The sequence below is a fragment of the Tamandua tetradactyla genome, chromosome 1, assembly GCF_023851605.1.
Source record: "Tamandua tetradactyla isolate mTamTet1 chromosome 1, mTamTet1.pri, whole genome shotgun sequence".
Lineage (NCBI taxonomy): Eukaryota > Metazoa > Chordata > Mammalia > Pilosa > Myrmecophagidae > Tamandua > Tamandua tetradactyla.
The window spans coordinates 42,110,148-42,398,505 of record NC_135327.1 but is presented as its reverse complement, the minus strand read 5'-3'; the positions used below and the strand labels follow the sequence as shown (position 1 = coordinate 42,398,505).

General features: G+C 38.9%; 4 protein-coding genes, 1 long non-coding RNA gene and 1 pseudogene across 12 annotated transcripts; 4 read left to right on the top strand and 2 right to left on the bottom strand.

The window, feature by feature from the left end:
• Positions 1–1,365: 1,365 nt before the first annotated feature.
• Positions 1,366–2,053, top strand: LOC143680604 (insulin-like growth factor 2 mRNA-binding protein 3 pseudogene; annotated as a pseudogene).
• Positions 2,054–44,395: 42,342 nt separating this feature from the next.
• On the top strand, positions 44,396–73,674 carry ZNF133 (zinc finger protein 133). 5 transcript variants are annotated; one of them, XM_077114911.1, is made up of 6 exons: positions 44,396–44,712; positions 60,715–60,782; positions 63,005–63,162; positions 63,272–63,398; positions 63,848–63,943; positions 71,750–73,674. In XM_077114911.1, exons 3-6 carry the CDS (start codon positions 63,139–63,141, stop codon positions 73,495–73,497), a joined length of 1,995 nt encoding a protein of 664 aa, XP_076971026.1. In that variant the 5' UTR covers positions 44,396–44,712; positions 60,715–60,782; positions 63,005–63,138; the 3' UTR covers positions 73,498–73,674. The 5 variants fall into 5 exon arrangements, with proteins under 5 accessions (XP_076971026.1, XP_076971022.1, XP_076971024.1 ...); XM_077114907.1 differs by lacking the exon at positions 63,005–63,162 and adding an exon at positions 46,068–46,125; XM_077114910.1 differs by lacking the exon at positions 44,396–44,712 and adding an exon at positions 44,720–46,125.
• Positions 73,675–148,108: 74,434 nt separating this feature from the next.
• On the bottom strand, positions 148,109–262,610 carry DZANK1 (double zinc ribbon and ankyrin repeat domains 1). Of its 4 annotated transcripts, XR_013157183.1 has the most exons (22): positions 262,452–262,610; positions 260,321–260,437; positions 238,899–239,052; positions 231,469–231,583; positions 229,984–230,068; positions 228,547–228,671; positions 224,416–224,501; positions 218,099–218,216; positions 214,979–215,092; positions 201,691–201,783; positions 194,451–194,573; positions 192,825–192,989; positions 191,294–191,501; positions 174,869–174,972; positions 172,931–173,005; positions 170,956–171,052; positions 170,434–170,534; positions 157,949–158,029; positions 157,335–157,462; positions 152,523–152,699; positions 149,352–149,426; positions 148,917–148,946 (listed from the first exon to the last, which is right to left on the bottom strand). XR_013157183.1 is itself a non-coding variant. In XM_077114890.1 (21 exons), the coding sequence occupies exons 2-21, from the start codon at positions 260,427–260,429 to the stop codon at positions 148,835–148,837; spliced, it is 2,268 nt and encodes a 755-aa protein (XP_076971005.1). In that variant the 5' UTR covers positions 260,430–260,437; positions 262,452–262,610; the 3' UTR covers positions 148,109–148,834. The 4 variants fall into 4 exon arrangements, 3 of the variants coding, with proteins under 3 accessions (XP_076971005.1, XP_076971006.1, XP_076971007.1); XM_077114890.1 differs by lacking the exon at positions 152,523–152,699 and having other exon boundaries at positions 148,109–148,946; XM_077114891.1 differs by lacking the exons at positions 148,917–148,946; positions 149,352–149,426; positions 152,523–152,699; positions 157,335–157,462; positions 157,949–158,029 and adding an exon at positions 168,590–170,000.
• On the top strand, positions 171,817–191,913 carry LOC143645706 (uncharacterized). The gene is made up of 3 exons (XR_013157184.1): positions 171,817–171,996; positions 172,631–172,701; positions 191,668–191,913. It is a non-coding gene; the product is annotated as an uncharacterized LOC143645706 (long non-coding RNA).
• Positions 262,590–276,651, top strand: POLR3F (RNA polymerase III subunit F). Its single transcript, XM_077114896.1, has 9 exons — positions 262,590–263,017; positions 263,951–264,068; positions 267,241–267,308; positions 267,777–267,844; positions 269,257–269,369; positions 273,366–273,509; positions 273,728–273,835; positions 274,642–274,833; positions 275,813–276,651. The coding sequence occupies exons 1-9, from the start codon at positions 262,956–262,958 to the stop codon at positions 275,888–275,890; spliced, it is 951 nt and encodes a 316-aa protein (XP_076971011.1). The 5' UTR covers positions 262,590–262,955; the 3' UTR covers positions 275,891–276,651.
• On the bottom strand, positions 276,013–285,120 carry RBBP9 (RB binding protein 9, serine hydrolase). Its single transcript, XM_077114903.1, has 5 exons — positions 284,912–285,120; positions 283,544–283,586; positions 282,723–282,828; positions 280,021–280,106; positions 276,013–279,164 (listed from the first exon to the last, which is right to left on the bottom strand). Exons 1-5 carry the CDS (start codon positions 285,095–285,097, stop codon positions 278,938–278,940), a joined length of 648 nt encoding a protein of 215 aa, XP_076971018.1. The 5' UTR covers positions 285,098–285,120; the 3' UTR covers positions 276,013–278,937.
• Positions 285,121–288,358: the final 3,238 nt, after the last annotated feature.

Genomic DNA, 288,358 nt, shown 5'->3' with positions numbered 1-288,358 from the left:
ATCTTCTACGAAGAAGCTGAGACTCATTTGCAGACATGACCTCACTTATCTATACAACAAGCCCTTAGTGGGGTGGGGTATTATCATCACTATTATGCCCCATGCAGTTAGGATTTTCTCAAGATAACCCAGAAAATTGGCCATAGAAATGAAACTGCAAACAAGGACTGGAATTTTCACTTTTGTTCTGGGCCTGTTAGAGCTTGTTTCTGCTGGCTGCAAGGCACGTGAGGCACTGGGAAAATGTGCTTAGGTAGCCATCCGAATGGGAGACAGCAATATCAAAGCCTCGGTGCCAAAAGCACTCCCCAAAAGAGAAAAAAGGAAGTTTCTAGTACACCACTAAAGGGAACCTGTAGAACATCTCTGGCCAACATGCATGTTCAAAGCACTTGACCTTTCGAGTGTCACACTGTGAAAATAAAAGGAAACAAAAGAAATATTAACAGGAAATGAAGAGAATAAATCAAGAAACAGTACTTTTCAACAAAGCATTGTGGATAAAGGAGAAAGACTCCTTTTGAATCAACCCACCACTACAAGTGATGTCACAACTCCCACACAGAAGTGGGAATCCAAAGGGGAAGAAATACATTGAAATGACATAAGACATCTAATTTTAATCCACAACTAAGTGCACTCTTCTTTCTATGCAGCGTATCATTCGGTGGCGACTGCGCAATCTGAAGTATTTCAGATCTTCTCACTATGGGACGTACAACCGACATGTGGTCTAGCCAGGATCCTATGTGACTGACAGTGACATCTGCCTTTGAGCTGACAATATGTCACCGTATTGTTAAACCAAAGCTTTTTTTCTTAAATCAGAAAAGATAATTAATTAACACTATAATAGAAAAACAGTTTTAAAATAAAATTGAGGAAAGATTTTCCCATCAATAAAGTTTGGGTTGGTAGCAAGGCTTTTCTTTTCTGTCTTTTTTTTTTTTATACCTAGTAAGGAGAAGCAAGAACTTTGGGATCTGATTTTCGCTCCTCATTGTTGTCCGTGGTTTTTACAGTGTATGTTGTGTATTTTAAAGGCAAGAAGACCGAGGAACAAAACAGGCCAGATCCATCCAGTACCATGAGTTGTTTTAATTTTTTGTTTTTCTCTTAATTTTTTTTAAACAATCAATCTTGACAACGAACAAACTATCTATCGGAAACCTCAGCGAGAACACCGGCCCCTCAGGCCTAGAACTTATCTTCAAGGATGCCAAGATTCCGGTGTCGGGACCTTCCTGGGGAAGACAGGCTATGCGTTTGTGGACTGCTCTTGGGAGGAGAGCTGGGCCCTCAAGGAGTTGATGCTTTCAGGAATTGGCTCTCTGTAATCTGGACACTCTATTACCATTAAAGAGAATGTTGACACGTGCCAGAGCTGAGGAAGAGATAATGAAGAAAATCAGGGAGTCCTATGAAAATGATACTGCCTCCATGCACCTTCAAGCACATTAAATTCCTGGATTAAATCTGAATGCCTTGGGTCTGTTTCCACCCACTTCAGAGATACTGCCTCAGTGCTCCCTTCAGCTGACTCCTCCCTATCCACATTGATTGTGAGCAATCAGAAACAGAGACTGTTCATCTGTTTATTCCAGCTCTGTCATTCCATGCTATTACTGGTAAGCACACACAGCACATTACACAGCTTCCTTGCAGGAACTTCTATTAAGATGGCTCCAGCTGAAGCACTAGATGCTCAGGTACGGATGGTGATTCTCGCTGGACCTCCAGAGGTTCAATTCAAGGCTCAGGGAAGAATTCATGCAAAAATTAAAGAAGAGAATTTTGTTAGTCCTAAAGGAGAGGTGAAACTGGAAGCTCATATCAGAGTGCCATCCTTTACTGCTAGCAGAGTTATTGGAAAAGGAGGCAAAATGGTGAATGAGCTCCAGAATTTGTCAAGGGCAGAAGCTGCTTCCCTCACAACCAGACACCTGATGAGAATGACCAAGTAGTTGTCAAAATAACTGGTCACTTTTCTGCTTGCCAGGTTGTCCAGAGAAAAATTCACGAAATTCTGACTCAGGTAAAGCAGCACAAATAGCAGAAGGCTCTGCAAAGTGGATCACCTCAGGCAAGATGGAAATAAAGGCTCAGGAAATAGCCCACCACAGAGGCAGATGCCAAACCAAAGACAGAATGCTTAACCAACAGATGGGTGCTGAACCCCTATCCAGAAACACATGCACAAGTTTTTACCTAGCCAGTCGTTTCTTTGAGGACCATGCAACTTTTGAACTGCTTCTGTGAGAATGTATACTTTATGCTCTCTGATATGTATGACACCCAGCATTAAAATATATATATATATAAGGGGGGAGGGAGAGAGAAAAGCTCTGCACTTACCTTTTGTTATATTCTCACAGTGTAACAAATATTCTAATTTTTTCTTAATATTTTGCCAAAAATGCCAAAGACTGCTATAATGATACACTGACTAAAGTCATCCAATAAATTAAAATGGATTGCTCCTAAGTCCAATTGTTAAAATTGAATCAGAATAGAATTATCACAGGAACTTAAATGTTAAGCCATTAGCATAGAAAAACTTTTCTTGATTTTATTTATATCTAACACTAAAGTGAATAGCCTAAGGGAAGTGCTGAATTGTGTTGGCAGGGGTATTAAATGTGCATTTTTATTCAACTATCTCTGGTACTCAGCAATGCAATGAAAAACAATTTTTTTGAAGATTGTATATATTTTATAAAGCAAAATGTCTAACCTTTGTTTTAAAAAAAATTAAAATCCACCAGCAGGGTGCACGGGTGGTTCAGTGGCAGAATGCTCACTTTCTGTGCAGGAGACCTGGGTTCAATTCCCGGACCATGCACACACCCCCAAAATTTAATCAGCTGCGGGCTAACAGGCAAATAACTGAGGAAAGAATTTTTCTTCTGGCTGGTGATGGTAAACTTGGAAAAATAGTTTCAAGATTTTTTGAGGCTTTTGACAGTTATTAGTTGGAAAATCCAATAAACGTTCAAAGACATAGAGCAGTGCCTACATTTGGAGAGCAGCCATAGTATTTATTTTTCATTTATGGTAGGTAAAGTTTTTGATGGTACTAACAGAGCCAAATCAAGCAGAAGGCTTTGGAATGGCTAGTTTAAATGGCTTCAGGACACTTGAATATTGTTGTTTGGCTATGTGAGTGAATGCATAGACGCTCTGTGCTTTTCCACTATTACTACCTGAAGATAGTGCATCCTTGAAAAAAGGAAGCCCCTGTGGACTCTGAACTGGCAAAACGCAAGCTTCAGCTTAGTTTGCCAATGCACTTCAGCCGGTTAGTCTACACTTTATGAGTTAAGTCCCCAAATAAATGCTTTATGCAGACCACACAGGGGCAGTAAAAGAGGGTGTGACAGTGCTTTCAGAGGCAGCAGTAGGCTATATGTGTGTGATAGGCACTGTCATGGCCTCACTAATCTATCTTGAAGATTTTAAGACAATGATAAAAAATCAAGAAAAATGAAAGTCCACCTAAGATACTTTATATTCAGTGAAGCAATGCTTCTAAGTACTCTGAAATCACTTCTTTGAAAATAAGTCAAAAGATAGGGAATACCAGAAAACAACTTCTGGTATCTATTTGCAAGACCGTGATAGAACATTTGACTTCTGATACTGAACCTTGTTTGCCCAGGCCATCATCTGATGGCAAAGCCTGGTGTGGACAGTTGTGTGCGTGGCCTTCGAGGCCGTGGGCTCTCCAAATTGTCCGTGTCACTTTGGTTCATGAGATGATCACAGTCTTGTCACATTGACTTGTATGGCAGATGTAACAACCCTTTTATAAAATTAATTTTGCCTCATTTGTATTTCAAGATAAATTTTCACAGAGTAGGTAAGTTTTTCTGAAGATCAATGTACCAATTAGATATTTTGAAAATGGTTTGAAATGTTTTCCTACATATTTTCAGAAAAACACTCTATGTTGTAGTTTTAGCCAAAAAGTGCCTTTTTTTTCTTTTGTCATTGAACGCATCTGTCATTCATAATTTGTTTTCATACAATGAATTAAAATCACTAAAATATCATCACAGACTTTCTGTAGTTGGAGTTCAGGTGAGCTTTTTTTTTAACATGGGCAGGCACCAGGAATCAAACCCAGGTCTCTGGCATGGCAGGCAAGAACTCTGCCACTGAGCCACTGTTGCACTGCACAGGTGAGATGTCTTTGAGGCCAGAGTTCTTCCCCAGTATTTGATTTTTTTTAATACACATAGGTGCTACATTTATATCTGCTGGTTTAAATTCTGGCATGTTTCATTTCTAGCCTTTTAGTATGGTAAATTATGTTTTACTTTCAATTAAGCCTTGCAAATTTGGAGTATCTGGTAATAGCTAGAAAATTATTCTGTAATTCAGTTTTGTGCTATGTATGGATCATTCCTCATCTATAATGTGCCCCCAACACAGCTTCATTTTCCAGAGACCTTTATGCAGAGAAAAGGTTTTCATCATTAGGTGCAAATAAATAAATAAATAAAATGGAAAGCATTCCACTAGTGCATTAATTTCCAAGTTTGGTTTCTGCCGGGTAATATAAAGCTCTTTCAGCATATCCTTCAAGACTTCAGTACGTCTTGAGAAATGCAAAGAAGCACTGGACAGAGAGTCACGGACCTGACGTTGAAGGCTGGCCCTGTGTGACAACCTGGGTGACCTTGCACAGCTCACAGTCCCTGTGCCTTGATTCTTTATTATAAAGAAACAGGGCCAAATCAAGAAGTTCTTTCTTGAACTCCCACCTGCTTATATGTGAATTTGATCAATTAGACTAGGGGTAAAAGCATTGTACACTGTAGTTGGACACATCTGGGGCCAGCTCGGGTCCCCAACTTTGTAACATGCACTTCGACACCACCAGAGAATTATCTGATTGAACTTTGTGAACCAACAGAATGTTCAAGAGCTTCCTACACCCACTACATTGCCTTGTGAGAACTTCTTTACTGTGTCATCTCCCCCGTGAGACTGTGAGCAGGAGCCAGATCCCTCCCCTTCAAATTCCAGCCTCCAGCTAAGCAGGGTACAGTATGCCTGCAATAGAGGTCTGGTAGTTGTCCCCAGAATGTTAAATATATAAAAGCAGAAAACATTCTGGTCAAAGCTTTCATTTTTAACAATCCAAGTTGTCTAGCTATTGAAAGAATGAGTAGCAGGTAAATCGGACAAAACCCTTTAATTTAGACACATAGATGAACTTTTAGCTTAGACTCATAATTAGTACTTCTCTCCATTTTTTTCCAGAATGTTTTCTTAATTGTACCTAGGTCACAGATATAAATATCTAGTGGGTAGGGAATATTTATTCATGCCTGCCTCATTAAAACAGTAAGATTTCATTTCTGAGCCTATGCTTCTGCAAGGGAGAGCAGTGCAAACAGTTTTTTTAATCTTCAGTAGAAGTCTGGATAGTAAGAGATTAATGTACTGGATATTCGTTTCCTTAACAAGTATTCATGTTTGTGCCTTGTGAATGCCAGGCCCTGTGCTGCTGCTGAGAATCAAGTCCAGATAAACCAGAGAAAGATGCTGTAAGGATTCTGCTGCTCACCTGAGCTCCCTCCAGGGGTGGGAGGTGAAAGTCAAGTATGGGCAAAACAGGAGAATCCTCAGAGCTGACAGTAAGTATTCAAGGGTTTGCTGAAACCTTGAAATGAAAAGATAAGAAAAGCAGCTGCCTCTCTGTTGAGCAACACTGATGAGCTTCAATGATAGAAGGGAGGAGACTGTTGTTCTGGTGGGACCAGGCAGGAGATGCCCTTAGAGCTCAACAACATGGGCTGGTGAGGAAGGAAGGACTAGATAGAATGAACGGGGTGGGAGATGATCTCAGTCAAAAGACTTTGCCCTGGCCTGTCCCACTGGTACCTCACCTAGGGGAGCTCCTTCCAAGGAGAGGGAAAACCAGGAGGCACAGGTTGCAAAAAACTATGATAAAAACTTTGAGACAGTGGTTTGAAAATGTGCTAGGAAAATCAAAGGAAGGGTGGAAGAGGGGAAGCTTCAGAGTACAGGTTACAGTTGAGCTGAACCTTGAAGGATGATTGTGTTTGCCAGGGAAGATTGGGGGAGGTGGTATTCTATCCGTCTAGAAAAAGAGGGTAAAAGGCTTGAAGCAAAGCATTTGGGTGGGGTTGGTGGGTGGGGATTCTAAGCTTGAAATGACAGGGAATACGATGGAGTGGAGAGAAGAGAGCAGAGGGCTGAAACCAGAGGTGAGCTGTTGCAGACCGGGCAGGAGTAGTTATGGTTTTATCCAGAAGGTGGTAAATGGTCAGAGCTTCGAAGGGGTATGTGAAATTGAAAAGGAGCTGAAGCTACTGCATTAGTCCCAGCCAAGGTTTTAGCCATGGCTGGGGCAATGGGAACAGAGAGAATTTAACAGATTTAAGAATACAAAGCAAGGCATGCATGTATAACCTGGTATTTCCCTGGAACTTTGGGTACCTGTACAATACTTAAAACTCAGAGTTTGGGTTCTATACTTTGAAAGTCAGCATTGCTACATATAACAACTATTAAAGAAACCAAAAAAGAGATTAGGCTCCAATTAGAGATAAAAACAAAGCTGATTGGGTCAGGACTAAGGTAAATTAGAATATAGGGCAAAGGATGACATTGTTGGTATTTTAGAACTTCACCTACTGAATGAGCACACAGGAAGAGGGGTTTATGTTGTCCACCTAAATTTTCTGTAGCACATAATCTAACTCAACCTGTCTGGATAGCTCAGCAAGCTACCCAAACACATGGAGCCCAGAATGGGAATGAGGGCTTGTAATTCTGCATGGCTTAATGTACCTGAATACATCACTGAGTATGATGGGTAGACAATTAAAAAGTATTAGCAAAGGATAGGCTAAGCCAAGTTATAATTATGCCTAAGAGTTACCTCTAGAGAGCTTCTGTTGTTGCTCAGATGTGGCCTCACTCTCTCAAAGCCCACTCTGCAGGTGAATCCATCGCCCTCCCCCCCATATGGGATATGACTCCCAGAGGTGTAAATCCCCCTGGCAACATGGGTCAGAACTCTTGGGATGAGCCCGGACCTGTCCTCATGGGATTGAGAAAGCCTTCTTGTGGAAAAAGTAGGAACAGAGAAATGAGACAAAATAAAATTTCAGTGGTTGGGAGATTTCGAAAGAGTGAGAGGTTATCCTGGATGTTATTCTTATGTATTATAAAGATGTCCATTTTTAGTTTATGGTATATTGGAGCGGCTAGAGGGAAGTACCTGAAACTCTTGAATTGTGTTCTAGTAGCCTTGATTCTTGAAGACAATTTTATAACAATAAAGCTTTTACAATGTGACTGTGTGGTTGTGAAAGTTTTGTGTCTGATGCTCTTTTTAACCAGGGTATGGACAGATGAATAAAAAATATGGATAAATAATAAATAGGTAATGGGGGGATAAGGGGTAAAATAAATTGGGTAGATGGAAATACTAGTGGTCAATGAGAGAGGGGGTAAGGGGTATGGGATGTATGAGTTTTTTCTTTTTATTTCTTTTTCTGGGGTGTTGTAAATGTTCTAAAAATGCTCATGGTGAGGAATACATAAGTATGTGATGATATTGTGAGCCATTGATTGTACACCATGCACGGACTGTATGTGTGTGAAGATTTGTCAATACAAATATATATTTTAAATATTTTAATTAAAAATATTTTTAAAAATATTTTAATTAAAAAAGAAAAGTATTGGCAAAGTCCCTGGAGGGACTACAGAAAAAATATGGAACTATTAAACTTTTCTACCTAGCAAACCCCTGATCTTTCTCAAACATTAGGGATTCCCAAGTTAATAGGCCAAGCCCTTGATCCTTGAGGCTTGCTCTTATGAAACTTATTTCTGTAGTGGAGCAGCTAAGCTTACCTATAGTTAGCCTAAGAGTTACTTCCAGAAAACCTCTTTTGTTGCTCAGATGTGGTCTCTCTCTAAGCCTAACTCTGCAAGTAAAATCATCACCCTCTCTCCTACATAGGACATGACTCCTAGGGATGAACCTGACCCTGGCACTGTGTGATTGAGAACACCTTCCTGACCAAAAGGAGGAAAGGAAACATAACAAAATAAGGTATCAGTGGGTAAGAGAATTCAAATAGAGTTGAGAAGCTATTCTGGAGGCTACTTTTATGTGGGCATTAGCTAGATATTGCTAATTACCAGTTTACCAAATCCCAACCAAGACCATTCCCATTAACCCTAAAGAACACCTAGGGCTCTATCTGAGATCCTATAATAGTTGCATGCACTAAGATAACTTCCAGAAACCTACAACCTCAAGGTAGTTCCCAGGCCAAATGAGTCCTGAAACCAAGCGGGGCCAGCCTCTCCAATAACATCAACTGATTCCATCCCCCTATCCCACATTGTTGACATCCCTTTCCAGTATGAAAAAGTTAGAAATGGCATAGCCAAAATACCCCTAAAGATTGGGAGAAAAATCAAAGGAAAAATAGGAGCTATTATTATTTTTTTGTAAACTTTTTATTTTGAATTAATTTTAGATACAGAAAAATTGCAAAAATAGTAAAGAGGGTGTGTTAGTTAGATTCAGTTGTCAACTTGGCCAGGTGAGCATATCTAGTCTTGTTGCTGAGGACATAAGTCAATGGTACGTGAACCTCATCTGTTGCTAATTACATCTGCAGTCGGCTAGGAGGCGTGTCTGCTACAATGAGTGACATTCGACTTAATTGGCTGGTGCTTAAATGGGAGATCACAACGTAGCACAGCTAAGCAGCTCAGCATTCCTCATCTCAGCACTTGCAGCTCAGCCCAGGCCTTTGGAGATGCAGAAAGAAGTCACCCCGGGGAAAGTTGTTGGAACCCAGTGGCCTGGAGAGAAGACCAGCAGAGACCATCCTGTGCCTTCCACGTAAGAAAGAACCTCAGTGGAAAGTTAGCTGCCTTTCCTCTGAAGAACCAACAAAACAAATCCCCTTTTATTAAAAGCCAGTCCGTCTCTGGTGTGTTGCATTCCGGCAGCTAGCAAACTAGAACAGAGGGTTTCCATATGTCTCACCCAGCTTTCACTAATTTAAACATCTTACGTAGTCACCATGTAGTTATCAAAGCTAGAAAATTAACACTGGTACAATACTTTTACTAAACTATAGATTTATTTGAATTTCACCATTTTTCCACAAATGTCCTTTTTCTGTCTTGGAATCTTATCAGGATTCCATATTGCAATTAGTTGCTGTTTCTCTTTAGTCTCCTCCAGTCAGTGATTGTTCCTCAGCCTTTCCTTGTCTTTGATGACTTAGATACCTTTGAAGACTACTGGTCATTTATTTTGCAGAATGCCTCTCAGTTTGAATCTGATGTTGTTCTAGTTTGGAAGCTGCTGGAATGTCATATACCAGAAACAGGACAGCTTTTTAAAAGGGGAATTTATTAAGTTGCAAGTTTACATCTTCTAAGGCCGTTAAAATATCCAAATTAAGGTAAGTCTATAGAAATGTCCGATCTAAGGCATCCAGGGAAAGATACCTTGGTTCACGAAGGCTGGTAGTGTTCAGGGTTTCTCTCTCAACTGGAAACGCGCATGGCAAACACGGCAACATCTACTAGCTTTCGATCCAGGCTTCTTGTTTCATGAAGCTCCCCTAGGGGCATTTTCCTTCTTCATCTCCAAAGTTCTCTGGCTGCATGGGCTCTCAAAAAGAGGAGTCAAAGAAGATAGGATTTAACAAATGAATGTGACTGCTGAATCACTATAGTGAATAGTCTTTCAGTCTCCAGTGTCTTTGGAGCAACTAGAAGGAAAAACCTGACATTGTGGAACAATAGCCTATACCAAACTTTGAAATCTGTTCTATAACTACTTGTTACAATATATTTTGAAATGTTTTGCTTTTTTGCATATATGTTATAGTTCACAATTATTAAAAAAAAGTTAAAACAAAGAAAAGAATCCAGAGCAGGCAATGGATGTCCAATAAGTGAACAGACTTGGGGTTAAGGGAAAGGGAAATGCTGGGAAGGACTTTAAGAAGGTCATCTGTGAAATTGAGAGGAGAGGCATAAAATGGACTGAGAACAGGAGACCAGAGGAGGAAGAAGAGGTTTGAGAAGGAAGGAAGTGGGTGAGCTTGAGATATGCTAGGTTTGAGGTGTCTGATGGTCACTCAAGCAGGGATGAACACCTGGCATTGGAAGATGCGTCTGGAGCTCCAGAGAACTGACATGGGCTAGATCTTGTACCTTCTCACACACACACAGTTTGGTTTTGATTCAGATTACAGAGATGGCAGAGCCATTGTCATTCTAAAACATTGCTGCAATACTCATTCAAAAGATGTGGTACAAGCAAGAAGACTAAACTGACAGTTGAAAAAGATGGCCTAATACCAAACAAGTTCAGGATATTTTCTGGTTTGCGTTTTTTTTGTTTGGTTAGTTATTTGGGGGGCAGGGAGGATCATGGTACAATTTTGTTTGCTTGTTTGTTTATTGCAGTTATCTAGATATTTGCTGTCTCCTTCCAAGAATGTACTTAATTCCTGGGACCTGATTTAGAATTATAAATCACTGGCATTATTCCCATATGTTTACCTCCAAGAAGAGTGTATTTTTGTCACACTGGTGACAAGAGAGAAAGTTAAAAACATGGCTACAAAATAAAGTTTTGAAACAAATTGTTCTTATGCCTCTTCCTTTAAAGGACTTGATTAGACTTATCAGGGGGGCCGTTTGAAATGGCTGTGTAGGATATGTACTGAACAAACCTTGGGTGTGCAGGTCACACCTTAGACTTTGTAGAAACAAATATCCATTATGACATGTTCCAGGCAGATGGCAGTACAATGCCTTCAGGAAGGGAGCATCTTTTTTCTAATTTGAACAGTGATGCTTTCTGGGCTAGTAGAAGCTCTCTTTCCTTACCAGCTGATAATGGTTGGATGGTGTGAAATGTAAAAACAATAACATACATTCATTTAACCTAGAAATCAGAAGGCTGAAAAGAAACACAATCCATTCATTCTGAGTTGCTGGAACCTCACTGCAAATAGCAAGCCAGTCTTTAGCCAGAATAAACACAATTCTACATATAATCAGGATTACAGTATTAACGCAGAAGGGGATTTGTAGCATCCCCAGCTTCTGCTTTTTTCTTGTGCAAATGAAAAAGGAAGCCAGAAGTTATCTTTACATACCCAGTAATTTGCTAGGATTTGCATATTAATTCCTTGAGTGGAAGATGTCCTCTTACTTGAACAGATGTCATCAAGAATATCACAACTAATATTTCAGTGTTGTTAAAATTCCAAAGAAAGAAATACTATTTACATCCATTACACTTGAAATTATTTACTTTTTAATGTGTTTATTGCCTATTGTCCCCCTAGAAGATATTCCTAAGAGGTAGAGGCTCTGTCTCATTCATTACCAAATCCTTTGTGTCTAAAACTCTACCAGGTACATAGCAGGCACTCCATAAATATTAAGCGGCCAACTGGCCAAATTTATTTAACCTTTTTAAACTAAGATTTTTAAAAGAATTTGGTCAGGATGAAAAGAAATCAGGAAATGGGCCAACATGATAATCATGTTGACAAGAGTGATAAACATTTCTTGAGCAATTAATATCCCCAGTTCACTGTTTTAAAGGCTTAAACATATGGATCCATTGAACCTTCACACAACCCACTGAGCTTCAGGCAGATTAAGAAATTTACCAAGTCAGCCAGGTGGCACGTGGCAGACACAGCATTCAAATCAAGGGTGGCCTAATTCCAGAAACTGCTTTCACCACACAAAAGTGCATTGGCCCCTGGCTGATGTGAACACTAATGTCCTCCCACCTAAATGGTTATCCTAAGATTGAAAATATGGAAACTCACCTTTCTTTTAAGAATGATGTGTCTGTACATTTAGTTCATTCGAGACAACCAGTTAGTTCCTCAATTATTCCATTTTGCCGGTGGAAAAACTCGTGCACAGATAAGCAGATTTCCTGCCCCGTGAACAACTGTTCTAGTACCTTTGGACACTACATTGTGTTAGGAAGATCCATATTCGTGGTTAGCTCAACTATGGCTCCACTAATGCATTCCAAGGCTTGAGACTCCATTTTAGCCCACTATCTTGAAAATGCTCACACAGCACAGGGTCCACTGGGGACAGGGGCTTTGTTTTGTTCATGCTGGAAGGAAACAGTGGTTGGCACATAGTAGGAACACAAATATTGAATGACCCGTGCAATATGAAACCATGCTCTGAGAACCCCAGGAAAATATGTGAAACTTCCCATTTGCTCCCTCCAAAAAAAGAGAATGGCTATTGTATTCACCTACCTTTTCTTTTAGAGCAGTAAATTACCATGGAATTATAAGAATCTGTAATTATTTCCATCTTCTTCTATGATAGCTAGACTTAAAATACAATGAAACGCTTAAACTCACGAGTATTTGGAAAGATGCAAAATCAGCTGATTCCTCTGAGTCCTTGGTTACCCACGTGGCACAGTGAAAATGCTGGTCCCCAGGCAAACGGACTCTGAAAGTTGGGACGCCACCCAGCTCCCACTCTCTAGAAAGGGCTGCAGGGAAGGGAACGGATCCCTTTGTTTAGAGCGCCCCCATCTGGTCAATGGTGCTGAGGCCGTGTGGGGAACAGGAGAGATTTCATCAGAAGGATCTTAAGCCAAAGGTCAGAAAACCAGAGAATTTTATCCCTGGAAAGGACTTCAGTGATGACTAGCTCAAACCCACCTATAACATATTGAGAAACTGAGGCTGAAAGAAGTCAAATGCCTCGCCCTTGGTCACTGAGCTGTTCAGTCTCAAAAGTGGAAGCTGAAGACCCTGACCTGCACCTCCCATCAACAAGGGAAAACTGAATTCCTAACAGGTTTAATGTCTTAAACGTTAAAAACGATTTATCAAACCTATTATGCCTGTTTAGGATTTATACCTTCAACTTGCTATTACAAACTATTCACATTTTCAATACAACATGTTAAAAATCATTATTTTTGGATTCCAAAGTCTTCCCAGGAATGATTTCCTTAAATCCATTCATGATTTTTCTCCAAAGGTTTAATCTATCAAATACAGCACACACACACAGAGTAAAGATGTGTTTTCTCATTTTTAAAAATACAGACACAACTGCCATGTATGAGGTGTTATGCTACTGATATTGTTGAATGGAATTAATATGTAAAACCCTTAATTCCCAATAGTGACCAATACATTGCAAGCATTCTGGAAATATTTGTCATTGTAACTGTAAAATACTAGCCAAAAGACAGGGGGGAGTAGGTATTTTCATCAATCTGTGCAGCCTAGTAGAAGATCAATGTATCACTTTTATTTTATATTTTGAAATACTAAAAATATTAGTATTGGGGACATACCTGGGGGAAGGAGCTCCATCGAATCTCCCACCCAAGGGTCACTCTGATTCTATCTGGAATCCAGATGATTCTTGACCAAGCATTGACATGCATGACTTGGTATGAGGGGTGTACCAATGGAACCTTCAATGTTTTCTCCCACTCAACTAAAATGTTTCCTAGAAACTAATTCTTACAGACACATATCTGGAGTCTAATGAAGGTATGTAGAACATGCAACCCTTGCTAAGAGCTCAGGCTTCTCAAAAACAAAACAAAACACCCAACTGGTACCATTTATGAAAAGTTATAGAACAGGACATGCTGGGACGAGGCCTGCCTGGGAAGGAGCATGAAGGAATTTACTGGAGTGGCAGGTGTGTTCTAAGTTAGAGTTTGGGTTTCATGGGTGTGTGCGTGTGTTAAAATTTTTGAATGGTAAATTTAAGATGTGTGCATTTCACTGTATATAAATTTTACTTTAAGAAGAACTGTGAGCCAGGGGTGAGCCCGGCCCCGGCACCATGGAATCAACAATGCCATAATTCCCCAAAGGGGAAAAGAAGTGTAACAAATAAGGTATCAGTGGCTGAGAGACTTCAGATAGTATTCAGAGGCTACTCTGGAAGTCACTCTTAATGCAAGCTTCAGTTAGACATTGCTACCTATCATATCCTGCCAACCACCAGCCAAAACTATTCCTGCCAAGCCTAAAGAACACCTAGGATGTTATTTAAGATTCTACAAAGGTGCCATGTACTAGGGTAACTTTCTGGAAAACTACTAACCTTCAGATGGGTCGCTGGACCAGATAAGTCCTGAAATTCTGAGAAGACAGTCTCCAGAACATCAACTAGTTACATCCTTCTACCCTGTACTATTGGTACAAAAAATTTAGAATGGGTATAGCCCAAATAACCCCAAAGAGTGGGAGAATGATCAGAAGGTGGTGGTGGAGTTGTACAAAGAAGGTAGGGTTTAACAAGTGAGTATGATTGCTGAATCATTATGTTGATATTTCTTTTAGTCTCCAGTATCTTAGAGCAGGTAGTAGTAAAAACCCAAAATTGTGGAATTGTAACCCATACCAAATTCTGAAATCTGTTCTACAATTGTTGCACTGTGCTTTGAAATTTATTGCTTTTTTGAGTATGTTATTTTTAAGAAAAAAAAAGTTGATTGTGTGATAAATGCACAGCTATATGATGATATTGAAAAATCACTGATCATACACTTTGGATGATTATATACTATGTAGATATAGTATGTATCAATTAAAAAAAAGAAAAGAAAAAAGATGAGATGGGATTCCACGATGGTGGCTTACAGAGGTGTGGAATTTAGTTTGTCCTCCAGAGCATCTAGTAAATAGCCAGGAAAGTACAGAACAACTGCGGGGGCCACATCAGTGACCAGACACACAGTGTACACCAGTCTGGACAAGCTGGACCAGCTGCGAGCCCACCCAGAACTGTGAGTCCTCAAGCCACAGTGGCTGGTACCCCTCCCCCACAGGCTGGTTCCTGGAAGGGTAAGGAAAGAGACTCTACTAACAACAAAGGGCTGAGCTCAACCAAGCTCCAACTGTGGAATTAACAAATTCTGACTACTGAAAATAGGCCCCCAATTCAGATAAACCTCGAATAAGAGCTAAGGTTACTAGTTTTTGCCCCAGCGCAGAGCGGGCAGGGCTGACAGGGGAAAAAGAAAAAAAACAGAGGTTTTTTTGGATCAGACAGCACAAAATACTCGAAAAGGTCTGGACCCTAAAAAATGGGTGGGTGGGGTGGGACATAGGACCTGGACATACATAGAGAAATGTACCAATTTAAGCTCTTCATTAGCAAACCAAGGAATGGAGGGGGGGGGGGGTCCTACTTTGAAAAGCATTTTTCTGTTTTGTTTTGTTTTTACTGCTTAACTGCTCATCATATATAACTGCAAGGCTTTTCAGGCTCCAAAGGCCCCAAGCAAAAGCTTCTCTGAGAGACAAAGAGGCTGGTCAGGTGAAAGGAGGTAATTCCCTGGAGGCTGTGCCTTCCCCAGGAGAGGGGTGGGGCTCAGCTCAGGTGGTATCCCTCCCTCAAGGAATTCAGACCCCAGGGACTGGAAAACTGAAGCATATAAAGCTGGCATACAACCTCTCCTCTGTTTAATCACACCCCCATCAGAAAGAGTCTGCTGAAGTTAAAGGTACTACATCACCTTATGCTGGTGGGACCTGCAGGCAGACAAGCACCACATACTGGGCAGGACAGGAAAAACACAGAGTGTAGAGGCTTCACAGTAAATTTTGTCAAGCTGCTGGGTCTCACCCTCAAGGAAAACTGATGGAGGTGACTCTTTCTGGGAAAATCTGACTGGGGTCTATAATATGTAAGCAGACCTTCCTAAGGAAAAAAAAAAAAGATTCCATACAGGCAGGGCTAGAAACAAGAAACCAAGAACTGAAAAATTCTGATCTGTTAAAAAAAAAGCCCATGTTAGAGGTCTAGAATAAGCTGAACTGAATGTCAAAGAACAGTTAGAGAAAAAAACATCCATTAAGGAAATCCTAGGTAAAAGAATGAAAACAATCTCTAGAATAAACTCATTAAAGAAATTAAGTTCCTAGACACAAGCAAAAAATAACAAGTCATACTAGGAAAATCGAAGATATGGCTCAGTCAAGGGAACAAATCAACAACTCAAATGAGATACAGGAGTTGAAAAAACTGATTCAGGATATTCAAACAGATGTGGAAAAGCTCATCAAAAATCAAATCAATGAATTGAGGGAGGATATAAAGAAGGCAGTGAGTGAACAAAAAGAATTTGAAAATCTGAAAAAACAAATCACAGAACTTACGGAGTGAAAAGGCACAGTAGAAGAGATGAAAATAAAAAACAATGGAAACCTATAATGTTAGATTTCAAGAGGCAGAAGAAAGGATTAGTGAACTGGAGGATGGGATATCTGAAGTCTGACAAGAAAACATAGGGAAAAATATGAGCAGGGACTCAGGGAATTGAATGACAACATGAAGCGATGAGTATACATGTTGTGGGTGTCCCAGAAGGAGAAGAGAAGGGAAAAGAAGGAGAAAAAATAATGGAGGAAATTATCCCTGAATACTTCCCATCTCTTGTGAAAGACTTAAAATTACAGATTCAAGAAGTACAGCACACCCCAAACATAATAGATCCAAATACACATACTCCAATGCACTTACTAATCAGAATGTCAGATATCAAAGAGAAAGAGAGAATTTTGTGAACAGCAGGAGAAAAGCAATCCATCACATACAAGGGAAGCTCAATAACACTATGTGTAGATTTTTCAGCCAAAACCATGGAGGTGAGAATACAGTGGTATGATATATTTAAGATTCTAAAAGAGAAAAACTGCCAACCAACAATTCTATATCCAGCAAAATTGTCCTTCAAAAATGGGGCGGAAATTAAAAATTTTTCAGACAAGAAATCACTGAGAGAATTTGTGACCAAGAGACTGGCTCTGCAAGAAATATTAAGGGGAACACTACAGGCAGCTAGGAAAAGGCAGGAGAGAGAGGTATGGAGAAGAGTGTAGAAATGAAGACTATCAGTAAAGGTAAAAAGAGAGAAAAATTAGATAAGACAAAATCCAAAAAGCAAAATGGTGGAAGAAAGTACTGCCCTTATCATAATAACACTAAATCTTTAATGGATTGAACTTCCCAATCAAAAGGCACAGACTGGCAGAATGCATTAAAAAACAGGACCCATCTATATGCTGTCTACAAAGACACATTTTAGACCCAAGGACAAACATAGGTTGAAAGTGAAAGGTTGGGGAAAGATATTTCATACAAACAACTATCAGAAAATAGCAGGGGTAGCTATACTAATAACCAACAAATTAGACATCAAATGTAAAACTATTAAAAGAGACAAAGAAAGACACTATGAATTAATAAAAGGAACAATTCAACAAAAAGACATAACAATCATAAATACTTATGTACCAAGCCAGAGTGCAACATGAGGCAAACATTGAAAAGAGAAATAGACACATCTACTACAACAGTTGGAGACTTCAATTCCCTGCTCTAATCAACGGACAGAACATCTAGACAGAGGATCAATAATGAAACAGAGAATTTGAATGATGCAATAAATGAGCTAGACTTAACAGACATTTATAGCACATTACACCCCACAATAGCAGGATATACCTGTTTCTCAAGTGCTCATGGATCATTCTCAAGGATAGATCATATGTTGGTCTTGCTCACAAAGCAAGTCTCAATAAATTTAAAAAGACTGAAATCACACAAAACACTTTCTCAGGTCATAAAGGAATAAATGTGGAAATCAGTAACAGGCTGAGGGCCATTAAATTCACAAATATAGAGAGGCTAAACAACACACTCTTAAACAACCAGTGGGTCAAGGAAGAAATTACAAGAGAAATCAGAAAATATCTCAAGGCAAATGAAAATGAAAGCACAATGTATCAAAATTTATGGGATGCAGCAAAGGTAGTTCTCCCAGGGAAATTTATTGCCCTCCCTTAATGCCAATATCAATAAAGAAGAAACAGCAAAAATTGAGGAATTAACTGTTCACTTGGGAGAACTAGATAAAGAACAGCACACTAACCCTAAATCAAGCAAAAGGAAAGAAATAATGAAGATTAGAACAGAAATAAATGAAACTGAAAGCAATCGAGAAAATCAACAAAACCAGAAGTTGGTTCTTTGAGAAAATCAATAAAATTGATGGACCCTTCTACATCATACCCAATGAATGCAGGTGGCTATAGGATGGACTGAGAGAGAAGTAGATTGACAAACAATGGTGTATATTTATGAATGAAGATTGTGCTGCTACAAAAAGGAATAAACTCATGAGGCATGCAATGAGGTGAATGAACATGAGGGACATTTGATGAGACAAAATAAGCCAGAAACAAAAGAACAAGAATGGTATGGTCACCTTTAGAAAACGCCTGTAAGAAAACAGGGGCCTAGATTGTAAGCTTTTAGAGCAGGTACATTAAGTCTGGAGTGGTGATTATTATTTCTGGACTTTGAGAGGCTGTATATATATATCTGATATTTACAGATAAGAATGAAGCTGAACAGGTTGGGGTTAAAGTAACTCAGACATAGTGGTAAGGAAGACAGTGTCTAAATTTTAGAACCACACGTACTCTTTGAGACCATTGGAAAAAGGTTTATTTGATCCAGAATAGAAATTTTTTGTAGTGCAGATTCTAATTCAACCTATCTATACAGTTCATTTGAACAACTGAAACACAGGGAGAACAGAATAAGAAAGAGGTCCTTTAATACTGTATAGATTATTTTAATGCCCAGATACATCTTAGAGTATATTAACCAGATAATAAAAAACTATTGGCAAAGTCCCCTGAGGGATGGGAGAAAGAATATGGAACTATTAAACTTTACCATCAGGAGATCCCCTGATCATTCTGTGTCAAACTTTAGGGACACCCAAATCAATAGGCCATGCCCTCAATCATGAGGCTGAAGCTTATGTAGGTAGCAGAGAAGCTTAGACTATCTATAGACATGCCTAAGAGTTACTTCTGAAGGACATCATTTGACGTTCAGATGTGGTCTCAGCTCTCTAAGCCCAATTCTGCAAGTGAAATCATTGACTTCCCCCTTACATGGGACATGACATCCTGGGGTGAAAGTCTATCTGGCAACATGGGAGAGGGTTTCCAGGGATGAATCCAGACCTGGCACCATGGGATCAACAATTGCATCCTGACCAGATGGGGGCAAAGAAGTGTAATTAATAAGGTATCAGTGACAGAGGGAGTTCAAATAGAGTCAAGAGGCTACTCTGGAGGTTTGTCTTATGCAAGATTCAGGTAGACCTTGCTACCTATTATAACCTGCCAACCCCCAACCAGGACCATTCCAGCCAATCCTAAAGAACACCTAGGGCAGTATATAAGATTCCACAAGGGTTCCAGGCACTAGAGTAACTTGCCAGAAACCTACAACCTCCAGATGGGTCCCTGGTCCAGATAAGTCCTGAAACCTAGCCCAGCCTCTCCAGAACATCAGATAGTTCCACCTCCCTACCCCATATTAGTGACAGACCCTTCCAATATGAAAAATTTAGAATGGCCATAGCCCAAACACCCCTAAAGGGAGGGATGGAAAGATCAAGGGTGATGGTGGAGTTATTCAGAGAAGATAGGATTTAACAAATGAATATGAATGCTGAATCATTAAATTGATATCTCTTGTAGTCTTCAGTATTTTAGAGCAGCTAGAAGTAAAAACTTAAAATTGTGAATTGTAACCCATGTCAAGCTCTGAAATATGTTCTACAATTAATTGTGGTACTGTGCTTTGAAATCTATAGCTTTTTATATATATGTTATATTTCACAAAAAAGTAAGGAAAGAAAGTCGGTTGTGGTGATAAAAAAATATTTAAGCCCTCTTGCCTCCTATAATATGGAGCAGCTAGAAGGAAAAATATGAGAGGATAGTATGGTAGCCCATGACAAACTCTGGGATCTGTCCTGTAACTACTTGTTGAAGAGTGCCTTGGAAACTATTGCTTTTTTTTATTTCCTTGCTTTGTATATATGTTATACTATACATTAAAAAAAAGTTAAAAAAAAATTGATGGACCCTTAGCAAAGTTGACAAAAAGAATAAGAGAGAGGATGCAAATAAATAAAATCTGAAATGAAAGAGAAGACATAACCACTGACCCCACAGAAATAAAGAAGGTAATGAGAGGATACGATGAACAACTTTATGCCAATAAGCTAGACAATGTAGATGAAATGGACAACTTCCTAGAAATGCATTAACAACCAACATTGACTCAAGAAGAAACAGACGACCTCAATAAACCAATCACAAGTAAAGAAATTGAATCAGTCATTAAGAAGCTCCCAAAGAGGAAAAGTTCAGGATCAGATGGCTTCACATGTGAATTCTACCAAGCATTCAAGAAAGAAATAGTACCAATCCTACTCAACTCTTAAAAAAATTGAGAAGGAGGGAAGGATACCTAACTCATTCTATGAAGCCAACATCACCCTCATACCAAAGCGAGACAAAGATACTACAAGAAAAGAAAATTACAGCCCAGTCTCTCTCATGAATATAGACACAACAATCCTCAACAAAGTTCTTGTAGCACATTAAAATAATTATATACCATGACCAAGTTGGATTCATCCCAGGCATGCAAGAATGGTTCAACATAAGAAAAATCAATTAATGTAATTCACCATATCAACAAATCAAAGCAGAAAAACCACATGATCATCTCAATTGATGCAGAAAGGGCATTTGACAAAATTCAACATCATTTCTTGTTGAAAACCCTCAAAGGATAGGAATAGAAGGGAACGTCCTCAACATGATAAAGGGAATATACAAAAAACCGGCAGCTAACATCATCCTTAATGGGAAAAGACTGAAAGCTTTCCCCCTAAAATTAGGAAGAAGGCAAGAATGTCCACTGTCACCACTGTTATTCAATATTGTGTTGGAAGTTCTAACCAGAGCAATTAGACAAGAAAAAGACATACAAAGTATCTGTGCTGGTTTGAAAGAATGTATGTACCCTAGAAAAGCCATGTTTTAATCTTAATCCCATTTCATAAAGGCAGCCATTTCTTGTAATCCCTATGCAGCACTGTGTGCCTGAAACTATAATCAGATCATCTCCCTGGAGATGTAATTCAATCAAGAGTGGTTGTTAAGTTGGATTAAATGGAGGTGTGTCTCCACCCATTTGGGTGGGTCTTGATATAGTTTACTGGAATCGTACAAAAGAGGAAACATTTTGGAGAATGAGGGAGATTCTGAGAGAGCAGAATGACATAGCCACGAGAAGCAGAGAGTCCAACAGCCAGCAATCTTTGGAAATGAAGAAGGAAAACGCATCTGGGGGATGGGGTGGGGGGGAGGCAGCTTCATGAAAGGAAGCCAGGAGAGAAAGCCAGCAGATGAAGCCTTGTTCACCACATACCTTTCCAGATGAGAGAGAAACACCAACCCTTTTCACCATGTGCCTTCTCACTTGAGAAAGAGACCCTGAACATCCTTCTAGAACCAAGGTATCTTTCCCTGGATGCTTTAGATTGGACATTTCTATAGATTTGTTTTAATTGGGACATTTTCTCGGTCTTAGAACTGCAAACTAGCAAATTATTAAACTCCCCCTTTTAAAAGCCATTCTGTTTCTGGTATATTGCATTCCAGCAGCTAGCAAACTAGAACAGCATAAAAACTGGAAAGGAAGAAGTAAAACTCTCACTGTTTGCAGATGATATGATACTATATGTTGAAAACTCCCCAAAATCGACAGCAAAACTACTAGGACTAATAAATGAGTCAGCAAAGTGGCAGGTTACAAAATCAACAGTCAAAAATCTATAGTGTTTCTATGCACTAGTAATGAGCAACCTGAGGGGAAAATCAAGAAAAAATTCCATTTACAATTGCAACCAAAAGAATAAAATATTTAGGAATAAATTTAACTAAGGATATAAGAGACCTATACAAAGAAAACTACAAGAAATTGCTAAAAGAAAACACAGAAGACCTAAATAAACGGAGAAGCATACAGTGTTCATAGATTGGAAGACTAAATACAGTTAAGATGTCAGTTCTACCCAAATTGCCTTACAGATTCAAGTAATACCAATTAAAATCCCAAGAACTTACTTTTCAGAAACAGAAAAGTCAATAACCAAATTTATTTAGAAAGGCAGGTGCCCCGAATAGCTAAACATATCTTGAGAAGGAGGAATGAAGTGGGAGGTCTCACACTACCTGCTTTAATATAGTTAAGATATCAATTCTACCCAAATTGATTTTTAGATTCAATGCAATACCAATTAAAATCCCAAAAACTTACCTTGCAGAACTAGAAAACCAATAACCAAATTTATCTGGAAGTGCCCCAAATACCTAAAATATCTTGAGAAAGAAAAATCAAGTCAGAGGTCTCACACTACCTGACTTTAAGGTGTATTATGAAGCTACAGTGGTCAAAACAGCATGGTACTGACATAAAGATAGATATACTGACCAATGGAGACTGAAAAATCTGAACGCTCTGTTCAGATATAGATCCTCTCATCTATGGACAACTGATCTTTGTTAAGGCAGTCAAGCCAACTCATCTGTGACAGAGCAATCTCTTCAGTGAATGGTGCTTGGAGAACTGGATATCCACATGCAAAAGAATGAAAGAGAATCCATATCTCACATCCTATACAAAAATTAACATAAAATGGAGCAGAGACCTAAACATTAGAGCTAAGATCGTAAAACTTTTAGAAGAAAAGGTAGAGAAATATCTTACAAAGCTTGTAATAGGAGGTGGTTTCCTAGATCTTACACCCAAAGCTTGAGCATTGAAGAAAGAAATAGATAAATGGGAACTCCTCAAAATTAAATACTTTTGTGCAACAAAGAACTTTGTCAAGAAAGTAAAAAGACATCCTACATAATGGGAGACGATACTTGGAAATGACATATCAAAATAAGGGTCTAGTATCCAGAATACATAAAGAGATTGTTCAACTCAACAATGAAAAGTGAAACAACCCCATTAAAAATTGGGTAAAACAGGGCAGGCCAGGGTGGCTCAGCAGGCAGAGTTCTCACCTGCCATGCTGGAGACCTGGGTTCGATTCCCGGTGCTTGCCCATGCAAAAAAAAAAAAAAAAAAAAATGGGTGAAAAACATGAACAGACACTTCTCAGAAGAGGAAATAAAATGGCTGAAAAGCACATGAAAAGATGTTCAACCTCTCTGGGTATTAGGGAAATGCAAATCAAAACCACAATGGGCTATCATCTCACACCCAACCAGAATGGCCATTAATGAAACAAAACAAAAGAGAAAACGACAAGTGCTGGAGAGGCTGTGGAGAAAGAGTTACACTTATCCACTGTTGGTGGGAATGTAAAATGGTACAACTACTGAGGAAGGCAGTTTGCTGGTTCCTCAGGGAGCTAAGTATGGAATTGCCATATGATCCAACAATACCATTGCTAGGTATCTACTCAGAGAATATGAAGGCAAGGACACAAATGGACATTTACACACCAATGTTTATAGCAGCATTATTTATAATTGTCAAGAGATAGAAATAGCCCAAATGTCCATCATTTGGCTAAACAAGCTATGGTATATACATATGATGGAATATTACATAGCTGTAAGACAGAATAAAGTCATGAAGCATGTAACAATGTGGATGGATCTTGAGGACATTGTGCTAAGTGAGATTAGCCAGAAACAAAAGGACATATACTGTATGGTCTCACTGATCTGAGCTAATATTAATGAGTGAACTTGTAGAATTTCAGTTAAGAACAGAGTTATCAGGAGATGGAAATATGGTAGAGATTGGGTAATTGGAGCTGAAGGGATACAGATTGTGCAACTGGACTGAGTGTAAAAATTCAGAAATGGATAACACAATAGTACCTGATTGTAGCACAATAATGTAAGTACACAAAATGAAGCTGAAGGTGAGAATGATAGAGGGAGGAGGGCTGGGGGCACATATGAAACCAGAAGGAAAGATAGACAATAAAGACTGAGATGTTATAATCTAGGAATGCCTAGAATGTGCAATGATAGTGACTAAATGTGCAAATTAAAAAATATTTTTGCATGAGGAATAACAAAGGAATGTCAATATTGCAGGGTGTTGAAAATAAATGGTCATTCATATTTAAAATTTTCAACTTCTGTGTAACATTAAAGCAAGAAATGTTTATTTGGTACAAAATTTTTATTTTGACTAATGCATTTCCTAATTTTACGTATATGGACAGTTTAATTGAACTCCATAAGTACATGGAACATTGAATAGGGCATGAGATTTTGTAGGTTTGTCCAGGTTAATGTGATGCCCTCAATAAATCCCAGAATGATGTGAACAGTGAATAAAGAAGTATTTGTGAAGTCCCCTTGGGGGACTGGGGAGAAAGGAGGAGGGAGATTCAACCTCCTCATTTGGAGAATTCCTGATTTCATGCAAGAAGTGGGGATAACCAAATCAATAGGCTGGGCCCTCAATCTTGGGGTTTGTTCCTATGAAACTTATCCCTGCAAAGAATAGACTAAGTCTACTTAAAATTAGGCCTAAGAGTCACCCCCCAAAAACCTCTTTTGTTGCTCAGATGTGGCCTCTATCTCTCAACCAACATGGCAGACAAACTCACTGCCCTCCCACTCTGTACATGGGACATGACTCCCAGGGGTGTAGACTTCCCTGGCAACGTGGGAACAGAAATCCTAGAATGAGCTGGGACTCAGCGTCAAGGGATTGAGAACACCTTCTCAACTGAAAGGGGTAAGAGAGAAATGAGACAAAATAAAGAGTCAATGGCTCAGAGATTTCAAACAGAGTCAAGAGGTTATCCTGGAGATTATTCTTATGCATTATATAGTTATCCCCTTTTTAGTTTATGGTGTATTATGGTAGCTAGAGGGAAGTGCCTGAAACTGTAGAGCTGTGTTCCAGTAGCCATGTTTCTTGAAGATGATTGTATAATGATATAGCTTTCACATGTGACTATGTGATTGTGAAAACCTTGTGTCTGATGCTCCTTTTATCTATGATATGCACAGATGAGTAAAAAATATGGATTAAAAAATAAACAATAAGGGGAACAAAGGGTAAAATAGATTGAGTAGATTGAAATACTAGTGGTCAATGAAACGGAGTGGTAAGGGGTGTGGCATGTATGAGTTTTTCTTTTTTCTTTCTTTTGCTGGAGAGATACAAATGTTCAAACAAATGATCATGGTGATGAATACACAACTGTGTGATGATATTGTGAGCCATTGATTGTAACCAAGTCAAGAATGTTCATATGTCAAGAATGAGTGTATATCAAGAATGTTAGTATGTCAGTTCATTGTTTATAATACAAATATTAAAAAGAAAGAAAGAAAGAAAGAAGTGTGAGATGCCAGAGATTCAGTGGAAGCAGGAACTTGGGACCGAAAGTAGTTTCTGGAATGTAAACTCTATCGAGTCTGTGCCAGTGTGAATCTCTTGTAGACCCCAGAAAAGCCATGTCCTTTAATCCTCATTCAGTATTGCTGGGTAGGAGTTTTTGATGGTTCCCATGGCAATATGACCCACCCAATTGTGGATTATAGCTTTTGATTAGAGATTTCTATGGAGATGCATCTCCACCCATTCAAGGTGGGGTTGCTTACTGTAGCCCTTTAAGAGGGAAACATTTTGGAAAAAGCTTTGGAGCCATCAGAACCGATAGAGCCAACAGAAAGGACAAAGTCCCAAGGAAGCCACTGAAGATTCCTGGAGAGAAGCTAGCAGATGTTGCCATTTTCCCATGTGCCTTTCCAGCTGAGAGAGAAACCCTGAACCTCATTGGCCTCTCTTGAGTGAAAGTAGCCTCGTGTTGGTTCTTTAATTTGGACATTTTCATAGCCTTACTTTAATTTGAACATTTTCACAGCCTTAGAATTGTAAACCTGCAACTTAATAAATTCCCCTTTTTAAAAAAGAAAAAAAAAAAAAAGAACTGTGGGCTGTAAGAAGGAATGAAATTGTGAGGCATGCAACTAGGTGAATAAACCTTAAGGACAGTATGTTGCATGAAATGTCAGAGATGAAAAGACAAATATTATCATGTCCCACTCATATGGACTAACTATAATATACAAACTTGAAGAATTGAAATTGAGACCATGGATTATCAGGTTGAGGCCTATTATAATGGTTCCTAGATTGTAAACTCTTATAGCGTCACATATGTTAGGAGTTGTAACTGTTATTTCTTGAGATACTGAGCTATTTGTATATAACCTGGCTGTTTCCTGAAACTTCAGGTATTTATGTGACTCCTGAGACTCAGAGTTAGAGCACTGAAGCTATGAAAGTCAGCACTACCTCATGTGGGAACTGTTTAAAAAGTTGAAAAAAAGGATCAGATTTCAACTAGAGATACGAATGAAGCAATTGTTAAGAAAACCGAAAAAGTGATCAGACTTCAACTACAGGTATGAATGAAGCTGATCTGGATAGGACTAACATAAATCAGAATACTGGGTAAAGGATGATCTGGCCCATATTTTCAAACTTCAGTTTCTGTGCAAGACCAAAGCAAGAGAGGTTTATTTGGTGCAAAATTTATATTTTGGGTAGTGCATTACCTAATTTAACCTGTATGGTCAGTTTAGTTGAACAAGTACATGGAGTCTTGAATAGGGAGTGAGATCTTGTTGGTTTGTACAGGTTAGTGCGATGCCCTGATATGTCCCAAAGTAATTTAGGCAGCGAATACAAAAGTATTTGCACAGTCCCCTTTGAGGACTGGGGAGAAAGGAGGTAATAGTAAACTTCCCCAGCTGTGGAATTCCTGATAGTCTCACAAGTAGTGAGGACAACCAGTTCAATAGACTGAGCTCTCAATCTTGAGGCTCGTGAAGCTTACTCCTGCAAAGGAGAAGCTAAGCCTACTTATAATTATGCCTGAGAGTCACCCTCAGAGAACTTTTGTTGCTCAGATGCGGTCTCTCTTTCTAAGACAACTGGGCAGGTGAACTCATTGCCCTCACCTCTACGTAGGACATGACTCCCAGGGAGGGGTATAAATCTCCCTGGCAACATGGGACATGAATCCCAGTGATGAGTCTGTACTCAGGATCATGGGATTGAGAAACTCTTCTTGACCAAAAGGGGGAAGAGAGAAATGAGACAAAATAAAGTTTCAGTGGCTGGGAAATTTCAAACAGACTTGAGAGGCGTCCTGGAGGTTATTCTTATGCTATGTGTAGATATCCCTTTTTAGCTTATGGTGTATTAGAGTGGCTAGAGGGAAGTATCTGCAACTATTAAGCTGTGTTTCAGTAGCTTTGATTCTTGAATATGACTGTATAACTATATAGCTTTCACAATGTGACCACGTGATTGTGAAAATCTTGTGTTGATACTCCTTTTATCAAGGGTATGGACAGATAAGTAAAAAATATGGATAATAAATAAATAAATGATAGGGGGAGATAAAGGGTAAAAAATTGGATAGATTGAAATACTGGTGATCAATGAAAGGGAGAGGTAAGGAGTATGGGATGTATGAATTTTTTCTTTGTTTTTTTCTTTTTCTGGAGTGACACAAATGTTCCAAAATATGATCATGGTGATGAATACACAACTATGTGGTGATATTGTAAGCCATTGATTGTATAATATGGTTGGACTGTGTTCTATTTGCTAGCTGCCAGAATGCAATATACCAGAAATGAAATGGCTTTTAAAAAGGGGAATTTAGTAAGTTGCTAGTTTACAGTTCTAAGGCCGAGAAAATGTCCCAATTACAACAAGTTTATAGAAATGTCCAATCAAAGGCATCCAGGGAAAGTTACCTTGGTTCAAGAAGGCCGATGAAGTTCAGGGTTTCTCTCTCAAGAGGAAGGGCACATGGCGAACACAGTCAGAGTTTCTCTCTCATCTAGAAAGGCACATGGTGAACACAGTCAGGATTCCTCTCTCATCTGGAAGGGTACATGGTGAACATGGCATCATCTGCCAGTGGCTTCTTGTTTCATGAAGCTTCCCGGAGGCGTTTTCCTTCTTCATCTCCAAAGGTTGCTGGCTGGTAGACTCTGCTTTGTGATGCTACAGCATTCTCTGCTGTCTCCAAATGTCTTTCATTCTCCAAAATATTTCCTCTTTTATAGGACTCCATAAACTTATCAAGACCCACCCAAATGGGTGGAGACATGTCGTCACCTAATCCAGCTGAACAACCACTCTTGATTAAATCACATCTCCAGAGAGATGATCGAATTAGTTTCAAACATACAGTATTGAATAGGGATTATTCTACCTTTATGAAATGGGATTTTGATTAACACATGGCTTTTCTAGGGCACATACATCCTTTCAAACCAGCACAGACTGTATGTGTGTGAAGGTTTCTCAATAAAAATATTTTTAAAACAATAATAAAAACAGTATTCATCCAGCTCCCAAGAGAGAATCATGGAATTGAATTGCTTAGTTGTATGCCATGTTTCCTCAATATTAGGACAAGCTCCTCGAGGGAAGAGATTATAACTTTTCCTTCTCTGATGTATCTAATGCACACGTAGCAGAGTGCTTGGCACATAGCAAAGCCTCTTTCAATATTTGTGGACTGAGAGCTTGTGATGACCCCAGAAAAACATGTTCTTAAACTTAATCCATTCCTGGGGGGGTGAACCCCATTGTAAATAGGATCTTTTGATGAGAATACTTCCCTTCAGGTGTGATCCAGCTGAATTAGGTGGGTCTTAATCCTGTTAAGGACTATATATAGTCCTTTATAAGCAGAATGAACTCCAGACATGAAGAGCGAGCCACGTGAAGAAGCAGGAGGTGACCAAAACCTAGAAAAGTCAGGAGAGGCTGCCATGTGACAGAAAAGCCAAGGACCAAGAATCGCCAGCAGCCAGGCTCAGAACCCCATAGTCTGGGAGAAAGCATCACATCGTTAACCCTTGATCCGGGACCTTCTTAGCCTCAAAACTGTGAGCCAATAAATTGTAGTTGTTTAAGGCAAAAAAAAAAAAAAAAGAACTGTGAACAACTCTAGAAAATGATAAGCATGCTGAAGTGTCCAAGGGTGAAGTGAACTGATGTCTGCAGCTTATTTTGAAACACACAAAAAATTAGATGGACTGACAGATGGATAGAGGGATTACAGTTGGACAGATATGTGATAGAGCAAATATAATAAAATGTTAACTGCACTGGGCATCTGGATGCTCACTGTGCAATTTTTTCAATTTTTATGTGAGAAAAGTTTCACATTGTTGGAATGAAACAATTAAGCTAGTTTCAATAATTTCTTACCTTTAAACATAGTTTTCTTCAGCTAATTCAAATTTCAAGTTTTCCTTTGTAAAAGGACATGTATAACACTTTCTAACCAAGGGCTCTGCCTAGTGGAGGGTTGTGTTGTTTTCCCAACCTTGATGATACTTTCCCTACCCGGATGGTAATTACTTGCAGAAACCTGTTTCTCTCCATTGGTCTGTGCTGCAGGGAGGGGTGGGCACGAGTTATCTGCTTAATGAGCCCCCTGTGCATGGTTGGAGGGCATGCATGTAGTGTGTGGTAAGAGCAAGGGTTTTGGAGCCAGATGGTTCAGAGCTGGGTTCTGCAATTTACTAGCTGCGTGAACTGGGGTAATTGCCCACTAGCTCTGAACTTCCATTTCCTCATCCATAAAAAAGTGGTAACCTTCAACGGGCTGCTGTAATCTTCAATGTCATGATTTGTGTAAGGCACAGTATCTGGCTCCTAAAAAGAGTTTAAAAAATAGTACTCTGTGCTTGAGACTGAGTCTCACCTGGCCCTCTCAGAAGTACTGGGAAGCAAAGTCCCAAAGGAGCCCTAGTTGGTGACTGTTCATTCTTATGGAGACTGAAATGTCATGTCAACCTATCTCTCTAGAACAAACCTCCTTCAGTTGCTCCTTTTGTAGTTTGCTTCATCCACACCCTGTTGTTTGCAGCATGCCCCCTGGAGTCAGTGACTTGGGCATGGTTCTGGTACCAGGAATATCTCCCACAGGGAGCTCGGGCTCATCGGATCAGCATCTACACTGTGACAAGATCCCAGCATACTCAAGGTTGGGTCAATTTAGTCTGGATGAGATGGTTTCTTTAATGCCCTCCATTTGCCCCTGGATAATAAATCTCATTTGTCTTACCCAGAATTGCCAGAAGTCCTTTACTCTCTTTATCTTGTGCTATAAACTTCTTATTGTTTCTAATCTCTTCATTCTTCAGGACTGGCTTCTCCCTGCTGCCAGTGCTATTGTCATTTTAAGAAACATCTGCTCATGATGCTCAGTGTTGTTTAACTATGAATATAGTAAACAATTAACTTATTAAGGGACAATCTGGTTTTCTGAAAATATTAAACATATGGGTACAGGTATGCATTATTATTAATTTTACAAATAATTTTAATTTCATTTCCTGGTGCCTGCCCATGCAAAAATATATATATTTTTATTGACAAATCTTCACACACTTACTGTCAATATATGGTGTACAACCAATGGCTCACAATATTGTCACATAGTTGTGTATTCATCACCATGATCATTTTTTAGAACATTTGCATCACCCCAGAAAAAGAAGTAAAAAGAAAAAAGAAAAATTCATACATTCCATATCCCTTACTACCCCCCATTGACCACTAGTATTTCCATCTACCTAATTTATTTTACCCCTTATCCCCCCCTATTATTTATTTACTTATTATCCATATTTTTTTACACATCTGTTCAAACCCTGGATAAAAGCATTAGACACAACGTTTCCACAACCACACAGTCACACTGTAAAAGTTCTATCATTATACAATCATCTTCAAGAATCAAGGCTACCGGAACACAGCTTGATAGTTTCAGGTACTTCCCTCTAGCCACTCCAATACACTATAAACTAAAAAGGGATATTTATATAATGCATAAGAATAATCTCCAGGACAACTTCAGCTTTGTTTGAAATCTCTCAGCCACTGAAGCTTTATTTTGTCTCATTTCTCTCTTCCCCCTTTTAGTCAAGAAGGCTTTCTCAATCCCATGATGCTGGGTCCCAGAGAATGGGATGCATTATTTACAAAAAAAACTAATACATGGATAAAGTTCCCTTTCTTGCCAATTAGGTTTTGTATTGTTATGATTTCATAAGCTTAACAATGTGCAGATGGTCTGTAGACACCTTAGCCAGGCAGGGAGCTCCAGCCTACCTTGCCAGCTTACTTCCCACCACTCTCCACCCTGGGCCCCCATCCTCAGGCTCTCACAGCTCTTTGGACCCCTGAAAGCCTCACTGACACTGTGACTAGTGGTTTGTACATCTGTCTCTCACTGCTACCAGGAAATACTGCTTTTGTTTTAAAATAGTATTCCATTTAAATTCTGAGTGCTGACTGGAGAACAGGGAGGGAGTGCAGAAGTTGTGAAGTCACAACTTTGTAACTCTCACAGTAGACTGGTTTAGGCAAAAATCATTAATGGGTATGTGGTCTTAAGAGTGCCTTGCCACAGATAATCTTACGTACAGGGGAAAACACAGAAACCGTACAAGGCAGCCAACAGGTACCACCTGAAATGACACAACTCCACTTATGAACATTATTAGATCACTTGTCAAAACTGGCATATGGATGGGAAGTTGTATAAGAATACTGCATCAATGTCACAACTACTGGACCTGCCAACTCTACTGTGGGCATGCAGGAGAACGTGCTTATTCTTCAGAAATGCATATTCAAGTCCCTAAGGGTCTATGATGTATGGAACTTACTTTCAAATGGTTCAGGAAAGAAGTATGTATATATAGAGAGAGACAGAAAAAAAGGGAGGGGGAGAGAAAGGTCAAAGGCATAGGCAAATAAAGCACCTGGTGAATATTAACAATGGGCGAATCTGGGGGAGAGGTGTGTTGGTGCTCTGTGTGCTACTTGTGCAACTTTCCTGTAAAGTATGAGATTAGTTCCAAAGAAAAAGTCTAAAGTTCAACAAGAAGTATTTCTTTACAAATAAAACTTAAAAAAAAAAAAAAGAAAAAAGTTCTACTAAGCAACACATTTCTCTAAGCAGAGGTAAACCACACTCTCAGTAAACAAAAGTGCAGCAAAGCATTTTGGAAACTACCTAGTAGGAGGTGAGGAAAATGTGGCAGGAATGTGCTAGGTGGTCCACCGGCTTCACTAGTATTGTTACTATTTCAGTTTGTTTTCTGATTCATTCATTCATGCCTTTGTGTTCTTGTTATTTTCCTTCTAACTTGGATTGAAAGCTTGGTCTATTTTCTTACCTTTTCTATTTCTTCTTTAATAATAAAAAAAAGCATTCAATACAGTGGTTTTGCTGTGATCAGAATTCTAGTCTTCATATATAATATTCTTGTTTTGTTTCTACTGTAAAACAAAAACTACCAGGGCTTAAGAAGAGAAATAGGCTAAGTTTATCGCACACATCACTGAAAAAGTTGCGGGGGAAATTTCAGGTGTTTTTAAATGCTAGAAAGTAGAAAGAGTGTTTCATTTGATCTGTGCTCATTAAAGATGGAAAGCTTGCCCTTTGAATAGATCAGAATGAATTCACAGAACTGTTCCATGATTGGTTAAAAGACGTCCCATTTTTCAGAGTCAAGAAAAATTCTTGAGTTAGATCCAAGAAGGTTATTCAAAGTCATAGTTTTTCAACAGATTTAGCTCTAGAGTGAGAGAGAGAGAGAGCACTCGGTTTTATTATCTCCTAAGCAAGTGCTGCTATAAATGAAAACTTTACCTTTTAATGCCCCCCCTTTGGTCTTTTCTTTGCCACAAATGATGGGATGATCACAGAAATAATAGCAAAATCATTGGGTTTTCAATTCCACACCTCCATACTGTTCTCAGTGTCATTACAACAGGATTTCTTTTTTTTTTTTTTTTTAGTTCTAGTAGTTTGTTATGGATTTTCTGTATATAGGATCATGTCATCTGCAAATAGTAAAAGTTTTACTTCTTTTAAATTTGGATGCCTTTTATTTATTTTTCTTGCCCAACTGCTCTGACTACAACTTCTAGTACAGTGTAGAATACAAGTGATGACAAATGGTCTTATTTGACCTTTGAGGGAAAGCTTTCCTATTTTCACCATTGAGTATGAGTTTTTCATATATGCCCTTTCTTTCTCATGTCGGGAAGTTTTCCTTCAATTCCTAGTTTTTCTTTTCTTTCTTTTTTTCTTTGTAATCAAGAAGTGGTACTGGATTTTGTGAAATGCCTTTTCTGCATTCAATGAGAACATTCATGGATTTTTTTTCCTTTGTTCTATTCATGTGGTGTATCATATAAGTTGATTTTCTTATGTTCGACCATTCTTTCATACCTGGGATAAATCCCACTTGATCATGGTGTAAATTCTTTCAATGTGCTCTTAGATTTGGTTTGCTAGCATTTTGTTGAGATTTTTTACATCTATGTTCATAAAGTACATGGGTGTGTAATTTTCTTTCCTTGAGGTATTTTTACCTAGTTTTGGTATTAAGGTGGTTATGTATAGGGACCAGCAGTATAAATTAAATTATAATTTGTTAAATTAAAACAGACTTCTCACTAGAACTAATGGAGGCCAAAAATAAATGGAAGTATCTCTTTTAAGGTATTAAAGGAAAATCTGTTAACTCAATTCAATATTCAGTAAAAATAACTTCACAAAATAAGCTAAAAGAAAGACATTTTTCGATAAACCAAAACAGAATTCATGACCATCAAACCCACACTGTAAGAAATGCTAAGGGGTATTCTTCTGGCTAAAGAAAGATAGAAATTCAGATCTATAGAAGGAAATGAACAGCACTACAAATGGTAAATATAAAAGAAGTTTTTTCATCTTTTAATTTCTTTATAATACAACTATTTAAAGCTAATGTTATAAGATAGGGTTCATAATGGATATAGAAGTTATAGGTATGACTGTAACTTCTTGTGTTATTGAATAACACAAGGTATCAAACTATGGGAAACCTCTTACATTTGTTAAGTAGGATGTGTCAGATGCATATTATGAAGTGTGAAGGGGCACAGCTTTGATAAGTTATAAATGCATATTATTAGCTTAAAGTATCCAGTGAAGATTAATAAGAGAAGCTAAAAAGTGAATAAAGGGGGTGGTGTGATGGTGGCTCAGTGGCAGAATTCTTGCCTACCATGCCAGAGACCTGAGTTCAATTCCCAGTGCCTGCCCATGAAAAAAAAAGTGAATAAAGGAAATAAAATGTAATACATGGAATACTTAAAGAAAAATTACTCAATCCAAAGACAACAGGAAAGGAGCAGCCAAGAAAGCAAAATAAATGGGATAACTAGAAACAAAAAACAAGAAAGTATATTTATATCCAAACATATTGATAACAATATTTGATGTAAATCAACTATACATTCTAAATAAAAGGCAGAGTTAATCACAAAGGATAAAAAAAACAAGATCAATTATATGATGTTTATAAGAGACACTGAAAACAGAGACAGATAATTCAAAAGTGAAAAAGTAGAATAAGATATGCATGTAAACACTAATCCTAAGAAAATAAGCTGCTAGGTCAAATATTGAAAAATAAATTTTAAGACAAGGAGTATACTGGAGATAATGAGGAAAATTTCATAATGATAAAAAAGGTAAATATGAACATATGAGAACTAAATGTATACTTACCTATTATACAAGAGCTTCAAAATACATGGAGCAAAACTGGTAAAACTAAAGGGAGAGACACACCCTCAATCATAGTTGGAGATATTAAAACCCTAACCTTAGTATTTACTAGAATGAGTGGACAAGAAATTATTAAGGATCTAGAAGATCTTAACAACACTATCAACCTATGTGATCTACTTGAATATTTATAGAATGCTACAGTCAACAAATGCAGAATACACACTCTTGTTTAAAATGCACATACTTTGTTAATTAATATAGACCATATTCTGGGTCATCAAATAAATTTCAAAAGGTTGAAATCTTACCCAGTATGTTCTCTGAACAAATAAAGATTAAATCAGAAATTCCCAAATATCTGGATATTAACACATTTCTAAATAACTCATAGGTTAAATAATATACCACAATGGAAATTTAAAATATAACAATGCTAAAAGTTGGTTATTTGAAAGATTTAATAAAATTGATAAGCCCCAAGTAATATAAATGAAAAAAGGAAGGAAAATACACATTACCAATAGCAGGAATCAATGAGAAATGTTAGTATAGATACTAGAGTATTACCATAATAATAGAGAATATTATGAACAACTTTACATAAATACAGGCATACTTCAGAGATATTGCAGGTTTGGTTCCAGAGCACTGCAATAAAGCAAATGTTGCAATAAAATGAGTCACACGAATATTTCTTTTCCAGTGCATATTAAAGTTATGTTTATGCTACACAGTAGTCTATCAAGTGTGCAATAGCATTATGTCTAAAAAAAAGAATGTACATGCCTTGATTAAAAGGTGACACAGAGACGCAAAGTGAGCACACACAGTTGGGAAAATGCCATCAGTAGACCTGCTCAACACAGGGTTGCCCAAAAACATACAATCTGCAAAAACGCAGTATCTGCAAAGCACAATAAAGTGAAGTGAAATAAAATGAGGTGTGTCTGTACATTTGCTAACTTTGATGAAATGGAAAAATTCTTTGTAAAACACAAAGGACCAAAACTGACTCAAGTAAAAAGAGAAAATTTGAATAACACTACAATTATTAAAAGAATTGAATTAATAAAAAACAATTGCACAAATTTGCTCCAAGCCTAAATGATTTCACCAGTGAGTTCTATCAAACATTTAAGTAGGAAATAATGCTTATGTTACATAAACTCAGAAAATAACAGAGAAGAGAATGCTGCCTAAATACTTGAGAACAGTCTATTCCTGATACCAAAACCTGATAAGGACATTTAAGGAAAGGAAAATTGCAGACCAATATCCCCAATGTATATAAACTCAAAAATCCTTAACAAAATATTAGCAAATTGAATACAATAATAAGTGAAAAGGCTAATACATGATGACTAAATGGCTTTATCCGTGGAATGCAAGATTGGTTCCACATTTGAAAAATCAATCAATGTAATTCAACAATTAACAGAATAAAGGAGAAAATCACAATTTTTTTCAATAAACAAAAAGCATTTGACAATGATAAGCACATTCATGATAAAAATTTAAAAATTCTTAATGAATTAGGACTTAAAAAAAGGAACTTTCTCCATTTAGTACCAGACATTTTAAAAACTTCCAATGAACATTTTACTTAATGGTGAAATAGTAGACATTTCCCCCTTAAAATTGGAGGAAAGCAAAGGATGTTTACTCTCACCACTCCTATTCAGTATTGTACTAGAAGTTCTAGTTTGTGCAATAAGGCAAGAAAAAAAAAGCAAAGGGCATAAAAATGAAAAAAAAAACTGTTTTTATTCACAAACTACATGATTACTTCTGCAGAAATACTCGAGAAATCTACCAAAGAGTTTAAAATAAGTTAAATTAGCAAAACTGTTGGATGCAAAGCCATTACACAATTGCTGTTTCGATATATGAAAAAGGAACAATTGAGAAGTGAAACTGAAAACTACCACTTATAACAGCATTAGAAACATATAATACTTAGGAAAAACTTTAACAGACAATGTGCAAGCCCTGTATACTGAAAACCTAAAAATATTGCTGAAACAGGTTAAAGAAAGTCTAAATAAAGAAACATATCAGGAACATGATGTGAAGGACTCACTATTGTTATATCAAATTTCTCCAATTTTATCTACAGATAAAACAATCCAAATCAATATTCCCATAGACAGTTTTATAGAAATTGATAAGCTGATTTTAAAATAGAGTTAGAATGGCCAATATGATCTTGAAAAAGAATAGTATAATTGAGAGATTTAAACTACCAGATTCTAAGACTTACTATAAAGCTTCAATAATCAAGATACATGGTATAGGTGTAGAGATAAACACATAGATCAGTGGAACAGAATAGTAAGTCCATAAAGAAAGTGAAACATTTACAAGCACTTGATTTTCAACAAAGCAGCCAAAATAATTTAATGATGAAAAGAAAGTCTTTTTAAACAAATAGTATTAGAATTGGATATCTGTGTGGAGAGAAAAAAAAAAAAAGGACCTCAACATCAACCTCACACCATAAACAATAATTTAAGATGGATTATAAACTTAAATATAAAAAGTTAAGACAATAAAAATTTTAGAAGACAACATAGAAGACAATCTCTGCAACCCTGGAATAGGTTAAATTTTTTTTCAGGACAAAAAGAAAGCATTACTCACAAAATAAAGGTCTGTAAATTGGACTTCATCAATAATATACACATCTACTCTTCAACAGATACCATTAAGAAAATGAAAAGGCAAGCCACAGAATGGGAGAAAATATTCTCTCTCTATATATATATTATGAAAGACTTGCATCCTGAAAACATTTCCAATTAAATTTTAAAAGAATGGACATTAGAAAATCAGACTCTCAGCAGCTTAGGATTGATGATTTGTGAATATTAGATCCCCACCACCCCACAACCATCATCACCAAAATCTTGGTTCCTCACAGTCCTAAGGTCCTGAGGAAGTGTCTGGAGGTGTCCGCAGGGTATGTCAAGAAAGCAGGGCTTCCTGTCGCCTCCCCAGATCCCCTTGGTGAAGTTCCACTCTTCTATGTTTCATATGCTAAAAGCCATGACTTTTACTAGCCTCCAAGAGGGCAAGTAAATTCACCATGATCACACAGCCAGTCAATTGGGACCAGATGTCCCAAGACAAACCTGTTGACTCAGAATGCAAGTGGGACAAAGAAAAGGTATTTACTGGCTCTCTTGGAAACTCAGCACACAATTTCTTGGGCATCCTTGGGCATGCAGGGTTGGCATTCATTTAAGATGAGGAAGACAGATAAAAGCACATGAATGGAGAAAGATTGTGTGAGCTAGAGATGTCAAGCTCAGTGAGAGGAAGGATAGTTTGTCATTGGAAGGGGATAAGGGATACCAGAAACCCCTCACTGGGGTGAAGGTGAAGGTCTTAAAAGAGAGTCAGAGCCTGGCAGTCTAAATGGCAGCCTAGGAGAACAGCATCCACCCCAGCAACACAAGGATGCCTCGTCCTTCCTACCTGCTGACCACTATGTGTCCTGTCTGCTGAGCTGCCCACTCTCCTGGACAAGGAACCCAGCAAAAGTCATCTTCCTTTTAGACAGTGTCTTTCACCTGCTCCAGCTGGGTGATAAGTTTTGGATGGAAACAGAAATCCTGCTCATAGGGAAAGAAGATGAGGTGACTGTAGGTCATGGGCTCAAGGTAGCATTTTGGAACTCAAGTTAAACTGGCTATGGAAGCCCAGTGTGTGGTGTAAAGGGTCTTTGGAGAGAGAATTCTCAGCAGCAGCATTCTAGCTTGCTAGCTGCCAGAATGCAACACACCAGAGATGGACTAGCTTTTAATAAAAGGGGATTTATTTCATTGGTTCTTCAGAGGAACGGCAGTTAACTTTCAACTGAGGCTCTTTCTTATGTGGGAAGGCACAGGGTGATCTCTGCTGGACTTCTCTCCAGGCCTCTGGGTTCCAACAACTTTCCCCGGGGTGATTTCTTTCTGCATCTCCAAAGGCCTGGGCTGAGCTGCGAGTGCTGAGATGAGGTATGCTGAGCTGCTTGAGCTGTGCTATGTTGAGCTCTCTCATTTAAGCACCAGCCAATTAAGTCAAACATCATTCACTGCAGCAGGCAGGCCTCTTAGCCAACTGCAGACATAATGAGCAACAGATGAAGTTCATGTACCATTGGCTCATGTCCACAGCAACAGAACTTGGTACCTTCGCCTGGCCAAGTTGGCAACTGAATCTAACTACCACATGTCTACCCCTTGTCAACTTGGCAACTACACACATCAGCTTAAACAATATTAAGGTGCAAAAAATTCTCTTCTGGCTATGGACCTATGAATCTCAAAACAAGTTATCTGGAGCCAATATGCAAAGGAGGACAGTCACAGGATACAGGTTTTCATTTCCATAGGGAGAAATTGGAAGGAACACAGGGGTCACAAATCCAAAAAGTTCTGGTCTCCACTCCTGCCACATTACCTTCTCTTTCCCAGACCAGAGCTATGGCCTCTTGGGGAATTCCTTACAGTGAATTGACTGAGGAAGAGAAAACTCGGGCCTGGTTTACAGATAGTTCAGCATGATATGCAGGTACCACCCGAAAGTGGACAGCTGCAGCACTACAACCCCTTTCTGGGGTGTCCTTGAAGGACATGGTGAAGGGAAATCCTCCCAGCAGGCAAAAGTTCGAGCAGTGCTCCTGGTTGTTCATTTTGCTTGGAAGGAAAACTCGCCAGAGGTGCATTTGTATACTGACTCATGGGATGTTGCTAATGGTTTGGTTGGATGGTCAGGGAATTGGAAAGACCATAATTGGAAAATTGGTGACAAAGAGATCTGGGGAAGAAGTACGTGGATAGACCTTACTGAGTGGGCTAAAAACATGAACATATTTGTTCATGCGCAACAGAGGGTGACTTCAGCAGAGGAAGGTTTTAATAATCAAGTGGATAAGATGACCCGTTCTGTGGATACCAGTCAACCTCTTTCCCCAGCAACTCCTGTCACTGCCCAATGGGCTCATGAGCAAAGTGGTCATGGTGGTAGGGATGGAGGTTATGCATGCACTCAGCAACATGGACTTCCACTGATCAAGGCTGACTTGGCTATAGCCACTGCTGAGTGCCCAATCTGCCAGCAGCAGAGACCCACACTCAGCCCCCGATATGGTACCATTCCCTGAGGTGACCAGCCAGCTACATGGTGGCAGGTTGATTACATTGGACCACTCCCTTCATGGAAGGGGCAGTGATTTGTTCTAACTGGAAGAGACACATACTCTGGATATGGGTTTGCTTTCCCTGCACTCAATGCTTCTGCCAAAACTACCATCCGTGGGCTAACAGAATGCCTTATCCATCGTCATGGTATTCCACACAGCATTGCTTCTGATGAAGGAACACACTTCACAGCAAGTGAAGTGCAGGAATGGGCACATGCTTATGGAATTCTCAGGTCTTGCCATGTTCCCCATCATCCAGAAGCAACTGGATTGATAGAATGGTGGAATGGCCTTTCGAAAACTCAATTATGTTGCCATCTAGGTGGCAATACCTTGAAGGGCTGTATAATACCAGGAAGCTGTATATGCTCTGAATCAGTGTCCACTGTATGGTACTGTTTCTCCCATAGCCAGGATCCATGGGTCCAGGAACGAAAGGGGTGGAAATGGGAGTGGCACCCCTCACTATTACCCCTAGTGATCCACTAGGAAAATTTTTGCTTCCTGTCCCTGCGACCCTGAGTTCTGCTGGTCTATGGGTTTTAGTTCCAAAAGGGGGAGTGCTTCCACCAGGAGAAACAACAATGATTCCATTGAACTGGAATCTAAGACTGCCACCTGGTCACTTTGGGCTACTCATGCCCCTGGATCAACAAGCCAAGAAGAGGATTACATTATTGTCTGCGGTGACTGACCCTGACTATCAGGGGAAATAGGACTGCAACTACACAATGGAGGTAAGGAAGAGTTTTCTTGGAATATAGGAGATCCCCTAAGGCATCTTTTAGTATTACCATGCCCTGTGATTAAAATCAATGGAAAACTGCAACAGCCCAAACCAGGCAGGACTACCAATGGGTCTGAAACTTCAGGAATGAAGGTTTGGGTCACCCTACCAGGCAAAGAACTACGGCCTGCTGAAGTGCTTGCTAAGGGTAAAAGGAACATGGAATGGGTAGTGGAAGAAGGTAGTGATAAATATGAACATCACAACCATGTGATCAGTTACAGAAACGAGGACCGTGATGCTGTTTTGCTCTTGTTTACTATTTAAGTTGTAAGATATCAAGTTTAAGAATGAATATTACCCAAGGATTTGCACCTTATTCTGGAGAGAGTTAATGTGTTTCCAGTTATTTGCAGGACAGTTGAGTATTGTTAGGTGAAAGAAAAAATGTGTGTTTTAATATTTTTTATTTAGAAATTAGGTATGGTTTAAGGTGATATATATAGCTGCCAAGTTGACAAGGGGTGGACTGTTATGGTCAGGTTCATATGTCAATTTGGCCAAGTGGTGGTACCTATTTGTCTGGTTGGTCAGTGCTGGCCTGTCTGTTGCAATGAGGGCATGTCATAGAATTAAATCATGATCACAACAGCTGCATCCACAGCTGATTCCATTTGTAATCAGCCAAGGGGAGTGTCTTCTCCAATGAGTCATGCTCAGTCTAATCACTGAAAGCCTTTTAAAGAGGATTCAGAAGAGACAGGCTCTCTTCCTGTTTCGGCTGGTGAGCCTCTCCTGTTTGTCCAGACCCTCCATCAGAATCATTGGCTGCACAGCCTGCCCTGCAGATTTTGGACTCTGCATTCCCATGGTCACGTGAGACACTTTTATAAATTTTATATTTGTGAGTGTTCCATGTTGATTCTGTTTCTCTAGAGACCCCTAACTAATACAAGCAGAAAGAGGGATGAGTAAGGAAAGGGAACCTCGGATCAGCAAGACAGCACAATGATTCTACTTCTTGTTGGATGGCTGAAGATCTCTCCTGTAGGACGCAAGATTACCTAGGACTAGAATCCCATTCTGGGGGGAAATGTAGTACATATAAACACAATATATCTACCTATTCTCAATTGTACCAAAAAATATTAGACCTTCCCGGGGGAAACAGAGAAAAGTATCTCTTTGCTTTCAAGTCCAATGCTAAGGCAAAAGTCAGCTCACCCCGTCAGCTGCACCATACCCCTTTCCTTCATGAGAGGTTTAAGATAATCAGTGGGTCAGGTTTTAAGTCATAAGAAAAGCCATCCTTCCCCAGTATCACATTCTTGTACAGGTTCTTCTGAGTAGGACTCCACAAACTCTACTGCTCCTGAGTGAAATCCGCAGTCACATCCCTGAATGCCATGAAAACCTGCTATGCAATGATAGCCATGCCTACTCTGGTATCAGCCTTGCCCATGGTTCAAAATGAGGTGCTAAAAGGCCTGTCCTGGGGGATGTAGGTAAGATTTCTAGATCCTGCTTTTGACTATAACCCTTGTGCTTGGATTCCAAGAGCATTAACCCTGATCTCTATCCAACCAGCATCATTTGTCTCAGTCCTAGTCTGGTTATTAGAGGATTTACAAGCAAACAGCTTTTAACCTTGAAGAGCTTTAAATACACACATGAAAATAGAAAGTAAGGAATTATATTGGGAATGTTTGTGTTTCTTTCTTGTAATTTTTTTTAATTAATAAAAAATTTTTAAAAAGTAAGGAATTATAGGCCTTCTGAATTTTAGGAATTGGGAGATTGTATTAGATTTAAGAATCTGAGCCCCTATAAGTCCTTGCTACCCAAAGTGTGATCTGTGTGCAAGCAATGTCAGTTTTACCTGGAAGTTTGTTAGGAATGTTCATGCTCAGCTCTTCCCCAAATGTATTGATATAGAATTTGTATTTTCACAAGATCCCAGATGATGTGTGTCAGATTCAAGTTTGAGAAGCACTGGATCTAATGACCTACACAGATATATCATTCAATAATTAGTAACAACTAACCAACAATTTGACTTTCAACTTCCAAAACATAACCTCTCTCCTTTCATTAGCACATGCCACTTTCTCTCCTTAGGGTGAAAGCAGCTTTTTAAATGAGTAATGGATACAAGGGCCAAACTCAAAATCTCTTGAGGTGGGGTTAAGGCACTGCAGTTTTTTTAAAGATTCCCAAGATGAACAAGGTGTCAATCACTCGGTCAAAGGACTCTCGAGAAGTAACCAAATAATGGAGAGAGGGAGATCAGAGAAAGTTTCAAGAGAGAGAGCTGGAAATTTGGTCTGGAAAGATGTACACGATTTGGAAGAGGCCAGAAAGCAGGATTAGGAAATGTATTCCAGATGAAGTGTGTGGTCACATGGAGTGGCAAGCAACAGGAGCAGAAGGGGAGATGGAGAAAGGGGCAAGGACAAGTGTTTTTAGAAAGTAGGCAATCCAGATTTCTAAGTGGAAACGCCCAATCATTAAATGTTAAGTACTTGTTCAAATATAAAACATAAGGCTGGCCAAACAAAACATATGTGGACAGCTAGATGGCATTTTCACCTACATTCATAGAAAGGTAGCTTATATACTTGGAAGATTAGCCTGATATAAGACTACTGGCCACTGAAAACCTCCCTCATTATGACCAGGGCAGACTGCCCAGTGGTCCAGAGCCTGAGACTCTTCTCACCCTCTTCCCACTAGCATATCCTCTGCCAACTTTTCATCTTGTCAACTCCCTCAGGGCAGGGCAGGTAGCCCCTCATTCTGGAAGTCTTCCTGGTCTCTATCTACAGGCCTCCAAGAGCTCAGTCATCCACAGCCTTCACCTACAGCAATCATCACTGAACACTTAAAACATAAACGCCAGATTCTTCCACATGTGTTGATGGCTAACTTCTTGGTAAATGACAATGTCAAGGATATGAATTGGGAAGATAATGAAGTACAAGAAGCTACTTCTCCAGGACCAGGGCTGGAATAATCCCACTGAAAATAAGGTGGCCTCATTGTTTCATCATCCGTCTCGGAGGGTAAAAGAAGTAAATGAATAAGAGAAGGGAATGGATCCATCCTCCAACCTAGGAATTTCAGGAAAAGTCAACCAGGGCCCAAAAAGCCAGGTCTATGGCAGGTTCAGTCCCAAGCTCTGGCCTGAGATTTAAGCTCCTGTCCCCCCAGGAAACTGACAAGAGCGCGCCCCTAACTCTGAATTCCAGTGAGGAAAAGTCTCAGGGCTTCCAAACAGGGCGAGGGGGTGCTGGGGTGGAGGGCATACATAGCCTGTGATCAGGGTCTACCTCCTATAGGATGTGAGACCTCAGGAAGACTGCTCTGCTTACCCAGCCTGCTCTCCGTGGGCTTAAATGGAGTTGGGTTTTTTGTTGGTTTTTTCACTTTTTAAATTGTATAATAGAACATATCTACAAAGCAAAGGAAGAAAAAAAGGCAATAGTTTTCAAAGCACTCTTCAACAAGTAGTTACAGGTCAGAGCCCACAGTTTGTCATGGGCTACCATACCATCATCTCAGACTTTTTCCTTCTAGCTACTCCAGAATATAGGAAGCTAGAAGGAATAAATTTAAATGGAGCTTACAGGGCACGTGGGCTGAAGCGCCTACGGCATGCAGGCCCTACTTTTCCAGTCCTGAAGACGGAGCTCAAGAAACCACAGGCTACCACAGCGGGAACCAGCTGGGTGAGAACCGCCAAAACGCCACCCATGCGAAAGACCAATGCAAGAAGCCTAACAGAGCCTCTCCCCATACGTCATCTTCACGCGTCGAGGGAGGAGCAGGCGCCGGATGCGGAAATTGCCGCAGAGGCCTATGGGGAGTGTGGTCTTTGAGGTAGAAGCGTTAGAGACTGGGCTACGGCCGGAGGGGAAGTTCACTCCGATCCTCATTATGTTCTATAGGCGTGGTTTTAAGAAAAAAGAGGGGGAGACCTGGTACTACAGAGGACATGGTCATGTGATTGGATCTCGTTACCCAGAAACGTCTTATGTGGATGTCCATGGTTGCCGCCAGGAGTCAGCTCAGGGCTGGCTTCGTGCCGGCGTCGCGCTGAGGACAGTGGGTAGTGTAGTCCCGCGCCCTGCTGGATCAGATCCCCAGCTGGTGGCCGGAGCAATCCCTTGTTCTTTGGTGGCGCTGGTGAGTGAGACTCCCGCGGGACTCTGGCCGCAGCCGTGCCCTTCCCTGAGCGGGAAGGAATGCTCTGAAAGGCTGGACTAGGGGCCGAGACTAGGGACAGTGTGGATGGCTCTGGGGGTGGAGAGGATGCGCTGGAGTGGCTCAGGCCGTCCTTTCCCGGGGGTCTTATTTTGGGGGTGTGGGCACGCATCTCCTGGAGAGTGGGGTGACACCCAGCGGTGAAGCTCTCCGACGGTGGGAGCGGGCCTTTCGCTTTAGGGTTTTTTGTGCATGGAGGTGGGTTTGGCCTGGGTTGAAAACGCGTTATTGGGGAGATGGGGAGGGCGCTCGTGCCAAAAGTCCCTGGGTTTTGGAGTTGAGGGGTTGGGTAAGTAGACCTCTTGGAACCCCATACTCCCTCAGGTTGTGGGGTGCGACCGTGAGACTCTGTGTCCTGAGGGTTTGCGGGGACCTGCCGTCTTACTTCGGGCCCAAACACATCTAAGGTTTGCTGGGATGGCACAAGGGGCTGACTGGTCTGGCCAAACAAACCCTTGTTCGACTGGGAGTAGGTTGCTTGGTTGTCCTTTGGGTCGGGCATTGGGGAAGGTAGGGCAAGGTTTCCAAAGGCCCAGTGAACCATCGTTGACCACAAAATCCCGGATTCCCACATCTCTGGTATGGCCAGGCTATGGAATTCTCAGTTTCTCATTTTAACTATATTATGAAGAAATTCCAAACATCCAGAAGTAGAGTGAACGTCATAGGCCCCTCCTCCAAGTTCAACACTCATTCACCTCCTGGCCCATGTGATTCATCTCAAAGTGGATACATTGTAAATCTCCATAGCCCATGGAGATTTCCATCACTTTCCATACTGTTTAACAGCCAGAATGGCAGGCCTCAGCCAGATTGCATCCAGGCTCTGCCACTTGATAGCTTTGTCACCATGAACAAGATACTGATCTCAGTGTGCCTCAGTTTTCTCGCCTATAAAGTGAGGATAGCGTCTCCCTCAATGGATTTTTGTGAGGATAGAATGAGGTAAAGGTCCTACAGTGCTGGAACAGTTTCTGGTATATAATAATGCTCTACAAGTATTAACTTTTATTAATAAAAAACCTTGAGATTCCAGAGGCACAGGGAGGATCAACTTCATGCTCAGGGTCAGCAGCAGGTCAGGGCAAGCTCTCTTCCCAGCTGTCACCCTATCTCTGTTCCCTGGAAGCTGCCCACAGTTCTTTTCTTCTGTGGCAGAACCATTCCTGATGCCTTTAAGGAAAAGAAGGCCCTACCCTTCTGAAACTTGAGGATTTTCAGTGACTTTTCTGTAAATTTTTTTTTTCTTCTGCCTCCTGTGGCCCCTGCCTTTCCAGAGAAGACTGCCTGCTGGGGAAAGGTAGGACTCCTGGGCTCCTGACAGCCCAGCTGCAGGTGGGTACCACTTACCTTTTACATTCCAAACCATGGGTGGGTTTCCTTTGCCCATCTTTGGCATCTTCGGATCGTTTCCTTCAGGAAGCCAGGCCTGTCCTAAAGGTGTTGGTTTTCACAGAGCGTATAGACCTGGTGCTCTCCTTCAAGACACCTCCATGCTTGCCCTAGCATTCTTTCTCTCAGCATTTGCTCAGACTGCTCATTTCCAGGACTTGTCAGGGGCTGTGAAAACAAAAATGAGGAATCCTACTCTTTGTGGAGTCATTATTTTGTTCCAGGTGCTGGGCTTTATAATCACTGCCATATTTTATTCCCTTAACCAGCTGCAAGTGAGGAATCCAAATCCCCATTTTACAGAAGGAAGAAACAGTGCATTGGATAAAGCAATTTGTTTATTTGGATGAATTAGGAGCTAGCTGGGGTTTTTTTTTTCTTTTCTTAAGTTTTGTTTTTCATGAAAAATACTTGGAATATATGCCTTACTCCACTTCCACAGTTATCAGCATTCTGCATATTTCATTCATTGCCCCTCATTTCCCTTTTTCCCTTCTAGAGTAGTTTACAGCATATCCCAGATATATCATTTCACTTGTAAATACTTCAATAGGCATCTCTAGCACGTAAGCGTTGTTTTAACATAACTACAATTTCACTACTGTACTCAACAAAATTATTAATTAATGTCATTTCAAACTTAGTCTGTATTCAATTTTCCTTACTTTTTAAAAAAATGTCTTTTTTTTTTTTTTTTTGTCAGAACAGCCTTGCCTTGGTCAGAGGCAGGAGAGAGGGAAGTATCTAGAGTTCAACCTGGTGGTTCCCCCTGTCTCTGCTTGTCTCTCCTCTCATTTCCTCTGTCCTTACTGATGTGTGTTAACAACTGCAACTTCCAGCCTTGGTACAAGCTGGGCCTCTGAGTTTTCCTTGCCTGCTTGTTCTTTCCACACTTAACATCCCATTTGATTGGCTGTTGCGTCCCTTCAGTTCCACCTGTGTTGAACCCCTGAGTTCCTTCCCCTTCTCTTTGTCTCTGCTTGTTCCATCTTCCTGTCCCTCCTTTCCCTCAACCTCCTGAGTTGGGCTCCTGGGATATGAATACTTATTTTGCATTTCACACCTGCTAGAAAGGGTCCTTTCTGATTGCCCAGTCTGCTTCTGTCCAGACTCCACAGTCAGTATGCCTAGGTTCAAATCTTGGCTTCACTGTCTTCTAGCTGTGTGTCTGTAAGCACATTACTTAACTTCTCTGACCTTCCTTTCCTTTTCTGTAAGATGGGGGTCATTATAATGTCTACCTTATAAGAATGTTGGGAGGGAAAACTGATTATACCTGTAATGCCCTTTGTACATGATGGGTCTGCAGTAAATGCTAGCTAGGATTATCATTCTGCTTCCAACTTCTCCTCCAATCTGCCTTTTCAGTCTCACTCTTTCCCACCCACCCTCATCAGACCATTTTATAGCCACATGGAAATATATTCCATTGTAAGCTATTTTATTTCTTCATGCCTTTTTACATTAGTATAAATTCTGGTTTAATTGAACTCATATGTGATCCCATGGTAGCTTTCCCCAGAAGAATTATCCCCTGTCTCCCTGCCAGCAGCAGATCACTGTAAACATCAGAACTCTAGGGCTCTCAGGCTGTATCTGTCCAATTGTCTACTAGACCGTGAGGTTGTTCTTCAAGGGTTAGTCACCCCCTTTTGCTCCTCTTGGGTCACTGCTATGATGCCTGGCACCCAGTTGGAGTGGGTGATGCAGTGTGAGGACATAACTCATCCTCACTGGCCTTCCTGGGAAGAGAAAGTTGAGGATGGTAATTATTGGACTGGGCCTTCAATGTCAAGTTAGTGCTGCTGGACTTGATCTGAGGGCAGTAGGAAACCGCTTAAGATTTTTTGAGCAGAACAGTGACATAATTCCCCCTCCAGTTATTGCTCCATGCCTCAGTTCCCCTTTAGAGCTAAACTCCTTGAAAGAATTACTTGTACTGGTAGTCTCCATTCCTATCCTTCCATTGTATTTTTTTGTATGTATCTCCCTACATATATGTATTTCTATATCTATACATACACACACACAGAGATAGATATATGATGTGTACCTCATAGGGGATTTTGTTCGCAACTTTTTTTTTGATTGCATAGCCTAGGAATTGAACCCCGGTCTCCCGCATGGCATGCGAGAATTCTACCACTGAACTACCGGTGCCCCACTTTCCACTGTATTTTAAACATTCTAATCAGGCTTTTTTTAGCTGATTACCAAAAAGTATTCTTGTCAAAGGCACCAATGATCTCCCTGTGACCAAATGCCAAGGTTCTCAGCAACATTTTACATAGTTGATACTTCTTCCTCCCCAGAACATCCTTTCACTTGGTTATTCTTAGTTTCCATATTTCAAAAATTCTTGTCTTACCTCGTAGGCTGCTCCTCCTGGCTCCCTTGCTGCCTCCTCCTCTTCACCCAGACACCCCTCAATGGAAGTCCCAGATTCAGTTCTTGACCTCTACTCTTTCCAGTTCTCCTCTCTCCTAAATGATCCCGTCCACTCTCACGGCTTTAAATTCCATCTCTCTGAAGTCTAACCAAGACCTCTGCCTTAAACTCCAGATTCCATGCTCCTACTGCCTCCTTCACATTTCCATGTGGATGTCTAATGGGCATCCCAAATGTTATATCCAACAACAAACTTTGATCATCTCCCCTACAGGTACTCTATCCCAATGCAGTATAGATAATTATTTTAAGGAGTTCATTGCTGACAGGAAGCAGAGGCACAGAAATTCCTTCATATTGCTCAGGCTCAAGACCTTGAATTCATCTTTGACTCCTTTCTTGCTCTGACTCTCCATCTGCAGTAAGCACATCTTGTCTAATAATCTCCAGCCCACATGCTTCCACCTTGACCATCATACTTGGACACTTATAGCTTTAGAGCAGTTTTTGCTTCTTCCTTTGTCCCTCTAAGGTATACTTATCAGTATTGCAACCAGAGGGAGCTTTTAAGATGTAAGTGAAATCATGGCATGCATCTGCTTAAAGCCCTCCAATGGCTTTTCATCTCAAAGTCAAAACCATTGTCTTATAAGACTGATCATGATCTTTCCCTCATTCACTCTTGCCCCTGATCTCACCACACCTGTCCCAGTCACGCCATACCAGCCATAGCAAACTCTCTGTTTCTTGACTAAGTCAAGCTGACTTTTGCATGAGGATATTTGCACTGGCCATTCTCTTGCCTGCAGGGCTCTTCTCAAAGTTAACTGCTTGGCTCACTCCCTGATACCCTTCAAATTTTTATTCCCAGTCACCCTATTTCATAGTCCCAAATCCTGCCCTGCCTCTGGCACTTCTTTTCTTCTCCCCTGATTTTTCTTTTTATCCTTACCACTTCTTGATGTACTGTGTGTTTTATTTATTAATTTAATATGCCTATCCTCCTTCCTAGATTTGCCTGTCAGTGAGGACAGATGTTTATGCCTTAGTTCACTTCTGTGTCCCCAGTGTCTAGAATAGTGCCTATCACACAGTAGGAGCTTAATAAATATTTACTGAATGAATGAATAACCCCACCTCATTATATGGAGCTAATTTGGGGAGGAACAGATGAGACAGACTGGGATGGTGGGAGATGGTCTGCAAGACCCTTCCAAGAGGCCAATGTCATTGTCCTAGCCTCCCAGCTAGTGTGAGGATGGAGAGGAACTGGGATAGTCTTAGAGATCCCATCACTTAGCCTTGGTAGTTGTTTTGATGTGAAGTTAAGGTAGTCATCATCGTGACTCTGAATGGGCACCTAAATTATAGGGAAGGTGCCTCTATCATTCAGAAAGCTGAGGAGAAAGAAGGCACAGTATTTCTGGAAGAGTTCTGATTATTGATTGCTGTACAGCCAACTACCCCAAAACTTAGTGGCTTCAAAGAAACACCATGCAGTTGTCCCTCAAGATTCTTTGGTTTTTCTGGGATCACCTGGGTGGGACTTCTGAAGCTCTATAAGAGTTGGCTTGTGTCTGCAGTCATTTGAGTTGGGATATACATTTGCTTCACGTATGTGGCATTTAGTGGGTTGGCTGGAAAGCTGGGGTCAACTATGGTTGGACCTCATTCTCTGTATAGTATCAGGGCCTCTGCTTCTCTAGGTGGTCTCCAGTAGGCTAGTTGAACATCTTACATGGTCACAGAACTCCCAAAAGCTCAAGAGCGGAAGCTGTCTAGCCTTTTTAAGACTTAAGCCTAGAACTGGCATAGTGTCACTTCTGCCACATATATTGGTTAATGCAGGAACAGGGTCAGCCTGCAGGAGTGGAATAATTTGAGAACAAAATAAACAGTCATAGCACTGTATTATGATCTATAGAATAAGATATGGCTCTGTACTGATAGAAATAAATAAGTGAATACACAAATGGGAGGGAAGGAACAGCTTTTGCTTACAGAAGAATTAATGAATATAGAAGGAAAGAGAGAAATAGAGCATTGTTATTTGGCAAATGCCACTGTAGTAGCTGTTGCAAACAGGTTCCATCAATGTATTCTAAAATTAGGGGGTCAAAGTTTAGAGAAATAGGATGCTTGTGTAATCTCAAAGCATCTATCCCTGGGTATTTATTCATTATAAAGGAAAAAATAGTGATTTTAGAATAAGAAAACCATCAGACAGCAGCTTAACCAAGTGATCAAGATTGAGATTAGCATCACCTGTCTTGAGACATACTAGTATCATGAATCCCTTGATATCATGCCCTTTTTGGCATCATATCACTTTTGTATGATTTCAGTCTTCTTAAATTTATTGAGACTTGCTCTGTGACCCATGATATGGTCTGTCCTTGGGAATGATCCATGAGCATTTGAGAAAAGGTGTATCCTGCTGTTGTCGGGTGTAATGTTCTATAAATGTCTGTTAAGTCTAGTTTGTTTATTGTATTATTCAAATTCTCTGTTTCTTTATTGATCCTCTGTCTAGATGTTCTGTCCATTGCTGATTGTGGGGAATTGAAGTCTCCAGCTCTTATGGTTGATGTGTCTATTTCTCTTTTCAGTGTTTGCCTCAAGTATTTTGGAGCACTCTGGCTCGGTACATAAACATTTATGATTGTTAGTCTTCTTGTTGAATTGTCCCTTTTATTAATTCATAGTATCCTTCTTTGTTTCTTTCAATTGTTTTACATTTGAGGTCTAATTTGTTGGATATTAGTATAGCTGCTCCTCCTCTTTTCTGATTGTTGTTTCCATGAAATATCTTTTCCCAACCTTTCACTTTCAACTTGTGTTTGTCCTTGGGTCTAAAATGTGTCTCCTCTAAACAGTGTATAGATCAGTCCTGTTTTTTAATTCACTCTGCCAGTCTATGCCTTTTGATTGGGGAGTTCAATCCATTAACATTTAGTGTTATTACTTTACTGTGAAGCCACTAGACTCTGTGCTTTTCCTGTCCTGCCAAGTATGTGGCACTTGTCTGCCTGCGGGTCCTACCTAGCATAAAGTGATGCAGTACCTTTAACTTCAGCAGATTCTCCCTGCTCTGGGCATGGTTGAGACAGAGGAGAGGTTGTAGGCTGCCTGTAAGTCCTTCAGTTTTCTAGTCCCTGAGGTCTGAATTTCTTGAGGGATGGATTCCACCTGAGCTGGGCCCCATCCCTCTCCTGGGGAAGGCACAGCCTCTAGGGAATTACCTCCTTTCACCTGACCAGCCTCTTTGTCTCTCTGACAAGCTTAATTCTGCCATTGCCTGGGGCAGTTGGAGCCTGAGAAGCCTTGCAGTCCTATCCAAAGAGCAGTTAAGCAGTAGAAACACAGCAAAAAAAAATCCTTTTCAGAGCGGGATCCCCCCATTCCTCGGGTTGTTAACCAGGAGCTTAAGTTGATACGTTGCTCTATGTATCTCCAGGTCCTATGTGCCCCCTCTTTTTTTTTTTTAGGGTCCAGACCCTTTCAAGTATTTTGTGCTGTCTGATCCAAAAAACCCGTTGTTGTTGTTGTTGTTTTCTATCAGCCCTGACCCTCTGCACTGGGGCAAAAAGTAGTAACTTTGGCTTTTATTCGAGGTTTAGCTGAGCTAGGGCCTATTTTTAGTAGTCAGAATTTGTTAATTAATTTCACAGTTGGAGCTTGGTTAAGCTCAGCCCCTACTGCTAATAAAGTCTCTTTGCCCTCTGGGAACCAGCCTGCTGGGGGAAGGGGTGCCAGCCTCCATGGCTTGGGGGACTCATGGTTCTGGGTGGGCTTGCAGCTGGTCCAGCTTGTCCAGACTGGTGTACGCTGTGTGTCTGGTCACTGATATGGCCCCAGCAGTTCTATACTGTTCCTGGCTCTTTGTTAGCTGTTCTGGAGGATGAACTAAATTCCACACCTCACTAAGCTGCCATCTTGGAATTTCCATCATATCATTGTATCACTTTTGAGGTAATCTAGCAAAAAAATTGAATAAGGGATATCATGTAAAATAACTGACCGGTACTCTTCAGAAGTATAAGGTCATGAAAGAAATTTTTAAAAATCCATCAGTCCTATTTTCTCGAATGAATTTTTATTTTTTAGTGAAGAATGAGTGTTGTTTGTGAATATTTGAACATGTATGGAAGCAATCATTATTTTTCTCCTTAGATATATTAGTGTGGTATATAGTAACTGATTTCCTAATAACGAACCAATCTTGCATTCCTGGGTGTTTTAGTTTCCTCATTGCTAAAGCAAATGTTATACAATGGATTGGCATAAATAACAGGAATTTATTGTCTCACCTCATGGTTTTGAGGTGAGAAGTCCAAAATCAGGGCTTCATTACAGGGGTACTTTCTCCCTGAAGACTGGCATTCTGGGGCTGGCTGCTGTGAGTCTCTGTCCTTGGCTTCTCTGTCGTCTGACAGGAGAGAGCCTCTCCTGGCCTCTCTCTCTCTGACCTTCAGGCCTGATGTAACCTCATCGATAGGTTCTATTTACAAGAATTCAAAACCCACAGGGATAGATTAATTGTAAGAACATGTTTTTCTGGGGTGCATAGCTCTAAACCATCACCTGGACAAATTCTTTTTGTCATGGTGAAATATTTTCTTATTTTGGTGTTGAAGTCTCTTCACTAGTATCCTTTTTTGTGGGGCAAGGCATTTCCTCTCTGACTAGAGAGCTGTAGTGCTCAGAGCATGGAGTGAATCTCCTTTTTTTTTTTCATGTTGTTCTGTCTCTTTACCACTTGGCCCTGGACACAGATAGTGTCTTCACTAATATTTTATTTGGTATTTTGCTTCAGTAATAATTGATTTTGGTCTATAATATTTTTTTGAACTGTCATTATCAGATTTAGTTGTCAATGTTATACTTGCTTAAAAAAAGAATGGGAAAAAAAAGAAAGGGTAAAAGAATGGGCAGTGTGACTGTGTGATTGTGCAAACCTTGTGTCTAATGCTCCTTTTATCCAGGTAATGGACAGATTGTAAAAAAAAAAAGATAAAAATAAATAAATAATAGGGAGTAAAGTAAATAAAGGGTAAATATTTGGTAGATTGAAATACTGGTAGTCAATGAGACGGGGAATAAAGGGTATAGATGTATGAGTTTTTCCTTTTTTATTTCTTATTGTGGAGTGATGCAAATGATCATGGTGATGAATACACAACTATGTAATGATGTTGTGAGCCACTGATTGTACACCATGTATGGACTGTATGTGTGAAGACTTCTCATTTAAAAAAACAGAATGGGGAAGTTTTTCTTCATCTACAGTTCTCTGGGGCATTTGGAGCATTGAGACTATTTGGTTTGAAGGTTTGGTAGAATTCCCTTGTGACTATCTCATCTCTGGTGCTTTTTTGTGGGGTTGTTCTTGGTTAACTTTCTCTATTATATGGAAATTGGCCTGTTTAAACTTTCTTTCCCTAATGAAGTCAATTTTGATAAATTGTATTTCCCTGACTATTTCATTTAGATTTGCAAACTTATTTGCAGCCAAGTCTGCAAAATAGTCTTATATGTATTTTAAAAATTTTATGATTCCTTAGTTAACTTTTCCCCTTTGCCATTTCTTATTTTGAATAATTTTGTTCTATCCCTTTTCCCCTTGTTAGCTAGTGTTTATTTTGTTAATTGTTCTTAAGAAATTAGGATTTTGACTGTTAGACCTACTTTTTCTATTCATTAATTTCTGCTTTGATCTTCATTATTTTCTTCCTTGTGCTTTCTTTTGGTTAACTTTGGTTATTTATTTATGAGCTTTTGAACTGGAAATTTAATTCATTATTGTCAGTCTTTCATTCTTATTTTTAAAAGTATTTGAGGCTATAGATTTTCCTCACCTTGCTGCTGTAAACGAATTCCATACATATGTAGTATTTCCTTTATCATTGTTGTTAGAAATTCTATCATTTAATTTTGTGTTTTTTTTTCTTTCACCAAGAGTTGTTAAACAGAAGGTTACTTTATTTTCAGGTAGAAGGGTTTTGTATGTTTTTTTTAATTAATAGTTTCCAGTTTTATTGCATTGTGATCCAATAGTGAGATTTGTAAGATTTCTGCTTATGGATGTTATTAATGTTTTATTAGTGATTAATTTTTGTGGCTGTCCCGTGAGTGCTTATGATGGAGTATGTGTAAAACTGGGTATATATCCATGAAATTTATCTTACTGATTATGTTGTTTAGATCCTGTCTCTCCTTACTTTTTTTTTTTCTCCATTGATCTGTCTTGGACTGGAATTGGTGTGTTGAAGACTCTTATTCCTGTCTTTCTCTTTATCTCTCTGCATTTCTTATAACTTTTACCTCATAAAGCAAATATGAATTGTGGATTTTAGTATTAAAGAGTGATCTTTGTCTTATTTGATACTTTTTAAATTTGAATTCTACTTTGGTATCTGTATCACTAGATCTGCTTTCTTAATTGTTTCCATTTGTTTTGTGACATTTTTGTTTAAGTGTCTCTCTTATTTCCTGCATATATATAGCTTGGTTTTGTGAGCCAAATTGAAAATTCTTTTCTTTTAATAGGTGCATTAAGTCCATTCACATTCATTGATAAGACTGATATGTGAGCTTAAAATCTGTTGTATTGTTTTCTTATAATTAGTATCTGTGTTATTATATTTTTGTTTTTTCCCCTCTGTGTGCTTTTATCTTATTTATTAATAACATAATAATAAATTTTATTAGAGAGGTTGTGGGTTTACAGAACAGTCATGCATAAAATACAGGATTCCCATATACTAACACTTGGATTGGTGTGGAAAATTTGTTATAGTTGATAACACTTTTTTGGGTAATTCTATTATTTTTTAACGGTAGTTACATTTGTTACAATTGATGAAAAGGTTATTAAAGTGGTACCATAACTATCGTCCATAGTTTACTTAGGGGTATGTTTTCCCCATATTCCTGACCTATTTGTTTTCATGTACTTATCTGCCCATATGCTGGATAAAGGGAGTGTCCATCACGAGGTTTTTACAATCACATGATCACAAGATAAAAGCTATATAGTTATACAATCATTACCAAAGATCAAGGCTACCAGATTACAGTTCATCAGTTTCAGGTATTTCCTTCTGGCTGTTCCAATACACTAGGAACTAAAAAGAAACATCCATATGATTCAGTCGTCGTAATCATTTACTAAATCCTAATTTCTCGGTTACACTTCCTCTTATGCTATCATTCTCTCAATCTTCGGGGATATCTGGGCAATGATCGTTTTAATTTCTTCATGCTGGAAAGGGCTGTTGAACATATGGGGTAGAGAAATGAAACTGGTTGATGTTCTTGGAGAGACTGGTACTTCTGGGTTTCAGGGCTTATCTGCATAGAAACAATCTGGAAGGCTTAAGTTTCTGAAAAAATAAACTTACTAAGTAAAACCTTTATAAAGTGTGTGCTTTTATTTTGTAATTTCCTTTTGGTCTTTAGGAAAGTTCATAATTTTTTTCCTTAGTGGTTTCTTATAGCTTTTTAAACACTCTCATGAGTTCTTATTTAACTTTTATTGTCTGATTTGCTGATTTGTAATGATATCCTTTAGTTCCCACCTATTGCCCATACCACATTTGGTGTACGTTCTCTGCTCTCCTATTCCCCTCTCTCTTCTCCTTGCATCTTTAGCAGCATTTCTACTTTATCAAGAGATACAGTATATACCATTAACATGTATTTTTCTTCCATTGTCTTGCCCACCTTTGAGTCCTAGATCTGTCTACAATTATGTATATTAAATGCTCACCATCAGTCCTTTTGCTAAAGTATTCCCTGTTGTGTCATAATTAAATGATATTCATCTTCTGGTAAATTCCTCATAAACAGCTCATGGCTACAGAATTCCCCAAGCTCTTGCATGCCTTTTCTGTAGCCTTATTACTTGAAGGATCCCTTGGCTTGATATAAAATCTTTGATTCACAATATCTTTCCTTAAGTTTCTTGTGAATATGATTCCATTGTGTTTTGAATGATGGTTTTGAAAAGTCTGATGGAAGTCTGATGCTTTTTGCCTAGAGTACTTTAGGTTTTGTTTTTTTTGTTCCTCTTTAAAGTCTAATAGCTTTTCTAGAGTGTGTCTTGGAGTTGATGGTTATGAGTCAGCTTTCCCATGGTATCCTGTAGGCCTGTCTACATTTAAATTGAGGCCTTCTAATTTTGAAAAGTTTTCTTGAATCAGAGTTTTAAATATTAATTTTGTTGCATTATTTTGGTTTTTCCTTCTTCAGGAACAGCAATTATATGAATACTATTCCTGTTTTCCCTGCTTTCCATTTCAACTACCCTTTCTCTCTTTTTTTAAGCTTTTCTTTATCCCAGTTTTATTTTCATAAATTGTTTTCCTTAATGCCTTTTATTTTCCCTTGAATCTAGTCTTCCTTGGTAATGTTGTTTTCATTTCTGATACATTTTGTCTTTTCTTTCTTTCCAAATTTGTCAATTCTCATTTTTTTCTTCATGAATTTTGTCCCTTTCTGTTCTTAGTTTTGAATTTTTAATCAGATGATTTCTCATATTTTCATATGCTTTTTTGAGAATATTTAAATCAACATGGAATGTTAGTTTTTTGTCACTATTGTGTATATTGCATGCAGTTTTCATTAGCTGAATTGTTTGAATTCTCATTTTTTTATTTTATAGTGATATTCTGTAGAGGAAAACTGCACATCTGCATTTCTTTAGATGAAACCATCAGATCCCAGTACTTTTGAGGTTTTCTAGTTTAAGAACTCCTCTGTGAGGGTAGCACAGTATGGTTTCTTCACTAGATTGTGGGAGGAAGAGGGATTGTATGTCCATTGGGTTTTTGTTTTTTGTTTCATAGTATCCTGTATTTCCCCCTCTTGCTTTTTTCCTTTTTCCCTTGCTGTTTCCAGTGGGTACCTCTTCCTTATTTTTCTCTGTTCCCCTAGAGCATTACATTTCCAACAGTCCCTGCTTTCATCCTGCATTCTCTTTTAGGTCCCTTCCCTGTAGTAAGTGCTCTGGCCTATTGGTATACTTTTTCAGGATTTTTTTTTTTCTGATATATATATCAGAAATCTGTATATATTTAAATCAATTTTATGTCTGCCATTAGCATCCCTCTTTTTGCTTCCACGCTTCCATGTAGTTTTCCCCCCTAAATCTGCCCTTGGCTTGCTTGGGGAATATGGGTGGTAGCTCACTGGTTTAGTGTTTGCTTTTTTATTTATAGGTAATTTGAAGTTAGGACATTCTTTATCTAGTTGTTCTGAGGGTTTTGTGTCATTTACTTCTTGTGTTTCTGGAAGTCTAGGGTGTTTAGCAATCCTCATTTACTTGACTCAAACTGTAAACTTGATTTCTCCTGTGGTAAGCACAGGTTGAAATCCTGTGCAGCTCACTCAGCCTTCCTGCTGTGATTATCTACCTGAGCACCTCTTGTCTCACCTTATGCTTGCATAGTTGAGGATTCAACCAAAGATTTTAAGAGGAGTTTTTATATAGCTTTGGGGCATCTGTCCTTTGCTGCTCCCACTTTTCTAGAATTTTGCCATGCAATTTCCAGACAGTCTGGTAAGTGCCACACTCTTGATCTATTCCCTGTGTGCCCATGTGGGTTGGGGAACACCCTCCAGTGAAAAGCCAGTTAAATACAGATCTTATCAACCAACGCTCGTTCCTTTTTTTGTGGGTCATATCCCCTCCAGTTTCTGACTGCTTTTGGTTGCTGTGTCTTCAACTAGTTGCTTTTTATATGTTTTTAGGGTTTATAGTTATTAGTAGGGTTTATTTAATACAGCCTGTTCCACCAGTATCAAACTCTAATACAACTGTTTTTTAATTCAGTACTTTTTGTTCTTTTTAAAAATCATTATTCTGTTTTCCTCACTTACCATGTTTGTTTTCTTCTGGCTTTTTTGGAATTGAATGCAAGTGAAAACAATGAGGTCTGTTTTTTTTTTAACCCAATACATTGGTAATTTTGAAAAATCGGTGGAATCGTATATCAAAAATGCAAGAAGGGGTACTTGTATGTGATGGTTGAGATTGTAAGTTGGTATGCCTTTGGAAGGGCAATTCAGCAGTGGAAACACTTGTTCAATATTAAAGCCAATAATTCTACTGCTTTATCACTCATACAGAAATCCAGACATGTACAAAAAGGTGTTGATTGCAACCATGATAGTAATAAAGAAACACTGCAATCTCGATGTTGATTGATAGAGGAATACTTGGTTAAAGAAAATATGTTTGCTCATAGAAATAGTACAGCAGTTATTAAAAAGGCTGGAGTTATATGTGAGTGCTGGCATAGTCCCAGGGTTTGGACTGGGGCTGGGGTATTATCTGTAAATAAATGCCCACCTGATTCTTATCTGCTGAGAGAGCAGTGATGAGAACCACACTCATCACTTGTTTAAGTGAAAACAAGTCACCGAGCAGCTCAGATGTATCTATTTATATGTATACAAATAGATAAACAAAGGTATAAATCAACAAGTACTCACTAGCACTTCCCCTGGGGAAAGGTGTGGGCCTGGGGCAGGGTCCAGAAAGAGAGCTAAACTTTTTACTTTATACTTTTGACTTCTCTGGGTCTTACTAACACTAACCACCTAATTATATGTGTAATTAAATATAATGAAACTGAACCACAGAAAGTTTCTTTACCTTCTCTTATGGGTGATTTTCAGTTTTATTTCATTTCTTTTACTACTTCATCCACATCATAATATTCGTTTGACCTGAAATATCATGCTTCATTATTTAAAAATTAATCCATTCTTCTGGCCAGTAAAAACTGGCCAGACAGAAGTCCACGATCTTTGCTTTAAGTTCCACTGATTTTATTCTTACCACAATGTTTTCTCTGTCCTGAGTACCCAATTAAAAATTGTACACCATTTACTTTACTTTTTACATTTATTTATTATTGTTGTTTACCTTTTACTTTCTTAATGAAAAATTACCAAAATAAAGAAAAGAACAGTATAATTAACAGCTTTTCAGGGATTGTCTTGATTTAACAGTTTTCAAATATTTTGTCATATTCACTGCATCTCACTTTTTAGTAGTGTGTTCTAGTTTCTAGGTGCCAGAATGCAATATACCAGAAATGGAATGGCTTTTAAAAACGTGAATTTATTAAGTTGCAAGTTTATAGTTCTAAGGCCGAGAAAATGTCCCAATTAAAGCAAGTCTCTAGAAATGTCCAAATTCAGATACCAGAGCTCTCAAGCTTTCTCCAAAATATTTCCTCTTTTAAAGGATTCTAGTAAACTAATTAAGCCCCATCTGGAATGGGTGGAGTCATATCGCCATCTAATCAAAAGTTAATATGCACATTTGGGTGTGTCACATCTCCCTGGAGATAACCTAATCAAATTTCCAGCCTATAGTGCTGAATAGGGGTTAAGAGAAATGCTTGTTCCCACAAGATTGGATCAGGATTAAAACATAGCTTTTCTAGGGTACTTAATCTTTTCAAACCACCACATGGTGCTTAAGTGTTTTAAAAATCTTTCTGTTAAAAAATGGAAAATTATCAAACATATTCAAAAGAAGCTAAAATAGTTTAATAAACTACCACCCAGTTTTACACAGTCATCACCATGTAGTGTGATATATTTTTCTTCGTCTTCAATTTTCTGAGATGCTTTCAAAGCAAATCCCATAAAATATTTTTATCCATAAATACTTCAATGTGTATTTTTTTGGAAAGCAACCACGATACCATTTTCACAATCCCCCAAATGAAGAATGAAGTGTTGGGCAGGCCATGCTGGCTCAGCAGGTAAGAGTGCTTGCCTGCCATGCCCGAGGACCCAGGTTCGATTCCCGGTGCCTGCCCATGTAAAAATAAATAAATAAATAAATAAATTTAAAAAAAGAATGAAGTGTTAACATCATCTACTCTCAAGTTAATGTTCACACTTCCTCAGTGGCCTCAAAAATGTTCCACTACATATATGGCTTGTTGAGATCAGGAGAGCTTGGGCTGAACATGACAAAGGCCTGCCTCCCTGGGCCCTTACCGGGACCCTAGGAGAGAAACTTAGTGTTAAATTCCCAGTTGTGGGGTTGAAGAGAAGTCCCCACTTCACTCAAGGGGAGAGCATTCCAGCTGATACCTCTGTCATTTCTGTTTTCCTTAGCCAGTTCTGCCTTCTGAGATACCAGACCAGGAGAAATGACCACTGGGTCCCAGAGATCCAATGGAGAGGTGAGTGAGCATTCCCTGTACTTCCACCCTGGCTGTCAGAGGATGGGCACATTTGCTTCTCTTGCTCCAGCTTCCTTGTTGGTACCTACCAGAGCCCAGCCTCCAGTCTTGGAGGTGTGACTCATCTTACATATAGCCCTCCCTCAGCATCCCTTTCTCTTCCATCCATTACTTGGTCCTTCACCAAATAGTTAACTCTGAACACCATACAACTGCACAATACATAGTAGAGTTCATGGTCCTTTGTTTAGCTTCATACCTTCTACAGGCTCCTACACCTACCTACTCTGTTTTTCTATCACTGGGCACCTTTTATTCTTCCCAGGTGGTCCTCCCTGCTCCCTACATGGTTTATCTGGGATGCCTGGCTCTTTCATCCTCCCTGTATTGCTACCTCCCTTCTAGACCTAATCCCTAGGCTTCTCTCATAAACCTTCCCTGACCTCCTTATTCCAGTGACTTCTCCACTTTGAAATTCCTTTAACCCAGTGATTCAAAACCTTGGCTACTATGCCTGGGAGCTTTAAAATAAAACAATTTCTAGGCCTTACCCCCAGAGATTCCAAATTAATTGGTTTGGGGTAGGACCTGGGTCTTATCTGTAGTTGAAGAACATGCCTAGCAATTCTTACATGCTGTGAGAATGATGGTCAAAACCACCGTTGCCCTCATTTCTGCTTTTCCATTTACAATTGTGCACGTGGGGCCGCGCTGGGTTTTGTGACTGCTGGGACTGCTGTGGGAGGCAGGGAGGAGTATAATGAGCTATTCCAGCGCCCACCCAAGGTTGGAAGAGGGAGCTGGCAGGTCGCAGTTAATCTGAGGGAAGTCTGCCAAGAGGAGGAGAACCCTGGGGAAGGTACCACAAAGACTTAGTGACAAAACAAGGTCTGACAGCTGAGAAGTGATGGTGGGCAGAGGAACAAATCCCCAGGATCCAGGCAGGGAACTTGAGAGGATGGAATTGACCACTTAAAGCTGTGCAGATTGCACACCTAGGCCAAGAGGCAACAGCCAGGCCTCACCTCCAACCAGGACTGGCCCTACAGCACTGTACCCAGCATGGCTAGAAGTCAGATTTTAATGAGATATCCATCAATATTTCAATGATATATATGAAACTTAATGAACTGTACTATGAGGTAAACAGAGCCTGTTGATGGACTTCTGCTTTGTTTTTTGTTGTGTTTTGTTTTTTAATCCCACTTTTAAGTCAGCATGAGGGCTGGGCTGATAAGGGTCCCAGAACTTGGTCAGCAGACTCATCTGGACCCTGCCTCAGCCAGAACACTTCACTGTCTAGAGCAGGGGCTGGCAGACATTTTCTGCAAGGGCAAATTTTTTTCTGTAAATTTGCTGTAATGTTTTAGACTTTGTGGGCCATATGGTCTCTCTTGGAACCAGTGAATCTGTTGTAGTTCAGAATACATAAATGAATCAGTATGGCTGTGTTCCAATAAGACTTTATTTACAAGAACAGAGGGTGGGCCATAATTTGCTGACCTGTACTCCAGAGGGCAAACTTCCAGGTAGCTAAAAAAAAATTTAGCTGTTTTATCAGTGGAATACTAATAGAAATAATAGATTATGTTCATCCACTCAACTACTTTTGTATGTCATTCCCCATTCTTAGGCTCTAGGAATTCAGCAATAACGAAAATGAACAAAAAAGTTCCACTTCGAATGGAATTTATAGTCTGTTGCTGGAAATAGTAAATAAATATCCTGTAAGTTGGTTTTAAGGAGGCAAAAATAGTAAATCTGGGCAGGGAGATGAGAACAGGGTGTGCAGATGGATTTTAAGATCAAGGGGCCGAGAAGATCCTCTCTTGACACCCACAGCATGTGGGAGACAGTGGTCCAAGTTCCTTCACTCTGATTAACTCATTCAATGTGCTGGCACACACAGCCCACCAATGAGAAAGGGAGGCATTGAGAGGTTAAATAACCAGCAAAGACACGCTAGTTGGTGGGAGAGGTGGACCCCAAACAGGCAGTTTGTATCAAGTCCCTGCTCTTCACCACTCCCTGCCTGTGCCTTTCATGCCCGAGAAAGGCAAGGAGCCATGGGCTGTAGTTGGGAAGGACTGAGTTGTAGTTTTTTGTTTTTTGAGGGTTTTTTTGGGGGGAGGGGGTGGCCAGACTATTTAATCTTTTAAATTCTTTAAACAATTAAAAAACTGTTTAATTTTTATATGTTGTTTGTTCTTTTCTCTGCCTAGATTTAAAGGTTCCCCCAAATTAGGGACTCTATTTATTGCATCAGTGCTCCAAAACAGCCCACCCAGGACCTCGAATGTGTGGTTTGCAAATACTGCCGGCTGCATGGGAATAGGTGTTTAAGGGTCCTTGACACATGGCACCAGGGTCAGAGTCAAAGGCAGGTTTGAGATATCTCATGTACCTCTCCCATAGCAGCCTTCTTGCTGCTCCACTTGAGCCATGGGCAAGGCTGGCTTTTGGGTGAGCAGGGCTGTATTGTGTTGCAGGCACACATGGCGTTCAGAGATGTGGCTGTGGATTTCTCCCAGGAGGAGTGGAGGCTGCTGAGTCCTGCTCAGAGGATTCTGTACCGGGAGGTGATGCTGGAGAACTATGGCAATCTGGTTTCCCTGGGTAAGGCTGGCTTCTTTTAGGACCTGCACTCTTGCTTCTGGATATCTTAGACTACAATTGAAGCAATCATCTTGCTCTCCAAGTTTGCCTTTGTGTTGGGCTCAGAATCAAAGAGATTCTGTTCCCTGTTTTCCCGAGGAAGGTCTGGATTTTTTGAAGTTGAAAATGGGTAATTTGTGTGTGTGTCTTTGATGTGTGATCCTCTGCACTTCTAGACCTTTTGTCCAAGGCTGGACTCTCTTTCTAGGTCATCTTATAAGACAGGGATCAGTATGCTCTCTCTTATCCCGGTTCACCTTCCCTACTCACCCCTTCCATTGCTGAGAACTCTTTATTCTTAAATTTTCCAACCCCCCCTTTGAAGTTCCTCATCTGTTTTGCTCTGAATTCTAGAATGGGCCCTTGAGCTCACATCCTACACTCACCTTGTTTTCTTTTCCTGTGAACAGGAATTCCATTTTCTAAACCAAAGCTCATCACCCAGCTGGAGCGAGGGAAAGAAACCTGGCAAGATGAGAGAAAATGCCCACTGGCCACCTGTTCAGGTGAGTGGGGAACAGAGGACACATGGGACACGGTGCTCAGCACGTTGGGAGGGGGAGGCATTGCTCAGGTGCCAGGGAGGAAGCTGTTTCCTGACCTCCTGAGTGGCTTTTAGAAGGCCTGGTACTGTCACCCTTTCAGACTATGATTCCCGCTCAGGTGAGGATTTTCCTGGTGTCTCTGGTGTCTTTCCTCCTCCTTTCTTCCTGCTGGATTCTCCTTCTCTGTCTTACTCAGTGTTCCACATTCTTGGACTTCTTGCTTTTGTTGGTGCTGTTTTTTAAGAAGATCAGGCAAGAGTGTATGAATAAAAAGGACTGAAGAAAGTAGGCAAGCCCAGTGGGAGGAAGGGGACTAAAGAGTCAGACGAGAAATTAGCATGGGATCCTCAACCACCATGAGCTAAGAATGTTTTTTTAGAAATTTATTATTATTTATTTATTTAGAGCAGTTGTAGGTTTACAGAAAAATCATGCAGAAAGTACAGAGGTCCCATATCTCCTCTCCCCCCACACAGTATACCCTGTTGTTAACATTTTTGCACTCTTTTGGTTTATTTGTTATATACCAAATATAACTGATGTACCAATATTATTATAGTTTTCATTAGGATTCACTCTTTAGGTTGTATAATTCAGTGGAATTTCTTTTTTTTAATTTTTATTGTGGTAACATACATAGAACATAAAATTTCGCATTTTAACTACTTTCAAGTATATGATTCAGTATAGTTAATTGCACTCACAATGTTGTGCTACCATCACCAACATCCATTACCAAAACTTTTCCATCCCCCTAACCAGAAACTGTGTTGAAATTAAGTATTCTCCATTTCCATCCCGACCCTGTTCACCTATGTTCTAATGTCTGACTCTATGAATTTGTGTAATCTATTATTTCATATAAGTGGGATTATACAATATTTGCCTTTTGTGTATGGCTTATATTAATCAACTGAGGTTTTCGAGGTTCATGTTGTTACATGTATCAGGACTTTATTTGTTTTTAAGGCTGAATGGTATTCCATTATGTGGATATGCCACATTTTGTTTATTCATTTGTCAGTGGACACTTGGGTTGCTTCCTCCTTTTGGCTATAGTGAATAATGCTGCTGTGGACATTTGTGTACAAATATCTGTTTGAGTCCCTGCTTACATTCCCTTTGGGTATATGCTCAAAAATGGAGCTGCTGATTCATATGTCAGTTTTATTTTTAACTTTCTGAGGAACCACCAAACTGTTTTACACAGTGGCTGCACCATTTTACATTCTCACCAACAATGCACAAGTGTTCTTATTTCTCCACAGTCTTGCCAACACTTATTTTCCATGTTAGAATAATAGCTGTTCTTGTGGTTGTGAAGTGGTAACTCATCATGGTTTTGATTTGCATTTCCCTAATGGCTAGCATATGAGCATCTTTTCATGTGCTTATTTGCCATTTGTGTATGTCTTTGGAGAAGTATCTATTTAAGTCCTTTGCCCTTTTTTTTTTGTTTTTTAACTTTTTATTTTAAATCATTTAAACTTACAGGACAGTTACAAAAATAGTACAGACTCCATTCAGAGAACCCCAGCATAGTGCACCTCCCTCTCCACAGATACCCAGATCCATCAACTTTAACATTTTGCCATCTTGCCATATTATTCTGTCATGTATCTATTTCTCTATCTATTACCTGGACATTTCAGAGCAAATTACACACATCAGATTCCTTGAATACATAATACTTCCTATTCCTACGAACAAGGATATACACTTATGTAATTACCTTAAATACAGTTAACTAGTTCAAGAAATTTAATGTTGATATAAAGCTTACAGTCTATATTTCAATTTTTTCTTGAATTCCATTAATATCCTTTTGAGCCTTTTTTTCCTCCATTTTTAGATCTACCCATTAACATGTATTGTATTTAATTGTCATCATCTCTAGTTTCTTTCTTCCTTTCTTTTTTTTTTAATTGTAGAGACATGCATACATCTTCCTATCTCAGCCTTTCCCAAGCTTACCGTTCAGTATTAATCACATTCACACTGTGGCAGTGCCCTCACCGCTGTCTGTTACTATAACTTTCCCTTCACCCCAAACAGAAACTTTACACTCATTTTACAATAAGTCCGCATTGCCCCTGCCCCCCACCCATGGTAACCGGTACTCTACTTCCTGTCTCTACAAGTTTGCATATCTCTGCTATTTTCTTTGTGGTTACCGTGGGGCTTAAATTTAACATCTGAAATCTATAGCAATCTTGTCTGCTTTGATTCTAACTTAAAAACTTCTATACATACACTCTGTCTCCCCACCTTTATGTAGTTCTTATCACAAATTGCATAATTATACATTATAAGCCCGAAGCCATTGATTTATCAGTACATTTATGCATCTGTCTTTTAGACCTTGTAGGAAGTAATAAGTGGAATTAAAAATAAAAAATTCAATAGTACTAGTAGTTATGTTTAGCTTTGTCTTGATCTTTACTGGAGATCTTTATTTCTTCACGTGGCTTTAGTCAATTGTCTCTTGTCCTTTCCTTTCAACCTGCAGAACCTCCTTTAGTATTGTAAGGCAGTCTAGAGGTAGTGAACTCCCTCAGCTTTTGTTTACCTGGGAATATCTTAATTCTTCCCCCATGTTTGAAAAACAGGTTTACCAGATTCAATCCCCAATACCACGGTTAAAATTTTCAACATGTAAGAAGTTTGGGTCTCTATGAAATATTCCATTGTTCCTAGAAGCAGAATTCTCACACCATCTTTCATTGTATGCTGTCAAACTTTCTCCTTTCTCTCTTCATCTATTTTGATACATATTTCCCTTGTGATAGTGATTTAAACCATGTTAAGATCAGTTGCTGCTGATACTCCTTTTATCTTTTCAACAAGTCTCAGTGTTTCTTTTTCTGATTACTGATTATTTTCTTTCCCTTTTTATTTTAAGGTTATGTTTGATCATAAATATGTAATAATTCATTACTGTTCAGTATATTTTTCTGTATTGTTTATTAACTTCATTTGTTCTAAATGTGTTTTTAGCATTTTAACATTCTTAATTCTAACAGTTGCTGTGAAGTCTTTAAAGGTTATAAATATTAATATAATTTCAATAAAAAATATATTTCAAAAGATTTTTAAAAATCCAAACCGAATGGCTCAGTCTTCAGGGCTGAAACATCACCTTGATGATGTCTTGATTTGGGCTTTTTTTTCCAGTGTTAAAACCATGAGCTAAAAATTCCTATCACCTGCTTTCCTCCCTCCCCCCCCCCCCAAAAAGGAAGGCTTTTCTACACGTCACACTTCTACAATATCTATTGTTAAGAGTTTGATACATATCGTTCTAGACTTTTTTCAGTGTAGGTATGTGTATGTGTCTACTTTTTTTTCTCTTATAATTATGTATAATGCTTTTCATTCTCTTTTCCCAGTTGCTTATTTCATGAAAAATATATCATTGTATAATATTTTATTATACAATTTCATAACTAAAAATTATGGATTATTTGTCATTTATGTCCAGTATTCCTTCATTATAAACAGTATTATTGTGAACATCTTACTGTATGAAATTTAAAACATTCATTTGAAAATTTCCATGGCATCAACTACTAGAAGCAAAATTCTAAACTAGACTGTATCTACATTTTTAAAAGCTTGCTCTAAATAAACTTGAACAAATTTATACTCTAGGAGTAGTGTGTGTTATTCTCCATGCCTCTACACCTTTAACAACAATAGATGTTACTGGTATTTTTATTTTTGGTAGTCTGATAAGGGGAAAATGTTACCCCATTTTTGTAGTTCTTTGACTATTAATGAAGTCAAGCAACATTTCATATGTTTATTTGCCATTTGTATTTCTTATGAAGGTTCTTCTGTTTCCACTTTCAGCACCTTTTTTTTCTTGATTTGTAAATTATAATAACAAATGAAAGAATAAAACGTATATAATTATTTCATTAACTGTCCCAAAAGAATTTAATAAAATTCAGCCATCATTTCTGATTAAAAACTAAATGAAACATTTCTGGATTTGGTGGAGGAGTCAAGTGAGCCAAAAGAATCCCTGCAGATAACCATAAAACACTGGGTCACATTTTTTAAAAATTAAAAACCACTGCCATTTTGAAACACTGAAAAGCATTAGAAAATGGACGAAAGGTGGAGAATATAATTTTAACAAATTGCCCTTGGAAGGGGCAAGGACTGCTTGTTTGATGCTTATTGTTCCCAATTCACTGCCCAGCCCTCATGGCTATAGCTGTAGAATATAGTGATAGCCAGTCTTAGTGGTGAATGGTTCCAGATATCTGAGCTCAGGGCTGTGTAAGCAGCTGCAAATTCAGTCAATCCAGGCACTTTGAGTCTCTGAGGAGTGAGACCCAGATTCAGAGATCAACTTCCTATTACCTGCTAAACTTTTCATGCAGTATAAAGAATCTGGGGGTACCAGCACAAAAGCAGGCAAAGATAAGAAACAAATCTATACCTGGAAAGTAGAGGGACAGGGAACCAGATCTGTGAGTTTGATTCTTTCCATGTGTACATTCTTCAAAAAACGTGCAGCTTGGATGGTGGAAAGCCAAAGCCAGATGGATATCAAGTGTCAGCGTATACAGCTGCAGCTAGAAATTAGTAGTGGGGCAATCCTAGAAGCAAGTTCACCACAGAGAGGGTTAGCCCGAACTCTGCCCCAATCCCTGGCTGTCTTACATTGACCCAGGATATTTCCTCTCACTACTTCTCTTCAGCATCTTATTGGCAGTTCTAGCGGTGCAATAAGAGGAGAAAAAAATAAGGCACAAATATTGGAAAGGAATACATAAGCTGCCTTTTTATTTATAGATGGGATGTTCATCTATGTAGAAAACCCTAAGAAATGTGCAAGAAGTTACTAGCCCTAATGAATATAGCAAGGTTGAAGGATACAAGATCATTGTACAAATATCAGTCACATTTCTATACATGAACAATCAGAAATCGAAAAAAAAATTAGTCGGACTTTATCAAAATTAAAACTTTTGCTCTTCAAAGATACCATTAAGAAAATGAAAAGGGGAGCTACAGATTTCTATGCAAAATATTCAGATATTACAACTCAATAATAAGACTGCCTAATTTAAAAGTGGACAAATAGAAACTTCACAAAGAATTCATTCACCTGGCAAAAAAAAAGTGTTTTAAAAAATGTCAATATCATTAACCTTTAGAGAAATGCACATTAAAAACCTGGTGAGATACCACTAAACCTATAACAGAATGGCTAAAATTTAAAAAGGAGAAAATATAAGTGTTGAGCATGTGGAATGAAATGTGGTAACAGCCACTTTAGAACACAGTTTGGCAGTGTCTTATAAACTTAAGCTAATACTGGATGATATAATTTAGCAGTTTCGTTGCTAGAAATTGAAACTATGCCCAAACCAAGATTTATTGGTCACACTATCAAAGAGGCAAAAAACTGAATAATAAATACAGGACTTTAGTAGAAAATATTTAAGAAATTCTCTTTGATTAGGAACAACAAATTAGGCATACCCATTGTCACTAGAACTCTACATTGATTCAGTGATTATTTCAGGTTCAGAAAAATACATATTTGTGTTAATGTACAAAGACCAGGGCATATGGCATTTTCCTGGCCTCCTGGGAATTCTAGAACGCATGCTCTGGTGGCAGACAGTGCCCCTATATCCTCTCTTTTTCTAGCCAACATTGCTCCTATGTCTTTGGCAAGCTCTCCTCTGTCTGACCTCTGAGGGGAAGAAGGTCCCTTTTTTTTTTTTTTTTGTCTCTTGTAGGGATATCAGAAGCCTTGGAGGGATTATTACTTGCATCAACATCACAGTCACTGTGCTTAACACAGGAATTCCTGCTACTGAAAGACCTACTCACCTTGGTTGGGATGTATTAACATATAGACCGTAGTCTGCATGACCCAATGTATATAAAAGTAAGCTAAGAAATTGCTTCTCTTCTCCCATGATCTCCCAAAGCAGAAACCGACAAGAAATCAAGTCTTAAAACTCAGCCAAGCTTCAGAGTGACCACAATCTCAGGGCAGTTGCTGCCTAGAAATAGAAATACAAAATCAGTCATGAGTTACAGAAACTAAACATAGATTAACAGAATCAGCTTAGTGAGAACTCAGTGAAAGCAGTCACAGCTCAGTCACTGCCAAGAAGCACAATCTTGAGGAGACCTTTAGACAATCAGCTCTGAGCACAAAGGGTTCAAGCAAAGTGCACTTGCTCAGGGTGGTGCTTCCGCAGCACTGGTACTGGCACGAGATGGTCTTTAGAGTTTGTCAGTGGGTCCTCAAGATAATCATCAAGGAATAAAGAGAAGATCTACCAAAAAAGATTGAGTTTATTTATTGACCAGGCAGCAGAACACAATGCTCACGTTTACTTAATGTGGGAAACATTTTCCACTGAGTGGGGAAATTCTGCAATTTGTAAGAGCTAGGGAAAGGTGGTTGTGCTCATTTTAATTAGAGTTGAAAAGGAGTTTTAGGTATAGAGTAGAATGATTCCGTAACTGTACCTGGTTGGTTTTAAGTTTAATTATTCACTGATCAAAAAAAGAGCGTTCAGGTAGATCCAGTAAGGATCTGGACATGGATTCTCAAGTTACAGTCATTTATTGGCTTTAGCCAGTTAAAACCAGTTGCAATGAAACAATACATTCGTAGTTGAAATCTTCCTACACAAGAGGTGCTGTAAATTGAAGATTTTTTATTTTGCACTGATTTCTGGAGGAGGGGGTATTTTGGCACTAAGTAGGGCTTGGATTAGTAAGGGACACCAGGATGGAGAATCTTTTTAATTGGTGGGGGCCTAGATTATGTGTGTGCTTCCCATTGCTGAAAGCTTAGAAATTCTGGCATAAAGTATCCTCTAATAAATATTTATTAATGAATGGGAAAATTCTAATTCAGGTATATTTCATACGTGGTCTTTTTAACCTTTTCTTTTTTTTTTTTTTTGGTTTACAACTTTTCCCCCTTTATTAGAGAAGTTGTGGGTTTACAAAGCAATCATGCCTAAAATACAGGCTTTCCATACACAGCCCCACCACCAACACCTTGCATTGGTGTGTAGCGTTTGTTACAAATGATGATAGCACATTTTTACAAATGCACTATTAATTAAACTCCAGGTTTAATTTAGGGTTGCTGTAGTGTAGTTCCAGGATTTTTTTAAAACAATTTTTTTTCTGTTACATATATTTATACAAACTAACATTTCCCCTTTTAATCATATTCAGATATGCATTTCAGTGCAGTTTATAATCAGTGTTTAATACTGCTTTCTCTACTAGGGGTTCTCCAGACTGAATGACTGTTATCTCAGTCCATCCTTTGTCCTCATTAGAAAATAGAGAATGCCATAAAGACATTTCCAGATGGGCATATGGTTAGATAGCTCTCAAAGTGAATACTTGTGGACCTGGTTTATATCAGTGTCATGGTTATGAGTTAGAAGATAATTGTAGCAGGGGGGCAAGACTGTTGCATGTTGTTGCTGTTTACAGAGCCAAAACTGCCTGTAGTGCTTCTTTGAATATTTCTTTGATCTGATACATAGAGCAGGTTTTAGGGGTAGGATTTATAGATTGTAATAACAGATCTAGTATGTAGTGATAGAATGGAAAACCTGGCCATGTTAAGGAGGGCTTGGCTTGGATAGCACTTAACTTTTAAGCACTTTGAAGAACTGAGGCTCGAGTCTCACCACCAGACTGCAGAATTGCTTAGACAGCCTGAGGACTCAGTTCTGACTCAGACTTTTCTCTCTACAACAGAACCAAAGCCGGAGATCCAGCTTTGTCCTTTCTGCCCTCCGGATTTCTCCCGTCAGAAATTTCACCTGCAGCATGTGCTGTGCAGCCACCCGGCCTGGATCTTCCCGTGCTTGTGTGCAGAAGCAGCTCACCAGCAGCCTGAGGATCCGTGTCCTGGGGAGCAGACCCAGCAGCAGCGACTCTCTGATCAAAGTTCCTGGATGAAGAAAGCAGGAAGCCCAGAGAGAGAAGGTGCCACTCTCTTGTTTGGAAGGACAAAGAAAAAGACTTCAGGAGCGTTCTCGAGGCCAGCCCAAAGGCAGCCAGTCAGTTCTAAGAATAGCATGAGAGGAGTGGAAATAGAGACCACCCCAGCTCAGAGGGGGAACCCTGAGGAAACAGACAAACTATTGAAGAGGATAGAAGTCTTAGGATTTGGAACAATCAATTGTGGAGAGTGTGGACTAGGCTTCAGCAAGATGACAAACCTACTTAGCCACCAGAGGATACACTCAGGGGAGAAGCCGTACGTGTGTGGGGTGTGTGAGAAGGGCTTTAGTCTAAAGAAAAGCCTTGCCCGACACCAGAAGGCACACTCAGGGGAGAAACCGATTGTGTGCCGGGAATGTGGGCGAGGATTTAACCGAAAGTCCACACTCATCATCCACGAGAGGACACACTCGGGCGAAAAGCCTTATATGTGCAGTGAGTGTGGGCGAGGCTTTAGTCAAAAGTCAAACCTCATCATACATCAGAGGACACATTCGGGGGAGAAGCCTTATGTGTGCAGGGAGTGTGGGAAAGGCTTTAGCCAGAAATCTGCTGTCGTTCGACACCAGAGGACACACTCAGAGGAGAAGACCATTGTGTGCAGTGATTGTGGCCTGGGCTTCAGCGACAGGTCAAACCTCATCTCACATCAGAGGACACACTCAGGGGAGAAGCCTTATGCGTGCAAGGAGTGTGGGCGATGCTTTAGGCAGAGGACAACCCTTGTCAATCACCAGAGGACACACTCGAAGGAGAAGCCTTATGTGTGCGGGGTGTGTGGGCACAGCTTTAGCCAGAATTCCACCCTCATCTCACACAGGAGGACACACACTGGGGAGAAGCCATATGTGTGTGGGGTGTGCGGGCGAGGCTTCAGTCTGAAGTCACACCTCATCAGACATCAGAACATACACTCAGGGGACAAGCCCATTGTATGCAAGGATTGTGGTCGAGGCTTCAGCCAGCAGTCAAATCTCATCCGTCACCAGAGGACACACTCAGGGGAAAAGCCCATGGTGTGTGAGGAGTGTGGGCGAGGTTTCAGCCAGAAGTCAAACCTCCTTGCACATCAGAGGACACACTCAGGGGAGAAGCCTTATGTGTGCAGGGAGTGTGGGCGAGGCTTCAGTCACCAAGCAGGTCTCATCCGACACAAGAGGAAACACTTGCGGGAGAAGCCATACACTTGCAGGCAGTGTGGACTGGGCTTTAGCAACAAGTCGACTTTAATCTCCCATAAACGGCTACACTCAGAAGAGAAGCCTTGTGTATGCAGAGAGTGCGGCCAGGGCTTTATCCAAAGGTCACACCTCATCTCACATCAGATGACACACAAGGAGGAGAAGCCCTATGTGTGCAGGACATGCGGGCAAGGATTTAGCCAGAAGTCTCACCTCAACAGACACAGTAGGGTGAAGTGTGTTCACCACAAACCTCTGCTCCAGATTCACTCTGAGGACTATTCTGGCCAATCTTCTGACCCCATATACTCCCTTTGAATGTGAAGTTGGCAATGAGGACAAAGTCATCAAATTTTTTACACTTTGATGAAATGGAATAAAAAATGCATTTCTTGAGTTGTCAAAGGATATTTGACTTAGTTTATTTTCTCTACACTAAGTCTTTTCCATGCCTCGTGGCCTTTTATTCTAATAAACTTCTGTATGTATCTGTAATCCTGGCAGTGCACCTCATTCATTCATCTTATCTGTAAAGACAGGTGTCTCAGGGACACCAAGGGACACTATAACAAATACCACAACTGGTAGGCTCCAACAACAGGATTTTATTGTCACAGTTTTGGTGACTTGAAGTCCAAAAGCAAGGTATCAGCAGGGTCATGCTTTTCTGAATCTGTAGTGTCCAGGTGGTGTATCACCAGCAGTGCGTAACTCAGTTTCTGCCTCTGTCACATAGCCATCTGTCCCCATCTGTCTCCTGCCTCTATCACAAATTTCCTCTGATTATAAGGACTCCAATCAGACTGAATTAAGGTCCACCCTCATTCAGTTTGGCCTCATCTGGACTGATAATATCTTCGAAGATCCTAGTTACAGAGGGGTTCACATCCACAGGATCAGGGGTTAGAATGGGAATGTGTCTTTGGGGGTGGGGGGCATGAGTGGATCAATGACACATGGCTTTTGTGACAGTTCCCTTTCTCTTCTCTCCTAGCTCTCGTGTGTTTGTTGTTGTCTTGCTTATTCATCCCCTAAGCACTTTAATTGCTTTTCCTCAACTTCATTCCTGGTCCTCCGATCTCAGGGTCTTCCTTAACAGTACATTGTTCCCAGTACCCCAGGCCCGAGGCCTGGTCTTTCAACCATGACCAAGCGATTCTTTAGTCTCAGAGCCTTGAGTCTCCATCTTGCCCATGACATACCCCCAAGAACATGCATAAACTCTCCCCCTCCCCACCCCTGCTCTACAATACCACCTCACAAGCACTGCAGTCACTATACAAGGAACTTTAACCATATCTTTTCCTCAGCCCTTCATAACAGGGATAAAATCCTTTTTTATCCTCCCAATTCAGCCTCTGCAGTCCCAGGGTTGAGGACTTCATCAGGCTGCTCAGCACTCCTCAGTACTTAATTCCCAGGTCAGCCATCCTGTGAGTGGTCTAAGCCCCCTTAGCCACCCCTTGAAGTTTCTCTAAACACGAAGCTAAAGATATTTAACTATATTTAAAGATATTTAACCATACTTCTTCCCTTGTATTCTAGTACAAAGTAGTTTTGCTAAAAACAAGAGATGGCCAGGTAAAGATGTCAAAGGTGCAGCTGTAAAACCTTTTTTTAAGTGTTCAGAAATTTAAATAAATAAGAGTAAAAATCAAAACACACTGAATTTCAAGCCAGTAGGCTTATTCAAAATATTATTAAAGTGGTATGGAATTGTATAGTAATTTCTGAGATAATCTGTAGCAGCAATTTTTTTTATAAAAGTTTATTAAAGAAACATTTTAAAGAGAGGGGGAAAAAAGTTCAGAAAGATGTAACTGGTGCCTCCAAGGCTCTCAACTACACAAAATGGTTTTAAGAATTTTAAGGGTATCATCCCACAGCACCCTGACACTCAACCTGTACCAGAAAGGGACCCGTTGTCAAGAATTTTGTGGGTGTAGTTTATAAAATGGGGTGAACTCCAACAAGAAACATAGGAAACTCATGATGTTTTTAAGAAATTTGTTCTAATAGAAACACCACTAAGTTGTACTGAAAGGGACAGAGAAAATTCCCTAACTTTCTATGGGCAGGGAAGCAGGCTGTAAACACAGGCTATCTCTTATGGGGTAGGAAAGATAACTCAGAGTGCAGACACAAGAGCCATTGAGAGTCATCCCCAATGGGCAGTACAGGTGGCGTGTACCCAGCCAGGTTTCAGAATTTCTATGAACTGGTAACTGCTGTGTGCCTGCTACTTCCCGTTTTTTTTAACAGAAACATTTATTGTGGTTATTCTGCCCCTGAATCAACATTGGATGTTAGCCTTCTTGCAGAGGTCTGCAGATAAAGAGCTGCATCAGAAATGCGTTGTCTACACCTGACCTAATTTAGATAACAAGATCCTGAACTTTGAGTTAATGCTATATTGGGATAAGACTTTGGAGTGTTTTAGGGGATGGGATGAGTGTATATTTCATACGGATGGACATGAAGTTTGTGCTCAGAGTGTAGATTACAGAGAGACTCTCCAAAATGAGCACCATCAATTCCCTACTAAAATATATCATCATGAGGTAGAGTCTAGTTACCCTCCTCATGAATCTGAACAAGCCTTAGTGACTTGCTTGATGAAGTGAATGTAGCAGAAGTGACATGGGAATTCTGAGACTAGTTCATAAGCCTTGCGGCATCTACTCTTCAAATCCTGCTGCCATGCTGTGGAAACCTCAAGCCATAAGGAGAGGCCACTTAGAGGCACACTGGTCTACAACCCCAGCTGAGCTGGCCAATAGCCTACTTCCAATCCAGGAGTGTGAGTGAGCCATCCTGAAAGTCTCATCCTGTAAAATCTTCAGTTGACAGCAGCCCCAGCTGACATCTGCAACCACATGGGAGACCTCAAGTGTGAACCATTCAGCTGAGCTCAGTCAACCTACAGACCTGAGAGGAATGATAAAACAATTGTTCTTTTAAGCTCCTAAGTTGTTTTTTTAATGCAGTTTTATTGAGACATATGCACATGCCAAAGAATCCATTCAAAGTATACAATCAGTGGCTCACAGTATCATCATATGGTTGTACATTCATTACCACAATCAATTTTAGAACATTTTCATTACTCCATGAAAAAAATAAAAAAGAACACCCAAAACACCCCATGCCCTTAATCCCCCCTATTAATTTGTTTGTTTATTTATTTTATTACTCATCTGGCCATACATTGGATAAAGGGAGTGTCAGTCACAAGGCTTTCACAATCATATGATAAAAGCTGTATAGTTATACAATCATCATCAAGCATTCAGTCTACTGGATTACAGTTCAACAGTTTCAGGTATTTCCTTGTAGGTATTCTAATACATTAGGAACTAAAAAGAAATACCTTATATAATGCATAAGAATAACTTCCAGAATGACCTCTCAACTCTATTTGAAATCTCTTAGCCACTGAAACTTTGTTTTTTTTCATTTCTTATCCCCCTTTTGTTCAAGAAGTCATTCTCAATCACACCATGCCAGGGCCAGGCTCATCCCTGGGAATGATGTCCCACGTTTCCAGGGAGGCTTACACCCCTGGGAGTCATGTCCCACAGAGAAGACAAGCCCCTAAGTTTTTAAAATAGTTTATTATGCAGCAATATTTTACTGGAAAACTTTTATAACAGGACTGAGTTTTCTAACCATAACTCAATATCTTGAAACCATAAATGCAAAAAGAAACATTAAGTGTGGTTACACAAAAATGAAATATGCAAGGCAAGCAAATCACACCTTAAACCAAAGCAAAGGACAAACTGGGGTGGGGGTGAGGGGCTGCAGTTCATAGCCCAAAGGGGTTTGCATAATATCTTTAGAAACTGAGTTTTAAAAAATCAACAATGCAACATAAAATACTCAAAATATATAGACAGATCACAGTATAGGAAGTATTTTACATTTGAAAACATCCTTAACATCAGTAAAGACACGGAAAGATCATTTACACCAGTTAGATTGGCAAAAATTATACAACTTGAAAACCCACTCTGGTAGACTGTGGAAACAGGCCACCTCATACATTACTCCTGGGAATATAAATTGGTACAAGTCCTATGGCAGATAATTGAATAATATCTACCAAAATTAAGAATCTCTATTTCCCTTGAGCCTTGATCTCTGAGTGGAATTTATCTGATAGTTATACATGCTTGTGTGCAAAGTGATTTATATAAGTTTTCTTATAAACTTTTTTATTGTAAAATATTGCATATTGTCATGGTCAGGTTCATGTGTCAACTTCGCCAGGTTGTATTACTCATTTGTCTGGTTTGGCAAGAGGACATTTCATAGAATTAAATCATGAGCACACTGGCTGCATCCACAGCTGATTCCATTTGTAATCAGCCAAGGGGAGTGTCTTCTGCAGTGAGTGATGCTTAATCTAGTCACTAGAAGCCTTTCAAGGAGGATTCAGAAGAGACAGGCTCTCTTCCTGCTTCGGCTGGCGAGCCTCTCCTGTGGAGTTCACCCAGACCCTCCATCAGAGCTGACAGTTTCACAGCCTGCCTACGGATATTGGACTCTATGTTCCCATGGTAATGTGAAACACTTTTATAAATTTTATATTTACAGATATTTCCTGTTGATTTTGTTTCTCTAGAGAACCCTAGCTAATACAGCTTGGTCCCAGGAGTGGTTCTTAAGAAACAGAATCTTAAAAATGGGTTTTTACAATTGGTTTCCTACTGTGACTGGACTCAAAGGCACTAAGGACGCTGATTCCCATAATCAGAATGATACTGCCAATCCATGGGCGAGTTGACAAAAGAGATGATCAAAATATCACCATTCAATTCTCCTAATGCTTCACTTGTATGAAGCCAGGCTCTGGGAAATAATGTTTTTGACACTTTTATGGAGTTTTGTGGAAATAGGAGGTATAGAGATGTTGGCTGTTAGATACAGTGTATACATTAATGAGTGAAAGGGATGGGCTTAAGTCTTCAAACGAGAAGCTTATGTGCTAGCAGACGTAAATGTTTCTATGAGTGTCCTGAAGGAAAATCTCATTTCCTGTAGCCGTAGACTTGAGATCTTAAAAATCAGACTCAGAATCTTACTGTTAGAGTAGCAACTTTACAACATAAGCTGAAATCTCAGTGTTGCATGGTGTCTGCCATTAAAGTGAGGGCATTGATTGGAAAGGAATGCGACCCTGAAAAATGAGATGGCAACGTATGGATTGATAATGATGTCGGTGTAGAGATTGAAACCCTAGGTCATGCTGAGTCTTCCCTAGATAACCCTGTAACAGTCTGCACTGAGGACATAGCCGCCCCACCTCCAACCTGCCTTGAGGAATTGGCCACCCAACCTCCACCTGAAGGAATTAGCCCTAGAGTGATTAATCTTGTTTCACCAGATGAAACTGCAAATGAAGTCCCTGAAGCAAATGACTTGGAAGATGCTTCTAATTCCTTTCATGACCCACCCCCACAATCCCTCATTTATTCCAGACCTATAACTAGACTAAAGTCCGAACAGGCCCCAAAAGATGAGGTACAAAGTATTACCCATAAGGAGGTACATTATACTCCAAAAGAACAGTTTTCTGTTGGAGACAGTCATCTGAGGGTTCAGGTGGTTGGCTGACAGCCGAGGACATGGGGCATAGGCACGCCATGCCTTGCTGATGTAGAAGGCTAAAGAAGCAAATGTTCTCAAGGATGCTGACTCAAGAGTCTGAGGAGGCCTGTAAAGAGAACATTCTGATAAGAAATAAACAGTTCCTGAGACAAAGAACTGGGAACCAAACTTTATAGCTTTGCTGGCAAGATAGATGTGCTGGTTTGAAAGGATATATGCCCCCTAAGAAAAGCCATGTTTTGATATAAATCCCATTTCTTAAAGGTAGAATAACCCTTATTCAATACTATATATATGAAACTGTAATGAGATCATCTCATTACAGTGATTTAGTCAAGAATGGTTGTTAAACTGGATTAGGGGATGACATGTCTCCACCCATTTGAGTGGGTCTTGATTAGTTTCTGAAGTCCTATAAAAAAGGAAACATTTTGGAGAGAGAGATTCAGAGAGAGCAGAAAATGCTGCAGCACCACGAAGCAGAGAGTCCACCAACCAGCGACCTTTGGAGATGAAGAAGGAAAACACCTCCCGGGGAGCTTCATGAAGCAGGAAGCCAGGAGACAAAGCTAGCAGATGACACCGTATTTGCCATGTGCCCTTCCAGCAGAGAGAGAAGTCCTGACTGTGTTCGCCATGTGCCTTCTCACTTGAGAGAGAAACCCTGAACTTCATCGGCCTTCTTGAACCAAGGTATCTTTCCCTGAATGCCTTTGATTGGACATTTCTATAGACTTGTTTTAATTGGGACATTTTCTCATCCTTAGAACTTTAAACTAGCAACTCATTAAATTCCCCTTTTTTTGGGCAGGCCACAGTGGCTCAGCAGGTAAGAGTGCTTGCTTGCCATGCCCGAGGACCCGGGTTCGGTTCCCGGTGCCTGCCCATGTTAATAAAAAAAAAAAAAAAAAAAAAATTCCCCTTTTTAAAAGCCATTCCGTTTCTGGTATATTGCATTCCAGCAGCTAGCAAACTAGAACAATAGATATTCAAAAATAATATTGCTTTGATTACACTCCCTAAAGCAGTCCCTGTGTAAGAGCACAATAAGTATGTGGACATCAGTATATTCGGGGCTCTTGCTCCTGATGAGCTTGAGTCCCCTGACGCCACTTAACTCTCTTCTTGTGTTTGTTGTTTCTTAATCCTACACAGTGCCCCTTCTTCTCCCCTGTTTTCTGGGGAATTCCCAGCAGTTTTCCAATTTACATAGACAGAAATCAGGGGAATATGTGTGGCGATAGATTTTAAGGATGTAGGATAATGGTGGGAGGAATATAAAACTGGATCAGGCTGAATTTATTCATATGGGCCCACTAAGCAGAGATTCTGCATTCAGTGTTATAGCTCGAGGGGTTAGAAAAGGCCTTAACAGTTTGTATGGATGGTTGGCTGAAACATGGATCAAAAGGTGGCCGACATAACCTGAGGTTGAAATACCAGAACTGCTCTGGTATAATGTAGAAGAGAGGATCCAAAGGCTTAGAGAGATTGGAATGTTAGAGTGGATTTATCATGCAAAGCCTGCTCTTATACCCCAGGAATGTCTGGAGGATGCACCTTTTACCAGAACTGTGAGAGATAAATTTGTGAGACTAGCACCATCATCCCTGAAGAGGTCTGTAGTGGCCCTTCTCTGAAGGTCAGGTATTACTGTGGGAACTGCTGTCACTGAGCTGGAATCCTTAAACACAATGGGGATGACCGGATCCCGAGTTGGCAGAAGCCAGGTGGCAGCACTTAATCACCAAAGACAAGGTGGATGTGGCTATCATAGACAGCAGACTCTGAGCAGAAGTCAAAATAATCTGACTTGCAGAGATTTGAGGCATTAGCTAGTAAATCATGGGGTACCTAGAAGTACAATAAATGGGCAGTTTACTAAATTTTTGTTTGAGCTGTATAAACAAAAGAGTTCTTGGTTAAGTGAACAGAAGTCTAACTTGAATTACAAAAACGGAGAGTCATGGCCCCTTAATTAATTTCCGGACTTGAGACAGTTATTTCCCCAGTTCCCAAATGCATAATTGGAATAGACATACTGAGCAACCTGCACAATCCCCATATTGGCTCTCTAACTTGTGGAGTGAGGGTTATTACGGTGGGAATGGCCAAGTGGATGGCCCCTACCTAGCAAAATAGTAAATGAGAAGAAATACTGGATTCCTGGATGTATAGAACTGCCACTCTTAAGGACTTGAAGGATACAGGTGTGGTGATTCCCACCACATCCCCATTCAACTCTCCTATTTGGCCTGTGCAGAAAACAAATGGCTCTTGGAGGATGACAGTGGATTATCGTAAGCTCAACCAGGTGGTAACTCCAATTGCAGCTGCTGTTCCAGATGTGGTATCATTGCTTGAGCAAATCAGTACATCTCCTGGCACCTGGTATGCAGCTATTGATCTGGCAAATGCTTTTCTCTCAATAGCTGTTATTAAGGACCACCAGAAACAGTTTGCTTTCAGCTGGCAAGCTCAACAATATACTTTCACTGTCCTGCCTCAGGGGTATATCAATTCTCCAGCCCTATGTCATAATCTTGTCTGCAGGAAACTTGATCGTTCCTCCCTCCTACAAGACATCACACTGGTCCATTATATTGACGATATCATGTTGATTGGACCTGGTGAGCAGAAGTTGCAACTACTCCAGACTTATTGATAAGACATTTGCATGTCAGAGGATGGGAGATAAATCCAGCAAAATTACAGGGGCCTTCCACCTCATTGAAATTTACAGGTGTCCAGTGGTGTGGGACATGTTGAGATATCCCTTCTAAGGTGAAGGATAAGTTGCTGCATCTGGCCCCTCTTACAACCAAAAAAGAGGCACAACGCCTAGTTGATCTTTTTGGATTTTGGTGACAACATATTCCTCATTTGCCTGTGCTACTCCAGCCCATTTATCGAGTGACCAGAAGAACTTCTAATTTTGAGTGGGGACCTGAACAAAAGGAGGCTCTGCAACAGGTCCAGACTGCTGTACAAGCTGCTCTCCCACTTGGACCATATGATCCAGCAGATCCAATGGTGCTGGAAGTGTCAGTGGCAAATAGAGATGCTGTTTGGTGCCTTTGGCAGGCCCGTATAGGAGAATCACAACACAGACCCTTAGGACTTTGAAGCAAAGCCTTACCATCTGCTGCATATAACTACTCTCCTTTTGAGAAACAGCTTTTGGCCTGCTACTGGGCCTTAGTAGAGACTGAATGCTTAACCATAGGCCACCAAGTTCCCATGAAACCTGAGTTGCCTATCATGAGCTAGGTGTTGTCTGACCCAGCAAGCCATAAAGTTGGGCGTGTGCAGCAGCACTCTATTGTAAAATGGAAATGGTATATATGAGATAGGGCCAGAGCAGGTCCTGAAGGCACAAGTAAGTCACATGAGAAAGTGGCCCAAATGCCCATGGTCTCTGCTCCTGCCACATTACCTTCTCTTTCCCAGACCAGGGCTATGGCCTTTTGGGGAGTTCCTTACAGTGAATTGACTGAGGAAGAGAAAACTCAGGCCTGGTTATAGATGATTTGGCACATTATGCTGATACCACCCAAAAGTGGACAGCTGCAGCACTACAACCCCTTTCTGGGGTGTCTTGGAAGGACAGTGGTGAGGGGAAATCCTCCCAATGGGCAGAACTTTGAGCAGTGCACCTGGTTGTTCATTTTGCTTGGAAGGAAAACTGGCCAGAGGTGTGTTTGTGTACTGACTCATTGGGTGTTGCCAATGATTTGGCTGGATGGTCAGGGACTTGGAAAGACTATAATTGGAAAATTGGTCTAGGGGTAGAAAGAGGTCTGGGGAAGAGGTATGTGAATAGGCCTTTCTGGGTGGGCTAAAAACATGAAGATATTTATGTGGAAGGTTTTAATAATCAAGTGGATAAGATGACCCAATCTGTGGATTCCAGTCAGCCTCTTTCCCCAGCAACTCCTGTCATTGCTCAATGGGCTTATGAACAAAGTGGTCATGGTGGTAGGGATGGAGGTTATGCATGGGCTCAGCAACATGGATTTCCACTGACCTGGCTACAAGCACTGCCGAGTACCCAATTTGCCAGCAGCAGAGACCCACACTCAGCCCCTGATATGGCACCATTCCCTGAGGTGACCAGCCAGCTACATGGTGGCAGGTTGATTACATTGGACCACTACCTTCCTGGAAGGGGCGGCAATTTGTTCTAACTGGAATAGACACATACTCTGGATATGGGTTTGCTTTCCCTGCATGCAATGCTTCTGCCAAAACTACCATCCATGGACTTACAGAATGCCTTATCCATTGTCATGGTATTCCACATAGCATTGCTTCTAATCAAAGGACACACTTCACAGCAAATGAAATGTGGGAATGGGCACATGCTCATTGAATTCTCTGGTTACCACATTCCCCATCATCCAGAGGCAGTTGGATTGATAGAATGGTGGAATGACCTTTTGAAATCTCAATTACAGTGCCAACTAGGTAGCAATAACTTGAAGGGCTGGGGTAATTTTTGCAGGAAGCTGTGTATGCTCTGAATCAGTATCCACTGTATGGTGCTGTTCCTTCCATAGCCAGGATCCATGGGAGAGCTCAGGGACAGGAACCAAGGGGTGGAAATGGGAGTGAGTGGCACCACCCACTATTACCCCTAGTGATCCACTAGGAAAACTTTTGTTTCCTGTCCCTGAGCTCTGCTAGTCTACAGGTTTTAATTCCAAAAGGCAGAGTGCTTCCACCAGGAGAAACAACAATGATTCCATTGAACTGGAATCTAAGACTGCCACCTGGTCACTTTGGGCTACTCATGCCCCTGGAATAACAAGCCAAGAAGGGGATTACATTACTGGTTGGGGTGATTGACCCTGACTATTGGGGGCAATAGGACTGCAACTACACAATGGAGCTAAAGAATAGTTTTCCTGGAATGTAGGAGATCCCCTAGGGCATCTTTTAGTACTACCATGCCCTGTGATTAAAATCAATGGAAAACTGCAACAGCCCAATCCAGGCAGGACTAAAAGTTTGCTTCATCCCACTAGGCAAAGAACCACAGCCAGCTGATATGCTTGCTGAGGGTAAAGGCAACATGGAATGGGTAGTGGAGGAAGGTAGTAATCAGTATGAACTACAACAACATGATGAGTTACAGAAACGAGGACTGTAATGCTGCTTTATTCATGTTATTGTATTTAAGTTGTAAGATATCAAGTTTAAGAATGAATATTACCCAAGGACTTGCACCCTATTCTGGGGAGATATAATGTGTTTCCAGTTGTATGCAGAACAGTTGAGTATTGTTAGTCGAAGAAAAAAAATGTGTTTTTTATTGTTTTCTATTTAGAAATTAAGTATGGTTTAAGGTGATGTGTATAGCTGCCAAGTTGACAAGGGGTGGACTGCTATGGTCAGGTTCATGTGTCAACTTGGCTAGGTAGTGGTACTTGTTTGTCTGGTTGGGCAAATGCTGGCCTGTCTATTGCTATGAGGACATTTCATAGAACTAAGTCATGATCACAGCTGATTCCATTTGTATTCAACCAAGGGGAGTGTCTTCTGCAATGAGTAATGCTTAATCTCATCACTGGAAGCCTTTTAAGCAGGATTCAGAAGAGACAGGCTCTCTTCCTGCTTTGGCCAGTGAGCCTCTCTTGTGGAGTTCATCCAGACCCTCCATCAGAGTCATCAGAAGCAGGCAGCTTCACAGCCTGCCCTACAGATATTGGACTCTATGTTTCCATGGTTACATGAGACAGTTTTATAAATTTTATATTTACAGACATTTCCTGCTGATTCTGTTTCTCTAGAGAACCCTATATACATATATACAAAGCACAGAAAGAAAAAAGCAATAATTTTCAAACCACACTTCAACAAGTAGTTACAGATCAGATCCCAGAGTTTGTCATGGGCTACCATTCCACCATCTCAGATTTTTCCTTATAAATGCTTGAAAACACTGGAGACTATAACGAATATTAATATAGTGATTCAGCAACCATGCTCATTTCTTAAATCCCATTTTTCACTGTTATACTTCTTCCTTTTCCTTTAATCCTTCTTCCAATATATAGGGATTTTTCGGCAATGCCCATTCTGACTTTTTCATATTGAGAAGGGGTACCCACACTAGAGGAAAGGGGGATGAAATTAGTTGATAATCTTGGAGAGGCTGCTCCCTCTGAGTTTCAGAATTTATCTTACCTACGAGCCCTCCAGGAATTTTATGTTCCAGAAAGGCAAACCTAGTGCATGAAACTTTATAGAATTTCAATTCAAGCCATAGTGTTTTTTTTGGCAATATCATCAAAAATTTTTTAAAGTGGTGTTTCATTATAAAGAAGAAAGTCACAATGCTGGTATACCTCGGAGATATTATTCAGTTCTAGGCTACTGCAATAAAGTGAATATCACAATACAGCAAGTCCCATGAAGTTTTTGGCTTCCAGTGCATATAAAAGTTATGTCTATTAAGTGTGCAACTACATTATATCTAAAAAAACAATGTATATACTTTCATTTAAAAATACTTTATTGCTAAAAAATGCTAACTATCATCTGAGCCTTCAGCTAAGTGTAATCTTGCTGGTGGAGGGTCTTGTCTCAATGTTAATGGCGATTGGAGGATCAGGGTGCTGGCAGCTGAAAGTTGGGGTAGCTGTAGCAATTTCTTCAAATAGCACAACAATGAAGTTTGCTGTATCAATTAACTCTTCATTTCACAAAAAGATTTCTCTGTTATATGCAATGCGATTTGATAGCATTTTCACAAAGTAGAACTTCTTTCAAAAATGGAGTTAATCCTCTCAAACCCTGCTGCTGCTTTATCAACCAAGTTTATATAATATTCCAATTTCTTTGTGGTCATTTCAACAATGTTCACAGCATCTTCATCAGGTGTAGATTCATCTCAAGAAACCACTTTGTTTGCTTATCCATAAGAAGTAATTCCTCACCCATTCAAGTTTTATCATGATTGCAGCGATTCTGCCAACATTTTCAGGCTCCACTTTTAACTCTAGTTTTCATGCTATTTCTACCACATCTGCAGTTACTTTCTCCACTGACATCTTGAACTCCTCAAAGTCATCCATGAGGGTTGAAATCAACTTCTTCCAAACTCTTGTTAATGTTACTATTCTTTTTTTTTTGTATGGGCAGGCACCAGGAATTGAACCCAAGTCTCCATCATGGCAGGAGACAACTCTGCCTGCTGAGCCACTGTGGCCCACCCAATATATATAGATATTTAATATAGTTTTATTGAGTTTGTACCAAATAAACATTTTTTTGCTTTAGTCCCACACAAAGTTGGAGTTCTAAAATATGAATGACCATCTATCTCCAACACAATGTTAGTTCATATTAGTGAGACCATACAGTATTTGTTCTTTTGTTTCTGGCTAATCTCACTCAACATAATGTCCTCAAGGTCCATCCATGTTGTTACATGCTTCACGAATTTATTCTGTCTTATAGCTGTGTAATATTCCATAGTATGTATATACCACAGCTTGTTTAGCCACTTCTCTGCTGATGGACATTATAATTATTTCCATCTCTTGACAACTGTAAATAATGCTGCTATAAGCATTGGTGTGCAAATGTCCATTTGTGTCCTTGCCGTCATGTCTGCTGAGTAGATTTTTAGTCCTAGTATGACTCATTATTTTTGCTGGCATTTAGGCATTTAATTTCTCTAATTAATTTAATCTAGAGATTGTTTTCACTCTTTTACCTAGGATTTTCTTCCTGGATGGCTTTGTTCTCTATCTGTTCTTTGACATTCAGTTCAGCATATTCAGAGGTTTTGTTTAATGGATCAGAATTTTCCGGTTCTTGGTTTCTTGTTTCTAGCCTTGCCTGTATGGAACCTTTTTTTTTCCCTTAGAAGGTCTACTTAGATATTATAGAACCCAGTCAGATTTTCCCAGACCAGACTGGCCTCCACTAAGGAGGAAAGAGTCACCTACATCAGTTTTCCCTGAGGGCGAGACTCAGCAGGTTGACAGACTTTCCTATGAAGCCTCTAGATTCTGTGCTTTTCCTGTCCTGCCCAGTATGTGGTGCTTGTCTGCCTGCAGGTCCCACCAGCATAAAGTAGTGTGGTAACTTTAACTTCAGCAGACTCTTCCTGATGGGGCTGTGGTTGAGACAGAGGAGAGGTTGTAGGCTGGCTTTAATTGCTTCAGTTTTTCAGTCCCTGGGGTATGAATTCCTAGAGGGAGGGATGCCGCCTGAGCTGGGCCCCACCTCTCTCCTGGGGAAGGCACAGCCTCCAGGAAATTAACTCCTTTCACCTGACCAGCCTCTTTGTCTCTCAGACAGGCTTAATTCCACCCTTGCCTGGAGCAGTTGGAAAAGGAAAAAATCCTTTCAGAGCAGGGTTCCTTGAGTTTGTTAATCATGAGCTTAAGTTAGTACATTGCTCTATGTATCTCCAGGTCCTATTTGGCTCCCCCCACCCTTTTTTTAGGGTCCAGACCTTTTCAAGTATTTTGTGCTGTCCGATCCAAAAAACCTCCATTTTGTTTTGTTTTGTTTTGTTTCCATCAGCCTGCCTGCTCTGTACCGGGGAAAAAACTAGTACCTTTAGCTCTTATTCAATCTGAACTGGCGGCCTGTTTTCAGTAATCAGAATTTGTTAATGAATTTCACAATTGGAGCTTGGCTGAGCTCAACCCCTTGCTATTAGTAAAGTCTCTTTCCTTTCTCCTCTGGGAACCAGCCTGCTGGGGGGAGGGGTGCCACCCTCCCTGGCTTGGGGGACTCATGGTTCTGGGTGGGCTCGCAGCTGGTCCAGCTTGTCCAGACTGGTGCACGCTGTGTGTCTGGTCACTGGTGTGGCCCCAGCAGTTGTTCTGTACTGTTCCTGTCTATTTGCTAGCTGATCTGGAGGATGAACTAAATTCCACACTTCACTAAGCCGCCGTCTTGGAACCCCGTCTCACCTTTTGTCTTTTTTTAAATTGACATATATTATATACTACATAGTATGTAATCACCCAAAGTGTATGATCAGTGATTTTCAATATCATCATATAGCTGTGCATTTATCATCATAATTTACTTTTTTCTTTTTTGTAAAAAACATATTCAAAAAAGCAACAAATTTCAAAGCACACTGCAATGATTAATTGTAGAACAGATTTCAGAATTTGGTATGGGTTACAATTCCACGATTTTAGGTGTTTACTGCTACCTGCTCTAAGATACTAGAGACTAAAAGAAATATCAATATAATGATTCAGCAATCATACTCATTTGTTAAACCTACCTTCTTTGTACAACTCCACCATCACCTTCTGATCATTCTCCCACTCTTTAGGGGTATTTGGGCTATGCCTGTTCTAACTTTCTCATGTTGGCACGTGCTGTCGATAATACAGGGAAGAGGGATGTAACTAGTTGATGTTCTGGAGAGACTGGCTTCTCAGAATTTCAGGACTTATCTCGTCCAGAGACCCCTCTGAAGGTTGTAGTTTTCTGCAAAGTTACCCAAGTGCATGGCACCTTTGTAGAATCTTATATAACATCCTAGATGTTCATTAGGCTTGGCCATAATGGTTTTGGTTGGGTTTTGGGAGGAAATGATAGGTAGCAATGTCTCACTGAAGCTTGCATTAAGAGTGTTCTCCAGAGTAGCCTTTCAACTCTATTTGAACCCTCTCAGCCACTGATATCTCATTTGTTACACTTGTTTTCCCCTTTGGGGAATTGTGGCATTGTTGATCCCATGGTGCCAATGCCAGGCTCATCCCTGGCTCACAATTCTTTTTAAACTCTGCTTATTTTTTATTTTTTCATTTTTGTATGGGTAAGCATCGGGAATTGAACCCAGGTCTCCAGAATGGCAGGTGGAACTCTGCCTGCTGAGCCATTGTAGTCTGCCCCTGGCTCACTGTTCTTCTTCTTTTTTTTTTTTTTACATGGGCAGGCACTGGGAAACGAACCCACGTCCTCTGGTATGGCAGGCAAGCATTCTTGCCTGCTGAGCCACCATGGCCCTCACAGTTCTTCTTAAAGTAAAATTTATCTACAGTGAAATGCACACATCTTAAATTTACCATTCAGTAATTTTAACACATGCACATGCCCATAAAACCCAAACTCTAACTTAGAACACACCTGCCACTCCAGTAAATCCCTTCATGCCCCTTCCCAGGCAGGCCTCATCCCAGCATGTCCTGATCTAGAACTTTGCATAAATGGTATTGGTTGGATGTTTTGTTTTGTTTTTGAGAAGCCTGAGCTCTTAGCAAGGGTTGCATGTTCTATATACCTTCATTAGACTCCAGATATGTGTCTATAAGAATTAGCTTCTGGGAAACATTTTAGTTGAGTGGGAGAAAAACGGTGAAGTTCCCATTGGTACACCCTTCATACCAAGTCTCCCACATCTTTTGCTTAGTATATAATTATAATGACAAACATTTCCAAAATGTTTGCAATGTATCAGTCACTATTTGGAATTAAGGGTTTTACATATATAATTCCATTCAACAATATCAGTAGCATAACACCCTATACATGGCAGTTGTGTCTCTATTTTTAAAAATGAGAAAACAAAAGGAGGGGCCAAGATGGCAGCTTAGTAAGGTGCGCATGTCTTAGATCCTCCTCCAGAACAACTACTAAATAACCAGAAACAGTACAGAACAGCTCCCGGAGCCACAACAGAGACCGGGCACACAGCATACCCCAGTCTGGACCGGCTGGACTGGCTGCGAGACTCCGCAGCGGTGAGTTACCTGAGTGGTGCGTGCTTCCCCGGGCCGTGGCGGTCGGCGGCTGGCGCCCCTCCCTCACGGGCGGCTTCCTGGACCAACTGAGAGTCTCAGAGAGGCGAGTTCCCCAAGCCGCGGCGGCCGGCGGCCAGCACCCCTCCCTCGCAGGCGGCTTCCCAGACTGGCTGTGAGTCTCGAATCAGCGAGTTCCCCAAGCCGTGTGGCCGGCAACTGGCGCCCCTCCCCCACAGGTGGCTTCCCGGAGGGAAAAGAAAGAGTCTCCAACAGTAGCAGGGACTGAGTCCAACCAAACACCAATAGTGGCATTAATAAACAAATTCTGACTACTAAAAATAGGCCCCCAGCTCAGGCGAAACTGATCAAGGCAGAAATCGCCTATTGGGCTAACTGAAAGAGAGGAAGGGGGCGAAACACAGCCCTCTACGGCTGTTTCTACGGAGGCTTGGTTGCCTCTGGACTCAGCGCCGGGATTACACAGGTTGCAACTGCCCCAAACGCAGAAACAGGCTGCGTTCAGGGCTCTCTACCACCTGAACCTTCCCCACGGGAGGGGTGAAATGCAACTCAGGTGGAATCCCTCTCTCAAGGAATTCAGATCCCAGGACTTCACAATTTGAAGACATTAAAACCAGCCTACAACCTTTCCTCTGTCTCCACAACGCACCCAGCAGGGAGAGCCTTCCAAAGTTAAAGGAGCCACAACATCTTTTGCTGGTGGGACCCGCAGACAGACAAGCGCCACATACTGGGCATGATAAGAAAAACAGAGCCCAGAGACTTCACAGGAAAGTCTTTCAACCTGCTGGGTCTCACACTCAGGGAAATCTGATTAAATGTCCAGACGCCAGCAAAAAATAACAAATCACACCAGGAAAATTGAAGATATGGCCCAGTCAAAGGAACAAACCAATAGTTCAAATGAGATACAGGAGCTGAGACAACTAATTCTGAATATACGAACAGAAATGGAAAACCTCTTCAAAAACCAAATCAATAAATTGAGGGAGGACATGAAGAAGGCAAGGGATGAACAAAAAGAAGAAATGGAAAGTCTGAAAAAACAAATCACAGAACTTATGGGAATGAAAGATACAGTAGAAGAGATGAAAAAAACAATGGAAACCTACAATGGTAGATTTCAAGAGACAGAGGTTAGAATTAGTGAACTGGAGGATGGAACATCTGGAATCCAAAAAGAAACAGAAACTATAGGGAAAAGAATGGAAAAATTTGAGCAGGGACTCAGGGAATTGAATGATAATATGAAGCACACAAATATACATGTTGTGGGTGTCCCAGAAGGAGAAGAGAAGGGAAAAGGAGGAGAAAAACTAATGGAAGAAATTATCACTGAAAATTTCCCAACTCTTATGAAAGACCTAAAATTACAGATCCAAGAAGTGCAGTGCACCCCAAAGAGAATAGATCCAAATACGCATTTTCCAAGACACTTACTAGTTAGAATGTCAGAGGTCAAAGAGAAAGAGAGGATCTTGAAAGCAGCAAGAGAAAAACAATCCATCACATACAAGGGAAACCCAGTAAGACTATGTGTAGATTTCTCAGCAGAAACCATGGAGGCAAGAAGACAGTGGGATGATATATTTCAATTACTAAAAGAGAAAAACTGCCAGCCAAGAATTCTATATCCAGCAAAATTGTCCTTCAAAAATGAGGGAGAAATTAAAACATTTTCAGACAAAAAGTCACTGAGAGAATTTGTGACCAAGAGACCAGCTCTGCAAGAAATACTAAAGGGAGCTCTAGAGTCAGATATGAAAAGACAGAAGAGAGAGGTGTGGAGAAGAGTGTAGAAAGAAGGAAAATTAGATATGATATATATAATACAAAAGGCAAAATGGTAGAGGAAAGTATTACCCAAACAGTAATAACACTAAATGTTAATGGACTGAATTCCCCAATCAAAAGACATAGACTGGCAGAATGGATTAAAAAACAAGATCCTTCTATATGCTGTCTACAGGAAACACATCTTAGACCCAAAGATAAACATAGGTTGAAAGTGAAAGGTTGGGAAAAGATATTTCGTGCAAATAACAACCAGAAAAGAGCAGGAGTAGCTATACTAATATCCAACAAATTAGACTTCAAATGTAAAACAGTTAAAAGAGACAAAGAAGGATACTATCTACTAATAAAAGGAACAATTAAACAAGAAGACATAACAAACATAAATATTTACGCACCGAACCAGAATGCCCCAAAATACGTGAGGAATACACTGCAATCTCTGAAAAGGGAAATAGACACATCTACAATAATAGTTGGAGACTTTAATTCGCCACTCTCATCAATGGACAGAACATCTAGACAGAGGATCAATAAAAAAACAGAGAATTTGAATGTTACAATAAATGAGCTAGACTTAACAGACATTTATAGGACATTACACCCCACAACAGCAGGATACACCTTTTTCTCAAGTGCTCATGGATCATTCTCAAAGATAGACCATATGCTGGGTCACAAAGCAAGTCACAACAAATTTAAAAAGATTGAAATCATACACAACACTTTCTCAGATCATAAAGGCATGAAGTTGGAAATCAATAATAGGCAGAGTGCCAGAAAATTCACAAATACGTGGAGGCTCAACAACACACTATTAAACAACCAGTGGGTCAAGGAAGAAATTACAAGAGAAATTAGTAAATATCTCGAGGCGAATGAAAATGAAAACACTACATATCAAAACCTATGGGACGCAGCAAAGGCAGTGCTAAGAGGGAAATTTATTGCCCTAAATGCCTACATCAGAAAAGAAGAAAGGGCAAAAATTCAGGAATTAACTGTCCACTTGGAAGAACCAGAGAAAGAACAGCAAACTAACCCCAAAGCAAGCAAAAGGAAAGAAATAACAAAGATTAGAGCAGAAATAAATGAAATTGAGAACACAAAAACAATAAAGAAAATCAATAAAACCAGAAGTTGGTTCTATGAGAAAATCAATAAGATTGATGGGCCCTTAGCAAGACTGACAAAAAGAAGAAGAGAGAGGATGCAAATAAATAAGATCAGAAATGGAAGAGGAGACATAACCACTGCCCCCACAGAAATAAAGGAGGTAATAACAGGATACTATGAACAACTTTATGCTAATAAATACAACAATGTAGATGAAATAGACAAGTTCCTAGAAAGGCATGAACAACCAACTTTCACTCAAGAAGAAATAGATGACCTCAATAAACCAATCACAAGTAAAGAAATTGAATCAGTCATTCAAAAGCTTCTCAAAAAGAAAACTCCAGGACCAGATGGCTTCACATGTGAATTCTACCAAACATTCCGGAAAGAATTAGTACCAACCCTGCTCAAACTCTTCAAAAAAATTGAAGTGGAGGGAAAGCTACCTAATTCATTCTATGAAGCCAACATCACCCTCATACCAAAACCAGGCAAAGATATTACAAAAAAAGAAAACTACAGACCAATCTCTCTAATGAATATAGATGCAAAAATCCTCAATAAAATTCTAGCAAATCGTATCCAACAACACATTAAAAGAATTATACATCATGACCAAGTAGGATTCATCCCAGGTATGCAAGGATGGTTCAACATAGGAAAATCAATTAATGTAATACACCATATCAACAAATCAAAGCAGAAAAATCACATGATCATCTCAATTGATGCAGAGAAGGCATTTGACAAGATTCAACTTCCTGTCCTGTTGAAAACACTTCAGAGGATAGGAATACAAGGGAACTTCTTTAAAATGATAAAGGGAATATATGAAAAACCCACAGCTAATATCATCCTCAATGGGGAAAAAATGAAAACTTTCCCCCTAAGATCAGGAACAAGACAAGGATGTCCATTATCACCACTATTATTCAACATTGTGTTGGAAGTTCTAGCCAGAACAATTAGACAAGAAAAAGAAATACAAGGCATCAAAATTGCAAAGGAAGAAATAAAACTATCACTGTTTGCAGATGATATGATACTATATGTCGAAAACCCTGAAAAATCCACAGCAAAACTACTAGAGCTAATAAATGAGTACAGCAAAGTAGCAGGTTACAAGATCAACATTCAAAAATCTGTAGCGCTTCTATACACTAGCAATGAACAAGCTGAGGGGGAAATCAAGAAACGAATTCCATTTACAATTGCAACTAAAAGAATAAAATACTTAGAAATAAGTTTAACTAAAGAGACAAAAGACCTATACAAAGAAAACTACAAAAAACTGTTAAAAGAAATCACAGAAGACCTAAATAGATGGAAGGGCATACCGTGTTCATGGATTGGAAGACTAAATATAGTTAAGATGTCAATTCTACCTAAATTGATTTACAGTTTCAACACAATACCAATCAAAATCCCAACAATTTATTTTTCAGAAATAGAAAAACCAATAAGCAGATTTATCTGGAAAGGCAGGGTCTCCCGAATTGCTAAAAGTATCTTGAGGAAAAAAAAAACGAAGCTGGAGGTCTCACGCTGCCGGACTTTAAGGCATATTATGAAGCCACAGTGGTCAAAACAACATGGTACTGGCATAAAGATAGATATATCGACCAATGGAATCGAATAGAGTGCTCAGATATAGACCCTCTCATCTATGGACATTTGATCTTTGATAAGGCAGTCAAGCCAACTCACCTGGCTCACAGAGCAGTCTCTTCAGTAAATGATGCCTAGAGAACTGAATATCCATATGCAAAAGAATGAAAGAAGACCCATCTCTCACACCCTATACAAAAGTTAACTCAAAATGGATCAAAGATCTAAACATTAGGTCTAAGACCATAAAACAGTTAGAGGAAAAAGTAGGGAGATATCTTATGAATCTTACAATTGGAGGCGGTTTTATGGACCTTAAACCTAAAGCAAGAGCACTGAAGAAAGAAAGAAAGAAATGGGAGCGCCTCAAAATTAAACACTTTTGTGCATCAAAGAACTTCATCAAGAAAGTAGAAAGACAGCCTACACAATGGGAGACAATATTTGGAAATGACATATCAGATAAAGGTCTAGTATCCAGAATTTATAAAGAGATTGTTCAACTCAACAACAAAAAGACAGCCAATCCAATTACAAAATGGGAAAAAGACTTGAACAGATACCTCTCAGAAGAGGAAATACAAATGGCCAAAAGGCACATGAAGAGATGCTCAATGTCCCTGGCCATTAGAGAAATGCAAATCAAAACCACAATGAGATATCATCTCACACCCACCAGAATGGCCATTATCAACAAAACAGAAAATGACAAGTGCTGGAGAGGATGCGGAGAAAGAGGCACACTTATCCACTGTTGGTGGGAATGTCAGAGGGTGCAACCACTGTGGAAGGCAGTTTGGCGGTTCCTCAAAAAGCTGAATATAGAATTGCCATACAACCCAGCAATACCATTGCTAGGTATCTACTCAAAGGACTTAAGGGCAAAGACACAAACGGACATTTGCACACCAATGTTTATAGCAGCATTATTTACAATTGCAAAGAGATGGAAACAGCCAAAATGTCCATCAACAAACTGTGGTATATACATATGATGGAATATTATGCAGCTTTAAGACAAGATAAACTTATGAAGCATGTAATAACATGGATGGACCTAGAGAATATTATGCTGAGTGAATCCAGCCAAAAACTAAAGGACAAATACTGTATGGTCCCACTGATGTGAACCGACATTAGAGAATAAACTTGGAGTATGTCATGGTAACAGAGACCATCAGGAAATAGAAATAGGGTAAGATAATGGGTAATTGGAGCTGAAGGGATACAAACTGTGCAACAGGACTGGATACAAAAACTCAGAAATTGACAGCACAATACTACCTAATTGTAATGTAATTATGTTAAAACACTGAATGAAGCTGCATCTGAGGTATAGTTTTTTTATTTATTATTTTTTTATTTTTATTTCTTTCTCTCTATTATCGTTTTATTTCTTTTCTGTTGTCTTTTTATTTCTATACCTAAATTGATGCAAATGTACTAAGAAATGATGAATATGCATGTATGTGATGATATCGGGAATTACTGATTGTATTTGTAGATGGAATGATTTCTAACTGTTGTGTTAGTTTTTTTTTAATTAATAAAAAAAAAACAAAATGAGAAAACAGGGTGGGCCACGGTGGTTAGCAGGGAGAGTTCTCACCCGCCATACTGGAGACCTGGGTTCATTTCCTGGAGGCTGCCCATACAAAAACAAAACAGAGAGAAAACACATTTTTACTCAAAGTGTGTGCTGTATATGGTAGATTAAAAACCTTCAAAATATGAAGCATTTGGAGAAAAATCATAAATGGATTTAAGGAAATTATTCCTGGGAAGCCTTTGGAGTCCAAAAATAATGATTTTTAACATGTATTGAAAATGTGAATAGTTTGCAATAGGGAGTTGAAGGTATAAATCATAAAGAGGCACGATAGGCTTGATAAATCGTTTTTAACGTTTAAGACATTAAACCTGTTAGGAATTCAGTTTTCCCTTGTTGATGGGAGGTGCAGATAAGGGGCTCCAGCTTCCGCTTTTGAGATTGAACAGCTCAGTGCCCATGGGCGAGGCATTTGACTTCTTTCAGCCTCAGTTTCTCAATATGTTATAGGTGGGTTTGAGCTAGTCATCACTGAAGTCCTTTCCAGGGATCAAATTCTGTGGTTCTCTGACCTTTGGTTTTAGATCCTTCCGATGAAAACCTCTCCTGTTCCCCACACGGCCTCAGCACCATTGACCAGATGGGTGCGCTGTAAACAAAGGGATCTGTTCCCTTCCCTGCAGCCCTTTCTAGAGAGTGGAAGCTGGGTGGCATCCCAACTTTCAGAGTCCATTTGCCCGGGGACCAGCATTTTCATTGAGCAATGTGGGTAACCAAGGACTCAGAGGAATCAGCTGATTTTGCATCTTTCCAAATATTTGTGAGATTAAGCATTTCATTGTATTTTAAGTCTAGTTATTATAGAAGAAGATGGAAATAATAACATATTCTTGTAATTCCATGGTAATTTACTGCTCTAAAAGCAAATGTTGATGAGTAAAATAGCCGCTCCCTATTTTTGAAGGGAGTGAAAGGGAAGTTTCACATATTTTTCTGGGGTTCTCAGAGCATGGTTTCATATTTCATGGGTCATACAATATTTATTGTGTCCCTACTATGTGCCAACCACTGTTTCCTTCCAGCATGAACAAAACAAAGCCCCTGCCCCCAGTGGACCTTGTGCTGTGTGAGCATTTTGAAGACAGTGAGCCTAAATGGAGTCTCAAGCCTTGGAATGCATTTATGGAGCCATATTTGAGCTCACCACGAATACGGATCTTCCTAACACCATCGGTCTAGTTTGTAGCTGCCAGAATGCAGTATACCAGAAACGGAATGGCTTTTAAAAAGGGGAATTTAATAAGTTACTAGTTTATAGTCCCAAGACTGAGAAAATGTCCCAATTAAAACAAGTCTATAGAAATGTCCAATCCAGGGAAAGATACCTTGGTTCAAGAAGCCCATGGAAGTTCAGGGTTTCTCTCTCAAGTGGAAAGGCACGAGGGGAACACAGTCAGGGTTTCTCTCTCATCTGGAAAGGCATGTGGCAAACACGGGGTCATCTGCTATCTTTCTCTTCTGGTTTCCTGTTTCAGGAAGCCACAAATTCCCTTTTGCATTAGTATTGTAATCCTCATTATACGTTGAATTGTGTTACTTCTGGCTAAAGACTGGCTTCCAGGCTGATATTTGTAGTGAGGTTCCAGCAACAGAGAATGAGTGGATTGTGTTTCTTTTCAGCCTTCCTATTTCTAGGTTAAATGTATGTATGTTATTGTTTCTATATTTCATGCCAGCCAACCATTATCAGCTGGTAAGGAAAGAGAGCTTCTACTAGTCCAGAAAGCATCACTGTTCAAATTAGAAAAAAGATGCTCCCTTCCTGAAGGCATTGTACTACCATCTGCCTGGAACATGTCATAATGGATATTTGTTTCTACAAAGTCTAAGGTGTGAACTGCACACCCAAGGTTGGTTCAGTGCATATCCTGCACAGCCATTTCAAACGGCCCTCTTGATAAATCTAATCTAGTCCTTTAAAGGAAAAGGCAGAAGAACAATTTATTTCAAAACTTTATTTTGTAATCATCTTTTTATCTTTCTCTCTTATTACCAATGGGACAAAAGAATATTCTTCCTGGAGGCAAAAACATAAAGTATAATGCCAATGATTAATAAGCCTAAACCAGGTCCTAGGAATTAAGTACATTCTTGGAAGGAGATAGCAAATATCTAGATGACTGGTGAAACAAACAAGCAAACAAAATTGCACCACCACCACATCCCCCCAAAAATAACTAACCAAACAAAAAAACTCAAACTAGAAAACATCCTGAACTGGTTTGGTATTGGGCCATCTTTTTCAGCTGCCAGTTTAGTCTTCTTGCTTTTCCCACATCTTTTGAATGAGTATGGCACCAATGTTTTGGAATTACAGTGGTCCTGACATCTCTGGAATATGAATCTAAACCAAATTGTGCGTGTGTGAGAGAATGCAAGATCTAGCCCATGTCAGTTCTCTGGAGCTCCAGACGCATCTTCCAATGCCAGGTCTTCATCTCTGCTTGAGTGACCATCAGACAGCTCACCCCACCATCAGACACTATCAGACAGCTCACCCCACCATCAGACACTATCAGACACCTCACCCCACCATCAGACACTATCAGACAGCTCACCCCACCATCAGACACTATCAGACACCTCACCCCACCATCAGACACTATCAGACAGCTCACCCCACCATCAGACACTATCAGACACCTCACCCCACCATCAGACACTATCAGACAGCTCACCCCACCATCAGACACTATCAGATACCTCACCCACCATCAGACACTATCAGACAGCTCACCCCACCATCAGACACTATCAGACACCTCACCCCACCATCAGACACTATCAGACAGCTCACCCCACCATCAGACACTATCAGACAGCTCACCCCACCATCAGACACTATCAGACAGCTCACCCCACCATCAGACACTATCAGACAGCTCACCCCACCATCAGACACTATCAGACAGCTCACCCCACCATCAGACACTATCAGACACCTCACCCCACCATCAGACACTATCAGACACCTCACCCCACCATCAGACACTATCAGACACCTCACCCCACCATCAGACACTATCAGACACCTCACCCCACCATCAGACACTATCAAACAGCTCACCCCACCATCAGACACTATCAGACAGCTCACCCCACCATCAGACACTATCAGACACCTCACCCCACCATCAGACACTATCAGACAGCTCACCCCACCATCAGACACTATCAGACAGCTCACCCCACTACCTTCTTTATCAAATCTCTTTGTCCTCTGGTCCTCTGAGCTCAGTCCACTTTATGACTCTCCTCTCAGTTTTACAGATGACCTTCTTAAAGTCCTTCCCAGAATCTCCCTTTCCCTTAACCCCATGTCATATCACTTTCCAGACATCCATTGCCTGCTCTGGATTCTTTTCTTTTCTTTGTTTTTCTTTTTAACTTTTTTTTTTTTTTGTGAAATGTAACATATATACAAAAAAGCAATAAATTTCAAAATACATTGTAACAAGTAGTTATCGAACATATTTCAAAGTTTGGTATAGGATACTGTTTCACAATGTCAGGGTTTTCCTTCTAGCTGCTCCAAGACACTGGAGACTAAAAGAATATTCAATATAATGATTCAGCTATCATACTCAATTGTTAAATCCTATCTTCTTTAACTCCTCTTTCTGAGAGCCCATGCAGTCAGAGACCTTTGAAGATGAAGAAGAAAAATGCCCCTGGGGGAGCTTCATGAAACAAGAAACCTGGAGAGAAAGCTAGCAGATGTCGCCCTGTTTGCCATGTGTGTTTCCAGTAGAGAGAGAAACCTTGAACTAAGGTATCTTTTCCTGGATGCCTTAGATTGGACATTTCTAAAACAGAAAAGGGCATTTGCAGGAAAATGGTGAAATTCAAATAAATCTATAGTTTAGTTAATAATATTGTACCAGTGTTAATTTTCTAGCTTTGATAACTACATGGTGACTATATAAATTTAGTGAAACTACATGGTGACTATATAAATTTATGTTAAATTTAGTGAAAGCTGGGTAAGACATATGGAAGCCCTCTGTACTATTTTGCAATTTTTCTGTAAGTCTAAAATTAATTCAAAATAAAAAGTTTACAAAAAAATAATAATAGCTCCTCTTTCTCCTTTGATTTTTCTCCCAAACTTTAGGGCTATTTCAGCTTTGCCCTTTCTAGCTTTTTTATATTGGAAAGGGATGTCAACAGTGTGGGATAGGGGGGTGGGATTAGTTGATGTTATTGGAGAGGTTGGCCCCTCTTGGTTTCAGGACTCATTTGGCCTGGGAACTATCTTGAGGTTCTAAGTTTCTGGAAGTCATCTTAGTGCATGCAACTATTGTAGAACCTCTTTTGTTGCTCAGACGTAGACTCTTTCCAAGTGGCCTCTCTCTAAGTCCAACTCTGCAAGTAAAATCGGCACCCTTCCCCCCTACATGGAACATGACTCCCAGGGATGGGCCTGGCACTGTGTGATCGACAATGCCTTCCTGACCTAAAAGGAGGAAAAGAAATGTTACAAAATAAGGTATCTGTGGCTATGAGAGGTCAAATAGAGTTGAGAGGCTATTTTGGAGCTACTCTTAAGCAGACTTCAGCAAGATATTGTTAATTACCACAGTTTGCCAAATCCCAACCAAGACCATTCCCATTAACCCTAAAGAACACCTAGGGCTCTATCTGGGATTCTACAATTTGGAAAAATGTCATCTCACACCTACTAGAATGGCCATTATCAGAAAAAAACAGAAAATTACAAGTGCTGGACAGAATGTGGAGAAAGAGGCACACGTATTCACTGTTGGTGGGACTATGGAATGGAGGGAATTGAAGTTGGAGAATTGAATCCAAGTGCACAGGTAAACAGGAATAGGCTTATTGTAAGGATCCTAGATTGCAAGCTTTTATAGTAATCACATCTGTTCCTGAGTTATAATGGTTGCTTCTAAAGTCTGAGATGCTAAGCTTTTTGTCTAGGTTTTCTGGAAGCAACTCTTAGGCATAACTATACATAAGCTTAGCTTCTCTGTTATAGAATTTTCATAAGAGCAAGCCTCAAGGATCAAGGGCTTGATCTATTAACTTGGGAGCTGCTAATGTTTGAGAGGGCATCAGGGGTTTGCCAGGTACAAAAGTTTAATAGTTCCATATTTTTTCTCCATTTCCTACAGACACTTTGCCAATAGTTTAAAAAAATTTTTAATTAAAAAAAAATTTGCATTGAGAAATCTTCACACACATACAGTCCATACATGGTGTATAATCAGTGGCTCACAATATCATCACATAGTTGTGTATTCATCATCATGATCAATTTTTAGAATATTTGCATCACTCCAGAAAAGAAATAAAAAGAAAACACTCATGCATTCCATACTCCTTACACGTCCCTCTCATTGACCACTAGTATTTCCATTTATCTAATTTATTTTACCCTTTAACCCCTATTACCTATTTATTATTTATCCATATTTTTTACTCATCTGTCCATACCCTGGTTAAGAGGAGTATCAGACACAAGGTTTTCACAATCACACCATCACATTGTAAAAGCTATATTGTTATAAAATCGTCTTCAAAAATCAAAGATACTAGAACACAGGTCAACAGTATCAGGTACTTTCCTCTAGCCACTCCAATACACCATAAACTAAAAATGGATATCTATATAATACATAAGAGTAACCTTCAGGATAACACCTCGACTTTGTTTGAAATCTCTCAGCCACTGAAACTTTATTTTGTCTCATTTCTCTCTTTCCCATTTTTCCGTCAAGAAGACATCCTCAATCCCATGATGCTGGGTCCTGGCTCATCTTGGGAGATCTTTCCTACATTAGCAGGGAGATTTACTCCCCTGGGAGTCATATCTCACATAGGGGAGTGGGCAGTGAGTTCACCTGCAGAGTTGGCTCAGAGGGAGAGGCTAAATCTGAGCAACAAAAGAGGTTCTTTAGGAGTGACTCTAAGGCATAATTAGAGTAGGTTTAGCCTATCCTTTGCCAATACTTTAAAATCATCTACCCAACATATTCAGTATGTGTTCAGGTATTACATTAAGCCATGAAGAATTACAAGCCCTCATTCCCATTCTGGGCTCCATGTGTTTGGGTAGCTTAGTGAGCTATCCAGACAGGTTGAGTTAGATTATGTGCTACAGAAAATTTAGGTGGACAACATAAACCCCTCTTCCTGTGTGCTCATTCAGTAGGTGAAGTTTTAAAATACCAACAATGTCATCCTTTGCCCTGTATTCTTATTTACCTCAGTCCTGACCCGATCAGCTTGGTTTTTATCTCCAATTGAAGCCTGATCTCTTTTTTGGTTTCTTTAACAGTCATTATATGTAACAATTCTGACTTTCAGAGTGCAGAACCCAAACTCTGAGTTTTAGGTTTCACACAGATACCCAAAGTTCCAGGGAAGTACCAGGTTATACATATATTTCTGCTCTGTATTTTTTTTTATTATTAATTAAAATAAATTTTTTTTAAGATACCAGAAAACACCAAATGCAAACATTCGCAATTTTTGATCATTCCATTCTACATATATAATCAGTAATTCACAATATCATCACATAGTTGCATATGCATCATCATGATCATTTCTTGGAACATTTGCATCTATTCAGAAAAAGAAATAAAAAGAAAACAGAAAAAAAATCATACATACCATAGCCTCCACCCCTCCCCCTCACCAATTACCACTTTTCACTTTAAATTTATTTTAACATTTGTTTTCCCTGTTATTTGTCTTTATTCCATATGTTTTACTCATCTGCTGATAAGGTAGATAAAAGCAGCATCAAGGTTTTCACAATCACACAGTCACACTGTGAAAGCTATATCACTATACAATCATCTTCAAGAAACATGGCTACTGGAACACAGCTCCACATTTTCAGGCAGTTTCCTCCAGCCTCTCCACCACATCTTAACTAATAAAGTGATATCTATTTAATGCATAAGAATAACCTCCAGGATAACCTCTCAACTCTGTTTGGAATCTCTCATCCATTGGCACTTTATTTTGTCTCATTTCACTCTTCCCCCTTTTGGTCAAGAAGGTTTTCTCAACCCCTGATGCAGTCTCAGCTCATTCTAGGGTTTTTATCAATCCCTTGATGCTGAGTCTCAGCTCATTCCAGGATTTCTGTCCCACATTGCCAGGAAGGTCCACACCCCTGGGAGTCATGTCCCACGTAGACAGGGGGAGGGTGGTGAGTTTGCTTGTTGTGTTGGCTGGAGAGAGAGGCCATATCTGAGCAACAAAAGAGGTTCTCTTGGGGGTGACTCTTAGGCCTAATTTTAAGTAGGCTTGACCTATGATTTGTGGGGTTAAGTTTCATATGAACAACCCCCAAGATTGGGGGTTCAGCCTATAGCTTTGATTGTCTGCACTGCTTGTGAGAACATCAAGAATTTAACTTGGGGAAGTTGAATTTTCCCCCTTTCTCACCATTCCTGGAAAGGGACTTTGCAAATACTTTTTTATTTACTGTTCAAATCACTCTAGGATTTATTGGGGCATCACTCTGGACAAACCAACAAAATTTCATATCCTACTCATAGTTCCATGTATTTATGGTGTTCAATTAAGCTGTCTACATAAGTTATATTAGGAAATGCACTAGTCAAAATATAAATTTTGTACCAAATAAACATTTTTTGCTTTGGTCTCACACATAAGGTAAAATTTTAAAATATTAATTACCATTCATTTTCAGCACCCTGCAGTATTGACATTTCTTTGTTCTTCCCCATGTAAAAAAATTTTTAAAATTTGTGCATTTAGTCACTGTCATTATTCACTCTAGGCATTCCTAGATTATACCATCTCAGTCTTTATCATCTATCTTTCTGATTTCATTTGTGCCCCAGCCCTCCTCCCTCTACCATTCTCACATTCAGCTTCATTCAGTGCTTTAACATAATTGTATTACAGTTAGGTAGTATTGTGCTGACCATTTCTGAGTTTTTACATTCAGTCCTGTTGCACAATCTGTATCCCTTCAGCTCCAATTATCCAATGCCTTACCCTATTTCTATCTCCTGATGGTTTCTGGTACCAGTGAAATTCTCCAAGTTTATTCACTAATGTCAGTTCATATCAGTGAGACCATACAGTATTTGCCCTTTTGTTTCTGGCTAATCTCACTCAGCATAATGTCCTTAAGGTCCATCCGTGTTGTTACATACTTCATAACTTTATTCTGTCTTACAGCTGCGTAATATTCCATTGTATGTATATACCACAGTTTGTTTAGCCATTCATCGGTTGATGGACAGTTTGGCCATTTCCATCTCTTCACAATTGTAAATAATACTGCTATAAACATTAGTGTGCAAATGTCTGTTTGTGTCCTTGCCCTCATATCCTCTGAGTAGATACCTAGCAACGGTATTGCTGGGTCATATGGCAATTCTGTATTTAGCTTTTGAGGAACTGCCAATCTGCCTTCCACAGCGGTTGTGCCATTTGACATTCCCACCGACAGTGGATAAGTGTGACTGTTTCTTCACATCCTCTCCAGCACTTGTCACTTTCTGTTTTATTGAAAATGGCCATTCTGGTGGGTGTGAGATGATATCTCATTGTAGTTTTGATTTGCATTTCTCTAATAGCCAGGGAAGTTGGGCATCTCTTCATGTGCCTTTTGGCCATTTATATTTCCTCCTCTGAGAAGTGTCTGTTCATGTCTTTTGTCCATTTTGTAATTAGGTTGTCTCTCTTTTTGTTGTTGAGTTCAACAATCTCTTTATATATTCTGGATACTAGACCTTTATCAGATATATCGTTTACAAATATTGTCTCCCATTGTGGCGGCTGTCTTTTTTCTTTCTTGACGAAGTTCTTTGATGTGGAAAAGTGTTTAATTTTGAGGGGTTCCCATTTATTTATTTATTTCTTCAGTGCTCTTGCTTTGGGTGTAAGGTCTAGGAAACTGCCTCCTAGTATAAGATTTATAAGATATTTCCCTACATTTTCTTCTAAAAGCTTTATGATCTTAGATCTAATGTTTAGGTCTTTGATTCATTTTGAGTTAATTTTTGTATAGGGTGTGAGATACGGGTCCTCTTTCGTTCTTTGCATATGGATATCCAGTTCTCTGGGCACCATTTATTGAAGAGACTGTTCTGTCCTAGGTGAGTTCGCTGAGTGCCTTATCGAAGATCAATTGTCCATAGATGAGAGGGTCTATATCTGAATACTCTATTCTATTCCATTGGTCAGTATATCTATCTTTATGCCAGTACCATGCTGTTTTCACCACTGTAGCTTCGTAATACACCTTAGAGTCAGGTAGCGTGAGATCTCCAAGTTCACTTTTTTTTTCTCAGGATACTTTTAGCTATTTGGGGCACCCAGCCCTTCCAGATAAATTTGCTTATTTTCTGAAAGGTGATTTTTGGGGATTTTAATTGGTATTGCATTGAATCTGTAAATCAATTTAGGGAGAATTGACATCTTAACTATATTTAGTCTTCCAATCCATGAACACGGTATGCCCTTCCATCTATTTAGGTCTTCTTGATTTCTTTTAACAATTTCTTGTAGTTTTCTTTGAATAGGTCTTTTGTCGCTTTAGTCAAATTTATTCCTAAATATTTTATTCTTTTGGTTGCAATTGTAAATGGATTCGTTTCTTGATTTCCCCCTCAGATTGTTCATTACTAGTGTATAGAAACACAACAAATTTTTGAGAGTTGATCTTGTAACCTGACACTTTGATGTCCTCATTTATTATCTCTAGTAGTTTTGCTGTGGATTTTTCAGGGTTTTTGGTGTATAGTATCATATCATCTGCAAACAGTGAGAGTTTTACTTCTTCCTTTCCAATTTGATGCATTATATTCCTTTTTCTTGTCTAATTGCTCTGGCTAGAACTTTCAACACAATGTTGAATAGCACTGGTGATAGTGGACATCCTTGTCTTGTTCCTGATCTTAGGGGGAAAGTTTTCATTTTTTCCCATTGCGGATGATGTTAGCTATGGGTTTTTCATATATTCCCTTTATCATTTTGAGGAAGTTCCCTTCTATTGCTCTCCTTTGAAGTGTTTTCAACAGGAAAGGATGTTGAATTTTGTCAAATGCTTTTTCTGTATCGATTGAGGTGATCATGTGTTTTTTCTGCTATGATTTGTTGATATGGTGTATTACAGTAATTGATTTTCTCATGTTGAACCATCCTTGCATACCTGGGATGAATTGTACTTGGTCATGATGTGTAATTCTTTTAATGTATTACTGGATTCGATTTGCTGGAATTTTGTTGAGGATTTTTGCATCTATATTCATTAGAGAGATTGGTCTGTAGTTTTCTTTTTTTGTAATATCTTTGTCTGGCTTTGGTGTGAGGGTGATGTTGGCTTCAAGAATGAGGTAGTTAGCTTTCCCTCCTCTTCAGTTGTTTTGAAGAGTTTGAGCAGGATTGGTCCTAATTCTTCCCAGAATGTTTGGTAGAATTTACATTGTTAAGCCATCTGGTCCTGGACTTTTCTTTTTCAGGAGCTTCTTAATGACTGATTCAATTTCTTTACTTATGATTGGTTTGTTGAGGTCGTCTATTTCTTCTTGTGTCAAAGTTGGTTGTTCACGCCTTTCTAGAAAGTTGTCTGTTTCATCTACATTGTTGTATTTATGAGCATAAAGTTGTTCATAGTATCCTTTCGTTACTTTCTTTATTTCTGTGGGGCCAGTGGTTATGTCTCCTCTTCCATTTCTGATCTTATTTATTTGCGTCCTCTCTCTTCTTCTTTTTGTCAATCTTGCTAAGGGTCCATCAATCTTATTGATTTTTGCATAGAACCAGCTTCTGGTTTTGTTGATTTTTCTCAATTGTTTTCATGTTCTCAATTTCACTTATTTCTGCTCTAATCTTCATTATTTCTTTTCTTTTGCCTGCTTATGGGGTTGGTTTGCTGTTCTTTCTCTGCTTCTTCCAAATAGACAGCTAATTCCTCAATTTTTGTCCTTTCTTCTTTTTTGATATAGGCATTTAGGGCAATAAATTTCCCTCTTAGCACTGCTTTTGCTGCATCCCATAAGTTTTGATATCTGTGTTTTCATTTTCATTTGCCTTGAGATATTTACTGATTTCTCTTGTAATTTCTTCCTTGACCAACTGGTTGTTTAAGAGTGTGTTGTTGAGCCTCAACATATTTGTGAATTTTCTGGCACTCTGCCTAATATGGATTTCGAACTTCATTCCTTTATGATATGAGAAAGTGTTTTGTATGATTTCAGTCTTTTTAAATTTATTGAGACTTGCTTTGTGACACAGCATATGGTCTATCCTTGCGTATGGTCCATACGCACTTGAAAAAAAGGTGTATCCTGTTTTTGTGGGGTGTAATGTTCTATAAATGTCTGCTAAGTCTAGCTCATTTATTGTATTATTCAAATTCTCTGTTTATTGATCCTCTGTCTAGATGTTCTGTCCATTGATGAGAGTGGGGAATCGAATTCTCCATCTATTATGGTAGATGTGTCTATTTCTCTTTTCAGTGTTGCCTCATGTATTTTGGAGCATTCTGGCATGGTGCATAAATATTTGTGATTGTTATATCTTCTTGCTGAATTGTTCCTTTTATTAATACATAGTGTCCTTCTTTGTCTCTTTTAACTGTTTGACATTTGAAGTCAAATTTTTTGGATATTAGTAAGTTACCCCTTCTCTTTTCTGATTGTTATTTGCATGAAATATCTTTTCCCAACCTTTCACTTTCAACCTCTATTTATCCTTGGATCTATGATGTGTTTCCTGTAGACAGCATGTAGAAGGATCCTGTTTTTTATTCCATTCTGCCAGTCTGTGTCTTTTCAGTGGGGAGTTTAACTCAATAACCTTAGTGTTATTACTGTATGAGTAGTACGTTCTCTACCATTTTGCGTTTTGGATTTTATATGTCATATCTAATTTTTCTTCTTTTACCTTTACTGATAGTCTTCCCTTCTATACTCTTCTCCGCACCTCTCTCTCCTGTCTTTTTGTATCTGCCTCTAGTGCTCCCTTTAGTATTTCTTGCAGAGCCAGTCTCTTGGTCACAAATTCTCTCAGTGGTTTTTTTTTTTTGTCTGAAAATGTTTTAATATCTCCCTCATTTTTGAAGGACAATTTTGCTGGATATAGAATTCTTGGTTGGCAGTTTTTCTCTTTTAATATCTTAAATATATCCTCTCACTGTTTTCTTGCCTCCATGGTTTCTGCTGAGAAATCAACAGATAGTCTTATTGGCTTTCTTTTTATGTGATGGATTGCTTTTCTCTTACTGATTTCAAGATTCTCTCCTCTTTGACCTCTGACATTCTGATTAGTAATGGTATTGGAGTACGTCTATTTGGAGCTATTCTCTTTGGGGTACGCTGCATTTCTTGGATCTGTATTTTAAGTCTTTCATAAGAGTTGGGAAATTTTCAGTGATAATTTCCTCCATTAGTTTTTCTCCTCCTTTTCCCTTCTCTTCTCCTTTGGGGACACCCACAACATGTATATTCATGTGCTTCATATTGTCATTCAATACCCTGAGTCCCTGCTCATATTTTTCCATTTTTTCCCTATGTATTTTTTTGCTTGTCAGATTTCTAATGTTCCATCCTCCAGTTCACTACTCCTGTCTTTTGCTCTTGAAATCTACCATTGTAGGTTTCCATTGTTTTTTTCATCTCTTCTACTGTGCCTTTCATTCCCATAAGTTCTGTGATTTGTTTTTTCAAACTTTCAGTTTCTTCTTTTTGTTCATTTCTTGTCTTCTTTATATCCTTCCTCAATTCACTGATTTGACTTTTGATGAGGTTTTCCATTTCTGTTCATACATTCTGAATTAATCCTTTCAACTCCTATATCTCATTTGAATTGTTAGTTTGTTCCTTTGACTAGGCCATAGCTTCGATTTTCCTAGTGTGATTTGTTATTTTTTGCTGGCGTCTAGGCATTTAATGACCTTAATTAGTTTATTCTGGAGATTGTTTTCACTTCTCTTACCTAGAGTTTTCTTGCTGGATGAATTTGTTGTCTGTCTGTTCTTTGACATTCAGTTCAGCTTTTTTCTGGACCACTATTTAGGTTTTGTTTAACAGAGGAGAATTTTTCAGTTCTTGTTTTCTTGTTTCTTGCCCTGCCTGTATGGTGCCTCCCCCCCCCCCCGCCCCCCAGCCTTGGGAGGGTCTGCTTAGGTATTATAGAACCTAGCCGGATTTTCCCAGACCAAACTGGCCTCCTATTAGGAGGAAAGAGTTACCTCCATCAGTTTTCCCTGTGGGTGAAACCTAGCAGGTTGAAAGATTTTCCTGTGAAGTCTCTGGGCTCTGTTTTTCTTATCCTACCCAGTATGTGGCGCTTGTCTGCCTGCAGATCCCACCAATGTAAGATGATGCAGTACCTTTAACTTTGGCAGCCTCTCCCTGCTGGGGGCGTGGTGGAGACAGTGAAGAGGTTGTAGGCTGGTTTTAATGGCTTCAAATTACCAAGCCCTAGTGTCTGACTTCCATGAGGGAGGTATTCCACCTTAGTTGGGCTTCACCCCTCCCTTGGGGAAGGTCTCAAACAAGTTGGTTTCTGCCTATGCCTGGGGCAGTTGCAGCCTGAGAAGTCCTGCCTCTGTATCCAAAGGCAGTCAAGCCTTTGTAGGAACACAGCCACAAAAATCTCTGTTTCTTTTATTTTTTTCTTTTTCATCAGCCCTGCCTCCTTGGCACTGGGGCAAAAATCAGCAACCTCTCTTTGACCAGGTTCACCTGAGCTGGGGGCCTATTTTTAGTAGTCAGAATTTGTGAATCAATTCCACACTTGAAGCCTAGTTGCACTCAGCCCCTGCTGCTGTAAAGTCCTTTCCTTTCCCCTCTGGGACACAGCCTGTGTGGGCAGGGCACCAGCCACTGCGGCTTGGAAACTCATGGTTCTGGGGGGCTCGCAGCCAGACAGCTGGTCCAGACTGTAGTACGTTGTGTGTCTGGTCACTGATGTGGCCCCAGGAGTTGTTTTGTACTGTTTCTGGTTATTTAGTAACCATTCTGGAGGACAAACTAAATCCCACACCTTGCTAAACCACCATCTTGGCCGTTTCTGCTCTCTATTCTTAAATCTGTTAAATTCTCTCTGTTCCCATTGCCCGAGCCTTGGGTGGGACGAATGCAGCAGCTTCTCAACTAGTGCTCTGGCCATTCTGAAGTAGCTTCAGCCTCTTCTCAGTTTTATGTACACCTTCGAAATTCTGACCATTTACTGCCTTCTGGATAAAAACCACAACTCCAGTCTGGTCTACCCCAGCTCACCTCTTGTTTCAGCCCTCTGCTCTCTTCTCTCCACTCCTTGGTATTCCTTGCCATTTCAAGCTTAGAACACCCCGCCCCCCCCCCCCAACACTTTGCTTCAAACCTTTTACCCTCTTTTTCTCCGTGGATAGAATACCACCTCCCCCTATCTTCCCTGGTAAACACATTAAACCTTCAAGTTTCAGCTCAACAGTTGCCTGTACTCAAGCTTCCCCTCTTTCACCCTTCCTTTGATTTTCCTAGCACATTGACAAACCACTGTATTCAAAGTTTTTATCATAGTATATTGCAACCTGTGACTCATGTTTTCCTTCTCCTTGGAAGGAGCTCCCCTAGGTGAAGTACCAGTGAGACAGGCCAGGGCAAAGTCTTTTGACTGAGATCATCTCCCACCCCGTTCATCCCATCTAGTCCTTCCTTCCTCACCAGCCCATGTTGTTGAGCTCTGAGGGCATCTCCTGCCTGGACCCACCAGAACAACAGTCTCCTCCCTTCTATCATTGAAGCTCATCAAATGTTGCTCAACAGACAGAGAGGCAACTGCTTTTCTTACCTTTCCATTTCAAAGTTTTGGCAAACCCTGGAATACTTACTTTCAGCTCTGGGGACTCTCCTGTTCTGTCCATACTTGACTTTCACCTCCCACCACTGGAAGGAGCTCAGGTGAGCTTCAGAATCCTTACAGAATCTTTCTCTGGTTTATCTGGACTTGATTCTCAGCAGCAGCACTGGTCCTGGCATTCACAAGGCACAAACATGATACTTGTTAAGAAAATGAATATCCAGTACATTAATCTCTTACTATCCAGACTTCTACTGAAGATTGGAAAAAGCTGATGCCCTGTTCTCACTTTTGGAAATCTTACTGTTTTCATGGGGCAGGCATGAATAAATATTTCCTTCCCACTAGATATTTATATATGTGACCTAGGTACAATAAAGAAGTACTAATTATGAGTCTAGTTAAGGTTGATCTATATGTCTAGATTAAAGGGCTTTGTCCAATTAACTGAAGGAAATCATTGATAGCAACCTGCTGCTAATACTTTCAATAGCTAGAAAACTTGGATTGTTAAAAATGAAAGCTTTGACCAGAATTTTTTCTGCTTTTATATATTTAACATTCTGGGGTTTTATTTGATCGAGACTTTACAAAACTAAATAAAAGTTTCTATGCTGTTGATAATAAAGTGATCAACTTTAGAAAGACTAAGGGAAAAAAAGTCACTAGTAAGTTGAAAGTCCAAAGTCTAGAGCTGATTTATGGACACCATTAAGGAGTCAAGTAACAAATAAATTGTTATGATCTTTATTTTCTTCCAGTTTATAGTTCAAAAAGTTTGTAAAAGTTAATTTAGTCTTGCTATGCCATATATTTTGAACTCCTTGGAGTTCAAGATTCTATTGAAAATAAAATCTGAAAGAGTCCTATTATCTTACCTGCTTAATTTCATTGATGCAATATCAAAGTCATTTTCTGTTTGTCTGGAAACAGATTTTTTCAGAATTTTATTTTTTTAAGAAACCAAAAGGTCATCCTAGGTTAAGCAGATTAATTTTAATTGTTCCCACAAATACATTCATTTACATACACAATATGCTATGATGTGTAGACAGCTACCAGACATTTGTTGCAGGCATACTGTACCCTGCTTAGCTGGAGGCTGGAATTTGAATGGGAGTGTGCTGGTTTGAAAGGAAGTATGCCCCCTAAGAAAAGCCAAGTTTTAATATAAATCCCATTTCATAAAGGTAGAATAATCTCTATTCAATACTGTATGCTTGAAACTGTAATCAGATCATCTCCCTGGATGGTGTGATTTAGTCAAGAGTGGTTGTTAAACTGGATTAAGGGACAACATGTCTCCACCCATTTGGGTGGATCTTGATTGGTTTATTGGAGTCCTATTAAAAGAGGAAATATTTTGGAGAATGAGAGATTCAGAGAGAGCAGAGAACGCTGCAGCACCACAAAGCAGAGAGTCCATCAGCCAGACCTTTGGATATGAAGAAGGAAAATGCCTCCTGGGGAGCTTCATGAAACAGGAAGCCAGGAGAAGCTAGCAGATGATGCCATGGTTGCCATGTGCCCTTCCAGATGAGAGAGAAACATTCAATGTCGTCGGCCTTCTTGAACCAAGGTATCTTTCCCTGGATGCCTTTGATTGGACATTTCTATAGACTTGTTTTAATTGGGACATTTTCTCGGCCTTAGAACTGTAAACTAGCAACTCATTAAAGTCCCCTTTTAAAAGCCGTTCCGTTTCTGGTATTTTGCATTCCAGCAGCTAGCAAACTGGAACAGGGAGGGATCCGGCTCCTGCTCACAGTCTCATTGGGGCGATGACACAGTAAAGCAGTTCTCACAAGGCAATGTAGTGGGTGTAGAAAGCTCTGTTGGTTCACAAAGTTCAATTAGTTAATTCTCTGGTGGTGCTGAAGTGCATGTCACAAAGTAGGGGACACAAGCTGGCCCCAGGTGTGTCCAACTACAGTACAATGCTTTTACCCCTAGTCTAGTTTCAGATTCACATATAAGCAGGTGGGAGTTCAAGAAAGAGCTAAATCCAGGGAGATGATCTGACTCTCTGTAATCAGATCATCTGTAATCAGATCATCTCCCTTCGAAAGGGCAGCTCCTCCCCAGCCCCACCCACCTCTCCTGTGCAAGTGCACAGTCTGCCCCCTCGGCCCCCACCTCCCCTTCCCTGCTTCCTGCAGGCCGTTGCCTGAGCATCCAAGTCGGGGATGCTCACCTTTAAACCCTGGCCGACCAAACCCCAGCCCATACAGTTGCCCAAACCAGCCCAGCTCACCCACTCCCAGCGCTGAGCATATATTGGAGTGTCAATGTAATCTTCATTGTTGAAGGATTATTTTGTTGGTTTTTTTGGACAGATCTTCTGGCAATAAATTTTCAGTTTTCATTTATATAGGAGTATCAATTTTATCTTCAGGTTTGAAGGATTGTTTTTTAAAGATTATTTTGTTGGTTGATTTTTTTTCAGGTTTTTTCTTTCTTTCCAGACTCGCACATGCACACGCGCCCACGTCCACCCCTGCCATGTCTCCCGCCCCCAAGCTCTGAGCAAGCACTGCCCTGTACATCCAGGCCACACCTGCCCCCAGTCCAAACAGATGCAACCCCAGGCCGCCGTCCCTGAGCTCTGCAGGTGCGCAGGCCAGGGCTTTGCCCCACAGACCCGTGCAGGCTCAGAGCTGCATCCTCCCTGAGAGGCGCCCATGCATTCATGCACCAACCTCTTGACCCCAGCACTACAAACCCTACCCCGCATACGTGCACACCATTGCCCCACCACCCAGCACCAGTGCCCTGCTCCTACACCTCGCAAGTGCTCACATATCATCTGTGCTAAATAGCCCCCCCTGCACACACATGCCCCCCTGCCCCACCCCCGCACCTACACACCTGTGTCAGGGCTTCGCCCACCCTATATCACCTGCCTCTGACCAATGCCCCACATTCCCTCGACCTGTGCCCCGTTCCTACACACTTGCACATCTGCATCCTGGGCTGCCTGAATCCCTCCCCCTGTGTAAGGACACAACTACACCCTGCCCTCCCTGTGCCCAGACCTCTGTGCCACCTACCCCCTACCCTGATACCCACGACCCCCATGTTCCACATGCCCACCCGCATCCTGCCTGCACACCAGCCCCCGTGCTTCCACTCAGTCCTCCCATCCGCCTCCCACGGCTACCTACCACTGTATCCCCTATACTGCACCCTGCTTCTGTGCTCCAGGGCTTGCCTGAGTTTCACCCTGCCCCCACAACCGCCCCGCAACCCCGCAACCCCGCATCCAGCATCCCAGGCTCACAGGAGCCAGGTAGTGCACAAATACACTCTGCAAATACAAAGCTTTAGTCTACCGAAGGAAATCAACTTCCAAAGTAACCCTATCAGGATATTTACATGCCTTGAAGGCAACAGAAGACCACTAAGCCACTAAGCATATCATGATGCAGCCAGATATAGCCCAGTCTAGTGACCAAGTTAAAATACCAGAGGAGACACTTTGGGACAACTAATCAAAGATTTCATATAACTCTACTAAATAAAATAAATATGTTGGTGAATGACATAAAGGAGATGAAAAAAGACAATAGAAGAGCATAAAGAGAAATTTGAAAGAATAAATAGAAAAATAGCAGATATCACAGATATTAAAGATGCTATAGACCAAATAAAAAATTCACTAGAGACAAACAACAGCAGACTTGAAGAGGCAGAAGAAAGAATAAGCAAACTAGTAGAGGACAGGACAACTGATTTTGAACACTCAAAACAGCAAATGGCAAAAAAAAAAAAAAGGAAAAATTTGAATTGGATCTCAGAGAAATGATGGGCAAAACAAAGCACACAGATATAAGAATCATCAGTGTCCCAGAGGGAGAAAGAAAAGGGCTAGGAAGATTAGTTGAGGATATAATGGGGGAAAACTTCACAGTTAAGTATTGAAGTGGATAGTGGTACGTTAAAAATGCATATTTTAATACCTGGAGGAACCAGTAAAAATTTTTTCTAAAAAAAAAAAGCTAGAAAAGCAACACAGTAATTTAAATGGCACACTAAAAATATTCGTTCAACACATAGTAAGATGGTAAGGGAGGAACAGAAGGACAAGAAAAGGCGAGGCATAGAAATCAGAGAAAGATGAAAAGTAGGAATACAAACTATCCAATATGAAATACAAAGGGGAAAAAAAAGACAAAAAAAAAAAAAAAAGAAGACAGAGCATCAGTTAGTTATGGAATGAATTCAAGTAGAAAAATATATGTGTAACTGGAGTCTCTGAAGGGGAGGAAAGTTAGAGAGATCAGAAAAAAATTACCAAATCCCAAGCCCAAAAAGTAAAAGACAGCTACATTGTGGCACATCATCATTGCTTAAAACACAACGCCTTTATGATCTGCTCTTGCAATCCTAACACTGCCAGTTCCACCACATTCTGTTTATTAGGAACAAGTCAGTAAGTCCACCCCACAGGCAAGGGACAGGAATTCAACTCCATCATCTGAAGGAAGGAGAATCAAAGTATTTGTGGATATATTTGAAAACCACCATATTCCTTTTAATATGTTTTTGGATATGGTTTGGTAGTTAAGGATTTTTTTCATCTGTGTTCATGAGGATATTTTTCTGTGTACTTTTCTTGTGGTGTCTTTATTTAGCTTTGGCATTGGTAATACTGTCCTCATAAAATGAGTTGAGAATTGTTCTATTTTTGACAAAAATTATGTAGGATTATATTATCCCACTGGTTTTTCTTAAATATTTGATAGAATGTACCAGTGATGACATCTGGGATTTTCCTTAGGAAGATTTAAAATTGCTAATTCAATGTCTTTACTTGATAAGGGTCTATTCAGATTATATATTTCTTCATGAGTCAGTTTTAGTAATTTGTGTTTTTTCAGGAATTTGTTTCATTTAAGGTATACAATTTGCTAATATTCTCTTATAATCTTTTTGACTTCTGTAGTGTATGGTTCCTCTTTCATTTTGCTTTTTGAATTTTTATCTTTTTTGGGGGGGGCAGTGTAGCTAAGTATTTATTAGTTTTGTTCATCTTTTCAAAGGGCCAACTTTTTGCTTTCGTTGATTTTTCTACTGCTTTTCTATTTCATTGATATTTTTGCTATGATCTTTACTATTTCCTTAACTCTATGTATTGTGAATTTGATTTGCTCTGCTTTTTCTAGCTTTCTGAAGTGAAAGCTTAGATAATTGATTTTTGAGACCTTTTTCTGATGTAAGCATTTAATGCTTTATATTCCTCTAAGAACTATTTTAGTTGCATTCCTTACATTTTGAAATGCTATGTTTTAATTTTTATTCAGTTAAAGAGATTTTCTAGTTTCCTTTGTGATTTCTTGTTTGACCCATGGGTTATTTAGAAGGATATTATTTAATTTCCAAATATTGGAGAATTTCCCAGATTTCTTTCTGTTGTTGGTTTCTATCCCATTGTGCTTGAAACAGGTGATTTTGCTCTGAGAACTCACTAATATAGAACAACAGAAACAAATATGTTTATAGGTTCTATTTGTATTGGTATCTTTATTAAGATTAGTAGATTACTGCATAGTAGGTGGAGGTTTGCTTAATCAGGCTATATATTGAACAAATACAACAAAGGGAGCCTACATATATCACAGCTAATTAAACAAGTCCCCCCTAATAAAATTCTTAAAAGATCTCCTATGGGTCCATTAGGCCAGTTTCCCATTCCTGGAAACAAATCATCCCAGGTAAACGTATGTTTTTTTTTCCTGCAAAGAGTGGAATACCTCTAGCTGATTTTTTTTTTTGTCTGCATGTTCCGGGTATCAAGCACTGGTCTCCCGCACCAAAGGCAGGCATTCTAATCACTGAACTGCCCATGCACCCTGGGTTTTAATTTAATGTTAGTTTCTATTATGTAGAGAAGTTTATGTAAAAATAATTTTCATATATTAAAGCATAGGCATCCCGCTGAGTTACTGTTAAGAGATTTAATGCTTCTCTGTTTTGTATTACCATTTTGGCTAAACCATTTTTGACTGAAGCTCTTGAATAACACCTAAGGTAGAGTTAAAAGACAGCTTTACAGATTTTTAATTTTCATCTTTTTATTTTATAATACAACATTAAATCATTTACATTTCACTGTAAGTATAATGTTCCTCAGAAAAATACCTATATTCCTAGTTGGGTGTTTTTAAAATTTTTCAATCCTCACATACTTTAGTAAATGGTTACTTTTACTTATGTCTTAGGGCTGCTGGCAATATTCACTGGCAAAGGAATATTGCTTCAACTTTTATAACTCATTGCTACGTGGTACATATATTGAAATTATAATTATATATAATAGATAAAGAGAAAAATTAATATATGAATGCACAAACAAATGTTAAACAAACACCTATAAACATGTCAGTATGTCTCTAAGTAGTCTCTTATATAAAAATAAGTTCTTAAGTAGTAGAAGCTTCACTTATGCTAAGGAATTATTCGGTATCTGTACAAAGACTGCTTCATATTTCTGGATGTATTCTTGGAAGTCCAAAACTCTGTGATTGTAGGTGAAACTGTTGATGGAGTCTATCCATTGAGTAACCAGGAGGTGAAGGTAGAAGAACTGCAGCCCATGGGGGTGATTCCCCCGGATCCACTGGCCTGGATGAATCTCAGAAGGATGCTGGGATGGGTGAATGCAGAGTAGTGGTTCTGGAGGCCTGAGTGGAGAAGAAGGTCGATGATGCTTTAAAATCCAGGCCCACTGCTGGCAGATGGACCATCAGGCAGAGTAAGGTGGCAACGCTCTGGGTTTGGAAAAGCGCCTTGTGCTGTGTTGGTTCTCATGACCTCTTCTGGGAACTCCAGTGCTTTTAGCATCTCTACAATCTCATGTTTCTTGGAGCCTTTGGATTGTTCTTCCTTTAGTTCTAGGAGCAGAAAAGTTAATTCTTCCGTCAGCATTGCTCTGGTCATCTTCACCTTTCTGTAGGTGTCAATAAGGCTGGGTATGTTTGCAGACTCTTCCTGTAGGCTGGCCTTCCTTAAAGATGACTCAGCCTCTGCATACCTCTTCTGAGCAGCACTAAGCCGGTCAAGGTATTGGCATTTCTTGTCAATCAGTGCAGCCAGTGTGTCTGCAAGCTGCTTTTCACATCTGAAATAATGTCGGCTTCTAACAGACTGCATTAGTCGAAACAACAATATGAGAACCACCCAAGAGCCGATGATGGGTGGAAATGCCCCTGACTCCCACTGGAGGCTGTGGAATGTGAGGCCTGGACCCTTGTCGTTGGGCAGCAGCTCCATAACACCCTCTCACAAGTTCCCAAGGATCACAGAAAACGCAAGGTCCACAGAGGCGAACACTTCCTCTGTGGCACTGAGGCTACCACACGACTCTGCCCAGTAACCGTGGCTCCTCCAACCCAAACAAACCCCAGACAACTGCCCAACAGTCTCCCTGGAACTCACCAGCAACCGACAGCCAGGACTGGTCCACAGAAATGTGGTCAGTAAGGGGGAAGGTTCTGGACAGAAAATGTGCTTCTCACTATAATATTATTATGGTCATTCTCTCCTTCTTTCAGTTCTTTTTAAATTGATGTAAATATGAAATATAGTTTAATGGACTGATCTTAACTGAATGATTGGTCAAATTTCACAACATTCCATCCCCTTTCCCCTACACTATAAAACAACCATATCAAAATTTGAATCATTTCCATCAATTTAGAAGTTAACTGCTTTCTCTTCCATCAATAACCACCTACATCCATATTTTCCACTTACCTAATTTCTGTCATTATACATCAGTTTTACCACATCTTCAAATTTTAAAATATCCAATAAATCAGAATTTATTCTTCTGGTGACCTGAACCTTTTCTTCAAAATATTGTTTTGAGTTTAGTCCATGTTGTTCTGTGGATCTGAAGTCTTCCCAGGTTTTACTATTTAGCCCTTTCACATGTATGATTATATTACAAAATATTTATCCATTTTCCTCTTGGTGAAAATTTGTATCTTTCAAGTTTAGGACATTGTGATTAAATATGAGTATTCACATATATATCATTCATATAAAGACATGTTTCATTTCTCCTGGTTATAGAAAAGGAAAACTTAATCACAGGAAGATGTATGTTAAATATATTAGCAGTTTACTGAGGTGTAATTTACATAATCTAACATTCCCCATTTTTAAATATAGAAGTAAGTGAGGTGTTGTAAAGAACTCTTTCTTTACAAGATAGGTGGTGTACCTATCGCTATATCCGGTTTTTGAAACTTTCAACTGCCCCAAGATGTTCCTCCAGCTCCTCTAACTGCTCCTTCGGCTGCATTTGACACAGTTCTTTACTTCTTGAAATACTCCCGTCTCTTCACTCTGGTTCATCACATTCTTCTGTTTCTTTTTTCATCTCCCTCACTGTGCTATTCACTTGCCCTTTGCAGTTCTCTTGTACTAAAATCTCTCAACATTAGTCTTTCTATATGTTATGTCTTGAGTTTTCCAGCATTCTCTATTCAGTCCCTTTCCAACTTTTCTGGGAATGAACAGTTGATGTAGACACAAAGCCCTGGAAAGAGGTGAGGAAATGGGCTGAACCATTTCACAGAGTCATTCTGTGGGGAGGAAGAGCTTCCTTGCCCTTGGCTATGGAAAGTTCTGCCCATCAATGTTTTACTGGGGATATTGCTCTAGTATCTCTGTCTGGAAATGGCCTTTAATCTCTGGAGATCTGGCTCCAGGACCCCTGTGCTTCTCACCGTTGGGGTGACCCTGGGACCTATACACAATACATCAGTCCTCATTCTTCTGAAGCTCGTTCCCAAATTTTCACCTTCCTACCCATTGAATCAAGTATCGTGCCCAAACTTTCCAGATTTGGGGTTCAAAAATACATTAACTAGAGTTCCAGGAAGATGACAGAATAGGATAGGTCGAGTTCACCGCTGCTCTGAGGAACAGCCAGAGAAGGGATTGGGAGGGCACCTGAGATTCTGATTCCAGGGTGTAAGTGACCTGGAAGAGTCTTCTGCACCACATAGGGAGGCCCTGGTTGCAAAAGCTGAGGAACTGAGAACAGAGAACTGGACACCAGAAACCATCTGGCTGGTACAAACAGCCCAACACAAAAGCCCAGAGCCCTCCAGAGAGCACAGATGGGGAGACAAGGACTAGGAAGTAAGCCAAGCAATGCTCCCTGAATGCACTAATCTCATGCACATTCCCATGACCCGCAACTCACCCCACACCCCACGCACATGAACCCCGTCACCCACCCCTCCCCACACTAGAAGTGCTCCTGCCCCACCAACCCCCTGCACACATACCCACCCCACAGCCCCACCCCAAGCCCAATTCACCTCTCCTGCAAAAATGCAGTACACTCACACCCGTTTCCGTCCAAGCCCTACCCCCTGAAGGCTGTCGCCAGTGCACAAAGGCTGCGGGTGTTTACCTCCAGACTACATCACCCCCAGCCCACACAATCATGCACTGCTCCCCTTACCAACCCTCCCACCTCCACTGAGATTGGCACATGTGTATATACAGATTTAGATATGTTTTTAATGGCTTTTTCAAGTTTTGAAATTTCTAGACTAGGAAAAAATATCCTAACAAAGGAGTGGAAACCAAAGGCTCAATTAATTAAACTGTTGGTATTTTTTTAATCAATGTATAAAGGACTCAAGATTGAAAATTTGGCTAGTATTTAGTGTCTTTAGATGTTGAAGATCAGGAACCAAATATCCCAATCCATAAAGCTCTTGCCAATTGGGGTAGGGGGGTAAAATTGGTGTCTACAATGAAAATAAAATCCAGTTCCCTTTAAGGATATGGATAGATTTTGAGTTAAAATTGAGATTGTTTGCAGAGTTACTGCTTAGTTTTGGCCAAGTCAAAGCACTTCATGCTGCATAAATAGTGGCACCTAAATTAAAGGTCAAAGAAGTGTTTGTAAAGGAGTGTATGGGACAGGGGCTGATAAATTGCAAAACTGGACATAAGTATGGTTTCTTATGACAACAGTTGTTGTGAAATTTAATTGAAGCCAAGTAGTGAGCTAACGTTGTTTTTTCTGGTCTAACTGTCCCAGGAAGTTCCCATTAGTTTGGTTGCTGAAAATGCACAGAGGATATTTGATACTGGGTTCTTGAAAAGGGAAAGGTAAAAAGTGTTAATAGTTATTACAATTAGGGGAGCCCTCTGATTTTGCTCTCCATGCACCACAAGTTTTAGACCAGAGAGAGTAATCTACTGGTATGAGTAAGAGCTCTAATGGTCCGGTTCAGTGGCATGATGACAAGTTGAACAGTCAGAAAGATTGGCTGCTGAGCTTAAGGCATGCACGGGTTGCATATAAGAAAGAATAGCCACGGGTGTGGTAAAAACAAAGAAACAACAGAATCATTAGGCAACAAGGAAAAAGTGTACAAATTGGACTTTGAAGAGGAAAGAATATTAATTGTATAACAACAATTATTGTTATAATTAATGAACTAAGTAGGGAAAGCAGGGCCCAATAAGCTCTTGCTCCATGATCTTGGGTTGAAGATGTTTACCTCATAATGTCATTTACTTGTTCTGTGATCTAGGAAGTTATCAGCTTTTTATTTTTTAAAAAATTAATTTTAATTTCATATCAGCCACACTCTCACATAACCACTCTGGGAGTGATGCTTATTTTAGTTGGGAGATATGGGGATCCAAGGCTCTATTTCACGTCATTTAAAATCAGCATGAGAAGTTAGTAAAAAATTGATAAAGTCCATTCCAGTGGCACTAACTGGAAACTTGGGTTTTTCTTTGATGTCTCATCCAATGTACTAAGTTGTCAGGTTGTAGATTGAGAATTGAGACATGTGGTAGCAGCAGGAGATCTCTAAAAGCCTCTTGGATCTGTTGAATCTAAACTTGTGGGTATTTCATGAATCCTTGCAATATTGAAGAATGTCTTGTTTGACTATGTTTGGTTTGCTTTGGGAAATAGTGTTATTCAGGAATATAGAGCATCTGATGATGGTGCCATGTGGAGTGAAATGGTGTTTGCCAGATGCGGTAGATCACAGGCTATCAGTGCCAGTGGCATTACCCTAGGCCAGGGCAAGTCCAGAGACTATTATAATTTTGCCATGCTTAATTTAAGTATGACATTTATTTTCCCTCCTTTGCTAGAGAACTGGGGATGGTAAGTGCTGACAAATGGGGGTGACTTGGTAAAGTTCTCTGTTTGACCAATGAAATGAGTGCCGTGGTTGTTAGAGAGTTCAGAGGGAATTCTCCATGTGGAAAACATATTTGGTTTTGTTTCTTAACAATTCTTAGCTACCATAGTTGCATCTGGCAGGGGAATACTTCGACCTATCCAGAGAACATACAAATTATTACTAACACATAGCTATATTCCTAGATCAGAATAGTTGAATAAAGTCCACCTGCCAGTGTTCAAATGGCCTCATGCCAAGATCTGACATCCCAGGTGTCACTTTAGTATATTTTCCTGGATTGTGAGTGAGCTAGATATAGTGTGTATTATAAATTTTCCTGGAAACCTTGTTAAAATTTCCCCACCAATATTTGACAATGACTTCTGTTATTTTTTTGACTCTATGATGGGTTATTTTATAGAAACTCCTGATTAAAAGTTCTTTTAAAGATTCTGGGGTGACCAGCAGCCTTCCATGTCTTCCCAAAATCTATATTAGAATTTATTTTATGTCCCTGTGGTCATCAATCATCTTTTCCAGATTCAGAAGCTGACAATTCATACTAGCCAATTCTTTTGTTACAGTAGTTTTGTTTTCCACCAATTCTTTTTTTTAATAAGTTTAAAAAATATTTTTATTGAGAAATCTTCACTCACATACAGTCCAACCATGTTATACAATCAGTGGCTCACAATATCATCACATAGTTGTGTATTCATTACCATGATCATTTTTAGAACGTTTGCATCACTCCAGAAAAAGAAATAAAAACTAAGAAGAAAAATTTCATACCTCCTATACCCTTTACCCCTCCCTCCCATTGACCACCAGTTTTTCAAGCTACCCAATTTTTTACTCTTTATTTCCCCTATTATTTATTTATTTTTATCCCTTTTCTTTTTTAACTCATCTGTCCATACCCTGGGTAAAAAGATTATCAGACACACAGTTTTCACAACCCCACAGTCACATTGTGAAAGTTGTATCTTTATACAATCACCTTCAAGAATCAAGGCAACTGTAACACAGCTCTACAGTTTCAGGTACTTCCCTCCAGCCACTCCAACACACCATAAACTAAAAAGGAACATTTATACAATACATAAGAATAACCTACAAGATAATCTCTTGACTCTGTTTGAAATCTCTCAGCTACTGAAACTTTATTTTGTCTCATTTCTCTCTTCCCCCTTTAGGTCAAGAAACCTTTCTCAATCCCACAATGCCAGGTTCATGCTCATCCTGGGAATTCTGTCCTAGTTGCCAGGGAGATTTACACCCCTCAGAGTCATGTCCCATGAAGTGGGAAGGGACGTGAGTTCACCTGCAGCAGTGACTTAGAGAGAGAGGCCACATTTGAGCAACCAAAGAGGTTCTCTGGGGGTGCTAATTCCTTTTTTTTTTTTTTTTTCGGCATGGGCAGTCTCTAGGAATTGAACTCAGGTCTCTGGCATGGCTGGCAAAAATTCTGCCACTGATCCACCATTGCCCATCCTGCCAATTCTGTTTTACTGGTCATATCTGGGACTTTATTTGTGGTACAAAGTTTTGCTATTAGCTTAATTTGTTGAGCTTTGTTTGCTTTGCATAATGATCAGCATATGCATTTCCTCTATATGTTGGCTCAGTCTTGTGAGAAGTGAGCCTCTATTTTTATTATAGCTACTTCTCAGGTAATAATATTGCTTCTAAAAGTTCAGCTATTTGTTTACCATTTTTTATTGGGGCTCTCAAAGAGGTTCAGAAACTCCATTGTTGCAGAGCATTCCAAAACGATGAACTACGCCAAACACATATCTACTATCAGTATAAATATTGGCAGTTTTCCTTTTGCTAGGTAGCAAGCTCTAGTTAAAGCTTCTTATAGTAATGGTTACTGCATAACCTGTCTGATGTTTTTTCTGTTTCTATCTTTAAAATATGTACAAAAAAATATTAAGTGTGGGTAAATCAAAAGGGTTTCTTGTAAATCTAGGCATGGGGAAAATAACTGAGAAACCACCATTTTACATCTTCAGGTAAAGCAACAGTGCTGCAGAGTTTAAAACATTGCAGCAGCATAAAGGATAATGTGGTCCATATTTTAAAACTTCAACTTCTGTGTAAGACCAAAGAGAGAGATGTTTATTTGGTGCAAAGTTTGTATTTTGGGTAGTGCATTATCTAATTTAAGTTGTATGGTTAGTTCATTTGAACACCATAATTACATTGAATCTTGAATAAGGCAAGATAATTTGTTGGTTTGTCCAGGTTAGTGTGATGGCTTGATATATCCCACAGTAATTTAGGCATAGAACAAAAAAGTATTTGCAAAGTTCCCTTGGGGGACTGGGGAGAAAGGAGGAAATATTCAACTTCCCCATCTGGGGAATTCTTGATGTTCTCATAAGCAGTGGGGACAATCAATTCAATAGGCTGTGCCTGTGATCTTGGGTTTCAACCCTATGAAACTTATTCCTGCAAAAGAGAGACTGAGCTTACTTATAATTATGCCTAAGATCACCCCCAGAGTGTCTTTTGTTGCTCAAGCCAATTCTGCAGGTGAACTCACTGCCCTCCCCCCTAAGTGGTACACAATTCCAAGAAGTGGAAATATCCTTGGCAACATGGGACAGAATTCCTAGGATGAGCCATGACCTGGCATCATGAGATTGAGAAAGGCTTCTGACCAAAAGGGGGAAGAGGTACATAAGACAAAATAAAGTTTCAGTGGCTAAGAGATTTCAAACAGACTTGAGAAGTTATTCTTATGCATTGTATAGATATCCCTTTTTAGATTATAATGCATTGGAGTGGCTAGAGGGAAGTACCTGAAACTGCTGAGCTGTGTTCCCAGTATCCTTGATTCTTGAAGACAATTGTGTAACTGTATAGCTTTTACAATATGATTGTTTGAGTTTGAAAATCTTATGTCTGATACTCCTTTTACTCGGGGTATGGATAGATTAATTAAAAAATAAGGATAAATAAATAAATAAATAAATAATAGGGGGATAAGAGGTAAAAAATTGGGTAGATTGCAATATTAGTGGTCAATGAGATGGAGGGGTGAGGGGTATGGGACATATGAGGTTTTTCTTTTTAGTTTTTATTTCTTTTTCTGGAGTAATGCAAATGTTCTAAAAATATTCACAGTAGACTTCTGGAGAAGATGGTGGTTTAGTAAGACGTGCAGGTCTTAGTTGCTCCTCCAGAACAGCTACTAGGGAAGTAGAAATGGTACAGAACAGCTCCCGGAGCCACGACAGAGACCAAGAAGACAGCGTACCCCATTCTGGAACAGCTGACAGGCTGGGAGAACCCGCTGCAGTGAGATTACCGAGGGGCGCGCGCTTCCCCGGGCCGGGGCGGCAGGCGGCCGGAGTCCCTCCCTCCCTCCTTCCCAGGCCAGCTGGGAGAATTGGACAGGTGATCCCCTCAAGCTGCAGCGGCTGGCGCCCCCCACCATGCGCGGCCCCCCGAACCAGCTGGGAGAATTGGACCGGATATCCCCCAAGCCGCGGAGACCGGCGACCGGGGTCCTTTCCAAACTCGCGGCTTCCCGGTCCGGCTGGGAACGGTGGATAGGCACTCCCCCAAGCCGCAGCGGCCGCCGCCCCCCTGCCACGCTTGGCGCCCCGGGCCGGCTGGGAAATTTGGACAGGCGCTCCCCCAAGCTGCGGAGGCCGGCAACCCTCCCTACGCTCAGATTCCCGGGCCAGCTTGGAGATTTGGATTGGCACTCCCCCAAGCCACTTCGGCTGGTGACCCTCCCCTACAGCGAGAGTTTTCCAAGGTCAAAGGAGCCACAGCATCTTTTACTGGTGGGACCCACACACAGACGAGCGCCACGAGCACCACCTACTGGGCAGGATAAGAAAAACAGAGCCCAGAGATTTCACAGAAAAATCTTTCAACCTGCTGGGTCCCACACCCAGGGAAATCTGATTAAATGCCCAGACACCAGCAGAAGATAACGGATCACATTCGGAAAATTGAAGATATGGCCCAGTCAAAGGAACAAACCAATAGTTCAAATGAGATACAGGAGCGGAGACAACTAATGCTGAATATACGAACAGAAATGGAAAACCTCTTCAAAAACCAAATCGATAAATTGAGGGAGGACATGAAGAAGACATGGGCTGAACAAAAAGAAGAAATAGAAAAACTGAAAAAACAAGTCAGAGAACTCATGGGAGTGAAGGAGAAAGTAGAAAAGATGGAAAAAACAATGGATACCTACAATGGTAGATTTAAAAAGACAGAAGCTAGAATTAGTGAATTGGAGGATGGAACATCTGAATTCCAAAAAGAAACAGAAACTATAGGGAAAAGAATGGAAAATTTTGAACAGGGGATCAGGGAACTGAATGACAATATGAAGCGCACAAATATACGTGTTGTGGGTGTCCCAGAAGGAGAAGAGAAGGGAAAAGGAGGAGAAAAACTAATGGAAGAAATTATCACTGAAAATTTCCCAACTCTTATGAAAGACCTAAAATTACAGATCCAAGAAGTGCAGTACACGCTAAAGAGAATAGACCCAAATAGGCATTCTCCAAGACACTTACTAGTTAGAATGTCAGAGGTCAAAGAGAAAGAGAGGATCTTGAAAGCAGCAAGAGAAAAACAATCTGTCACATACAAGGGAAACCCAATAAGACTATGTGTAGATTTCTCAGCAGAAACCATGGAAGCTAGAAGACAGTGGGATGATATATTTAAATTACTAAAAGAGAAAAACTGCCAACCAAGACTCCTATATCCAGCAAAATTGTCCTTCAAAAATGAAGGAGAAATTAAAACATTTATAGACAAAAAGTCACTGAGAGAATTTGTGACCAAGAGACCAGCTCTGCAAGAAATACTAAAGGGAGCACTAGAGTCAGATACAAAAAGACAGAAGAGAGAGGTATGGAGTAAAATGTAGAAAGAAGGAAAATCAGATATGATATATATAATACAAAAGCCAAAATGGTAGAGAAAAATATTATCCAAACAGTAATAACACTAAAAGTTAATGGACTGAATTCCCCAATCAAAAGACATAGATGGGCAGAATGGATTAAAAAACAGGATCCTTCTATATGCTGTCTACAGGAAACACATCTTAGACCCAAAGATAAACATAGGTTGAAAGTGAAAGGTTGGGAAAAGATATTTCATGCAAATAACAACCAGAAAAGAGCAGGAGTAGCTATACTAATATCCAACAAATTAGACTTCAAATGTAAAACAGTTAAAAGAGACAAAGAAGGACACTATCTACTAATAAAAGGAACAATTAAACAAGAAGACATAACAATCATAAATATTTATGCACCGAACGAGAATGCCCCAAAATACGTGAGGAATACACTGCAATCACTGAAAAGGGAAATAGACACATCTACAATAATAGTTGGAGACTTCAATTCGCCACTCTCATCAATGGACAGAACATCTAGACAGAGGATCAGTAAAGAAATAGAGAATTTGAATATTACAATAAATGAGCTAAACTTAACAGACATTTATAGGACATTACACCCCACAACAGCAGGATACACCTTCTTCTCAAGTGCTCATGGATCACTTCAAAGATAGACCATATGCTGGGTCACAAAGCAAGTCTTAACAAATTTAAGATTGAAATCATACACAACACTTTCTCAGATCATAAAGGAATGAAGTTGGAAATCAATAATAGGCAGAGTGCCAGAAAATTCACAAATACATGGAGGCTCAACAACACACTCTTAAACAACGAGTGGGTCAAGGAAGAAATTGCAAGAGAAATTAGTAAATATCTCGAGGCAAATGAAAACAAAAACACAACATATCAAAACCTATGGGACACAGCAAAGGCAGTGCTAAGAGGGAAATTTATTGCCCTAAATGCCTATATCAGAAAAGAAGAAAAGGCAAAAATGCAGGAATTAACTGTCCACTTGGAAGAACTGGAGAAAGAACAGCAAACTAACCCCAAAGTAAGCAAAAGGGAAGAAATAACAAAGATTAGAGCAGAAATAAATGAAATTGAAAGCATGAAAACAATAGAGAAAATCAATAAGACCAGAAGTTGGTTCTATGAGAAAATCAATAAGATTGATGGGCTCTTAGCAAGATTGACAAAAAGAAGAAGAGAGAGGATGCAAATAAATAAGATCAGAAATGGAAGAGGAGACATAACCACTGACCTCAGAGAAATAAAGGAGGTAATAACAGGATACTATGAACAACTTTACGCTAATAAATACAACAATTTAGATGAAATGGACGGGTTCCTGGAAAGACATGAACAACCAACTTTGACTCAAGAAGAAATAGATGACCTCAACAAACTAATCACAAGTAAAGAAATTGAATCAGTCATTCAAAAGCTTCCTAAAAAAAAAAAGTCCAGGACCAGACGGCTTCACATGTGAATTCTACCAAACATTCCAGAAAGAATTAGTACCAACTCTCCTTAAACTCTTCAAAAAAATTGAAGTGGAGGGAAAGGTACCTAATTCATTCTATGAAGCCAACATCACCTTCATACCAAAACCAGGCAAAGATATTACAAAAAAAGAAAACTACAGACCAATCTCTCTAATGAATATAGATGTAAAACTCCTCAACAAAATTCTAGCAAATCGAATCCAACAACACATTAAAAGAATTATACATCATGACCAAGTAGGATTCATCCCAGGTATGCAAGGATGGTTCAACATAAGAAAATCAATTAATGTAATACACCATATCAACAAATCAAAGCAGAAAAATCACATGATCATCTCAATTGATGCAGAGAAGGCATTTGACAAGATTCAACATCCTTTCCTGTTGAAAACACTTCAAAAGATAGGAATACAAGGGAACTTCCTTAAAATGATAGAGGGAATATATGAAAAACCCACAGCTAATATCATCCTCAATGGGGAAAAATTGAAAGCTTTCCCCCTAAGATCAGGAACAAGACAAGGATGTCCACTATCACCACTATTATTCAACATTGTGTTGGAGGTTCTAGCCAGAGCAATTAGACAAGAAAAAGAAATACAAGGCATCAAAATTGGAAAGGAAGAAGTAAAACTATCACTGTTTGCAGACGATATGATATTATACGTCGAAAACCCGGAAAAATCCACAACAAAACTACTAAAGTTAATAAATGAGTACAGCAAAGTAGCAGGTTACAAGATCAACATTCAAAAATCTGTAGCATTTCTATACACTAGCAATGAACAAGCTGAGGGGGAAATCAAGAAATGAATCCCATTTACATATGCAACTAAAAGAATAAAATACCTAGGAATACATTTAACTAAAGAGACAAAAAACCTATACAAAGAGAACTACAAAAAACTGTTAAAAGAAATCACAGAAGACCTAAATAGATGGAAGGGCATACCGTGTTCATGGATTGGAAGACTAAATATAGTTAAGATGTCAATCCTACCTAAACTGATCTACAGATTCAATGCAATACCAATAAAATCCCAACAACTTATTTTTCAGAAATAGAAAAACCAATAAGCAAATTTATCTGGAAGGGCAGGGTGCCCCGAATTGCTAAAAGTATCTTGAGGAAAAAAAAAATGAAGCTGGAGGTCTCACGCTGCCGGACTTTAAGGCATATTATGAAGCCACAGTGGTCAAAACAGCATGGTATTGGCATAAAGATAGATATATCAACCAATGGAATAAAATAGAGTGCTCAGATATAGACCCTCTCATCTATGGACATTTGATCTTTGGTAAGGCATGCAAGCCAACTCACCTGGGACAGAACAGTCTCTTCAATAAATGGTGCCTAGAGAACTGGATAGCCATATGCAAAAGAATGAAAGAGGATCCGTATCTCACACCCTATACAAAAGTTAACTCAAAATGGATCAAAGATCTAAACATTAGGTCTAAGACCATAAAACAGTTAGAGGAAAATATAGGGAGATATCTTATGAAACTTACAATTGGAGGCGGTTTTATGGACCTTAAACCTAAAGCAAGAGCACTGAAGAAATAAATAAATAAATGGGAGCTCTTCAAAATTAAACACTTTTGTGCATCAAAGAACTTCATCGAGGGCGGGCCGCGGTGGCTCAGCGGGCAAAGTGCTTGCCTGCTATGCCGGAGGACCTCGGTTCGATTCCCGGCCCCAGCCCATGTAACAAAAACGGAGAAACAGAATACAATAAAACAAGAAAATGTTTAAAAATGTTTCCCTTTCTTCCTTCCTTCCTTCCTTCTATCCTTCCTTCCTTCTCTCTGTCTTTCCTTTAAAAAAAAAAAAAAAAAAAAAAAAAAAAAAGAACTTCATCGAGAAGGTAAAAAGACAGCCTACACAATGGGAGACAATATTTGGAAACGACATATCAGATAAAGATCTAGTATCCAGAATTTATAAAGAGATTGTTCAACTCAACAACAAAAAGACAGCCAACCCAATTACAAAATGGGAAAAAGACTTGAACAGACACTTCTCAGAAGAGGAAATACAAATGACCAAAAGGTACATGAAGAGATGCTCAATGTCCCTGGCCACTAGAGAAATGCAAATCAAAACCACAATGAGATATCATCTCACACCCACCAGAATGGCCATTATCAACAAAACAGAAAATGACAAGTGCTGGAGAGGATGCGGAGAAAGAGGCACACTTATCCACTGTTGGTGGGAATGTCAAATGGTGCAACCACTGTGGAAGCCAGTTTGGCGGTTCCTCAAAAAACTGAATATAGAATTGCCATACGACCCAGCAATACCATTGCTAGGTATCTACTCAAAGGACTTAAGGGCAAAGACACAAACGGACCTTTGCACACCAATGTTTATAGCAGCATTATTTACAATTGCAAAGAGATGGAAACAGCCAAAATGTCCATCAACAGAAGAGTGGCTAAACAAACTGTGGTATATACATACGATGGAATATTATGCAGCTTTAAGACAGAATAAACTTATGAAGCATGTAATAACATGGATGGACCTAGAGAACATTATGCTGAGTGAGTCTAGCCAAAAACTAAAGGACAAATACTGTATGGTCCTACTGATGTGAACCGACATTTGAGAATAAACTTGGAATATGTCATTGGTAACAGAGTCCAGCAGGAGTTAGAAACAGGGTAAGATAATGGATAATTGGAGCTGAAGGGATACAGACTATGCAACAGGACTAGATACAAAAACTCAAAAATGGACAGCACAATAATACCTAATTTTAATGTAATTATGTTAAAACACTGAATGAAGCTGCATCTGAGCTATGGTGTTTTTTGTTTGTTTGTTTGTTTGTGTCTTTTGTTTTTTTCTTCTTTTCTTTTTCCTTTTCTTTTTTTATTATTATTATTATTTTTATTTTTTTCTCTATATTAACATTCTATATCTTTTTCTGTTGTTTTGCTAGTTCTTTTCCTAAATCGATGCAAATGTACTGAGAAATGATGATCATGCATCTATGTGATGATGTTAAGAATTACTGATTGCATATGTAGAATGGAATGATTTCTAAATGTTGTGTTAATTTCTTTTTTTCTTTAATTAATAAAAAAAAATAAAAATAAAAAAAATCCACAGTGATGAATACACAACTGTGTGATGATATTGTAAGCCTTTGATTGTATAAGATAGTTGTACTATGTATCTGAAGAGTTCTCAAAAATATTTTATAAAAAAACATTGCAGAATGTTTGAAGGGGAAAATAATAAAATTTCACAGAAGTCTATGTGTTAGCTGACTTGTGCTCAGTTTTTCCTGAAATTAAAAGCTGATGGACACACAGATCTTTTCCAGTATCCTGAGCTCAACCGATTTGAAAAGCCTCTGTTTACCTACATATTTTTCATCATCTCAACATCCTCTCTGCAAGGAGAGACCTCAGGTTTCCTTTGGTGCTTCCTCCAGGTATATCTATGAAGTAAGCATATTAAGAAAATTCTTAGAGTTAAAGAACACAGGTTCTCAGGAAGTAGGAAGAGTGCAGAGATTGAACATCTGATGTTGAAGGAGTATAGAATATTGAACAGGATTGATTGTAAAGATCCAGAATTGGATAGCACAACACTACCTGATGGTAGCAAAATATTATAAATATAACGAACAAATATGAGTAAGAATATGGTAGCAAGAGGAAGGCTAGGGGCATGTATGACACCAGAAGGAAAGAGAGGGAATAAAAACTGGGACTGTATAACTTAGGGAAATTTAGAGTGGATGATGATGGTGGTTAATTATACAAATGAAAGAAAGTTCTTAAATGAACTAGAAAAAATGTACACCACTATTTCAAGGTGTGAATAATATAGTGAGATATAGGAAAAATGCAATTAATGCCAACTAAGGCTATAGTTAACAGTAATGTAGTAATATTCTTTCAGTGACTGTAGAAAGGCACTATACTAAAGCTAAATGCCAATAATAGGTAGATAAGGGAAGGGGTATAGTTTTCTTATTGTTCTTTCTACATTGTATCTTATATTCTTTCTTTTTTCTTATTATTTATTTATTTTAAATTTTTATTGTTTTCTCATCTTTCTTTGTGGAAGAAATGGAAATGTTCTCATATAGATTGTGGTGAATGCATAAACATGTAATTATACTGGGAGCCATTGATTATTGACTGAGGATGGATTGTTTGGTGTGTAAATAAGCTATTTAAAAAATAAACAAAAAAGCTGATGGACAGCATATGGTGCTTTTAAGTGCAACGTGTGTCTTTGGACTAAATTCGCTATGCCTCAACTAATTTGGCAGTGTCAGCCACTGCCCTTAAACAAGCAGAAAATGTTTTCACTACTGAATTCAACTAAAGATTAATAAGCCATGGGTCTCTGTTGACATCCATGCTTTTAAACGAGAATTCCAAATGCATGGTTTTTATTTTATGCACAGTGAAAAGGTTAATTATAATTAGGCAAGCCTAAGATTGGGGGATGTATTAAGGCTTCTTTTATTTAGGTAAAGGCCTATTTGTGTCATTTTCCCCACTGTAATGGCTTTGGGGCTCAGGTTTTAGTTAATTTATAAAGAATAGCAGCCAATTGAGAGAAATCTGGGACTCACTGGTGGCCATAATTGGCAAATGCTCCAAATCATCTAACTTGCCTTTTCTTATACATCAGGGAAAACTGGATTGTTTTGAGACAATTATAGGGATATTCAAGGGTTTAATCATGATCCAAGTAAGGGACTTTTTGTTTAGCTAGTTATAAATGTCTTTGGATGTTTTATCTGGTGAGAGGAGTAAGCAATATAAGGAAATCTATGGAAAAGCAATTTTTTATTCTGAAACATAGCAATGATCATCAACATTTTGGGGGAGTGTAGATCACTAAGGAATCCTAAATCTCTGAAATCTTGTTGAAATATTTGTGAGAAACATGAAGGGGCCTCAGTGAACCCTTGAGACATGACTGTTCAGGTATACTGTTAACCAATCCAGGTAAAAGCAAAGAAATATGGACCACCTGGATGAACAGGTATTTCATCAACAGATGGAACAAAGATAAAAAACCAAAGACCATCTTGGGTTTGTTGGACTCTAGGCTAGCATTGTATGGAGGTCAGGAACTACAGGATGTTTGGGGATGACTATTTTGTTAATTGTTCTGAGATCTTGTATGAAGTTGTAGCCTTATCCATTGGCCTTTTTGACAGGAAGCATGTGGATATTACAGGGATAATGTAAGGACTTACAAGATCCTTATTTGTAAATTCTCCAACAACTGGAGTTAACCCATGTATTGTTTCTGGCATAATAAGGTACTGGACAATGTAGGTAAAGGCTTGGAAGGGTTGATTTGTATTTTATGGGTAAGCACTTTTGATGTGTCACAAATCAGTGGCATTTATCACCCAAAGACAATTTATTTGTTCAGAAGGTAGGTGGTCAGAATAGTTCAAATTAGCTAATAGTTTTCCAGAAAGTAAGTCCAGTTGGGCTTGTGTCATGTATCACTGGTGACATGAATTTCTAACATATTCCCTCTGGTGTGAAATATAATTTACAATACATCTTGTGAGGAGATCTTTTCCAAAAATATTGGCTGGAGAGATCTCATAAAGCAGAAAGAAATGGTCATTGTGGTCCTACTGTTATGATAAAAGGTTTAAATTTGATTGATTAAAACTACCAATGTTATTATTTTATTACTCCAAGAAAGAGGTTGTGAAATTGTGGTACTCTGTGGAATCTGGGAGCCTCTCCTTTCAAATGCACCCCTCAAATGAAGTATTTTAGTTAACTCAAATGTTCCCCAAAGCCACTACTGCAAACTCAAGTCATCATTGATGGGCTGTACCCATTTATCTAAAAACAAAGATGAACTGGGCCTAAAATGAAAAATCATATATGTGGCAGTACTCTTTGCCAGGAGAAAGAGAGAGATTTAAATGCAAGCTGGTAAAACCCCATGTTCAATCAAAAGGTCTAAAAACAAAATTTATTTAGGAATCCACTAACAAAGTTATTCCAGAACCTCCATAACCCACACACCACCACCACCACCACTCCCAAGAACAAGGAATTTCCCAAGGAGACATTTGGAACAGACTAAAACAAGTTTTACAGTAAACCCAAAGAGCTCAACAGAAAAATGTGGAGCTCAGATCCAGGTGAAACTTAGCTCTGTGGCTGGCAAGAGAGCAGTGGATGTAAAGGGTCCCATGGGTACAACACCTCTCTCTCACAAGCTGCAGGAATGGTGAGGCAGTCTTCTCCAGATCCCACTTCTGACACCAGCATCTCTCAAAAGAAACTGAGTCACCCCTGGTAATCAGTAATCAATATAGCGTGTTTATTGAAAGTGAAACTGTTTGAACAGGGAAAGGAGACTTCATACCAAAGTAAGACTCACAAATCATTAGTAAGATACATTGGCTTATAAAGGGATTTAAGTGATATCAAAGGGGAAATTAAAATATTTGGTTGACATTTATTTTCCTTATTACATAGGAGTGTCTTACAAAACAGAAAATTATCATAGATTGGTTATTATAATATACTTACCTATTTTGATAGGTTATCTCTACTGGACTGAAATCAGCTTATTTCCAGTTGTTGCTTAAACTGCAGCATTTGCAGTTACATTTTATTTTCTTCTAAAACCCGTATATATATTTAATTTAATTTAATTATTTATTTATTTATGACCAAGTACAGTTTTTACTGAGAAGGCATATGTTTCATGTCTTTATTTTAACTTTTGGAAAGTCCCTGTCACTTCTTGGAAAGGGTTGCTCCAAACAGGCAGCCATTTCTTTTTACTTAGCACATGCATTTATTTTATTTGCTTTGCAGAGGTGAGGAAACTGAGGCTCAGAGGGGTAGAGACGAGCTCAAGGTAGTTCAGTTTTCAACATTAATTCACACCCATTCCTTTCAGTTGTATTATATGTTTGCAAAGCTGCATTTTCAGTGTTGCTGTGATTTTTTTTTTAAATGTACCGTGTGAAGATCAATATGGTATAGGAAGTGAGGGTGGCAGTATTCCATCTGACTCCAAGGTTTGAAAAGTTGTGCAGTGCTCAACAAGTATATTAATATGTAATTGTATCTGTTTAAGGATGTAATAAAATATTGTTTTTGATTTATTTTTGTTTTTTTTTAAATGGCTGCTAAGTTTGAATACATAAATACTTGTGTTATTTGAACCCAATCAGTGGAAGTACTGAGTATTGCTTTTGGACTAGGGGTGCTGTAAAGAATTGCTGAGATGCTTACACAATGGTGTAAGTTGAGAAACTTGGAGATTGCTGCTATAGATAGTTAACCCATATATATATATATATATATATATATATATATATATATATATATATGGGTCTTTAGCCAGGCTTTACTTTGGAGTTCATGATTTTCTGTTGGGTCACTAGACTACTGTATAAGTCAATGAGTTGTTTTGGAGTTTAAGCAAGTCTGGGAAGAGTAGGTGTCTTTTCTGAGTTTTTAGGAAGTGCTTACTATAGAGTCTCATGTTGTTGGTGGTGTCCACCGTAGGAATGTGGTACCCTTCACTAATTACATTGATGGGAAAGCTACATGGAAGAAAGTTCTAAAAGCCAAAAAGAGAGTGCACAGCTAAACCAGGGAGCAGATGAAAAGCAGGTTTCTCCAGACTCTGTCACAGCTCTTTTTTCTGCCATAGCTTTTTAGAAACTTTTTAGGGGAAAATTCCTCTAAATCCTTGTAAACAAGATTTTTTTAAATTAATTTTTTAATTAAAAAAATATATAACAACAAATGCAAACATCCTTAACTTATGATCGTTCATTCTACATATATAATCAGTAATTCTCAATATCATCACATAGTTGCATATTCATCATGATACTTCCTTAGAACATTTGCATTAATTCAGAAAAAGAAATAAAAAGACAACAGAAAAATATTCATACATACCATATCCCTTACCCCTACCTTTCATTGATCACTAGCATTTCTATCTAAATTTATTTTAACATTTGTTCCCCCATTATTTATTTTTATTCCATAGTTTTACTCATCTGTTGATAAGGCAGATAAAAGGAGCAACAGACACAAGGCTTTCACAATCACACAGTCACATTGTGAAAGCTATACCATTATACATTCATCTTCAAGAAACATGGCTACTGGAACACAGTTCTACATTTTCAGGCCCTCCAGGATCTCCATTACATCTTGACTAACAAGGTGATATCTTTTTAATGCGTAAGAATAACCTCCAGGATAATCTCTCAACTCTGGAATCTCTCAGTCATTGACACTTTATTTTGTCTCATTTCTCTCTTCCCCCTTTTTGTCGAGAAAGTTTTCTCAATCCCTTGATGCTGAGTCTCAGCTCATTCTAGGATTTCTGTCCCATGTTGCCAGGAAGGTCCACACCCCTGGGAGCCATGTCCCATATGGACAGGGAGAGGGCAGTGAGTTTGCTTGTTGTATTGGATGGAGAGAGTGGTCACATCTGAGCAACAAAAGAGGTTCACTTGGGGGTGACACTTAGGCCTAATTTTAAGTAGGCTTTGCTGATCCTTTGTGGGGTTAAGTTTCATGTGAACAAACCCCAAGATTGGGGGCTCAGCCTATTGCTTTGGTTGTTCTCACTGCTTGTGAGAATATCAAGAATTCAACTTGGGGAAGTTGAATTTTGCCCCTTTCTCACCATTCCCCAAAGGGGACTTTGCAAATACTTTTTTTATTCACTGTTCAAATCACTCTGGGATTTATTGGGGCATCACTCTGGACAAACCAACAAAATCTCATGTCCTACTCAAGGTTCCATGTACTTATGGTGTTCAATTAAGCTGTCTACATAAGTTATATTAGGAAATGCACTAGACAAAATATAAATTTTGTACCAAATAAACATTTTGTAAATGTGATTTTAATGGGGTTTACTTTGGGGAGGGAGAAAATGAAAAGAAAAATTGCCAGCAGAATTTAAGATTCCAATGTAATCAACTTATATGGGCTTTAAGGTACTGAATCTAATTGTTTCCTATGATTTTTTAGTGGTTTTCTAAATCCACCCAACACACCAGATAACAACTAGCCTTTCAAAGTGCTTGAAGATGTGCTTAAGTTTGAATCAATAAAATGGAATCTTCTTGAATATCAGTTTTTCCACTTGAAGTTTCTTTGTACTTAAAAAAAAGATTGAATGCTTTGCTTGAGACCATGGACAAGACTTTTTTTTCTCTTAAAAAACTAATAAACATTTCTTCAAAGTCAATTGGAAGTGACCTGCTGGTGGTGGTGGTTCAGCATCAGATTTGAGCAGACAAATAATCAGCAAATTTAGGATTGGTTCATTGAGATTATCCTCTCTGAGGAACAGAAAGGAAAAAGCATAAAGAAAAGTAAACGCTGAGGTACCTATGGGACACCATCAAGTGTAACAACATACAGATGATGGGAGTCTCAGAAGAAAATGAGAGAGAGAGAAAGGTGTAGATAGGTCATTTGAAGAAATAATGGCTGAAAACTTACCAAATTTGATGAATGACATGAATATACAAACCCAGGAAGCTCCACAAACTCCAAGTATGATAAATTCAAGGCAATCTATACTGAGACACATTCTAATCAAATTGTCAAAAATTAAAGACAAGGAGGACTTCCGGAGAAGATGGCGGCTTAGTAAGACACGCGGATCTTAGTTTCTTCTCCAGGACAGCTACTAGGGGAGTAGAAACAATACAGAACAGTGCCCAAAGCCACAACAGAGATAAAAAAGACAGCGTACCCCATCCTGGAATGGCTGGTTGGCTGAGAGAAGCCGCTCAGGTGAGATCGCCGAGGCACGCGGGCTTCACCGGGCAGGGCGGCAAGCGACCGGAGTCACTCCCTTCCCCCTTCCCGGGCAGGCTGGGAGAATTGGAGAGGCGGTCCCCTGAAACCACGGTGGCTGGCGCCCACACCACACACGGCCCGCTGGACCAACTGAGAGAATTGGATCGGAAATCCCCAGGCTGCGGAGAATGGTGACGGGTGGGGGAGGCCCCATTCAAACCCGTGACTCCCCGGGAACGTGCACTCTCCTGGGCGGGCCGCTGCCGCTGGCGCCCTCCCACCACGCTTGTCACCCCGGGCTGACTAGGAAATTCGAACAGGCGCTTTCCCGGGCTGCGGCGGCCAGCAACCCTCCCCGCATTCAGACCCCGGGCCGGCTCGCATTCTTCCAAGCCGCTTCGGCTAGCGAACCTCCCGGACGGCGAGAGTTTTCCAAAGTTAAAGATCCCACAGCACCTTTTACTGGTGGGACCCGCAGACAAACGTGTGCCACGAGCGCCACCTACTGGGCAGGATAAGAAAAACAGAACCCAGAGATTTCACAGAAAAATCTTCCAAACTTTTGGATCCAATACCCAGGGAAATCTGTCTACATGCGCAGACGCCAACAGAAGATAATGGATCACGCTCAAATAATTGAAAATATGGCCCAGTCAAAGGAACAAACCAATAGTTCAAATGAGATACAGGAGCTGAGACAACTAATGCTGAATATATGAACAGAAATGGAAAACCTCTTCAAAAATGAAATCGATAAATTGAGGGAGGACATGAAGAAGACATGGGCTGAACATAAAGAAGAAATAGAAAAACTGAAAAAACAAATCACAGAACTTATGGAAGTGAAGGACAAACTAGAAAAGATAGAAAAACAATGGATACCTACAATGATAGATTCAAAGAGACAGAAGGTAGAATTAGTGATTTGGAGGATGGAACATCTGAATTCCAAAAACAAACAGAAACTATCGGGAAAAGAATGGAAAATTTTGAACAGGGTATCAGGGAACTCAAGGACAATATGAAGTGCACAAATATACGTGTTGTGGGTGTCCCAGAAGGAGAAGAGAAGGGAAAAGGAGGAGAAAAACTAATGGAAGAAATTATCACTGAAAATTTCACAACTCTTATGAAAGACCTAAATTTGCAGATCCAAGAAGTGCAGCGCACCCCAAAGAGAATAGACCCAAATAGGCATTCTCCAAGACACTTACTAGTTAGAATGTCAGAGGTCAAAGAGAAAGAGAGGATCTTGAAAGTAGCAAGAGAAAAACAATCCATCACATACAAGGGAAACCCAATAAGACTATGTGTAGATTTCGCAGCAGAAACCATGGAAGCTAGAAGACAGTGGGATGATATATTTAAATTACTAAAAGAGAAAAACTGCCGACCAAGACTCCTATATCCAGAAAAATTGTCCTTTAAAAATGAGGGAGAAATTAAAACATTCTCAGACAAAAAGTCACTGACAGAATTTGTGACCAAGAGACCAGCTCTGCAAGAAATACTAAAGGGAGCACTAGAGTCAGATATGAAAAGACAGAAGAGAGAGGTATGGAGAAGAGTGTAGAAAGAAGGAAAATCAGATATGATATATATAATACAAAAGGCAAAATGGTAGAGGAAAATATTATCCAAACAGTAATAACACTAAATGTTAATGGACTGAATTCCCCAATCAAAAGACATAGACTGGCAGAATGGATTAAAAAACAGGATCCTTCTATATGCTGTCTACAGGAAACAAATCTTAGACCCAAAGATAAACATAGGTTGAGAGTGAAAGGTTGGGAAAAGATATTTCATGCAAATAAAACCAGAAAATAGCAGGAGTGGCTATACTAATATCCAACAAGTTAGACTTCAAATGTAAAACAGTTAAAAGAGACAAAGAAGGACACTATATACTAATAAAAGGAACAATTAAACAAGAAGAAATAACAATCATAAATATTTACGCACCGAACCAGAATGCCCCAAAATACGTGAGGAATACACGGCAAACACTGAAAAGGGAAATAGACACAAACACCATAATAGTTGGAGACTTCAGTTACCCACTCTCATCAATGGACAGAACATCTAGACAGAGGATCAATAAAGAAATAGAGAATCTGAATATTACTATAAAGGAGCTAGACTTAACAGACATTTATAGGACATTAAATCCCACAACAGCAGGATACACCTTTTTCTCGAATGCTCATGGATCATTCTCAAAGATAGACCATATGCTGGGTCACAAAGCAAGTCTTAACAAATTTAAAAAGATTGAAATCATACACAACACTTTCTCGGATCATAATGGAATGAAGTTGGAAATCAATAATAGACGGAGTGCCAGAAAATTCACAAATACGTGGAGGCTCAACAACACACTCTTAAACAACGAGTGGGTCAAAGAAGAAATTGCAAGAGAAATTAGTAAATACCTCGAGGCAAATGAAAATGAAAACACAACATATCAAAACTTATGGGGTGCAGCAAAGGCAGTGCTAAGAGGGAAATTTATTGCCCTAAATGCCTATATCAGAAAAGAAAAAAGGCAAAAATGCAGGAATTAACTGTCCACTTGGAAGAACTGGAGAAAGAACAGCAAACTAATCCCAAAGCAAGCAAAAGGAAAGAAATAACAAAGATCAGAGCAGAAATAAATGAAATTGAAAACATGAAAACAATAGAGAAAATCAATAAGACCAGAAGTTGGTTCTATGAGAAAATCAATAAGATTGATGGGCCCTTATCAAGATTGACAAAAAGAAGAAGAGAGAGGATGCAAATAGATAAGATCAGAAATGGAAGAGGAGACATAACTACTGACCCCACAGAAATAAAGGAGGTAATAACAGGATACTATGAACAACTTTACGCCAATAAATACAACAATTTAGATGAAATGGACGGGTTCCTGGAAAGACATGAACAACCAACTTTGACTCAAGAAGAAATAGATGACCTCAACAAACCAATCACAAGTAAAGAAATTGAATTAGTCATTCAAAAGCTTCCTAAAAAGAAAATTCCAGAACCAGATGGCTTCACATGTGAATTCTACCAAACATTCCAGAAAGAATTATACCAATTCTCCTCAAACTCTTCAAAAAAATTGAAGTGGAGGGAAAACTACCTGATTCATTCTATGAAGCCAACATCACCCTCATACCAAAACCAGGCAAAGATATTACAAAAAAAGAAAAATACAGACCAATATCTCTAATGAATATAGATGCAAAAATCCTCAATAAAATTCTAGCAAATCGTATCCAACAACACATTAAAAGAATTATACATCATGACCAAGTAGGATTCATCCCAGGTATGCAAGGATGGTTCAACATAAGAAAATCAATTAATGTAATACACCATATCAACAAATCAAAGCAGAAAAATCACATGATCATCTCAATTGATGCAGAGAAGGCATTTGACAAGATTCAACATCCTTTCCTGTTGAAAACACTTCAAAAGATAGGAATACAAGGGAACTTCCTTAAAATGATAGAGGGAATATATGAAAAACCCACAGCTAATATCATCCTCAATGGGGAAAAATTGAAAACTTTCCCCCTAAGATCAGGAACAAGACAAGGATGTCCACTATCACCACTATTATTCAACATTGTGTTGGAGGTTCTAGCCAGAGCAATTAGACAAGAAAAAGAAATACAAGGCATCAAAATTGGAAAGGAAGAAGTAAAACTATCACTGTTTGCAGACGATATGATATTATACGTCAAAAACCCGGAAAAATCCACAACAAAACTACTAGAGCTAATAAATGAGTACAGCAAAGTAGCAGGTTACAAGATCAACATTCAAAAATCTGTAGCATTTCTATACACTAGTAATGAACAAGCTGAGGGGGAAATCAAGAAACGAATCCCGTTTACAATTGCAACTAAAAGAATAAAATACCTAGGAATAAATTTAACTAAAGAGACAAAAAAACTATATAAATAAAACTACAAAAAACTGTTAAAAGAAATCACAGAAGACCTAAATAGATGGAAGGGCATACCGTGTTCATGGATTGGAAGACTAAATATAGTCAAGATGTCAATCCTACCTAAATTGATTTACAGATTCAATGCAATACCAATCAAAATCCCAACAACTTATTTTTCAGAATTAGAAAAACCAATAAGCAAATTTATCTGGAAGGGCAGGGTGCCCCAAATTGCTAAAAACATCTTGAGGAAGGAAAACGAAGCTGGAGGTCTAGCGATGCCGGACTTTAAGGCATATTATGAAGCCACAGTGGTCAAAACAGCATGGTATTGGCATAAAGATAGATATATCGACCAATGGAATAAAATAGAGTGCTCAGATATAGACCCTCTCATCTATGGACATTTGATCTTTGGTAAGGCATGCAAGCCAAATCACCTGGGACAGAACAGTCTCTTCAATAAATGGTGCCTAGAGAACTGGATATCCATATGCAAAAGAATGAAAGAAGACCCATCTCTCACACCCTATACAAAAGTTAACTCAAAATGGATCAAAGATCTAAACATTAGGTCTAAGACCATAAAACAGTTAGAGGAAAATGTTGGGAGATATCTTATGGATCTTACAACTGGAGGCGGTTTTATGGACCTTAAACCTAAAGCAAGAACACTGAAGAAGGAAATGAATGAATGGGAGCTCCTCAAAATTAAACACTTTTGTGCATCAAAGAACTTCATCAAGAGAGTGGAAAGACAGCCTACACAGTGGGAGACAATATTTGGAAATGATATATCAGATAGAGGTCTAGTGTCCAGAATTTATAAGGAGATTGTTCATCTCAACAACAAAAAGACGGCCAACCCAATTACAAAATGGGAAAGGGACTTGAACAGACACCTATCAGAAGAGGAAATACAAATGGCCAAAAGGCACATGAGGAGATGCTCAGTGTCCCTGGCCATTAGAGAGATGCAAATCAAAGCCACGGTGGGATATCATCTCACACCCACCAGAATGGCCATTATCAACAAAGCGGAGAATGACAGGTGCTGGAGAGGATGCGGAGAGGGAGGCACGCTTGTCCACTGTTGGTGGGAATGTCGAGTGGAGCAGCCACTGTGGGGGGCAGTTTGACAGTTCCTCAAAGAGCTGAATGTGGAGTTGCCATGCGACCCAGCAATACCATTGCTGGGAATATACTCGGGGGACTTGGGGGCAAAGACACAGACGGACATTTGCACACCAATGTTTATAGCAGCGTTGTTTGCAATTGCAGAGAGATGGAGGCAGCCGAGGTCTCCATCAACAGAAGAGTGGCTGGACGGACTGTGGTATATACATACGATGGAGTACTGTGCAGCTTTAGGACAGGATAAACTTGCGGGGCATGTAATAACATGGATGGACCTAGAGAACATTATGCTGAGTGAGTCTAGCCAAAAACTGGAGGACGAGTACTGTGTGGTCCCACTGATGTGAACGGACATTCGAGAATGAATTTGGAATATGTCATTGGTGACAGAGTCCAGCGGGAGGTGGAGACAGGGTGAGATGATGGGCGGTTGGAGTTGAAGGGATGCAGACGGTGTAGCGGGACTAGATACAAAGACTCAAAAATGGACAGCACAATGATGCCTAATTGTAAAGTAATCTTGTTGAAACGCTGAGTGAAGCTGCATCTGAGCTATAGGTTTTTGTTTTGTTTTGTTTTGTTTTGTTTTGATTTTGCTATCATTACTTTTGTTTTTGTCTCTATATTAACATTCTGTATCTTTTTCGGTTGTGTTGCTGGTTCTTCTGGACCGATGCAAGTGTACTGAGAGATGATGATCGTGCATCTATGTGATGATGTTGAGAATTGCTGATTGCGTATGTGGAATGGTATGATTTCTAGATGTTGGGTTAATTTCTTTTTTTCTGTTGATTAAAAAAAAAAAGAGAAGGGGTAATTGGAGCTGAAGGGATACAGACTGTACAACGGGACTGGATATAAAAACTCAGAAATGGACAGCACAATACTACCCAATTGTAATGCAATTATGTTAAAACACTGAATGAAGCTGCATGTGAGGTATAGGTTTTTTGTTTTTTGTTTTTTTTTTCTTTCTATTATTGTTTTAATTCTTATTCTGTTGTCTTTTTATTTCTTTTTCTAAATCGATGCAAATGTACTAAGAAATGATGAATATGCAACTATGTGATGTTATTAAGAATTACTGATTGTACATGTAGAATGGAATGATTTCTAATTGTTTTGTTAATTCTTTTTTTAATTAATAAAAAAAAGAATTAAAAAAAAAAAGAAACACTGACAAAAAAAAAATTAAAGACAAGGAGAGAATCTTGAAAGCAGCAAAAGAGAATTGACTCCTCACATATGGGGGTCCTCAATAAGATTAACAGCTATTTCTCATCAGACACCATGGACTCTGGAAGGCAATACAATGATATTTGTAATGTGCTGAATGAAAACTGCCTGACAACCAAGAATTCTATGCCTGGCAAAATTATCCTTCACAAATAAAGGAGAAATTAAGACATTCTGAGATAAAAACTCAAGGAGTTCATTACCACTAGATGAACACTACAAGAGACTGGGAGAAACTTAGAGGAAGTTCTAAAGGGAGCTTTAGAAGAAGAAAAAAGAAAGGACATTGGACAGTAACTCGAAGCAGTAAAGTTAGCTACTAGGTAAATATAAAAGTCAGTATTATTGCATTTTTGGTTTGTAACTCCTTTTCTATATGATTTAAAAATTTCTGACATGATTTAAAATACAAATGAATAACACTAAGTATAAAACTATGTTGTTGGGCTCATGATGTATAAAAATGTAATTTGTGGGTGGGCAATGGTGGTGCAGTGGCAGAGTTCTCGCCTGCCATGCCGGAGTCCCAGGTTCAATTCCCGGTGCCTAATCAGACCAAAAAAAAAAAAAAAGTAATTTGTGACAACAGCAACATAAGGTGGGTAATGGAGAGAATAAGAGCATAGTTTGTGTATGCTCTTGATGTTAAGTTATCAACAAATCACCAATAAGAAAAAAAAAAAAAGATACTCAACATCATCAGGGAAATGCAAGCCAAAACCATAAGATACCAACTTCACAAACACTAGGATGGCTATAATTAAAATAAAACAAATGTAGAAAATAAGAAATGTTCACAAGAATGTGGTGAAATTGGAACTACCTCACTTGTTCTACATCCCTACAAAGCCACACCTTTAAAAACCCGTGAAGAGGTTATGTTTGCATTTATTTGAGGAAGTGGAAGGTGGGTAAGAATCCAAGAGACTTCCTTCTTAATTTTCTCTTACACCAGGAAAAGCAGAAACCTGGCACAGAAGCAGTCGGAAATAGAGGTTGGAAAGGAGTTCTTAAGTGGTGTGAGTTCTTGAGGCTCTGTGAGGAGGTATCTCGGAGACATTTGAAATAAAATATCCCTGTGCATTTTCCCAGCAAGAGAGGCCTTTATCTGAGCAGCCATCTTGGCCAGAGCACCTTCAGTGAGCACCTGCTTGTGGGTTATGGGAGGGACTCTCGCTGGATTGCAGACATGGAAAACCTACCATCCACAGATGTACGGGCTTCAGACTAGCGCACCTGTGCTCCAGTATCCAAGCAGCCTGGGACTCAGGGTACAATTACCTCCAGGATTATGATTCCATGAGGCAGGAGGATCTACAACAGCACTGTAGCCACTTCCCTCATGCGGCCATTAGGCACTTAAACTGTGGGGAGTTCAAGGAGCTCTAAGTGTGAAATACACCAGAATTCATACACGCGTATGAAAAAAGAATGTAAAATATCTAACATAAACTTAATAAATTTTGTGTTGATTCCACACTGAAAGATTATTTTGGATATACTGGGATAAATTTAAAAAATTAAAAATAATTTCACCTATTTCTTTGTACCTTTAAAAATGTGGCTACTAGAAAATTTTATGTTGCTCATATTATATTTCCACAGGACAGCATGGCTGGGTCCTCTGAGTCCTCTGACTCTAGAGGTTGTAAAGAACTTCTCCAAATCAATAAGAAATACCTATATACAGAACACAACTGGCCAATTACACAGGGAACTCCCCTCCATGGTTGGGGGGAAGGGACAACACAGCCGACTGAGCCTCTTGGGGACATGGTACGAGGACATTTGGCAGGGGTAACCCCTCCGAGCGGAACAGCCAGATGTCAGGAGGCAGGGGCAGTGGGTCCAGATCCAGGGGGCACCCAGTGGCCTGAGCCCCAGACCACTGCACAGTTGGCTGATGGTACCCCCCGGGTGTCCCAGGCCAAGCAAGTCCCAGAGCCCAGGTTTCTGACCATAAGGCTTGAGCAGAGCCTGAGGGATTGGAGTTCAGAGGTCAGAAGCACTGCTGCTTCACTGGCATTCATGTGCAACCTCACTTCACGAGTGGGACACCAGGGCCCCTCTAGCCCCTCGAGCCTCCCACGGAATCTCTTCCTTGCACTTCACTGCATCTAGCTCAGGACCACAAGCAGCCATGAGTACCCTTCCTGGGGCAGCATCTGAGGACTGAGTGAGGAGTGGGTAGAGGACTGGCTGGCTCGGTCCAGCGTGGGGCTCTGTGATGGGTAATCGTGGCTCACTGGTTCCCCACAGGTGGGCTGAGATTCGCAGGCTGACTTCTCCCTCTGCACAGTCCCCCTTCCTTTCACAAGCCTTGATCCCAATGAACATCTTCCATCCAAAATGTCTCAGCACTTGCTCCTGGAAAGCCCCGACTGTGACAAGCCTGGTGGTCTCCTGCAGTTGCCTTGACGACAGGGCTGGAGAACAGGAGACACATGTGCTCCCAGGGTTTCCCTTTTCCCTTGCTCGCTCACCTCACATCCCCCTTTTCTCCAGCCAGCCCTGCTGAGCTACAGGGAAGTCAAGTTCACCATCAGCCTCACCCACTCCCAAACTCAAAAGGACCAATGCCTTTACTAAATCCCTTGTCCTGTATCACTCAGAGTGGTTCTGCTTCCCTATCAAACCCTAGCAGAAATACTAGTGGTCAATGGGAGGGAAGGGTAAGGGGTATGGTTGTATGGGATTTTTCTTATTTATTTTTCTGGAGTGATGCAAATGAACTATAAATGATCATGGTGATGAATACACAACTAGGTGATACTGTGAGCCATTGATTGGATATTTTGGATGTACTGTATGGTGCATGAAGATATCTCAAAAATATTTTTAAAAAACAACTAGCAAAGAGTGTCACTGGGGGTAATAAAAAAAAAAAGCCCCATTAAGGACAAGCAAAACAGGAATCTTTTTCTAATGGACAGCCCCTTCCTTAAAACTCGTGCTTAATTTTCCTGCAAACATGAAGTTTGATATTTATATAACATGTATGTGATCCTGTAACATTTCATCAGAGCATTCCCAGATTCAAGCCTGCATTCTTTTGTCTTAAATATTAAGCTACCTCTTCGGTTTTTAGTCCTATTTTCAAAGAGCTTTGATTTTGAAGGAATGAAGTTCAAAAGTGATTTGTGCAGGCCGTGGGCTGCAGAGCAAGCTAAGAACCCTGATGCGGGTTATTGGGATGCATGCTTCAGGGTTTCTGTGTCTGGCAAATGCCTTGGGAGAGCCTTTGGGGTCCTGTGGGCAGGACATGCCACCAGAAAGTGTGAGAAACCCAAGAAATGTTGCAGCCGTGACTGCTGCACTCAGGTTGTGCAAGGCACCCCCGACAGCCCCCAGAAGAGTGTCCCAGGGGCCCTTCCTGTCCTGTAAGGTCTGGGGGAAACCGTCTATACCCGCTGGGTGACCTCGACTGCAGAACCCTCTGGCGTCCGACTCCACCTTTAGTGTGTGCGGGCTGTGGCTTCGCCTCCGCTTTCCAAACCATGTCTTGCAGGGAGAAAAATTCTGGGAAAGGCAGTTCCAGCTCAGCCAGGTAGACACGAGGCATACCACCAGATAGCAAGTCACCAACGGGTCTCTGGGCACCCTGGTTGCCAATGCAGTGGGCCCCTCCCTACTGTGCGGAGAGAACCCCAGGGCCAGCCGCCAGCCCAACCGGAGACTTGTTCCCACTTGTCCTCCCTACTGGCCATCACCCACCAGGGGAAATAAAGTGAATAAAGACTATTGTGGATTGTGCTAAAGCCAGGCGTGTTAGGGGTTTCACACCTTAACAGAAACGGTTTAGGGATTCCACAAGCACGGAGTTATCCAGCCCCCAAAGACTGACCATAACAGTCTAAGAAATGAATAAGTCAAATTACTCAATCCTGCAAATGGTTTATTCAAAGGTGACTTATCAACTGTAGAACAAACCATAGGAATATTGAGAAGCTCAATGTAAGCGGAGAATTTTTTTTTTTTAAAGTGCAACCCTTACATACTAATTTGCAACCAGCTACAAGATTCATTAAGCAAAAATAACAGGATGCAGAACAGTGTAGTTTGTTACTATTTGTGTTAAAAGAGGGGAGATATATATTAATATATTTAGATTTTCTGTATACTCTATGTACATATGCTTATCACTTATGGATGTGCTTATTTAATCTTACAGTATCTCTGGAAAGACTCAGATGACACTGATAGCCTTCGCTGCCTCTGAGGGGGGACAGGGTGGCTGTGGGGCCGGATGGGATGGAGACCTTTCATGGATAATACCTTATACCTTTTACCTTTGAACCATGTGACACTATAGATTGAAATATAAATTAAAACTTCTAAAGAAAATTCTGAGAAAACACAAGCAATAAACCATTAAAGCATGCATTAAATTCATCACAGTCTAGGTTATACTGGGAAATATCCATGTGGTATTGGTGGCTTATATTATCATAAAAATTTCTTTTTAAAAAAAGGGTCCTCTTATTTCCTCTCAACCTCATCCTCAAAACCTCAAATACAAATTTCAGAAAGAAAGAAATAAAATCCAGAGCTCAATGATTCTTTAAAGGCCACCCCTTCGGATCTAACAGTCTTCTAGGCTGAGGCTCCTTGGCTGGGCGAGCTGGTCCAGGTGCCCTTAGCTGAACTTAGCAGCAAAGAGTGAGGTGATGAGGTCATCCCCGATTTTCAGAGCCATGTCATATGCTGTCTGGCCTCTCGTATTCTTCTTTTTGATGCTTGCATTACATCTGGAAGGAAATGGGTGTGAGCCTGATGATCCAACTCTTCCTTGCCTGGAGACCAGTCTGGGCACCTCCCGGCTCCACCTCCCCAACATGAGTGCCTATGACCCCAGCTCTCAGGGGTGGTCCTGTACCCTGAGACCTTTTGAAGGGCTCTATGAATTTAAAATGTTCAATTGCCAATCCTGGCCTCCGGTTCCCACTTTATCAGGTCCTACACCCAAGCTTGTTTAATGGGGGAACATTGGCATTGTGCTTTTACAATCCCTTATTGCCCTGGACTCACAGCAGGATGGAAGTCCCCTCCCAGGGACAGCTGCTCAGGACACCTCACCCCTCTAAGGTGATCAGTGATCAGTAGGAGGATTGCTGCAGCCCACAGACATGTCCCCCGGAGATCAGAGAACATACCCTAGTAGAGTAGCAATGCATTCCCTTCCTGCTGGGCCAAGTAGGATTGCTTCATGAAGTGCTGTATTTCCGAGCCTGTTTTAAGGAAAACGTCATTTGTGGCTAAATCCTTTACTAGCATCATCAGGAAATTAGAGAAGGATTATGGGATCAAGAGGGTCTTGGTTTCACCTATGACCTACTTAACTAATCTGGGAATATATCTTCAGTCTCCCCTCCCTTTTTCTATGATAGTGGGGAAAATGTGATACTAGCTAGAAAGTAAAAAGTCTATAAACATTAATTTTTTTAAGTAAGAAATCCCACAAGGATCTGTAGTTCATTTAATAAATAAAATAAGTACTATTTTAGTAAATTTCCTACAAGAGTTTATGGAATATATTAGACCTACTCTCAACTTTGGTTTGGACCTCTTGGGCATTGTCTAAATAACTTTTCAGGGATAAAGCACCTATTCTTATATGGGTAAATGATTTAAGTTTCAGTGAGTTTGGCTGTATGACAGGAAAACAAACATCAATCTTAGAATTGAGAGGGCAAGCACAAGAGGTCAGACAGCCTACTTTGCTACATGCTAGGTCAGCTCTCCCCTTATCTTGTCAGGTTGGACCTAGTGAAGGAGGAAGGGGATGGCTGGAATGGAGGATGGGATGGTACCTGCATTCTAGAACTCCCAAAAGCCTCTTGATCCAGAGGTGGCAGGAGCAATGGAAGGTGGGAATCATAATTAGAAATAGAAATGAGATGAGCCCTGCCCCTCCCCTGCATGTGTATTTATAGCCATAAATTTACCCCAAGGAGAAAAGGTGTGGTGGCCTCTTTTCTACAAAAGACAAAGAAAACTTCTGGTGAGAATCAGGTCAGCAATTGCTGTGCCCAGAAGGAAGCTTTCCTCTTTCTGGTATCAGGGGTCCCAGCCTGAGAGCAGCTCCATGTACCCATAAAGCCCCCCAGTTGGCAAGCTCAACTCATGTACGTAGAATTCTTATTCATCTGGCCCATTCTCCTTTCTCAAATACGAATGGACAATAAAGGATCACAGACATTTGAGGAAAGCCTGTAATATCAAAGAGGAAAGATACACAACCTAAGAAATTCAAAACAAAACAAAAATGTAACTAGTATCCTCAGAATGATTTAAGACAATATTCACAAAGGCATAAAGCTATGGAAAACATTTTGAACAAGTAACTCTCAGTAGAAATATGATTGTTGAAGTTAAAATTATTTCAAAGAAGAGAAAGGTGACAAAGTTGAGGAAATGTCTTAAGAGAGATGGAAAATCTGAAAAAAGAAAAATAAACACATAGCAAATCAATTCCGGAAACCCCTTTCCAACTAACAGGAGTGCAAGAAAGAATAGAAAAAATGGAGGGCAGAAAATACCAAAGAGATAATAGAAGAAAATTTCCCTGAGCTAAAGACATGGCTTTTCAGATAGAAAGGGTTGAATGGTTGAATTTGAAAGACACCATATCTAAAGTATCCTTGTGAAATTTGAAGACATCAGTAATAAACACTTCCAGATAGAACAAAAAAAGAGGTCACAAACAAAGGAACAAGAATTTTCATGGGCTATGTTGGCTGTTAGAAAGAAAGGCTTTCCATGACTTGAGGGGAAATTATTTTGGAACACAGAAACTAAGATCAGTCAAAATATTAATCACCTGTGAAGGCAAAATAAATTCATTTTAGATATTCAGTGATTTAGAAAGTTTATTTCTGTACATGCTTTCTGAATAAGTTACCTGAGGCTATGCTCTAGCCTGACAAGGATCAAAACAAAGAGGAAAATGTAAACAATAACTACAGGTGGATTCCAATGAAAAAAATTCAGGGCGGGTCATGGTGGCTCAGCAGGCAGAGCTCTCACCTGCCATGCCGGAGACTCGGGTTCGATTCCCGGTGCCTGCTCATGCTAAAAAAAAAAAAATTCCATCTTGACCAGTGTGCAAAGCCATCAGATAAAATCAGAGTAGGAAGGACGGTAGGAAGCGTGTTGCAAGTATGTCTCTAAGAAGAATGGCACTGAAAAAGTAAGAAACCATATGGGATTATGGATATGGTGAAGGCATGCTCTTTCCCAACCAGGAAAAACAAAGGATCCAGAAAAATCAAACACAAAAAACTGCAGAAGTTATTTCTGATTAATGAAAGAAAATGAAAATGTGGCATGCTTGTGAATAACTTATACAGTGTAAGGAGAATCCATCTGACATTTCTGCTAAGAAAATTCTACTTCGAGTACCCTAGGAGTCATTTCTTGGGCCTACAAACAAGAAAATGCAATTACAGTATACCACTGTGGTTCTGCAGTAAAGAATATTTACGTAGCTATTATAATGCAATTGCTCCTTGTTGCTTTTCAACTTTTGGAATCAACCTATGTTAACAAAAGTGACTGTAAATGTGATCAGCCTTGTGAAAAAGTAAGTGTATGCTGACAGAAGTTAGGAGGTGGAAGGTGGAGGAAAGGTGGAGGTAAAGGTAGGGGCACTAAAATACTTGTTTTACATTCAAGAGAAACAGTTGAAAGTTGAAGATCAAAACACAGGAGTCTAAATATATTATTTATATTTACAAAATAAACTAATAAAAGAACCAAAAATAGCAACAGAATTATTAAAATGGGAAGGTGAGATTAGAAATGGTCATATGGGGTCAGTGGGCCAAATCATCAACTATTATGTCAAGAGTCAATGGGAAATACCTAAGAATGCTGTAGGGAATTATCAATTTAATCATATTATTTAGTGATAGAGATGTATGTGATCCCCAGAAGAAGTAAAAGAAAAAAAAACCATCAAAAAAATGTAATTGGATAAGGATGGGGATGAAGAAGTGAGGAAGACTGCTTTCCATCTTAGGCCCTTCCAAAGGATTTGATTATGTTTAAATCATGTGCACACATTACTTTGATAAAATTTAAAAAGTTATTTGATGTGCATAAATTGCTTTTAATAAAACTACACACTTAAGAAAATCTTTTTGTCGGACTAATCATAACTAAGCCAATCTCACTTTGCACTGGATTGAAATGAATGATGATATTGGTGAATACACCCACCTTCCATACTGCCCTCTACCTAAAGCAAGTCAGTTCAGACCAATTCTGTAAGTCTCTAGCATCCTGAGCCACTTTTTCTGACCACCCCACCTCCAGTGCCTTACCTGGCTTTATCTTCTCTGTAGCACTTATCATTCTCTGAAATTATTTATTCATCTGCTTCCTTATTTATTGACTGTCTTCCACTAAACTGTAAGCTCCATGGGAAGGGATTTAATCTTCATCACTGCTGTATCGCCATCACTTAGAATGCTGACTAGCACATAGTAGGTGCTCAATAACTGCTAGTAAAATGAATACATCAATGAAATGAATGAAAAAACAAGCAAATGAAAGGAATAGGTGTTGCCACTAAGATAAAAACCAAGTGAGTTGCAAGAATTTCAGGAAAACATGGCTATGAATCTCTACATCCAATTGTGGAAGGGTAGTCCTCTGTCGGATTTGGCTCTAGAATCTGAACTCTCCAGTTAACCATATGGCTTTTCATTTTTTGAGTACTTACACTGATCTTTACTGAAGGAGAAACTAAGCATCAAACCACCCATTAGCTAATTTTAGATCTTATCGTTCACATAATTTTAGCTACTTAAATACTGTATTTGGTCAAGGCTTGTGGTGCTAAGCAAATCTTAGTGCAACAGTCAGCTGGTTTCTCTTCATGTTTCTCTGAAAAGATGTGAAGATGTTAAAGCCATGGGCCTTATGAAGAATTACCAAGAATTTCCAAAGATCTGCCCATGGATTTTACACAGATAGTCGCTCCAAGCAACGAAGTTTTGGGGAGCAACCTTGTTATTGTTGTTGTTGTTGTAGATGATGTTGCTATTATTATTTTATTATTATTGGACTAATATAATAGACTTGACAGGTATCGGGGAAAATCCTGTGTCCAACCACATTATCAGGCCATCTCCTTATGAAGGTCAGTTTGGGCTGTCTCTTAAAAGTGCAGAATGTATTAAGAATATTCACTATATCATTCTCTGTGGTCTAAGAACTGTGGTTCTTAAAACAGCAGCATCAGCATTTCCTGAGAGCCTGTTAGGAATGACTCTCAGTCTCCACCCAAGATCTACTGACTCAGAATATGCATTTTAATAAGATCATTCACTGATTCATATGCACATTAAGCTATGAGAAGCACTGATCTAGTTCATCTTCTTGGAGTTTGGTGTACTACATGAATACGTCATACCCTTTTTTAAAAAATATGCCAACTCAGGCTTAGGACGAGTGGGTGACATTAACTTCAGTTATGGAATTTAGGACTTACATTCAGTTCTTATATCTTACCCCTGGACTTTTGTTATTTAAGACCCCTTACCTGGCTATTCTCCCAGCTCCAACTCATGCCATGCAAGACTTAACTTTCCTTATATTCTATGGCAACAATTGTGCAGTCAATATTTTCCATTCAAAGCTAGGTTATCTATCTTCTCCATAATTACAGTATCATGATTGTTACATTTTATTATTGTCCAATTATTAGGCTCCTCACAGGCACCACAAATATCTAATCTCCTTTCATCTTCCAACCAACTCTAAGACATAAGGATTATTAGCCCCACTTTATAAAAGAGAAGACCTAGTGAGAAGAACATGTTCATTACCCCCACATTTTGCTTTTTTTCTGCCTCCAACCTGTCCTCTTTCACCACAGAAGAGTCTCTTTCCCTGTCCTTTTTCATAACTTCAATTGGTTATCTTAAAAACTTTCATTTCTCATGAGGTTTTCTAATCATCTCTACCTGACTCTCTAGTCACTTGGCTTTTTGTCCAGCTGCTCAGTGCACATCTGAATGCCTGTCTGGCATCCCCATCTGTGTAAGGGATATCCAGTCACATGGGAAGTGGTGCCTTGCTCTCCTTTTAGGGAGCTCAAAGGATCTCTCTGCAGGATAGAGTGGGGTATGGTGTGCTGTGAGAACACAGAGAGGGATACACCCACCAATGACTCCAGCCTTTGCCTTATCTCTTCCTTCCTCCTTGAAGGCATATGGCTGCACTGTCACTTCACCCCTCAAATTCCTTGGGTCTTTAATAATGTATTGACCATCTGAGCATGGATATATTCATGGGGTTGCTGCATCTCTAAGGAGCCTTATCATCTTCAACCTTCACAAATCTCCCCATACTAAGAGCAGGGCATCCATTCTACTTACTGTGGTTTTGCTAATGGCTAGATTTTCTGTGCTATTTCCTGTAAGCTCAGTTGTTTTAGAAAATGTTGAACTGTGACTTTGTCACCTTTGATTTTGTACATTGCACCTCAAACATCTGAACTTCAATATATTAAGGGCACTAGATGGAATATACCTTCTTAACTGAACCCCATGCCTCAGCGTATAAATTACACCCTCCCGAGTAGCTTTGTGTTATCTCATCAGACCTTCTACAGCATGGTTTGTCTGTGGTATTCCATGACTTTGCATTTTAAAGAAACTTTTTAATTAATGCACAAATAGACAAAATGTTTATTCAAATCTTAGTGCCATGGTGGATTAAGGTGCATTCTCTCCTCGTAAAATCTTGAATTACCTAACAGAATAAATCTCCACAGCTGAACCTCCAAGTAGTAGACTGATGGTTGCATTTTTCTCACCTGACTACGGGCCACAGCAAGAGACACTTGTTTGAAACTTCTAGTGAACTGAAAAGGGGAAACTACTGTCCAAAGGCTGACAACCCTATTGATTTCTGCTTCCCTCTCCTAGTAGAGATGTTGAATCTGTCTTTCTGAAGTCTACTGGTCAGAGGCATCAGCTTTGGTGGAGGATGTCTATTTCTGTACAGCAGATCCTTTTCTCTTGAATATGGGCTTACTCTGGTAGGAATGATACAAACACAGGAACTGGGATCACCAGTGAGAGGCTTTCTGCCACCTGCCAGGCCACTTAACAGAAGTGTTCTTGGGAAGAGACCACCTAGGCTGCTTCCCTCCACTAGCCAAAGATCCTTGGGATAAAAGAGAACATTTTAAATTCTTGTTTGCTAATGGACAACTTGTGGAGCCTCTTTTTTTTTCACATGGGCAAGTACCAGGAATTGGACCCAGGTCTCCAGCATGGCAGGTGAGAACTCTGCCTGCTGAGCCATCGTGGCCCACCCTAGAGCCTCTTTTATAGAAAAGCAATGGCTTATGCCTGAAGAGCTATAAGATGGATGGAGTCTTGAAGTCATGTTCCTGGGCCTAAGGAAGTTTAGCTGTGGGGCAAAGGCCAGATATTTAAAAAACTAATAGATACAAACCAGACTCAGCAGAATTTGTCTCTTAGTGGAAAAATGCACTTTCCCCTATTTTCTTTTACACTCAAAAAGAAGAAATCTCTGTGCTCTATTTTAGGGGAGGGCCCCCTGTCTAGCTTTCCTCCCCTCCTCAGCCTTTCCCCAACCCAATGGGAGCTAAAATATTGCTAATAGTAACTATAACACCCTGAGAGTAACAAAGGGCTATACACAATGCAGATGGAATGGATATAACCACAGGGCTAGACTTAGTAGAACCTCAATGAGAACACAGGTGGGGAAATGTACATTTGTAGAATGGTGATGAAGCAGACATGGAAACTGAGAGACATCAAAGTAGAGCAGGCACTCTGTTCCACCAGAGTGGTTTCATCTTCTTAGATGGATTTTCATAAAACTAGGAATGCCATTAATTAAGCATATCAAGGTCTCAATTAGTTAAGTAATTAAGCATCAATACATATGTGCGCAAAGTCGTATACTTAAGTGCTATGAGAAAAACTTGCCTGAATTATAAAAATATAAAATATACCTGAATGCAAAACAAGACAGCAACATTTTTATTACCAATGATGGCAATCCAATGGCATGGGATGATGAAGGAGTTCATAGAATGATGACTATAAACCCTACGAAACTTTGAGAAAGTCATTCTGGCCATCAAATATTTACACTAACATACCACATATTCTGCTCTAAAATGAAAATTTTTTTAAAAAGCTAGTATCTATTGATATAGCTGTATTATTAGGTAGATGCTTGTAAAAATGCATGTAGAAAAAAATTAACATGTATATATTGTGAATAAAAGTACTACAGAAAATTTTAAAACAAGGAAAATAAAAGCAAAACTATTTACATCTTGGCCCCTGTGATGGTATGACTTCCACAGCAATGTGTTTCAGTGACCCAGAACCCAACCTTGTCTTAATAACAATTCAGGAAGCAATAGTGCCAGATGCCTGTGATACTGCCAGAAGACTTATATTTCAACAACTTGGTCAGCAGGATAGCAGCAGTCAACTTAGAATCTGGCCAACTCATTCTAAGGAACTTTCCACCCCAGGTTTCCAAAGTGATTTGCAAGACAATAAAATCATAAGGTTGGGAAAGAAAATTATGAGACAGGACAGGATTAAGGCTAGAAAAGTAAGAAACAGAACTGTCCAACCTGACTTGGTCCCTCTCCATCCCATTCCTCAGCTGGGGAAGCCAAGATGCCAGTAAATTATGTGGTGAACTCAGACGGATCAGGCTCATCCCCAGAGACAAAAGATCCAGAAGACAATTGTATAACATTTCTTTGTGCATAACTTTATGGGTCTACTCTTAGTATCAACTTCACCAGTTCTGAGCATGATGAAAACATGTCTTAACATTCTAAGGGCCTGGATTTGGGATCCCACAACAGGGTGAATTCATGATTTAACAAATTATATCATCATTTATAAAAGTCACTAAGCCAGGCAACTCAATAGTCCATTAAAAAAAATTCTGTTTATCCAGATTTGGAAATGAGAAACAGATAAATCTCTTTATGACTGAAATAGATGGTTTGTATTGAACAGGCACGTGTATAGCTTTGATTCTGCTGCAGCAGAGCCCTACGAGGGATGAGCTAGCTATGACATGGGCCCAGAGCTCTCCTTTCAGCATGTTTCACTTACAGTCCTGATTGATGGTCAATGTCTGCTCCTCTTTGCACGAGGACCGGAATCACTTCATGGTGCTTATTCACAACAGCGATGGTCATGACGGGCCTGTCTTCATCGTCAGTGAAATTGGGGTCCGCTCCCTGCAGCAGATTGGGAGAGGAGAAACTCTCACCAAGCCCTGCACTCAGTAACATCAAACCTCCAGCCTATGAAGTGTAGCAAACATCCTACTTAAGAGATGATGGAACTAAACTGCTTCAATGGATGGAGCAGTCAAACCACCTAGGCCATAAGACTCTGCTCTGCACTCCTGGAGAGGTAGGTACCCCCAACAGTCTGGCTTCTCTGGGAAGCCCTGGCCCAAGGCTGCACGGGGATGAAAGACTGTATCCATCTTCATAATGCTTTTCAGCTCATGTGCCCTTTTCTACGCTATAAAAACTAGCAAGAGGTAACAATATAAACCTTTTTTGACTAATCTTTTAATCCATTCACAGGCATTTTGTGAAAATAAATGGCATTATAATTTTCACATTACTGAACAAAAATTCCAACTGAAAGAGACAGAGGTGGAAAACCATGTCTGAAAATCCCCAGAGAGAGACATGTTCTTTGGACACACTTACTTCATCGAGCAGCTGTTCAATCACGGAGGCTCTTCCTTCCCCTGTGGGTCCCACCTCCCTCAGTAGGTGTCTATTCTCAGGCTGGAAAATTACAGAGCTTGGTCATTTCCACTGCCTCCAAATAGTTTTACAGTCGATTCCTACTTGTCCAAGTCCGACCCTTAAGGCAAACATTTCCTCTCCAAAGGGGGCAACCATGTTCTCAGTTGTGTTCTGAGCCGCAGGGACAGGTAAATGGGATCATGTGTGCATGTGTGCATCTGTGTGTGTGGTCTTCAATGGAAAGCAGTACAAATGAACACACTGAATGTAAATCTTGTTGACCTCTGAAACCTTGCCTTGGGAAAGGACACCACACTGACATTGTTTTAAGTTATTCAGGAGAGGGATGCCATGGGAAACCTCACACAAATCCAGAAACCCCACACCAGTTTTATTCAGAATATTTCTAGGCAAAGTGACCATATGAGTGCTAAAATGTTTTATAAAGTGTTTGGTGTCAGCCTAAGCACATTCTTCAAAAGTGCCCAGTAGAGGCAATTACCAGAGGAACTAATAAAGCCAACTTCTTGTTTAGAAAGAAAAGCTCAACATTTATCATCAGAAATCTGGATAATAATCTTTTATAATTTCAAAACGCTATGAAATTATTTTAAAGAACTGATCTTCATATTAAATCTAAATCCATTTTTATTTCAAAATAAACTTCTTCCAAAATAAACAAGATGCTTTAATCAGTAAATCTCTGGGAGGGTTTAAGGGGGCCTTTGTTTATACTGGATTCCAGTCCTTAGGGAAAAAAGCTCTAGAATGGACCAGAACATCAACCTCATAAGATCACATTTTATTTTCAACACCTAGAACATTGCCTAATGTGTATGTGCTCAAAAATAATGATGAGTGAATAAATGTTACTGTTTCTGTTATTTTTTCCCCAAATGCAAATGAACAAATAAAGGCACATGGCAATGGGGAGATTCAAGTCACATACAGAATAGGAAACAGGGTGTTGAAAATTAAGTTTATGGAACTCAATACTTCTCTCATACTCAATAATATTACAAACTGGGGGAAGGAAGAGAGTGCAGGAATTACAAATGATAAAATTAAAACAATTCTGAAGGCCCAAGATGGTGGCTTAGTGAAGTGTGGAATTTAGTTCATCCTCCAGAGCAGCTAGTAAATAGACAGGAACAGTGCAGAACAACTGCTGGGGCCACATCAGTGACCAGACACACAGTGTACACTAGTCTGGACAAGCTGGACCATCTGTGATCCCACTCAGAACCGTGAGTCCCCCAAGCCATGGAGGCTGTGCCCCTTGCCCACAGACGGCTTCCCAGAGAGGAAAGGAAAGAGACTTTGCTGACAGTAAGGGGCTGAGTTCAACCAAGCTCCAATTGTGGAATTAATTAACAAATTCTGACTACTGAAAACAGACCCCTAGCTCAGCTGAACCTCCAGTAAAAGCTGAGGTTGCTGGTTTTTGCCCCAGCACAGAGGGGACAGGGCTGATGGAAAAAGAAAAAGAAAAAGAAAAAAAATACCCAGGTTTTCTTTCAGATTGGACAGCACAAAATATTGAAAAGGTCTGTGCCCTGGAGGAAAGAAAGGGGCACACAGGACCTGGAGATACACAGAGCAACATACCAACTTAACCTCTTAATTGGCAAACCTGAGGAATGGGGGTCCTGCCCTGAAAAGGATTTTTTTTCTTTTCTTTTTTGCAGCTTGACTGCTCTTTACATATAACTGCAAGGCTTCTCAGGCTCCAACTGCCCCAGGCAAGAGCAGAATTAAGCTTGTCTGAGAGCCTGTCTAGGGGCTGTGTCTTCCCCAGGAGATGGGTGGGGCCCACCTCAGGTGGAATCCCTCCCTCAAGGAACTCAGAGGACAGGGCCTTGAAAACTGAAGCTATAAAAGTCAGCCTACAACCTCTCCCCTGTCTCAACCACAACCCCAGCAGGGAGAGTCTGCTAAAGTTAAAGATAGCACATCACCTTATGCTGGTGGGAACCACAGGCAGACAAGCACCACATACTGGGCAGAACAGGAAAAACACAGAGTCCCAAGGCTTCATACGAAAGTCTTTCAACCAGCTGGGTCTCATCCTCAGGGAAAACTGATACATGTGACTTTTCTCTCCTGAGAGGAGGCTCACCTCTCAGTTGGTCTGGGAAAATCTGACTGGGATCTATAATACATAAGTAGACCCTCCTGGGGTAAAAAAAAGGCACCATACAGGCAGGGCAAGAAACAAGAAAACAAGAACTTAAAAAGTCTGATCTGTTAAACAAAACCTATGCTAGAAGTTTAGAATAAGCTGACCTGAATGTCAAGGAACAGATAGACAACCAAGCCATCCAGTAAGAAAATCCTTGGTAAAAAAGTGAAAATAATCTCCAGAATAAACTAATTAAGGATATTAAATGTCTGGATGCCAGCAAAAAATAATAAACCATGCTAGGAGAATTGAAGATATGGCCCAGTCAAAGGAACAAAACTAACAATTCAAATGAGATACAGGAATTGAAACAATTAACTCAGGAATTTTGAACACAATGGAAAATCTCATAAAAAATCAAATCAGTGAATTGAAGGAAGATATAAAGAAGGCAAGGGAAAAACAAAAAGAGGAAAATGAGTCTGAAAAAACAAATCACAGAACTTATGGGAATGAAAGGCACCAGTAGAAGAGATAAAAAATCAGTGGAAATCTATGTTAGATTTCAAGAGGTAGAAGATAGGATTAGTGAACAGGAGGATGACGCATCTGAAATCTGACAAGTAAAGAAAATATAAGTAAAAGAACGGAAAAATATGAGCAAGGACTCAGGGAACTGAATGACAACATTAAGAACACAAATATATGTGTTGTGGGTGTCCTAGAAGGAGAAGAGCAGAGAAAAGAAGGAGAAAAACTAATGGAGGAAATTATCACTGAAAATTTCCCAACTCTTATGAAAGACTTAAAATTACAGATCCAAGAAGTGCAGAAGTGCAGTGTACCCCAAACAGAATAGATCCAAATAGATGTACTCCAAGAAACCTACTAATCAGACTGTCACATGTCAAACAGAAAGAGAGGATCTTGAAAGCAGCAAGAGAAAAGCAATCCATCACATACAAGGGAATCCCAATAAGACTGCATAGATTTCTCAGCAGAAGCCATGGAGGCAAGAAGACAGTGGTATGATATATTTAAGATTCTAAGAGAGAAAAACTGCCAGCCAAGAATTCTATATCCTGCAAAATTGTCCTTCAAAACTGAGGGGCAAAGTAAAACATTTTCAGACAAAAAGCAGTGAGAGAATTTGTGACCAAGAGACCGGCTCTGCAAGAAATACTAAAGGGAGCACTAGAGACAGATAGGACAAGACAGCAGAGAGAGGTGTAGAAATGATGACTATCAGTAAAGGTAAAAAGAAGAAAAATCAGATATGACATATAAAATCCAAAAGGCAAAATGGTAGAAGAAAGTACTGCCCTAACAGTAATAACACTAAATGTTAATGGATTAACCCCCCCAATCAAAAGACATAGAATGGCAGAATCAATTAAAAACCAGGACTGATCTATATGCTGTCTATAGGAGATGCATTTTGGACTGAAGGATAAACAAAGGTTAAAGGAGAAAGGTTGGGAAAAGATATTTCATGCAAACAACAATCAGAAAAGAGCCGGAGTAGCTATATTAATATCCAACAAATTAGATGTCAAAAGTAAAACAATTAAAAGAGACAAAAAAGGACACTATGTATTAATAAAAGGAACAATTCAACAAAGATGACACAACAATCATAAATATTTATGCACCAAGCCAGAGTGCTCCAAAATACATGAGATGTGGTAGTTAGGTTCAGGTGTCAACTTAGTACATGAAGGTGCCTAATTCTATTGCTGTGGACATGAGCCAATGGCATGTGAACCTCATCTATTGCTGATTACATCTGCAGTCAGCTAGGAGGCATGCCTGCTGCAGTGAATGAAGCTTGATTTAATTGGCTGGTGCTTAAATGAGAAAGCTCAATGTAGCACAGCAAAAGCAGCTCAGCACACCTCATCTCAGCACTTGCAACACAGCCCAGGATTTTGGAGATGCAGAAAGAAATCACCCAGGGGGAAAGTTGTTGGAACCCAAAGGCCTGGAGAAAAGGCCAGCAGAGATCGTCCTGTGCCTTTCCATGGAAGAAAGAACCTCAGTGGAAAGTTAGCTGCCTTTCCTCTGAAGAACTATATGTTAACTAAATAAATCCCCTTTTAGTGAAAGGCAATCCATCGCTGGTGTGGTGCATTCCAGCAGCTAGCAAACTAGAACATGAGGCAAACAAAAAGAGAAATAGACACATCTACAATAATAGTTGGAGACTTCAATTTCCTGCTCTCAACAATGGACAGAGGATCAATAACGAAAAGGAATTTGAAAAATACAGTAAATGAACTAGATTTAACAGACACTTATAGAACATAACACCCCACAATAGCAAGATACACCTATTTCTCAAGTGCTCATGGATCATTCTCAAAGACAGACCATATGCTGGGTCACAAAGCAGTCTCAAAAAATTTACAATAATTGAAATCTTACATACATTCTCATAAAGGAGAGATCATAAAAATTATAAAGGAATGAAGTTCAAAATCAGTAGTAGGTAGACGGCCAGAAAATTCACAAATATATGGAGGCTCAACCACACACTCTTAAACAACCATTGGGTCAAGGAAGAAATTACAGGAGAAATCAGTAAATATCTCAAGGCAAATGAAAATGACAACACAACGTATCAAAATTTATGGGATGCAGAAAAGGCAGTGCTAAGAGGGAAATGTATTGCCCTAAATGCCTGTATCAAAAAAGAAAAAAGAGCAAAAATCAAGAAATTAATTGTTCACTTGGAAGAACTGGAGATATAATAGCAAACTAGCCCGCCCCCCAAAAAAGCAAAAGGAAAGAAATAACAAAGATGAGAGCAGAAATAAATGAACTAAGGACATGAAAACAACAGAGAAAATCAGCAAAACCAGAAGTTGGTTCTATGAGAAAATCAATAAAATTGATGGACCTTTAGCAAGGTTGACAAAAGGAAGAAGACAGAGGATGCAAATAAATAAAATCAGAAATGGAAGAAAGACATAACCATTGACCCTGCAGAAATAAAGGAGATAATGAGAGGATACTATGAACAACTTTATGCTAATAAACTAGACAACGTAGATGAAATGGACAATTTTCTAGAAAGGCATGAGCAACCAACATTGACTTGAGAAGAAATAGACCTCAACAATCCAATCACAAGTAAAGAAATTGAATTAGTCATTAAGAAGCTCCCCAAAAAGAAAAGTCCAGAACCAGATGGCTTCACATGTGAATTCCACCAAACATTCAAGAAAGAATTAGTATCAATCCTGCTCAAACTCGTCAGAAACCTTGAAGGAAGGCTATCTAGTTCATTCTATGAAGCCAACATCCCCCCATACCAAAGTCAGACAAAGATACTCTAAGAAAAGAAAATTACAGACCAATCTCTCTCATGACTACAGATGCAAAAATCCTCAACAGAATTCTTGCAAATCGAATCCAGCAGCACATTAAAAGAATTATACACCATGACCAAGTAGGATTCATCCCAGGTATGCAAGGATGGTTCAACATAAGAAAATCAATTAATGTGATATACCATATCAACAAATCAAAGCAGAAAAACCACATGATCATCTCAATCGATGCAGAAAAGGCATTTGGCAAAATTCAACATCCTTTCCTGTTGAAAACACTGCAAAGAATAGGAATAGAAGGGAACTTCCACACATGATAAAGGAAATATATGAAAAAACCACAGCTAGCATCACCTCAATGGGAAAAAACTGAAAACTTTCCCCTAAGATCAGGAACAAGACAAGGATGTCCACCATCACCATTGTTATTCAATATTGTGTTAGAAGTTCTAGACAGAGTGATTAGACATGAAAAAGAAATAGAAGGTACCAAAATTGGAAAGTAAGAAGCAAAACTCTCACTGTTTGCAGATGAAGCAAAACTACTAGAGCTAGTAAATGAGTACAGCAAAATGGCAGATTACAAGGTCAACATTCAAAAATCTGTAGTGTTTCTGTACACTAGTAATGAGCAATCTGAGGAGGAAATCAAGAAAAAAATTCCATTTACAATTGCAACCAAAAGAATAAAATATTTAGGAATAAATTTAACTAAAGAGACAAAAGACCTATGCAAAGAAAACTACAAGAAATTGCTAAAAACAAAAAACAAAAAACACAGAAGACCTAAATAAATGGAAGGGCAAACTGTGTTCATGGATTGGAAGACTAAATATAGTTAAAACTAAATCCTACCTAAGTTGATTTACAGATTCAATGCAATACCAATTAAAATCCCAAAAACTCACTTTTCAGAAATAGGAAAATGAATAACCAAATTAATCTGGAAGGGAAGGGTGCCCCAAATAGCTAAAAATATCCTGAGAAAGAAAAATGAAGTCGGCAATCTCACACTACCTGACTTTAAGGTATATTATGAAGTACAGTGGTCAAAACAGTATGGTACTGGCATAAAGATAGATATACTGACCAATGGAATTGAATAGAGTATTCAGATATAGACCCTCTCATCTGTGGACAGTTGATCTTTGATAAGGCAGTCAAATGAACTCACCTGGGGCAGAACAGTCTCTTCAATAAATGGTGCCTGAAAAACTGGATACCCACATGCAAAAGAATGAAAGAGGATCCATATCTCACACCCTATACAAAAATTAACTCAAAATGGATCAAAGACTTAAACATTATATCTAAGACCATAAAACTTTTATGAGAAAATATAGAGAAGTATCTTATAATAGGAGGCAGTTTCCTAGATCTTACATCCAAATACAAGCACTGAAGAAAGAAATAGATAAGTGGGAACTCCTCAAAATTAAACACTTTTGTGTATCAAAGACTTTTGTTAAGAAAGTAAAAAGACAACCTACACAATGGGAGACAATATTTGGAAAGGATATATCAAATAAGGGTAGGTATCCAGAATATACAAAGAGATTGTTGAACTCAATAACAAAAAGACAATTACAAAATGGGCAAAAGACATGAACAGACACTTCTCAGAAGAGGAAATACAAATGGCTAAAAGGCACATGAAAAGAAGCTCAACTTCCCTGGCTATTAGGGATATGCAAATCAAAACCACAATGAGATATCATCTCACACCCACCAGAATGGCCATTATCAATAAAAAAGAAAACGACAAATGCTGGAGAGGATGTGGAGAATGAGGCACACTTATCCACTGTTGGTGGGAATGTAAAATGGTACAACCGCTATGGAAGGCTGTTTGGTGGTTCCTCAGGAAGCTAAGTATAGGATTGCCATATGATCTGGCAATACCATTGCTAAAAATCTATTCAGAGGACATGAGGGCAAAGACACAAATGGACATTTGCACATCAACATTTACAGCAGCATTATTTACAATTGCGAAGAGATGGAAACAGCCAAAATGTCCCTCAACAGATGAGTGGCTAAACAAGCTGTGGTATATACATACGATGAAATATTACACAACTGTAAGACAGAATAAAGTCATAAAGCACATAACAACATGGATGGACCTTGATGACATTATGCTTTGTGAAGTTAGCCAGAAACAAAAGGACAAATACTGTATGGTCTCACTGATATGAGCTAACATTAATGAATGAACTTGGAGAATTTCAGTTAAGTACAGAGGTCATCAAGAGATAGAAATAGGGTAGATTTTGGGTAACCTGAGCTGAAGAGACAGCTTGTCCAACAGAACTAATTGTAAAAATTCAGAAATGGATAGCACAATACTACTTAATTGTAGCATAACAATGTTAGTACACTGAAAGTAGCTGTGTACTTCTCACACAGAATGTGAGAATGGTAGAGGGAGGAGGGCTGGGGGCACAAATGAAACCAGAAGGAAAGACAGACAATATAGACTGAGATGGTATAATCTAGGAATGCCTAGAGTATATAATGATAGTAACAATGTACAAATTAAAAAAATGTTTTTACATGAGGAGGTACAAATGAATGTCAATATTGCAGGGTTTTGAAAATAGATGGTAATTCATATTTTAAAACTTTAACTTACGCGTGGGACTAAAGAAAAAAATGTTTATTTGGTACAAAATTTATATTTTAACTAGTGCATTTCCTAATATAACTTATATAGACAGTTTAACTGAACACCATAAGTACATGGAGCCTTGAATAGGGCATGTGATTTTGTAGGTTTGTCCAGAGGGATGCCCTGATAAATCCCAGAGTGATTTGAACAGTCAATTTAAAAGTATTTGCAAAGTCCCCTTGGGGGAATGGTGAGAAAGGGTGAAAATTCAACTTCTCCATTTGGAGAATTCCTGATATTCTCATAAGCAGTGGGGACAACCAAAACAATAGGCTGAGCCCTCAATGTTGGGGTTTATTCCTATGAAACCTATCCCTGCAAAGGCTACTTAAAATTAGGCCTAAGAGTCACCCCCAGAGAACCTCTTTTGTTGTTCAGATGTGGCCTATCTCTCTCAGCCAACATGGCAAGCAAACTCACCGCCCTCCTACCTCTCTATGTGGGACATGACTCCCAGGGGTGTAAACCTTCCTGGCAATGTGGGACAGAAATCCTAGAATGCACTGGGACTCAGCATCAAGGGGTTGAGAAAATCTTCTTGACCAAAAAAGGGAAGAGAAAAATGAGACAAAATAAAGTGTCAGTGGCTGAGAGATTTCAAACAGAATCAAAAGGTTATCCTGGAGGTTATTCTTACGCATTTTACAGATACCCCCTTTTTAGTTCAAGCTGTGTCAGAGAGGCTAGAGGAAAGTGCTGGAAGCTGTAGAGCTGTGTTGCTTTAGTCATGTTTCTTGAAGATGAATGTACAATGATATAGCTTTCGCAATGTGACTATGTGATTGTGAAAACCTTGTGTCTGATGTTCCTCTTATCTACGATATTGGACAGATGAGTAAAAAATATAGATTAAAAATAAATAAATAATAGGGGGAACAAAGGTTAAAATCTCTTGACTAGATGGAAATACTAGTGGTCAATGAGAGGGAGGGGTAAGGGGTATGGTATGTATGAGTTTTTTCTCTTCTCTTTTTATTTCTTTTTCTGGAGTAATGCAAATTTTCAAAAAAATGATCATGGTGATGAATATACTACTATGTGAAAATATTGTGGGCTATTGATTGTACACCATACATGGAATGTTTGTATATTTTACTTTTTTTGTTGTTGTTTTGTTTTTTTTTTTACATGGGCAGGCACCAGGAATCGAACCTAGGTCCTCTGATATGGCAGGCAAGCATTCTTGCCTGCTGAGCCACCGTGGCCCGCCCTGTTTGTATATTTTGAATGTTCATATTTGTATGTTGTTTTGGTTTGATAATAGAAAATAAATTTAAAAAACAGATTCAAAATGGTGCTGCTGAGGAAGAACAAAGGAATGTCATTACTGGAGGGTGCTGAAAATGAATGGTAATTAATATTTTTAAATTCCAACTTATGTATGAGACTAAAGCAAAAAATGTTTATTTGGTACAAAATTTATATTTTGACTAGTGCATTTCCTAATATAACTTATGTAGACAGCTTAATTGAACACCTAAGTACATGGAACCTTGAGTAGGACATGAGATTTTGTTGGTTTGTCCAGAGTGATGCCCCGATAAATCCCAGAGTGGTTTGATCAGTGAATAAAAAAGTATTTGCAAAGTCCCTTTCAGGGAATGGTGAGAACGGGGGAAAATTCAACTTCCCCAAGTTGAATTCTTGATATTTTCAAAAAGCAGTGTGGACAACCAAAGCTATAGGCTGAGCCCCCAGTCTTGGGGTTTGTTCATATGAAACTTAACCCCACAAAGGATAGGTCAAGTCTACTTAAAATTTAGGCCTAAGAGTCACCTCCAAGAGAGCCTCTTTTGTTGCTCAGATGTGGCCTCTCTCTCCAGCCAACACAACAAGCAAACTCACCACCCTTCCTCTGTCTACATGGGACATGACTCCCAGGAGTGTGGACCCTCCTGACAACATGGGACAGAGATCCTGGAATGAGCTGAGACTCAGCATCAAGGGATTGAGAAAACCTCCTTGACTAAAAGGAGGAAGAGTGAAATGAGACAAAGTGTCAATGGCTGAGAGATTCCAAATAGAGTCGAAAGGTTATCCTGGAGGTTATTCTTACACATTAAGTAGATATCACCTTGTAATTCAAGACGTAATGGAGAGGCTGGAGGGAACTGCCTGAAAATGTAGAGCTGTGTTCCAGTAGCCATGTTTCTTGATGATGATTGAATAATGATATAGCTTTCACAATGTGACTGTGTGATTGTGAAAACCTTGTGTCTGATGCTCCTTTTGTCTACCTTGTCAACAGACAAGTAGAACATATGGAATAAAAATAAATAATAGGGGGAACAAATATTACAATAAATTTAGTTTGAAATGCTAGTGATCAATGAAAGGGAGGGGTAAGGGATATGGTATGTATAATATTTTTTTCTGTTTTCATTTTATTTCTTTTTCTGAATAGATGTAAATGTTTTAAGAAATGATCATGATGATGAACATGCAACTATGTGATGATATTGTGAATTACTGATTATATATGTAGAACGGAATGATCAAAATAGGAATGTTTGTGTTTATTTGGTATTTAAAAAAATAAAATAATTATAAAAATAAATGGTGCTGCAATAACAGGATACTCACATGGAAAAATAATGAAATGTGACCCCACCAAACAGCATATATAAAAAAAAATCTTGTCTTCACATTTCACCATTTGAAATATTTGCTTAAAACATTGTATCTATTATAATTAACTCATCTTTGTAGTCATTTATGTCTCAGTTCGGGTTAAGTTATCACATTTTTTTCCTACAGGACTTCTAATGAGGTAAAGATAATTTTGAGGAACTAATAATGGGGGCTTTGAAGGTAAACACACAGTTTTCTTTAGGGTTAAGCTTAATTATGATCCACATGTATGAAAAATATATTTAGTTAAAATTGTCTTAAAAGGTAAAAGCTTCTTCCAAGGACTCCCAATTCATGAAAAAATGATTTTTTTCTTCAAACATGTTTTAATATGAAAAATGTCAAATATACAAAGAAGTAAACAGAGAGGTACAATGAATTCCAATATACCCATTACCACGATTCCAGTAGCCATGTATCTTGAAGATGATGTATAATGATATAGCTTTTACAATGTGACTGAGTGATTGTGAAAACCTGATGTCTGATACTCCTTTTACCTAGGGTATGGACAGATGATTAAAAAGTATGGATAAAAAATAAACAAATAATAGGGGAAACAAAGGTTAAAATAAATCGACTAGAATGAAATATTGGTCAATGAGTGGGATGGGTAAGGGGTATAGCATGTTTGAGTTTTTTCTTTTGCTGGAGAGATGTAAAAGTTCAAAAAAATGATGATGGAGATGAATACACAACTATGTGATGATATTGAACCATTGATTGTATTCATGTCAGGAATATTTGTATTTTTGTTTGTTATTCATAATTAAAATATTTTTTAAATGTTAAAAAAAAAAAACTAAAACAATTCTGAGGTCTATCCCAATTCATTAGTGTTTATCATGTGCCAAGTATATATTGGGGACAAAACAGGATGAAGTATAGCGTCCTACCTTCAGAGAAATCAATACATGTCAGGAGGCTGATATTACACCACTTAAGTTTCTTTCTCAAGTGGAAGAGCACATGGCAAATATAGTCAGAGTTTCTTTCTCATTTGGAAAGACACATGGTGAACACAGTCAGGGTTCCTCTCTCATCTGGAAGAGCACATGATGAGCACAGCATCATCTGCTAGCTTCTCCTCCTGGATTTCTGTTTCATGAAGCTCCCCAGGAGGCATGTTGCTTCTTCATCTCCAAAGGTTGCTGGCTGGTGGACTCTGCTTCTCGGGGCTATGTCGTTCTGCTCTGCTCTCTCTGAATTTCTTTCTTTCTCCAAAATGTTTCCTCTTTTACAGGACTCTAGAAACTAATCAAGACCCACCCAAATAGGTGGAGACATGCCTCTAGCTAATCCAGCTCTACAACTACTCTTGATTAAATCACATCTCCAGGGAGATGATCTAATTACAGTTTCAAACATTCAATAAATGGCTGCCTTTACAAAATGGGATTGGGATTAAAATATGGCTTTTCTATGGTACATACATCATTTCAAACCAGCACAATGATCATGGTGATAAATATACTACTGTGTGATGATATTGTGAGCCATTGATTGTACACCATGTATGGAATGTTTGTATGTTAAGAATGTTCATGTTTGTACGCTGTTTTGGTTTGTCAATTAAAAATTAAAAGTTAAAAAAAGAAAGTATTCTTCTATTAAAAAAAATGTCCAAATAAAACATTAAATAGACAGGCTAAAGAAGACAGCTACAAAGACCAAGGAGTACACATACCATTAGCTGTTCCTTCTTTTCTTGAATTTTTTTAGTCTCGAAATTCTTTGTCTTCTTGACGTTTTCAGTGGTATCTGAGGCACTGTGGCTGTGATCACTCACTGTAATGATAAAGCAGTGAGGACCAAAATAATGCCAACACCCATTCTCCACAGGTAAAGAGCTCGGCCACCTTGACACTCAAGAAAGAATCTGAGGAATTTCTACTTGAGTAAGCCTTGCAGGAAGGACTCCTGGAGCTACTCCCCTCAGTCTGGAAATCAGAAAATGGGTGGAAAGGTGGAAAGTAGAAAGGACTACAATTTTTTAGGTCCAAAAGCACATCCCCAAAATGAATCTTCTCAAGCACTCTGAAGACATTAAAAATCTTATCCCTGACTTCAGTGATGCCAGAGGAATAAAAACAACTGAAACATAAGGCATGTGGCTGGGTTGGCAAATTTTAAGCAATTCTCTGCTGTCCTTGCTAAATCAGTGTGTTCCTGGTCAGTTGTTTCAAAGTCACTGAAAGGTACAACTCACCCATGCTAGACCTGCTGCCAAACAGTCCATTACCATCTTCGGTGACATCACTGAGAAAATGGTCACTGAAATTCACAGCCTTGTCAGGGTAAAGGTTCTGGCCAATGAAAAAAATCCAAGCACCACAAATGATTAGGCTGCTGTGTCCTAACAGGAAAAAATTACCTCCCAGCCAACCTACTCCTCCTCTGTTAATGACATTTTTATCTACCCAGACTGTCAAGCTTGAAACCTGGTGTTCCTTTCTGATGCCAACTGTAACTTGTCATGATGTTTTAGCCATTTTGCCTTTTAAACAGCTCCTCAGTCTGGTCCCTACTCTCTACTACAATAGCCATGACCCCCTTTTCTCATGCTGGAACCATTATAATAGCTTCCCAATGGGTTTCTGCCAGCACACCTTCTAGGAAGCTGGCACAGGCACCATTATGCAATTTATAACTAATTGTGTCCTTCTTTTTCTTAATACTTTCCAGTGTCTTGGAATTAGGGTGGCATGATGAAAGTTTCAGGCTGCAGACTTTGAATCCTGGTTATGTCATTTAGTAGCTTAACGACCTTGGGAGAGGCCATTTGCTTAACCTCTCTGAGCCTCAGTTTCTTCACCTATAAAGTGGAAATATTATGACCTACCTCAAAGGGATATTATGAAAGTAAAATGAGTGTCTATAAAATGAGGATAGACACAAGGGCCAGATATGGAATTCTGCATCCACCTGAACCAATTCCACAGCCCAACATCATGGCCCACCCTCTCCTGGCTGTCCTGCTCTGGCCTTAGGAAACCACCTGCTACTTCCTGAAGTTGGAACATGGAACTCTAGTTTCCATGAAATTCTAGTCCATGAAACCTGGAGCTCTAGTCTCTGGTTGAATGTGACAGATAGGTAGTATGTTGTAGATACTGTTGGTCATACTCAGCTTCCTTTACTAGCCAGGATATCCATCCCAGCTATTGTGGGTGTTGGCTGCTAAGAGTTTCCAGTCGATCCCCTTCTCCAAGAAAATGTTCCCAGGAGATGAGTGCTACGTGGCTTAAAGGTTATATGTGCTCTTCCCTTCTTGCGTCAAGTGGTGTGATTCATGCTGTATAGCTCCCTATGAATCAAGCTAAAGCTATACACTTCACTTGCGACCACATCTTCACTCAACCCCATCTCCTGCCTTGACCTGCCTCCTTCATATCTCTTCTCCTGAGAGTCCTTCCCTCACTCAGATCTTCTCTAGTCATATAAACTAAAACACAGTATTTAGTTCTTTAATTGGTTAAAAAGCACTTTCATTAGTGTTATCTAATTCAAAGCTCCCCACCTCCCCACAACTCCCTCAGGGAGTTATCCTAACTTTAAAGGTGCCCTTAACACCTTGCTGGGCACATAGTCAGGGCCTAATAAATGTTAGCTCCCCTTCTTTCCCTTGCCTTCTACTGCCAACTTCTCAACAACTATTTATACTTTGGGATATTCTGGCTTCTTTTCCAGTGAAAGTAAAGCTGCAAATGTCAATCAATTAACATTCATCACATACAAATATTATGGCTCTGTGGCTACATGCCAGCCACCATATGAGAAGACAGATCAAGACAGAATGGCACAAAGCTTGATTTATCTTAGACAAAGCAAACAGGCCAAAGTACATATCAACAAATATTTTTATCAGTTTTTACCTGTATTAGCTGCATTACAGACATGCCATTGGACCTTGGTGCATCCAATAAGCCTGAGAACCACAGGACCAACAAGATGGGTGAGAATTTCTATCCTTACTATATCTTTTTGTGCTCAAAAGCTGGCTTCTCTGAGATTCAGCTCAATTATTTATCTAATTCTATGAAACTGCCTGCTTATAGTCAAGTTTCATAATATCTGAAACTTCTCCTTTCTATGAATTAGATGGAAACATTTCTATAATTACAAGCCACAATTTACTAGTTCAGCTAATTCTCAAATGAATAACTTCTGAAGATTTTGCTTACTTTGTTTGAGACTTGAATATAATTCAATCTGATGCTAACTTCACAACCATCTTCATGGACAGTAGCAGAGAGAAGCTTTAAAAAAAAAAGTATTAAATTTACAACCATGGGTGTGAAATTTGTTTACTTGAGCAACAGCCTAGAAAATCTGAGATGGTAAACTCTAGATTTAGTCAAATATTTAATTAGCACAAAGGCAGGGAAAAGGAACAAAATGTGATAGGATAAATAGAAAACAAATAGCAAAAATCACAGACCCAAATCCAGTCATATAAATAATTCTATTAATTATAAATTCTTCAATCAAAAGATAAAGATCATCACATTGGATAAGTAAGCAAGACCCAAATTCATGCTTTTTTGGCAATCAAGGGACAAGTATCACAGTTGAGTAGATTATTTATATATATATTTATATATATAAATAGATAGATAGATAGGTAGATAGATAGCAGGAGGAATTTAAATTAAACCATGGGTCAGCAAATATTAAGAGATGGTAAATATTTTAGGTTGTATGACCCATAAAGTCTCTGACACAAATACTCAATTTTGCTTTTGTAGCAAAAAGCAGTCATAAACAGTAAGTAAACAAATGAGTATAACTATTATCTAATAAAACTTTATTTAAAAGACTGGGTGGCAGGCAAGTTTGGACCCATGGGTCACAATTTTCAGACTCTGGATTAGGCCAAAAATTTATAAACCAATAAGACAGATTATCAAAGGAAACTGAACTATGCTTGACAATGAGATAATTTCATGTTGGTCTATTTGTTGGCAGAGAAGTGGACAAGCTTATTTTAAAAGTTTTCCTCCGGTCTCATGACAAACAGAGAAGGTCCTCTCACGAAGGTTGTACTAATTAACTTTATAATCATGGTACAGTGCCAGAAAAAAGACATGGGGCTTGGGGTCTGATATAGTTAGCTTCAAATCCTGAATTCCTGAAGACCAAGCATGCAGCCAGTGGCAAGTCACCAAACAGCTCTGAACCTCAATCTTCCTGGGTGTCAAATAAAGCTTGTTTTGATTATCTATTGCAGCATTAAAAAAAAAGAAAAGAAAAGAAAAAACCCTTCCAACCTCAGTGGCATTAAACGGCAACCATTTTATTATGCTTATGGATTTAAACAGAGCATAATAGGAATGGCAAGCTCTGTTCCACATGCCTGAGGCCTCAGCTGGAAGACTCAAGTGACTAGGAGTGGCTTGAAGTTTGGGGGTTGGAATTATCTAGTTTCATCACTCAGATGCCTGGCACCTGAGCTGGGATGACTCTAGGACTGTGGGGCTGCAGCCACTCCATGTGGCTTGGGCTTCTCACAGCAGCATGGCTGGGTTCCAAGGAGTGTTTCAAGAGGGAACATCTGGAGATGAGCATGCATGCCTTGGAAATCACAGCATCTCTTCCACCATAACCTGTTAGTCGAACAGTCACAAATCTACCCAGATCAAGGAGAGGGAGCACAGACTCCATCTTTTGAAAGAAAGAATATTAAAGGATTTATGGCCATTTTCCGACCTGGTACAATGCAGATACTGAATGCATCATTAAATGTTAATTATCATGATTACAACTGCTGTTAATATAATATTAGCATATGATTTAAATATACAATTTAACTCACAAAACTTTCTGGTTCTTTTAGCTCTGACCTCCAGGTTTTCATAGCATAGCATTTAGACATGAGATGCTAAGAAGCTTGCTGCCTTCAGTCAGCCCCAGAGGCAGACTCTGAGACAAGATTCACATGCAAGTGATCTATTAAGGTAGTGTTCCCCGAGGAGACTAGTAAGAAAGTGTAGGAAAGCAGGACAGGAAAGGGAAATAAGCCAAGCAAGGGTGCAATTCCAGGCAGAGTCCCTGGGTGGGTAACTCCAGTCCAATCTTATCGAGTGCTGTATAATATAAGTTTCATCTGAGGGTTTGCCTACCTTTCCCATTCTGGGTTCTGCAATTAAGGTCCGGAATTCAGGGTTGTTCTGAGCATAAGACCTCAGGTGAGCAGAGATGTGATCCAACTGCTTTCTCCAGTATCCTAACAGAAGGGAAAAATCCAAACTTAGCCATGTGGATACTTTTCTGATGTGGTTATTTTCCTTTTGCAAGTTTTGTGATGGTTTTTACTTAAAAACTCAACTGTATTCTGTTTATTACTGGGTTCTTTTATACATGGTTAATGCTAGAATAACATAGACTCTCAAAATAACATATTTTGGTTGCCCCACATGGAGTCTTTTTCTTCTTCAAAAGTCAACTGTATTGAGATATAACTTATGTAATTAAATACACTTATTTTCCTTTTTTTAATCCATCCAATATATACATTTTTTAATTTTAACATTTGTTCCCCCCATTATTTATTTATTTTTAATCCATATGTTTTACTCATTTGTCCATACAGTAGGTAAAAGGAGGATCAGACACAAGGTTTTCACAATCACACAGTCACACTGCGAAAGCTTTATCATGAAACAATCATCTTCAAGAAACATGGCTACTGGAACACAGCTCTACAGTTTCAGGCACTTCCCTCTAGCCACACTAAATACACATTAAACTAAAAAGGGGGTATCTATATAATGCATAAGAATAGCCTCCAGGATAACCTGTTGGAAATCTCTCAGCCACTGACACTTTGTTTTGTCTCATTTCTCTCTTCCCACTTTCGGTTGAGAAGACTTTCTTAATCCCTTGACGCTGAGTCCCAACTCATTCTAGGATTTCTGTCCCACATTGCCAGGGAGGTTGACACACCTGGGAGTCATGTACCATGTAGAGAGGGGAGGGCAGTGAGTTTGCTTGCCATGTTGGCTGAGAGATAGGCCATATGTGAGCAACAAAAGAGGTCCTCTAGGGAAAACTCTTAGGTCTAATTTTAAGTAGCCTTAGTCTATCCTTTGTAGGGATAAGTTTCATGGGAACAATACTCAAGATTTAGGGCTCAGCTATTGATTTGGTTGTCCACACTGCTTGCGAGAATATCAGGAGTTCTACAAATGGGGAAGTTGAGTTTTTCCCCTTTTTCGCCATTCCCCCAAGAGGATTTAGCAAATACTTTTTTATTCACTATCCAAATCACTCTGGGATTTATTGGGGCATCATTCTTGGATTTATCAGGGCATCCCTCTGGACAAACCTACAAAATCTCATGTCCTAGTCAACATTTCATGTACTTATGATGTTCAATTAAACTGTCCACATAAGTTATATTAGGAAATATAGTCAAAATATAAATTTTTTTTGCTTTAGACTCATGCATAAGTTAAAGTTTTAAAATATGAATTACTATCTATTTTCAACACCTGGCAATATTGACATTCCTTTCTTCTTCCTCATGCAAAAACATTTTTTAATTTGTACATTTAGTCACTATCATTGTACACTCTAGGCCTTCCTAGATTATACCATCTAGGTTTTATCATCTATCTTTCCTTCTGGCTTCATTTGTACCCCCAGTCCTCCTTCCTCTATCGTCCTCACATTCAGTCTCATTTGGTGTACTAACATTATTGTGCTACAATTAGGAAGTATTGTGCTATCCATCATGGTCAGGTTCATGTGTCAACTTGGCCAAGTTGTGGTACCTGTTTGTCTGGTTGGGCAAGTCTGGCTTGTCTGTTGCAATGAGGACATTTCATAGAATTAGATCATGATCACATCAGCTGCATTCACAGCTGATTCCATTTGTAATCAGCCAAAGGGGAGTGTCTTCTGCAACAAGTGATGCTTAATCTAATCACTGGAAGCCTTTTAAGGAGGATTCAGAAGAGACAGGCTCTATTCCTGCTTCGGCTGGCAAGCCTCTCCTGTAGAGTTCATCCAGACCCTCCATCGAAATCATCAGCTTCACAATCTGCCCTGCGGATTTTGGATTCTGCGTTCCCGCAGTCACATGAGACACTTTTATAAATTTTATATTTGCAAGTGTTCCCTGCTGATTCTGTTTCTCTAGCGAACCCTAATACACTGTCCATTTTGTAACCTTTACAATCAGTCCTGTTGGACAATCTGTATCCCTTCAGCTCCAATTACCACTCTTGGCCCTATTTCTATCTCCTGATAACCTCTGTTCTTAACTGAAATTCTCCAAGTTCATTCAGTAACATTAGTTCATATCAGTGAGACCATGCAGTATTAGTCCTTTTGTTTCTGGCTAATCTCACTCAGCATAATGTCCTCAAGGTCCATCCATATTGTTACATGCTTCATGACTTTATTCTGTCTTACAGTTGCATGATATTCCACATATGTATATACCACAGCTTGTTTAGCTGCTCATCTGTTGATGGACATTTGTGCTGATTCCATCTCCTGGCAATTGTAAATAATGCTGCTGAAACATTGGTGTGCAAACGTCCATTTGTGTCTTTGCCCTCATGTCCTCTGAATAGATATTTAGCAATGGTATTGTCAGATCATATGGCAATCCTATACTTAGCTTCCTGAGGAACTGCCAAACAGCCCTTCACAGCGGTTGTACCATTTTACATTCCCACCAACAGTGGATGAGTGTGCCTCTTTCTCCACATCCTCTCCAGCACTTGTCGTTTTCTTTTTTATTGATAATGGCCATTCTGGTGGATGTGAGATGATATCTCATTGTGGTTTTGATTTGCATATCCCTAATAGCCAGGGAAGTTGAGCATCTTTTCATGTGTCTTTTAGTCATTTGTATTTCCTCTTCTGAGAAGTGTCTGTTCGTGTCTTTTGCCCATTTCATTACTGTCTTTTTGTTGTTGAGTTCAACAATCTCTTTATATATTCTGGATACTAGACCCTTATCTGATATATTGTTTCCAAATCTTGACCCCCATTGTGTAGGCTGTCTTTTTATTTTCTTGATGAAGTTCTTTGATGCGCAAAAGTGTTTAATTTTGAGGAGTTCCCATTTATCTATTTCTTTCTTCAATGCTCATGCTTTGGGTGTAAGGTCTAGGAAACCACCTCCTATTATAAGATTTATAAGATATTTCCCTACATTTTCTTCTAAAAGTTTTATGATCTTAGATCTAATGTTTAGGTCTTTGACCTATTTTGAGTTAATTTCTGTATAGGGTGTGAGATATGGATCCTCTTTCATTCCTTTGCATGTGGATATCTAGTTCTCCAAGCACCATTTACTGAAGAGACTGTTCTGTCCCAGGTGAGTTCGTTTGACTGCCTTATCAAAGATCAACTGTCCACAGATGAGAGGGTCTATATCTGAATACTCTATTCAATTCCATTGGTCAGTATATCTATCTTTATGCCAGTACCATGCTGTTTTGACCACGGTAGTTTTGTAATATGCCCTAAAGTCAGGAAGCGTGAGACCTCCAAGTACATTTTTCTTTCTCAGTATATTTTTAGCTATTCAGGCACCCTTCCCTTCCAGATTAATTTGGTTATTGGTTTTTCTATTTCTGAAAAGTAAGTTTTTGGGATTTTAATTGGCATTGCATCGAATCTATAAATCAATTTAGGTAGAATTGACATCTTAACTATATTTAGTCTTCCAATCCATGAACATGGTATGCCCTTCCATTTATTTAGGTCTTCTGTGATTTCTTTTAGCAATTTCTTGTAGTTTTCTATGTATAGGTCTTTTGTATCCTTAGTTAAATTTGTTCCCAAATATTTTATTCTTTTTTTCTGGATTTCCTCCTCAGATTGCTCATTACTAGCGTACAGAAACACTACAGACTTCTGAGTGTTGACCTTATAATCTGCCACTTTGTTGTACTCATTTATTAGCTCTAATAGTCTTGCTCTGGATTTTTCAGGGGTTTTGACATATAGCATCATATCATATCATCTGCAAACAGTGAGAGTTTTACTTCTTCCTTCCCAATTTTGATGCCTTGTATTTCTTTTTCTTGTCTAATTGCTCTGGTAAGAACTTCCAACATAATGTGAATAGCAATGGTGATAGTGGACATCCTTATCTTGTTCTTGATCTTAGGGGGGATGTTTTCAATTCTTCCCCATTTGTGGTTTTGATTTGCATATCCCTAACAGCCGGGGAAGTTGAGCATCTTTTCACGTGCCTTTTATCCTAGCTAGCTGGGATAATACTAGCTGTGGTTTTTTCATATATTTCCTTTATCATGTGTGGAAGTTCCCTTCTATTCCTATACTTTGCAGTGTTTTCAACAAGAAAGGATGTCCAATTTTGTCAAATGCATTTTCTGCATTGACACAAGATGATCATGTGGTTTTACTGCTTTGATTTGCTGATATGATATATTACATTGATTCATTTTCTTATGTTGAATCATCCTTGCATACCTGGGATGAATCCTACTTGGTCATGGTGTATAATTCTTTTAATGTGCTGCTGGATTCAATTTTCAAGAATTCTGTTCAGCATTTTTGCATCTATATTCATGAGAGAGATTGGTCTGTAATTTTCTTTTCTTAGAGTATCTTTGTCTAGCTTTGGTATGAGAGAATGTTGACTTCAAAGAATGAGCTAGGTAGCCTTCCTTCCTCTTCAAGGTTTTTGAAGCATTTGAGCAGGATTGGTACTAATTCTTTCTTGAATGTTTGGTAGAATTCACATGTGAAGCCATCTGGTTCTGGACTTTTCTTTTTGGGGAGCTTCTTATTGACTAATTCAATTTCTTTGCTTGTGATTGGCTTGTTGAGGTCATCTGTTTCTTCTCGAGTCAATGTTGGTTGCTCATGCCTTCCTAGGAAGTTGTCCATTTCATCTGTGTTGTCTAGTTTATTAGCATAAAGTTGTTCATAGTATCCTCTCATTACCTCCTTTATTGCTGCAGGGTCAGTGGTTATGTCTCCTCTTCCATTTCTGATTTTATTTATTTGCATCCTCTGTTTTCTTCATTTTATCAACCTTGCTAAAGGTCCATCAATTTTACTGATTTTCTCATAGAACTAAGTTCTGGTTTTGTTGATTTTCTCTATTGTTTTCATGTACTCAATTTCATTTATTTCTGCTCTAATCTTCATTATTTCTTTCCTTTTGCTTGCTTTGGGGTTAGTTTGCTATTCTTTCTCTAGTTCTTCCAAATGAACAGTTAATTTCTTGATTTTTGCTCTTTCTTCTTTTTTGATATAGACATTTAGGGCAATAAATTCCCTCTTAGCACTGCCTTTGCTGCATCCCATAAGTTTTGATAAGTTGTGTTGTCATTTTCATTTGCCTTGAGATATTTACTGATTTCTCTTGTAATTTCTTCCTTGACCCACTGGTTGTTTAAGAGTGTGTTGTTGAGCCTCCACATATTTGTGAATTTTCTGGCACTCTGCCTATTATGGATTTCCAACTTCATTCCTTTATGACCTGAGAAAGTGTTTTGTATGATTTCAATCATTTTAAATTTTTTGAGACTTGCTTTGTGATCTAGCTTATGGTCTATCCTTGAGAATGATCCATGAGCACTTGAGAAATAGGTGTATCATGCTATTGTGGGGTGTAATGTTCTATAAATGTCTGTTAAGTCTAGTACATTTATTGTGTTTTTCAAATTCTCTGTTTCTTTATTGATCATCTGCCCAGATGTTCTGCCCATTGATTTGAGCAGGGAATTGAAGTCTCCAACTTACGGTAGATATGTCTATTTCTCTTCTCAGTGTTTGCCTCATGTATTTTGGAGCACTTTGGCTTGGGGCATAAATACTTATGATTGCTGTGTCATCTTGTTGAGTTGCTCCTTTTATTAATACGTAGTGTCCTTCTTTGTCTCTTTTGTTTTACATATGCCATCTAATTTGTTGGATATTAGTATAGCTACTCCTGCTTTTTCCTGATTGTTGTTTGCATGAAATATCTTTTCCCAACATTTTACTTTCAACCTATGTTTATCATTGGGTCTAAGATGTGTTTCCTGTAGACAGCATATAGTCGGTCCTGTTTTTTAATCCATTCTGGCAGTGTATGTCTTTTGATTGAGGGGGTTAATCCATTAACATTTAGTGTTACTACATAAGGGCAGTACTTTCTTCTACCATTTTGCCTTTTGGATTTTATATGTCATATCTGATTTTTCTTCTTTTTACCTTTACTGATAGTCTTCATTTCTACACTCTTCTCCACACCTCTCTCTGCTGTCTTTTCCTATCTGTCTCTAGTGCTCCCTTTAGTATTTCTTGCAGAGCTGGTATCTTGGTCACAAATTCTCTCAGTGATTTTTTGTCTGAAAATGATTTAATTTGACCCTGATTTTTGAAGGACAATTTTGCTGGATCTAGAATTCTTGGCTGGCAGTTTTCTCTTTTAGAATCTTAAATATATCATACCACTGTCTTCTTGCCTCCATGGTTTCTGCTGAGAAATCTATGCACAGTCTTATTGGGATTCCCTTGTATATGATGGATTGCTTTTCTCTTGCTGCTTTCAAAATTTTCTCTTTCTCTTTGACATCTGACATTCTGATTAGTAAGTGTCTTAGAGTACATCTATTTGGATCTATTCTGTTTGGGGTACACTGAATTTCTTGGATCTGTAATTTTAAGTCTTTCATAAAAGTTGGGAAATTTTCAGTGATAATTTCCCCCATTAGTTTTCTCCTCCTTTTCCCTTGTCTTCTCCTTCTGGGACACCCACAACACATATATTTGTGTTCTTCATGTTGTCATTCAATTCCTGGTTCCTGCTCATATTTTTCCATTCTTTTCCATATATTTTCTTTTGCTTCTCAGATTTCAGATGCCCTGTCCTCCGCTCACTAATTCTATCTTCTGCCTTTTGAAATCTAACATTGTAGTTTTCCATTGTTTTTTCATCTCTTCTACTGACCCTTTCATTCCCATAAGTTCAGTGACTTGCTTTTTCAGACTTGATTTCTTCTTTTTGTTTGTCCCTTGCCTTCTTTATATCCTCCCTCAATTCATTGATTTGTTTTTTGATGAGATTTTCCAGGTCTGTTTGAACATCCTGAATTGTTTCAACTCCTGTATCTCATTTGAATTGTTCATTTGTTCCTTTGACTGGGCCACATGTTAAGTTTTCCTAGTATGAGTTGTTATTTTTTGCTGGTGTCTAGACATTTAATTTCCTGAATTAGTTCATTCTGGAGGTTGTTTACACTTTTTTCCTAAGATTTTCTTGCTGGATGACTTTGTTGTCTATCTGTTCTTGGACATTCCGTTCAGCTTATTCTAGACCTCTAGCATAGGTTTTGTTTAACCAATAAGAATTTTTCAGTTCTTGTTTTCTTGTTTCTTGCCCTGCCTGTATGGTGCCTTTTTTTTTTTTTTTTTTTTCTTTAGGCGGTCTACTTAGGTATTATAGGCCCCAGTCAGATTTTCCCAGACCAGACTGGGCTCCTCTCAAGAGGAAAGAGTCACCTGTATCAATTTCCCTCTGGGTGAGACCCAGCAGGTTGACAGACTTTCCTATGAAGCCTTAGACTCAGTGTTTTTCCTATCCTGCTCAGTATGTGGCTTTGTCTGCCTGGGCGTCAGTATAAAGTGATATGGTACCTTTAACTTCAGCAGATTCTCCCTGCGGGGGGTGTGGTTTAAACAAAGGAGAGGTTGTAGTCTAGTTTTAATTGCTTCAGTTTCCAGAGGCTGGGGTCTGAATTCCCTGAGGGAGGGATTCCACCTGAGCTGGGTCAAAGCCCTCCCGTGGGGAAGGCACAGCCTCCAGGGAATTACTTCATTTCACCTGACCAGCCTCTTTGTCTTTCAGACAAGCTTAATTCCGCCCTTGCCTGGGGCAGTTGGAGTCTGAGAAGCCTTGCAGTTGTATTCAAAGAGTAGTCAAGCCATAGAAACACAGCCATAAAAAAAAAAAAAGAAAAATCCTTTTCAGAGCAAGACCCCTGTACCTCAGGTTTGCCAATCTAGAGCTTAAGTTGATACATTGCTATATGTTTCTACAGGTCCTATGCGCCCCCTCCTTTCCTTCAGGGCCCAGACCCTTTCAAGTATTTTGTGTGGTCCAATCAAATGTCATGTATCCATACAATGGATTACTATTCAGCCATAAAAAGGCATGAAGGTCTGATGTGTGCCAAAACACGGAGGAACCTTGAAAACAGTATGCTAAGTAAAATAAGCCATATTCAAAAGAATATTATATGATTCTACTTATATGAAATATCTTGAATTTCATAGATGGGGAAAGATGGGGAGAGGAGTCATTTCTTAATGGGGAAAGATTTTCTGTTTGTGGTAATAAACAAATGTTAATAATGGAAGGTAGCGATGGTCATACACCACTGTTAAAAGTAATGGCAGCTTCTTCTGTCAGTTCTGCCCCCTCTGCACCTGGGCAAAAACCAGCAACCTCAGCTTCTTCTTGAAGTTCAGCTGATCTGGGGGTCTAATTTTAGTAGTCAGAATTTGTTAATTAATTCCACAGTTGGAGCTTGGTTGAGCTCAGCCGCTTGCTGTCAGTAAAGTCTCTTTCCTTTTCCCTCTGGGAACCATCCTGAGGGGTGGGGGCATCACCCTTAGCGGCTTGGGGGACTCACAGTTCTGGGTGGGACCGCAGCTGGTCCAGCCTGTTCAGACTGGTGTACACTGTGTGTCTGGTCACTGATGTGGCCCCAGCAGTTGTTCTGTACTATTTTGGGCTATTTTCTAGCTGCTCTGCAGAGTGAACTAAATTCTACACCTCACTAAGCCGCCATTTTGGACCTCCCCTGCACCTATTTTAAATGTACAGTTTGCATTTGGCAAATATATACACCTGTCTAATACCATCCTGAAACAATATATAGAACATTTCCATCACTCCAAAAAGTTCTCCTGTGTCCCCTTCTAGTCTGAGCAGAGTTTAAAATATACCATTTAAAACTTGGAAGGTTTCATGTGGCAGTCTGGATTTCTGGTTTCTTGTGAGCAGATGGAAGAAGTGACAGTCTGACTCTCCCTTCTACCACAGCCTCAGCCCGGGGCACAACCCTTTAGTCGGTGAAGGTCCAACTTCCTGTCTTTAGCTAGTTGCTCTTTACTGTGGCCATTTGAATCTGCAATCCAGTAGTGAATTGCACCTCATCATTTTATCAATGAGGATACTAAACCTGAGAGAAATCAGGTGACTTTCTATGATTTAGAGGAAAGAGTACATGATTTGCAGTTCAGAAAGACCTGTATTTTTTTTTAAAATTATGGCAAAATACATATAACATAAAATTTGCCACTTTAACCATTTTTAAGCATACAGTTCAGTGCCATTACTTTTAACAGTGGTGTACGACCATCTCTACCTTCCATTATTAACATTTGTTTATTACCACAAACAGAAACTCTATCCCCATTAAGGGATGACTCCTCTCCCATCTTTTCCAACCCCTGGTAACCTCTAATCTACTTTCTGACTCTATGCATTTGCTTATTCAAAATATTTCATATAAGTAGAATCATATAATATTTGTTCTTCTGAATATGGCTTATTTTATTTAGCATAATGTTTTCAAGATTCTTCCATATTTTAGCACACATTAGACCTTCATGCCTTTTTATGGTTGAATAGTAATCCATTGTATGGATACATGACATTTTGTGGATCCATTCATCTGCTGATGGATGCTTGGATAATTTTCCACTTTTTGGCTATTGTGAATACTGCTGCTATGAACACTGGTGTGTCTGAGTCCCTGCCTTCAATTCTTTGGGTATACATCTTAAGAGTGGAATTTCCAGGTCACATGGTAATTCTATGTTTAACTTTTTGAGGAATGCCAAACTTTTCCACAACAACTGCACCATTTTACAATCCCGCAATTAATGCATCAGAATTCTGATTTCTCCACATCCTTGGCAACACTGATTTTCCATTTTTAAAATACTAAACATCCTAGTGGGTGTGAAGTGGTAACTCTTTGTGATTTACCTAATGGCTAATGATGTTGAACATCTTTTCATGTGCTTACTGGCCATTTGTATATCTTCTTTGGAGAAATGTCTCTTATTCGGAGAAATGTTCTTTGCCCATTTTTTATTTGGGTTGCTTATCTTTTTTGTTTATGATTTGTAAAAGATCTTTCTATATTCTGGATATTAAACCTTATTAAATATTTGATTTCCAAATATTTTCTGCCACTTTATGGGCTGCCTTTTCATTTTCTAGAACATGGGTTGTCTTGCTATTTATTTAGGTCTTCCTTAATTCCATTCAGCAATGCTTTGTAGCCTTCAGTGTACAGATCTTTTACATCTTTGATTAAATTTATCCCTAGGTGTTTTATTATTTTTAGTTGCTATTAAAAAAATTGTTTTCTTGATTTCCTTTTGGATTGTTTTTAACTCTAGTAGCTTTCTTACAGATTCTTTGGGATTTTCTACATGGAGGATCATGCAATCTGCTATTTGAGATAGTTTTCCTTTTTTCTACTTTAGATATTTTTTTTAATTTCTTTTTCTTGATTATTGCTCTGGCTAGAACTTCTAGTACAATAGCAGTGAATTGCAGTGGTGAAAGTAGGCATCCTTGTCTTGTTCTTTATCTTAGGGCAAAAGCTTTCAGACTTTCATCATTGAGTATGATCTTAGCTGTGGGTTTTTCCTATATGCTCTTTATCATGTTGAGGAGGATCTCTTCCATTTCTAGAGTTTCCTGTGTGTTTTTATCAAGAAACAGGGCTGGATTTCGTCAAATGCCTTTTCTGCATCAGTTGAGATGATCTTCTTTTCCCCCTTTATTCTATTAATGTGGTCTGTTACATTGATTTTATGTTGAATCACCTCTGCATTCCTGGGATGATCCCAATTGTTAATGGTGTATAATCCTCTTAATGTACTGTTGAATTTGGTTTGCTATTGTTTTCTTGAAGATTTTATACTTATAAAAGATATTGGTCTGTAATTTTCTTTTCTTGTGTCATCTTTATCTGGCTTGGAAGTACATGCTGGTCTCTGAATGTGGTTTTAATATGTCTTTCCTTGATGACAAAATATGTTGACAACTTTTCATTTGCTTATTGGTTTTTTGCATATCTACTTTTGTAAAGTATATGTTCAAGTCATTTGCCTGTTTTTTAAAAATGTGTTTTATTTTTATTTTCATCAAGTTGCTGGAGTTCTATACATGCTCTGGATACAAGTCCATGTCAGAGATATATGCTGAAAATATTTTTCCCCAGTTTGTGGCTTCTCTGTCTATTCTCTTGAATGTGTTCTTCATAAGTACAGGTTTTTAATTTTGATGAAGTTCAATTATTGATTTTTTTTTCCTATCTGGCCCCTAATTTGTCTTCTCTAAGAAACCTTTGCCTATTCCAAGGCCACAAAGATATTCTCCTGTTGATGCGTCTTTTTTTGTTGTTCTTTATTTGTTTTTGCTATTGAGCTTGTTATTTTAGCTTTTACATTTAGGTCTATGGTTTGAGGTGGGAGACAAGGTTGTTCTTTTTCCATATGGATATCCAATTGTATAAGAACCGTATGTTGAGATTTTCCTTTTCTCATTGAACTACCTTGGTACTTTGTTAAAATCATTTCATAGTTAATGTTAGTGCATTCCTTAACTCTCTATTGTGTTCAATTTTGATGTGTATAATACCTCTAACTATCCCACTCTTGATTTCTATAGCTTTATAGTAAATCTTTAGTCAGTTACATTGTCCTCCCACTCTGTTCTTTTTCAGGATTGTTTTAGCTATTCCTGGGGACAGAACATTCCATTTTTAGAATTGAGAATGTGATTGTAGCTGAAAAATGGCTGTGGCATTCTCTTTTACACAAGACTGAACAGAAAGGCAAGGTCTGTCCCTGGCTTCATCCAGGAACAAGAAAAGGTTATCCCACCAGAGCAAAGGGAAACAAAACATAAAGTTGCTTTTCAAGTTGGGGCTTGTCCAATGTACCAGGTACAAACACATTTGATGGGAAGGTTAGGAAAAAAAGTGGGCAGGTGCCTGCCCTGGGTTGGCAAACAGCAACATCTGCCAATGACAAAATTTATTTTGCTTGTAGTGTCCATCCTCATGTGTAGGATGCTTCATAGGGTGCTGAGTGGAAATGAATGGAATGCATATGCAACTGCTCCATAGTAGCCTTAGAAGCATCATTTTGAAAGTGCTTTAAATTACAAAGTCCTTCTGAATTTGTTCTCTAAAAAGACAAAACATATTGGTTTAAAGAGATTCATCCACTCTTAGGGACTTTCTTCTTGCCTTTTCTCTTTAAGAAACTTATTCTTCATCTCTGTTTCTTGAGTTTGTTGGAATAATTTTGAGGAATGTCTTCAAGATCTCACATATCCCAGTCATTAAGAATAAGTCAGCTGCATCTCTAAAATAGCATTTTTTTTTTTTTTTAAGGAATAATGTCTCATCTGTTATTCAGGTCAGTGTGTTATTTGAGGGCACTGACTTGTGTCAATTCTCATTGTTCCAAGTGAATGTTATGCTCTTCTCATGATTCACATCTATAGCTTTTGTTTTAGATGAAATTTATAGGGCTTTTACTATGTGCAAAGTCCTTCATATGCATCCTTTCTTTTGTGTTCCCAACAACCTGATGATATAGGTATGATCATCTTAAGAGGTTGTGCTGGCTTGAAACTGTTATGTACTCCAGAAAAGCCATGTCCTTTAAATCCTAACCCAATCTTGTGAGGGCAAGCCTACTGTTTGTATGGGCTGTTTTGATTAAGTTGTTTCCATGGAGATACGACCCACCCAATTGTGGGTGGGACCTTTTGATTAGATGGAGACGTGACCCTGCCCATTCAAGGTGGGTCTTAATCCTTTTACTGGAGCCTGTTTGAAGAAAATAAAAGGCATAAAACAGAGCTCAGAGCCAATACAGAGAGCAGAGAGATGAAACCAAGACACAGATGTTTGGAGAGGCTAAGCTAAGAGATGACACCCAGAGTCTGCTCCTGGGAAGCTAAGTGAGGATCCACAGATGCTTAGAGAGAAAGCCACTGGAAACAGCAGCTGAGAGATGTGCTTGAAACCTGGAGCTGCAAGAAAGGACCAGCAGGCATCACCATGTGCCTTCCCCTGTGACATCGGAACCTGGATGCAATCAGCCTTTCTTGAGTAAAGTTATCCTCTTGTTGATGCTTTAATTTGGATGTTTTCCTGACCTTAGAACTATAAGTTTGTAACCTAATAAATCCCTTTTGTAAAAGTCAATCCATTTCTGGTATATTGTATTCTGGCAGCTTTAGCAAACTGAAACGGGATGGTGTCAACCTCTAAGATAAAAAACAAGACAAGGATATCTGCTCTCACCACTTCTATTCCACACTGTACTAGAAGTCCTAGCCAGTACAATGAGGCAAGAAAAAGAAATAAAAGTCATCCAGATTGGAAAAGAAGAACTAAAATTGTCTTTATTCACAGACGACAAGATAGTTCATATAGAAAATCCTACATAATCTACTAAACACTACTAGAACTAATAGGTGAATTTATCAGGATTGCATGATACAAATTCAATACATATAAATCAACTGTATTTCTATATACAAGCAACAAACAGTAAGAATTTGAAATTTTTAAAATGCCACTAACAATGGCCTCAAAAGATATTAAATACATAGAAATAATTTGATAAAGTAGGTGCAAGACCAGTACACTGTAAACTACACAACACTTTTAAGAGATATTAAAGATGACCTAAATAAATTGAAGGATATTCCGTGTTCATGAATTGAAAGAGTCAATATTGTTAAGATGGCAATTCTTCCCAAATTGGTTTATAGCCTCAGTGCAATCCCAATCAAAATTCCAGAAGTTGTTTGGTAGAAATTGATAGGTTGATTTGAAAAAGTATATGGAAAGACACATGATCAAGAAATAGCCAAAACAACTTTGAAAAAGGAAAACATAATTGGAGGATTTACACTACCTGATTTCAAGACTTAGTAAAAAGCTATAGTAGTCAAGAAATGTAGTATTTGTGTAAAGACAGACTAGGAGATGAACAGACAGAATAGCGAGTCCAGAAATAAAGCCACACAAAAATGGTCAACTAATTTTCAACAGAAGTGCTAAGGCAATTCAATGGGGAAAGAGTAATCTTTTCAATTGCTGGTGCTGGAACAATGAGTTAGCCATATGAAGAACACTGAGCCTCAATCATTAACCTACACTGTATACAGAAATCTTGAAGTACGTCACAGACTAAATTTGAGAACTAAAATTAAAATGCTTCTAGAGGAAAACAAAGAATAAAATCTTAGTGACCCTTAGGTTTGGCATAGATTTCTTAAAATACATCACACAACAGTTAAAAACTATTAAGGAAAAATATCGATAAATTAGACTTCATCAAAATAAAATACTTTTGTTCTTCAAAAGACAACTTAAAAAAAAAGGCAAAAACTGGGAGAAAAATATTCAAAAACATATAACTGATAAAGGATTTGCATATGGAATATATGAAGAACTCTTACAACTCAAAAATAAGAAGACAAATACATGATTTTTAAATTGGGCAAAAATTTGGACAACTACCAAAGAAGATATATAATGGCAAATCAGCATGAAAAGAATCTCAGCATCATTTAATATTAGGGAAAGAAAGATTAAAACTACAATGAAATACCCTATCCATTCCTTACAATAGCTAACTTTAAAGACTGCCCATACGAAGTATTGGAGAGAAGAAGATATAGAGAAACTGGCACTCTGTTACCATATACTGTTGATGGGCATGTAAACTGGTATAACCACTTTGAAAAACAGCTCGGCAGTTTCTTGAAAAGTTGAGCATGCACCTGCCATAAGACCTAGCCATTCCACTCTGGGTATTTCCTAAGACAACTGAAAATATATTTCTACACAAAGACTTGTACATGAATGTTCACAGTAGCTTATATTTGGAGGTAAAAACCCAAATGGCCATCAATAGGTCAATGGGTGAACAAATTGTGGAATATACATACAATAGAAATTCAGCAATACAAGGGAATGAACCACTGACACAGGCAACACCATACTTGATTTTCATCATCATTCCCATCACTCAGCAGTTTGTTAGAAATCTAGAATCTCAGATCCTACCCCATCTATCAAATCAGAATCTGAATTTAAATGAGATTCCAGGTGAGTTTGTGCACAATAAAGTCTGGGAAGCAGTGATTGCATATATCTACATATTAGCTCTTTATCATATTAATGCCAAGATGGATCTGACAATTATAATTATTCCTGAAAAGTTCTAACCCCAGGGACATTAAATGACTTTCCTCCTGTCATTAAGCTGAGAATTGTCAGTGCAGCTATGGGCAATCTTAGTAGTTTTGTCTCTGGCATTTCTTTAAAATAGCTTCATTTATTATTATTATTATTATTATTATTATTATTATTATTAACAGAAGCTGTACCACCCTCTATCAAGTGCTTATTTTGGCCAGACACTTTATATATATTATCTCTTTTAATTCTCCTAATAATCACATGAGATACGGTATCTCATTAAAGGGGTATGGGTTACCCCTTTAATCAGGGAAATCATGTGACTTGCTCAAGGTGGGGCTCTGACTCCTAAGCCCACTCCCTTAATATGTGGTCCTTTCGCATGAACCTCCTCAAGAAAACAATTCACATCTCTCCTTGACTATTAAACAACTCAACTACATACGGAATCATAGTAATCGTCATGTCCTGGTATTGCAAGGACAAAATACCTATCATTTAATTACAAATGGAATCTTCTAAATAATCTGTATTATTAAATTAGTGAGGGGGGATTCCTCAAATTATCACTTCACCGAGTCTACTGTAACTTGAGGCACAGGCCCAGCAATGGCTTCCTAAGATACAATGATGATCGTGAGAGTGTTTCGCTTTCAGGATTTTGCCTCCTATTTTAGAAAGCAGTTTGCCATTTTATTCTCTTTGTATTTGATTTGACTTTGTATTTGATTTGACTTTGTATTTAGCTTGACTTTAACAGGTCAAGCTAATATCCCTATTGGTTCTGGTTGGGATTGAACTGTTCTTGGCACTTAGAGATGCCTATGGGGTTATTCACAGACCAGTATACCCAGGCTTTTTCATAAAAGCCAGGTTTATGAATCTGCTCTGGTGCAAGTTTAACACTTTGGCTATTTATTACCTTTGGGAAATGGAGGGAAGAGATAATGATAATTAAGAGATAATGGGGAGGGCCATGGTGGCTCAACAGGCAGAGTTCTCACCTGCCAGGCCGGAGACCTGGGTTTGATTCCCGGTATCTGCCATGCAAAATAAAAAAAAAGAATAGATAATGGCAGATAGCAATAAAGACCAGACTAACAACATTTCTACCATAATATAAGAAATCCATCTATGCTACCTGATTTACAAACTAGACAATGGGTTAAAATATCCAAGAACTGAAGGTTAAGAGAAGAGCTATTATTTTTATACAGAAAAATAAATTTAAAAGAAAAAGATGAAGAAATTTTCTTTCAGAAAAAGAGTGAGCACCCTCTGACCACAAGAAAGCATGTCTCCCCTCACCTCTTCCTGGGCTGATGGCTGTGAGGGGGGGTTTGTGGTCACTCATTTTCTCTTGCCTCTGTTTTTGAGATGCCATTTCTAGCTCCTTCCTTGCTAGCAGCTTGCTTGAGGGGTAGAATAGGCCAACGGTCTGTGTGCCTACATCTTTCTTAGTTCCAATATCAGATTTGGGCAAAGGAGCATTTATGGACTGCCAGGCAGATCGAGGCTGTGAGTGAGGAAGAAAACATAAAAAATTGGAACATAATTTAATTAATCCTCTATTTTCCTCATAGAAAACAAATCTAATCAGAAATGTTACAGTAAACTGTTACACTGAATGAAAAAGGGGTTTTTGAGCCCTTCCCTCATCTTCCTTGCCTCTGTCTTCTCAGCAATTCCCAGCCTGATCCGTGAAGCCAGCCCATTCCCTTGGCCATTTACTGTCTCAAATTCAACAAATCAACTGATGTTCCCTGCTCTTGAATGAGGCCTGGAAGATATTAACCTTCTCTGCTCTACCATCTAATGGAACATAGACTTCATTACCATCCAAACTCAACTACCAAGTACCAACATTTTCCATGAGGCACTCTCCTGCATCTGGACCTGGGCACCTGCCAGGAGAACCATGCAAGATGGTGCAGGTTGTACACATCTGAAGGGGCACTGTTTATATAGTGGATATTGTATATTTGCATATTTATTAGGACATTTTTCTGGTGAATGGAATAAAATGTCTTTCCACTGAAATTACTATTAGAATTGATTTCCAACAGATTAAGTGTCTTGAGGAAAGAGCACCTTTACCTATCTGCACAAAAGTGCTATATGAGTTAGTGACAGTCCCAGGATTCATTTCTTTCAATCTGGTCTAGGAAGACCATCAACTTTGTAAAAATGTCTGCAAAATGCTGAGAGCATGTGAATTCTCTCTAGTAATTTTCAACCTTCAAATTGTTAAGAAGCAATAAGAAGAAACCTAAAATGTTTTTATCAAGCTTAGTGAATTCCATAAAATGGTAACATTTTATGTTACCAGTTAGATGTTAAATGCTTCTGAAAATAATATTGTGAGATTTTCCTCAAAATACTATTATAAGTGGCAAAAATCAATTTTATATACCAGATTTAAGTCTTTCTAAACTATAAAAAGTGGGGTGGGGGGAGGTGATACACTACATAAAAAATTAAGATAAGAGAACTATATTCTATTCCATATATCCTAAATCCACTTCTTCCTAGTGGCATTTTATCCATTGCTCTGCAAACAGAATTAAACCTCAGTCTCCTACAGATAAATCATATTCAGATCTTTGATTTCTGAGGAAACTATGTGGGTGTTTAAAACCTAAATTGAGTGTTTGTTTGGAAATTAAAAAAATAATAAGATTGATTAATTTTCACCCCCTAAAGTCCATGTGAAAGTTCTAAATGTTTGGTCTCTCTTTTCCCATGAAACCCAACTCCTGGGTTGATCTACAAAGCAGAGTGATCAGTTCAGGTCACATCCTCTTCCAGTGCATCAGTTCCACCTCCATGGAGGCCTCACCTTAGAGAAAGGGCCAGGTTCTCCAGCAGGTAGAGCCATGCTGTTGTCCAAGCTTGGTCTTCCCAGAGAGTCCACATAAATGCCACAAGAGCCACAAAATCGAGCAGACCAGTAATTGCTAGCTCCACATTTAGAGCAAACAGAACAGCAAGCAGGAATTCCAGGCTAGAGGACAAAAATACATTTTTATACTTTCATGAATAATATAATTCCCATATAATTTATTGCTCTTCCACATTATCTCTAGCTATCAAAATAACATATGTCCATATCTTCTAACCCAGCATTTCCACCTTCTAGAATTGATCCCATAGATGGATAAGTACACAAAGAATTTTATTGAAAGTCATTCACTGCAGCATTATTTTTAGAAGAAATAAAAGTGAGTATGATTGCTGAATCATTATATTGATATTTCTTTTAGTCTCCAGAGTCTTGGAGTAGCTAGTAGTAAAAACCTAAAAATTATGGAATTGTAACCCATACTAAATTCTGAAATCTGTTCTACAACTAATTGTTGTGGTGTGCTTTGAAATTTGCTTTTCTGTATATATGTTATTTTTCACAAAAAAAGAAAAAAAGTTGATTATGATGATAAATGCACAGCTATATGATGGTACTGTGAACCACTGATTATACACTCTGGATGATTACATGCTATGTGAGTATATAATATATACCAATACAACTGTATTAAATTTTTTTTGAAAAGTGGGTCACAGTGCTTCTGGAAAGGGTTATCTGAGGAACCAGGATGAGAAAGACTAACCTGCCTACAAACTGTGAATTATATATTATTTGCAAGCAATATTTATTCTGATAAATAAATACATAAGTAAATGTGTTTCTTTTAAAAGGTAGGTAAACAGAGCATGCATAAAAGAAATGCAAATAGTGAGTGAATATGTGAAAAAAATTCACCCTCAAAGAAATGCAAATCAAAGCAGCAGTGAAAGACCATTCTCAAGGTAAGAGGATTTAATGAGCTGTCTCCAGTATCATAGGTAAATAGGTGTTCTAAGTTTGCTAGCTGCCAGAATGCAACACACCAGAAACGGATTGGCTTTCAACAAAAGGGGATAAATTTAGTTAACATATAGTTCTTCAGAGGAAAGGCAGCTAACTTTCCACTGAGGTTCTTTCTTACGTGGAAAGGCACAGGGTGATCTCTGGTGGCCTTCTCTCCAGGCCTCTGGGTTCCAACAACTTTTCCCAGGGTGATTCCTTTCTGCATCTCCAAACACCTAAGCTGAGCTGCGAGTGCTGAGATGAGGTGTACTGAGATGAGGTATGCTGAGCTGCTCCAGCTGTGCTATGTTGAGCTCTCTCATTTAAGCACTAGCCAATTAAATCAAACAACATTCACTGCAGCAGGCACACCTCCTAGCTGACTGCAGATGTAATCAGCAATAGATGAGGTTCACATGCCATTGGCTCATGTCCGCAGCAATAGAACTAGACACCTTCACCTAGCCAAGCTGACACCTGAATCTAACTACCACAATAGGTATCACTACTCAAAATCCTAAGAAGTGATTTCTGCAAGACCACTGAAGAGGACCCCCACTCTCTCTAGCACAGTGGTGAGGTGCTTTGACAGAGGAAGCTCCGTTTTAGGATACCCACCGAGGTGCCACACCAGTCACAGCAGCCAGCCTCTGGGTGGTACCGGCGACCACATTTGGTACAGGGGCAGGTCTCCCCTTTCTGAGTGGATGGAGAAGGGGCTTTATGGCCACTGCATGTCGACTAGTGAACAAAACAGCATTTACAGGATCAGTACTGTATTTTTCAACCCCCCTTCCAATACATTGTGGTTTTTTGTAATTCCTGATTTTTAAAATTTTTTATTCATGATATATAACCACATACAAACACAGACATTCTTATCACATGATCATTCTTGTTATATAATCGATAACTCACACTATCATCACATAGTTGTATATTCATCTTCATGATCACTTCTTAGAACATCTGCATCAATTCAGAAAAAGCAATAAAAAGAAAACAGAAAAAAATTCATTCATACCATACCCCTTACCCCTCCCCTTCACTGATTATTCCATTTTAACATTTGTTCCCCCTATTATTTTTTAATTTTTAATTCATATGTTTCACTTGTCCATTGATAAGGGAGACAAAAGGGGCATCAGACAGAAGCTCTCACAACCACACTGTCACACTGCGACAGCCATATCATCATATAATTATCCTCAAGAAACATGGCCACCGAGGCACAGCTCCACATTTTCAGGCAGTTCCCTCCAGCCTCTCCATTACAACTTAACTAAACAGGTGATATCTATTTAATGCATAAGAATAACCTCTAGGATAACCTCTCGACTCTGTTTGGAATCTCTCAGCCACTGACACTTTATTTTGTCTCATTTTGCTCTTCCCCCTTTTGGTCAAGAAGATTTTCTCAATCCCTTCATGCTGAGTTCTAGCTCATTCTAGGATTTCTGTCTCATGTTGCCAGGAAGGTCCACACCCTTGGGAGTCTCATGTCCCATGTAGAGAAGGGGAGGGCAGTGAGTTTGCTTGCTGTGTTGGTCAAGAGAGATAGAGGCCACATCTGAGCAACAGAAGAGGTTCTCTTGGGGATGACTCTTAGGCCTAATTTTAAGTAGGTTTAGCCTATCCTTTGCGGGATTAAGTTTCATAAGAACAAACCCCAAGATTGGAGGCTCCATCTATTGCTTTGGCTGTCCCCACTAGCTGTAAGAATGTCAAGAATTCTCGACTTGGGGAAGTTAAATTTTCCCTTTTTCTCACCATTCCCCTTAGGGGACTCTGCAAATACTTCCCTATTCACTGTTCAAATCACTCTGGGATTTATCTGGGTATCAGTCTGGACATACCTACAAAATTGCATGCCCTAAGCAAGGTTCCAAGTACTATGGTGTTCAATTAAATTGTTCACATAAGTTATATTAGGAAATGCACTAGTCAAAATACAAATTTTGTACCAAATAAACATTTTTTGCTTGTCTCACACATATGTTAAAGTTTTAAAATATTAATTACCATCTATTTTCAACACCCTGAATCATTGACATTCCTTTTTTCTTCCTCATGCAGAAACATTTTCAAATTTGCACATTTAGTCACTATCATTATACATGCTAGACATTCCTAGATTATACCATCTCAGTCTTTACTATCTTTCCTTCTGATTTCATTTGTGCCCCCAGCCCTCCTCCCTCTATCATTCTCACATTCAGCTTCATTCAGTGTTCTAACATTATTGTATTACAGTTAAGTACTATTGTGCTATCCATTTCTGAATTTTTACAATCAGTCCTGTTGCACAGTCTGTATCCCTTCAGCTCCAATTACCCAATATCTTCCCTATTTCTATCTCCTGATGGTCTCTGTTACCAACTGAAATTCTCCAAGTTCATTCACTAATGTCAGTTCATATCAGTGAGATCATACAGTATTTGTCCTTTTGTTTCTGGCTAATCTCACTCAGCATAATGTCCTTAAGGTTCATCCATGTTGTTACATACTTCATGACTTTATTGTGTCTTACAGCTGCAAAATATTCCATCGTATGTATATACCACCGCTTGCTTAGCCACTCATCTGTTGATGGACATTTTGGCTGTTTCCATCTCTTGGCAATTGTAAATAATGCTGCTATAAACATTGGGGTGCAAATGTCCACTTGTGTTCTTGCCCTCATGTCCTCTGAGTAGATACCTAGCAATGGTATTGCCAGATCATATGGAAATTCTATAACTTAGCTTCCTGAGGAACCACCACACTGCCTTCCACAGTGGTTGTACCATTTGACATTCCCACCAACAGTAGATAAGTGTGCCTCTTTCTTCACATCCTCTCCAGCACTTGTCATTTTCTGTTTTATTGATAATGGCCATTCTGGCTTCCAATCCATTTTAAAAGAAAAAAGGCCCTCAATAAATACAAGCCCTAGGCATCCAGTACTTTTTGCCCAAAAAAGTAAGATTGTGATGGGCTCTGTCAATGAATAAGTTAGATGCACTCATCTGTTCTCAGCAAGGTGGTGAAGTTGGTGTCCCACACTCTGATACTCCTCAGCATTGTTAGCATCAAAGGTCCCAAGTGTGCTGTTGATTTAGTATAAAAATTAACTAATAAGGGATAGAAAGCGAGCTGAGCTACATAAGGTTTATCTTCTTTCTCGTTGGATTTTGTTTCTCTACAGAAGTATGAGTTTATTTTCTACTCCTGACACATGAAAATAATTACTTTATTTGGGGGAAGGAGATAGAATTCTGAGACCTCCTAGATTAGAATCTTTGCTCCTGCCACTTCTTCACTGTTGGCTGGTCAGAGAGCCCCAGAGAGTCTCTCCTATCACTGGGGCTGATAGGAGAGTTATGGCCCCCTGGCCGCCTGCCAGGTATAGGCCCTATTCTGAGAGGTGGGTGCCATTGCCATCCAAGTGTTACAGAGAAACTGAGGTAATGGAGAGAGGGATGTTATATCACGGTTGATCAAGATTTGAATCCAGGCCACCTGACTCTAAAGCCTGACATTTAACAATGACTCCATGCAGCCTCTCCAGTTCAACAACTTTCTCACACACAGTCTTCCTCATAGCTCTTCTGGGGGGATTCAAATGATTAGTGTCAATTATTTGGAATGATGTAGGAATGCTTGGCACAAGTCAAGCTCTGTATATCCACTTTCTTCTTCCTATTTTGCTTTGCCACCAGATCCTGATTTGAGTGAAAGGACTATAATTTCAATTTTTTTCCTCCTAGCTCAGTCCCGGACCCTTGGCATATAGGGGTTATTAAAAAAGTTAATGAATCAAAGAATCAATTAATGAAGAAATAGAGGAATATATGACTAAATATTCTACATGTAAAGCTAAGAATGTTTACACTGGGAAAAACATCTTCTGAGAATTTTTCCTAAAGATGGGTATTTTAGGTAACTTTATTTGCCCACCTGTATCCTGTTTTACTTCAGGGCCTGCTCTCTTATCCTAAAACAAACACTTCTGTAGAAAGAGACCTCAGCTTCCAATACCCACAGAGACAAAAAACAAGAGATCCCTCTTGTATAGCCTTCCCCTCAACCCATTGTTTTACAATTAGGAGACACTTGGGGATAAATCAAAGGAGAGATCCTTTGCAAACTTTTGCTTCAGACCTCACATTTCAGTTTATCCTACTGGTACAATAGGGTTTTGTTTGATTGATTGATTGGTTTTTTACTTTTTATTTGGAAATATTTCCAAACTTAAAGGACAATTACAAAAATAATTCAAACCCTATGCAGATAACTCCAACATACACCCACTTCTACCCCCTGCCACCCCAGATACACAGATGCACCTAATTTTAACATTTTGCCACGTGCCATATCATTCTAACATCTGTCTGTCTGCCTGCCTGTCTGTCTGTCTATCTATAGGTCTATTAATCCATTTTCTGAACACTTGGGTGTTGTATATATGGTGCTCCTTGAACACCTAATACTGCCATATACATTTCCCAACAAAAAGGATATTCATGTATGTGACCACCCTAAGTGCGGTTATCAAGTTCAAGAAATTGAACATTGATACAAAGTTTACAATCTATATTTCAAATTTTTTATATGTCCCAATAATTTCCCCTTGAGCCTTTACTCCTCCCTTGCTAGGTCCCATCCGGGATTATATATTATATTTCATTGTCAGTCTCTTTAGTTGCTCTTTCTTTTTTTTTCAATTGCAGAAACATATATACAACATAAAGTTTCCCATCTCAACCATTCAATGAATTAATCACATCCACAATATTTTGGTACTCTCACCCCCTTCCATTACTAAAACTTCCCCATCGCCCCCACCAGAAACTCTGTACTTTTTATGCATTAAATATTTTGTTCCCCTGCTCTGCGGCCCCATCTCTCTGAGCTTTCATATTTCCCAATATTTTATTTATAATCTTGGAGCTTATACTTAACATCCTAAATCTATACCCATCTATACCTGTTTTATTTGATACCAACTTCAATGGAATATACAAATTATGTTCCTATACCCCCTGTCCCCTCACCTTTATGTAGTTCTTATCACCTATTACATGTTTATATAAGTTCAAACCTGCTGATTTATCATTACATTTTATGCATTTGCCTTTTTGATTCAGTGGGAAGTAAAGTGTGGAGCTATAAATCAAAAGTACAATAGTACTGATATTTACATTTACCCATTACATTAACATTTATGTCTTTAAAATTCTGAAAGAAAATACCTGTCAACATAGAATTATACATCCATTAAAAATATCCTTTGAGGGCGGGCCGCGGTGGCTCAGCGGGCAAAGTGCTTGCCTGCTATGCCGGAGGACCTCGGTTCGATTCCCGGCCCCAGCCCATGTAACAAAAACGGAGAAACAGAATACAATAAAACAAGAAAATGTTTAAAAATGTTTCCCTTTCTTCCTTCCTTCCTTCCTTCTATCCTTCCTTCCTTCTCTCTGTCTTTCCTTTAAAAAAAAAAAAAAAAAAAAAAAATATCCTTTGAAAATGCAAATGAAATAAAGACATTTCAGATAAAAGAAAACTAAGGGACTTCACACCAGTAGACCTATATTATAAGAACTGATAAAGGGTGTTTTCTGTTTGAAGGGGAATGATACCAAAGAGAAACTCAGATCCTCAGAAAAGAAATGAAGTATCAAAAATGGCAAATAACTGTATAAATGCAAAAGACTAGTTTTTATTTTTTTGCTTTTTTCCTCTCTTAATTTCTTTTTAAGCCATCTAACTGTTTAAAGAATTATAATGTCTTGCTGAGTTTGTAAGGTTTATGGGTATAAATAGACATAATGGCTATAACAGGAAGGATGGGGAGAGGGATATGATGTGGTTGCAAGATGTCTGTATTTTACCTGATGTGGTACAATAATAACTAAATAGAGTCTGAAAAGTTAAAGAAGTATATTGAAGTCACTAGGACAACCACTGAAAAATAATGCAAAGAAACTGCCACAGTATACCAAGCCCCAACCAACAGGATTCCTGAAAACCCTAAAGAATACCCTGGGTTCTAAGACTGTATAAATGTTTTACCAAGTTAGTTTATTTTTTCAGAAACTTAAGGCCTCCAGATTGTTCCTCTGCAAGATAAGCCCTGAAGCCCAGAGGTACCAGTCTTTCTAAGAACATTAACCAGTTTCATCCCTCTACCCCATAAGGGTGAAACCCCTTTCCAGCATGAAGAAGTTATAATGGTCATTGCCCAGATATAATGACTAAGTGAGAGGGAGGAGGTGTGATGGAGAAATTCAGATATAACAAATGATTATTGCTACTGACTCATTACATTGATATTTCTTTTTAGTTAATATTAGATTAGCTAGAAGGAAATACCGGAAATTGTTGAGCTAATCCAGTAGCCCTGATTTTTGATAATGATTGTATAGCCATACAGTACAAAAAAAAAAAAAAAAAAGCTGGTTGCCCACATTTGTATGGATCTTCTTCTGGATGTTTTATTCCATCCCACTAAGCTATATATCTATGTCTGACAATACTACACTGTCTTAGTTAACTTACCTTTATTGTATGTCTTCAAATTAAGTAGAATGGAATAGCAGGAGTCAATAAGATGGGGGGATAAGGAGTATGAGATGTTTGGAGTTTTCTCTTTATTTCTTTTTATTTTTATTTTCTTTTTCTGGAGTAATGCAAATGTTCTAAGATTGGTCATGGTGATGAGTGCACAACATTGTGATAACCACTGATTTTACACTTTGAATGGATTGGATGGTATATGAATATACCTCAATAAAATTACATTTGAAAAAATGCAAAGAAATACAGCAAAAAAGACTATAGGAAAATTAAAATGGAATATTAAAATGTATCAAATAACCCAAAAAGTCACGAGAAACACAACAGATGGGAAAAGTAGAACTCAAATATTAAAATGGTAGATCAAAATTCAACCTTATCAAAAACATTAAATTTTGATGGGCTAAATGCTCAAATTTAAAGGCAGAGATTGTCAAAAGCGATTTTTGAAAATGCTATAGATCAAACTATATAGGCCAAAAGTAAATATATAAAAAATATATATACCATGTAAAAAATAAGAAGGCTGGAGTGGCTAAATCAATATCAGATAAAGTAAATTTCAGGAAAAAATTGTTGCCAGAGATAAAAAAGGACATTTCATAATCATAAAAATTTGTTCAGTTTCCCAAGGAATCTATCAGAGATGAGAACAAATCCCCAAACAGTCTAAAATATATATAACAGGCCAAAAGAAACAGGCTTTTTTTCTTCTTCTACATTGGCTCATAAATGCCAACTTCTTTTTGGTGATGTTAGGCCAGGACAACAGTCACCTGGAAGTTATTATAAAAACCTCCTCCTCATCAGAAATGTTTATAAACATAAAACAGATCATCTAAATTGTATTTATATGGCATATCTTTCTATTCCTTCATTTCAACACTCAAGAGAAGCTGCAGGGAACCCAAGAAACAGGTGGTCACCACATTCTCAATTTCAAAAAGGAGCATTCACACAGAGCCCACAAAGACTTGCTGATTGCAAGTGAAATATGAATTGCCCACTACTACCAGTTCCCCATGCAGTCAGTGCACAAAATTGTAAGGAATTGTCAATTTCATTAACTCCTTTGAAGTCAAAACTTTGAAAACATTATGTATGTATGAATACATAAAGTCCTTCTTCATATATGGAAATGTTGTTTGCAGTTTGCCAAGAGAAGAAAAATTTTTTTTGTCTCTCTCTACCTCCACACTCTCTCCTCCCACCCTAGATGAAAATTCTTCCTGTTTATTATCATTAACATTGGATATTTACGAGTCATTGACTATAAGGAGGGAACATGCAGTCAGCCTACCTCTTGTGATGAAGGCAGGTCCCGCTCACAGGTGACACAGTATCTCAAGTGAGCAGGATTCCCTGTGCCACAGGCCAGGCAGATTGCCTTCTCCTTGAAAACAGAGTAAGAAATACAAGTTCTCCTGAGCAAATAACTGGGTGAAGAAATCATCAATCTTTCCAGCCAATCAGCCAGCTACAGTCCCTATTACAACACCTAGACCCTGAAATAGTGAATTTGGTTTATGAAATACAGCATAAACAGTGTCAGACAAATGAATACAGCTTTCCAAAGAAACAAAACTAAAACAAAAAAACTGATAAAGAGTATTCATTTTGGCCTTGGGAAGAAAAACCGAAAATTCTGCGTTGATTATGTATAAATTTTTCTCCCCACTGTGGAAATGTGATAATCAGGAGGCCTCTTCATTTCATGGTATGAACAGTATAAAAAAGGGGCCAAGACGAGCAAAAGCTTATCTATGTGTTTACAAGTAATCTAGTTATTGGGCTGGGGATTACCCCCATGGAGATTTATGCTAAATACGACTTGAGGTTTGCTCTGCAGTTTCTCCCTTAGAAAAAAACACTGTCTTAGAAAAGAAAAGGAAAGTGCTAACTTTCTGAGTCAGGAACCTAAAATTAAGTTCCGATCAGAAGGGCGGCACAAAGTAGAAATGATGATTAAATAGTCTAACCAGAGTTCAGCTATCAGAAGTTTCCTAATATCTATTTTGTCCCTGAGCTATTTTGTATTATCAGGATACCATCTTTTCAATTGTCAATGGCCAGTGACATTCAAACGCTTCTTTCCACTCCAGGAATGAGGCGTCCTGAAACTGATGTAGTAGGTGCAGAAACTGGTGCAGATAAAGAGTATGACCAAAAAAAAGAAATCCCAATTCCTGTGATTTTAGTGCCAACATCACTAAGTAGTCCTTTGAAGTCTCTCCAACCTTTCTAGGTCTGGTTAACTCCAATTTAGGAAAGGTTCTTCCTAGGACGCCAAGCCAATTCAGTAAATTGCAGTTCCTACCCCAGAGCACCCCTAAAGTGGAGAGAGGAGTTAACTTCTATTCAAAATGGCAGGGAATCAGTCTCCCTCTCCACATTGCCTGACACTCCCTGGCTCCAGCATTTCTCAAAGTCAGTGGAGCACAACATGCAGATTTCAGGGCTTTTCTGTGAGATTTAGGGCTGCAGATCTTCCTGGGATGTTGCCTCATAAAAGATGTGGGGACACCCATGGAGAAGTGAAACAAATTTCCTGTCCCTGTGTAAAAACACTGATATCAAGTAAAAATAACACAGCTGCTTGCAGGAGGAAATACTCTTGGAAAAGAAGACTGTAAACCAACTAAACAGCTTACTTATCAAGTTCAAAAGCTTGCTCATCCAGGTTACTCCAAAGACTTTCACCTCACAGGGCCCACAATTCAAAACTAGCATTTATAACTTTGTGCAATCCTAAATCTGCCCAATCCCAACCACTTCTCTGCCTTGCAAGACCTTCTTTAAAATCACCCAGTCCCACTTAAATAGTTTCTCCCTTAGATACTAAGACTATTAAGGATGTGGGGAGGAGGCTCCTTGCTGCACCAGATCTAATAACCCCATCTTCCTTGATCAACAGGTTTTTCTAGCAGTATTTTGAGTTGGCTTTGGACACCTTGCCATGCCTGGTTCCCTCTAGCCTTATCATGGCCCACAGTTAGAAATCATTTTGATATCATAACCCACCACACACACTCATCCATTCTATGTCTCTCTATATTTGAATATATATGGACATATGAAAGTTTCATGAGAAAATATTTACCCCCACTCTGTATGATGCACTCTGATATTTCCCATTTGTTTCTTTTTAAAAATGCTATTGTAATTCTTAAATTTATTTATGAGCCTCTAATGGGTCTCTATCTGCTCTGAGGCTCAGGCCACACACAGGATGATTTGGGACTGAGGCCACCATCAGACTGCCTCAAAGAGAATACTAACCCTCTGTGACAAGGACTTCTTTAAAATATGTATATATATTTTATATATAAGAGTGTGTGTGTATATATATGTATATATGTGTATATATATATACACACATACCCTTATTTGCCATCTCACTCACAGTATTTGTACAATATTACCGATTGTAATTGTTCCAAAGAATACAGTGGACCCAACTTAGTCACTGGGATAGAATTTTTCCTTACAAAACCATTGGAAGATGAGAATAGTTTCCCGAATGATGATCTTTCATGGACAGGAAATGAGGAAGCAAGCTGGAAACAAACTAATAGGTTGTCGCAAACTGAAACTCAAAGCTGATTTTCTAAGATGCCAAGATAAAGTTGTGCTTGATGTGGGGCTGTGGTTATGCTGACCTCAGCCCCAAATCATGATGTGGGAAGCTGGAGTCTCAAAGAGGTAGTATTCCCCAGTTGTGGGCATTATCAGCTCTTTTCCAGGGCAAGTCCAAGAGGATCCCAGCCCTAAGCCTCACACATTCCAGCAACCCCAGATATGACTAAGGTTTTAGAGAGGTACTTCATGTTGGCAGTTAAAGTCCAAAGAAAGTGGAAGGATCTCCTCTTATAAAGCAGAGTTAATGTCTCCTGGTGAAAAGGGAGAGGCTAAAGTTTTCAACCTTAGAAAATACTATGGGATGCATCTGTAAAGTAAAATAAGTTACAAAGAAATAGAATAGCATCATGCCATTTTTGTTTTAAAAACTAAGGCAAACCAAATATAAATGTGGTATGTTTCTGTGCTTCTTGACAAATACATAAAAGGGCACTTGCTAAATTGCTACATAGGTTATTTCAGGGGCTAGAAATGGAGGTGGGGTGGGGAAAGTACACACTTCTTTTTTTGTACATCTCTGGATTATTTCAATTGATAGAAATAAGTAGGCATTACTTTTTCCAGCATTACAAATATATACAAAATTTTTTCTGATTCTAAAATATAGGCATCTTTGCCAGAAGGCAAAAGGAAAAACTTCATCTACTATATCTTTTCATCTATATATGCAAAATCTCTTGGCCTTTAAATCCACCCAAGAGGATATGCCCGAAATAGCCATAGGGCCTGTCTTCATTATGCAGAAGAGGACAGAGGGTGCTTTTTGCACTATTTGGAATGAGACAGAAACAGAGAAAGCACCAGGGCTGCCATGGGCCCCACTGTCACCTTGGGCAGAGCCAGGCTGGTTGGCTTCCCTGAGCATTTGGCCCAGGTATTCCCCTGGACCTCAGAGGGGATTCAGGGAGTGAGGATGTTGTCTAAAAACCTGTCATCCTCCTAACACTTGGAAAAGTCACCAGAACAAAAGCCAGGGAACTGGTTCTAAACAGTTTTCCTGTAAAAAGCAGCAGCAGTGCTGGCTGTGTGGCCAAAAAAATGTAACCATTTTCCTCTAGGATTCGTGGTTATCATGATAAAATCTCTCTAAAAATCAAGTCTGATAGAAAACCTATACCTGCTTTCACCTCTTCAGGGTCCACAGGGAAAAAACCATGCTGCTAAGAACAGTAGAGAAGGCGTCACCTCCCACAATCTATAGTACCCCCAGCTTTTTGGTAGCTCAGCAAAACCAAACCACTCGCAAAGTTCTGAGGCCTCTGTGCATCTGCATGGAACATCTTTACACACATACATCCACAAAATACATACACATGAGTCACTTCTCCTTGTCATCCCAAATAACCCAATTATAACCAAATATGTCACCCAAAATAATACGGGTTTAAACGAGCGAGAAGTTGGTATCTCTCTCATGCAAGAACTCTAGAGACTTGCTTCCATCAGAACTGGAAGGTACCTTTCTTTTTTTTTTTTTTAATTTTTTATTAATGAAAAAAAAATTACAAGAAGCACAAACATTCCCAACACATACTCAGCAATTCACAATATCATCACATAGTTGCATATTCATCATCATGATCATTTCCCAGACATTTGCCTCAATTCAGAAAAAAACATAAAAAAACAACAGAAAAATAAAACAAAAGCAGAAAAAAAATTTTTACATACCATACCCCTTACCCCTCGCTTTCATTGATCACTAGGATTTCAAACTAAATTTATTTTAACATTTGTTCCCCCATTATTTATTTTTATTCCATATGTTCTACTCATCTGTTGACAAGGTAGATAAAAGGAGCATCAGACACAAGGTTTTCACAATCACACAGTCACATTGTTAAGCTATATCATTATACATTCATTATCAAGAAACATGACTACTGGAACACAGCTCTACATTTTCAGGCAGTTCCCTCCAGCCTCTCCATTACATCTTAAATAACAAGATGATATCTACTTGATGCATAAGAATAACCTCCAGGATAACCTCTTGACTCTGTTTGGAATCTCTCAGCCATTGATACTTTGTCTCATTTCCCTCTTCCCCCTTTTGGTGGAGAAGGTTTTCTCAATCCCTTGATGCTAAATCTCAGCTCATTCTAGGGTTTTTCTCTATTCCTTGATGCTGAGTCCCCGCTCATTCCAAGATCTCTGTCCCACGTTGCCAGGAAGGTCCACACCCCTGTGAGTCATGTCCCACGTAGAGAGGGGTAGGGTGGTGAGACTGCTCTTGTGTTGGTTGGAGAGAGGGGCCACATCGGAGCAACAAAAGAGGCTCTCTTGGGGGTGACTCTTAGGCCTAAATTTTAAGTAGACTTGAACTATCCTTTGCGGGGTTAAGTTTCATATGAACAAACCCCGAGACTGGGGGTTCTGCCTATAGCTTTGGTTGTCCACACTGTTTGTTAGAATATCAAGAATTCAACTTGGGGAAGTTGAATTTCTCCCCATTCTCACCACTCCCTGAAAGGGGCTTTGCAGATACTTTTCCACTCACTGATCGAATCACTCTGGGATTCATCGGGGCATCACTCTGGACAAACCAACAAAATCACATGTCCTACCTGAGATTCCAAGTACTTACGGCGTTCAATCAAACTATCTACATAAGTTGTATTAGGAAATGCACTAGTCAAAATATTAATTTTGTAACAAACATTTTTGGTTTTAGTCTCACAAAGAAGGTGACATTTTAAAATATTAATTACCATCTATTTTCAGTACCATGCAATAATGACATTCCTTTTTGCTTCCTCATGCAAAAACATTTTTAAAATTGTACCTTGTACATTTCACGGTTATTATACACTCTAGGCATTCCTAGATTATACCATCTCAATCTTTAACATCTATCTTTCTTTCTGATTTCAATATGTCCCCATCCCTCCTCCCTCGATCATTCTCACATGCAGCTTCATTCAGTGTTTTAACATAATTATATTACAGTTAGGTAGTATTGTGCTGTCCATTTCTGAGTTTTTGTATCCAATCCTGTTGCACAGTCTGTATCCCTTCAGCTCCAATTACCCAATATCTTACCCTATTTCTATCTCCTGATGGTCTCTGTTACGAACAAAATATTCCAAGTTTATTCACTAATGTCAGTTCATATCAATGACACCATACAGTATTTGTCCTTTAGTTTTTGGCTATTCTCACTCAGCATAATGTTCTCAAGGTCCATCCATGTTGTTACATACTTTATAAGTTTATTCTGTCTTAAAGCTGCATAATATTCCATCGTATGTATATACCACAGTTTGTTTAGCCACTCGTCTGTTGATGGACATTTTGGCTGTTACCATCTCTTTGCAATTGTAAATAATGCTGCTATAAACATTGGTGTGCAAATGTCAGTTTGTGTCTTTGCCCTTATGTCCTCTGAGTAGATACTTAGCAATGGTATTGCTGTCTCATATGGCAATTCTATATTTAGCTTTTTGAGTTACCGCCAAACTGCCTTCCACAGTGGTTGCAACATTTGACATTCCCACCAACAGTGAATAAGTGTGCCTCTTTCTCCACATCCTCTCCAGCACTTGTCATTTTCTGTTTTGTTGATAATGGCCATTCTGGTGGGTGTGAGATGATATCTCATTGTGCTTTTGATTTGCATTTCTCTAATGGCCAGGGACGTTGAGCATCTCTTCATGTGCCTTTTGCCCATTTGTATTTCCTCTTCTGAGAAGTGTCTGTTCAAGTCTTTTTCCCATTTTGTAATTGGATTGGCTGTCTTTTTGTTGTTGAGTTGAACAATCTCTTCATAAATTCTGGATACCAGACCTTTATCTGATATGTCATTTCCAAATATTGTCTCCCATTGTGTAGGCTGTCTTTTTACTTTCTTGATGAAGTTCTTTGATGCACAAAACTGTTTAATTTTGAGGAGTTCCCATTTTTTTCTTTCTTTCTTCAGTGCTCTTGCTTTAGGTGTAAGGTCTATAAAACCACCTCCAATTATAAAATTTATAAGATATTTCCCTATATTTCCTCTAACTGTTTTATGGTCTTAGACCTAATGTTTAGATCTTTGATCCATTTTGAGTTAACTTTTGTATACGGTGTGAGATACGGGTCCTCTTTCATTCTTTTGCATATGGACATCCAGTTCTCTAGGCACCATTTATTGAAGAGACTGTTCTGTCCCAGGTGAGTTCGCTTGACTGCCTTATCAAAGATCAAATGTTCATAGATGAGAGGGTCTATATCTGAACACTCTATTCGATTCCATTGGTCAATATATCTATCTTTATGCCAGTACCATGCTGTTTTGACCACAGTGGCTTCAAAATATGCCTTAAAGTCAGGCAGCGTGAGACCTCCAGCTTCATTTTTTTCCTCAAGATACTTTTAGCCATTCAGGGCACACTGCTTTTCCAGATATATTTGTTTATTGGTTTTTCTATTTCTGAAAAGTAAGTTGTTAGGATTTTGATTGGTATTGCATTGAATCTGTAAATCAATTTAGGTAGAATTGACATCTTAACTATATTTAGTCTTCCAATCCATGAACACGGTATGCCCTTCCATCTTCTTAGGTCTTCTGTGATTTCTTTTAACAGTTTCTTGTAGTTTTCTTTGTATAGGTCTTTTGTCTCTTTAGTTAAATTTATTCCTAAGTATTTTATTCTTTTAGTTGCAATTGTAAATGGAATTTGTTTCTTGATTTCCCCCTCAGATTGTTCACTATTAGTGTACAGAAACAATACAGATTTTTGAATGTTGATCTTGTACCCTACCACTTTGCTGTACTCGTTTATTAGCTCTAGTAGTTTTGCTGTGGATTTTTCAGAGTTTTTGACATATAGCAACATATCATCTGCAAACAGTGATAATTTTACTTCTTCCTTTCTAATTTTGATGCCTTGTATTTCTTTTTCTTGTCTAATTGCTCTGGCTAGAACTTCCAACACAATGTTGAATAACAGTGGTGATAGTGGGCATCCTTGTCTTATTCCTGATCTTAGGGGGAAAGTTTTCAATTTTTCCCCATTGAGGACAATATTAGCTGTGGGTTTTTCATATATTCCCTTTATCATTTTAAGGAAATTCCCTTGTATTCCTATCCTTTGAAGTGTTTTCAACAGGAAAGGATGTTGAATCTTGTCAAATGCCTTCTCTGCATCAATTGAGATGATCATGTGATTTTTCTGCTTTGATTTGTTGATATGGTCTTTTACATTAATTGATTTTCTTATGTTGAACTATCAGTGCATACCTGGGATGAATCCTACTTGGTCATGATGTATAATTCTTTTAATGTGTTGCTGGATTCGATTTGCTAGAATTCTGTTGAGGATTTTTGCATCTATATTCATTAGAGAGATTGGTCTGTAGTTTTCTTTTTTTGAAATAAATTTGCCTGGTTTTGGTATGAGGGTGATGTTGGCTTCATAGAATGAATTAGGTAGCTTTCCCTCCACTTCAATTTTTTTGAAGAGTTTGAGGAGAGTTGGTACTAATTCTTTCTGGAATGTTTGGTAGAATTCACATGTGAAGCCGTCTGGTCCTGAACTTTTCTTTTTGGGAAGCTTTTGAATGACTGATTCAATTTCTTTACTTGTGATTGGTTTGTTGAGGTCATCTATTTCTTCTTGAGTCAAAGTTGGTTGTTCATGCCTTTCTAGGAAGTTGTCCATTTCATCTACATTGTTGCATTTATTGGCATAAAGTTGTTCATAGTATCCTGTTATTACCTCCTTTATTTCTGTGGGGTCAGTGGTTATGTCTCCTCTTCCAATTCTGATCTTATTTATTTGAGTCCTCTGTCTTCTTCTTTTTGTCAATCTTGCTAAGGGCCCATCAATCTTATTGATTTTCTCATGGAACCAACTTCTGGTTTTATTGATTTTCTCAATTGTTTTCATGTTCTCAATTTCATTTATTTCTGCTCTAATCTTCATTATTTCTTACCTTTTGCTTGCTTTGGGGTTAGTTTGCTGTTCTTTCTCCAGTTCTTCCAAGTGAACAGTTAATTCCTGTATTTTTGCCATTTCTTCTTTTTTGATATAGGCATTTAGGGTAATAAATTTCCCTCCTAGCACTGCCTTTGCTGCATCCCATAAGTTTTGATATATTGTATTTCATTTTCATTTGCCTCGAGATATTTACTGATTTCCTTGTAATTTCTTCCTTGACCCCCTGGTTGTTTAAGAGTGTGTTGTTGAGCCTCCACATATTTGTGAATTTTCTGGCGCTTTGCCTATTATTGATTTCCAACTTCATTCCCTTATGGTCTGAGAAAGTGTTTTGTATGATTTCAATCTTTTTAAATTTGTTGAGACTTGTTTTGTGACCCAGCATATGGTCTATCTTTGAGAATGATTCATGAGCACTTGAGAAAAAGGTGTATCCTGCTGTTGTGGGGTGTAATGTCCTACAAATGTCTGTTAAGTCTAGCTCATATATTGTAATATTCAAATTCTCTGTTTCTTTATTGATCCTCTGTCAAGATGTTCTGTCCATTGATGAGCGTGGGGAATTGAAGTTTCCAACTATTATGGTAGATGTGTCTATTTCCCTTTTCAGTGTTTGCAGTGTTTGCCTCATGTATTTTGGGGCATTCTGGTTTGGTGCATAAATATTTATGATTGTTATGTCTTTATGTTGAATTGTTCCTTTTATTAGTACATAGTATCCTTCTTTGTCTCTTTTAACTTGTTCTAGTTTGCTAGCTGCTGGAATGCAATATACCAGAAACGGAATGGCTTTTAACAAGGGGAATTTAATGAGTTACTAGTTTACAGTTCTAAGGCCAAGAAAATGTCCCAATTAAAACAAGTCTATAGAAATGTCCAATCAAAGGCATCCAGGGAAAAGATAACTTGGTTCAAGAAGGCCGATGAAGTTCAGGCTCTCTCTCTCAAGTGAGATGGCACATGGCGAACACAGTCAGGGCTTCTCTCTCGGCTAGAGGGCACATGGCGAATACGGCATCATCTGCTAGCTTTGTCTCCTGGGTTCCTATTTCATGAAGCTCCCCGGGAGGCGTCTTCCCGAATACGGCATCATCTGCTAGCTTTGTCTCCTGGCTTCCTATTTCATGAAGCTTCCCGGGAGGTGTCTTCCTTCTTCATCTCCAAAGGTCGCTGACTGGTGGACTCTCTGCTTTGTAGTGTTGCTCTCTCTGAATCTCTCTGAATCTCTCTGAATCTCTCACTCTCCAAAACGCTTCCTCTTCTATAGGATTTCAGAAACCAATCAAGACCCACCCAAATGGGTGGAGACATGTCATCCCCCAATCCAGTTCAACAACCATTCTTAACCAAATCACATCAACCAGGGAGATGATCTCATTACAGTTTCAAACATACAGTATTGAATAGAGACCATTCTACCCTTATGAACTGGGACCTACATTAAAACACGACCTACATTAAAACACGGCTTTTCTTAGGGGGCATGCTTCCCTTCAAACCAGCACAAACTGTTTTACATTTGAAGTCTAATTTGTTGGATATTAGTGTAGCGACTCCTGCTCTTTTCTGGTTGTTATTTGCATGAAATATCTTTTCCCAACCTTTCACTTTCAACCTATGTTTATCTTTGTGTCTAAGAAGTGTTTCCTGTAGACAGCATATAGAAGGATATTGTTTTTTAATCCATTCTGCCAGTCTATGTCTTTTGATTGCGGAGTTCAATCCATTAACATTTAGTGTTATTACTGTTTGGGTAGTACTTTCCTCTACCATTTTGCCTTTTGTATTTTGTATGTCATATCTAATTTTCCTTCTTTCTACACTCTTCTCCACACCTCTCTCTTCTGTCTTTTCATATCTGTCTCTAGTACTCCCTTTAGTATTTCTTGCAGAGCTGGTCTTTCGGTCACAAATTCTCTTAGTGATTTTTTTGTCTGAAAAATGTTTTAATTTCTCTCTCATTTTTGAAGGACAATTTTGCTGGGTATAGAATTCTTGGTTGGCAGTGCTTCTCTTTTAGTAATTTAAAATATCATCCCACTGTGTTCTCGCCTCCATGGTTTCTGCTGAGAAATCTACACATAGTCTTACTGGGTTTCCGTTGTATGTGATAGATTGCTTTTCTCTTGCTGCTTTCAAGATCCTCTTTCTCTTTGACTTCTGACATTCTGACTAGTAAGTGTCTTGGAGAATGTCTATTTGGATCTATTCTCTTTAGGGTATGCTGCACTTCTTGGATCTGTAATTTTAGGTCTTTCTTAAGAGTTGGGAAATTTTCAGTGATAATTACTTCCATTAGTTTTTCTCCTCCTTTTCCCTTCTCTTCTCCTTCTGGGACACCCACAACACGTATATTTGGGCGTTTCATATTATCATTCAATTCCCTGAGTCCCTGCTCATATTTTTCCATTTTTTTCCCTATAGTTTCTGTATCTTGTCAGATTTCAGATGTTCTGTCCTCCAGTTCACTAATCCTAACCTCTGTCTCTTGAAATCTACCATTGTAGGTTTCCATTGTTTTTTTCATCTCTTCTACTGTATCTTTCATCCCCATAAGTTCCGTGATTTGTTTTTTCAGACTTCCCATTTCTTCTTTTTGTTCATTCCTTGCCTTTTTCATATCCTCCCTCAATTCATTGATTTGGTTTTTGATGAGTTTTTCCATGTCTGTTCGTATATTCTGAATTTGTTGTTTCAGCTCTTCTATCTCATTTGAACTATTGGTTTGTTCCTTTGACTAGGCCATATCTTCAATTTTCCTGGTGTGATTTGTTATTTTTTGCTGGTGTCTAGACATTTAATTACCTTCATGAGTTTATTCTGGTGATTGCTTTCACTTCTCTTACCTAGGGTTTTCTTGCTAGATGAATTTGTTGTCTATCTGTTCTTTGACCTTCAGTTCAGCTTTTTATGGACCTCTAGCTTAGGTTTTGTTTAACAGAGGAGAATTTTTCAGTTCTTGTTTTCTTGTTTCTTGCCCTGCTTGTATGGTGCCTTTTCCCTCTCCACCCTTAGGAGGGTCTACGTAGGTATTATAGACTCCAGCCGGGTTTTCCTGGACTAAACTGGCCTCCTATCAGGGGCAAGGAGTCACCTGCATCAGTTTTCCTTGAGGGTGAGACCCAGCAAGACTTAAAAGACTTTCCTGTGAAGTCTCTGAGCTCTGTTTTTCTTATCCTGCCCAGTATGTGGCGCATCTGCCTGCGGGTCGCAACAGCAAAAGACGTTGCGGCACTTAACTTTGGAAGACTCTCCCTGCTGGGGGCGTGATGGAGATGGAGGAGAGGATGTAGGCTGGTTTTAATGGCTTGAAATTGCCATGCCCTGGGGTCTGAATTCCTTGAGGGAGGGATTCCACCTGAGTTGGTCTTCACCCCTCTCCTGGGGAAGGCACAGGTGGGAGACAGCCCTGAAAGCAGCCCGTTTCTGCCTATGCCTGAGGCAGTTGCAACCTGAGAAGTCCCGCCACTGAATCCAGAGGCTGCCAAGTCTCCGTGGAGACACAGCCACTAAAGCCTCCGTTTCCTCCCCTTTCCTCTTTTTCCATGAGCCCAATGAGCGACCCCTGCCTTGACCAGGTTTAGTGTCTCTTTCCTTTCCCTCTGGGAAGCCAACTGTGGGGGAGGGGCGCCGGGCGCCGGCCGCCGCGGCTTAGGGAACTCACGGTTTCGGGGAGGCCTGCAGCTGGTCCAGCTGGTCCCAACTGGGGTGCTCTGTGTGTCTGATCACTGACATGGCTCCGGGAGCTGTTCGGTACTGTTTCTGGTTATTTAGTAGTTGTTCTGGAGGATGAACTAAAACGCGCACATTGCTAAGCTGCCATGTTGGCCCCTCCCCATGGATGGTACCTTTCTACAATGCCTTCTAATACTTCTTAGGATTGAAAGTAATTATCTAAGAACAAAGATTAGCAAATTTTCATCTACCAGACTTTGGCCAAGTTAATTCTTCAAAAATCTCATCTCTCAAGACTTTCTGAGGATTTACATAGCCTGGGGATATTTTTGGAACCTCCACAGCATAGAGGAGCTTGGCAGTGGAAGAAACAAGTGGATTTGCCTTTAATCTTATAAACATCAATACATTTCCCTTTCACAGAGTCCAAAATTTAGAAGTGTTAGAGTTCTCATTGTATGTTAACACCATGTATTTCCCTCATTGCTAAAAATTCTTGCTTTTGTACCCCTCAAATTCTCTTCATTAAACCTATTGTATCCTGTAGTGACCTTCACTTGGGGTGAAAAGGGAGGTGAAAAGAATTGTGGATTGAAAAAAAAGGATTCAGTTTTATGATCAATAATTGTTCTAAAATCATTTTTATGGTATGATACTTATCTAGCAAATTTTTTTAATATATGTCTTGATATTTAACTTTTGCAGCCATGTGACTAATTCTGATCTTTTTTTTCCTACATATTAGGGATCCTTCATCAAAAAACAAAATAAAACAGAAGCATGAAGCCGCTTTAGGAATAAGATTATAAGTCGATATAAATTTTACTGTTCAAGTGTATACATAACTTTATGAAGTAAAAAAACAATAAACCTCTAATTTAGCAATAGTGCAGCTTGTCTTCCTTGTTCAGGGAACACATTTTTATACATCCCTCTTACCATTATAGAGCCTATTGGCAAGTTAAAACTCTTGTGCCAGCATGCCTTTACAAAAATACGTAGAGGGGTGCAAGGGTAGTTCAGTGGTAAATTCTCGACTGCCACGCAGGAGAACCAGGTTTGAGTCCTAGCCCATGTACTCCCTAAACAAACAAACAAGCAAACAAATGAAAAACCAACCAAACAAAAAAATTCAATAAATGGTGCTAAAATAAAGGGATACTCACATGGAAAAAAAAATGAAATGCAACCCCCATACAGCATTCAAAAAAAAAAAAAAAGAATGGATTTTGTTCACACATATTAGCTTATCAATTGCTAGCCAATTCCACTGGCTGAATAAATGACATTTAATTATTCAAACATTGCTTTCTATATATTGTACCCATATTTTGACAGATCACATTTCATTACCTTCAAATGGAGGCTGGCCTGTGGCTGCAGCTGTGGAGCAAGAGGAGCCTCACACACCACACAGATGGCCGTGCTCATGGGAACCATGCTTCCGCACTCTACACATAAGCCCATCTGCACAAAGGAAGACTTGAGATGCAAAAGCTCTTCAAGATCATAGAATATAAGGTTTAATTTACTTCCATAAAATAAGTTTTTAAATAATAACCTTTACTATTTTATTTCTATTAAGTATAAAACCATGTTTGTTTTTTATAGAAAAGAGAGATATGAAAAAATGAAAATATCCATTGACTTACAGCATGACAGAGTGAGGAGGTCAACAAATCCTTTCCCCAAAAAGCAACTGTGAAGTTGAACAAAACTCAAAAACATCCATTTCAACACTCTGGAAGTCAACCAAGGCACCCAACAAACTGAAAATTTCCTGAAAACTATGGGGCTTCAACAAACAAGTAAGAACACTTCAAGTCTGTGTGGTTCTTGCCTGGGACTCCTCCCATCCTCCCCTAGCTCTGCCATCAGGGTAGTTCTACCAGGGCAAGGAAGGTTGTGAAAAACACTAGGTTTGCTGCTACTGATGGCCAGGACTCACTCAATTTGGAGCACTGTAGAATATTTCAGTGGTAAGCAAACAGTGAAGGTCAGCAGCTCTGCTAGCCTGGGACTGTGGTCCAGTTTGGGACAATCAGAAGGCCAGTAAACTAGACAGATATTTAACAGGGAGTTTCAGGAAGTTAATCAGCTATAAGGAATTGATATGCTTTCCACATATCCTTACTTGACAAAAGGCTGTCTGCATGCACAGCAGTAACTAGAGTGAACCCACACCCAAACTCTGGCTGATGGAGACAGCAAATGGAGATGCAAAAAAACAGCATAAAGTAAAGCCTGGGACCAACTTGAGAAAAGCCTGAGGTCTGAATGTTCTTCTCACCCTACACACAAATTCACTAGCAGAAAGTGAAAGCCTTCCTGCTTGAGATGTTTGAGAACAACTTCTAACCAATCTTCAGCTGAACATTAAGCTATGTAAACCCAAGAGTAGCCTCAGACTTAAAAATAAAAATAAGAAAAAATATCATCACTGGCCCCACAACACAGGAGAGACAGACACACAGATTTAATGCAAGCAAACAAACAAAACAACAGGAAGACTCTGGAATTACCATATTACCTAAAATGTCCAGTGTTCAAGAAAAAAAGTATAAGACATGAAAAAAAAAAAAGAAAAAAAAATGAGACCCATACTCAGATGGAAAAAAGTAGTCAATAGAAACAGTCTCTGAGTGCTTCCAGATGTTGTGGTCTTTGTCTACAGATTTCAGAGCAGCCATTACAAAATGTTCAAAGAACTAAATGAAAACATGTTTAATAATTACAAGAAGAAAAAAATTAACAAAAGAAAAAATGAGAGGAAAGTATAATAACAATGAATAGAGGATCTCAATAAAGAAATGAAATTATATTTTAAAAAAAAGAAAAACAACCAAATAGAAACTTTGGAGTTGAAAAATTTTTGTTAACCAAAATGAAAAATTCACTGAAGGAACTCAACAGCAGATCAGAGATGACAGAAGAAAGAATCGATGACCTTGAAGATAGTTCAACAGAAATTGTCCAACCTGAAGAACAGAGACATAAAAGATTGAAGAAATAAAAAGACCATGAAAGGGGGCTTTAAGACAAGAAAAAAACGGACTTTAAGACAAGAAATATTATTAGACATAGAGAGATGTTTCATACTAATGAAGGTTCAATCCATCTGAAAGATACAGCAATTGTAAATATATATAAACCTAACAACAGACTCAAAATCCATGAAGCAAAAACTATGAGCCAGACTTGAGGAATGACTACATATCACTTGATCTCTGTAAGCCCCCACTTTTACTGGTGAACCACAGTGGTGTTGTGGACCTCCAAGAATTAGTGTCCATTCAGAACCAGTGTCTAAGAATCCCCCAAAGGTTTGTGCATTTCCTTTTTCCCAATGCATAGTCACTCTAGTGAAGACCACAGGTGGCTTGGAGGAGGATTTATGGTATGTACTTGAAATGCTACAGGGTCCTTCCTAAAGGGGACCCAGACTCCCCTAAAATCAAAGACTCTGAGTTTGTAAATCGACTTAGGTTTGTAAACTGGACGATGGACTGGGATGGCTCCCTTGTGGTAACTCAAGTTAGATTTTTGGCTATTAGAACCAGATTTATTTGTTTTCTTATATAGACCAAGTAATACTCAACTAGGCTGCCCATTTATTTAGTTTCCAGAAACATCAGCAGATTCTGATGGCTATATATCATTGCTACTCTTCACTTGTCTTTGGCAGTTAAGTGCTGCCAATTGACCTCTGCTATCCTGAGATCCCATTAGCCCAGTGAAATCAGCATGCCCCATGGTCCTATCCGTGATTTGTTTCCTTAGTGTCTATCTCTTTAAAGACCGTCATTTTTTAATCAACAGCACAGACATTTTTATTTCATTTTGTAAACCCCAATACCAGAAAAAAAAAAAAAACCAAAATAGCAAGTATATAAAGATGAACACATTCTGTTTATGGTTTTGATTTTTAAAAATCCAAATATGTTTTCTAACTTTCTATAAAATCAGTGATTGGTCAGTTCCCAGTGCCTGCCCATGCAAAAAAAAAAAAAAAAAAGAATCAGTGATTAGCTGGTATCCATTATTACCTTGAATTAATCAGCTAAAGCTTTTAAATTTAAATATTCTAATCAATCCATAACTTAAATAAACAACCTCTTTGTAAAAAAGGACATATTTCATGGATTTTTATAGGTTTTTAATTTTTACTTCTTTTACATATTCCTAGAATGTATTTCCTTATTGTACCTAAGTTATGAATTGAAATCTCAAATGTGTAGGAAATATTTATCCACGGATGCATCATTAAAACCAGTGATTTCAATATCTTCTGAACCTGTGAGGTCACAAAACAGGAATTGAAGTACAATTTTTTCCAATCTTAATTAGAAAAATATTAAGAAATTATTCAGCCAGTCATTCTTTCAGTGAGTATTTACGCTGTACTTAGTGTGTGTCAGACTAAAAGCAAAGATCAGATAAACTATTGAGAGGTGTAAGGATTCTGCTGCTCACCTGAGCTCCTTCAGGGGGTGGGAGACGACAGCCAAATATGGGCGGGACTGGAGAGCCGCATTCTTGACAGAAGCGAGCAAAGGGATCAGATGGGCGGGGGGCAAGGCAGTGGGCACACCTACAACAAAACAGTTTCCTGATTGGCCATGTTATGAAGGGCCCAGTTAAGAAGACTGGTGAAATTCTAACAGTGTTCAAACACTGGTAAAAACAAAACAAAACAAAAAGGCCAGTCTCAAAGACAATGGGACAAGTTTAAGGCAGATGTTTCCCTAGATCATTTTATTATAATGTAGCCTCACAACTGGAACCCCTGGTGCTCTCTCTTCACCTATAGGCTAGGGCCCATCCCATGTCCTGGCTGGGGCAGGAAGCTTTTCAGTAGCCTTGGCCCACTTTTTAGTGGGCTCTGGCTTTTCCGGTTGCATTAGACTCAGTGTCTGAAAGTAAGCCCTGGGAATTTCAATAATGTTTACACTGCACATTTCTATCTTCCTGCCTGATGGAAGTCTGAGTAACAGGCCTCCTTCCCTGCCACTGTGAAGGTTTGCTATCACTTAAGCCCTGCCTTTGTTTCTGCCTACCTGGTTAGAGTCCCAGTGCCCTGCCTAACAAATTGGTCACTCTTTCTTGGGCATCACCATTTAGCTCCTACCTGCCCATTTGGGTTCTATTGCTCTAAAGAGAATGGATTCCTGAAATTAGTATGTTGTGAAAACCACTTCTGCTATCATGGCTCTCTGAGGAGGCTCGGCCCCTGATCCTGTGACCCAACTATATGAGCTGCTCCTTAGGTCCTATGATGTTTGGATACTGTGTGATGGATGGCTAGACTGTCTCACCCATCTCCATCGTGGCCTCCCAACAATTACCATGATGACTGAGCTCATTTCACATTCTTACCCTATCCCATCCTTCCTTACCAGCCCATATTGTTGAGATTTGAGCATGTCTCCTGCCTGGGCTCACAAGGGCAATAACAGGCTCCTCCTTTCTATACCCAAAACTCATGAAGTGTTGCTCAGCAGCCTATGGAATCACCTGGCTATATCACTGCACTTGTCTTTTCATTTTTAGCAACCCCCTCAGTATCTAGTTTAGTGTCAGCTCTCAGCACAATAGAGAGTGAAATAAGACTTGGGACCTCTCCTGGAAGAGCTTGACTCAGGAGGAGGAAATTCATGGAAAAGATGCTAACACACCATAAAAAATATTAAGACAAAGGCATATAAAATGTGCTTCAAACATTAAAAGGAAAGGGGAAGGATTGAGAAACTTCAGGACATTTAAGCAGGACACAAAAGATTTAAAAGCAGTTTGCCAGAAGGAGAAGAGGGGATGGCATTCCACCCACAAAGAACAGTAGGGAAAGTGGCTCGAAGCAACCATTTTTGAGGAATTTGTTGAACAGTTTGAGGGGCTTCTACCTAAGTGTAAGATGATTAAAAGAGATCAGATGTACTTTCATACCCAAAACAACAAAACCAACAAACAAAAAATATACCCAGAAAACATATATATGAAGCAACACGTTTCAAACATTGGACAATAGTCAATGAACTGTGAGGAAGCGGAAACGACCAATGTGAACCATATGATGGCCCCAGGTTACTGGAGAGAGGGTCCAAGGTAGACTGCAGAGAGGACGAACTCTGATTGAGTTCGTAGCTGAGAGTCTGAGGAGGCCAACTCTGCTAGAGTTCGCAGGAAAGAACATCAGAGGAGAGAGAGCTGCACAGAGAGAAGGAGCTTCAAGGATCTTCAAGTCTTCACCCAAGCACTGATCAGTCTGCACAAGGAAACTCAAGGCCAGAAAAGTAACATACAGAAAATGAGCAGAGGAAATAATCCCCAGGGATCACACAGGGCCAGGAAGTTCATGCTCACACTAGCTAAAGTGGAAAAACTCTGTATGTACTGGAACATTGCATAAGTATTCAATTATTTCAGTAGGAGGGAAAAATTAGCCCTGGACTAAATGATGCCCTGGTCCCATCTAACAAAGCTTAAGAGCCACCTTGAAAAGATGAGACTATTTCCAAGTAACTTGACTGCATTCCAGAACATAGTTTAAGAACTGTTATGGGAGAACAAAAGTATTTAAGACCCAAGGAGGTAAAATTTACAATGTCTTGCATCTAATCCTGCATTCTTTTAAGTTTGCTGGGTAATTCTTATGATTCCATCTTATCTCCTTTGTTGATTTATTAGCTATACCTTTTTTTAGTCGTTGTTTTAGAGTACATATCCTTAATTTATCACCATCTACTCTCAAGTAATATTATACCACTTTATATATAGGATAGATCTTATGAAAGCATACTTTCAACCCCAGTAAAAATAGCATTTGTGTTACTGTTGTCATAAATTTTACTTCTATATATATTATGAACCCACAATTATTTAATCAATCAATTATTTTAAAAGAGATCTTTAAAAAAAAAAAAGGCTGTTATCCTTACCCACATAATAACCATTTCTGGGGTTCTTATTTCCTTTTTGTAAACCAGGTTTCTATCTGGTGTTTTCCTTCTGCCTGAAAGTCTTCCTTTAAATGTTCTTATAGTACAGATCTGGTGGTGATGAGTTATTTCAGCTTTTGTATGTCTCAAAAAGTCTTTCTTTGGGTGGGCCACGGTCGCTCAGCAGGCAAGAATGCTTGCCTGCGATGCCAGAGGACCCGGTTTCGATTCCCGGTGCCTGCCCATGTTAAAAAAAAAAAAAAGTCTTTCCTTGGTCTTTATATGTGCTGGATATAGAATTCTAGGATGGGTTTTTTCTTTCAGTGCTTTAAAGATACTGCTCCACTTTATTCTGGCTTTCACTGTTTCTGATGAGTCTGCTAGCATTCTTTTTTAATTTATTTTTTAGAAGTTATAGATTTATAGAAAAATCATGCAGAAAGTACAGAGCTCCTATATTCTACCCCCTAACCCCCGGTGAACCCCCACTATTATTCTTATCTTTGTTTTATATAATGTGTCTTTTTTCTGTGGCTGCTTTTTTTGTATGTGTGCTGGATGGAGGGGTCACATTTCATTATTTTTTCATGTGAGTATCCCATTATTGCTGCACCATTTGTTGAATTTTTGTTCGGTTAGTTTTTCTTGTTTGTTTTGTTTTGGGGGAAGTGCATGGAACAGGAATCAAACCCAGGTCTCCCACATGGCAGGCAAGAATTTTACCACGGAACTACCCTTGTACCCCCTCTGTGGCTGCTTTTTTTTCACATGGGCAGACACCAGTAATTGAACCTGGGTCTCTGGCATGGCAGGCAAGAAATCTGCCACTGAGCCACCAATGCACTACCCTGTGGCTGCTTTTTAAGATTTTCTCTTTATTATTGTTTTTTTTTTTTTTTTAAGCAATTTGCTCGTGTTTGCCTTGGTATAGTTTTCTTTATATTTTGTGAGCTTGGAGTTCTTAAGTTTTGTATTGTGGTTCAGTTAAGTTACTGAGAAATAGTGTGATTTTTTTGAGGTGGCTTTTAAGCTTTGTTAGACAGAGTCAAAGTAACATTTATCCTAGGGCTAATTTTTTCCTACTACTGAAATAACACCTTTCTGAGATCCTATCAAATGCTCCCTTACATCTGAAGTTTTTCCACTTCGATGTGAACATGAACTTCCTGGCCCTGCATGAGCCCTGGAAATTATTTTTGGACCCCAATGACTTTACTGGTGAATTCTACCAAAACATGTAAAGAAGAAATAATACCAGTTCTACACAAAATCTTTCAGAAGATCGAATAAGAAGGAATACTTCTAAACTCATTCCAGGAAGCCAGAAGTTTCCTAATACTAAAACCAGAAAAAAACTACTGACAAATAGCCCCATGCTGATATATGTAAAAATTCTAAACATTTTAGCAAATCAAATTCAACAACATATAAAAAGGATAATATTCCAAGTGGGATTTATGTCAGAAAAGCAATGTTGATTTAACATTTTAAAACTAATCATTACAATTCACAATATTAACAGAAAGAGAAAAACATGATCATTTCTATAAATGCAGAAAATGCTTTTTAGAAAATCCAACATCCATTTCTGATTTAAAAACAAACAAAAAAAACACTTCAGCAAACTAGGAATAGAAGAGCATTTCCTCAAACTGATAAAGGTCACAAACAAAAATCTATAGCTAACATATTTAATGGTAAAAGGCAGGACAAAGGTGTTCACTGCCACTACTTCCATCCAAAATTGTATTCGAGGTTCTGGCCACTATAGTAAGTTAAGAAAAAGAAATAAAAGATATCCAGATTGGACAGGGAAGAAGTAAAATGGCATGCAGATGATCTGATAACCTACATAGAAAATCTATGAAATATTCCAAAACAAAAAAAAAAGCTAACAGAATAAGTGAGTTACCAAGGTTGTAGGACACAAGGCCACTACACAAAAATCAATTACATTTTAAATTCTAGGAATGAATAGTAAGAAATTGAAGTTCAAAAAGCAACACTTTGTGATAGTATCAAACACATTAAGTAGGGGAAGGGGGAGATAAGTACGAGTTTGCAAAAATTTTTTTAAAAAATTAATTAAAAAACATGAACTACTTAAGGATAAAATGATAAAATATGTATACTTAAATTAAAAATACTGCTGAAAGAAATTAAACAAGACCTAAATAAATGGCAAGATATCTCATTTTCATGAAGTGTAAAACTCAATGTTATTAAAAATGTCAATTCTCTCTAAACTGATATATAGATTCAATGCAATCCAACAAAATCCCATAAGAATTTTAGCAAAAATTGGCAAGCTGATTTAAAAGTGTATTTGAAAATATAAAGAATCTATCATAGTCAAAACATCTTTGTAAAAGAAAAGCAAGGCTGGCAAATTTACAATACTTGATTTCAAGACTTATTTTAAAGCTACAATAATCAAGGCAGGGTGTGTAGTGAATAAATATAGACAAACATTAATGGAACAGAATACAGAGTCCAAAAATAGGCAAATATTGTCAATTTATTTTTGACAAATATTCCAAAACCAACAAAGAAAGAATAATTTTTTGGTAAATGGTGCTGGAATAAATAGATGGCTATATGCAAAAATATGAACTACAACCCTTACCTCATACAAAAATGGATCAAAGACTATAACATAAAAGATAAACTTAAAAACTTCTAGAAGAAAACAGGAAAATCTTAGTGATATCAGGTGTGGTTTAATAAGACAAAATAAGCATGAAGTATAAAAGCAAAATAATAAATTATACTTCATCAAAATTTAAAACTTTAGCACTTCAAAAACAACGTTAAGAAAATAAAAAGATAAGCCAAAGACCAGGAGAAAATATTTGCAAACACATATTTGACAAAGAACACATATGACTCTATAATAAGAAAACATATAATCCTATTCTTTAAATGAGCAAAAGTTTAAACAGACACTTCATCAAAGACAATGTAAGGATGGTAAATAAGTACATGAAAAGAATGCTCAACATCATGAGACACTAGAAAAATATAAATTAAAACTATAATAAGATACTACCACACTCTTACTAGAAAGAATAACTATAAAAATAAAAATGTTAACAATGATTTAGAGAAACCAGAATTATTATATACTGCTGGTAGGAATTTAAAACGATGCAACTACTTTGGAAAAGTTTGGCAGTTTCTTAAAAAGTTAAACACACTTATTATATCACCCAGCCATTCTACCCCTAGTTATTTACCCAAGAGAAATGAAAGCATCTGCCCATACAACAACTTGTACAACAATATTTATAGCAACTTTATCTGTAATCGTTTTTGACACATTCATCCATCAATAGGTGAATGGATAAACAAACTGTAGTATATCCATAAACTGTAATAATACTTGGAAATATAAAAGAAATAAATATTTGTTATACGTAATAACATGAATCTCAAAATAATTATGCAGAGTGAAAGAAGCCTGGTAAAAAAAAGAGTACATACTGTATTATTCCATTTACATAGAGAATCAAAATGCAAACTAAGCTATGGTGACAAGAATCAGATCAGGTTGGTAGGGGATGGGAGGGGTGCATGGGAGGGATTAAAAAATGGTGCAAGGAAACGTTTGGAAGTGAAGGATTTATTCATTTTCTTGATTGTGGGGAAAGTTTTGTGTTTTATATATATATCAACTGTACTTTTTAAATATATGCAGTTTGCTATCTGTCAATTATACCTTAAAAAGCTGTAAAAAATTAATAAAGAAAAATTTGGGAGGATGGTAAACAACATTGTTATTTTCTATCCTTACATTATCTTTGTCCATGTGTCTCAAGAGGTTCTTAGAAAGAACAAAGGCAATGCAACACTTACTTGAGAAAGTCTGTCTCCCTTTGAATTCTTGTAATCTCAGTACTGGTTAAACTTTTGTGGCTGGCTATGTGAGCAAAACTAGGGAACTGAAATTTGGAAAAAAAAAGATTCACGTGAAATCAATATAATATGGTAAAGGCCATGGAAACTCAAATTCCATTAAAAATTCATTTTAGTGTTTTCTCTTATATCAAGTGTCCATCTTTAAAAAAAATGATAAGGAAAGTTATAAATAACTATTAACCCAGTACCCAACATTTATAAAAATTACTTAGCAATATTCATAATTATATATATGTACATATATTTCATTAAATACAAAACTTATATAAATAAGATACCTGATTTTACCACAGATAAAGACAGGATTTTTTAAAAATCTAAGTTTGCTCTCAAAGATTATATCTCTGGGTAATTCAAAAGGAGTCGCTTATAAGAAAATATGCAGCAGTTGTCTACTGTTGTCAAGAAACCTTTAACTCACTTCAACAAACCTGTATTTGAGCATCCTCTTCGTTCCAGGCACTGTGCTTGATGCAGGGATGAGGACAATGATAAATATTACATGGTCTCTGCCTTCAAGGAGCTGACTCTTGTACATATAAAATAAGTGAAATACAATGCATAAATGTTGTGACAAATTTGTGTTGAGTCTCATGGAAACCCAGAGGGGGGCAAATAATCACATTCACTTGCTTGGGGGCTTTCCAAGAGGGTGTAACATCTGAGCTGGGCTTTGAAGAGTAAAGAGAAGTTTGTCAAGAGGACAGAAGGGAAAGAAGGAACCAAGGAGAGAAAACTCCCTTGCAAAGGCAAGGTGACAGAGCAGTCCACAGTATGCTGGGACCTGCAAGTGCTTTGATGTGGTCCAGAGGTCAGAGCGGTGGAAGACCGAGATGGGAAAGGAAAATTGCAGGAAGAATGTGAAGGGGGATAAGCTAACGTTTAAGGAGGGTCTAATAGGAGTAAATTATGCAGGCATTTTGTAGCCATTATCTTCTTGACATTTCACAATGACCCAATGAGGTGGATAATCTTATCCCCATATTGTTTTATTTTTGTAACATTTTGTTTTCATGTAATTTCAAACTTGCAGGAAAGGTGCAAGGGCAGACAAATGATACCAGTTTGGCCAGTTGTTTACATTTATATTTTGCCCCATTTACTTTATCATTTGCTCTCTCTGAATCATATGAGAGTAAACTACAGTTATGATGTTCCTTTACTCCTAAATAATCCCACACACTTCCTAAGAGCAAGGATGTTCTCTTAAACAACAACAACACAATTATCAAAATCAAGAATGTTGACAATAATACAATCCTATTATCAAGTCCACAGACCTTATTCAGATTTTGTCAATTGTGCCAATAATGTTCTTTAGCCTATATATAAATATATATTTTTTCTTTTCCAGGGTCCTGTCCATATCACACTTTACATTTCATTGTCATGTCACTTTTGCCTCCTTTAATCTAGAATACCTCCTCAGTCTTTCTTTGTCTTTCATGACCTTGATATTTTCAAAGAGTAACCGACCAATTGTTTTGGTAGAGTCTCCTTCAATTTGGTTTGGTCTGATATTTGCTTGTGATTAGATTCAGTCATGCCTTCTGGCATGAATACCAGAGAAATTACATTGCCCCCTTCTCAGTACATCAGATCAAGAGGCACATATAACAACTCCATTTTGAGATGAGGATGCTAAGGCTCTGAGAGTTTGAGTCACTGACTTGAGGTCATATCAACAGGAAGTAGACGTTTGAACACAGGCCTATCTGACAAATTCCCATCTACTACAACGCCTGTGGGCAGAGCTTAGGACTCTAGACTTTATTTTCCAGGCTTTATTCTGAAGTCAGAGTTCACAGTTGCTTTTGTGTCAAATCCAACATGGACTAGATCAGAGGTTGCAGAATGGTGGCACATTGGCCAAATCAAGCCTGCTATTGAGTTTCTATTGAGTTGCCAAAGCGTGCTTCAGACTGTATTAAGTTGAAATATTTAGAAGAATTTAGGTGAAGAAAAAAAAGTGGAAGAAAAAATTTTTGTGGTCCTTTTATGGCTTTCTGAACTCCAAATTACCCCAAATTTGGCTTTGTCCCTATAGTTCTAGTTGTGAGGGATTCCAAATCTTTGAATCTTTATATATTATTTTACTCTATTCTTTCTTTGGAAGCAACTCCTCAACAATTCCAGGTAATCCAAATATTCATGCACAAAGAAAAGAACTCTTTCCAGATCCATTACACATAATTATGGTCATGCAAGACTGTTTTTGTGAAAATGATTGTGTTCTGTCATATACTAATCAATCTTCAAATAGTTGTAGAAGCCCTATAGCAGACTTGTGATCTTGCTTTATTTCTTGTTAGGGTCACTCAATCTTTGGTAGAGGAAATCTCCCATAAAGCCTGGAATTTATAAATTGGCTTTAACTCGTATCTTGGAGGCTTGCTATATAAACTGTAGTATTGAAAAAAACTTCTCAAAATGATATTTTTGTTTCTCCAAAGCAGTATTCTTATTTGGGCTCCACTGTGTCCTGTCCACAGTTGTGTGTGCTCATTTCCATTTGGAAACCAGATAATATTTTTCCAGAAGATTGGAAAAGAGCAACTGTCTATTGTAGTGACGGTTGTCCTTTTGTCTAGTGGGGTTTTACAAGCAGGCCTTATGGGGTCTGATAGTGGGTTGGAAGACGGAGGAAGCCAGGAGGTCAAGCTGAGTTAAATCAGTCATAGAGATTGAAAATGAAGAAAAAGGTTTGACCTAGGGGTAAAGATAGTTTGGTACTCTGGCCAGTGATTCTCAGGCCATGCTGATCATCAAAAGCCATCTATGGAACCCAACGCAGGGCCATGGAATCCAATTACCTAGGAAGACTGCAGGAAGGGGTGGCTGGGAATCTATACATTTATTTAAAGTTCTTCCTGGGTGATTCTGGTATGTAACCAGGTTTGAGAACCATGCTCTTTATATCTGATAAGTATGAGCAGCCCTGGAATCTTGGGTACACAATGTGCAGTTGTGGCTGGATGGAAAGCCTCAAGTCTTATGACTCTAGGTGTACTCTGCTTGGGGCTCAGATAGGAGGAGGGGAAGGGCTCCTGGGATGTCGTTAGATGCCAGAAGTCAACCTGACTTCCTGGCTTCCTCCATCTTCCCACACACTATTTGATAAACAGTGGGAAATTAAAACTCTATAATAGTAATAGTAGGCAACTAGTATGAGGGCTTCTTTCCTGTATTACAGGAGCAAGAATACATTTTAATTAAGGTCACCAATCACCTCCCTCTTGTCAAATCCAATGGGCAATTCGCTGTCCTTCCCTAATTTTAATCCTCAGTAACATCTGACATAGAGGACTTTCTCCTTGAAATCTTTTCTTCTCTTGGCTTCTATGGTACCACATTCTGCTAGTGTTCATACTACTTCTAAGGCTATGCTCTTCAATTTCTAAATTAAGGGATTTGTTTTCTGTCACCTTCTCTTCATTTTTCCTACACTCTTGGTAGGTGATCTCATTCAGTACCAAGCTTTAATGCCATCTATATATTGAATAATCCCAAATGCATATCTCAAGCCCTGACCTCCCTCCTGAGTCTTAACTTGCATATCTAAAAATCTGATGAGCCCCTTTCATACCTGCTCCTCCATGGTGGTCCCCATTTCAGTTACTAGCCCCACCATCTCCAGATGCTCAGGCCAAAACCATGACTCATTCTTAAATTTTCCTCCTTTTCCCATCCATTCTCTCCCTCAATCAAACCTGTCAACTCTGGACTTCAAAATACATCTGGATTCCAACCACCTCCTAATCTCACCACAGCTACAATCTTGGCCCAAGCTAAGGATACAAAAGTCTCCTAAATGACTCCTCTACAGTCTAATTTCTGGGCAATGGCCAAAGTGAAAAAACTTAAATGTTTTTTTCATGTAAATGTAAAATGTAAATGGGCTTGTATCTTGCACTACATGTGGATTCCTTTTACAATTAAAATAAAGCCCAAAATTCTTGCAAAATGAATTGATACTCAAGACCGATCTCATCAGTAATTCGCAACCGGGCCTGCCCATAGTATAATAAGATAGATATTTGTACCCTAAAGATTTTCCTTAGAAGTTACCTGGGGCTGGTGGGTAGGTAGTCTAGAACCTGACTCTTCACAGTAAGCTAGGATTTCCAGTGGACTCTCTGAGAAGCGAAGATCTTTCAGCATTTTAGAGTCAGTTCTTTCACCTATCCCAAGGTCTAAAATTATAGTAAAAAAGACTGTTCTGTGAACATCAGCAGTTATATATATATATATATATAAAACCATGCAAATATTTCTTTATATTGGAAACCTTTTAACAAGAGATTGCTATCATCACATTCATGCCCTAGAAGTAACAATTACATAGAGTCCTCACTCAGTGAATTAGCAGAGAAAAAAAAAATTAGCCCAGACTGAAAAAGTAAAATACTGCCCTGCTACCTTCCATAACATACCACATGAAGATGAGAAAGGTTAGCAGGAAATATTATTTCTCCCAAGAATACAGTGCAGTAAAATGTCATAAGAACCTCCTCTTTAAGTGACTACTATTTCTTACTCACCAAGAAATCTTATTCTCCAAAATCACTGATTATCAGAAACTTTGCCATTTGAAATCATAGCATTAAGAATAAAAACAACCCACGCTGGAGGATCTAGGTCACTTTAACATGGAAAAGTAGCCTTAATTTCCAATCTTTCAGGAGACCCAAGTTTGAATCTTGACCATACACCTCAATTAATTAATTAATTAATTAAAATTTCCATCCTTCGTGAAGAACTTCAGATAAGGGATTTCAGAACCCAAGATGCCATGTTTATCTTAATTTTGTTGTTCCCAAGGTACAACAAACCAGGACAAACAAGGCCTGTGAAGGGAAACCAGGTCTGGGTTCCCTTCACAGGCCAGACCTGATTTTGACCCATTCACTCACAGCCCTGTTTTGCTTTGAGCCTATCAAAACTCTGCTTTGGAGGTGCAAGGGTAGTTCAGTGGTAGAATTCTCACCTGCCATGTGGGAGACCTGGGTCTGATTCCCAACCCATGCACTTCCCAAAACAAACACGCAAAACAAAGAAACATAACAAACAAACAAATTCAACAAACGGTACTGCAATAACAGGATACTCACATGGAAAAAGAATGAAATGTGACTCCCACCATATAGCATACAAAAAAAACAAACCTAAAAACCTCTACTTTGATTTAAATCTCACCTGAACTCCACCCTTCCCCCAAATCCTCTGACTCTATCTTTTTTTCTTTCTTTGTTTATTTCCACGGTTCCTCTGATGTGTGGTCTCCCTTGCTGCAGTGAATCAGTAAATCTCACTTTGTTGGACTGCCTGATTATCCCACATGATCATAAGCTGTTTGAACTATGACAGCATTAAAACTCAAATTATACTTAACTTTCCTATTTCAGTATTTCTTATTCCACTACCTCTTCCCACAGGAAAATAAGCACTGACCCTGTTTGGGGAGTTTAGAATTCTAAACCTTATCTTTGCTCTGTCACATCATACCTGGAAACTTTCTAATTGGAACATTCCAACCAGGTTTCTTCTCTTTCTTCCTTAGTTTTGATTCCAAAAATCCATTTTTCAGTTTCTAGGAATGAAAAGATTGCCTATCAGTTACTTGATTATGCCCATTTACAAAGTGAAAATTAAAATTTACATGGTAGAGGTAGCATGCATTTGTTACTTGCAAGGGTTTACAATAGTTTTTTCAAAGAGACCTGTTTAACCTTCCTAAAGAAACCCCAGGTTTGTATCTGGGCTGCTCGGCTGGTAGCATGCCTGGTTATTAGGCCCCACAAGATTAAGCAGCCAGGACAGGAGGAGGCAGTAGTACAGGAAGGCAGGATGTTGGAGTTCTGAGGGTCTGAGAAATAATGAAGGTGGCACCAGACCCAAAGGACAAAGGTAAGAGTCCAGTCAGACCAAGATGGGTTTTATGTAGGCTACCTTCCCACACCTACTCCTTAAATGGCCTTCTTTCTGGACTTTCTTTTCCACAGACTTAGTCCCTTACACCTGATTCAAGACTGAGCACCTGCTGAGACAAGTGGGCTCAACTTGAGTCTCACATCATGCCTGTACCCACTGCTTTGGTCCCATAGCATTCTCTCTCTGGCCTCAGTTCTATCCTTTGAACTCAATGGGCCTTCCCAATAGCCTTCTCTGTTCCCCCCAGTGAGACCCCCATAACTATGATCTCTTGGTTAGTTGCCTCTTCATGGAGAAGCCCCTTCTTTTGTTCTGCTCCTTGGATCTATCTCATTGATGTTCACACCCCAGGGACAATTTTCAAGCTTCTTTCTTAGATAGGTCTAGTTCTCTAAAGAGGTGAGGCTTTACAGCCATTTGTGCAGGAAGATTTCAACGTAATAGAAAGCTATACCCTCTGAGCACTTCTACCAGTTCTCATGATCTATTCAACAAGTATACATTCACTACCTTCTTCTGTCAGCCCCCGTGCAAGGCAATGAAAAAGACAGATATATTCTCTGCAATCCTGGAGTTTTCAGTGGATGGGAAAACAGACAAGGAACAAAATAATTATAAATTCAAAGCATTTTATAAAAGGAGAAAACCCAGGTGCTTGGAGACCAATGATAGGGCACAAACAACCCAGTTGAGTTTGGCTGCAGATTATGTAAAGAAGTTGTAGACAAAGCAAGAGAGGCCAGCTGAGGACAGAAACTGATTACCTAAGATACTAGGCTAAAAGTTTCTGCTTTCTTTAGTAGGTAAGGGAAAGTCATACAAGACAAACTGAGTATAGGCAGTGATGTGGGGTAGGAATTCTACTTTTCAGGATGGAGACAGGTCTAACCAAATGCAGGGAATTCAGGAAATATAATTTGCAATGGATGAGGGTGACTTCAATTTTAAGGGTCTGACTGTGAGCAGGAAGGGTGAAATGAAAGGGAAGATGTGACCACTGAAAAAGGAGGAACCAAGAATGTGGTGACTATCTAGATGAATTATAGCTTTATTACTTGCCTGCTTTGAAGAATCTTTGAGAACATTTTCAACATTTTCTTCAGAAGAAACCACAGTTGGTGGTTCATAGTCTACCTGAAACACCTTTGTTACAATTCCACTCTGTCTGCAATCTCTGAAAGTGATTGTTAAAAAAGTTTGTTACACAAAGATTCAAAGAAAAAGTGGTAATTATGATGACTCTATTAAAGTCCCTTAGTCTAACTACTAAATGTGTTATATTTTAAACTGGAGAGCTCAAAATAAAACTTCTATAGAATTTCCTTACCTTAGTCTCACTTTGGTTTTCTATTGCTATGTAACAAATTACCCCAAGACACTGCGGCTTAAAACCCAACTCCATGGTTAACAGGGCTCAGTGGGTAGTTCTTGTTGTGTTTGTAGTCAGATGTCAGCTGGGACTAGAGTCAACTCAAGTTTTAACTGGGCTGGCCATCCAAAATGTCTTCTTCAGTCCTCTCTCTTTCCATGTCAGCATGGGCAGTTTTTTATATGGTGGCTGGCTTCTCCTACTGTATATGTTCAAGAGCCCAAAGCAAACACTACAACACTTCTAATGATCCAGCCTCATAAGTCTGAAGTATTTCATTGTTCAAAAGCAAGTCACGGAAGGGGTGCATTTGGCTGGGGTGGGGGATAAGAACAGGGATTGACTACAAATGGGCACAAGGGAATTTTGCAGAGTGATTGACATGTTCTAAGACTGGATTGCAGTAATAGTTGCACAAATGTACAAATTTACAAAGTGGTAGAATGCTTGCTTTCCATGCAGGAGACCTGGGTTCGATTCCCAGATCCCCCCCCCACACACACACACACACACAAAAAGCAATTAATGAAGCCAGACTAGATTCAAGAAGGGCTATGAAGGGTTCACTGGCAGGCCATTTTTGAAAACTAACAACCACAATCATTATCAAGACATGACTTAAGCCTTAAATTATTCTAAAACAAAGAATGGGGTTACATAGTTATCATATCATGTAAGTCAAGAGAATTTTCCTTACACTTTTTTAGGTAGCATAGCATATGCTGGTTTGGGAGATTTCAACTGCTATTCTGCAAATATTAACTATGTCTTTAATTTAGTCATAATATTTCACAATCTTGTTTTTCTCTGCTGCAGCAGGAGTTCTATGAGAAAGCAAAATAGAGGTTTCCATGACTAAAAGATGGTGGAGATTTCATCTCAGTACCTGCAACTCATATTTACTTTCCTTTACTAAGGTATAATTCACATGCCATAAAATTTACCCATTTTAAGTGTAGAGTTTGATGAGACTTTGTAAATTTGTACATTTGTGCAACTATTACTGCAATCCAGTCTTAGAACATGTCAATCACTCTGCAAAATTCCCTTGTGCCCATTTGTAGTCAATCCCTGTTCTTATGCCCCACCCCAGGCAAATGCCAATCTGCTTTCTCTCTCTATAGAAATGTAATATAAATGTAATATAAATGTACTCATACAAACATAGTCTTATATAGCTGGCTTCTTTCACTTACCATGTTTTTAAGTTCATCAATATTGCATGTGTCATAAGTTTGCTCATTCTTATTTTTGAGCAGTATCCTATTTAATGGATGTACCACAATGTGTTTATCCATTTGCCAATTGTTGGTTATTTGGGTTATCATATATTTGCCAAACATGGTTATTTCCATGTTTGGGCAATTATGACTAAGGCTACTATATACAGTCATACAAAAGTTTTTGTATGAATATATGTTTTCATTTATTGTGGGTGGAATTGCTAGGTCATACAGTTAAGTGTATGTTTAACTTTTTAAAGAACTGCCAAATTGGCTGTTTCATTCTACATTCTTACCAGCGTATCTGAGAGTTCCAGTTTCCCCACATCTTTGCCAATATTTGATAGTGCTATCTTTTCTGATCATCTACCCTGGATCATGTTCTCTGTAGGTTTATACCTAAGCAGCCAAGAACTGTCCTAATGGTAGGGGCACAGAGAAGTTTCCACCTTGTTGCTCCACAGTCTGTAAGACATCGCTCATGTCCTCACGATACAACATGGCTGAACACCATATCCACATTCCCACCAGTGGGAAGCAGGACCTCCCTCTTCCCTTTAAGAGCACACTCTGAAAATTGTACCCATCACTTCTACACACATCCCACTGGCCACAACTGCATAGGTCTCTTGGCTGTAAGAATTGGGATACCATCATGAGAGCAATTAGTGTATTTATTTGATGTTTAACTCTCACACCCATTAACTTGTATTGAAGGCCAACAGCTGGAACCCAGGCTTCCTATTTCACATGCTCCACATGGATTATTAACTGTTTGCATACAGAAACTGCTTGATCTGTCTGGATTTTTAATGTTTCTTTATATTTCCAATTGTTCTCTTTCTTCCGTGTTATTTCTTTGCTTGCTGTTGTTTTCATACTGGTCTTTGACATATTTTATCTCTGCTCTATTAGCATTGTTATGCCATTTCTCAGATTTCTTACACATCTACTTTGTATACTTCTTAAAAATTTTGAACCTTTAAATAATTCTCTCCAAATGCTTAAAACTCTTCAATTGAGTAAATATTCAGAAAAAAACAAAGCACGAACTTCAAAAAAGCTGAGAAATATTTAACATTGAACTAAATAGAAATTTGAAGGTTTACTTTTAGGATATGCTGTAAAAAAAAGTTCTCATAAATATACAATTCATATAAACAGTCACTACTTATCTGTGAGTGATAAAATTTAAGAAATAGCATGCTTAGCTTTCTGTAATCATTGGATACTTACATATTTACTGGCTCAAGTGACTCACAGGTGGCTAAGCTTTGGGAATCCCATGTTTTAAAAAAGAAGATTTACATATACATAGGTTTCAATGCAGTTATGGACAACTTTTTAGATGAACCACTTGCTTAATTCACTCACATCAACACCGGTGCTATCTAAATGTCTCTCTTTGGCCCCAGGACTGCCATTCAAGATCCAATTATCCTTGATAGCACTCTTCCTGGACATTACAAATATCTCCATCTAGGAATCCTGGATAATCATGAACTCCCTGAATGTGCACTTAAAATCCCAACATCAGATTGAGTAGACATACTCATCGATTTGCTCTACCTCTGCATCCTGAGGGACTCAGCCAGGGCATTCATCCATGGATGCTGTCCCTGACAAGAGCAGTCCAGAGACTATCTTAAGCTCCCTGCTACATATACGGATTTCCTAATTGCAATCCTCAAAAAGGATTAGATTTCAGATTAGAGTTAGAAACACTATTCAGAACCCTAATTTCATTTAGACACATAAACTTTTGTTAGGGCTGGAATTAGAGACTAACATAAAAACATATTATATATAGCTCTATCCACACAAAGATTATTATCTCCTCAATAAAACACTAGAATACTTGAATGACTGCAAGGGAAAAATGAAGCTGGATTTTTAAGAATTCTGAAACTTTGTCTAGGTCAGAGTTTCTCGAACTCTATTGACATTTTGCACTGGATAATTCTTTGTTATGAGGGGCTCACAGAAAACTGGAAGAATGAGAAGTCTCATGACTCAATGAAGGTCACACAATAAATGATGGAACTTGGATTAAAATCCAGATGTTTGTCTCCAGGTTTTATGTTCTTTCTCGCACCCCAAGCTGTCCCTCTTGAGGCAGATTTCTTCTTGCCTTTTTGTTACCTGTGGAGAAGACATCTTGATCTTTTCTTCCATGCAAACAGAAGCTGCTGCAGCACCTCTAGGAATTTAAACTATACAACCAGTTTGAATACAAACGACCTCCTGGCTTGTTCTAGTTTGCTAGCTGCAGGAATGCAACATACCAGAAACGGAATGGCTTTTAAAAAGGGGAATTTAATAAGCTGCTAGTTTACAGTTCTAAGGCTGATAAAATGTCCCAGTTAAAGCAAGTATAAAGAAATGTCCAATCTAAGGCATCCATGGAAAGATACCTTGATTCAAGAAGGCCAACAAAGTTCAGGTTTTCTCTCTCAAGGTGGAAAGGCACATGGCAACACAGAGTTCCTCTCTCATCTGGAAAGGCACATGGTAAACACGGTCAGGGTTCCTCTCTCATCTGGAAAGGCACATGGCAAACACGGCGTCATCTGCTAGCTTCTTCTCCTGGGTTCCTGTTTCATGAAGCTCCCTGGAAGGTGTTTTCCTTCTTCATCTCCAAAGGTCGCTGGCTGATAGACTTTCTGCTTCTCATGGCTATGTCATTCTCTCTCTCTCAGAAATCTCCTTCTTTCTCTAAAATGTTTCCTCTTTTATAGGACTCGAGAAACTAATCAAGACCCATTCAAATGGGTGGAGACACACCTCCGGCTAATCCAGCTTAACAAGCACTCTTGATTAAATCACATCTCCAGGGAGATGATCTAATTACAGTTTCAGGCACACAATACTGAATAGGGATTAGATGAAATGGCTGCCTTTACAAAATGGGATTAGGATTAAAACATGGCTTTTCTAGAGTACATATATCATTTCAAACCAGCACAAGGCTGAAAGATCATTTTTAAGTCCCATTATATATTCCAAAGGAATTCTGATGGATGCCCATGAGATGCCCTGGTAACCTGCCTACTGAATTCACTTTATCAACCATTGTTCCAAAATTGGGGAGTACCTTGTGGTTCTGGTGGAGAAAAACAATTATTCTTAGAGGACTCTGGCCTCCCAAACCATCTAGAGTTCAAGGCAGCTTTTATCTCTGCACTGGCCTGATTTATCTTGACACCTGTGTAAGACCAAGAATCAAGCTGCTTTCAACAATGGCCTGAAACCCAGTCCAAACACACATCTTCATCGCCAAAGCATTGCAAAATGATGGCATCTGAGACAGAAAGCTCCCAGCCACAAGGGAAACTTTTAAAGAAGCAAGTTGTATGTCAGAAAGTTCATAGATCCTAGACTAAATCATCAACATGGGGGGTCATCAAAATCTGACGACACACCTTCCATTGCTAAAAGATTCCCCAGTTCCTGGCCCCTCCTGTCCACTTGTCTTCTTTACCTATCATTCCCTGATGAAAAATTCACAAACACACATATGAACACAAAAAGGTGCACATGACATACATATGCCCCTCTTCCTTTCCTTTCCTCTTCTTCTAGAGTGCCATACTTAAGTAAAAATATATTTCTAAAAAGTTGTGGCAGTCAAATTTCTGCAAATGAAAATGTACTCACTGGTTTATATCAGCTCACTCGTTTATATCAGCTGTTGTCAACCTTTGCAGCATATTGGAACCAGCTGGGGAAATTAAAAAATACTGATGCCTGAGTCCAACCCCAAGAGATTGTCATTTAATTAGTCTGGGTGTGGTCTGGCCATGGGGATTCTGCAAAGCTCCCAGGAGAGTCTAATGTGCACCTGTAGCATATTGTTATAATAATGGCCTTTAATGAATGATGTCGCCCCATATCTACATCCATGTAGAATTCCCTCCCATATTGACTTAGGTGTGACCATGTGACTTGCTTTGACTAATGAAACATTAAAAAATGTGAAACAAGCAGAGGCTATAAAAATACCTGTGCACTGGGGTTTTCCCTTTCTTCTACCGCTTTTGGGACAGAAACTCCATGTGAAAAACACAGGCTAGGTTTTTTTATGAAGACACATGGCTCAGCCAACAGGCAGCCTCAACCACCAGACCTTTGACTGAGGCCAGCTTAGAATATCCAGCCCTAGAAGAGCCACCAACTAACTGCAGGCACCAGAGGTGCCAAGCAAGAGCAATAGCAGAACTTCCCTGTTGACTACACATCAAATTGTTGGCCCACAGAATAATAAGGAATTAAAATGCTGCTCTTTTAAGACACTAAGTTTTGGAGTGGTTTGTTATGCCACAATAGCTAACTGATGCAGTATTCAAGGTTTAGAACCACTGATTATATAATAGTTTCAGAGGTAATTATGTATACAAGCATGTATGTACATATGTATCTTTTCTGTATGCATTTTTAAACAAAGTATTCTACCATTTTCACTTACTAAATCATAAATATTTTCCTACCTCATTTAAAACTTAATTTTTCTTGTAATATTTTAAAATCTTTTAAAAGATCTCATTTAAAATCTTTTGCCTCCTTATTAAGAAATTATCTTAAGAACTTAGAAACAGATTTAAATGAAGCAGAATAATTTTCACAAATAATTATCTTACCACAGATCTACACAAGTATTATTTTTTTTGAATGTTGAAAACTCAAAAAAATTTTCCCTAAACTAAGCATGCTGAAATTCCAACAGTTCTTTTCAGAGAAGACACATAGTGGCTACAGAGCAGGATGGTGAGAGGCATAAGAAAGATCTTAATTTTTAATCTGACTCTTTTCAAAGCTTTATTAACTTCTTTGAGCTGCACAATTAGTCATTAAAATACTACTTCATTTTACTACTATCTGCAGTTTCTAAAGGGACCTGCCCTGCAATATTAGGCCCCAGTTATTAGCTTGTTAATTTTTAATGACAGTTGATATGAACATTTTTGATAGAAGTGGTTTGTCAAATGGGAACATTTCAAAAATTCCAATATTTAATAAAAAATAAGAATGTGTATGAGAGGGTTGTTTTGTTTCATTTTCTTTGTTGTTTGTTTTATATTTCAGATGTCAAAACCATCATCTTTGGTACAGAATTTGCAGTTTTCCTCAAAAAGCCATGAAGTAGTTCAGCCAGCAGAGGACACCTGCAAAGCCTTTTTTAAAGTACCCGGGACAGCCAGGTACTTATTTGGTTTGGGGTTTAAAGCATTCCAAAAGTGTCTCCAAACCTGTTGTGATGGACAAAATGATTCCTCTATCTTAGCAACACAGACTTGCCAAGCATGTGTATGTGTGTCACAGTGGTTTCTCTACAGCACACGGTGAAAGTTTACAAATTAAGTGATGTTTCTATATTTGAAAATGGGAAAAAATCCTTGAGTAAGAAAGAAGATGACAAAGAAGAGAATGATGTAGCTGATAGCAAGCAAGCTGAAATGACAGCAGCTCTGAAGGTCAACTGAGTCAATACAAAATACAATCGAGACTGATGGTGATGATTGTAGACTGTGTTCTGGGGAATAAAAGAACAATCCACCAAATACAGTATTTTCTTCAGAGCCAGGTGAAGATCTTTAGGGGTTTCTACTCCTGATAAAGCTCTTCCTTTCTCAGCCCCCAGTGTGGAATTCAAAACAAAAACAATATAAATTTACATAACCTTCAATGAGCTGTACAGTTATGATTTGTGCACATTACAGCATACCAAAATAAAAGACAAATAAAATATAAAAGCTATACATACGATTAAATTAAAATAACTTTTTGTTTAGTGCCTTTCTAATCCAGAACTGACTGATTTTCATAGCAAGAAATAAATAAAAATAAAACATAATATCATTATATTATATATTAGTTTAATCGCAATATTCATAACTTACTTAGAGACTGCAATAGCTTTAACTTGTATTTTTCCATCAGGCAGAGTAATAGGTTTCCTATATTTAAACGTATTATTTTCACCATAACCAATTCTCTTTAGAAATTCAGGCTTGCTGCCATCCAGGGTATAATAAATGTTGACATCTGGGGTGTCTGAAAAATCCAAAACAGGGTAACTGTAACTAACACTAAAGTAGCAAGTCCCTGAATAATGCCTAAAGGCCAGTTATTTATGGAAATTATTTATCTTATAGAAATGAATAATCATAACTAAAAATAACTGAATTCTTTCTCCTTGCCAGCTACTGTGCTTTACATGAGTTAGTTCATTTCATCCGTACAACCTTATGTGGTAGGTCCTATTTTACTCCCATTTTATAGATAAGGAAACTGAGCCCTAGAAAGGTTAAGAAACTTGCTAAATAAGAGTGTGGTTTGACTTCTATTGGGTGGGATCCATAGCCAATTCCCCTGTACCTCTCCAACAGAGAATTGAGACAAATAGAACCGGGGTTAGTTTTAAAGCTACAATGCCCACTTAGAAAGCAAATGCTAGTTTTTAATTTTGCTGAGCAATTCTTAAGAAATGCTTTTATTATATTTTATTTAGGCTTGGGAAGTGATTCCTATACTTTTCAGAAATTTCTGAAATATTTTAAAAATAAATAAATTCATATGATTCAAAATTCAAAAGGTTACAAAAGGATAGACAATGAAAAATCTCCCTCCCACCATTGAGACTGCTACTCAGAGGCAACCAATGTTCTCTTGATTATCTTCCCAAAAATATTTTATGAACATATAAGCATATAGGTACATATTCTTGTTGCACCCCACCCCTTTTTTACACAAATGGTTGACAGGCCACATCCAGTTCCACATATTGCTGTGTATATAAAGAGCTTCCTCATTCTTTGTTTTGGTTGCATTGTATTCTCTTGCTATGGATGAACTATAAGGTAAAGAATCCCCGATAAATGGACATTTAGGTTGTTTTCTTTTTTTTTTTGCCATTGCAAGCATTGTAACGAATAGCTTTGAAATTAGTTCTTTAGTAAACAAATATTTACTAAAGTTTACATATTTTAGTAAACAAATATGTAATACTGTTGAGTCAAAAGATACGTGCATTTATTATTTCAATTAATATTGCCCAGTTCCCTCCATGGTGGATGAAACAATCTAAACCCTTATAGCAAGGCATGAAAGTGCCTGTTAATACACACTCACTGATAGGGTATATTATCATTTCTTTTCTTTTTGCCTAATTCCTAGGTTAAAAAAAAAGCATCATATAGTCTTAACTCAGATTTCTTACTGTTGAGTAAGAGTCATTCATTCCTTTCAACAAATATTTACTGGACAATACATTCAAAATAATATATTCAACAAGTACATTACTGTGTCAGGGATTGTTCTAAGCACTGCGGAAAAGCTAGTGACCAAAGTCCCTGCTCTTGTGGAACTTATAAGAGGGACAGAAACGATAAACAAACAAGCACATTCTGTCAGGTGGAGACTTCATGCTATGGAGAATAAGGTCTGCTTGGAAAGCAGGTGAAGAGGTAAATAGAAGGATGGGAAGAAACATCTCTCATGTGTTTAAAAGACATTAATACATCCTTTCCTATAAAATGTCTTTTGACTTACTTTGCTCACTTCCTACTGGGTCATTACTCTTTTTGCTAATTAATTGTGGAACTTCTTTCATTTATTAGACATTTTAAATATCAGAGAATCTGAACACCTATAATTTAGATCACATTTGTCAATAATCATCCAACTTTTCCTAAGGTTATGATATTACAATTTTTATTTTGGTTTGAGAATTTTAACAAATCATATCAGCTCTTAAGATAAAGGGGATGCAGTATAATGTGGCATATTTTTAGTAGGAACACTTGGTCCAGTAAGCACAGCGGTCAGACCAAAAATGCAGATAAGTAGTTCTTACACATTTCAGTTATTAAAGTATATAGTTGGGAGACTGGCTAGGATACAGTCAGGAACAGTATGGAGCAACTGCTGGGGTTACAGCAGTGACTGGACGTACAGTGTACACTAGCCTGGACCAAGTGGACTGGCTGAGACCCCACACAGAACTGTAAGTCTCCCAAACTGCAGCTGGCACCCTTCCCCCATGAGCACAGCAGGCTGGTTCCCTGAGGGGAAAGGAAACAGACCTTATAGCAACAAGGGATTAGCTCAGCTAAACTCCACTTGTGGAATTAATAACAAATTCTGACTACTGAAAATAGGCTTCCAGCACAGAGAAACCTGGAATAAGCACTAAAAGTACCAGGAGTTTTTGCTTCAGCAGAGAAGGGGCAGGGCTGACAAAAAAAAAAGAGGCTTTTTGAGTCAGACAGCACAAAATACTGCAAAAGGGCTGGACCTCAAGAAAAGGGGGCACATAAAGCTTGGAGATACACAGAGCCACATACCAACTTTTGCTCTTGATTAACAGACCCAAAGAGCAGAGGTCGGCTCAAAAAAAGGCTTTTTTTTTTTTTTTTGCCTTTTCTCTACCTCTTAACAACTCTTCAGATAGAACTGGAAGCCTTCTTAGGCTGCAGCAGTGCCCAATGCAAGGGAGGAATTAAGCTTGTCTGAGGAACAAGGTAACTAGTCAAATGAAAAGAGCATCTTCCCCAAGAGAAAAGTGGGGCCCAGCTCAAGTGGAATCCCTCCTTCAAGGAATTCAGGCTCCAGGGAATGGAAAACTGAAGCAATTAAGGCCAGCCTACAACCCCACCTCTGTCTCATCCTGCTGAAATTAAAGGTTTCTTAGGAAAGTCTGCCAACCTGCTGGATCTTACCTTCAGGGAAAACTTCCACAAGTGGAGTTTAGCTGAGCTAATCCCTTGTTGCTAGTAAGGTCTGTTTCCTTTCCCCTCAGGGAACCAGCCTGCTGTGCTCATGGGGGAAGGGTGCCAGCTGCAGTTTGGGAGACTTACAGTTCTGTGTGGGGTCTCAGCCAGTCCACTTGGTCCAGGCTAGTGTACACTGTACGTCCAGTCACTGCTGTAACCCCAGCAGTTGCTCCATACTGTTCCTGATTCTTTTCTCCTGAGACATGGGCCAGTCAAGTCTGGGAAAATCTGACTGGGCACTATAATATCAGAGGAAATGCTCCTCAAAAGAAAAAAAAGGCTCCATATATAGGCAGGGCAAGAAAAAGAAAAAACAAGAACTGAAAAATTCTGATCAATTAAACAGAATCTATTCTAGAGGTCCAGAATTAGTTGCACTGAATGTCAAAGAACAGATAGAGAACAAAACCATCCAGCAAGAAAATCCTAAGTAAAAGAGTGGAAATAACTTCCAGAATGAACTAATTAAGGAAATCAAATATCTAGATACTAGCAACAAATAACAAGTCATACTAGGAAAATTGAAGATACGGCTCAGTCAAAAGAACAAACCAACAATTCAAATGAGATATAGGAGTTGAAACAACTAATTCAGGATGTTAGAACAGATGTGGAAAATTTCATCAAAAATCTTATCAATGAGGTGAGGGAGGATATAAAGAAGACATTGGACGAACAAAAAGAAGCAAGTTTGATAAAACAAACCACAGAACTTATGGGTATGAAAGGCATGAGAGAAGAGATTAAAAAAAAAAAAAGGAAACTTACAAAAATAGATTTGAAGAGGCAGAAGAAAAGATTAGAGGACCAGATATCTGAAATTCAAAACAAAAAAGAAAATATAGGGAAAAAAAATGGAAAAATATGAGCAGGGTCTCAAAGAATTGAATGAGAACATGAAGCACATGAATATATGTGTTGTGGATGTCCCAGAAGGAGAAGAAAAGGAAAAAGGAGGAGAAAGACTAATGGAGGACATTATCACTGAAAATTTCCCATCTCTTATGAAAAAGACATAAGATTACACATCCAAGAATTGCAATGTACCCCAAACAGAATAGATCCAAAGAGACATACTACAGGACACTTACTAATCAGACTGTCGGATGTCAAAAAGAAAAAGAGAATTTTGAAAGCAGCAAGAGAAAAGCAATCCATCACATACAAGGGAAGCCCAATAAGACTATGTGTGGATTTCTCAGCAGAACCCACAGAGGTGAGAATGCAGTGCTATGATTTGTTTAAGATTCTAAAAGAGAAAAACTGCCAACCAAGAATTCTATAGCCAACAAAACTGTCCTCACAAATGATGGGGAGATTAAAATATTTTCAGACAATCACTGAGAGAATTTGTGACCAAGAGACCGGTTCTCCAAGAAATACTAAAGGGACCACTACAGGCAGATGGAAAAGGCAGGAGAAAGAGGTCTGGAGAAGAGTGTAGAAATGAAGACTATCAGTAAAGGTAAAAGAAAAAAAAATTAGGTATGACATATAAAAACCAAAAGACAAATGGTAGAAGAAATTACTGCCTTTACACTAATAACATTAAATGTCAATACATTAAACTCCCCAATCAAAAGACATAGACTGGCAGAATGGGTTAAAAAACAGGACCCATCTATATGCTGTCTCTACTCAAAGGACACGAGGCCAAGGACAAAAATGGGCATTTACACACCAATGTTTATAGCAGCATTATTAACAATTATCAAGAGATGGAAACAGCCAAAATGTCCATCAACAGACAGTTGGCTAAACAAACTGTGACATTTACATAAGATGGAATATTATGCAGCCGTAAGACAGAATAAAGTTATGAAGTATGTAACAACATGAATAGACCTTAAGGACATTATGCTGAGTGTGATTAGCCAGAAACAAAAGGACAAATACTGTATGGTCTCACTGATATGAACTGACATTAGTGAATAAACTTGGAATATTTCCTTGGTAACAGAGACCATCAGGAGATAGAAACAGGGTAAGATATTGGGTAATTGGAGCTGAAGGGATACAGATTGTGCAACAGGACTGAATATAAAAACTCAGAAATGGACAGCACAATACTACCTAACTGTAATGTAATTATGTTAAAACACTGAATGAAGCTGCATGTGAGAATGATAGAGGGAGAAGGGCTGGGGACATAAATGAAATAAGAAAGAAAGATAGATGGTAAAGATCGAGATGGTATAATCTAGGAATGCCTAGAGTGTATAATAATAGTGAAATGTACAATGCACAAATTTTGAAAATGTTTTTGCATGAGGAAGAACAAAGGAATGTCATTATTGCAGGGTGCTGAAAATAGATGATAATTAATACTTTAAAATGTCACCTTATGTGTGAAATTAAAGCAAAAAATGTTTATTTATTATGAAATTTATATTTTGACTAGAGCATTTCCTAATATAACTCATGTAGATAGTTTGATTGAATGTCATAAGTACTTGGAATCTCAGGTAGGACATGAGATTTTGTTGGTTTGTCCAGACTGATGCCCCGATGAATCCCAGAGTGATTTGATCAGTGACTGGAAAAGTATTTGCAAGCCCCCTTCAGGGAATGGTGAGAGCCGGGAGAAATTCAACTTCCCCAAGTTGAATTCTTGATATTCTCACAAGCAGTGTGGACAACCAAAGCTATAGGCTGAGCCCCCAGTCTTGGGGTTTGTTCATATGAAACTTAACCCCACAAAGGATAGGTCAAGTCCACTTAAAATTTAGGCCTAAGAGTCACCCCCAAGAGAGCCTCTTCTGTTGCTCAGATGCAGCCTCTCTCTCCAGCCAATATGACGAGCAGTCCCACCACCCTCCCCCTCTCTGCATGGGACATGACTCCCAGGGGTGTGGACCTTCCTGGCAACGTGGGACAGAGATCCTGGAATAAGCTGAGACTCAGCATCAAGGGACTGAGAAAAACCCTAGAATGAGCTGAGAATTAACATCAAGGGATTGAGAGAAACTTCTCGACCAAAGGAGGAAGAGTGAAATGAGACTAAGTGTCAATGGCTGAGAGATTCCAAACAGAGTTGAGAGGTTATCCTGCAGGTTATTCTTATGCATTAAGTAGATAATCACCTTGTTGTTCAAGATGTAGTGGAGAGGCTGGAGGGAACTGCCTGAAAATGTAAAGCTGTGTTCCAGTAGCCATGTTTCTTGATGATGATTGAACAATGATATAGCTTTCACAATGAGACTCTGTGAATGTGAAAACCTTGTGTCTGATGCTCCTTTTAGCTACTATATCAACAGAAGAGTAGAACATATGGAATAAAAATAAATAATAGGGGGAACAAATGTTAAAATAAATTTAGTTTGAAATGCTAGTGGTAAATGAAAGCGAGGGGTAAGGGGTATGGTATGTATAATCTTTTTTTTTCTCTGTTATCATTTTATTTCTTTTTCTGTTGTCTTTTTATTTCTTTTTCTAAATCGATGCAAATGTTCTAAGAAATGATGAATATGCAACTATGTGATGATATTAAGAATTAATGATTGTATATGTAAAATGGAATAATATTTTAATGTTTTGTATGTTAATTTTTTTAATTAATAAAAAATATATATATATAACTAAAAAAAAAACAGGAACCATCTATATGCTGTCTACCGGAGACTCATTTAGACCCAAGGACAAAAATAGGTTGAAAGTCAAAGATTGGGAAAAGATATTTCATGCAAACAACAATCAGAAAAGAGCAAGACTACTACATTAATATCCAATAAATTAGGCTTCAAATGTAAAACAATTAAAAGAGAAAAAGAAGTATACTATGTATTAATAAAAGGAACAATTCAACAAGAAGACATAACAATCATAAATATTTATGCACTGAGCCAGAGTGTTCTAAAGTACATGAGGCAAACACTGAATGGAAAAATAGACACCTCTACCATAACAGTTGGAGATTTCAATTCCCCACTCTCATAAATGGATAGAACATCTACATAGAGTATCAGTAAAGAAACAGAGAATTTGAATAATACAGTAAAAGAACTACACTAAACAGACATTTACAGAACATTACATCCCATATCAGCAGGATATGTTTTCTTCTCAAGTGCTCATAGATCATTCTCAAGGATAGACCATAGGCTAGGTCACAAAGCAAGTCTCAATAAATGTAAAAGGATTGAAATCATACAAAACACATTCCTGAATCATAATGAAATGAACGTGGAAATCACTAACAGGCAGAGGGCCAAAAATTTCACAAATATATGGAGGCTAAACAACATACTCTTAAGCAACCAGTGAGTCAAGGAAGAAAATACAAGTGAAATCGATAAATATCTCAAGGCAAATGAAAATGAAACATTAAAATTTTGGGAAGCAGCAAAGGCAATACTAAGAGGGAAACTGATTGCCTTAAATACCTGCATTAAAAAAGAAAAAAGAACAAAAAATGAGGAATTATCTGTTCACTGGGAAGAATTAGAGAAAGAACAGCAAACTAACCCCAAAGCAAACAAAAGGAAAGAAACAACAAATATTACAGCACAAATAAATGAAATTGAGAACATGAAAACAATCAACAAAACGAGAAGTTGGTTCTTTGAGAAAATCAATAATATTGATGGACACTTAGCTAGGTTGACAAAAAGAAACAGAGAGAGGATGCAAATAAATAAAATCAGAAAGAGAAGAAGAGACATAACCACTGACGCTGCAGAAATAAAAGAGGTAATGAGAGGATGCTATAAGCAACTATATGCTAAAAACTGGACAATGTAGATGAAATAGACAACTTCCTAGAAAGGCATGAACAACCAACACTCACTCAAGAAGAAAGACGACCTCAACAAACCAATCACAAGTAAAGAGACTGAATCAGTCATCAAGAAGCCCCCCAAAAAGAAAAGTCCAGGACCAGGTGGCTTTACATGAGAATTCTACCAAGCTTTCAAGAAAGAAGTAGTACCAATCCTGTTCAAACTCTTCAAAAAAACTGGAGAAAAGAGAAGCCTACCTAACCTATTTTATGAAGCCAACATCATCCTAATACCAAAGCCAGACAAAGATAATTCAAATAAAGAAAATGACAGACCTATCTCTCTAATGAATATAGATGCAAAAATCCTCAACAAAATTCTTGCAAATCAAATCCAGCAGCACATTAAAATAATTATACACGATGACCAAGTGGGATTTATACTAGGCATGCAAGGATGGTTCAACATAAGGAAATAAATTAATGTAATACACCATATCAACAAATCAAAGCCACATGATCATCTCAATTGGTGCAGAAAAGACATCTGATAAAATTCAACATCCTTTCTTGATGAAAACACTTCAAAGGATAGAAATAGAAAGGAACTTTCTCAACATGATAAAGAGAATATATGAAAAACCCACAGCTAACATCATCTCCAATGGGGAAAGACTGAAAGCTTTACCCCCTAAGATCAAGAACAAGACAAGGATGCCCACTGTCACCACTGCTATACAACATTGTGATGGAAGTTCTAGCCAGAGCGAATAGACAAGAAAAAGAAATAAAAGGCATCCAAATTGGAACTCTCATTGTTTGCAGATGATATGATACTATATGTCAAAAACCCAAAGAAATCCACAACAAAGCTACTAAAGCTAATAAATGAGTACAGCAAAACGGCCGAGTACAAGATCAATACTCCAAAATCAGTAGTGTTTCCATACACTAGTAATGAGCAATCTGAGGAGGAAATCAAGAAAAAAATCCATTTACAATTGCAACCAAAAGAATAAAATATTTAGGAATAAATTTAACCAAGCATACAAAAGACCTATACACAGAAAACTGCAAGACGTTGTTAAAAGAAATCATGAAGACCTAAATAAATGGATGGATATACTGTGTTCATGGATTGGAAGACTAAATATAGTTAAGATGCCAATTCTACCCAAAATGATATGTAGATGCAATGCAATACCAATTAAAATCCCAACAACTTATTTTGCAGAAATATAAAAACCAATAACCAAATTTATTTGGAAGGGAAGGGTGCCAGGAAGAGCTAAAAATATCTTGAGAAAGAAAAAGGAGGTGGGAGGTCTCACACTACCTGACTTTAAAGCATATTATGAAGCTACAGTGGTCAAAGCAGCATAGTACTGGCATAAACATAGATATACTGACCAATGGAATAAATAGAATATTCAGATATAGACCCTCTCATCTATGGACAATTGATCTTTGATAAGGTGATCGAGCCAATCCACCTGGGACAGAACAGCCTCTTCAATAAATAGTGCATGGAGAACTGGATATCCATATGCAGAAGAATGAAAGAGGATCCATATCTCACACCCTATACAAAAATTATTTCAAAATGCATCAAAGACCTAAACATTAGAGCTCAGACCACAAAACGTATAGAAGAAAATGTAGGGAAATATGTTATAAAATTTGTAATAGGAGGTGGTTTCCTAGACCTTACACCCAAAGCACAAGCATTGAAAAAAGAAATATGTAAATGGGAACTCCTTCAAATTAAACACTATTATGTATCAAAGAACTTTGTCAAGAAAGTAAAAAGGCAGCCTGTGTAATGGGAGACAATATTTGGAAACCATATATCAGATAAGGATTTAGCTTCCAAAATATATAAAGAGATTCTTCAACTCTACAACAAAAAGACAAACAACCCAATTAAAAATGGGCAAAAGACATGAACAGATACTCAGAAGATAATATGGGCAAAAATGGGCAAAAGATATGAATAGATACCACAAATGGCTAAAAGGCACATGAAAAGATGTTCAGCTTTACCGACAATTAGGGAAATCCAAATCAAAACCACAATGAAATATCATCTGACACTTACTAGTAGAATGGCTATTATCAAAAAAACAGAAAACTATAAGTGCTGGAGGGGATGTAGAGAAAGATGCACACTTATCCATTGTTGGTGGGAATGTAAAATGGTATTGCCACTCTGGAAGGCAGTTTGGCAGTTCCTTAGGAAGCTAAGTATAGAAATGCAATATGATTCAGCAATCCCATTAGGAGGTATATATTCAGAGGACCTGAGGGCAAAGACACAAACAGACATTTGCACACCAATGTTTATAGCAACATTATTTACAAATTGCCAAGAGATGGAAACTTCCAAACTGTTTATCAACTGATGAGTGGCTAAATAAGCTGTGGTATATACATACAGTGGAATACTACACAGCTGTGAGAGAATAAATTTATGAAGCATGTAACAACATGGATGGACCTTGAGGACATTATGCTGAGTAAGATGAGAGCCAGAAACAAAAGGACAAATACTATATGGTCTCACTGATATCAAGTAACATTAATGAATGAACTTGGAGAATTTCAGTTAAGAACAGAGGCCATCAGGAGAAAGAAATAGGGCAGATATTGGATAATTGGAGCTGAAAGGATACAGATTGTGCAACAGGACCGATTGTAAAACTTCAGAAATGGATAGCACAATACTACCTAACTGTAGCACAATAATGTTAGTACACTAAATGAAGCTGAATGTGAGAATGATAGAAGGAGGCAGGCTGGAGGCACAAATGAAACCAGAAAGAAAGATAGATGATAAAGACTGAGATGGTATAATCTAGGAATGCTTAGAGTATACAATGACAGTAACTAACTGTAAAAATTTAAAAATGTTTTTGCATGAGGAAGAACAAAGGAATGTCAATATTGCAGGATACTGAAAACAGATGGTAATTGATATTTTAAAACTTTTTATGTGAGACTAAAGCAAAAAATGTCTACTTGGCACAAAATTTATATTTTAACTAATAGTGCATTTCCTAATATAATTTATATGGATAGTTTAATTGAACACCTTAAGTACATGGAACCTTGAATAGGGCATGAAATTCTGTAGGTTTGTCCAGAGTGATGCCCTGATAGATCTCAGAGTGGTTTGAACAGTGAATAAAAAAGTATTTGCAAAGTCCCCTTGGGGGAATGGTAAGAAAGGGGGAAAATTCAACTTCCCTATTTGGAGAAGGCCTGAAATTCTTGCAAGCAGTGAGGACAACCAATTCAACAGGCTGAGCCCTCAATCTTGGGGTTTGTTTATATGAAACTTATCTCCACAAAGGATAGGCTAAACCTACTTAAAATCAGGGCTAAGAGTCATCCTCAGAGAACCTCTTTTGTTGCTCAGATGTGGTCTAACTCTACATGCTAAATGACTCCCAGTGGTGTAAACCTCCCTGGCAACATGGGACAGAAATCCTAGAATGAGCTTGGACTCAGTATCAACGGATTGAGAAAAACTTCTCGATGGAAAGGGGGAAGAAAGAAATGAGACAAAGTGTCAGCGGCTGAGAGATTTCAAACAGAGTTGAGAGGTTATCCTGGAGGTTATTCTTACGCATTATACAGACATCTCCTTTTTAGTTTAAGGTGTATTAGAGAGGCTAGAGGGAAGTGCCTGAAACTGTAGAGCTGTGTTCCAGTAATCATGTTTCTTTAAGATGACTGTATAATGATACAGCTTTCGCAATGTAACTGTGTAACTGTGAAAACCTTGTTCTGATGCCCCTTTTATCTACGGTATGGACAGATGAATAAAAAACACTGATTAAAAATAAATAATAGGGGGAACAAATGTTAAAATAAATTGGGTAGAGAGTAATACTAGTGGTTAATGAGAGGGAGGGGTAAGGGGTACAGTATGCATGAGTTTCTTCTTTTTTCTTTTTATTTTTCTGGAGTGATGCAAATGTTCTAAGATATGATCATGGTGATGAATATACAACTGTGTGATGATATTGTGAACCACTGATTACACACCAAGGATGGAATGTTCATATGTTAAGAATGTTCATGCTTGTATGCTGGTTGACTTTATCAATAAAAAAGAATGCAGATTATCAGGAGATAGAAAAAGGGTAAAGATTGGGTATTGGTGCAGAAGGAATACAGATTGTGTAACAGGACTGTAAAAATTCAGAAATGGATAGAACAATACTACCTGATTGTAGCACAATAATATAAGTACTGAATGAAGCTGAATATGAGTATGATAGAGGGAGAAGGGCTGGGGGCACATAGGAAAACAAAAGGAAAGAAAGAGGATAAAGACGGAGATGGTATCATTTAGGAATGCCTAGAGTGGCCAATGATGGTGATTAAGCATACAAATAAAAATATATTTTTTATATGAAGGAGAACAAATGAATGTCGATATTGCAGGGTGTTGAAATAGATGGTATACGGGGAAAAGTACAATTAATGCAAGCTAGGTTCTATAGTCAACAATAATGTTGCAATACGCTTCCACTGAATGTAACAAAGGCATTATGCCAAACCTAAATGTCAACAGGTGGAGCACGGGGGAAAGGGTATGGAATCTTTGCAGAAGAAAAGGAAATGTCTTCAGATAGATTATGGTGGCAAAGGCATGTCTATACACTTAGGTTGGATTGGATTATGTGTGAATAAAGCTGTTAAAAAATGAAAAGAGAAGACCCAACCAAAACCATTCCAGCAATCCTAAAGAATACCTAGGGCATTATATAAGATTCTACAAAGGTTCCATGCACTAGGGTAACTCTCCAAAGCCTACAATCTCCAGATGGGTCTCTGGACCAGATAAGTCCTAAAATGCAGCCTCTCCAGAACATCAACTAGTTCTATCCCCTATCCCATATTATCGACAGCCCTTTCCAACATGAAAAAGTTAGAATGGGCATAGCCCAAATACCCCTAAAGAATGGGGGAAAGATCAGAGGTGATGGTGGAGTTATCCAGAGCAGATTGGGTTTCACACATGAGTATGAGTGCTGAATCCTTATATTGATATTTCTTTCAGCCTACAGTACCTCAGAGCAGCTAGAAAGGAAAATCTAAAATTATGGAACTATGATACTAACTTCTGGGAACATGGCCGACACAGCTGCTTGAGATTAGCCCTGCTTCACGGAAAAGTTAGAGAAGGCACAGGAGGGCGACTAAGGCAGCAATTCGGGAGTGCGGATGACCTGGGAGAGCCTCTGCACCACATGTGGCAGCCCTGCTTATAGAGGCCAAGGAAGTGAGAGGCAGAAAGCTGGAGCCTGGTGTGGAGGCGCAGAGCGACAGAGCGCGCGGGAGTGCACAGATAGGTACACGGGACCAGGAAGTAAGCCAGGCCACATTCCTTGGATGTGCCACCCTCACCATCATAGCCCAGTGCCCGTCGACTCACCCCACACCCCATGTACCTGAACTCCCTCACCTGCTCCCATTTCCAACGCTCCAGGTACCCCCACCCCACCAGCCCCCAGTGCACATACCAGCCCCACACCCCCACCCCTAGTGCAGCCCAACCTACCTCTCCTACACCCCTCCCAAGCACTACCTTCCCCTCCCTGTTCCCTGTAGGCTGTTACCAGTGCACATAAAGGTTGCGGGCACTAACTTCCATACCTAGGTTACCCCGCCCTCTGCCCAAAGTGTTCCACAGCCTCACCCCACCCTCCCTGAGCTCAGTGCATCCATTTATGGCACTCCCAGGCCCATGCATGCACATAGGCCCCCAAACATGTCATTAAAATAAGCTCTGGGAACTGCGTGTTACAACAGTCCTAGAGCTGTGCATGTGTGCATACCTCAGCCCCACTTCCCAGCTCTGAGAAAGTGCCAGCCTGCACAGCTGGATCACATCTGGCCCCAATCCACGAAGGCATTATGCTGACCTGCTGCCACAGCTCTATGCATGCACCAAAAGGGCCCCATGCCTTAGACCAGCACACACCTGATCACACCCCCCAGACTGGTGCACCCACAAAGCTACATCCTCCCTGGCCGCTGGGTGCCCACATTCACAAGCACCAGTGTAACATCCCCAACTGTGCCCATACCTGCCCTGAAACAAATCACCTTACTGAGTGCTCCACCCCATGCCCTGCTCCCTGCTATACAACCATCCCGCAAACACAAGGCCTTAGACTACTGAAAGAAATCAACTCCCAAACTAAATCAATCAAGATATCTTCATGTGATGAAGACAGCAGACGATCACTAAGCATATCACACTGCACACAGATATAGCCTTGCCTAATGACCAAATTAAAACACCTGAGGAGAGAGAGACATTGGAACAACTAATCAAAGATGTTCATACAACTCTACTTAATAAAATAAGTGGGATAGCAAATGACATAAAGAAGATCAAGAAGACAGTAGAAGAGCACAAAGAGGAATTTCAAAGCATAAACAGAAAAATAGAGGAAATCAGAGATTAAAGACTCTGCTGACGAAATAAAAAACATACTCGAGGCACACAACATCAGATTTGAAGAGACCAAACAAAGAATAAGTGATATTGAAGACAGGATAATTGACTTCGAAGACTCAAAACAGCAAATGGCAAAATAGACAGAAAAAATTGAATGCGAAATCAGGGAAATTATAGACAAAACAAAGCACACAAATATAAGAATCATTAGTGTCCCAAAAGAAGAAGAGAGGAGTAAAGGGCTAGGAAGAGTATTTGAGGAGATAGTGGGGGAAAACTTCCCAACCTTCATAAGGACATAAATATACAAGGTACCTGGAAGTAAGAAGGCAGTGGTATGATATATCCAAGATCCTGAAAGAGAAAGATTTCCAGCCAAGAATTCTGTACCCAGCCAAATTGTCCTTTAAAATTGAGGGAGAGATTAAAGCTTTCACAGACAAAGAAGTCCTGAAAAAATTTGTCAAAAAGGAATACTAAAAGGAGTTCTACCAGCTGAAAAAAAAAAAAAAGACAGGAGAGGGAGGTCTGAGGAGGACACAGAATCGAAGAGTACCACTAATGGTTATTTAAAGAATACAAAGAGAAAGAGGGAAAAGAATATATAGATTTGACAAATAAAATACCAATGGAATAAAATTGAGAGTGCAGAAATAGACCACCAAATCTATGGTCAACTGATTTTTTACAAGGCCCCCAAATCCTCTGAACTGGGGCAAAATAGTCTTTTCAATAATTGGGCATGGATGAACTGGATATCAATAGCCAAGAGAATGAAAAAGGACCCCTATCTTATAGCCTACACATAAATTAACTCAAAGTGGATCAAACACCTAAATACAAGAACTAGCACCATAAAGCTTCTAGAAGAAAATGTAGGGAAACATCTCCAAGATCTAGTAATAGGAGGTAGCTTCCTCAACTTTACACCCAAAGCACAAGAAACAAAGAAAAAATAGATAAATGGGAACTCCTCAAAATCAAATGCTTCGGCACCTCAAAAGACTTCGTCAAAAAGGTGAAGAGGTAGCCAACTCAATGAGAGAAGATATTTAATCTTCTGATATGGAAATTACATATCAGACAAAGGTTTGATTTCTTGTATATATAAAGAAATCATACAACTCAACAAAAAAATCCAAACAATTCAATTATAAAATGGGCTAAAGATATGAATAGGCATTTTTCTGAAGAGCAAATACAGATGGCTCAGAAGCACATGAAGAGATGCTCATTTTCACTGGCTATTTGAGAAATGCAGATGAAGACTACAATGAGGTACCACCTCACACCTATAAGAATGGCTGCTATTAAACAATCAGGAAACTATAAAGGTTGGAGAGGATGTGGAGAAACTGGGACACTTATACACTGCTGCTGGGAATGTACAATGGTGTAGCCATTATGGAAGACTGTATGGCAGTTTCTTAGGTAACTAAATATCGAGCTGCCTTATGACCCAGCAATAGCACAAGTTGGTATATATTCAGAAGAGCTAAAACCATGACACAAACAGATATTTGCACACCGATATTCATAGCAGCATTATTCACAATCGCCAAAAGATGGAAACAAACCACATGCCCATCAACAGAGGAGTGGATCAACAAAATGTGGTATATACATAGGATGGAATATTATTCAGCAGTAAGACAAAAAATGATGTCCTGAAGCACATACAAGATGGATAAGCCTCGAGGACGTAACGCTGAGTGAAATTAGCCAGACACAAAAGGACAGATACTGTAGATTTCACTTTCATGACCAGCATCAATGTATAATCAGAGACTTACAATACAGAATACAGGGGACTTAGAGATACATAGAAGCTAGAGATGGATGAACCGTTAGCTAATGAGGTTGAACTCCAATGTAAGGGAACAGATAGGAGTGAAGGTGATTCTCTAGTGGATCTAGAAGTAATATTACCATATTGAAGATGAATAAGATTGAAAGAGGTTGTATAGACCTACGTGTCCCACTGACTCACACTAGAAATATGAATGAGTTCTTTTAAGAATTACTTCAAAGATATGATTCTTGTATAAAGAGTGTTTAAGTGCAGGGTACAAGGGGAGAACTGCTATTGCATGCTATAAACTATGCTCAAAATGAAACCATTAGCACTACCACAGCAAGAGCAGAGGTAAATAATGGGGTGAGGGACAAAAGTTAAGAGGTGATTTAGATCTCCTATTTGGTGAGGGTGTGTTTATTGGTTTTCTGTCTCTTGGGAACAATGAAATTATCTAAAATTGAGGATGTTGATGGACTGTGGACTTTGGGTCCTTTACATGATGCCCGAGGAATGCAGGTGGCTGAAGGATGTACTGAAGGAGAAGTAAAATGGCGAATGATGGTGCATACTTATGAATGAAGGCTGTGCTGCTACAAAAAGGAACAACATCGTGAGGCATGCAATGATGTGAATGAACATGTGGGGCATTTGATGAGACAAAATAAGCCAGAAATAAAAAACAACAATGGTATGGTCACCTTTAGAAAATGCTTATAAGAAAACAGAGGTCTAGATTGTAAGCTTTTAGTGCAGACACATTAAGTACAGAGTGGTGATTATTATTTCTAGATTTTGAGAGGCTGTTTTATAAATATATATAATCTGATATTTAGAGATAAGAATGAAGCTGAACAGGTTGGGGTTAAAGTAATTCAAAACATAGAGGTAAGGTAGACAGTGTCTATTTTTAGAACCACACATACCCTTTGAGACCAATGGAAGAAAGGTTTATTTGATCTGGAACTGAAATTTTCTGTAGTGCATAATCTAATTCAACCTATCTGTATAGCTCATTTGAACAACTGAACACAGAGAGCCTAGAATGAGAAAGAGGTCCTTTAATCCTGTATAGATTATTGTAATGCCTAGAAATATCCTAGACTATATTAACCAGATAATCAAAAGTATTGGCAAAGTCCCCTAAGGGAAGGAGAAAGACTATGGAACTATTAAACCTTACCATCAGGGAATCCCCTGATACTGTGTCAAACTTTAGGGACACCCAAATCAACAGGCCATGCTCTCGATCATAAGGCTTATTCTTGTGAAGCTTATGTAGGTAGCAGAGAACCTTAGACTACCTATAGGCATGCTTAAAAGGTATTTCTGGACGACCTCTGTTGTTGCTCAGATCTGGCCTCAGTCTCTCTAAGCCCAACTCTGCAAGTGAAATCACTGCCGTCCCCCCTACGTGGGACATGACATCCAGGGGTGAAAGTCTACCTGGCAACATGGGAGAGGACTCCTAGGGATGAATCCAGATCTGGCACCACAGGATCAACAATTATATCCTGACCAAATGGGGGAAAAGAAGCATAATTAATAAAGTATCAGTGGCAGAGTTGAAATAGAGTTGAGAGGCTACTCTGGAGGTTGCTCTTAACGCAAGCTTCAGGTAGACCTTGCTATCTATCACAACCTGCCAACCCCCAACCAGGACCATTCCAACCAATCCTAAAGAACACCTAGGGGAATTTATAAGATTCCACAAGGGTTCTACGCACTAGAGTAACTCACCAGAAACCTACAACCTCCAGATGGGTCCTGGTCCAGATAAGTCCTGAAACCTAGCGCAGCCTCTCCAGAACATCAGATAGTTCCATCTTCCTACCCCATATTAGTGACAGACCCTTCCAATACCAAAAATTTAGAATTGCCACAGCCCAAACAACCCCAATGAGAGGTATGGAAAGAGCAAAGAGGTTGGTGGAATTATACATAGAAGATAGGACTTAACAAATGAATATGAATGCTAAATCATTAAATTGATATCTCTTTTATTCTCCAGTATTTTAGAGCAGCTAGAAGTAAAAACCTAAAATTGTGAAATTATAACCCATGTCAAAGTCTGAAATATGTTCTGCAACTAATTGTGGTGCTGTGCTTGGAAATTTATAGCTTTTTTGTATATATATTATTGTTCGCAAAAAAAGAAGGAAAATAGTCCATTGTGATGATAAAGTTTTTAAGCCCTCTAGCCTCCTATATTTTGGAGCAACCAGAAGGAAAAATATGAGAGGATCATATGGTAGCCCATGACAAACTCTGGGATCTGTCCTGGAACCACTTTTTGAAGAGTGCTTTGAAAACTATCGCTTTTTTATTTCTTTGCTTTGTACATATGTTATATTATACAATAAAAAAAACTAAATAAAAATAATAAATAAATAAATATCTCTTAAAAAAGATATTTGAATAAAAAAATAAAATTATGGAACTGTAACCCATATTAAACTCTGAAATCTGTACTACAACTAATTGTGACATACTTTGAAATTTATTTCTTTTATGTATATATAATATTTAAAGAGAAGGAGGAGCATAACAGAGAAGATAAGATTTAACAAATGAGTATGACTGCCGAATCATTATATTGATATTTCTGTTGGTCGCTAGTGTCTTGGAGCAGCTGGAAGAAAAAATGAAAAATCGTGGAACTTTAAAATCTTTTCTATTACTACTTGTTAAAATGTACTTGGAATTTTATTGCTTTTGTATGTATGCTATATTTCGCAATAAAATAAAAATAGTGACAATGTCATGTGCTGAAAAAAAAAAAATGAAGAGAGAGAAATATGTGCTAGGGAAAATGCCAAGAAAGAAATGTACCTATTCACTGTCAGCAGGAAAACTGAGAGGTTAGCCCCTTGGAGGGCAGTGTGGTGGTTCTACTGGAGGCTATGTGTAGGGCTGCCATATGATCCTGAAAACCTGTTGCTCAGTATATACCTGCAGGAACTGAGTGTGGGGACAAGAATGGGCGTTTGAACACTCATGTTTACGAAGGCAGTGTGTGCAATCCACAATGGATGGAAGCAGCCTAAGGGTACAACAACTGATGAATGGAAGGCGGAACTAAGGTGTTTTACATACAGCAGACTACTGAGCGGCCACAAGAAGGAATGAAGGTGTGAAGCATGTAATTAGGTGAATAAACCTTAAACACTGTATGTTGCATGAAATGTCAGAAACAAAAAGGCAAATATTATCATGCCTTACTCATATGGACTAAGTATAAAATAAAAACTCAGTGAACTGAAGTCAAGAACATGGGTTATCAGGTTGGGGCTATTATAAAGATTGTAAGTTCTTACAGCAGTTACATATATTCACAAGTCGTAATTGGTAATTCTAAATTCTGAGATACTGAGCTGTTTGTTTATAACCTGGTCATTCCCAGAAACTTAGGGTATTTATGTGACACCTGAGACTCAGAATTCAAGCTCTGAAGCTATGAAAGTCAGCACTACCCCATACAAGAACTGTTTAAAAAGCTGATCTGACTTTGAGTAGAGATATGAATGAAGCTGATTTGGATAGGACTATGGTAAATCAGAATACAGGGTAAAGAATGATATGGTTCATATTTTTTTAAAACTAAAACTTCTGTGTGAGACCAAAGGGAGAGATGCTTATTTGGTGCAAAATTTATATTTTGGGGAGTGCATTTCCCAATTTAACTTGTATGGTCAGTTTAAGTGAACACCATAAGTACGTGGAATCTTGAATAGGGTGTGAGACTTTGTCGGTTTGTCCAGGTTAGTATGATGCCCCGATATATCCCAGAGTGATTTAAGCAGTGAATAAAGAAGTATATGCAAGGTTTCCTTGGGGCACTGGGGAGAAAGGAGGAAACATTTAACTTTCCAACTTGTAGAGTTTCTGATATTCTCATAAGCAGTGGAGAGAACCAAATCAACAGGCCAAGTCCTCAGTCTTGGGGTTCATCTCTATGAAACTTATTCCTGCAAAGGATAGGCTAAGTCAACTTAAAATTAGGTCCAAGAGTCACCCCCAGAGAACCTCTCTTGTTGCTCAGATGAGGCCTCTCTCTCTAAGCTGACATAGCAAGTAAACTCACTGCCATCCCCTCCTATGGGGACATACTCCTTTATTCACTGCCCAAATCACTCTGGGATATATCGGGGCATCATACTAACCTGGACAAACCAACAAAGTCTCACACCCTATTCAATATTCCACATACTTACGGTGTTCAATTAAACTGACCAGGGGCGTAAATCTCCCTGTCAATGTGGGACAGAAATCCTGGGATGAGCCAGAACCCAGCATCAAGGGATTGAGAAAATGTTCTTGACCAAAAGGAGGAAGAGAGAAATGAGAAAAAATAAAGTATCAGTGGCTGAGAGATTTCAAACAGTCAAGAGGTATCCTGGAAGTTATTCTTATGCATTATAATAATATAATATCCCTTTTCAGTTTATGGGGTATTGGAGTGGCTAAAGAGAAGTACCTCAAACTGTAGAGCTGTATTCCAGTAGCCTTGTTTCTTGAAGATAATTGTATATATATATAGCTTTCACAATGTGACTGGGTGATTGCGAAAACCTTGTGTCTGAAGCTCCTTTTATCTAGGGTATGGACAGATGAGTACAAAATATGGATAAAAAATAAACAAATAATGGGGGGACAAAGGTAAAATAAATTAGGTAGATGGAAATACTAGCGGTCAATGGGAGGCAGGGGTAAGGGGTATGGTATATATGAGTCTTTTCTTTTTTATTTCTTCTTCTGGAGTGGTACAAATGTTCTAAAAATGATCATGGTGATGAAAACACAATTATGTGATGATATCATGAGCCATTGATTTGTACACCATATACAGAATTTTTGTATGCTAAGAATGTACGTTTGTATGTTAAGATTTATCAATAAAAATATTTTAAAAAATGTATATAGTTGGAATCTCAGTATCTTCTTAATGAGGGCATTTATTCATGTCTTATTGATAAAATTTTCCCTTTTCTTTCTGTTAATTAAATATGGATGCATATATTTTTATTTGATATATTTATAATATTTGATATATTATTTACATAGATCTTACACTTCACATATATACCAATTCATTGATTCCTTGCAATGGCTCTAAATGGTAGGCATTATTATTCCTATCTTACAATGAGAAAATTGAGACTTAGAAAGGCTAATTAATGTGCCCAAGGTTCCTAGAAGTCATCAAAGCCAGGATCCAATCCCCAACCTGTCTGACTGGAAATCTTGTGTAATAGGTCAAATTTATTAGCCTAGCAAACTAATGAGCATCCTGGGGAAGTCTGGGGAAACACTAGGACATCTTACCTTTGCTAAGGTGTCAAGGTATACAACATTCTCATACAGAGGAAAGACTGGTCAAAGCCCATTATCTATGTTTTAATCTACATAGATAACGCTCCGTCCAAGTATAACACTTGTAAGCTTTGAAAACTCCCCTAAGTTAAAACAAGCATGGAAGGATGTAAACAAATAAACAGACGAGCAGAAAACTTATGACGGTGTTATTTTAAATTATTTTAAATACATTTGATTCCTACCTGATTTCATTTCCAAAAGTGTATTGCTATCAATTTCATGTTTGGCTTTTCCAGGCTGAGGCACTTGCAATGGTATGATTTGAGGGACAGACACCGAACCAGCAGTCATTTTCTCTCCTGATATTAAAAAATTACATGAAAATAAATTTCAACGTGTACTCATATTTGAATGTAAGCTGAAGAGAAGCACCTTGTTTGAAATGCAGTAAAGTTAATAAAAAAGAAAAAGATTTTGTTAATATTATTCCATTTTTAATTGAAATAATGATTATGTTTCAGTTGTATTTTTTGTTGCTGAGGTTTTGTGTAGGGTTTTGACTATCTAAATCCTCCCCCTCTTTTCTGGGAAAAAAAGCATGAATGAATGGAATCGGGTACTAGTGGACTTATTAAATGGGCATATTAAGGAATGAGGCAGAACAGAGACCAGCACTAATGATTTGACCTAGTTTCCACTGATCAGTACCACCCATTCCCACCTCCTACCACTGTGCCACCTCTCTTGGCTTTGGGGTAATCATCACACCAGAGAAACAGTAACTCTATATGTAGCATTAAATGTTAATTTAGAGCCACCTCCTTTGGTAAACTCTAGGTCCTCAAGCCCCAGTTGTCATCACAGTGGTCCCTGCATTTCAAAGCTGCAGAGAAGCTCCAGAAGGACTGGAGAGTATCAGTCCTCAGCAGAAAGGAAGCTGGCATAGATATAACCAGTGCCCAGCAAACACAAGTCTCCTATTCCATTTACTGTATTTACAAATAATAAACTAGCTCAGAGGCCTTATAGATCTTTTTGTTGGGGCGTGTTATCCTTTATAACACATAAAATCTTTCAGGGAAATAAAACCGTCACTTCAAAATAGCAACCATTTACATCTGTGTATGCCCTTTTCAAATTTCAGTGATTGTGACACATAAGTTTTACTCATTTAAACTACATATATTCATTCAGTTTTTAAAGCCTACTTCTCACACCCTCAACTATTTACAATCTTCCATATGTTTATGTATTACCTATCAATTTTTGGTTAGGCATTTAGGCAAGTTCAAGTTTCTTTTTGAAACTTAGTTTTGGTTGTTGCAAATCTAAATAATATTGCTCTAAACATTTTTGCGGTTTGAGTTTTGTCACAGACTGCATTTCAGAAATGGGAGAACTAAATTTAAGGGGTGAACTTAATGCCTTGTTTGACAGTTCCAGGTTGAGGGCAGTGAATTTAAACTGCAGATACTAACAGTAGAGCAATAGCCCCTAAGAAAGGTAGCTGAACCTTGTGAATGCTTGCAAGAAATTGCTCGGCTGCTACTTGTCCAAATCTGCACTAGAGACTTGTCCAAACCTTAGCATGGACTTTTCTATTGCTAGGCCATGCCCCTGGACGGGCCCCTGCCCCCATCCTGAGCTCTTACCTAGAATGATGCAATACTGCTAAACCGCATAATATACTGTTCTCAGAAACTGCACAACATGAACCCATTGCTAGACCCCTGAACTTTTTCAGATCCCTCTCAGCAATTATCCAGTCCTCTTTGTGCTCTTTAAAAAATCTGACTCCCTCTGTGCTAATCGAAGTTGAGACCGGCTGCCGACTTCTCTTCGCCCTTCCATGGCAGTTTAAATAAAAGTCTGTTCTGACACCGTCTGGTGCTTTCTCTGACACATTGAAGGGCTTGCCAATTCCCGCATTTCCATTAGCGTGAGATGTAGTTGAAATAAAAATAGCTGAAATCTCCGTTCACAATGAAAATAGCTGGAGAGGGAGGAATTCGCCCGCGGCACTGATACCTGCTCTCGGGAGGCAGCGGCGGCCAGTGGGCCCCACGCAAAGACCATGAAGGGCCCAGACCCGCGAGGCCCAAACGACAGCGCGGCGTCAACAGCACCCCTTCGCGCCAACACACGCACACATAACCCTACCCCCCCGCTCAGACCTCCTCCCTGCTGTCAGGATTTGCAGCTCCATCCCGTACCCGCCCCCGCCCATCAGCTTCAACCAGGGACACCCGTATCCTTTAGTGAGTGAGGAAGGCTCTCCTCCAGCTACCCCGACCGAGATTAGGACCCCTCCACTAAGCCCCTGCTGCCTCCGCCACCCTCGGGGTAGGGGGGTGGGGGTAGCTAGCCTCTCACCACCTTTCGCCGCCTCTTGCAGCCTGCTACCCGGCGGCCCAGGTTACCACAGACACTGGGAGCAGCGTCCCGCCCGCTAGCAGCTGGGCAGTTGATTGGCGGAAGCCCGGCTTCCTAGCAACCAGCTCCGCCCCTGCGGCTTGGCAGGGCTGGTCTTGCCTCGGCTCCTTTACTACGGCTCCACCTTAGGCATCCGAGAATGTGCCTTCACAGAGGTAGGAAAGTGCTAAAAGACGGCGTCTCAACTCAAAATGAGGGAACCAGACTCGTTAGTCCGACAAGCGTTAATAGTCAGGAAAACAAGAATAAGAAGCTGTGGCAGCGCCGGCACGTGAGGCGGAGCAGGCATGGTTTGGCCACCTGGAGCCGACATATAAGGAAAGACCGACTGCGACACCAGGAGGAAGGCCCCTCGTCCCTAGTGCTGTTTTCCCGGCATTTCCCGGCTCCTTACCCAGCCATTCCGTGAGTCTCTTCACTGCTGGGGCCGGGAACTGCGCCCTCATGGCTGAGGTGAAGGTGAAGGTGCAGCCGCCCGACGCTGATCCGGTGGAAATAGAAAACAGGTAAACGTGTGAGTTTTGGTTCAAGGCTTCGGGTACCTTTTGGTGAAAGCAGCGGACCTCTTCTCCGTGGACCAGTGTCGGGTCTCACTTTACTCTGGTGCTGTTTTGGAAGTTGCGGTGATACACTTCTTTCCTACATTAAGGTGATCAGTGCCCAAAAATGAGACCTTGGCGTCTTCTCCGTAGTTCTTGTGGATACATTTTGTGATCCGGGCTCCCTTTGTCACAAAAGAGGCCCCCTTTGTCGTGAAGGGAACTCACTGAACAAAACTTTTGGTTGGAGTTAGGGGTGCAGTTTATGATCACGAAGCAGTGTTAAGCCACATGGCTTCGGTGAGGTATTGAAGTCAAAACTTTAGAGCACTTAAAGCTACTCCCAACTATGTATTCTCTGCCAGTGTACTTCTCTTTATAGATATTCACACAGTTTTAAAAGACCCAGCTCTCTCAAATTGTTATAACAGCTATGCTGATCCTATGACAAAGTGAAGATTTGGACTTATTTTTGCTTGGAGAGAGAATTCCAAAATCAGGCTCCAGTGAGGGAGAATTGTTCTAACAAGTTTTGCCTCTTGTTTACAGTGTTATGGCTACCCATTGCGTTGTCTTTATTATTATTCAGTAATTTCAAACTGACAAAGGCAATATGCCTTGTCATGTTTATTCCATCTGAGAAAATTGGAGCCTCAGTCTCAAAATTTTTTTCTGTATTTTCACTTAACTTTTATTCTAATTTAAAGTTGAAATTAGTGAGGGCACGTATATTTAGGAAGCATGTTCCTCAGTTTCTTACGTACTTTGATTCAGAACCATCATAGAAACCCAGGTTATCTGTTAGATGTGAAAAACACCCAAATTCAAACTGTTCTGCTTGGATTTCCCCCCAATGCCTCCTGAAACAGATAAACATATCATTAATGCCTTTGTTCCTAGGATTATAGAATTATGTCACCAGTTCCCTCATGGAATCACAGACCAAGTAATTCAGAATGAAATGCCTCATATAGAAGCCCAGCAACGGGCAATGGCCATCAATAGACTGTTGTCCATGGTAAGGAGAATCCAACTTATTCATGTAATGTTTTATATGTTTTGGTTTCCATTACTTCCTATGACGTAGCCATAAAACCGGGTGTGTTAGCTTGTGACTGATAAGACAGCTCAGACTAAGCAGGAAACCTCTGATACTAGGAAACAGCTAACCAACCTGAAGTGAGTAAAGAAGTTCTAATTATGGGTCATTTTATAAGAGCAACAAAATAAATTTTCCAATATTTATACAATAAATGTTGTATTTATTAACTTAATGGTCATTAAGGTAATAAGGGCACATACGTGTAGTCTGTGCTCACCTCTGTTTGTTTCCCTACTGCTGGTATTGGGCACTTCCATATAAAATAAATTCCCTGAATTCTTTGTGAGTTGTCACAGAGCCAATTCATTAGAATATCACCCTCCCCAATCTCAAACTGGGCATTTCAAGAGGTAGGAATGAGTTAAATGTCAGCAGTGCTGTTCCTTTAGGAAGAAGTGCAGGCTTTGCTAGTGACATCACAGTGGGGTGTTTCAGTGAAACGTTTTCCCACAGTCCAAAAACACCCCACCAAGTGGTAATCTGTGCTCTAAATTTACCTATTTCTCCTTCCTTTCCCCCATTTTCAAAACTCCCATTTCTTGAAAGCATTATAGTGTGGTTTTAGGAGCAATTAAGTAAAAGAGTTCAACATTAACACCTCATCTGAATGACTGATTTGCTTTTTAAATCAAATTTTTTAAATGTTGAATTTCTAAAGACGCTTGATATGATGATTTGCAGGCAGGGTAACCTTCTGTTAAATCACTTCTTTACCCTTTTAGCTCAGAGATTGGCACTTTTTCTATAAAATGCTACTTACTAAATATTACAGGCTTTGTAAGCCATACAGTCTGTTGTAACTATTCGACTCTACTTTTAGCGAGAAAATAACCATGGACAATATATAAACAAATGGACATGGCTGTGTTCCAATAAAACTTTATTTACAAAATCAAACATGTGGTCCAGATTGCCAGCCTCTGTTCTAGCGCAAGGGAAGAAGGAGTGTAGGTAATTTGTGGTCAATTTTCCATAAAGGTCTTCAGCTCCAGGCAGGATAGAGGAAGGGATTCTGGGTGGTAGAAGCAGTGGGAAATATTACTTTTGGTCCTCCAACTACCCCTTTAGTCCTCTCCTTTCTTTTCTGACTGAGAGTTATCTTCAGCTTCTACCCACTGCCAGTCCTATTGGCCATAAGCTATAAGCAGTGGTAGAATCATAGAGGGATTTTTTTTTATATATGTTCGATGGCAGGGTCACATTTCATTATTTTTCCATGTGAGTATCCTGTTATTGCAGCACCATTTGTTGAATTTTTGTTTGGCTGGCTTTTTTGGGGGGGGAAGTGTATGGACCAGGAATCTAACCCAAGTCTCACACATTGCAGGCGAGAATTCTACCACTGAACTATCCTTGCACCCCCCCCCCCCCATGGAAGGATTTTGTGCAAGGGAGTAGTTACTGATAAGTCACCAAGCGTTGCTGATTTAGCATTTCAGCTGTTCTCAAATTTGTCCCATTTCCATTCCTATTAACCCTTGAATTTTAAGCTCTTGTCTCTTACATAGACTATTGCAGTAGCATCCTAACTAGTTTCCCTGTTCCATCTGCCACAGAGCAGCCAGCCTAATCTATCCTTATTGCAGGTCTGACTAAGATATTCTTCCATCTAAAATACTTCAGTCCATGCTAGAGATTCAAGTCCTTGGTGAGCCCCTACCTTCCTTGCCATCCTCCTCTCCCTCTGCCACTCTGCCTCAAATGTTAGGCATCAGAAAGAATAGATTGTTCTTTGGTCCCCATATACTGTGCTGTTCATGCCTCAAGGTCTTTGCTCATGTCATCCTTCCTTTCTAAAAGGCCATTCTACCCTTTCTTCAAGGCTCACCGTTATCCAACAGGACTCAGGTCTGCCTTTGTCATCGGAAGCCTCCCTGAACCCCCAGGTTGTACCTAAGCTGCTTCTTCAAAGCCCACCCCACCTTCTGCTTACCTCTGTCTTAATACCAACCAGATGGTATTGAAGTTAGCTGAATGAGTGTTTCTCTTCTAGAATCCATGCTTTCCCCCAAAATACCTAACATAATACCTGGCATAGTACTGGTGTTCAGTAAATGTTCATAGGCTGAATAGACAACTAAATGGAGCCTTTGAATTGAGCTTGTCGTACACCTTTGAGTGGGGTCGGGGGAGGCAGGCAGGGTGTCATAGTTCATCCTATGAAAACCCATTTCCAAGCCATGGGTCTGCTCTGTCTTAACACGGGAACTGGGCCTCTATCAGCCATAGCTTCCCAGAACCACTAGAAGCATGTCAGAACATTCTTTATTTTACCTCTGATTTGTTATATAAAAACCATACCAGGCGGGCCGCGGTGGCTCAGCGGGCAAAGTGCTTGCCTGCTATGCCGGAGGACCTCGGTTCGATTCCCGGCCCCAGCCCATGTAACAAAAACGGAGAAACAGAATACAATAAAACAAGAAAATGTTTAAAGATGTTTCCCTTTCTTCCTTCCTTCCTTCCTTCTATCCTTCCTTCCTTCTCTCTGTCTTTCCTTTAAAAAAAAAAAAAAAAAAAAAAAAAAAACCATACCAGTACAGGGCCTTTATCCAGCAGTGCCCTTTCTGCCTAATTTTCATATAAAACAATAAAATTTATACATACCATTAAATGTTTCTATAAACTTGGTAAATTTTATTTAATCATCATGCTAAAGAATATTGATGAATGTGTAGCCTTTATTTGAACTTTCTATTTATATGAATTTATATTTATAATAAACATTTATTTATAAATCAGATTTGGACTTACTTGAATTAGAATGTGGATTTTTGTTTATTATTCTAAAGTTGCTTCTTTAAAATTCTTTATGCATTGCTCATATAACCAAACCAGAATCTAGTATGTAGGAAATTATTAGGTATTAATATTTTGAAAAATGATGAGATAAAGAGGTAAGTTGTGGAAAATACATTGCATTGATATATTGTCAAAAATTTAAGTCTCACATGAAGAATTGACAGATAACTGTGGGAGGCAGAATATTTTAGCCTATGTAATAAAAATATTAAAGTATGCATTAGTATTGTCATTCGATTTGCTATATCTCCAAAATAATTTACTTATTTTTTAATAAAAACAACTTTAGGGTCAGTTGGATCTGTTAAGGAGCAATACGGGTCTTCTGTATAGAATTAAGGACTCTCAAAATGCTGGGTAAGCACCTGTGTTTTCATGTTAAGAAAAATTTAAATTACAAAAATAATATATGTGTTGGTGGAAAAAAAAGCTACTATAGAATCATATACTATAAACAAGGCCTATATTTCATCCTCACATCCTGTCATGAGTCTTATTTTTCTTAATAATTTGGTATATAGTGTTCTAGATATATATAAATACATATAGATGATTATATGTTTATATATGATCTTTTTCTTTTTTTTTTCTTTTTAACAAAAATGGGATCATACTATCCATACTGTTTTACCAGTTGTTTTTTTTTCATTTACTGTATCTTGGACATCTTTTCATGTTGGTACATATAGATCTGTTTCATTCTTTTTAAGGTAAGCTCTTGTTTTGCTAAATCAGTCCATTTGATGACCTTGTTTGGTAGTCAGGTAGATAATTAAATTATCCTGTCCCTATTTGTCTTTTTAATTCTACTTTATTCCCTTGCAGTAAAATGAAGGGATCAGATAACCAAGAAAAACTAGTATATCAAATCATAGAGGATGCAGGAAATAAAGGTAAGCATGCATAAGTAGAGGTAGAAAAAACATTTTCTTGGGGACCAGATAGGGACTAAAATCCTGGCCTACTGAGGTAGTGTATCGAGTGGAGTATGCTGCCACTTGTGTAAAAAGGAAAGGAAAAGAGTATATCATGCATATGCTTGAAGGACACCCAAGAATCATACCACTGTTACCTCTAGGGAAGCAGAAACTACATGGCTGTGACCAGGGATGGAAAGAGACTTCTAAATTCTGAACCACATGAATGTATTTTCTATTCAAAATAAATTAAAACTTAAGTTTTTTCTTTTGTTTTGTTTTTTAATTTTCACTTTCTAGTTATAGGACCTTGGAAAAATTATTTAAATGTTGTGAGCCTTAATTTCTTCATCTGATCTGTAAATTGTGGATGCTAATGTCGCTCATATTTCTTCAACGATTAAATGTAACACAGAAAAAATGCCTAGTGCCATGTGGCAGTGTCTGATGTATATACCTCAACAGCTGTTCAGTTCCTCTAGTATGCCCCTTGAAGAACTATTTCTAAATTGCTGTGATTACTCTTTACTGTCATCTGAAATTATATACTTAATTTTATATTTATTAGTTAGAAAGTTAAACTAACATCTTAAAATCGACATGAGAAAGCCAATCATGATTTTAAAAACGTCTTCCTCTGATTTCTGTACAATTGTTCTATAAATCCACAAATTATCTAATGGAAAAAAAAGGTAAAGGTACAAAAAAATTTCCTGCCTCAATATGCCTCTACACTGGATAAAGATTAAGCAAAATATTTTCCATAAAATTCCCTTTCCATAAAAAACGCTAATTTTCCTCCTTTGAAAGAGAAACCATAGTTTATCAAGCAGGGCTGTAAAAACACTACAGTCTTTCTGTTTCCACCTCACAAATATAATGTATATATAATGGATATACATGCATGCAGGCACTCACCTGAAGTTGTTTTTTTTTGCTCTTATTTGAGCATGGGAGCTGACTCCAATTCAAATTTAAGTTTGTTTTAACGTTTATAGTCTAAATTAAAAATATCAGAAAGAGATTTGAGAGAAGGATGGAATGGAATAGACAAAATAAATTAATTCAGTAGCATTCAAGATTTTTCTTGCATTATGAAAATGTCCTTTTCATACATTCTTTAAAAAGGAGCCATGTGAGGATTCTAAGAAATTTCCACTTAGAAAATAGCATATAAGTTTGTTTATTGTTTTGCATATTTGATACTTTATCTGAGGTTCTCACCATGAAGTCACTTAACTTTTCCTGGAGAGTAGCTAAATAAAGCTTTTTTGCTTAAAGTGTTTAACATCAGCTTTTTTGTGCTAGTTTTAGAATGAGATTTAGGCAATGGGAATATAAATGAAAATCTTTCATTATTCAACTCATTTTACTTTGTTTTCTTATAGGAATATGGAGCAGAGATATACGATACAAAAGCAACTTGCCATTAACAGAAATCAACAAAATTCTAAAAAATTTGGAAAGTAAAAAGCTTATCAAAGCTGTTAAATCTGTGGCCGTGAGTAGTTTTCTCTTTCTTCCCCAGATGGTCACCATACTTGTGTGGTTCCAAATGAATTTGAAGTTTTTATTGTTATTTAAGCTATGTCATGATATAAAACAAGTAGTCAAAAATGATTTTTAAAAATTTCCTTCCTCTTGGGCTGGTTTTGAGATGCTGCTTCAATTTTTCACCGCCTATTTAATTCCTGGTGCCTTACCCACTCAAAAATCTAAAAGTTCTTTACTCTTCAGTGAAGAATTTTGGGAATCATGAACATTTTTCCTGAATTTTGTGGTGTGTAAAAAAATTTTACTTTATTCTGGCATATTAGCTTACTTGTTCAGCAAATCTTTATTGTATGTTTGCTACATGCCAGGCACTGCCCTAGATACTTGGGATGAATCAGTGAACAAATCAGAGGAAGATCACTCGCTGGTGAAGGGTCCATCCCAGTACACTGATGTTTCTCGTCATGCTGTCCTCACCTGTCACATCCTTAAGTGTACCATAATCCAGAAGAAGGTCTATCAGCAACTTCTGCTGCTGACCTCACAGATTCATGTCAGAGGAACCGAGAGTCCATAAGACTAAAGTTTGCTTGACTGTGATGGTTATCAGTGATTTTAGTTATCACATGCTAATTACGTGGTACCACCTCCATAATTTAGGATATTAGTTCCTGTCCACATTTTTTAAATGGATATTTTCAAACAGATACAAAAATTTGAAAATAATGTACCCCCATGTACCCATCACCTATCTTCATTATGCCTATCTTCTTTCTACATCCATTTTTTAATAATAGCTTTATTGAGGTTTAATTTACATACCATAAAATTCAGCCCTTGAAAGTATACAATTCAGTGGTTTCTAGTAAATTTAGAATTAGACAACCATTACCCAATTTGATAAAATTATCAAATTTTAGAATATTTTCATCATCCCACAAAGAAACCCCAGTGGGAAGATGATGGAAAAATAATTAGCTCTAGGAATCAGTCCTTCCACTGAAACAACTATTGAACAGGAAGGAACAACCTGAATCAACTATTTCAAAACTCTATTGTCTAGAAGAACACTGTTGCATCCAGGGAGGAATAGAAAGAAGAAGCTGGTAAATTACAGTAAAAATATTCCATGCAGTGGCTAGCATCACCCATCGCCTAACCTTGCAGCAGGCAGCAGTGAGGTGCCCAACCCTAGCCTCTGGTACAGTTTGCTGGTGCCATTATGGCATATAAAGATCTAGTTCCCCAAGATCCGGGAGTATGTGGTGTGGTCACTGACCAATGCTGTTGATTAGCTACTTTAGATTCCTGGGGGCCTGACTCAGTGCAGCCATTGTTCCAACCTGCCTTGGGCAAAAATGGCAGGGGAGACATAAAGAGTAGTACCCATCCTCAAAACTACAGAAAGCAGTTAAAGGGCTGCATTTAATGGGAAAGTGCTAAATCAAAAATATTTGCATCAGAGAACTATAAGAGAAGCTCTTGGCACTCTTCCTGGTCTCTCCGTCATCCCCTCTGCAAGGCAGTGTGGAGCCAGCTGGCACACCCTTTGTGAGTCCCTGGCCTTGTTTGGCTGGGAAAAACCAACCTGGGAAAGTCCTCTCCAGCTTCAAAAGCAGTGTAAGAAACAATTAAGTTGGGCTGCCTGTGACTTTAAGACCTGGGATGGAACACCCTAGAAAGGGAGAAGCTCTGTTTCCTGTAAAATAGAAGGGTATCCAAATTCCTTTAAATGGGAAGATTTCTGTGGAAGGTGGTAGAGTAGGGACTCAGACCTGCAAACAAAACTATGAAACAGGCAAGAACTGTGTAAAACAACTATTTTGAAACTCTGGAGGTCAGAACACTGTACAGCATCCAGGGAAGAGCAGGAAGAAGAGATTGACAAAATTACAGTAAAGAACTGTAAATTGCACTAACCACATGGCGGTTACCAGTACCCATCCCCCACTCTTCTGGCAGGCACCACGGGGTCCCTGGATAGCACTGGTGACAGAAATGGACATAAAAATCCTCTTCCCCAAGAACAGGTGTGGGCACAGCTGATCACTGATCATGGCATTTGATTACCAAGTTTTGATTGCTGGATCCTGGCTCTGAGGGCAGCCATGGACAAAGGTGGCAGAAACCATTGTTTCAACCATTCTTGGACAGGGTGAAGGCAGTGGAGATTTAAAGAAGCTCACCTGAAAATGCTGTATACTGTATGATTCCAGTTATATAACATTCTGGAAAATGCCAGACAAAAAGATGGTTAACAGATCAGTGGCTACCAGGACCTGGGGCTGGGAAGGTGGGAAAGAGTTGAATAGGTGAAACAGTGGACTTTTTTAAGGTGGTGAAATTGTTCTGTATGATACTGTAATGGTGAATAGAAGATAGTAAACATTTGTTGAAACCCAAAATGTATGCAAGTTTTTTGTTTTTCATTTAGAAGGTCAGGGCATTCCAGGGAATGCAGTATGTGACAAAAGAAACTAAATGTATTACAAATATAAAAGCAGCTTCACTGTAGAGGGTGGGGGAATAAGGGTCTGATGTGGGTAACTTTGGAAATGAGTGGAGACTGTAAGACTGAGTTCAGAAGCTGGATTCAAGTTGATTAAGTTGTTTTCTATAAGAGTACAAGTTAGCAATTCTGACATTTCTATACTTATAAGCTAGATTTGAACAATTAAGTAAATGGATAGTGGGTGTGAGATTCAGGTTTCTTGCTGCCAGTCTGGGAGGTTACAATTAAGCAAGGGGAGGAAGCTAGAATGATCTATGGTGGAGTTTATTACTTGGAGACATTAGCATGAACTCATGTTTAAACTTAATATAAATACAGATACAGAAATAGTTACAGATCTTTGTATGTACATAGGTCATTATACACACATAGATTTCCTTGCTGAGAAGACCCAGAAGCAGTGACATTCCAGTAGTAATGGGCAGAGATCTTGACTTCCAATACCATTCTCTAATGAAAGGAGCCAGGAAGTGTTGGAGAAATGACTGTTAGGACTGGGGCAGGAAATACACAAGATAATCCAGGCACCTTCTAGTGCTAGAAAGTTGTAAAGTACTTTTAAACAAAAGGGAGATTCCTACATTAATGGGAACGTGTCAGAAGAGCACAAGAGCCAACTACAAGAGCTCCCTAATGACCAAACTTGAAAGTTTGATTACAAAATAAAGTAGTATTGGATTATAACCCAAAGTATAAAATTAATATGCATGAATCCATATCAATATAAATAAATGCTTGAATAAACAAAAAATGGGGAAGAAGAGACAAATTTGTGAAGAATTTCAAGTAATTTATTGAGGTCCTCTGCCATTAAGGTGAACATAACTTCCATTCCTTAAAAGTGGGCTATGCATAATGACTTCCTTCCATAAATGGAAAGGGTGGGGAAAAGTATCTTTACAGTGGAGAAACCTTACAAACACTACCTCAAGCCAGGTGATACAAGGTTAAAATCAGTCATGGTAAATGATGTTGAGAGTATATACTCTTGATATGAATAGATGGGACTGATACTTCACTCTATTGGCTTCTTTCTAAGAACACATTGCCCCAGTCTAATGAGAAAAACACCAGAGAAATCTCAATTAAGGGACATTCCACAAAATACCTGACCAGTAATTCTTAAAACTGTCAAGGTCATCAGAAACAAAGCTGGATGAGACACAACCAAGAGGAGATGAGTAAATATAATGTATTGTGGATAGGATTCTAGAACAGGGAAAAACTGAAGAAATCTGAATGAAGTATAGGAGTTATTTAATGAAGATGTCTCAATATTCATTCACTAAATGGGACAAATACACCATAGTAATGTAAGATGTTAATAATAGGGGAAACTGGTTATGGAGTATACAGAGATTCTGTTATTGTCTTTACAATATTTCTATAAATCTATAACTGTCCTAAAATTAAGAAGTTTAAAAAATAATCTTAGTTTTTGGAGACTTTTATCTTCTAAACACGTGTGCTTTACCTGTTTTTTTTTCCTAGGCCTCAAAAAAGAAGGTGTATATGCTCTATAACCTTCAGCCAGACCGATCTGTAACTGGTGGGGCTTGGTACAGTGACCAAGATTTTGAATCCGAATTTGTAGAGGTGCTTAACCAACAGTGTTTTAAATTCTTACAAACCAAGGTGAGGCACATAAGAGAGAAAACACCACTGTAAATCTTTTTTTTTTTAACTTTCTTCATAAAGAATGTTTAATCTTATATATCATTTTGAAGTGGAAAATACTAAAATTAGTCATTTTTACTAAACAAAATATGTTCTGCTGTTGGTTTGACTGTATAAATTGTAACCAGAAAACACCAGTATTCTCACTGAAATTTCCCATGCCTCTACCCTTACAGGCAGAAACAGCACGAGAAAGCAAACAGAATCCGATGATACAAAGAAATAGTTCATTTGCTTCATCACATGAAGTGTGGAAATATATCTGTGAATTAGGAATCAGTAAGGTCAGACTTCAGCTTCTTACTTTTTCATGTTATTTTCATCTTACTGTTTTTTCACTTATTCACTTACTGTTTGTGAGAGTATAGGTTACAGAGCATCCCAAACATGTTTGATGGACCCAGAACACTTTTTTTAGGTGATACCTGTGAACATTTTACAGAACCCACTTTGGGAAATATGTCCTAAGCTTTCACAAAGGTGGTTGTTGCTATCGGGTCCTAGCTGATGGACAGCCAGAGTTGAGGCCTGACAGTGCATTTCCCGCCCAGAATCCAAAATCTGTTCTGACAGGTTCTTGACTATATCAGGCATATGTATGAAACAGCTGTCATCATACTAGTTGTCATTTATTGGTATTTTCCTACTTATTAGATTTAAATGGTGTTATCAGCATATTCTTTTCAGGATCTGTGCTTGGCCACTTGGACAAGTCAGATTTGTTTTCCTGGCCTCATAAAGTAGGAGTTTGGACAGTGGATGTCTAGAGTACCTTTTTGCCCAAGCATCTTATAAATCTACATCAAATTCTAGCCAAATATATGTTGCATTTTAAGACTTCTGAATTTTACTTAAGGATGAGGATATCAGAAATGTCAAATTTAGTATGAGATTAGAGATCTGTCCTAGCTTTTCAGTCATTTGTGCTAACTTGGACCATTGTTCAGCTTCTTTGCACTTTAGATTATTCGTCTCCAGCATAATGGTTCTCCTTCATCAAGAAACTCGGACCCTTTTCTGTTTATAATACCATATAAAACGATGTCTCCTCGTCCTTTTTGTATTTCCTTCTAATCTGTCCCTTTTTTAGGTAGAGTTGTCCATGGAGGACATCGAAACCATCTTGAATACACTCATATATGATGGGAAAGTGGAGATGACTATCATTGCTGCAAAAGAAGGCACAGTTGGCAGTGTAGATGGACACATGAAACTATACAGGGCAGTAAATCCAATCATACTACCTACAGGTTTGGTCCGCGCCCCCTGTGGACTCTGCCCGGTGAGTCAAGTGGCTTCATTTTATACCTCACTGCCACCAAGTGCACATGCCACAGAAGGTAACAGATCAGGCACACTCCAGTTTTCCTTAGACTTTTTAGGGTTGACCAAGAACTGCTCAAACCTCCACATATAGTCTTGATAAATGGATGTTTACTGAACAAAATCATTGCCTTATATTCTTTCTTGGAATAACCAGGTTAAAAGAACTTGTGTTTTCTGCTCTTGACTCTGAAATGGATGAATTTTCATGAGAGCTAATCATTTAAGCAGGGAGGGAACCCACAGGGAGGGACCAAATGTATTCTTGATAATTCTCTTTCATGGTCTCATAAATTCTCCCTATTTCTCTAGGAAATAGTGGTTTTATCTCCCCTTAAGTATGTAGGAACTTAAGCTTAGGAAGACCTCAAAGCAAACACCCAGACATTTAACCCAGAGATATTTTTTCCCTGAAGCATACCTCTCTTCATTCATTCCTTCCACAAATAGTCTATGAATACTGACCACGTACTGTAGGCACTCCCAGCCCCCCAGCCCTCATTAGCACATAGATTCTTGGGTTGCTAGTCTGCTTTATTTCACTAAAATTACACTACCTTCTTTGTCTTACAAGAGAAAGGTAGTTAAGCTTGAAACACTTGGTTAGTAAAAAATTACGTCATTCATATTTATAGGTCTCCCTTTCTGTGTTCCTGTTACCTGCTGATTAGCCTTTCACCCACAGAACAAGTGAATATGGTCATCTTAACGCTACAGCAAAAGGCCTCTCATTAACCTCTCGATCACTAAGGAGGTCCTATTACAGTGTGTTCTTAAATACAGTCTTAGTCCTTTTCAATCTGAAAATACTGCTTTAAATAAATGGTGGGTTTTGGATATCTTAACAGAAGTTTTAGTTGTGGTTAAGATTTAAGACTGTACTATAATGTAATAGGTTCAAAATCTCAGCTTGACTACATTTTTTTTCCTTTTTAAAGGTTTTTGATGATTGCCACGAAGGTGGTGAGATTTCACCATCTAACTGTATTTACATGACGGAGTGGCTTGAGTTTTAATAGAGAATTATAAATTTTACTAACATCTGCCACACAAAGTTACTTTGGAACAAATAATTTAATTCATGATGGAACATCAGTGTCCTTGAAAGCACACTTCAAAATAATGGATACAGACTTGCTGCTATGAAAAGATATTTTTATTTATGAAGACTAAATTCATACTGGTAGAATAACCAACAGACTATGAAGCAGATAAGGTTAGTAATGGAACCTGTACATTCTTTAAAAAATAAAATACTTTTAAGCTATGGGAACAACATCTTTTTTCAAGAATTTTTTGCGTGATAGTTCAAAGGAAAAAAAGCCCCGAACCCCTATTTACGAACAAGTATAGTTGTGGCAGGAATCTTAAAATGCCCCTTTTAAACTTGTTTATAATGTCTTCATTCTATATTTTATATCTGATCCACTAACATCATTTCTGCTGTTTATTTTACTCAATGATTACATTGAGAAGAAAGTAAAAGTGGTGGAAGCAGGAATTGCAAGGGCAGTATACAAATTTGGGGCAGAGGGATGGAGAGAAGGTAGAACATCCTTTTCCATATGATGAATAAATGGATTGTTTATACTATGGAAGCAAACTGTAACCAAAATAAATTGTGGGGACAATAACAGAAAGTCAAATTGAGTGAAATCCTAATGCTTACAGTGTGATTTCTATGTAGTATTACAGATTTTGCTCACCAGAGAACTGACAGACTTTGGAGTCCGGTGAGGCCCCTTTTTACTTCATAGTAATCCACAGAGAGGTACACAGCATCATGGGAGTTCAGGATTCCATGGTTTTAAATGAGTAGTTTATCCGCATAAACTACTTCCATGTAATTTCATGCTTCCATGAAATTCCTCTGATTTACTCTGGAAATGAGTGAATTTTGTGGAACTGTCATTTTGATCATGATCAACTACACAAAACAGTCAAACAAATAATTTCAAATAGAGTCACTTTTACATTGAACATCTATTCATTACTAGGTGGTGGGTAAAGAAAGAATATAAAATACATGCCCTAGACCAGGGCTAGCCAATAAAACATTCTACAATAATAGAAATATTCCATACTGCTGTTCAACATAGCAACCTCTAGCCACACGTGGCTGCTGAGCACTTGAAGTGTGTGGCCAGCATGACTGAGGAACTGAAATTTTAATTTTATAGCTCCCTGTAGCTAATGACCACCATATTGGGCAGCACAGCTCAACAATCATATAGGTCTATCTTAATTATTTTTATAGGAAAGAAGAATATCAGAGTTGATTATTTCTTAATTGTGTATATTTGTTTTTTTCTATGGGTAAGAAGACAATAAAATATTATGAACTGATGTTATTTGTAGAGGTTTTTAGATTTTTAGAAAGGAATTCAGAAAGCAAGGCAGAAAATAAGTAAAAATTATTAATTCCAAATAACTGAAAAAGAATCAAACTTTGATTATAGGCTTGGCCAGATCAGTGCTGAACAGCCTCTTTTAGAAAACTATTATCCAACTGATTTAATTTGTTTTTTACTAACTTGTCAGGTATTGTTTTAAACTTCATTACTTTTAATTATTAAAAAATTATATATGCTCAGTATAACAAATATCCCCAAGTGCTTAATTATACCCTACCTACCAAACTCCCATTCCCTCAAAATAATTGCCATTAAAAGCTTAGAGTATCTTTTTGGCTTTTTCTCTAAGCACCTTGAGAAACCAAATAGCTTTTCAGGACAAAATAAAGGCTCCAGATCCCCTTTAGGGAATTCATATTACTGCAGAAACATCAGGTTCTGTAGCATCAAGTGAATTCACTGGAAATAATTTGAAGTAATACTTAGGGATCACAATGGACAAAAAATGTTGGGAAATGAAAATATTTTTTTTGAGGGAGTGTGATCAGGAGAAAAACATAATGATGCTTTAAAGACATCTAAAACCATCGAAGTTAAAAGCTATAACTTCATTAGGATAAAATTTGAGGTATGAACATGTTACTTTAAAAAAAGTTGTGACTTGTAAAACAAAATCCAAACTGTTCCCATGATTTCCACTTTTTAAATTATGTTCATTTGGTTATTTTAGGCTTTTTCTTGGGTTCTCTATGGAATTTAAAATACTTGGCTAAGTTAATGTGTACATCAAAGGTCACAAATGGATGGCTTGGGTTTGTGTGACTTGCAGGGTTTGTAAATTTTTTATTTACACTGTAGTTGCCAACTAACGTAATCCATATGTATATGAACTGGACATAATGTATACATAAATGTTCCCTGAATTTTAAACCTGCCATATGAAGATTTTTCTCTCAAAAAATGAGGAGACTGGAAAATCCTTGCCACATTCCCACATAGCAAAAATCATAATCCTGAGTAATGGCCATCTCCTTTAAACAAGAACAAAAACTCTCCAGGTTGTTCTAATCCCCACTCTCTCATAGTCTCACACTGGTATAGTCTTTTGTGCTGTTTTATATTCCCTGCCTGACCTTTGCAGATCCCTGACGCATAGCATCCTACTGCATCGTTTTCTCTCAAGGTTTTCAGAGGCTGGGGTGCAGAGTGTCAAACAATGAGCACTAGTCTGGGTTTGACATCCAGGGTCAGCTTGAAATAGCAGCTAATGTTTTGACCTCCAAGCCAACACTCTGGACTCTCAGTCATGTTTTTCTTCCCCAATAAAAGAGCAAGGTGTGTTCTATTTTAAAGAGTGCAACTTCTAGAACAAACTGATACTTAATTTTAATCTAAACGGGGTCTCAGAAAACCTGGGTTTTCCTTCTGACTTGTACACTTTAGATTGACAGGGGCAATTAAGCTGTCCTATGTCCCTTATCAAGCTGGAAAAACTTTGCTTTACTTCATAACAGTTTAGGAGATTTAGATTCTGTAGAAAATAGAAGTACTATTCGTAAATTAGCTTGAATACTGAAACTTGTATTTCTTTCTCAGTCATTTCTGGAACTGAACTTGATCTTTTGTGTCTAGTAATTGTATGCTATATAATGGATATTGCTGTACATATATATATATATTGGGAAGCAAAACAGCAAAAATCATCCTGTCTATTCTGGCGCTTTCAGCATAGACTTTACCACACTAATTAGTTCATGAAACTCAGTGTTCTGAAAGTGGCCACGGTCAGTGTATTTGTACAATTTGGCTTCCAACCTATCAGCAACTTCTTGTTGTTCCTTCCAGGGAAGGAAAGGATCATCTGTGGACCCAAACTGTACGATGTTAGGGCAGTTGGCTTTGATTTTCTCCCACTGCCAGGGGCGGTTGAAGTATCCTATGGGGAAAAAAATAACTTTTCAGTGCCCGTAGAAAATTTCCGTTTAGTAATATCTGGAGAAGACCCTAGCAGAGACTCAAAGAATCAAAACCTGCTAAATTTAAATTAGAAGCACTTTTTTTGTTTTCAAATCTATAAAGCTTGATAACAGAGCTACTTGTGAAGAGGAAGTATAAGGGTCAAATAAAATCAGGCTTCTAGGGTTCAATTCTAGTCTGTGGGTTGGAAAGAGGTTTACCACCTCTCAAGTGACTAACTTCTATTCAAAAATGGGTGGTTAATATTTCTTGCATGCTACTGGATGAATTATTTTAATCTAGCTGAAAGGCCAGTACTGCAACCTTATCACAGCCCCATGATTAAGGGCTTTTCTGGAGTTTTGTCTTTGTAGGGACAGGAAGGAAAATAACCCAGATGCCATTGTTTGTGTATTCCATCTCAGCAGGTGGCTCTGTTCTACCTTTGCTGAATTCTGATGGTGATGTTGCTCTCTATCCTTCTTCCCTTGCCACAACAGGACGGTGGCGGGGAGTTAGATGCATTTGTTTTTTTTCCACTGGAGTGTGTGACATTTTCTAGTTTAGTTTCTGTAACTAAGACTGTAGATATAATATCAAAAATTAGTAGATTAAAATGAACTTAGACTGAAAGATAATAAAGACTAAATTATTATTGTTGCCCATGTAACCAAGAAAAGAGAGAATATAAGGAATTAAAAAGTGGGAAATAGTTAAAGATGAATAAGAAATTCAGAAACAATAAATGACATGGCAAGAGTAGATGAAGAAATAAATGGGGTGCAGAATGAGGGAATTAGAAAGGAAAAGGAAAAGCCCAAAGAAATCAAACTTACCACTTGCCCGCTCATTTTCATCCCCCAGGTCTGATGTGTAGGCAGCCACTAATATAACACCGTAGACTTGATGCGTCTCTGCATACCTGGGGAGGGAAGAGTTATGTCAACTAACTTTATTTGTTCAAATCTGATCTCCAAGAAGTCAAACCACTAAAAACTCATTTGATTTAGCTTACAGATAGCATGTGCTATATCCTTTTGAGGTGAATGTGAACAGTAGCAAGGAAATTACAGAACTACAAGCCCAGTGGGTTAATCACTCCACTGGGGCTACTTGGTGAGTTCCTACTCATTTTTCAAGGTAGTCCAAACCTCTTCTGCAACCCTTTCTTCATAAATAAGAAAAGCTGAATCACTGTCCTTTGATGTGCAGTATTAATATCAACTTTAGTATACATCAGCATTACTTGGGGACCTCATTAACATGCCTCCGCCCTAGGCATGTAATTCAGAGGGTTGGGGTTAGAACCCAGAAATCTCCATTTCAAAGGAGGACACCTTCCTTCAAAACCCAGGTGACTCAGATGTAAGTGGTCCATGAACCATATTTTAAGAAACACCGTACAATGCCAGAAATGTACCTCTGTAACCACAACCTTCACTGCGTTATCTTACTCGTTTGCATTGTATTAGATCCTTCGCTCCCACTAGACTTTGCACTCCTTAAGACAGACATGCATGAGCCTTCTTGATTTTTGTGTCAACAGGTAGACACTCAACTAGCTATCTGCCAACAGTTCACTCACTCAGCAAAGAGTGAGCTAAGGAAAGACATGGAATGGTGATAATCATTTCAAAAGGCTTTTGTGCCAGGTCAGATTTAGGGCTGCATTTCGTTCTTGGGCCCAAATTTTTTTCCCAAGAAGTTTTATTTTAAAAACTTCTATTTAAAAAAAAATTCCTATAGGAAAGATGAACATCTATATTCATTTTGCCATATTTTCATCCCTAAATATTTCAGCACTTATATCCTAAGAACAAGGCCATTCTCTTGAATAACCACAGTACCAGGATTCACCCAATAAACTTAATATTGACACTGTCAGGTTATCTATATTTAATTTTCTCCAACTGAAACCAAAAAAGGCTTTTAAACTTTTGTTTTTACTCCTAGATCCAGTCAAGGATCATACACTGCATTTGGTTATCATGACTCCTTCAATTTTTTGTGTTTTAAATGACAGTGACATTTTAAAAGAGTCTAGGACAATTGTCTTATACACTATGACCTAAACTCTATTTGACTGTTTCCTTGTTAAACTTTGAGGTTAAACTTTTTTGGCAAGAATACTACGTAGATGTGTCCTTCTCATTCCCCATCACATCAGGGGCATATGATGCCAGTTTGATGCCATTACTGATGAGGTTAAGTTTGGTCACTTGATTAAGGTGACATCCACCAGATCTCTCCAGTGTAAAGGCACAATTTCCCTTTCGTGTCAATAAGTAATCCATGTCAATATCCTGTTCCCCAACAACCTTGCCTACCTTAAATTTAGAAGTAAGTCTTTGGAAGGTTGCTGACAGTACTGCAGTAACCTTAAGGAGTCTTTAAAAGAAGGTACATCTTCATTAGCCAATAGCTGAGAAAAGCTCAGATGGCCTCATATTGGGCCTGTTTTCAAAATAATTTCATCTTCATTTTGCAGACAAAATAATTTTTGCACTATAAATTTTACAATTATAGCTCCTCAATGAAAAGCATTATTATGTAGCTTAGATTAGTGTGGGTGAAAGGTTATGGAATTTGGCATGATTCCTGGAAGAGCAATTCAGTGACATCCTGAGCACGAAGCTATGTAAATAAAAACTATAATCCTTTGTCATCTAGTCTAGCAAATGTGGAAGAAGCCCAACCCTAATAGGCTTACTGAGCCAGCTAAACTCCCACCATTTGTACCTTATAAGGCTAAAGGGGGAGATGGGCCCATGAATCCAAAGGACGGAAGGGTAGAGAGGAGGCAGAGAGTATCAGCCCCCACTATTAAACAAATATTTATTGAGTGCCTGTCATATATGTCAGGTACCCTTCTAGGCACTGGGCTTTCATAATGAACAAAGTTCAGCCTCATGTAACTTAACATGCCATTGGCAGTAGACAAACAGGAGAAATAAACAGTATGTCAAATGGTGACGAGTACTACAGAGAATAATAAGAGGGATCAGAGCTGGTTGGACAAATTCCTGTTCCATATATGACTAAGGAAGGCTTCACTGATAGGGTGACACTTCTAGTAGAGAAAGGGAAGGAAAAAGCCAGGCAGAAATCTGGGGAAGACTGTTCACAGACAGAACAGCAAGTACAGCACAAGGCAGGTGTGTACTTGGCTTGTTCAAGCAACAGCAATGAGGTCAATAAACCAGACTGGGGACAGTCAAGAGGAGATGATTTAGATAACAGGAGAGCTAGTGGGGATCCTGAAGACCAAAAATTTTTTTCTGAGGGTGATGGGAAGCCACTGGGGTTTGGAGCATGGCATGATGTAACTTTATGTTTTAAAAGGATCACACTGGCTTCATCCCAGTAGGAACAACATTTTTTAAATCTAACCCAGGAAGGGATTAAGAAAGATTATATTACCATTTTTGGGATCAGCACTGTTTCCTCTGCAGAAGAAACTTAAGATGTATACAAGGTATTTCCCAAGCAAACAAGGCTAGATTACATGCAGATCGGGGCAGTTCAACAAGGATCGCACCTCATGGCAGCAATGGCCCCGGAACTGTGGCCTATGACGATGGTCTTGTCATCACAGTGGAGCTCCGTCTCCATGAAAGGCAGCCAGATGCTCTCTCGAGCCATAACTAAGGTTCAGGGTAAAGAAGGGAGTCTGTCATTTGATGGGGATATGCTCAGTCTAATGCTGACCCACCTTTTTAAGAGAACTGCAGGACCACCATGGGAGATGGGGCTGTTTTAACAGAGCCAGGGATGGATGTGCTTGCTACTGGTTGAAAGATCCTTATCTGTGGTTTTGGGTAAATAGTTTTGTTTTATTTTTTTACCATGTTCTTGTAAGGAACTACTGAGGAAATAATAAAATATATCTAAAGCTTCCCAAGGTCTTGACAACATTCTCAAATTCACAGGCATAAATATTTCTTTCCAAAAAGGAAGTTCCCAGGACAAGTTATAAACATACCCTGAACAGATGTGGCAATAGTACATTTTAAAATATTAGGATCTCAAATAGATGCTGTAAAGTTATATCTCTGCCTCAAATGGAACAAATTTTCAGTTAGTTGCCTTGCCTTAAAAATACGTTAACTTATAGAGGGAAAAATCAAGTTGATCACAAAGTTGAAAATTAAATTTTACCAAGCCCCAGGTGCTTTTCCAGAGTTTTACTAGAATTTTATACATTATTGTTAGTTTGACCCCTCCTTCCCAAGCCATTATTCATTCTTAGGTATATATTCAACCTTTGCTTTTCTATGATATTTCTGTTCCCTACCAGGAAAATGTTGAGATCAGAAGTTCAGCAAGATGAGTTTATTTAAAAACAAATTTGAAACTTACTTGGGTCAGGCATGTTTTTAGCCAAACACTGGAAACCAGGTATCTATGATATGAGGGAGGGGAAAGAAAGCTATAATAAAGAGCTTAATTACAACTAATACTTGCCAACAAAAAATGAGAAACCGGACATGATCTTAATCAACTCAATAATCGTTTTCTTACAGATTATGAAATGACTTGGGTTAAGTACTATGGATTATATATGAACATTCCAGGCCTCCTCATAAACTACATTTGTAGTTATCTAGCCAGTTCTATAGATTCCTATACAGAGACATGTATATCTGTAGTTGTGATGTATTTTATCACTACAGGGATATATCTATGGAGAGGAAATGTGTCCTAGATAGACTGACTTGGAACTAAACAGACTGTGTAGGGAGTAAGTTAAACATGGCTTTGAAAGCTGGGGGTCCCATCCTTCCCGACAGCTCCAGCTCTACCCTTTTGGCCTTTGGTTTTTTGTAAACAGCTCCAGCCCTGCCCTTTTGGTCTGTAACTCTGGCCATGGTTTTCAGCCACAATCCTAGAATCCGATTCTGGATACCTACTCTAGAGAACACCGATTCAGGAAGTAATTTCATTACCTGGTTATGGAAGAGGGTTAAAAAAAAAAAAGCTGCACAAGACAACATACAGGATTCCATTTTTTATAAAGCTCACAAAGAAGCCAAATTAAGCAATACACTGTTTAAAGGATACATACGTACATGGTAAAGGTACTTAATTTTTAAAAAGGGAAACGGATAAAAATATTTCAGGATGGAACGGGGATGGGACGGGGCAACATACAGTTGACTTGAAAAACACTGGTACTGGATTCTCAGGTATTAATTACATTAGGATTCACAATTATACAGGTGTTACATATAGCCTTGTAGTTATTAAATATTACATAATGGTTAAAGGAAAAAGAAAACACTGAGGCAGAAAGCAATGGAAATCCGGGAAATCCCAAATCTGAAACGGCAGCAAGTATGACGAAGGGAGTCGGGGTCTCCATTTCTGTAGTACCCCCCCCCCTTTTCTTTTTGGCATGGGCAGGCACCTGGAATCGAACCCGGGTCTCCAGCATGGCAGGCGAGAACTCTGCCACTGAGCCACGGTGGCCCGCCCAGTAGTACATTTTTGTGCCTCTTTCTAAGGGATACCTTTTGGTCTAACGACTAAGCGCTCTGAAAAGTCTCCTAGGCAGTTTTACCAACCAAAACTTCGACCCCCAGTTCTAGGATCCACTGAGAATTTTAAGAGTGGACAGCAGGGGACAAATAAAAACAGGGAGCAGTGACAGGAGGCAGGGGGCAATTTCGAACTTCCATCTTCCCTTCGTTCCCCCTCGCGCCCCCTCCTCGAGGCTGCGTCCGTTACCTGCTCCAGCCCCTTTTTCACCCAGCCATACCAGCCGTGCGTGGCCACATCCCCGCCTCCGTTCCCGGGAACAATGACAGCCTTGCTAGGAGAAGCCATGAGCGCAGGGAGACCAGTGAACCCGGAGCAGCTTGACCCAGCGGGGATCCGAGCCGGGCGGCTTCCAGCCGGGGCCGTCCGCCGCATCCTGGGAGTTGTAGTTCGGCGCCCGCGGCATCCTGGGAGTCGTAGTTCCAGTGCCCGCTGGGCTGGTCCTTCCGTCTGTACCTGCGCAGCGCGGCTGGGGAAACCTGGCTAGTATCGGGTCCAGTGTAAACCGCCTTTAGCTTGTCTTTAGCTAGCACCCTCATTATTATTTTTTATTAGCATTAAAGATAGGAACTGACATACATATGTTATGTCTTCAGCAGACCTATTGCTATTTCTAAAAGAAAGTATATTTTCATTTCCAAACATGCAGAACACAATCTATTTTATAAGTTGGGGATTGCTAAACTCCGTACTGTTTTTCCTTTTGATTTCTTAACAGATCTAAATAGGGCAGTCCCTATCAATCCTTGTTACTTTTTGTAGCTTTAAATGCTGTCCTTTTAAAAGATTATCACTGTTGTCATAGGGCTCAAGAATGACATTCATACTCAAATCAATTTAGAGACTAGAGAAGCTGAAGTGCCAATGCCTATTCTAAAACGGAAAGCTGAAATTTTAGGATATTACTGTGAATTATAGATATATTCAGACTTTATTGACTAGAGAGTGGGCAGAAGTATGAATGTGCAGTTTTAAGTGGAAATGAGCAAGACTGTGTTTCCCACTCCTTGGATAATGTGTACCTCGGGCATGTTTTAATACTTGATATTTGGAAACGCTCTTTGGTGGTTTAATATCTGAACAGGCAGAAGTAGGTGAGCTGTGATAGAAGGCCCCACTTACCGGGTCAACTGCTCAGGTTTCAGGAACCTGACTGTTCTGCCAAAGCATCCCCTGCACCTGCCCAAGGGCACCTCAGTGCCTTCAAGATGTTTTCCCTGTGTCTAACCTACCTCACCACCACATTCTTTAGGGAGAGTAAGAGACACCCTTTCCACTTGAACTTTAGATTCTGTGAATTTTATTATTATTTTTAAGATGTGTTTTCCTACCCCCTATGTGGAACATAACATCCAGGGGCTAAAGTTTCCCTGGCAATGTGGGACATGATTCCCAGGGATGAGCCTGGCCCTGGCACCATGGGATTGACAAGGCCTTCTGACCAAAAGCCAGCATAAAACTGTAACAAAAATAAAGTATCAGTGTCTGAGAGAGTTCAAATAGAATTGAGAGGCTATTCTGGAGGCTACTCTTATGTAAGCTTTAGCTAGATATTGCTAATTGCTAGGGTTTGACAACCCCCAACCAAAACCATTCCTGTCAGCCCTAAACAACACCTTGGGCTTTATATGAGATTCCAGAAAAGTCTCATGCATGAGAGTACTTTCCAGAAACCTATAAGCTCCAGATGGGTTCCTAGGCCAGATAAGTCCTGAAACCCAGAAGGGCCAGCCTCTCCAAAAACATCAAATAGTTCCATCCCCCTATCCCATATTATCAGCAGCCCCTTCCAACATGAAAAAGTTAGAATGGGCATAACCCAAATACCCCTAAAGATTGGGAGAAGCCATTGTTTATACACCATATATGGAATGTTTATATGTTAAGAATGTTCATGTTTGTGTGTTGTTTTGGTTTGTCAATAAAAAGAAAAATAAAAGATTAGCTTGCCAGCACTCTGAAGGAAAAAAAGATTGGGAGAAGGATCAAAGGAGAAGGAGGAATTATAACAGAGAAGTTAGGAATTAACAAATGAGTGTGACTGCTGAATCGTAATATTCATATTGCTTTTGGTCTCCAGTTTCTTAGAGCAGATAGAAGGAAAAAACTAAAACTGTGAAATTGTAATCCATACCAAACTCTGAAACCTGCTCTATCACTCCTTGTTACAATGTACCTTGAAATGTTTTGCTTTTTTGTATATATGTTATATTTCACAATAGAAATATTTTTAAAAGATCAATGTATTGAACTTTAAATATAAATTTATTCACCTAAGAAGAAATCAACTACTGATACAACCAACAACACAGATGAATCTCAAAATAATTAGGCTGAGGAAGAAGCCAGACAAAAATGAATATCTACGGTAACATACCATTTGTATAAAAAAAAAACAAGGGGCACGAGGAAACTTTTGGAGGGGATCATTATCTTGACTATGGTGCTAGGTGTCAAAACATTATAAGTTGGGAGAGGGCCAAGATGGTGGCTTAGCGAGGTGTGGGATTTTGGTTGTCCACCAGAGCAGCTAATAAACAGCCAGGAACAGCACAGAACAACTGCTGGGGCTACATCAGTGGCTGGACACACAGCGTACCCCAGTCTGGACCAGCTGAACCAGCTGCGAGCCCACCCAGAACCGGGAGTTCCCCAAGCCACAGCGGCCGGCGCCCCTTCCCCACAGGCTGCTTCCCAGAGGGAAAAGGAAAGAGAGTTTACCAGCAGCAGGGGCTAAGCACAACTAAGCTCCAATTGTGGAATTAGTTAACAAATTCTAACTACTAAAAATAGACTCCCAGGTCAGTTGAACCTTGAGTAAAAAGCAGAAGTCTCTGGTTTTTGCCCCAGCTCAGAGGGGGCAGGGTTGATGGAAAAAAAGAAAAAAAAAAAAAAACAGAAGTTTTTTTTGGATTTGAAAAGGTCTGGGCCCTGAAGGAAAGGATGGGGCACATAGGACCTGGAGATACAGAGAGCAAGGTACCAACTTAAGCTCCTGATTGGCAAACCTGAGGAATGGGGTTCCTGCTCTGAAAAGGATTTTTCTCTTTTGTTTTCGTGGCTGTGTTTATATGGCTTGACTGCTCTTTGAATACAGCTATAAGGCTTCTCAGGCTCTACTGCCCCAGGGATAGGCAGAATTAAGCTTGTTTGAGTGTTTGTCTGGAGTCTGTTCCTTCCCTAGGAGAGGGGTGGGGCCCAGGTCAGGTGGAATCCCTGCCTCAAGGAGTTCAGACCCCAGGGACTGGTAAAGTGAAGCAATTAAGCCAGACTACAATCTCTCCTTTGTCTCCACCATGCACCCACCAGGGAGAGTCCGCTGAAGTAGTTAAAGGTACTGCATCATGTGATCCTGATGGGACCCACAAGCAGAGCCGCCACATACTGGGCATGATAGGAAAAATAGAGAGCCCAAAGGCTTCATAGGAAAACCTTTCAATCTACTGGGTCTCACCCTCAGGAAAGACTGACACAGGTAACTCTTTCCTCCTGACAGGAGGCCAGCTTGGTCTGGAAAAATCTGGCTGGGGTCTACAATACCTAAGTAGACCCTCCTAAGAAGGGAAAAAAAGGCACCATACAAGCAGGGAAAGAAAGAAGAAAACAAGAACTGAAAAATTCTGATCTGCTCAGCAA

What these genes read in the sequence shown, in the direction of transcription:
- DZANK1 (XM_077114890.1), bottom strand. Translation starts at nt 260,429, where the DNA reads ATGACTGCTGGTTCGGTGTCTGTCCCTCAAATCATACCATTGCAAGTG. An exon ending in AGGGAGACAGACTTTCTCAA is followed by an intron (nt 218,217 to 224,415) that starts GTAAGTGTTGCA and finishes GTTTTGTTGTAG; the next exon opens with GTGTGCCCACTGCCTTGCCC. An exon ending in ACCTGCCTTCATCACAAGAG is followed by an intron (nt 194,574 to 201,690) that starts GTAGGCTGACTG and finishes TTTGTTCACTAG; the next exon opens with TCGACATGCAGTGGCCATAA.
- POLR3F (XM_077114896.1), top strand. Translation starts at nt 262,956, where the DNA reads ATGGCTGAGGTGAAGGTGAAGGTGCAGCCGCCCGACGCTGATCCGGTG. An exon ending in AGAGGATGCAGGAAATAAAG is followed by an intron (nt 267,845 to 269,256) that starts GTAAGCATGCAT and finishes GTTTTCTTATAG; the next exon opens with GAATATGGAGCAGAGATATA. An exon ending in CCCCCTGTGGACTCTGCCCG is followed by an intron (nt 274,834 to 275,812) that starts GTGAGTCAAGTG and finishes TCCTTTTTAAAG; the next exon opens with GTTTTTGATGATTGCCACGA.
- ZNF133 (XM_077114909.1), top strand. Translation starts at nt 60,750, where the DNA reads ATGACCACTGGGTCCCAGAGATCCAATGGAGAG. An exon ending in TGGCAATCTGGTTTCCCTGG is followed by an intron (nt 63,399 to 63,847) that starts GTAAGGCTGGCT and finishes TCCTGTGAACAG; the next exon opens with GAATTCCATTTTCTAAACCA. An exon ending in CCCACTGGCCACCTGTTCAG is followed by an intron (nt 63,944 to 71,749) that starts GTGAGTGGGGAA and finishes TCTCTACAACAG; the next exon opens with AACCAAAGCCGGAGATCCAG.
- RBBP9 (XM_077114903.1), bottom strand. Translation starts at nt 285,097, where the DNA reads ATGCGGCGGACGGCCCCGGCTGGAAGCCGCCCGGCTCGGATCCCCGCT. An exon ending in TGAAAAAGGGGCTGGAGCAG is followed by an intron (nt 283,587 to 284,911) that starts GTAACGGACGCA and finishes CTCATATCATAG; the next exon opens with ATACCTGGTTTCCAGTGTTT. An exon ending in TGAAAATGAGCGGGCAAGTG is followed by an intron (nt 279,165 to 280,020) that starts GTAAGTTTGATT and finishes TTTTCCCCATAG; the next exon opens with GATACTTCAACCGCCCCTGG.